At 46.4% G+C, this 251,381-nt stretch overlaps 8 protein-coding genes across 12 annotated transcripts; 6 read left to right on the top strand and 2 right to left on the bottom strand.

The window, feature by feature from the left end:
• Window positions 1-3,914: 3,914 nt before the first annotated feature.
• Window positions 3,915-71,197, top strand: KIFAP3 (kinesin associated protein 3). Of its 2 annotated transcripts, none has more exons than XM_058030677.1 (20): window positions 3,915-4,073; window positions 7,743-7,874; window positions 9,067-9,221; window positions 10,299-10,354; window positions 10,839-10,980; window positions 12,064-12,163; window positions 12,909-13,033; window positions 13,461-13,559; window positions 14,231-14,409; window positions 16,517-16,679; window positions 29,512-29,612; window positions 33,826-33,934; window positions 34,945-35,057; window positions 35,991-36,156; window positions 36,370-36,498; window positions 36,720-36,818; window positions 37,589-37,674; window positions 45,969-46,158; window positions 50,580-50,679; window positions 70,836-71,197. In XM_058030677.1, exons 1-20 carry the CDS (start codon window positions 4,042-4,044, stop codon window positions 70,942-70,944), a joined length of 2,385 nt encoding a protein of 794 aa, XP_057886660.1. In that variant the 5' UTR covers window positions 3,915-4,041; the 3' UTR covers window positions 70,945-71,197. The 2 variants fall into 2 exon arrangements, with proteins under 2 accessions (XP_057886660.1, XP_057886661.1); XM_058030678.1 differs by having other exon boundaries at window positions 36,373-36,498.
• Window positions 71,198-76,850: 5,653 nt separating this feature from the next.
• Window positions 76,851-93,850, top strand: SCYL3 (SCY1 like pseudokinase 3). 2 transcript variants are annotated; one of them, XM_058030679.1, is made up of 14 exons: window positions 76,851-76,913; window positions 80,610-80,884; window positions 81,682-81,867; window positions 82,486-82,599; window positions 83,785-83,841; window positions 84,517-84,619; window positions 85,116-85,227; window positions 85,551-85,628; window positions 86,982-87,121; window positions 87,394-87,581; window positions 88,650-88,821; window positions 90,583-90,714; window positions 91,262-91,989; window positions 93,114-93,850. In XM_058030679.1, exons 2-14 carry the CDS (start codon window positions 80,720-80,722, stop codon window positions 93,174-93,176), a joined length of 2,238 nt encoding a protein of 745 aa, XP_057886662.1. In that variant the 5' UTR covers window positions 76,851-76,913; window positions 80,610-80,719; the 3' UTR covers window positions 93,177-93,850. The 2 variants fall into 2 exon arrangements, with proteins under 2 accessions (XP_057886662.1, XP_057886663.1); XM_058030680.1 differs by lacking the exon at window positions 83,785-83,841.
• Window positions 93,851-94,036: 186 nt separating this feature from the next.
• FIRRM (FIGNL1 interacting regulator of recombination and mitosis) lies at window positions 94,037-110,829 on the bottom strand. The gene is made up of 24 exons (XM_058030692.1): window positions 110,698-110,829; window positions 110,137-110,176; window positions 109,342-109,430; window positions 107,995-108,099; window positions 107,312-107,449; window positions 105,388-105,550; window positions 104,996-105,080; window positions 104,342-104,480; window positions 103,811-103,891; window positions 103,413-103,477; window positions 101,902-102,050; window positions 101,304-101,412; window positions 100,615-100,801; window positions 100,211-100,293; window positions 99,774-99,825; window positions 99,416-99,505; window positions 98,562-98,747; window positions 97,798-97,920; window positions 96,823-96,918; window positions 96,292-96,405; window positions 95,787-95,891; window positions 95,458-95,538; window positions 94,660-94,773; window positions 94,037-94,380 (listed from the first exon to the last, which is right to left on the bottom strand). Exons 1-24 carry the CDS (start codon window positions 110,794-110,796, stop codon window positions 94,195-94,197), a joined length of 2,679 nt encoding a protein of 892 aa, XP_057886675.1. The 5' UTR covers window positions 110,797-110,829; the 3' UTR covers window positions 94,037-94,194.
• Window positions 110,830-110,905: 76 nt separating this feature from the next.
• On the top strand, window positions 110,906-112,627 carry METTL18 (methyltransferase 18, RPL3 N3(tau)-histidine). Of its 2 annotated transcripts, none has more exons than XM_058030688.1 (2): window positions 110,906-110,948; window positions 111,412-112,627. In XM_058030688.1, exon 2 carries the CDS (start codon window positions 111,536-111,538, stop codon window positions 112,574-112,576), a length of 1,041 nt encoding a protein of 346 aa, XP_057886671.1. In that variant the 5' UTR covers window positions 110,906-110,948; window positions 111,412-111,535; the 3' UTR covers window positions 112,577-112,627. The 2 variants fall into 2 exon arrangements, with proteins under 2 accessions (XP_057886671.1, XP_057886672.1); XM_058030689.1 differs by lacking the exon at window positions 110,906-110,948 and adding an exon at window positions 111,307-111,322.
• A 4,176-nt stretch (window positions 112,628-116,803) lies between these two features.
• On the bottom strand, window positions 116,804-119,670 carry LOC131087214 (14 kDa phosphohistidine phosphatase-like). The gene is made up of 3 exons (XM_058030691.1): window positions 119,492-119,670; window positions 118,532-118,656; window positions 116,804-116,985 (listed from the first exon to the last, which is right to left on the bottom strand). The coding sequence occupies exons 1-3, from the start codon at window positions 119,619-119,621 to the stop codon at window positions 116,893-116,895; spliced, it is 348 nt and encodes a 115-aa protein (XP_057886674.1). The 5' UTR covers window positions 119,622-119,670; the 3' UTR covers window positions 116,804-116,892.
• Window positions 119,671-132,778: 13,108 nt separating this feature from the next.
• On the top strand, window positions 132,779-138,597 carry SELE (selectin E). The gene is made up of 11 exons (XM_058030681.1): window positions 132,779-132,815; window positions 133,235-133,621; window positions 133,954-134,061; window positions 134,181-134,366; window positions 134,974-135,159; window positions 135,725-135,910; window positions 136,485-136,670; window positions 136,826-137,011; window positions 138,008-138,115; window positions 138,405-138,426; window positions 138,540-138,597. The coding sequence occupies exons 1-11, from the start codon at window positions 132,779-132,781 to the stop codon at window positions 138,595-138,597; spliced, it is 1,650 nt and encodes a 549-aa protein (XP_057886664.1).
• A 33,763-nt stretch (window positions 138,598-172,360) lies between these two features.
• On the top strand, window positions 172,361-195,286 carry RXRG (retinoid X receptor gamma). The gene is made up of 10 exons (XM_058030682.1): window positions 172,361-172,521; window positions 183,403-183,644; window positions 187,261-187,405; window positions 188,103-188,282; window positions 190,889-191,049; window positions 192,168-192,297; window positions 192,902-193,034; window positions 193,731-193,822; window positions 194,084-194,189; window positions 194,879-195,286. The coding sequence occupies exons 1-10, from the start codon at window positions 172,473-172,475 to the stop codon at window positions 195,024-195,026; spliced, it is 1,386 nt and encodes a 461-aa protein (XP_057886665.1). The 5' UTR covers window positions 172,361-172,472; the 3' UTR covers window positions 195,027-195,286.
• Window positions 195,287-202,596: 7,310 nt separating this feature from the next.
• On the top strand, window positions 202,597-246,512 carry LMX1A (LIM homeobox transcription factor 1 alpha). Of its 2 annotated transcripts, none has more exons than XM_058030687.1 (8): window positions 202,597-202,676; window positions 203,253-203,435; window positions 239,430-239,662; window positions 244,502-244,671; window positions 245,194-245,271; window positions 245,366-245,435; window positions 245,540-245,713; window positions 246,352-246,512. In XM_058030687.1, the coding sequence occupies exons 1-8, from the start codon at window positions 202,597-202,599 to the stop codon at window positions 246,510-246,512; spliced, it is 1,149 nt and encodes a 382-aa protein (XP_057886670.1). The 2 variants fall into 2 exon arrangements, with proteins under 2 accessions (XP_057886670.1, XP_057886669.1); XM_058030686.1 differs by having other exon boundaries at window positions 202,597-202,672; window positions 203,249-203,435.
• The last annotated feature ends 4,869 nt before the right edge of the window (window positions 246,513-251,381 follow it).

Consider the following 251,381-nt stretch of genomic DNA (forward strand, 5'->3'; position numbering starts at 1 on the left):
TTTCCCGAGAGCAAGATGCAGTCTTTGATGGAGAGATTACAAATTTCAGGGCTGCTTTGGTTTCTCAGCTCCACAAGACACAAGAGATTAGTCTATTACATTTCAACCATTCCATTTGCTACAGAAAAACAATGTTGACTATTTTGGTTGAATTGTTTTTTTTTTACAGTGATGTAAAAGAAACCAGTCCCAATGCATTTTCAACATGCAGTCTTGTCATATACCAAAGACTCATTGAAGACAATGGAAACACCTTTTCTGGCTTAAAAATCACTGCTAGCATCAGTACTTTTCAATACTGAGAGAACAAACAGGAAGAAATAAAATCAAGTTTACCATGAGGCAATGGGGTGCAATGTTTCATAACATGTCTGCAGCTTGACCAAAAAAATATAAATTTGGGGAGGTTTTTGCATAAAAATATTGTCAGTTACTCCATCTGTGCTTATTCTACCATAAATCTATATAAATATATACACACATAGATACATGTACCATATGGGAGCACTCCACAGCTCTTTCCTCTTGATTTTTACCCACCTGCTTCACTCCTCTTGCCCAGCTTCTCCTCATCTTTCTCCACCATTCTCTTCCTATTCTGATTTTCTCTGCACCTCCCAAGCTCTTTCACACCCTCCTTTATATTCCCTCACTACAAAGAAAAAATAAAAATCTCTTCTTCAAGGTGACTCCGGAACTATATTTCTTGCAACTATTCTACAAAAAAAGCCAAACTAGCCCAAAAACACCCAAACAAAAGAACAAACACAAAAATCTTGTATATTCCAGCTTCTGCTTACAACTTGATCACCCTTCTGCCTCAAATTCCACCCTCTCTTTCCTCCTCTTACTTCTACCATGCAGGCAAGGAGATATCCAGAGTCCCATCCCATAAATTTCATCACACTGTAAGGACAGGGATGTAAGGAATTGTTCAAAACAACATCAGAGGCTCAGGGCAAGGCTGCAGAACAAAACCTCAGGCAACAGGTGCTCTACAATTGAATTTTAGAAGAATCCACCATGCAATACCTGGGGTTTGGTGTTTGTGCCACGTGGTTTTCTAAACCCAGCATCAACTGGTTGTCACTGCCCAACAGAATTGTTTGATTTGGCAGAATTGTCTGATCTTTGTAGGCTCAATACCTACAAAGCTAAGACATTTATTTCACTTGGACTCTTTCCAGCCTCTGCTGTCCCTTCAGGTCCTGACAAACAGCCAGTTTTAGCCCAAACATCATGGCACGCTGATCTGGAATAAATGTTCCTTTACTTGTATTTTTTCACTTCTCACATTCTTTTGTATCATTCTCATCTTGTAATCTTTGGCCTGTTTTCTATGGATGTCTAAAACTAGACTCCATTCACAGGCATATGTGACCAGATAAATAAGATAAATTCATAGTGAAATAAATGAAGACTGTCAGGTATTTAGTGCTCAGTAAATATCAGACTATTTTTATGGCTTAAGAGTTTAATGTTTGGCTTATGCTTATCAGAAGAGCTGTTGAAATCACTGGAGAATTATCATTCTGATTAGGTATCTGCAATTTTTTTTCTTTATGACAATATTATTGTGATAAAAATAGAATAAGTAACAAGGGTGTTATGTTCTAGCAATGTTTTGTAAATTCATTGCACAAAGGTAGCACTTCATATTTCACAGGGTACTTTCTTTTTCCATTTTCTGTTAAAACAAAGGCAGGCACTGTGTGGATTCCACAAAATATTTTATTCTGCTCTGTTACAGATTATGAAAGTATAAAAAAATCTTAGTCTTTAATGGGATCAGTAGACATTAAGTATTTATTCTTAATATTTTGCCACAATACAAACCAAAAGCTTTGTTGTCTATTATTTATTTCTGCATTACCCCAATGACTCTGAGCAGACAGAATTTTCAGTTGTAAAGAGTACTCCAGAAAACTGCAGCCCATTAAGATTCTTTCTGAGACTTCTTGGATATGATGCTGTTTGCTTTTTCATTAGAGTGGCTTGGAGACAAGATAAAGGGACAGAAAATTCAGGTGCTGGCTGAATATGTAACTTTTCCAGCATGATTTTGGATTTGCAGCCATTTTGCTTGAGTCTGGAGCTACAGCTGTGTCATCCCCGTGCCCAGTGACCCAAAATGAAGATTATGTTCCAAAACACCAAGGCAAGGAGCTGGTGCTGAGGACCAGTGGCCAGCTCAGGTGGCCATAATGGGGAAGGATACCAGAAGAACCCTTCTTCAATCCTCCTCTAAATACTGCACACAGGGTCTGGAGCATCTCTGGATGAGGAGCTGGGACAGCCTAGTCTGGAGAAGAAAGGTGATCTCATCCATCCATGGAAATGTCTCCAAGGAGGTGCTAGGAGAATGGTGTCAGATGGTTTTCGGTGCTGTCCAGTGGCAGGGTGAGGTGCAAGAGCCATGAATGGAAACACAAGAAATTCCACCTCAGCATGAGGATGTTCTTTGCACTGACCATGACAGAGGAGGCTGTCCAGGAAGGCGGCAAATTCTCCCTCTCTGGAGGCATCCCAAACTCACCTGGATGCATCCCTGTGTCACCTGCTCTGGGTGACCCTGTCTTGGCCAGGATGATCTCCAGAGGTCCCTTCCAACCTAGCTGTGCTGCGATTCTGTGAATGTTCTGAGATTCTCCCTCACTCCTGCTGAAGTACCTCTCACCAAAACCAACTTGCTGATTAATTGAAAAAACATTTCAGAATGTGGCATCCCAAACCCACCTGGATGAATCCCTGTGTCACCTGCTTGTGGTGACTCTGCCTTGGCCAGGACAATCTCCAGAGATTGCCCTGGAGATTGTCCAACCCAGCTGTGCTGCGATTCTGTGAATGTTCTGAGATTCTCCCTCACTCCTGCTGCTCACAGTGTCCTGAAGCACCTCTGACCAAAACCAACTTGCTGATTAACTGAAAAACCATTTCACAATGTGGCATCCCAAACCTACCTGGGTGCATCCCTGTGTCACCTGCTCTGGGTGACCCTGTCTTGGCCAGGATGATCTCCAGAGGTCCCTTCCAACCCAGCCGTGCTGCGATTCTGTGAACGTTCTGAGATTCTCCCTCGCTCCTGCTGAAGTACCTCTCACCAAAACCAACTTGCTGATTAATTGAAAAAACATTTCACAATGTGGCTTCCCAAACCCACCTGGGTGCATCCCTGTGTCACCTGCTTGTGGTGACTCTGCCTTGGCCAGGACAATCTCCAGAGATTGCCCTGGAGATTGTCCAACCCAGCCGTGCTGTGATTCTGTGAATGTTCTGAGATTCTCCCTCAGGTCCTGCTGCTGGCAGTGTGCTGAAGCACCTCTGACCAAAAACAACTTGCTGATTAATAAAAAAAAATTTGATGATTTGGCAGGAGGTGGCAGTGATATCAACTTCAAAATAATTAGGAATTAAACAAAGACAGTGATTCTGTAAATGTTCTGAGATTCTCCCTCAGGTCCTGCTGCTGGCAGTGTGCTGAAGCACCTCTGATCAAAAACAACTTGCTGATTAATAAAAAAAAATTTGATGATTTGGCAGGAGGTGGCAGTGATATCAACTTCAAAATAATTAGGAATTCAACAAATACAGAAGACAAAGTAGAGGGCACCAATCCACCTGCCTCTAACTGTCCTGAAGTCAGGTCACCTTTCACTCTCAGCCAAGTGTCTAATAATCTGAACCATATCGACGCCCAGAAACGCAGCGTTTCTCAAGCTTATAAACTTAACTTTTGCGTACACATTTAGGGGGGAAAAAACCAACAACACAACTTCTTTATTTCAAGCCGGGCCGTTCCGTGCCGTGAGGGGCCGGCAGCGGGCGGGGCAGCGCCTCCCCCGCGCCTGCAGGGGGCGCTAACGGGGAGGCGAAGGCGGGGCCGGGGGGGGCAGTGAGGGCGGCGCGCATGCGCGGGGCGGGGCTCGCGCTCTCCCTGGTAACCAGCACCGCGCGCGCGGGGCCGCGCCCTGCCCGGGCCGCCCCCCCCCCCCCAATCCCATCCCGTCCCCTCACGGCCCCTGAGCGCCCCTCACCGCCGCCATGCAGGGCGAGGACGCCCGGTACCTCAAGAGGTAACCGGGGAGGACGGGCACGAGGGGCGGCGGTTCGTGCCGGGGGGATGAACGGGGTGAGGGGAGGGGGTGTCGCGGCGGTTGGGGCGCGGCAGGTTGTGCCGAGGGTGGATGGAGTGTGTCAGGTTGTGGGGTGCGCGGCGCAGGTGTTGCGGGGTGTTTGCAGGGGAACATGGGGCAGCTGAGGGGTGGAGTGTGAGGCTGAGGCTGGAGCGAGGACTGGCTTGGGGATGGATGGGAGATTGGGGAGGTGACAATGGAGAGTGTTTTGGGAGAGGGATGATGGGGTGGGTGGAGGTATGGCGAGTGAGGAGGGGCTGGTTTGGAAGCTGGGGTGAGATGGGCGAGGGAATGGCAGATTTGTTTGGGCGGTCCCCCCTCAGCCTGCCCCACTCTGTTGGGAACGAGGTTTGGATGAGCACTGGGAAGGTTAAAGATGAGTGCAGGTTACAAAGGCAGCGTGGGCAGAGAGGTGGGGTGGGTGCTGCTGAGGAGGAGAAGGAGGGATTTGGAGGGTGCTCTGGCCTGGGGGTGGCTGTGGTGGCATTTTATGGTGTGTTTGGGATGGGGCACTGAAGTGACAGCAGGGTGATAGGAGAATAGGTGCCATTAGGAGATGGGTGGTGGGGATCATTGTGTATCAGGTGCTTTGGGGATCAGGGATGGGATATGAGACAGTAAGGCCAGGTTCAAGGAGCAGCAGGGAGGGTGATTCGGAGGAGATGTCAACAGTATGGCCTGGCAGATTGGGCAGGGCAGGTGGTGTGAATGGAAGAGGTAACTGTGGGGTGTGAACTGTATGATCTGGGTTTGGTGTTGCAGGTGTGATAAAGGAATGGTGCCTTTTATCTGTTTGGCAGTGAGACCAGTCAGCATAAAGAACAGGGCCTGAGCTGGCAGCTCTTGGATCTCTGTCAGCTGTTTCAGAGCAAAAGTGAATCAATCCCAAAAGATGCCAGCTCATCCAGGCCTCTGTCCAGATGTCATGTGTCACACATGGACAGTGTCACTTCCTCCTGTCGTACTGGTGATTTTATCCATCCTGTCTTGAATCCTAAGGAGTTCCTGCTCTTGTTTTTTACTTCCTTTCCATTTATTAGTATTTGCAGAATTTCCTGTTTAGACTGTCTAGGTTTTAATTTTTTTCCCCTTACATGCCACATATTTGTAAACAGTGCAGGGGAAAAACTGCATAATAATCTTTGCATGTCAGTTCTGTCATAGCAATGTCATGATGGGTAAAGAATCAAATGCCACCCTTAATTAAATCAACAGCTGTAACTTTAGAGCAGTGCCTGTTTTTTTAGCCTTACCTGTTCAGTTTGTGCCATTTTGTAGGAATTTTTTTTTTTTTTTTTTGTAGTCATCCCTGCAACAGGTGTAGCTGTTTCTCTTTTTTGGGAGCACAAACCCAAACCTGTCTGTTTGTGGTGTGCAAGTCTGGTGCTCCTGTGCTCCCTGTTCCCCTCTGTCACCCTGCATGGGCACTCCTCCTCCCACCCAGCCTCGCTTGCTGGGATCTGTTATTGAATTTCCAGCCTTACCCACGTGTGCTTTGTGCCACTTTTCATTAGGACAGTTTGCTTTTGCTTTTTTCCTTCTAAAGGGATCAGTTAATAAAGGATATTAACGCTCCAGCTTTGAGCTTTTGTCTGTGGAAAAATGCCTTCCTCTTCAAAGCTTGAGCTGAGCTGGGTTCTTGTTGACAAAGCAAGCAGTGGAGTGAAAGGACAGGCTGATGTGCATGAGAGCTCCCCAGTGCATTGCTGTTTCTGCTCATTACAATATTTGCAGTTTCAAATGTTTTGTGAGGTGATTTACAGACTCAGGATGTGTGGGAAAATCAGTAAATGTGTTTGTAGGTTTGAGGGATTTTTTTTTTTTTCTGTAAACGAAGATTTCCCTTGTGATGCTGACAATCTGAATGCAGTGTTTTCCAAATAAAAACCAATTTCAGTGGCTGGGGAGTGCATTTTAGTGCAGGTCCTCAAGCATTTCACAAGGCAGGGTTTTCAGAGAGGGAGCTTGGCTGTGTATTGATTTGTGACTTCATTAGCTCAGAAATAGCTCAGGCAGAGAGGGTGTGTGTCAGTGTGAGAGGGCAGAAAATCTCTAAGTTCTTCAGTTTACCCATCTATCCCTCTGAAATAAAAACATTAACACCTGCTTCAAGGTACTGCTAAAGGGGAACAAACCAAGTCTCTTCAAAAAACCTCAAGTCATGAAGGGAGTTTTGCTAGGCTTTCATGGAAAATGTTACTCTCCAGCACCAGAGAGATATTTTAGTTTGCTCTGTGTAGCTTTATATCCTTTCAAGACTTTCTAGACTCTTGGTTTTCTGACCTTTCTGTGGTTTGTGGGGTTTTTGGGCAGCTGTATCTCAAGACAAAGGTATTTTTTGCAGTTGTATCTCAAGACAAAGGTGTTTTTTGCAGTTGTATCTCAAGACAAAGGTGTTTTTTGCAGTTGTATCTCAAGACAAAGGTATTTTTTTGCAGCTGTACCTGCAGAAGGAAAACTGGACGCCAGGGTAGCTGATTAGATGGAGACACATTTCAAACATTTTCTGCTGACAATGGTTACAGCACAGGCTGCATCTGGATTTACTGACATTTCCAACTTTTTGAGGTTAAAGTAATTTTTCCTGATCTAATTGACCCAATGTCATTGCTATCTCCTAGGTGCTGATATGACCACTGGTGAAGTCACTTGTAATTCTCTTTAAGGACATGATCTGTCCAAAAACCTGAGCACCCAACAAAAAACCCACTCCACATCCCAAAAGCCAAACCTACATTTTGGAGGTGGTTTTAATTTGCAGTGTTTAGCAGCCTGGTTTATGGCATGACTGTACCAAGTGGACAAGGGACAAGTGTCATCTTTACCAAGAAATAAAAATAGGTCCCTGTATTCTCTGGATGTGTTCTGCCACTGCTTGAAAGCAGAAATGAGGTGTGTCTTCATCCATGTGAGCCTTTCCTCAGGAGCTTGGATCTGCATGGACACAGAATTGTTGGCACAAGGAGGAGAGAGCAGGACACTGCTGGCATAGCCCAGAATGCTTCTCCCAAGGATCTGTAGCTGTAGAAAAGCAGGCAGACAGGATTCATTGCTTTGGATGGCAGCTCTTGGTTTTTGTAATCCCTCAAGCCTGGCAGCAGGCACAATGAGGTGAAGAACAGGTTTGTGGTTCAAAAGAGAGTAGTTCAATTGAAATACAAATTATCTGTAATTCAGTCTCAGAGAATTGTAACTACTAGGAGTCAGCCAAGAGAATGACAAAAAAATTCCATTTGTAGAGGACTGCACTAAGTGAAGGGCATTAGACAAAGATCTGTCAATACTGACAAGGTAATGGGGAACCAACTGGGAAATTCACCTGCTTGGTGAAATGCATCTTTTTATTCATTATGTTGATATGGAATAGGATAACTTTGATTTCTTTCCTCATTTCTGTGAGTGAGGCTTTACCAGGGGCTTGGATATTTCTGTACTCCAGGTAGTAGCCAAGAATATGCCCCTAGCACCAGGCTTTGGTACATTTTTGTGGGATGGAATATGCAACCCAAGCACTACTTGGGTTTAGGGTCTGCACAGCAGGTACCTGATTTCTGCTCTGATGTGTTTTCTGAGCTTCTCCTTTAATCAGTTGTTTTCCCTTTATGGCAGGAAGGTGAAAGGAGGTAACATAGATGTGCATCCATCTGAGAAAGCCCTCATTGTCCATTATGAAGTGGAAGCAACAATTCTGGGAGAGCTGGGAGACCCCATGCTGGGGGAACGCAAGGAATGTCAGAAAATGTAAGGTCACAGCAAGCTCTGATATTTTATTTCAATTTTTCTATATTCAATAGCTCAGAGTACCACCTACTCTGAGAAATTGTAGTTTATAATCTTTGTGGAACTTAGTGCTGGACCAGCAGAGGTTTCAAAGCTGGGAAATAACACGTGCCTGGGAGGGTTAACATCTGAAACACACGTTGTGAATTGCTTTTCAGCCATGTCCTTTGAGGTGTTTTGTAAAGGAAAATGATGACTTCTGTTTTACATGATGGGTATTTGAGGCAGAGAAAAATGATTGTTTCCTGTGCAAATGGTAGTTCATGTTGGAGCAAGGAGTACCATTGAACCTCCTGACAGCCTTGTGCTCCAGCTGTTGCCTCTCCTGTTGTTTTGATCTGCCCAACCAGTGAATTCACTGCTTTTTCTGCATTTCAATTTTGCCTGGTTAATTTCTTTCAAGACCATTAAAATATTCCCCACTGGAAAAGCTGAGAGAACTATCCTAACTTCATCTTTCAAGCTGCAAGGTTGGATCTGTTCTAGGGGCGTTTTATCTCTGTACTGATTTCTTTTTGAAAATTTGAACTGAAGTGGCTGCCTGTGTGAGTGCATGTTGAGGGAAAAAGAAAAGAGAGTCTTTAAATTGTCTCCAATTTTTGAAAATATCAGAAGCATACTTCTGTCATCAGATGAATCAACATAATTTGCATCTTCATGATGGTGGAATTCCTTTTTTTTTCCAGCCTGTTGTTAATGCCCACAGATTTCTTCCTGCTCTTTGCTTGTGGACCTGGCTGCTGTGGGAGACTCCTGGCACTGCAAAATAACCTTTCTGTGCAGACAAACACCCAGAACTGTCTTTCATTTGGGACTTTTTTTTGTCTCCAATACTCCTTTGTGGTCCTGTGCCCTTTTTATGGGGTACATCCCAATCACTTACTGTCTTTTGTATCTAAGATGGCTGTGAGGGATCTGTTCATCCAGGTGCCTTTAATGTTGCTGCTTGTCAGCTCGTGAACAGTTACACTCCACCAAATCTGTTTGACACTTGCTTGGCATTTGGAGTTCAGAGGCACCACTTGGACATGAAAGGCACAGGCACTGGGTGTATCAGGATCATTTCTGCTTTGAGAAATTCTTGATTGTATAAACGTAATCAAAGGGCTGAAGATAAATGTAAAAACTGAAAAGAGATTTGTCTGCGTTGCAGAATTCGGCTGAAGAGCCTCAATGCAAACACAGACATTGGTTCCCTGGCTCGAAAGGTTGTTGAAGAATGCAAGCTCATTCACCCCTCCAAGCTTGGAGAAGTGGAGCAGCTGCTGTACTACCTGCAGAACCGCAGGGATTCCTCAGCAGGGAAAGGTAAAAAATACAGCAGCAAAGCAGCTTGGGGCTGGGCTGCCTCAGCCTCGAGCAAATACTGAGGTGCTCCTGGCTGAGAGCCCAGTGTGCCTGATGTACCAATTCTCTGGGGATGGTCACAGTAGGAAACATATCTTTATCACCCTTGGAAGCAATTATGATCTTGAAGCCAGGAAATTACCTTTTAAATAACCAAATTTATTGTATTATTTACATTTAATATAGATGCTTCTTACTGGCTGCCTTGTGCTTTAGCAGGACTTGAGAGGTACAGATTTGGCTATTGGGTGAAGCCTCATCATATTGAATCTGCATTTTCAGTGACATCAGAAGTCTCTAAGGGGATCTTCCTAGAAAGATCTCTGCCATCACCTCCTGCAAGGGCACAGAGGGTGCCTAGGCTCAGTTTGGGCTGTGTGTAAAGCTGGAGACTCTCAGAGCCTCACAAGCTTTGATGCCTGGGGTGTTTCTCTCATCTCATCATCTAAAGTTCCATCTTGGTGCTCCTGTTTATGTCTTAAGTTCACCTTAAACTTCCTGCTCAGGGCACAGTTGAATATTTAACATAAGATTCTACATTACTTTGTGGTTACCCAGGTTTCTTGCAGCCCTGAAATGGTAAGCTTTGTTTTCAAACTGGATTCCTAGTGAGACAAATTTAAAATGAAGATTTATGTTAGAAATGGGGTTTGATTGTAAGAGCTTTGCAGGTTTTAACCCTCTTTCACTCTGCATTTCTGTGACTGGGTGTGTCACAGGGCACAAGAAGGATCAAAGCTGCTGATGTCTCACTGTGGGAGTGAGTGTTGTCATTCTAGGCTTGTTCTAAGGTTTATTAGCCTCTGTCTCCCCAGCTGATAAGCTTATCACTGATCATTTAGACTGAGTTGTCAAAAGGCAGCTGAGGATTTGTTGTACTCCCTAGGACTGTTGGGGTTCAGAAACCTGTGTTAGTCTGGCAGGTGAGCTGGACACAAAGGACTTTGACCCTGATTTAACTCATTATGAGAACACTGGACATGTGTTTGATCTGTGTTTGTGTGTAACTTAACTGCACCCACATCTTTTTCTTTGTAGAAAGGAAAGAGAAAACCAGCAAGCCAAAAGATCCACCCCCATTTGAAGGAACAGAGGTAAGTATTGCTGTTAAAAGAGAAATGCAAACCCTGTTTGCTACTTCAGTAAGCAATTACAAAAGGGAGGAGGGGAGAGGAAATGCTGAATTCTTGTGGGTTTTTTGCTTCTTGATTTTTAAACAAAGAACTTGCTTTGGAAATACTGCACAATGGGAAAAAAATTATCTCCAAAAAGGGTAAAATATTTGACTTGCATACTTACCCCTCCAGGTATAGCACACAGCAGGACTGACAGTGAGGACTGCAACATCAGACAAGACATCCTGAGCATCCTTTGATTTTTAGCAATTACATCTCCTCAGATTTCCTGCTGTTCATTGGCAGTCATTCTGCATGTGTTGGGATTTTTAATCTTATATTTAATTTTTGCCTAAGATCTGTACTCAGAAGCTGAGTGTCCTTTGGTGTGACAACTGAATGGTGATTGCTGGTGTTGAATTGCCCTGGCTCTCAGTGAAAGCCTTGCTCTGACTGCTTTCAGATTGATGAAGTTGCCAACATCAATGACATGGATGAGTACATTGAGTTACTGTACGAGGACATTCCTGACAAGGTGCGGGGCTCTGCCCTCATCCTGCAGCTGGCCAGGAATCCTGATAATTTGGAAGAGCTGCTTATAAATGGTAATTTTAAAACCCAGTGGTAATTTCTCTTAATGTGCTGTTCATTTGTGTCCAGGGAAAAGTAGCTCACCTTTAATTTGGGATTTTCTTTAGTTTGCTAGGCTCTGTTTCTCTGTATATAATAAGGTGACCATCAAGGCTCTGTTGGGTCTCTCTGCTCAGACTGGTCTTAGGTGAGGCTAATACTGAAATCCTCCTGGCCTCTAGAGCTTCAGCTATTTTTTTCTGATCCTGGTTATTTTGATGCTCAGTTAACTCCAGCTGGCATTATTGCTGGAGATGGGAATGTATTGGTGTATTCTGTAGATCAGGGAACTTGCCTTGAAAAGAGAATTTGCAAGCTGACATGAGTTAATTTTTTTTTATTTTCTTTCCTTGCCCTTTTTGTCTCTTTGCTGAGCCCTTATACCCTTATGTATTGATGACTTCAGTGCCTGCCCATCTTGCAGTGTCTCCACAGAAGATGGGATGGGAATAGTGAGCCATGAAATAATGGCTTGTCCCTAAGAGTTGTTGAAAATATTTAGTGCTTCAAGTTCCCAGCTGCTGCTTTTGTGATCAAGGAACATGGTGTAACATGAATAGAGACTAGCTAGGGGAGCATGACTAGAAAAGTGAAATTAAATAAGACAAGGAGCAACCAAATTATTAAATAATATGAAGTAGATTCAGGGGGAAAAATAAATGGAAAGAGGGATGAGAAATATTGTCTGTCCAGGCAGAATTTAAAGGGAATTTGAAAGTGAAAATGGCTAAAACACAGGGACACAATGTAGTGTGCAACACAAAGCTGGCAGAGGCCACAAAATCTGAAGGTTAGTGGCAGTTCTGAGATTAATTCAGTGTTTGGTTGCACTTTCCTTCCATGCTGCTGCTTCTAGGGTTTGTGACATGCTGACCACCCAGGGCACTCTCTGGTACTGCCTCCAAACAGAACTGGTGAGCAGTGCTGCCTGTTAAAGTGAGACACCTGTGAGAGTGTTCCACTAGAAAACTGATAGATGTTTTCAAATTCTGAGGCTCACAAGCTAAAAAGGAGGGACACAAAATGCTGATGCTTCTCTAAATGTTGTTTCACTTCAGAAACTGCCCTGGGTGCATTGGCCAGAGTGCTGAGGGAAGACTGGAAACAAAGCATTGAACTGGCTACCAATATAATTTACATTTTCTTCTGCTTTTCAAGGTGAGTGCAGAGTCCCTGGATTTAGGAACATAAAGAATGTAGCTCTGCTTAGTGGCTTTTCATTTGTTTATTGCTCTGTGCTACAAAACTTGACCGAAACAGGAAGAACAGACAGAAACATGCTTGTGCCTCAGTTTTATCACTTAAAACAAAAAGAACTCTCGTGATGAGGCAGTTTGTAAGGGAGCTGGGAAGGAGCTAGTAAAGATTGACTCATAGCTTTGTGTCAGAAAGGAAAGGTGGCTGAGCTGCCACCTCTAATTTCCATCTGCACACCTACAGGGAAGAAACAATGTTCAAAACTGAAGTGAGCACTTGCTCTTATTTAGCTATGCCAGTGTTTCTGCATACCCTGCCTAGAAATAATTCAAGCAGAAATTGCATTTACCTTGATTTTGGGTCTCTATTATATTTCTGGTGAGGTGAGTGCTCTGAAGCACTTGCAGAATGGAAGGCAGGGCTGAGGGGAAAACCTTTTCCTTTATGCATAAAAATTGAAATGTGTTTTTGTTTTGATCTGGAACAACAAAGTATTCCTTATTTTTCTACAAGTTGAGAAAATATTCATGTTTTCAGGGATTGCTCTTATTTTGAAATAATTTTCCAATAAGAGAGTGCTTTAATGGGGCAGACTGTAAATACCTTTTTTAATATTTGATGTGGTGCACTGTTACTACCATAGATGTCACAGTAGATATGGAGTTGTTGGCATTTATTCCTCACAAATATTATTTCTTCAATGTAGTTTCTCTCAGTTTCATGGGATAATCACACATTACAAAATTGGAGCTCTGTGTATGAATATCATAGACCATGAACTGAAGAGACATGAGCTTTGGCAGGAAGAACTTGCTAAAAAGAAGAAAGCTGATATCCTTTTGATGTTCTGCTGTAGCCTGATGGCTTCTGACTTGTCTTGATGAGTGTTGTTGGGTTACACAAGATGAGTGCACAGCACCTTCTGTGAAAGCAGTAGAATTTACCAGAAAGTGCAAAATATAATTGCAGATATGAGAAAGACCAAGGGGGAAGATTTTGGGATGTGGAAGAGGTTAAACTGAAGCTATTAAAGCAACACAAGAAAAAAAAAAATATTTTATCAGCAATATGTCTTAGAACATCTGTGCTGCTTAGTAGGGTGTAAAATATCCTGGCCTGGATTGCAGGTGTAGCAGCTGGTGCTGAGGGAGAGTTTTGACACTGGGGCTTTTCACTGGTGATTGAGAAACACTTCCCAGGACAATTGTCACCTAGCCTGCATCACTTTTCTCTGAACTCCTTAACTTCTCTAATTCACTTGATGAAGATCCTGAAAATCAAACCCTGAAAAAGGACTCTGAGAAAACTTACAAGAAATACAAAGGGCTGGTTGTCAAGCAGGAGCAGCTGCTTAGAGGTACCAAATCCAAATAGCAAATTATTTTCTTGTTGGTAAAAGATGGCTGAGGGATCCTCTGGGATTCTTTTGACAACCAGGATGTCTTAAACATGGATGAGTATGGAAGGGTGTTGCCCAAGAACAGGGAAAAGACAAATACTTTATCAGATTGTTTGACATTATTAATATAATTTTAAAAACCGTTTGTCAGTAGAAAAGCAAAAGTGATCCACTCTTCTTTGGTTATTATATTGGTTTGGGAGGAGTTGGGTATTTGAAATTTTTTTAAATTTACCTAATTTTGCTTGTATCTGACTCTTTGAATAGATTTCATTCTATCCCAGTTTTTGTATTAAAATACACTTCATGTTAGATTGAAATGATCTGAGTGGTGAACCTTTCCTGAGAGGGGCTTTTTACTGCTTCCTGTTGGAATTGGAATTTTAAAAAACACAAATCACACAACATAAAAAGCTTCTAGTTATCATAATTCTAATTTTTTTCAGAGCCACAATTAGAATTAATGTTCTTAATGCTTCTTCAAGAGGCCAAAAAAAGGCATTCACTTGCAATTTCCTTCAAAATGCATTGAAAAGGGAGCAAAATGCTTCTGAAAGTCTTGTCTTCAGTACTTGAAGTATAAATAGAGATTTGTTGTGTTGGGTGTGATTTGTGTTGACCTTTGCCAGTTGCCATTTACCTGCTGCTCAACCTGGCTGAGGACACTCGCATTGAGCTGAAGATGAGGAACAAGAACATTGTGCACATGCTGGTGAAAGCTCTGGACCGCGATAATTTTGAGCTGCTCATCCTCGTCGTGACCTTCCTGAAGAAACTCAGCATTTTCATGGAGAACAAAAATGATATGGTGAGGCTTGTAGCACTCCACTGAATGCTGGGAAGGTTGGAGATCTGAAAACTTGGTGTGGTTGGAGGGAAGAGGGAAACATCTCTGTTTTCACACTGAGTATCTCTAGCACTGATTATTCTGTTTTGTTACAAGTAAAATGAGGGCAAGAAAAGCACAACATCCAGTCATAACCTACTGCAAACTGTTGAGGAAATCCCAAACAGAGAATATGCTGCAAAATATGGTCCACAAAATTCCAGATTTTGAATTCAGCACCTCAGAGTCTTGTTTTATCCCCAGTTATGGTGGTGCCCATGACTCTGCCCCCAGACTATACTCTTGTGACAACATATTGTTGTTTCTGCCATGTATTGACTTGGGAAGAGAGATATTTATTCTCTTTATTCTTGTTTATTTATTTCCTGTGTCAGTTTGGTTCCTTCCTCCAAAGAAGTGGAGGCAGTTATTCTTCATAATTTTTTTTTTTGTGAAGTCTTACACATCTGAAATTGTAGCATAATTTGTTTTGTGACTTTAAACTCTAGCCAAGTACCTCTTTTACTGATACTGTAATAGATGCTTGACTTCACTTTTGTGCCTCTATTTCAATTAATTAGATGAAAATGATACATTTTCTTTATCCAAGAGGTAATCTGAGATCAGTGGTGTACAGAGATTGTGAGGTGAAAAGATCTGTGTAAAAGCAGCAGTGAATTAACTGGACCTTTGCATGCATGTGCACTGAACACTGCAGACAAGCAGTATCTCCCTTATTTATATATGGGACTTGGTTAGAAAAATAAGGATTTGCTCTCCAGCCCACTGATTTGCTGGCACACTTTCCCCATTCCTCCTGATTTACTGGAAAGATAAACAAAGTTGTTGAATCAATTTGATTTCAGAATGTTCTAACAGTTTTGGAAATGTTGGTGTGCTTCAGGTCAGCTGTGTGAGCATTCCTTACTGACCATAAAGATGATGCTTTTTTCTCCATGGTATTATTAAGGAAAGCTACCAGTGAAGGAGAAAATGTTCTGATATTTGTATTGGGCAGTAATACAAAACTGCCCAAGGCAAAATGAACCAAAATTAGTTGTTCAGCACCTGATTCTGAGTACCAGTGAATAATTCATGTGTATTTATAGCACATTCTTTCCTTGGCTGTTGCAGGGCCATATGAAATTCAAAGCAGTGAGGTAGGAGTTGTTGCTATCTGATTGTTTCTGATCAAAGCTGTCCAGGCAGTTGTTGATTATTGCACTGGCCTGTGTGGGGAGAGCTGTAGTTTCTTTTCTTAGTGTTCATTCAGTGTCTATTTATAACCAGACTAGTAATGTACATGGAGAAGTCTGAAGAATGCCAAGGAATTTAATGTGCCTCCTTCTGGCCAAAGAAGGATCTGGGAAACAAAAAAAAAAAAAAAAAAAAAAAAAAAAAAAAGGAATGCATTTAAAAGATTGTGTCAAATAAAAGCTCAGAAATGTTGCTTAAAACATGATAAAAACTTTCTGAAGTCTTGCCAGTTCAGATGTGTTTTCTGGCTGGTGAAGTGAACATGATCTCAGGAACTGATACCACTTCTCAGTTTCTGGATTCCACTTTTTAATTTGAAAGTGATACATGTTTCAAGATGACTTTCATGCTTTTATTAAATTGACATGTAGGATGGCATGCCTCTTCTGAGAGCACATGCACACTTCTGGCTAGGGCTTGATTTGAAATTCATAATGAAAGGTCTCAAATTCTTTTTGGGTGCCAATTTTCTGTCTTTCTTGGTTGGCTCTATCTTTGACTCCACTGGCAGTTGCTGCAGGATTGCATGTGTTAAAGTTTAAATGAGTTTGCTTACCCCAATCTAGTTTTGCAGGTGATGTCTTTACCACATTCCTGCAGTATTCCAACAGTGAGGAATGTTTTCAAGACATATGAACTTGTTGGTTCAAAGCCTTTTTTAATCAATGTTTCCCAGTAAGCCAATCTAGAAGATTTCAACCACAAAGGCATAAGTGAAACTACTTCAGATGAAACTGCATTAACAGTCACTGTTATGGCTACAAATTGGATATTGAAGCCAGAGTAAGTTTGGATGGATTATGGTTTTGGTTTTTTTTCCCTTGAAATACAGGTTGAAATGGATATTATTGAAAAACTTGTGAAAATGGTGCCATGTGAACATGAAGACCTGCTGAATATCACTCTTCGACTCTTGCTGAATCTCTCCTTTGACACAGGCCTGAGAAGTAAAATGGTCCATGTTGGTTTGCTTCCCAAACTCACTGCACTGCTGGGTATGTCTTCTTTTGGTCTAACACAGACATTGCAGTGAAGCTCTTTGCATCATGGTATCATGTACCTGAGGGTTGCTGTGTCACTTGTGTTTTTGCCACCTCCTCACCACTCCCAGCTTGCTGGCATTCACATCATCTTGTAGATTCCTGTAGATTTACTTCTAGGGTCTCTTGAGCTGTAGAATGAATCTTCCAGTCTTTAAAAATTACCTTTGTGGCTACCTGAAAACCCCATGAGCTGACACATGAGTGATGTTTGTCATTCTTGGGGAGCACCTAGGGAAAACAGCCAGCAACTTCACAGAGCCCAGCTGATGTAGGTACAAACTATATATATAAATATTTAGTGAAGCTTGGTGTTCCTGCTAGCTCTTGGAACTTGTCCAAACAGATCAGACCCCTCCCAATTTTGTTAGTTTTCAAAAATCACTTCAGTAGCTACCTGAAAACCCCATGAGCTGACACATGAGTGATGTTTGTCATTCTGGGGGAGCACCTAGGGAAAATAGCCAGCAACTTCACAGGGCTGATGTAGGTACAAGCTACATATATATAAATATTTCTTTTTAGTGAAGCTTGGTATACCTGCTAGCTCTTGGAACTTGTCCATAGAGATCAGAAATCTCCCAATTTTGTTAGTTTTCAATCTAGGGTGTACTGATTTCTAGACTTGCAGCTTGGCAGTCTTGTGTTAAGATCATGTAAGTACATCAGTTACAAGTGAAACTTTGTTGTCTCTAGGGGAAAGCCGTGGAAACAATAAGGAATTTGGAAAAAGTAGAGGATTGTTCTGTTTGATCAAATGCTGGAGTTCTGAGGAGGGACTCTGTTGCTTTTTGTGTTGTTTGGCTGAGGAGGCCAGACCTGGGGGTTGCTCTGGTTGATACACTAAAGGTTTAGCAGCTTTTGGCTTTAGGGATTGCTGAGTGGGAATAGAGAATCTTGTTTGTGTGAATCACTGATGCAAGACATTGCTAAAGTCTTCTGAAACCCTTTGGCTTTGGGATGTGCTGAATCCAGTGCAGAGGGTGTATCAGATCCTGGCTGGGGCAGGGGTAATGCAGTGGTGAATCTCAGCTTTCTCCTCTAGCTGTGAATTCTCTTAGGGTTGTTTGTCTTCTCAATTCTACTTCAACCTCATCACAGCCTTTTTGCTGTTTATTGAACACCATAAAAACTTAGAGTGCTTTGGAAGCCTTGATCCTGTTGGTGATTATTATACAACAGCTAGGTGGTACAGCCTGCCATGCCTCACATCCTTTTATACTTTCTGTTAGCTCTGGTCTGAGCTAGGATGGTGAAAATTGGCATTTGAAAGCCCTCTTCTTTATTTTATATCCTCAAGACAATGTTATTTGGTAGTAAAGTCAACTGAGAAATGGAAGCTGATGAGGAAATCTTTGAATCTTTTTGGTTCAGCTTGGGTTGTAAGGTTTTTGGAGCAGGAACGTGTCCCTTTTGTTCATACAGCAGATATTGCTGTGGTCTGAGGGGGGCTTCTGGGGGGGGATTTGTCACCCCTGGCAATGACACAAATCACGGAAGTCCCTGCTTCCAGAAATTCTCCATTTAATATCAGTCAGACTGAACTCATCAGTTAAATATCTGCTTTTAGTGTCTGTTTGTAACATGGAGAGGAGAATTGCTTTTCAAATGCCATTCTCTTAGACTTGTAACTAGGCCTGTGTGAAGGCTGTTTAGCTCAGAAGTACTAGTTACTAATTTGTAGTTGTTAGGATAATTATTGCAAGTAATGCTGGTACTTCCAGAATATTCAGTGTGTTTCTTTTCTCACCGAAGATGTATTCAACCATTCTTTCTTTTTTAATTTGAATTTTTCATAGAGGCATGTGCTGTTCTTGCTTCTCCCTGTAGAATTGGTTGATACTTACTTTTGATGTGCTAAAAATTCTATCACTTGCTTCTTTAAGCCATGACTAGGGTTTGTGAGACTTTTCTTGGTATGGTGATTCTAACAATTGTATCACTTGCCATATCCTGTCTGAGAGAAGTCTGCAATCTGAATAATAAAACTGCCATGTGCCAGATGCCCCATTCATACAGGTTATTTGGATATTAAACACACATTATTCAAGTCAGTACCCTTCAGTTTACATTTGCAGGTCATCTCCAAGTGCTAAACACAGCACAACAGCTGTTGACAAGTCCTTGTACAACTCTTAATGCCAAGAGGTCAAGTGTGCTGACTCAACCTCCTGAAATTTAGCATTTATGCATGCTGAGCCTCTGAGTTTTTAGCACTGGGTTTGAGATGGGTACAAATTAAGTGTAATAGGTGTTTAAGGGGAGAGTTGAGATGGCAAAGAATTAAAGGATTTGTTTGTTAGGGGTTTAGGGCTTAGCATGGAGCTGAATGCAGCCTGCAGATCTGGAAGATGCTCTGCTCTCCCAAGGGACACTGAATTGTTTGGGAGCAGGAAGGCTCTAAATGGAGGTGGAGGCTGAACAGTGGGGATGAACTGGCTCCAACTGAGCTCTCAGGAGAGGAATAAATATGCCATGGGTATAATGGAGAAGGAACATCTTTCTTTCCATCACACTCCAGAGTGTTGAGGCTGCTGTTGAAAGCCATGGACATGAGAAACTCTGCTTAAGTCTTGGTTTCCATTTTAATTAGCTTTTTCTTTTTAACAGTGCCAATGCCTGCTTCCCCATGTAGCTGTGCCAGTCAGCACCACTTGCTTCTCTTCACAAGTCTCAAGTATTGTATATGACAAAGCTCCTCTTGCTCCCTGCAGGCACCCAAATTAATCAGCCACAGCTGATCTTTGTTAGCCTGTGACTCTCAAAGAGCTGTGTGCAGCTGAGGGAAGTTTGGCTTCAGATTTGAGATCTGAAGCTGGAGCAGAGCTGTGGAGGCCTGTAAGCTACAGCCTGCTGCACTCAGCTTTTTCCATGCACAGGGTGGTTAGGAGCTGTGAAAAGAGATTTTCTTGCTTTGTGTGACTTCCATCCTTTAAGAAGTCCTTTTAAATGTTGAATCACCAGGGCCCTGCAGAGAATGGTTTTTGTAGTGTGGCTTTGTTTTAATACTTTGAAATCACTTTTAGATTTCTAAGTCATCTTAGATTTAGAGTCATCTTTCTGTGCCAATATCTGTGAAGTGTGACTTGAGTTGCCTAAGGTGAGAATTCATGTGAATTCACCAAGAGGTTTAAACTAGATTTTTGCCTGAAATGTGGAAAACACAGGTTCAGTGTCTTCCAGTCATCCCCTTGGTAAAATACCAAAGCAGCCTGCTACACTCCTCTCCTTGCAGGTTTGCTTCACTCTTAGAGTGCTCTCATTGTGCTTTGCATGGCAGAATTCAAGGGAAGTGGAGCATAGGAGTGACTTGCCCCCAATTATGGTAGAGTTTGGAAAGGGGGAAACACAGAGCTGAACTTCAAAAACAGGATACAAATCTGTTTTCTTGATTCCTGGAAATGCTCTTCCATTGTTGGACATCAGGGAAATGTTACCCTTTTTCATAATTCTTCCCCTGGATGTGTGATTGGCTTCTAAAGTAAATGCCCTGGCAACAAACAGAAGAAAACATTCAAGGAAAAATAAAACCCCCTCATTTTTTGTTTGGACCAAATCCACTTTGTTTTTCAGTTAAGTGGCCAAATTGAATACAAAATTTTTAGTACAGCTCTGTTAAATATAGGCACAGCTTGTGATGCATAGTCTTTTAATAAGGGCTCTATTTTATGCTGACTCTGAGTTGTTCCTTAGCCTTTGTGAAGTGAGACAAATAGTTCCCATTTGCCATGAGAACAGCAGGCAGTTTGTACAGCAGAGCCAGCTGAGTGCTGCTGTGGGGGTTAAGCCTGAAAAGCTCATGGTGGAGCCCTGTTGAGAAGCAGCTTCTGGCAGCAGCCCTGTCCCTGCCATCAGTGAGATATCCCTCTCCAAGGGTGCAAATTGCAGGGAATTCTGCAAAAGCTGTTACAGTGGGAAGGAACTGTGGTGCTGCTCAGAGAGTAAAAAGGGTAAGTCTGACTGTGTGGGGAACAAATAATCTCTTTGATGTGTGTGTTCATCTCCCAGAGCTGCTGGACAGTTCTTAGGTGTACTCAATACATATTGTCCTGAAATGCCATTTTCGTTTCATTCACTCCCCAGTGCAAGCCATGCTGAAAGAATAAAACCCCATCATGCTTGGAAGTCAGACTTAAGTATCTCTTCTGTTGCTTGCAATTACTGTCTGCTTTTAAAAATGGAAGATTGAACACAGATACTGGTGAGCTGAAAAGTGAGTGGGTCACAAAACAGGACTGGTTGCAAATCAGGCCCAAAGGGAACCTGGAGTACAGAAGGGTTGTGAAAGTGCCACTCAGTCAGTCAAACTCAAATAGATTTTAGGTGGTGAGGAACATCCAGGGTTATGTTTTCCAGCACAGATTACAGTGGCTGAAAGCACTTTGGCCTTGTGGATTTGTGTTTCAGCCAAGCAGATGAGGGTTTGTTATACAGCACTGTGAAATACAGTGTGGGCAGCCCCAGGTAGTCAAACTCAAATAGATTTTATGTGGTGAGGAACATCCTGGGTTATGTTTTCCAGCACAGATTACAGTGGCTGAAAGCACTTTGGCCTTGTGGATTTGTGTTTCAGCCAAGCAGATGAGGGTTTGTTATACAGCACTGTGAAATACAGTGTGGGCAGCCCCAGGTAGCACCAGTATGGTTTTGCCAGTCACAGATTGTGCCCAGCCTCTCTGCCTTATTAATGTGAGCATCCTGGCATGATGTTCTTAATTTCTTTAATATAAGCACAATGAGAAGGAGTAGCCAACTAATTTTAGATAAAAATTCATGGGCTGTGGAAACTCCAGAGTAAGTCAGGCTTCTGTGTCTTGTTCATTTAAGCTGGAGAAGCCAGAGCAGAGAGTAGCACTGACAGTCATATTTAGCCCTCAGTGAGGAGCCTGTCTGCACTGGATTCATTGACAGAATCTTTTCTGGGAACTGCTGAAATTCCTCTGATATTTTTCCATTCTTTACAAGTTGGCTTTAATGAGCAATCAAAGAATTGCCAAACACAGTTGTGTGTTGGGCTTCTTAACAATCAAGGCTTGATATGGTGTGCAGCCAAGCTGGATTATAAGGTGACTGCTGGTAAAAAAGCCAAGTAGTACTTTGCTCTCTAATTAACGGAGTGCTGTGGGCTTTTAATGCTCTATTCCTTTTATGAAAGTTTCTTTTAAGAAGGCTTAAAGTAGATATGCTCTCTTTATGCGTTCACTTGGCCTTTTTGTAATGAACTTATTATGGAGCTTCACACATCTGTTGAAAAATGGAGCTTCTTATAGGCTACTGCAGTGTTTTTTCTGACTTTAATAGGCCTCGTTTATCCTATAAAGAAACATACATTTTCTTACCTGATCAAGTGAGCAAACAATGAGGGTCAGATGTGGCAAAGACCCTAACAAAAAGCACATGTCCAGCCATCAGGGTGAGGTAAAGTCATATCAGGATTGCTTGAAGTTATTAATGGCAGTAAAATTTATGCTTCCTCCTGTTTTCCCAATTAAATTGAGAAACCTTTTTTTCCTAAGGTGGCTCTGCAGCAGCTGGTTCCAATACTGCTTGTGTGAATATTGCCTGGGGTGTCTCCATTCCTTTATAGTGAAGGCTGGCTGAAGCACATTAAGTAACAGTTCAACTACAGGGACCAGTCTGTTGGAAAGCAGCAATTATTAAGGGATTTATTTTAATGGGAGTTTTTTTATCATTTGTGGTGAGTATGGCCAAGAATGAAATAAAAAAGAAAACCCTCAACAACAAACAAAAAGAAGCCCGACACAAAAACCCCCACAAACAAAAAACATCTCTTAACATTGATTTTTCAAAATCCTTATTAGAAGTGCAGATAGACTTAAACATGTCTGAGTGATATAAAGAGAGGGGGGTGCACAATGTGTCTTAGAACTTTAGAACTCAGCATTTAAATTTAGATACTTTGAATGTGGATATAGACAGCAAACTTTAAAGAAGAGATGACTTCTCATTTTGAGAAATACAGAATTGAGTGTAGAGACACATCGCTATCATGTGAGTGAAAACTCCTTGCTGTGGTGTGCAAGTGCATGTGTGAATTTACCTGAGTTATTGGCTTTTTTAGTAAAGAGGATAGCTTCAGTGGAACATAAGAAACTAACTTCATGTGTGTTGACTGGAAATAAAAATGCTCATGGCAGCAGCAAGGACAGGAGTGGAGAGATGGCAGCAATCTAAAGATGAGGGATCCAAGTTGTTGGAAATTCTTTGAACTCAGGAATGGAAAGGATCTCTGAGCCAGTATTTCTGTTGTGGAGCTTACAAGATGTGACTGATTAATTCAATGCTTTTAATGATTTCTTAGCTTATTGCAAGAGCAAATTAATATTTCACAGTAAAAAGTAAATCTGCTGAGCTGTTGACATCTGAAAGCTTTACAGAGCTTAACTTGGATGCCTGAAGCATGACAGAACACAAACAACTAGTTCTGGTTTATTGGGAAAACCTCCATAAGGAAGGGGTGGGGCATTTCTGCTGATCTGTGGTAACATCATCATGAAGAGGGCCAGGGTGGAAGAGAGGAGCACCTTCCCCAGAGCTGTTGTGAGGGCTGCAGGCAGAGGGGCACCCTCAAAGCACCACATTGAACAGTTTTGCTGCTGGGGTAGACCTAGAGCTCCTGAGGATTTTACAAGTTCAGATGTAAGGGAGAAGGTTACACTCTGCTTTCCTTCAAGACATGTGCAAGCATCTTAACTCACAAGTTTGTTCCCTACTTAAGAGTTTCTCAAATGCTTGGTGCAGTCCAAAAAACCAACTGTAGATTCCTCATGTCTGCAGTTGCTGAGGTGAGAAATGCTTTGTCAGTTGATAATATTCTCTTCAAACCCTTTTAAATGGGTGCTTGAAGAGTATGGAATTCAATTCTTGCTATCTGGAAGACTCTATAAAGCTCAACCAATATTTAACTCCACTTTTTGGGCTTAGTAGATTTGAACCTCAGGGTTGTACTTGAGCATCTTCAAGAGAGGTAAAACCAGTTTCCATTTCAGAGTGGTGAATCATCCCTTTCTCAAGGCAAGAGAACCCATCCTGCATTGGGTTTGTTCCTCCTCCAAGCAGGAGCATGTTGGAATCCAGCTGCACCATCCATCCAGAGGAGCACAGAAAGCCTCCACCTATTTCCTTTCCTTCTGAATGCCAAACTAAATAGAAGGGTGTGTTTAGATCCAAAAAGTCTCAATAATTTGTAGTAATTTCAGTCAGAACAGTTGATGTACTTTAATGAAATCATAGTGCAGATATGGCAAAAATTATGCATGTCCTGTATATTTCTATTTAATCTAAGTAGTGTGATGGAGACTTCTGGAAGAAGATCTTTGCTTAAAATTTTTTCCACTTATTTTGGAAGTGTTTACTTAGTTTGAATCAGACTGAGAACCTGTTCTGATTTCTAGTCCAGTCCTTAACTTTTTTTTCTATATCTTGCTTTCTTTCTTGGTCATAGCCTAACCCAAAACATAATATTCTGTGGAGAAAAGAGAAGCAGCTTTACCTTCTTCTTTCAGGGATAATCCTATTGCCTCTTGATTTCTGTCTAATCTGAATTTTTAGTTGATTTCTTTCTGCTTTGTGAGGTATATGGGATATATATTGCAACTAATCAGCTTCCAGCTTCTGTGTGAAGTCAGGAGTTCAAGTATGATTGGTTATAGCCCATCCTAAGGACAGCAAATGGGATATGTTTTGCCTCAGAAAAAGGCACACTTAATTACAGCAGTGTGTTAATTACCATTCTTTCTGAGTGGCAGTCCTACACTGAGATGCTTACTGAATGGTTTTCAGTCTGTCTTAGAAATAAGCCTGAGGTTCCAGACATGCAGCTTTGTTTTTCCTTGTGCTGCAACATGAAATAACTCAAATTAGTCAGTTTTTAGTCCTTTAGGATTCATCACTAAAGTTCTTTTTTTGTTTCCTAGGGAAAAAAAAAATTGTAACCAGGTTTCAGATGTGGTATGTACTGAGTTCTTTGGGAGAAGGGGGAAAAATCCCCAAAAAATCCCCCAAAAAATAAATCCCAAACCTAACCATGACAACATTGAGATTTTAAATTAGACTTATGGTATGAAGCCAGTTTTAAATAACATAAAGGAGGCACAGGAGGGGTTATTAGTATGTAATTACTATCATAATGTTTTATTTACAATGTCTAGTCTCCTTGAGTCTGAGCAGATTTGAAAAATCTTTCAGTTTCTCTTGATAAAATAAACTGATATAGCCAATCTGATTTATATTTACATATGTAAATCAAACCAATATGTGTCTAGAGCACACATGGACTAACTCAGTCCAACTGCTTCAGAGCTGGTTGTGAGGAATGATATGGGGTAGAGGTAAGTGGAGATACCTTTCTATCAACTTTTTTCTTAAAATCACTGCTAATTATGATACATTTGAATAAATTCTTTATTAATCTGTTTTCTGACATTAGGGTGAGACAGATAGAGGTGTGATATTCAGTTTGTGGCATTCCTAATAATCTAGATTTCTGACTTGCCTAATTCTGCAGCAGATCGTGTTAGGGTGTTAGAGTTTGAAACTGAAATAAAGACTCACTCTTCTGTTTTAACAGATATTTATCCTCATTTGTGTTCTGGTTTTGATTTAGTGTTGGTAGTGTTGTGCACATGGGTGGGATAGGGCATATTTCATATCTAACGTGGAGACATTGATTATTCCATTAGAAGTGATGGCTGCTTGATTTACTGATAGTGTTATATTTGAATAATTTAGTCCAGAAGTTATATTCTCCTTTTTACCTTAGCATTTGAAAGCAGAATGCTGCTGCTGAGACTGGCAATTCAGTTTTACAGCTTTAGAGTTTCTCTTTTTGTCATGGAGCTAATGAACGATTTTTTGATTTTAAGCTCACAAAGTCAACCAAAATATAGGACTTGATCTTGTGATCAAGAAATCATATTTTTTCCTTTAGCCTCTGCTACTAATACTATTTAGATCTTTAACCAGAATAAGAACTAAACATGGAATTCAGGCATTGGTCCCCAGAACTGGCACATGGCTTCTTATTAATGTTCAAAGGCTAAAAATCTGAAGCCATTTTGAACTCAGAACCCATCATGTATTTATTTCCCTCTCTAATTTGCAGAAAACTAGTTGTGAAAACAGCCCCAGGGACCTGATATTTTTCCATCCCATCTGCTCCAGCTGAACTACAGCTGCAAAAAAAAAAAAAAACAAAAAAAAAAAAAACTTAAGTATTGTTTCTATAAACTGTTGAGTGTATTTTATAACATAATAATTCCCACAAAATCAGTAACTGCAGTTAATGACTGGTTTGTTAAGGCATTAACTGCACTCAGCTGGGAATGACCAATTTCTCAGGAATGGCTGTATAAGAACTAAAGCTAATTCAGTTACACTTTCAAATAATTGTTTGGTTAATTAATGGTAGATTCTTGTGGAAATCCTATCAAAGTGGTTATGACCCCCACATATAATATCCAATGAGTTCATTATGATTCATGTTTTATTATAAATACCAGAAGAATCCATAATGACTAGGCCATTATTTTCCAGGGCTGCCCTTACTGCTTTAGGCCATTTGGCTATTCCACCTTCAGTCATAAAAAGCTTGATGCTCAAAACTTACCAGCATTTGTAGGCCACAATTTTCTGGCACTCCACCAAAACTTTGGTGATTTTTTATGAACACATTTGGCAGAAATCTGTTTTTTGGGGTTTTTTTCCCTCTTGCTTTTTCCAGTTAGGGCAATAATTGATCCTTACTCTACCCAGTCATAAGGAAGTCTTCCTTGCAATGGCTCCTTTTTCAGCAGTGGTCCAAAATAGCAGAAAAGGTATCACTTGGTGCTTTGGAAAACTGCTTTCCAGCCAGCTGCTGGGCAGGGTTTGAAATTTTTACAGCCAAGTCTTTATGCAATGCTTCACTCAGGGTTAATTAATTAGCATTCAGATGAGTAGAAAATAATTAGAAAAAAAGGAAGCTTGGTACTGACATAGTCAAGTAAGCTGCCAGTTGATGTTTTTGGAGTACCAGTGTAAAAGGATGAGAATTGGCTTGGTACAACCACTTCCTCTTGATTGTCCTGCAGTGTTTTACTCTCTGGATCAGGAATTGTCTCTGTTTTGTGTGAGAACTGACAAAATCACAGGGTTCTGCTTTTCCTTCCAAAGTGCATCCATAGGGAAAGTAGAACAGTGAAACTTGCAGACATCAGCCTGAAATCTCTGCCTTTCTGGGAAATTCAAATGAAATGAAACTTAAAACACATATACCATTAAATACTTAAAAGATAGGTTAATGGCAGATTACCATTCAGATTTTGTTCTGCAGTTTACTTTTATTCACAAATTAGTAAAATTCACTTGTTTTACTCACAATTGAAAAGCACTTCCTTGCTGAGGCTGTCCAATGGTTGGTTGTGACTTAAATGCTTTAAACCCTTCTCTGTTCCCCCTGTTGACAATAGAACAGGGGCAATTCAGGAAAATTGGTCAGGTAACTGCACAGCAAGGAGGAATTGAAATTCAGTTCTTCTCTTGAAAACTATAACTGTCTTTGCCTTTTGTGTGTCATGAAATCTACTTTATGGAATGCATTTTTAGAGAATGATTTAGGTGCTGGTCATTAGAAAGCAACTCTTTAAGGAGTTTGTTCAAATAAAATAAGTTTATTTGGATTCCAGATATTCTTCACAATTTAGGTTGAGTATCTGGGTATTTTTTATTATTTTTGGTAGTTTTGAAATTGAGGTAGTGCTGTCATTTAGCACTGACAGCCAAGGTGGTGTTCAGGCATCAGAAAGGTTAATGTGACCAGTAGACCTTTGGAAAAACAGGGGTTAGAAAATCCTGCAGAGTTTCCTCTAAGAAAGAAAACAGAAGGTCTTTATCTTTTACTTTTACTTTACTAATATCAGCCTATTATGATTGAAAATAAGCCACTAATATTGCCAAATACCAGGGAGCTGCTGAGCTTACCAAATATAAAACTGTACCTTCACTGATGCTTTATGTTAGCACAAATGAAACTTGCAAAAATGGGGAAGAAAAAACCCACAAAGGACAGAGGTTAAACAGTAACATTTAGCATCATTCTTGTTAATGGTCTGGCAGTTCATATGTGCTGAAGGTTTGGTCAGACTTCATTCCAGTTCTTCTTGTTGGTGTTTTGGGGAGCTTTGCTCTCTTTTATACTGGCTTACCTTTTATTTCACACAGTTTCCTGCATTATCAGCTAAGTGTAATTGTAAATTGAGTCTTAAAAGTCCTAAATACAGGCATGGAGTGTTAAGAGCAGTATAAACAGATTTTTTTTTTCTTTAGACCCTTGAAATTTGGAGGAATAACTTCTTCTGTAAACTTCTAAATTTGTATAGAATAAACTTTTACCTGTATGTGTGGGAAGTTTTTGGGTTTTTTTGTGAAATTATTGTTTTCCCAATGTTCTGCAGGTGAATATGTAGGTAAGGTGACCAGTCTCAGGAGAAGCACTAAAGAGAACACACACTTCATTTTGTTTTCTGTGCTTTTATTTTCATAATGATCAGAGTAGCTTTCACATTTGGGCATTATCCTTCCTCCCACATTAAATGGATGGACAATTGTGATACCAGTTGTATTTTTTCAAGCAGGTAAGACTAAAAAGTTTTGAAAGATCAGCTCTGATTTTAGATTTAACATGGCTAAGAATACTTCACTCACTTGTATGGCAGCTACCAGAGGGCTTTCATGGGTCTCTTTGGATAATTCAGTTTTGAAAAGGGCTCATTCTCAGGATAAAGGCATCATATCCTTGCTGCTCAAAGGGAATTCCAGCTCCCAGTGATGTATGCAGAAGGGAAATTTTGCTTTATGACATCTTTGTTCTTTGCCAAATTGTTACACAGATATTTTCTGACTTAGCATCAATAGAAGTGGGAGGTGGGGTATTGCTGATGAGTTGTGTTAAGAACTGTGAATGAATCTGGAGTTGGTGACCTTATTCCATCCTGGTTTCACTAATGTACACGCTGAGATGCATTTATCCCATATATAGCCAATATCCTGCTCGTGCAGGGCCAGAGGAGAACTTGAGAATGCTCAGTGGGTTTTAGCAGTGAGTCAGAAGCAAATTTGTCTGTGTTGTTCTTAAACATTTGTATGTTTGTGTAAGGTGATTTTATAGAACTTTTCAGTTAAATACTTCACTCCCACTCGACTGCTCCAGTTTTCCTTGGGAGTCTTTGGTAAATATCACTGTGAAAATACACTGATGTAGTTTTTGGTATATATGAAACACAAAAGGCACCAATGGGGATAATATTGTTATTTAGGAGAGTAAAACAATGAGTATTTGCTTGAAAGGCAGTGGACTCCTTCTACAACACCTCTTAGTGGTACTTAGTTCTTATTGTTCTTATTTTTTCTCTCTGCCACTGGTGAATTCTTTATTAATTTCAATAGGAATATCCACAGCTAAATCTTAATTTTCTAGCTGGAAACTGATTAAGCCTTTCTCTGGATGACCAGTCATTATTAAGCATTCCTTTCACAAAATAAATGCCTTGCAGAGTGGGGTTAAGGAAGTGTTTTGAGGTGCTGGGAAGAGGAAGGAATATTTACTATTGCCCTGGTTCCCTCTTTGCATTAATATGTGGTTCATTTGGCCAGGCCAGGACCCTTTCATTAAGGTGTCATTTCTGATTTAAATTTTCCATCTATTAGCTAGGATTGTTCTGCTTTTCATTTTCCTCTTTTGAGTATTTAACAACAGCTAATAGAATAATATATTTTTTTCTCTTTCTAGGAAACGAAAACAACAAAAAAGTCGCGATTTGCATTCTGTATCACATCAGCATGGACGATTGCTTTAAATCGATGTTTGCATACACAGACTGTATCCCTCAGGTACGTGATGAGCTTATCGAATCCCTCTTCCCTCGTGCTCCGAGCGCCTCCCTCGCTCATGGCAGAGCTCGCACTGACACCCGCAGGTGACAAAGGGAACAGCCACGGTGCTGCTTGGGGACTGTTCTTTGGGCTTTGACAGTCCCCTGGAAATCAGAGGTGACCGAGCTCTGTCACTGCTGCTGACACTTGAGCTGCACCAGTGAACTCCTGAAATTACAGGTGACCCGGAGGATTCCTACAGAAGATTGGGAATGCTTCAGAGAGATTAAAGCTTGTGCAGAGCAGCTCCTTAGGGAATGGAGTGGAAAGTATTTCCTTTACAGTTTTAGAAGGCATTCTTGCCTGATCCCATTGGGTATCAAAATGTCAGTGTCTCCAGTATTGCAGGATATGAGCTGGAAACCAGCCAAGGAGGGTTACATTCCTACATGACAATTCCTTTTCCAACTGCAGGCATGTACAGCAAGGGAGACTTGGTGACTGTGGAAGGCTCTTCACTGATCTTTCAGCCTGCATTTTGTTACTTAACTCATTGACTCAAGCAGACACAATATCATGGGGTTTGGGGATTTGTGGGTATGTTTGGTTTTTTGTGTGCATGTGTTTTGTTTCTTGTTTGTTTTAGTTTTTAGTTTTTCTCAAGCACCAAGTCCTCTCTCACTGACCTTTTTCTCAGCCCTGGTGAGGCTGGAGTTGAGAAAGCCTGTGTTGCCTAAGAGTAAAAGCTCTTTGGTAGCTTCTTCAGAATTGCACCATGGTATCTTCTCCTGCCAAATAGGTTTTTAACATCAAATACTTCCAGAATGGAAAGTTGTCATGGAAAGTTGTCAGAATGTTTCTGGTCATTACCTTATGGCAAAATCGGTGAAGTTTTTCCACGTACAAGATGATTTTGGATAATAGAGAGGGGAGAACTGGTGGGAATAACTAATCTATGTTGCAAAGTGTTATTGTAAACATCCTGCTGTCATTTCTACCACAAGAAGCAATTCCCTTTTAAGGCATTTGTGTGATATAAGGGACCTGCTTTGTTCTGGCAGTTACCAGCCAAACTCAAACTCCTGCACTGGTGTCTTAGGACTTGCTTGTGATGTGCTTTCAGAGAATCTTGGTGTGACTCCTGGACCCCCAATCCTTACAGAGCTGTGTTCAAAGACTGGTGGAGCAGCAGACAATTCTGCTGCCTTCACTGGGCTTTAGTGAAATAAACAACAAAGTTGGAAAGTATAACTATAGCTATTGTGGCAGTTGATGCTTCACAGCTCACATCTGCACACTGTTCAAAAAGAAGCTGAGCAACCAGAGCTTAAATTTTACTAATGAATGCTCAAAATTAGCATGGTTATCAAGGAAGACAGGTAGCAGAAAACAATAGGAAGTGGGTAAGGCATCAGGAAAAGAAAATTGTTTTAAATTTCTAATTCTACCGGAGAAACCCAAAATCTCTTTTCAGAATGCTATACACCCTCGTGTGGGTTTGTCTCTTTGAAGAAAGGTGTTCATTAACAAATACTAATTAATGTTTAGCAGTATAGAAGGTGCTTGCAGAAAGCAGCCCCTGTGTGATTGTGGCTGCCTGCAGGGCTTGCCCTGGGCTCGCTCGTGGTTTGCAGGAGTTAGTGGGTGCTACTCTAGTAACAGTTAAAAGTGAGTATTAACAGTTCATTCTTGTTTAGACCTCAGCAATGCGTGTTTTGTTTAAATAGGTGCAAATGCCATCCAGATGCTTATAAAAGCCTTTATTGGTAATAACCTGGCCAATCAAAGGGCATGGTTAGGCAGTGATGTCATGGTGATATTTAATATTTTACCGCAGAGCGGTGTGCAAGGTTCTCCAAAGCTGCCCACATGTTTTCCACCACGCTTGTCCTGTTTGGGCCCTCTTTGATCTCTAAGCTTCTTTTCAGCTTAATGCTGGTAAACGTCCTCTCTTGACAGCCCCCTTTGCTCCTGTCCGCCATTATCTGCTGAAGTTCAGAAACCAGAGCATCACTTCAAACAGCAGAGTTGGGAGTAGCCGCTCAGGAGAGATTCCTGAGGCATGCAGTTCTGGCATAATCATTCAAAGATGTTGGAGCTGGCCTTGGGGAGGGGGTTGGACAGAGGTGTATGTGAACACAGAGCTGTGGGGGTTGGCCTCTGGTCACTGGTAAATAAGTGAAGGCAGGTGCCAGAGAGTCTAGACACAGTGATTTCAGTGCTGGTCTGTGGTATCTGATACTCAATATGGGACTTGTCTGATTGAACACTACTGCCTCTTCATTGCACATGCTGCAGTCTTTTTACTGCCTTCCTGTTAAATCAGTAAAAGATGACAATGGACATAGTAAAAGCAGAACAAATTTAATTTTAATATTTCCTATTTGGCAGCAATTACTCTTCCTTTTGAAGTGGCACAAGAAGCAATCAAATTAAATGAAGACATAATGGGAAACATGGAACTCGTATGAAACTATTATTTTAAAATTTGAATGGCTTTAATTGAAACTGGATATATTTTTTCTTTTATAGAGAAGTAGTTCAGTAATTAACAGTGTAATCCCATCTTGTTAAACATTTAATTTCCACAGATTTTGTATTGTGTAAGTAATGAGAATGTTTCCCTTCAAATTATTTGAAGGGTTTTAAAAATCTGTTTTTAAAGGTTTTGTAACAGAAGAGTTGCAGGGGGTGATTTTTGAATGCTCGTGTTCTACTTGTTAAATGGCAATTTTCTTCTCTGTTAATTCCCTCTTATGTGACTGTCAGGCTTAAGGATTTAATAAACCAGGGATTTTATAAGTTCTTAAAACAACCTAGAGAAATCTGATTCTACCTTTTTAAGAAAAGGAGGAAGAAATCAATGATAGCTTTTAAATGAGTACCTGAAAGTCTCAGGAAAGACATAAATAGCTGTGTTGTAATGTAGTTTTTATTTTGGGGGTTTTTGGTTCTGTTGGAATGAGAGCCTGATATCTGATAATGGGTAAACATACAGAATGGCTGGAGTAAAATAATTTGGAGAGAATTCCTGCAATGCTGTTGTTTCTTTTTATTTTCTCCTGTTTAAATGGATTCTTCACCTACTTTCTCTAGCTTTTAATGGATTACAAACTTGTCTTTCCACCAGGGGGCAAGCACACAAATATTTAATGATTAGTTAGTCATGAAATTTAATGATAATTTCTTGCTTTCTTGTCCTCCCATCCCTTTCTGAGCTGCAATTTTTGTACCTTATGTCCTGCTTATCTTTAGGCTTAGTTGTTTCTTCTTCCAGTAATCTCAGTCTTGTCATCACACTGGCTTGCATTATAATCTAACCATGTTCTGATGAACTGAGTGGGTTGTAGAAGCAAACAGGGTGATGTCCCCCAACCCTGAAGTTGTGCAGGGCTTGTCTGTCAGGATTGGAACCAGAGGGAAAAGAAATGGGTTTATTTCAGTCATGTTCATATATTCCAAATGCCATTTCAATGTTCCTGTTGAACCAAATGAGCCAGGATAGCCAGCCTGTGATGTAATGGACAGTGCAGGGCCAGGTGTGTGAAATGATGGCAATCCATGGCTTAGGAGCCTTGGCAATCACCTGGGAATTCACTGACATTTGCTGAACAGTTTGAACAGGATTGTAGGTGATTGTCTGCTTACATTAATGTTACATTAATGAAGAATGGGATTACTGCTGAGGAGTCTGTGGGATGTGGCAGTTCAGCTCTAGCTGAACACTGAAAGCTGCAAAGAGACAGAACAGTGCTGCAGAAACAGCTAAAATTGCCTATCAACAGCAAAATAGTAGTAAAATTATTTTGCACTTAGTTACCTGTTTAGAGTGATCATTTTATTAAGATCATAGGTATTAATCTGACTTTCTGTGAAATTAAGTTGTGGGGTTGTTTTTTTCCTATATTAAATTCACCTAAGCTTTCAGAACTTATCCATTCACAAATACTAAAAACCAGTCAAACAATAATTTCAGTGGTAGCAATAAAATGTAACTAAGTCAAGTTAATTTAAGGTGATGAGTGATTGCCATTTTTGGCACTTTAAAGGATTGTTATCCCTACATAATGGAGCTATACATGTCATGCCCCTGGCCTTTGTAACTTTCACTGTTCTTGCAGAAATGCTGAATACTGATTTTTAAAAAAGGTACTGTAGTTGATATCATAACACTGCTTTTCTAATGTTTTTGAAAGATTAATGACCCAAGTGTGCTTGTGTTTCTTGGCAGTTAATGAAGATGCTTTTTGAATGTCCTGATGAGAGAGTTGACCTGGAACTTATTTCTTTCTGTATTAACCTTGCTGCCAACAAAAGAAATGTGCAGCTTATCTGTGAAGGTAAATGGACTGAGGTTTTGCTGGGGGGGTTGGAGATGACAACACTTTGTATAATTTCCTTTTTTATACTAACATAGGTAAATTATGTATGTTTGAGTTAGTTATAAATGTATACATGTGTTTTTAAAAAATAAAATGCATGTGTTTGGGTAATGATTGCAGACAAATGGCCACATCCTCCTCACAATTTGCTCTTGGTGGCAGAAAGGACACTTGAGGGAGATGCCCACAGTTCTGAAAAACAGGCTGATGTCATTGCTATGGAAAGCTATGGCTGGATGGAGACATCAGCATTTTATTCTGCCTCATGCCTAAAATCCATCTTTGATTGGTGTTTCACCTGCCAGTTTCAAATGAATAGCAGTGATGTCTGTCAGTTGCCTATTTCCTTTTCTTTTTTTTTTAAGATAATTGAGCTTCTTTTGGGTTCTAATATTTTGATTCGTAGTCTTTTTAGTTCTGATGTTCTTGCAGTAACTCTGGATTGCTTTTAAAGTTTCATTATTTTCATAATAGCAGTTTTAAATGAAACAATATTACTCAGTAGCTCCAACTTCCACTTGTGCTCAACATTTTCCCAAAAACTGCTGCAGTCACTTACTGGCCTTCAAAGGGGACAATTGCAATCAGGAGGTTCTGTGGCCTGAAATTCCACTTTAAAATTCTGTGCATAGCTCTGTAGAAGGGGGAGCAGGGAGATCCAATTTGATAGTAAAGGTAAAACTCAAGCTAGCAGCACCTTTTAGGTAGGCAATGCTAAACATAATGGTAACACTGGTGAGATACTTCAGATCTGTTCCCATGCATTGATCTTTGGTAAATAAACTTTTAAAACCCTAACAACATATTTATTCCATGGAATGGGGAGAGAAATCTCTGTGCCTGGACTACTTGCTGTGCACTTTTTCTTTCTAAACTTTTACAGCTTAAAGCATTCGTTTGTGTGCATGTTGATTTTTTGATCAGCCAGTACTTGCCTCTTTTTTTACTAAGTGTTTGTTTCTTTTCAGGAAATGGTTTGAAAATGCTCATGAAGAGGGCTTTGAAGTTTAAGGATCCATTGTTAATGAAGATGATCAGAAATATTTCACAACATGATGGGCCAACTAAAAGCCAGTTTATTGTAAGTATTAGGTCTTACCTGATGTGATCTCTGGTTTTTATCCTTCTGAAAAGTCTGGCTCTGGAGAGCTGCTGTGGTTTGTTTTGTAGGGTGTCCAGTTTAAGTTTCCTTGTCTGTCCTGGGGTGATTTATGTTTTGTTTTATAAGGCTATCTCAGCTGCTAGATCAGAGTTTGGATCCCCCACTAAGGGGAAAACAGGCCTTAAGCCTTATCCTGTAAGTTTCAAAACAAACACACAAACCCAAGCAAACAAACAAAAATGCCCCAGCTGCTGGGGTGAACATCATAACAATTAAGTTATCCTAAATTTCTGCTTTTGGACCTAGAGATAAAAATCTGGTGCTTTTTTTCCCCCACAGTGCTAAGTGTGTTTTATTTGTGGGTATTTTAAATATTTAATATTTAAATATTGATCCTGTAAAGCCGCCCTTTCAAAAAAAAGGAGGAAAACACAGCATGAAGGTTTTAAACATATTCTTACATGTGGATTGAATATCAAATTGTCTTAAAGCAGTATAAAATAAGTAGAAGCCATTATTCCCCTGTTCATGTCCTCAGGAAATCTTGTAGTTATTAATTAAAATCTTTAGGTAAAGAACTCCATTACTACCAGTAATGCAGGATGGTTTTCTCTATCTTCTTTTCCTTTTTTTTTTTAAGAGCTTTTTGAAGCTCTGTGCTGTAGTAACTACTTTTGGAACATTGAAACAAAGATCCACATTCCTTGAAAGTGAAAGGATGTAGGGGAAGAGTGCTGAAATGTTTTCTTGGATTATTCATCAACTGGAATTGAAACTGCCTTATTAATCCTTATTTCAGGAGCAAAGTTTCTTTAGTTTTCTTTTGAGAACTAGCTTTAGTTTGGCTAAGATGTGAGTTCTTCAGAAACCCAAATTATCCATTTGTAATGCTCGCTGCTGTATTTTCTTCAGGAATATGTTGGTGATTTAGCAGCTCAAATATCAAATTCAGAAGAAGAAGAATTTGTGATTGAATGCCTGGGAACACTTGCAAATTTGACCTTACCAGAGCTGGACTGGGAACTTGTGCTGAAGGAATACAAACTGGTTCCATATCTCAAGGATAAGTTAAAACCAGGTCTGTACAAAGTTGGGTTTGGCTTCCAAAGCAGAGTTTCTGTAGGATTATTTAGAGTGCTCAGAGCAGAGTCCATTTACCTTTACAATTTGTGGTTGTTTAGGAAAACATAACACTGAAGAATAGAATCATGTCTGCAGATAAATAAATCATGTCTGTAGATTAAGAATTCCTGAGAGAGGTGATAGTTCCTATTTCTGCCTTGTGCCTTAGCAGGTTCTGCTGAGGATGACCTTGTGTTGGAAGTGGTGATCATGATTGGGACTGTGTCCATGGATGACTCCTGTGCTGCTCTGCTGGCCAAATCTGGGATCATCCCTGCCCTCATCGAGCTGCTGAATGGTAAAATGTGTGACAGCAGGAGCTGTGGTTGGCATTGCTGTTCCCTTGCAAGGCAGGGCTTGGGCTTTGTGTGAGGAAGGAGCAGCAGTTACTCTGTTAGTGATAGATTCTGAGTGCTGGTTCCATAGATTTGGCTTTTCCAGCACATTCACAGCTCTTTAACCATCAAAAGCTTCTATTGTGAGATTTGAAATTGTGCTGGATTTTTCCTCTCCTTGCAGCTCAGCAGGAAGATGATGAATTTGTCTGCCAGATCATCTATGTATTTTATCAGATGGTGTTCCACCAAGCCACCAGAGATGTCATCATCAAGGAAACACGTATCTTTTTACTGATTAAACATCTGGAGTTGCAGCACTTAATTTGCCATTGCTGGTGCTTGACTTCTGTTTCTCTTGCAGTAACCTCTTGATCTCAGAGGTTTCTTTGTAAATGTTTATTTCAGCTGAAGAAAAAACCCAAGCAGCCTAAGCATGTAAAGGGACTGTAAGATTAATAGTAAAGATGAAAACTTAGTTTGCTTTGAAGCAGGGAGGGGAGTAGGAGGGGATCACTGCACCAGCTGACTCATTAGTTGCTGTCCAATCTGATTTACTGAATTTGTTTTGCAAATCATAATGAAATTCACAGTTCATAGAAGAACATATGTAGAGCATAAGCAAACTTTTTGTGTTGTACAATTATACAAATTGTCTGAAATTTTGTGGGTCTTAAATGAATGTTGAATTTTATTGAAGCATTCAGAATGAGCTGAAAGAGCCCTGGGAGGGATAGCAAATTAGTGATTACATTGCTAGCAATAGAAAGGACACTTCTTCATGTTCTTTTTGCCTTTAATCTCTGTGGAATATCTGAGAAGCCATTTGGGTGGTTGTTCTTTGTGTCCTGTGTGCACTCCTAGGTTGCTGCTTCAAAAAATTAAAGATAAGAAGTTGCATCTCTTGCTAATTCTGGAACGATAAAGCAGCAACATTTAAAATTACTTTCTTGCTACGTGAGATGAAAAATTCCTGCAAATTAATGAAATTTGAAGAACCCACAGTTGTGAGGGAGGGAAAAAAAAAATTTCTCCTTAACAGTTGCTGTGCAGAAGCTCCAGCATACCTCATAGACCTGATGCACGACAAAAACGCTGAAATCCGCAAGGTCTGTGACAACACTCTGGATATCATAGCGGTAGGTCTGCCTTCCTTCATCCTTCCAGAGCCTCTTTGCACTAGAGAATTCCAAAAGAACTAAATATATTGCTAATTGAAAGTGTTTTTCTTGTGCAGCTTTTTAATCATATGGATAAAAGATGAATTTTTAAGGCACAATGATAATCGTTAGGCTGTGCATCGAAAAGTGTGTGTGTACTTTGAAAATTCATCCAAGTTAACTTTACACTTCTTAAAAGTGCTTTTAGACTTTCATAAATTAATCACATTATGTAAGTGTGCCAAGCTTTCATTATTTCTTAGTTCTCCAAACAAATGGCTCTTGTTACCCAGCAGCTTTATTCAGCTTCTCTGCATTGCCTGGTGCCAATATTTATTTCAAAAAGAAAATGTGGCAGTAATCCTGATGCTGGCTGTTCCCTGCTGAGGGAACAGACACACTAATATTGTGTTCACCTTTTGGATAGGCTTCCTTCAGCTATCCATGGATCACAGTCAACTTTTGGGATTGGAAAAGTTGGAATTTAAATAATTGGAAAAAAGAATACTGAATTATCAAGTGCTGCTGAGGATTGTAGTGACTCTACATCCTTTGGGGTATAGAGTAGCTGTCATGAAATTAAATTTTATAGTCAAAAACAATTTAACAGCAGTACCTATGGCTTTTTCAGTCATCTATATTGTTCCTTTTTCAGTTTAATTACATGTATTGCAGCTTGTTCTCTGAAAAGTTCAGTATAGTTTAAGCCTAACTTACACTGCAAATACTATATATAGTCTAGTTTGGCTTCTTCTGGTACATTCATTAATAATGTCTTCTAATTTAACAGTGAAATAACATTTTCTGAACTGGAATGCTTTTTAGCTGGCTCTGTCTTTTCTTCACAGAGGTATGGAATGAAAATTTGCTCCAGAGGCAGAGTTGCTGTTGATATTCATTAAGGACTAGATTTAATCTCAGATGAATTTGCACTTAGTACTTATTTATGATAGGCATCATGTTCAGTTTAACACAATCAGCTGTTTCTAGGGACATCTCCAATAGGAACAGTGGAAGGACTTTTTTTATTTTCTGGGTGAGGCTGCACAATCTGAGTGCATCCAACACTTGTTTTACCTTGAGGCCAGTGCAGTTTCCAAGTGACTCACATGTTGATTTGTTCCTATGGGGAAGCTTTGCAGTGAGGTGTGTTATAATATTATTAAGCAAAATTTATAGATTCTAGAAGAATAAACATATAAAAATACAGTTTTATATCCAATATTACCATCTGAATCAAATGTACTTGGCTTTTTTTCCCTTCCTAAGAATATGAAATCTTTATGCTCACCATGAGTCAGTGAGGAGTGCTGAGATAATGGACAGGAAAAGTTTCTCAACTTGCAAAAAGCACTGGACAGGGCTTTCAGGAAGGAAACTCCTTCCTTCTTTCTTGAGGAAGAATAAAGGGGAGAAGTGATGTGGCACTCTGGTTATTGGGGGTGGAGGAGGAGACATCAAACACACACTGAGAGCACCTTGCATGGTGTGGTAAGTTATATTTTTCATTGCTTGTGAGCACTGCCACACTTAGAATGGTGCTAGCTGGTGAGTTAGGAGAATTCCTTTTCCAAGAAGGTTTTCTGGCTTTATTATCTGGGTGTTGGGGCTATAAGCTGCATAAACACCATGCCCCTGAGGGGAACAGGAAGCATAATGTGCTCTCTTTTCTGGAAGAGAAAAAGAACCACTAATTATTTGATTGCTTTCTCAGTCATGTTGGAATCTGGTTGCACTTGTACCTCTCAGTACAAAAAATCACAAGCAAAAAATGCAATGTATTCTAAATAGTGATGATAGGAATTATAAGAGAGAAGGTTATCAGAAGCTCAGATCTGGGTAGGTGTTAAAGGAATGTTACAGCAGGCTGTAAACACAGAGGTGTTTGGTTGGGGGGCAGTTTTACACCAGCAGTGCCTGCTGAGGTGTCTGAACAGTCTCCAACAGTGGTGGTGGAACTTATCTCTGCTAAATCCACAACCAGCAAACCTTCACTTCTCAGTCTTGTTGCACACATGCTGGCAGGAATGGGTCCTCTGATGGAAATCAGAAAATAAATGTTGGGGAGTAGATTTGAAATTAATTTCTACTCAGGGAGACAAATGCTTCTTTCACTCATCAATGAGCTGTATATACTGTGATTGAAATAGCACTGGAGAAAATCACATGGCTTATAAGCCTTAGGGGAGAAATGCTTTCTGTAGTAAAGTAATTGTCACAGAAATTATGGAAATGTTACACTAGTGATGATTTGTTTAATATAGCTTGGCTGGACTCTGCCACTGATGAACTGAAACAGATGTGCTGCTTTAGCTCAGAATATACTGGGCAGTGTCAGCTTTGCACTGGGAGAAGCAAGAGATCCCTTTTGTCAGAAAAAGTCTGAGTTGATGATTTAGGAGTGCTTCAGTCTCAGTCACGTGCTGAGCTTTGGCAGCAAGCAGCCAGTTCAGTGTTCTTGTACCCCTAAAGTGGGGCAGCTCTCAGGGCTTAGCTGAAAGCCTGGAACCAGCAGCTGCTATAGGAGTCTCAAGCAAATTTATTTCCATCTTCCCCTGCTTCAGAAGCCTGGAGAGCTGCAACTCCAAGCTTGTGGAAAGAGATGTCAGCTTACCTGAGATGGTTTTATTCTGTTCACTTTAGGCAACATTATCAAGAGCCAAGGGAGCTACTAATCTCTCAGGTTTCTTATTATTTTTCTGCTCCTAGCTGAGTTTTATTGCAGTCAAACTATTTTCCTCATTTATTCAAATGATATTTAATTAACCATCATCAGCTCCTACGACTCTGTATTCTGACCCTCCCCCTTTCCCCTGATTTTCCTCTTCATTGCCTTTGCAGCTTTGAATCCTGATCTGCTGTACCATCTTTTTTCTCTTGTTATCAAGAGTGGATCACAACACTCCTGCAGCAGTAAAACATCTTTGAGATAGCTACAGCATTGTCCATGGGATTTAGGAAGGGCCTCATGCCTAAGGTGATTTTCCAGCTCTCATTTTTTGCCCTGGGTACTTGTAATAAATGGCAAATAATGTTTGCCTTGTATGGAATTCATTGTTAATGAGCAGCTTGCCTTTTTCTGTGTTAGCTGAGCTCCCTGATAGAAATCCTCCATGTTGGGAATGCTGGAATTTCACCTAAAGAAGCAGGAATGTGCTGTGAACCCTCTGTGCTCTGGGATTTGGGGCCAGCTGTATGAGATGTTGGCCAGCTCTCTTAGAGTCAAGGAGGAGCAGAGCACAGGGATTTGGTGTGGGCTTTATTTGAATAGGCAGCATGCTCTGAAAATAGATAACCTTTGACTCCAGCCTGGTGTCCTCTTTCCATGAAGAGTGCTGTCACTCCAGGAAAAAAGGCTCTCCCTTCACTTGACAGGACCCCTTTCTGTGGTGCATCTTGTTACCCTGTAGTAAACATGAAAACAGAGGGGTGTGAGGGGCTGGGGCTGCAGCTGAGCTGCTCAAGTTTGCTCTGCTCATTGTTCAATTTGCCAACAGCCTGTTTTGGTGTTGGTTGCTTTTTGTGGCTCTGCCTGCAGCAGAGTAACCACAGGCAGCTTTAGGTAGGGTAAGACTGTCCTGATTGTTTTTGTCTTCACATAAAGACATATTGTTTTGTGGGACTGGGAAGGTGAGCCAAACCCCTGATGTGTTACTGGCATAGCAGGTTGCCAGTGAGATATCTTACATTCCTCCAAAAGGGAAGGAAAAGAAGTTTTTCTAGTCTGCTACTGGCAATATAGGAACTTTGAGGGTGCCCTACATTTTATGGAGCCACCTAAATTTAGAGGGCATCAATGGTTACTCTTTTTTCCTTGCCTTGCCATTAGTTTCATCTGTCAGATTTCTGTGAGCTTAGTGTCAGAATAAGTTTATTGTAACAAAGCTGATTGTGAAGCAGGTTGCACAGGTGTAAAGGGTGGAAGGATTTTTTTTTCCTACCCTGTGAAGGAATTGCCCTGCAGTGGTATTTATCCTAAGGTAGGTGTGGTAGACACCTGCAGAAGGTGATCCCTAACATCTGGTTCTCTCCTTGGTTTATAGAGGAGCTAAAATCACATGCCAAACTTTTGGATAGCTAGACAAGATAAATCTTTTCTTTCTTAATAAGTGGTTAATTGAATCTTTTATGTAAACAGTAGGTTTTTAATGAAGAATGTAACAAATCATTTAAGTAGAGCCTTGAACATAATGAGCCTTCTACTCATTGTACAGCAGTTTTGGTTCAGTATGAGGAATCACATCAAATGAACCCTATTACAGAGCCAATTAAAGGGCAACCACATTAAAGTGCAAAGGAAAATCTGTTTTTCATCAGCTGTGAGGGAACACAAAGCAGATCTGTGTAGCTCTGTGTTATCCTATAGTGTGTTAATCAGATACAAGGTGTGACGGAAGCCAGTGACAAAGGGGACCCTGATAGGGAACAGACACGCTCTGATAATGGGCCAGTTAACGCTTCATAATGTTTCAATGCTTCAGTGGTAAACAAAGCTGCAAGGAGAACTTCAAAAAGGATGGCACATTCCTCCCAAAGTCAGGCCATACATCTTCTATGACACTTCTGGATTTATGGAAACCGAATGTTAAAAGCAGTGATGTCAGGGAGCTCCAAAGAGAATCAAATCAGCTTTGAGAATTCCTCCTTTTAAGTTTCTGACCATGACTGGGGTGTTTGAAGGGGGTGGTGCTGGAAAATAAGCACATTCTGTTCACCTTCTCATCTCCCTTGCTGTGCTTTTCCAGTAGCCTGACATTTAAAAGGACTGGAGGGCTCAAAGCTATAGCTGGATCTCCATCATTTTTAGCTTTCTGGTTCCATGTTTGCAGAAATTCCCTTGTAAAGGAGGAGTGCTTCATGTGTTTAAAAACCAAAACCCAACCAAAACAAAATAATAACCCTCCCCCACAAAATAATAATAAAAAAAGATTTTAATAGCTTAAAATATAATTACTGGAAGACTTCCAGTGTTTTAGGGAATTGTTTTGCTCTAAATGTCTTTAATTTGGTTTCTTTGTGCCTTTTGGCTATAGTCCTGCATTTACAGCTTTTCTTCCATTCTGATGTTATTCCATTAATCATTTACCCAGTGGTGGTTCTGCATATTTCCATGGAAAATCTACAGATATATCCCTGATCTAGCACTACTGAAATGGACTTCTTAATGCTGAGGTTCTGTAAATCATTCTAGATTATTGCAGATCTTCCTTTTCTGTGATTGCTGCCAGAATGAAACTCCTGACAAAACTGATCATTGATCTAATTCTGGGGCAGTCACTTCTTTGTAACATTTGTACCTTGCTGTTTTCACTGAGAATGAACAACAAGAACAAAGATGTCAAAGTACTTGAATGGATAAATTGTGGTTTTTAAGTAATTGCTGTTCAATTGCTAATACTTTTCCAATGTAATACGTTTCCAAAATAATTGCTAATAATTTTCCAAAATTTAGATGAATGATAGAGGAAAAATATCTGGGAGTCTTAAACCTTTTAATATAGGATGGGAAATGTAGAATATGTAGGAATATTCTGCCCTGCTGTCATGAGCTGAAGGAAAAATCAGTAAGAATCTGAGAAATGTAAAATGATTTTTGCATAAGGATATAAGAAGTTGATGTCTATTTCTGACAGACATTCAGCATGTTCAGACAGTGGTGTGAGTGGAACTCTGATGTCAGGAAGTGGGATACATTTAGGGTTGTAACTTCAGGAATATTCAAGTGTTTTCCAAGTGCATTGGTGGTAAATGTGAATGAGGTGATTTAGCTGATGGCCTTTTGGCTTTTGAGAACTTTGAAAAGTAAACAGGATAATGTAAAAGGGATTCAGCTTTCACAGAGGTTAATCTAATTTGCTGTTTGTTAAATTTGTTTATTTTCCTCCCTTTCTTTGCAATCATGACTTCTGGGAATAGTGTTCTTAAGAGTGCACTATGATTTCTGGCAGTTACAAGATGTTTCTCTAAAGCTTGTAAGTAATTCCCAACTGCTGGAGGGTGACATAACAGCCAGCCCAGGGGTTAGCTCTGGCAGATGCAGCAAAGGAGCTGTTTCCAAGGTGCTGGTCAGATGTCATCATTGAAAGTCATGCCTTGTCCTTTTTTTATAGGTGATTTTATAAATCTCAGTGATGAGCTTGCTTTTTCCAAGTTTTTACTGTTACTTCTAGTTTTTCTTTATAATCAAGAGTGGAAATGAGGGGGAAAAAAATCAAGAAATAGCCTGAGGTGTTCTTTTCCAAACAGTATGTAGTGTAAGTGTGTGTTTGTTGAGTTTTGGTCTTGTCTTTCTCCCTCCCTAGGGCTGCAGTAATGCTGACAGACACAAAGTGGAATTTTGCTTCCCTAGGCACTGAGAATATAGATCCCACAGGTGATACCTGCTCTGGGTGTGGAAGTTGTGCAGAACACCATGTTTAGGACAGGATCACTGAACAGGAGTGTCAGATGGCGAGGAGTGGAATTAGCAAGGTGTAGAAATCAGTATTGATCATAGGTGGAATTGGAGAAATTGAGAATAATGAAATCTTGGATGTTCTAGATACCTGTTGGCAATGTCAGAGAAGCCTTTGCCAGACTGGCAGGGCCAGCTGGTTTTTGTGTTATTACACAAAAAAAACACAGGGAAGAGAGTGTTCCCTGTGCAACACATAGACAGCAATGAAGACAAGGCTGGTTGAGTATTAAGTCAGTTAAAAACCTCTAGTTCAGATTGTGGAGCTTTCAGAAGTTTAACCTGAGCTCCTAAACCAGCTGATTCTGCCTTCTCTGCTATTTTTTGTCCTCTGGTTGTAGGCAGATCTATTTTGGCATGTCAGAAATTCCACTTCCACAACCAAGGCATTGTCACTAATTGTGTGACATCTTCAGGGCTAAGTAAAACAGATGTTTAAAGCCTTAAACTGCTCTGAGGAAAGTCTATCTAGATCATGTGTTCACCACCATGAGAGTTCAGAAATTATTTTCAACTTTTCTCTCCTTTGTAGTTAGGTCAGAAGTGGAGTGGGATGTGTTCCATAAGGATATTTCTTCCCACAAGAAGAAACATTCTGGCTAGGGATATTATTCTTGCTCACAATACTTTGGTTTAAAAAAGCACAAACTGTGGTGCATTATTTTGTGACTATTCCCAAATGGATACAATCTGCAGATTTCATGTGTTGATGAGCTACCTAGAGGTAGCTGGGCCTTATCATTCCAGCAGGATTGAGGAGCTGAGTGTTACCCATGGGAAATCACCAGCCCTAAATCTGCTCTGTTCACAAGATCCCTCTCAGAACAGCTGATTGCAGTGACCATAGGCTATCTCACTTCATGCTGCTGTTCCTTTACAGGAATATCTCATCATTGAGTGCAGTTAGGCTGTAATCCAGATTGAAATGTCATGCCTGCATGTTTTTCCATAGTGACTGGAACCTATATCCTGTTTTACTCAGCTTTCTGGAGAAGTTCCCCTCAGAGTTTACTTGCCTACCATTTTTGTGGTTGTTAGACATTGTACGTAACATTTGACATGAAGTTGAAATTAAATTCTTGCTGGAGCTCATGAGAGAAATTTGTTTCATCACAGCCTTTTTCCTTAATAGATTTTTTAGTAACTAGTTGTCCTAGGAAATGCTCATCTAATGAAGATGTGCAGTATTTGGCCAGTGTTAATAATTAATTACTAAAAATCCCCTGGAGATTGGCAGTAATTGGGTCTTCTTAATTAAACCAAATGAGGAGACTGCTGATGGAACTGTTCTGTTGAAAGCAGGAGTTTTTTCTGGATGGAATGAAGTTCCAAACCATGAAGGGAAGATTGTACTGCTGTAGCACAAACCCATATAATTCCCAATGGTTGCAAAATCCCTTTTGCTCAAAGAACATGCAGCTGAGCAGAGCATTGAAGTCACTGGGCCCTGAGCTGGCATTTTTGCTGATGTTGGCTTCCGCTGATGTCACTGTAGGACACAAAACAACACAAGCACACACACTGCTGCTCTCAAGGTGAAGAAAAAGGGAAGTTTATTAATGTTGGAGTCAGATAATAGTTTTCCAAAAGTGACAGTGGATTGGAGGGTGAAAGTGCCACATCTGCAGTGACACTGGCCAAACCAACAGTCCATCAAATTTCTCCTCCTCCATAAAAGAAGGAAAGTTCGTTACAACAATGTCAACATCAGAAGGCTTAGAAAAAATCTTTAAAAAATCAGGGTTACACCCTGCCATTTCCTGTTCCACTAGCTGTGTCTACAGCTGATCCTAAAGCAATGTGTGGTGATTTTTACCAGGAATATGATGAGGAATGGGCTAAAAAAATCCAGACGGAGAAGTTCCGATGGCACAACTCGCAGTGGCTGGAGATGGTGGAGAGCCGGCAGATGGACGACAGCGAGCAGTACCTGTATGGGGATGACCCCATCGAGCCCTACATCCACGAGGGGGACATTCTGGAGAGACCTGACCTCTTCTACAATGCAGGTAAAGCAGCACTGTTCAGTATTCAGCACTGGGATTGCCACCTCTGCATTTGCAGTGGGAGCTTGAGCTGGGCCTGACTCAGCCATGGTGGGGTTTGTCCTTGTTGGGGTTGATGCCATGGAATGCCTACCTAGAGCAAGATTAAGACAATAAAAGTGGGTATTTAGCTGTTTGAAGGCCTTCAATATACCTTGGGCATCTGTTTCTCTGCTTGGTGTATAGAGGCACAGAGTTAAAATCACATGCCTAACTTTTGAATAGCTAGACAAGATCAGTTTTTTCTTTCTTAATAAATGGTTAATTTAATCTCTTATGTAAACAGTAGGTTTTTAATGAAGAATGTAACAAATCAGCATGTAGAGCCTTGAACATAATGAGCTTTGTACTTTTTCTACAGCAGTTTTGGTTCAGTATGAGGAATCACATCAAACGAACTCTATTACAGCCCAAATTAAAGGATAACCACATTAAAGTGCAAAGGAAAATCTGTTTATCATTCCTCCTTGGGCAGCCAGAAGCCTCCAAAGGGCTACACCCAGGATGGACAATGGTCACAAGTTTCTCAGACAATTATAAGTTTGTTCATTCACATATCAGGGGTTAATCCTCCAATTACAGCTTCAGGTAGTGAAGTTATCCTCCCTCAGTTTGCTCCTCCCCATTTCACTTTTTGTTCATACTTCTCAGGGCCTCAAGCTGCAGGGTGTCCTTGACTTTGAGGCCCAGAGGGATTGTTTTGTCTGACCAAAATGTGAAGGCAGCAGCTGAAACTGTATAGAATTTAGAGTTAGACACTAAATCAGTACAGGATCTGAAAAATCTAAAAGCTAAAATCCTAAGGCATCAGGATGTTAGTGATGGTTTAAGTACTACACATCCATGATTTCAGGACATGTTACAGGTCAGCAGGAATATGAGTAAACCTGTCTCAGATAGCTGATGGACCATGACAGTGGAGTCAAGTAAAGATAGCCCAGCCTTGTTCTTCCCACCTATTTCTTGTGTCCATAGTTTGTTTGCTCTGTAAACAAAACCCTCTCATCCCTGTTAAATTCACAGCTGTGGGATTTATGCTGAATTTTGTTCTGCCTATTGTGTTAGTTGTGCCATGGGATTTTTATTGCAGATATTGATGAAAGACTTCACTTGATTCTCAGCAAACTTGTAGATTCCTTAGCAGAGGCCATCATTTCACAACTTTGATCTATCTGTATGATTTTTTTGCTGTTGTATATCTGGGATTTAGGGAAGTGTGTGGATCTCTTCTGTAAATGCTGATTTATCTAATCCAGTGCTGCCAGATGTTCAGGACAAAGGTCCAATAAAACTTTGCAGCAGACTATAATGAAATAATTTGGCCCAGTGGATAAATGTCTTCATAACTTTTTGTAACTAGGAGTTGGCTTACCCTCTCCAACTTGTGGGTTTAGATCCTCTTTAAGCTCCTGGATAACTGAGTGCATGAATTTTTGCTTTTTTTTTTTAATTGCTGGGTTTGAGTCTGTGTTTTTCATTTTCCACAGAAGTGTCCAGTCCTCTGCCACGAAGCATGAGTCACAAAACTCTGTGACTCTGAATCAATTTGCAGGAAGAGTAATTAGAAAAACAAAACCACTAAACCCCATTGTCTTCACTCATAGCTGCTGCAAGAAAATAATTGTGCAAGATCTCAGTAGCATTTCAAATATTGTTCTCAAAGGATATCAGAACATAAAGCTTCTTTTTCTTCTGCCATAGCTACTTGCCTCTTAGTGTGATAGTTTTTCCCTTTTGGATTTTTTGTGCTGGAATTGATACTTGACTGGAAAGGAAGGGTAGAATTCTGGTGATATGTTCTGCAGATGTTGGAAATGTGTTTTTGGTTTTAGAGGTAGCCCTTTTTCAAGAGTGGTTATATTCAAAAGGTAGGTTCACTTCTCAGGTTCATTGCAGCAAATGTCAGTAATTGTGTGCTTCTGCAATTTCCTAGTCTTCAACTTTTGAAATGTGGCATCTCAAAAGGGACATAATACTCCTTTGAAAGTTAAGGTTAAGGTACCAGTTGGAGCAGAGATTTGGGTTCTGAAGGACAGGTCATTACTTAGTGAAAAAAACCAAACCCAAACCCACCAAAAGTACAAATCTTTGTGCAGCCAGAAATGAAATACTTGTATTTCAGTTTGATAATTTTAGAAGTGATCTACACTGATGGCTGACAGCACAAGTCCCACCTTGACCATAATCATTTTTGAGCTCACTGATGGCAAGATAAGTTCCTTAATTCATGACAGACCAATCTCTCTCTTGCACAGGAATTTAAATCTACATGAAAAATGTGGTAGAATCTCTGAAGTTACCTTCCTGAGCTCAGTGCCTCTCTTGCTCTGAAAGTACATAACCTAATTTATGTTGAAATGTACATAACAACAGATGTCCTTTAACTGTGTAATCACATTTTCTGCAGCTGATGCTCTCCATGTGCTTTCATTTTCCTATACATTCATGTGAGCCATAATTCTGAGTGTTATGGTTTGACTGTTAACACTCTTGATTGAAGACACTTTAAGTAGTGGTAGCAGTAGCCTCAGAGTTAAAATGTAGTGCTTGCTTTATTAATACAGAGACATATGTTATATTTCAGTTTCTCTTAACCCAGCCTGGCTATTTAAAATGCATAGTCACTTACTTACATGGATTGCTTTTGATCTGAAGTGCTGCAGGTATAAAAGTGATCATGCTCCTCCTCATTTCAGTTCAGTGGAGCATACAGACTAGGAGGTGAGCTAGAAAAATGTGGCACAAGCCTTAATAAAAGCTATTTCAACTTTCCTTTCACTTCTTTGGACATTTTCTGTTTGTGTGATGTCACAGGGCACCCCTGTCCTGCTGAACATGCTGAGAGACAGGAATATTGATCCCTGCCAGAACTCCTGCTTGTCAAGTCATACTCCTTCACATACTGTACACACATGTCTGCAGTTAGAACATGGCCATGTACAGCAATCTGATGCTGCTAAAATGTGGGCTGATCATGGCTGGCATTTTTCATTTGCAATCTGCTGCCTTGCATTCAGTCACTTTCCCATGAGGTATTATCTTCTAAATGAATCTCTGTAGCACCTCATCAAATGTCTGTTAGAAATCTAGATATGTCAATTCTATTCCTTTTATCACTTGTCACTATATTATCTTCAAAAAACATCAGGTAAATTCATAAAGCACGGGGAGATTTGTTTGAATGCCAGAGTCATCATCTCTAAGCCCTTGTGTCTGTAAGTAACTTTCCACTGCTTCCTGTGCAGGCAGTTTTAGTAGTTTGGAAACCACAGAGGTTAAGCTAAGTGGCCTGTGACTCCCTGGATCTTATCTCTCTTTCTTTAAAGTGGAATGGCATTTGTAACTTCCTAGTCATTAGGAATCTCTGTGTTCCCTCTCTTAAACTCTTAATGTATCAGTCTGGGTGTACCTGTTTCTGCCCTGGTTTTATGGGGATGCTTTCTGCACTTCAGGTCTGGAGTGGTTTTCATACAGTGATGGAGACAAACTGATGTAGGGGCTGTTTAAATGAAAGAGCTTGTTTTATCTGATTAGAGCCTAATACTAATTACCAAGTAAGAACTGTGCCCTTAATATTAAAAAGAAATGTGTTTTGTGAATGGGAGCAGCAAAGAGTTAAGCTGGGCTCTCATTCAGCTGGGGTCAGTTCAGTGACTTTACTTCAAAGACACTCTCTGGGTTTACACTGATGGAACAGAAGGAAGATGTTAGCTCCTGATTTTATTTTCCTCATGAAGCAGGCAGAGACTGTGAAGCCTTTAAGGAATATTTCTGCCTTTACAAATGTCTGCATCTTCACATGTCAGTGTTGTAATGTAAAGGGAGCACAAAAAATCTTTAACCTGTGTTCTTGAGAGGGTATCACAGGAAAAGCCTGCCCTTGTTGGAAAGAGCTCTGAGATATTAAAAGATGGGCGAGATAAATAAGTTTGAAGTCACTTTCTTGTTTTTCTCCACAAGTTTGAAAAGATACAGTGGTGCAGTGTAGAGTCTGAACAATTAAGACCTTTGCTGCTTTTTTATTTTTATGCTGCTGGCCCCCATTAATGTTTTACCTTTCTCATTACTTGTTTTCTGTGCTTACTTCAATGGGTGAGACAAGATTTGTCTTGAAATAACTTTTGTAGTCTTAAGGAAGAAGGGCTAAGAGAATATTTCTTAGGTACAGCATTTTTCAGGGCAGTGGGCTGAAGCTCCTTGGAGTCCCAGCAAGGACTTCTTTGTACTTGAAGTTGCTGGGTTTCAGTATTATTGTTGATTTTTGTTCCTCACAGAAATATTGTAAGTTAAATTCCTTTTGAATTGCTAAAAGAAACCAGGACAGGTGGTTTTGGCCACTTTCCCTCAATCCTGCTCTTGACAAGTGGCTGTGTTTTGTTTTCTAGATGGGCTGATAGTCCCTGATGGAGCAGTGAGTCCTGATATCTTTGGGGATTACCAGCTGCAGAATGGAGACCTGGTTGGGCAGCACCCCTTCTCTGCCAAGTAAGTAGCTCCTACTGAAGAATTCTTACCATCCAACAAGTTCCTTTTAGGGCTTCATTTGTAGTGCTCAGTAATTGTTGCCCCCATAGCAGTAGGAATGATTTACACTGCACAAGCAGTTCTAGTCTGTTGTCTGAATCACGTGTCTGTTTTAACATCCTAACATGTTGTAATACATCACAGCTTCTAAAACCTGTGGAATAGAATAATAACACAGAATACACCACCTGTTATGACAACTACTCAAATACTCCTCAGAGTATTTGGGAAACATCTAGAGAGAGGCTTGAGATGCTGATCATCCAGATGATGTTTGTTTCCAATATTCCTAAATTTAAAAGAAGTCTTTCAGCTGCTGTGGGTTTGGTGGTTTTTGGTGTTTTTCCATTAACCTAAGCCTTCCCAAGGTATTGTCAGCTAGATTCCTGAAAATGGGCAACAGGGGCAAAAGGCATCAGCTTTTGCTGATATTCTTGGAGATCTTTCTCAGAATTTCCCCTCTGCTCAAAGACCTCTCCCTCTCAAAGTTGGCAAGCTGTTCCAGTTTGAATTTCTGAATAAACTTCTCCCATGAGTTCAAAAGAAAAAAGACTCATTTCCAAGAATAGAATCTTCATAAATCCTGACGCTGTAGAGTTTAGGAAGTGCCTTTTATAAAAACATTAATTCTGTGCACTCATGAGCAGGAAATAGTTCAAACACTTGATAGTCAAGGTACAGCATTCACTTCAGCAGGATCCAGCTATGTGGATATGCCCAGCCCTGGGGCTGAAGCTGTTTCTTTCCAGAGGAAGAATGTTCTTTTCACCACTAACACCTTATATTTGTAAAATGTAAGTCATTCACAGTATGTACAGATGAAGCAAAAAAGATTTTCCTCCCTTACTTTGGCTTCTTGTAATTAATCAAGGGTGGTAAACAGTTACTTTGGTTGGTTTATTCTACCTGTGATGCCCCAGAAAGCTGAACACTGAGTAAGGGTTGGAGTGGTGGTAACAATATAGAGACAAATTAAAATAACTAACATGCTCAGGGAACAAAAAAAGCAAGATTTGAGATGGATCTTCTGAAAAAAGTAAATATTTATACTCAGTAAGCATCAAATTCAGAGTAGTGTGAGGCTGTGTTTGGGAAAGGGGATGCTGGTGCCTGTGCTGATCATTTCCAAATGTTCAACCTTTGTTGCAGAGCTTGCAGGTGGGAGAGAAACTGAGGTAAGTGTGAGCTCTGTGCTGCTCTTGGGGTCTCAGTGGGTCACTCACCATTTTTACCTTCACAGTAGACACACAACCACGAGGTGATGGATTTCTCTGCTCACCAGAACATTGGAGGGTGCTCCCTGCAGGTTTTGGGGAAAGGTGTGTAGGGTAGAGCTTGTAGACTCCTAGAGAAGTTTACTTAGTTAATTTAGAGAAAGTCCCAGTCAAGATACTCTGAAAACAGAGAGTTTTCAGCTGGGAAACAAAACCATCTTCAATGTCCTTGGTTAAAAGTGAAGGCACATCAGTCAGCTTCAAATTGCAGTCCCTCATCAGGGAGCTCCAATATAACCTGCTTTTTAATCTGATTGTATTCCAGCTAACATGAGTAGCAAAATACATCTGGTGTATGCCTAGTTAAATTAAGTTAAATCAACCTTACTTGCATGTTTCAAGGCAAGAAAATTCTGCAGCTTGGCCCATTGCTGATGGCCTCTGGAAATATTGGAATTTCTGTTTTCTAGGAAGATTTCTTCCAATATGACTGCTCCATGGACTTATCTGCAGTCCAGACACACAGACTAATTGGAAACAGTGTGGAGTGCTGCAAATGTTCTGTCTTATTTGTAGCAGAGCACTAGTGAATTGTTTGATAGAATAGATAGTGGCAGCTGAGTGGTGAATCTGACTGCTCACATGTGGATCATTATGGGCTGGAAGTGCCTGGCGCCAGCAGCCAGGATTTCCTGATGCTCAGACCTAATGTAAAATGCATTAGTGCTCCAAGGCATGAGCCATGGAATTGCCAGTCCCATGGGTCTGGAGCTCCCTTTTCCCAACTGGAATTGGTGTTGGAAGGTATAACCATACGTGCTACAGAGCCTAATTAAAAATAATAGCAGCAAGTCAAGGCGCTTTTTATGTGTTATATAGTGTACATTTCAGCCACAGCAAAACATCATTCTGGGGGATTTTTATGCTTACAGTTTAAAGCTAACAAGAACCTTATGTCAAGGATTTATTTTTAACCAGTTCCAGCTTTTAATAAATCAAGATTTTTGTTATAAAAAAATGGTTCATTTTTTTCTATTAATAATATTTGAATATGTTTTCAGGAAACTTTTTTAGCAAGAAAGCTGAGTTGTGGTTTTGATAGACAATTAGCAAGTCAGTTAATAGTAACATGTCTTGGAAGTTCAGAGAGAGATTGCTAATTATGAGTAGATTCTTGGTTTTGGTCTTTTAATTTGTTATACTTTTTCATTTATTATACATTTATTTGTTATGCCTCTGTCTTCTGGTCTTTGCCTTTTATATTAGGCTTTTCAATTCTGTAATAGAAGCAGTTTTTGCTAAGCAATGGGGTGAGTTCTGAAGTCTCTTTGTCAATTTAAGAGAGAGTCTCTTTGCCACTTGAGACCACCCTGTAAATTTTGAGGTAGGTAACAACCATGAGCTGACTTCTTGCTCCTTAGCCTTGAATAATTTAATCCTTTCTTCTCCTTTCTGCATTCCTATGAGAAAGAATGAGGGTATGTTACCTCTTTAATTTCTCTGAGGCTGTTTCCTGTCCTTGCAATGTGCTCAGAGTATGGATCAGGACTTTGCCTTGCCTCCAGGAGGAAAGAAAAGGCAGCCAGAAAATCCCACGTTTTTAGTGGCTGCACATCTGAGAAACTGAGTTTGTGTTGAGCTGGTGTTGGTGCCCTCAGTGCATTACCAGGCCTTGAGTGTGTTCTGATCACCATCCCAGTTTTTGGAGCCAAAGAACTGTGTCTGTGAGGAGTGGCTGTCAAGGACCACAGTGAAACTCAAACTGTCTGGAAGATTTTCCCTGTAAGTTCTGTTTGATAACCCAGCCCACACCACCTGCCATGTGTCCTATTGTTACTCCAGTTCCATTGTGAACTTCCTTGGCTGGGGGATGCTGTTCTAGCAGAGCTCCAGGGCACCCAGAAAACTCAGTTCCTTTTCAAACCACGATACTCTGCCATTGCAATTCCAGGCTGCTTCATTTGGGAAGATTCAGGGCAATTGGAGCAGCAGCTGTGTCCAAAGGTGCAGTTGCTGAAGTGGTTGACTGTCCTGTGATGCAGTAGGGATGCCACCAGCATCTCTGGTGGAGGCCCTGCCCCAGGAGCCCCTGGACCCACACACCCAGAGCTGCTGCACAGTCCTGGGAGGGTAGGGAGATGCTTTTGTGAAGTTAAGCAGAACAGGAATTCAAAATAGTTGAATTATGGATAGGCATCTGCACTCACTGGGTTACCACACTGGGGCTGTTCTTCCTGGTCATTTTCAGGAGGGCAACGTGAAGTGGCAGCATTGGCAGTAAAAACATCTCTTGATCTGGGGAAAGAGGCTTTTTTTTCAAAGACACTGCCTTCCCTTCATGGGATATCTTTTCCTTTGACACCTGGAGTAGTGTTACTCTCAGGAGTTGAGAGTGCCACCTCACATCATCATGCACTGTGAAGTAAGGAACAGCTTTGAAGGGAATTGTAAAAGTATCTAGCCCTGAATTCAGCTTTGAAGGGAATTGTAAAAGTATCCAGCCCTGAATTCAGCTTTGAAGGGAATTGTAAAAGTATCTAGCCCTGAATTCAGCTTTGAAGGGAATTGTAAAAGTGTCTAGCCCTGAATTCAGCTTTGAAGGGAATTGTAAAAGTATCTAGCCCTGAATTCAGCTTTGAAGGGAATTGTAAAAGTATCTAGCCCTGAATTCAGCTTTGAAGGGAATTGTAAAAGTGTCTAGCCCTGAATTCACTTTGTAGATTTGCTTGCATGCTTGCTGCTCTGGACATATCCACATCCTGATAATTGTTATTTCTGTTATTTGTCATCATGAAGCAGAAGCAGCACAAAAGTGAAGACCTGTGCAGCTGCCATTTTTCTGATAGTGCCACCCTGGGAAATGCTCTGTTTCTGGGGATCTAGCCTGTGTGTTCTGCAGCTTCTGTTTACAGCTCTTATCCATGAACTATATTCTTAGTGCTGTTGTACTGTTACCTATGAGGCCTATAAATAGAATTATTTCAGAATGTTACATCCACAGGAGCAGTGATAAAGCCCATAAACAGCATCTCTTGTTTTCCTCAAAGGTTTGGAGCATAATGCAGACAGATTGTAAGGTATGTTTTCCATTCAGCAGAAAAGATGTGGCTGAGGAGGTTGTTTTGACAGCTTCTATCCAGGTTTTTTTAATTGGCTAGGAAAAGACTTTTATGATTAGATTACCAGCTTTGAATCATCTTTCTCTCTTTCAGGAGCAGATGGGGATTAGGCATAGATTTGAAATTTTCATCTGTTATTAAAATCTGAATTCAAGGTTTCTGGTTCTGATAAGGCTTAATATTGAGTGAAAGGTTTATGATTGTGGCAAACAAAAATCCCTCACCTTTGGCTGATGTGATGACAGCTTAGTGTCTGAGCTGCAGGGGATAAGGAGCAGCTGAAAGACATCTTCCAGAATCTATGGTCATTCATCAAATTTTAATCACCTTCTGGAGACTAATTACTTTCTTAGGACACAAACATAATAGTGATGGCTAAATACCTTATAATAGAGATAGCCACAGTATTTTTCTTGCCCCTTGGGGAAGAGGCAACTTCTTAACCTTTCCCAGCTACAGCTAGGTAACGGTACAAACTCTGAGTGCAAAAGCCAATTTTTGGTTAATATCCTCAACAGAGCTCTCAAATCTTCTCAGTCTGTAGCTTTGAAAAGATTAATAGTTAGGAATGCTAGAGCTGGCCAGAACTCTTTTTTTTTTTTTTTTTTTTTTTTTTTTTTTTTTTTTTTTTTTTTTTTTTTTTTTTTTTCCCTGAGGAAGTTTTACACCAGCGCAGGATCCTTTAACCTTGTTATAAAATGCAGCAGAGCTGCCATTGCTCAAGCTCATTTTCCCTGAGACAAGGCCTTGCTGTGTGTGCTGTTCCCAGCAGCAGTGTTCATGTGCACTCCTAGCTCTTCCCAGCACAGATCTGACTGAGGCATCTTCCCAGGAAGCACTGAGGTTTGGCATGTCAGGCACAACCAGTTTTATGGGCTGACTGCATGTCTCTGTCCTTGGTGGGACATCTTTCCTCTGCCTGGATTTACAGCCTGAAGCTGTGCCTGCATGTCTTGTTTTTGCCATGGCAGGTCACTGGGATGTTCTGGCAGCTCAGTGCCTGCAGCCAGGCCCTGCTCTGTGCTCCCCCAGGGAAGCTGTGGCTGCTCTTGGCAAATTCCAGGCTGCACAGCCAGCCTCTTGTGTCTGGCCTTGATGGAAACCTGGCCACAGCTCCTGGTGCTCCAGCACTCTCAGTGGGACTTGGCTCATCTGGAGCTGAGCTAAGCATGTGTGATGTCTGCATGTGCTGCAAGGCCACACTGAGTGGCAAGAATGCTCCTGTCCATGGCCTTTTTTCACTTGGAAACCTGGGAGCTTTCATGGTGGAACAACCCAGAGCTGTAGCCTTTCACTGCCATTGATTGCTGCACTGTGGTGTCAATTCCCAGCTGGGGCAGCTACAGGAACTGCAAATGTGCACTTTGTGATGATTATCAAAATATTTCTAAATTATTGTACCTGTAACTTGCATCCTACTTTGACATCTAGAGCTATCTTCCATATAGATCCTCATCTTCAATTAGATTTACTGAAGGAAAGGGCTGAAGGAGTTGGTGATCCTGGTGACCCTGCCAGGGAGTGTGTCTCATGTTTTCAGTAAAGTTCAGCACAGTTTATTTAGAAGTTGGAACATTCCCTTTCCAGCCTTTCAGGAGGTAAGAACCATCTTGCAGGCTGTCTCTGAGGGTGAAAACCCACTCTGTTAGCAGACAGCAGCAGGGATCAGTGACAGAACAAATTGTTCCATGCTCCTTTAGACAAAAAATGTTCTCATGCAGGGTCTGTGCTGAGAGTACTCACATCTCTCTCCTCCCCATTTGAACAGAGTCAGTGATGCTTCCCTGTCTTAGAGGTGGACATACAGTGAGTATAAAATCTTTTAATTAATGGAAAGAAAACCTGAAAGTGTATAAATTACTATTACAAGATGATTCTACTTTGAACCATTTTATCATAATGATATTTCTTACAGCTCTGGGCAGAATTTCTTCTTTTCCATAGTTAAACCTTATTTTAAAAACAAAACCCAACTTAGTTGCTTTTGCAATATGTTCAGCAGAGTTGTACTCTGCTTCTGCCATTTGGACACTATTTAATTTGCATTTCCCAGGAGAATTAAATTAGGTTTTATTAGTAAATTGGGCCTATAACCTTGCAGGCAGGTTTTATTAGTTTATCACACATCAGTATTAGCAAATTGTAAATCCCACTGAAAGGAATTTGAAAAGGCCTTAAAGAAAAGCCCAGAACCAATGAAGTTCCTGGACACAAATAAGGGAGTTTATTTTGGTTGGTTCATGTATTTTTCTTTTAATCCCACAAAAATCTGTTAGTGGCAGCAGAGTCACCTTTTTATCATATTCTGTTGCCCTAACTGTGCCTACATGTTTAGTTTTGTAGAAGTTAAAGGCACTGACTATTCCTGGGGACCTGGCAGAGATGTTTTGTTCCTCAGTGTCTTTGCAGGTGCTACATATTCCTACATACAAGGATTGAGATTTTTACATCTAAAGAAATGTGAGAAGGAAGTGGGAACTGCTGCCTTTTGGAGGGTTTTGGTCACAGTCTGGGACAAGCTTATTGAAAGAGTTCACTTGTCTGCTCCAGGTAGCTAAAATGACCCCAAATTCACAGTGTAGTTATTCCCCTTCAGCACTGACATGTGGCAGTGGTGCTTCCAGAACAGGAAGGCTTCATTGCTGAGAGCTTTTGAATGAGAGCTGCAATTTCTCAGTACTAAACTAGAGCTCTCTGTCCTTTTCTGGGTTGGTTTGGTTTTTTTTTGGTAGTGGTCATATTCCTGCTAGCTGTCACTTCATTATTTTTTCACACTGTCTTCTCAAAGCCTTGTTTATAGAAGTGCTGCAGCCTGATCATATAATCCAGTTTAGGTGTCACTAATAAGTGTCTGACCAAATTCTGCTGTTATGCTGTGGGCACTTACTGGAGCATTTTTGAAGACAGGAGTCTGATTATTCCAGAGTATGAAGATTTTACCCTGTGGCAATTCATCAATGTGATTTTCCCACAGTTTGGAGAACTTTTGCACCACTGAAAGATTAGGGCTGTAATTGAGGAATATCCATAAAAGGACAATATTATTCACATCCAATATTTGATCTAGAACAACTTTTGAATGTACTTGTGTGTTCCATTTGTTGTCACCGTGTTTTTAGCATGAGGAGAAGCTCCCAAGAGCTCTCCATGTATCCCCCACACAAAGACAATGCTCACAGTCCTTGAGAGCTGACAGCCAAGGTGGGCAGGGAAGCACAGGTGAGGTGGAGGTGAGGGAAGGCAGGGAGAAAGGAGGAGAAGGGAAGGGAGGGAGAAGGGCAGTTCCTCCTGGAGATTCAGGAGCCACATCTGGAGCAGCAGAAGGGCAGTTCCTCCAGAAGGTTCAGGTGCCAGGGATGGAGCAGGAGAAGGGCAGTTCCTCCACAGCCAGGTGCCACATCTGGAGCAGGAGAAGGGCAGTTCCTCCACAGTCAGGAGCCAGGGCTGGAGCAGGAGAAGGGCAGTTCCTCCTGAAAATTCAGGTACCAGGGATGGAGCAGGAGAAGGGCAGTTCCTCCACAGTCAGGTGTCAGGGATGGAGCAGGAGAAGGGCAGTTCCTCCTGGAGATTCAGTTACCAGGGATGGAGCAGGAGAAGGGCACTTCCTCCTGGAGGTTCAGGTGCCAGGGATGGAGCAGGAGAAGGGCAGTTCCTCCTGGAGGTTCAGGTGCCACATCTGGAGCAGGAGAAGGGCAGCTCCTCCTGCAGTCAGGTGCCATTTCTGGAGCAGGAGAAGGGCAGTTCCTCCTGGAGGTTCAGGTGCCAGGGATGCAGCAGGAGAAGGGCAGTTCCTCCTGGAGGTTCAGGTGCCAGGGATGCAGCAGGAGAAGGGCAGTTCCTGCAGAGTCAGGTGCCAGATCTGGAGCAGAAGGGCAGCTCCTCCTGGAGGTTCAGGAGCCACATCTGGAGCAGGAGAAGGGCAGCTCCTCCTGGAGATCAGATACCAGGGCTGGAGCAGGAGAAGGGCAGTTCCTCCTGGAGGTTCAGTTACCAGGGATGGAGCAGGAGAAGGGCAGTTCCTCCTGGAGGTTCAGGTACCAGGGATGGGGTAGGAGAAGGGCAGTTCCTCCTGGAGGTTCAGGTACCAGGGATGGGACAGGAGAAGGGCAGTTCCTCCTGCAGTCAGGTGCCACATCTGGAGCAGGAGAAGGGCAGTTCCTCCTGGAGGCTCAGGTGCCAAATCTGGAGCAGGAGAAGGGCAGTTCCTCCTGAAGGTTCAGGTGCCATTTCTGGAGCAGGAGAAGGGCAGTTCCTCCTGGAGGTTCAGGTGCCATTTCTGGAGCAGGAGAAGGGCAGTTCCTCCTGGAGGTTCAGTTACCAGGGATGGAGCAGGAGAAGGGCAGTTCCTCCACAGTCAGGTGTCAGGGATGGGGCAGGAGAAGGGCAGTTCCTCCACAGTCAAGTGCCACATATGGAGCAGGAGAAGGGCAGTTCCTCCTGGAGATTCAGGTACCAGGGATGGGGCAGGAGAAGGGCAGTTCCTCCACAGTCAGGTGCCAGGGATGGAGCAGGAGAAGGGCAGCTCCTCCTGGAGATTCAAGTGCCATTTCTGGAGCAGGAGAAGGGCAGTTCCTCCTGCAGTCAGGTACCAGGGCTGGAGCAGGAGAAGGGCAGCTCCTCCTGGAGGTTCAGGTACCAGGGATGGGGCAGGAGAAGGGCAGTTCCTCCACAGTCAGGTGCCACATCTGGAGCAGGAGAAGGGCAGCTCCTCCTGCAGTGTCAGGTGCCAAGGATGGAGCAGGGCAGGGCTCTCCTGATTCCTCCCACAGTGACCAGACCACACCATCTCACCAAGGTGTGTGGTCTGGAGCTGGGAAGGATCAGGTTGCCCTTGTTTCATTTACTGTAAGAGAGGTTTAATTGCTCCAACAATTGCAGCAGTATGGGAGAGATGAAATAGCTTGCTGGGGAATATTTTAACAGTGTTAAAATAGCAGAGTTTTTTCAGCAAGTTGCAGATGCTGTTTGGGGAGAGAATAAGTATTGAGGTTTTAATGCACTTCAGCTCTTTTGGAATACAGGATACTTGGGCCTCTTTTACTTGCAGTCACTTTTCTTTTTACATTTTTTTAGTTGCTTTTTATTTTATTATATTCCACCTGCAGTTGGCCTCATTTAACCATCATGCTTTAGGTGGCTATTAAGAATTTTAAAAGAATACCCAAATGCTGTAGCAGTGAGCTCAAGTCCTTTGGAATGTTTTACCAAAAAATCCCCCAAACCTGGGCCTGTCTCTTCTGAAATGTACCATTAATTAATTCCCACGTTCTGTCTGCTGCTCAGTCCCTCCAGATGTGCTACTAGGAATAGACTGGCTCCCTGCTTACAAGCCATCTGGGCTCTGTAAACTGATTTGCACTTATATTAAACAATAAGTGAACAGAATGAGGAAGAGTTATTAAAGCAAATGTACATTGCTTATAAATCTCAAAGTAAAATATTAAAATGCAGTAAAGGGGAATGGAATGTGCAAATGAAGACCTGCTTGTTTTTAATGAGTTTAGTTGTGACCTTCTTGATTTCAACCAAAAGAAAAGAATTTTATTTTTCTCTTTAAAAATAAAAAAAAAAAAAGAAAAAGAAACTATAAAACTGCTTACAGAAGTATCTGAGACAAAAACAAGGAAATATAATGTTCTAAACTTGACTGGTCCAAACCACTCAAGCTGCTGTGACAGCTCATAAAACTGAGAGTAGTTTTTAACTGGACTCTGTTTTACATTGCCAGAGTGAATTTTCCTTGCAGGAAGTAGCCAGAAGGTTTATTTAGTTTCCAGACTGCTGCTTTGATCTTTCCATTCTGTCACTTCTCAGGTTACATAGCCCTTTTTCACTGCAGTAAATCTGCAACAGTTAATGAGAATAAAATTTCCTCCTTCTCACTGATCACATGCTGTTAAATGCCAAACCACAGCCAGCAGCATATTTGCAGAATTCGGCTGCACTGTACAAAAACAGCACAATCAGTTTAATCTTGTTGGTTTTGTAATTCATTTTATTGAGCTTTCCTTTTTCAAGTGACCTATTTTATCAAGACAAGTGGTTGCAAGGCCAGATCTGGAAGAAAGATTTAAAACTGTAATAAAGTGAGGGGTGTTTTGTGTGCTGGGTTTAAGCATGCTCACAGGATTCAAAATTAAACTTAAAATGAGGAGTTTTAAAAAGGCCCATATATCAGTGGGATATTTCTTGTGGTTATTATCTGAACTGAACATGTGCTCTGAGCAAGTCTCTAGCATAAAAATTAATATATCAAATTAATTTCTTTGCCAAATACTTAGAATTGTTTTGATTCTAAAATTTTATTCTGATTCTGTGTTTATCAGTCTCAACCATCCAACTCCAAAGACTGATCCACCCTTTTCCCTCTGGAAAACCAAGATGATAGGTTTTTAACTCTGAGATTTTAAAAAGTAATAAATGGGCCTACAAAGTTTATTTGCCTTTGGGATTTTGAGCTTTTTAAATTTTTTTTCCAGTACTCCCTGATCAACCTTTTTGGTCTAGAGACATTTGATTTTTAATTTTTTTAAGTTGAGTTTTTTATATATAATAATGCTACTCCAAGATATAGATCTCCAAGAACACATTCCTTGTATTTGTATCTTCCTTGTTTCCTGATATATCCAATGTTATTCCTAAGGAAAAAAAAATTAGTGAGAGACACTGAGATTTATTTTCTTCTTGATTTTCGCTAAAATCTTTGCTGATTGGGATAGACCTCAACAAGATTTCACTAGGGCCCTGCGCTGATATATAAAAGTGCTTGAAATCAGGACAATCCTCTGTGGTGGTAAAATAATATTTAAAGTTTCTTCATCAGTAGTAACACTGCAACTGCATTTGCTGTGTGTGCTGGAGCGAGCGCTGCAAATCCCCCAGCAATGTTCACTTTCAGAAAGGCTTTGAAAGCTTTTATTGGCTGCAGCTGGAAGGCAGAGCAGAACAGATTTCTTGACTCTCCCTCCCTCCTTCCCTCCAGCATCTGGATCCTCATCCCCACTGGGCTGCCCTGCAGACAGCTCGGTGTCACCAGTGCCCTGTGGCCTTGCTTTGGTGCACAGCAGGGAACTTTTGTCACCATTTGTGTTCATGGACAGAACTGAGGGGCTGTGCTTGGGCTCGAGGAGTTTGTAGAAACATTTAAAGGGAAAATTCTCCACCAAAAAGCTGCATTTTTGCTTCAGCTGCTTGTCTCTGAGGTCATTTTCAGTGAGCTGCTCTGCAAGGAAGCAAGGAACAGTTCATGTGTGGAAATGGGAAGGCTGGTGGAAGCTGGAGCAGATCCTGATGTGGGCAGTAACACCAGTCATCTCTGTGAACCTTCATCTTATTCTGCTCAGGCATTTTCCTGAAGCTTTCTGTCCCCAGCCTGGCACTGAGCTTGCTGGAGACAATTGAAAGAGAGGTGTGAAAGCTCCCCAAGCCAGGCCTAGCCCTAGTTCAGATCAAGGCAATATTCTCCTCAGTTTATGGAGTTGACACTTTGGACTGTGCAAGCAGAGAGGGGGAGGAAAGGACATCTTGCTTTTTACTGCCTGTTCCTTGGGGCTTTTTTATTTGTTTTAGTTCTTAATTAATTCTTAAGAAATGGATGTATCTAATCAGTGGGTTTGGACAGTTGTTGAGCCAAGAGGACAGGAGATGTTTCTGTCAGGCTTGGAATGGAAAGCCAGAGCTCTTGATTTCCGTTCCAGCTCTGTCTGTGCACTTGACCTTTTAAGAAATCCTGTGGAGAATGGCTGAGCAATTCCCTGTCTGTGTGGCAGAGCTGTGAGCCTGGCTGCAGGATTGCTGCAGGAGCTCTCCTGGTGCCCTTCACAGGAACAACCTGGCTGCAGGACACAACTGCAGCCCTTGAGCTGCTGTTCTGCCCCCTGGCTCTGCTGGGGATTGGTTGCCTTTCTAGCAGAGCACAGATAATCTTTTTTACTAAAGCCTTTTCTGTCTGTGTCAGTCTAATTTGAGTCTTCTCATTACTCTGCTTTGTCATTTGGCTGTCTTTAATGTCTGGGGTGTTTTCTCTTCCAATACTCCAGTGGGAAACTGAGGTCACGGAGAAAAGGAGCAGCCTTGTCCAGGATCACACAGCAGGTAACTGACAGAGCAAGAAACTGAGGCCAAATCCCAGGCTGTGTTTGCAGAGCAGGGATGGCAGCAGCTACAGCTTTCAAGCAAGGCTCACACTGAATTTGGCTAAGCAAGGTCATTTGGTTTTGGTTCAGTGCTTTCTTACTATTCAGTTGGGAAATAATTTTTTTTTTTAATGCTGCCTTCCCCCAGTGAATTTTGGCGTGGTTATTGCTTGGTGCATAGCTGGAGCCTGACACAGAAGACACTGCTCATTTCTCCACCATTGTCAGCTTTCCATTTGTTTGTAATTAAATGGCAGAAACAGCAGTATTGTGCTGAGATACAACTGGGCAACGAGTCCAGAAGCAATTGGAAACTTGAAGTCATTAAGCAGACTGAAGAAAGCTGGATCACATGGAAGGAGAGACATGATCATATCCATAAAAGCTGTCTTATGATGCATGAGGGAGCTAAAGTATTATTGCACAGGTTCATTTGGATATTTTCTGTCTTATGAGCAGGTACAATATTACTGTTTAAGGGTTATTAATGCTAATGTAGAGATGGACTTGGGTGATTGATGCAGTGGGCACAGTCACAGACACTGCCACAAAACTCCCCTCCCATTTGAGCTTGAAGAATAAAAAGCATGAAAACAAAAAGCTTCACAGATAGGGGAGAACAACTTGGGGTCATGAGAGGCAGAATTTAGGAGATTTGTGGTTTATAGTTTAACGTCATTACCAGCAGTGGGGCAATCTACAGTTACAAGACATTATATAAAGAAACATTGTTTTTTCCTCAGGCTTCTCAATTGTATGGAGTTTCTCCATAACCCATGGTCTGTGCTCTTGCTCTGAAGGACAGAAAATTTATGGTCAGTGAAGGGAAACCAGAGGTAACTGGCTTGTAGGAGGAAATGGGATCATCACCTCAATCCCTGGATTTAAAGCAAGGGCAGAAGGAACAGGCCTGTGTCCCTTTGTGATGCCCTTCACCTGCCATGGCTGCTGTTGGCAGAATGGGGTCCCACCCAGCACTCAGCTGCCAGGGAATGACAGCAGAAAGGCCACAGAGTCCCTGGCTTCAGGAGCTCTGAGCCTTGGCTCACCTGTGAGGGTTCTTGGTACCTGCAGAGGGTTGTCTGAATGTGTCAGACCTGCAGGCAGCTTTGGGAGCTGGAGTCTGTGTGTGTTCTGGGGGATTCCAAACCATTTCCCACCTGCACACAGTGCCTTAATCCCTGCTTGTGCACTGGGTCAGGGCTGGGTGCCCCAGCTCCCCCTGCCTCTCCATGCAGAGGAAACCTCAGGAGAGAGGGAGGGAGGGAGCTGCAGCATTCACCAGCCATTCTGCTGATGGGGCTGAGCATCCCCTTTGTGATTACACTGCCCTGCAGTCCTTGTCTCACACCAGCTCTCATCAACACTTCAGGAACAAACAAAAACACTGAGATGAGGGAAAAAATACAGCCTTTGCTGCTGGCAAGCTTGTGTGTTGTTGGCAAGAGTTCTGATCAGTGAGCTGCATCTCATTTGTACAGGTTATAATGCTGTGCTTGTCTGGAGATGAGAGACTGCTGTGCCACTCCCATGGCTCTGGCACCTCCTGAGGGGAAGCACAGCCCCAGTGCTCATCAGAACATGATTTGTTTTGTCTGCTACACACAGGAATCAATCCAGCATTGTGCAATACAGGGGTTCATGGCATCAGAGTTTGTAAGGGAATGGGATGGGAGCTGTGCTGTCATGCATCAGTGGGTTCCTGGAACAGAAAATGTAGGACTTCAGTGATGTGCTGCTGAAATTCTGAGGTGGGGATGGCTTGGGAATGAAAACTGATTTTTAGGAACAATAATAGCCAGGATATAGATGGAGAAGGTACAGAGGAAACAGTGGGACTGCTGTGAACTGTACTGACACCAGGCTTCTGAAAGATGCTCAGAACTGCTCTGGTTCTAACCCCTTTCTCTGATCCTCAAGAGGAGTTTTGGAGAGCTGCAGGTGTGATCAGAGGTGCCACATGTGTCAGCAGAGGCTGCCTGTTTGCACCTGCATGGAAACCTCCTGGCAGCTCAGTGGAGCATTGGAGAGCTTTGGGGGTGAGTCCTTCACTGGGATTATTGGTAGGGCTACTGATGAGCTGAGAGTTGCAGGTAGTGTTTGGCTGGTCTGAGCATCTACATAATTAAAAATCTATAGATTTAAAAAAATTAGATTTTATTTTTAATAAGCTTATAAATCTTGTATCTCCACTGAGTAGCTGAGAGCCTCTGAGACATGAGGGCTTGTTGATGCAGAGTAAGGAGGGAGGACTGACAGGGTTTTAGAAGCAGTTTAGAATGAAAAAATTAGGGATGAAATCTTGGCTCTGGTGGAAGCACTCTGTGTTTAGCTTGCAGTTCATTTTCAGGGAGCAGTGATTCCAGGATGCCTTAATTTTGGGCAGAAACAAATAAAATTGTGTCCCTAAAGTGTGAGCTCCTAAACTGATATTTCACCCTCAAAGGCTTTTCCAGAGCCACTGTCACACAGGCAGTGACAGTCTGGTCCAGTGTGTGCCAAACTGCTTCAGACCTGCTTCCCAGGCAGTTCTTCCTGCTGGGACCACTCCAAATCCATGGATCCTCCTGGGGGCTTTCAGCTGGATTTCAGGTGTTTCCTTTTGACCAAGAATCTCCCCAGTGATGCTGGACTTTTCTTTCTGAGGAATTAGTACCTGGGAATTAGGCTGTGGTTTGAGCTCTCCCTGTCAGCAGCAGCACTGGTGTGGACAGGGTGGGGGTGTGCAGTGCCAGGGTCACTCTGCACCCTGGTGTTAATTACTCAGCTGTTAATTACCCAGCTCTCCTGATACCCTGCCCTGGGGAGGAGCACAGACACTTGGAAGGAAACCCCAGCAGAGGATTCCCCATGGAGTGCTCCCTGTGGGAGCCTGCTGAGCCTTGCACACATCCATGAATTCTGCCTAGTTCAGAAGGGTTCTGTGGATGCAGCAGGATGCTGGCTGCCATTTCCTGCTGGGAGACAGGACACAACTGCTCTTTACACCTTGAATTCTGTCAGGGCACCTAACATCCTACATGGGTATATGAATTTGGATGCTCTGAAGCATCAATAAGCAGGGCTGTTCAGAAATCTCTCCTCACTCATGCACATCAGGAACGTTTTCCTCTTCAGCATGTGTTCCTCAGTTCCCTAGCAGTACAAGCAAATTGGAAAGTTCAGCTGTCATTTGGGGAAGGTCATAGATCACACTAGCAGCCTGAGTAATCCAAGAGGTTTTAAGTATCACAGCATTTAGTTTAAAGTGAAATTTGCTCTGACAGGGGCTGGCAGACCAATAGGAAAAAGAAATATTTGTGCTTGGAGAAGTGCATGTGTAGAGACCTCGAGTATAACTGATGGCTGGAAGTGATTTCAGTCTAAAAAAAACAAATCATTAAGAGAGTGCATAGGGGTAAAATACACAGTTCATATTTTAAAGGATCTCAAAATGAACCAGCAACTGAGGTTAGCAGTACACAGTAATTAGCTGGGCTGTTCACTGTTTAACTCTGTGAGCCCCAGGCATGGGACTGAGCTCTGCACAAGAGCAGGGCTGTGCTGAGAGCCAGGGCTGCCTGCAGTGCCTGCAGCCTGAGCTGCAGCTGAGCCTGCTCTGCTGCTCTGCCATCCAAACCACCCCGCAGCTGCAGGGCTGCATGTACTTCTGCCTGCCCAGATACATAGCAGTGAGCACTGGGAGGAAAAATACCAACTCAGGCATGAGTATTGTTGCCCCAATGGACAATTATGTGTCCCTTTCTTGGTGATTTTCCTCTCCTGCATAAACTCTACCACTATATTAGCATCCCAGCAAGAATAATCATCCTTGTGAGGACTGAGTCAAGGTATCATTATTATGAGAGACAGGCTTGGTTCTTGCACTGAATTTCCTGGTAGATGCTGTAGCATAAACCAACAATGTTTTTCCTAGGAGCAAGTCTTGAGGTTGATTGCTGGTATAAATCTGAGCACACATGGCACAGATCATGATCTCAGGCCAGTCTTTATCCAGCAAGTGTTTACAGCCACAGAGCTGCCATCTCTGCTGGCTCTCCCCTTGTGCTGTTGTTGGCAGAGGGGGCAGGGATTCATCAGGACTTGTTTTTAAATCCATCCTCACCTCGGTGGGTTGTGCCCTTGGCCTGGCAGCCTCGGGAGCGAGGCAGGCTCTCTCTCCAGGCCCGTGTTGGCCCTGTGCTTGTCCCACCCTGTGTCACCTCCTGGGCTCAGGACCCTTCCCTTCAGCTCCCACAGCTCCCTGCTGCAGGCTGCCAGTGCAAACAATCCAGCAGGCAAAGCTGCTATGCTTCAAGAGCACTAATGTGCAAGATGAAGCCAGTTCTTTTCAAGCATGGTCAAGACTTCATTTACTTCAGGGAAATATTTTGATAGGAGGGAGTAGTGATTTGATCAAGGTGTTTTAATGTGATTTTCTGTGGTTGTTTTTGGTTTTTTGAGGGTTTTTTTTTTTTTTGACTGTCCAAAGCAGTTATCAGCTGATCCATTTCTTCCAGTTTTCTTCAGGACACTAACATATGTCTGAACCATTTGGAAATAACTGATACTCCTCAAAGTTTAAACTCTCGGGATCTTTACCTAATTACTTACATATTTATAAAAAAAATATTAAAATCCTGATTTGTTGAGAATGTGATTGAAACCATATTTTCCCTGCTCTCGTTATCAGTTTAAATACATTTAGAAGCTCTTTGAGTGGGGATTACCGAGCTGGAAGTGGCTGGAAGAGCTCAGCCTGCAGGGATGGAGGCCCATTGCCACCGCGTGGCTCAGGGCGTTATTGCACCTCACCCCAAAGCCCGTGGTGGTTCAGCTTGGGGTACAAAGGAGCTCGGGACAGGTTCCAGGCTCCTGTTTTTGATGTGTCCCTTTGCCACAGGAAACCTGAGGGTGGCACTGCTGTGAGCCTGGGTATGGCTGCTGCAAGCCCTGGGCAGCCACAGCCTCCTCACTCACCTGAACATCATTCCACAATGAGCTTTGCAGGAATGCAAATAGGCTCTATTCTACCACACTTGTAATAAAAACTTATCCACAACTAACCTTGTTACACTCACAGAAAACATCATGGAAAGACAAACCCAGAAAAGCATTTTCTGTTAAAATTGCTCTTCATTATAAATCAGCTGTAGATATTTTAAGGATCAAACAATGAAATTCCTAAGTTTAAAGGTCCTGCTTCTCTGCAGTGTAACATCTCTGGTGTCACTGGGAATTTGTAGGAGCACAGCAGAACCAGAGCCTGCAGTCCCAATTCCCACTATGCTTCCCTCTAGTACATGAACTCATGGCACTGACAGTAACCCTGAAGGATTGGCATTGGTTTGTAGAAGTTTGTTAAATGGTTTGTTTTCTGAAGTGCCAAACAAACTGGTCAGCTTCATGCTTGTCCTGGTTGGGTTGTTCACAAGAGTTTTGGGCCTGATATGGAGACTCTGCAGCCCAGGGCAGCCTGGGTGAGGTCTGTCTGTCTGTCTGTGCCTTTGCACACTGAAAGCAGTGACACAGGAGAGGCAGGGGCTGGCTGAGGTGACTGCTGGGTTTGGGGTTTCTGGAGATGAGAGATAAACACAAAGTAACAGGATTTCTCTTAATCCTCTCTTTAAGGAGTCTTTCAAAGCTTCAGGGCTGATAATGAGAAAGCTGTTGTTGGCCAGGTACAAAGGAGGCATCTGGGGAAGGTGCCTCAGAGGTCACCAGCTCATTTCCTAATGGGCTTGGGAAAGGGTAAGAGGGCTTTGGAGTGGGTACAGGCAGGAATGGGTGGTGAAAGGAATGCCTTCACAGAGCTGTGCACCACTGCAGGATCCACCAGGGCCACTCTGCTGCTCTCTGCTGTGCTGAAGGGCTGCTCAGCCTGCAGGGTGGGGCTGAGGAGATGGGTGCTGCCAGTTCAGATACACTGGAAATGAAAAGCACTTTCAGCTCACACCATTTCTCAAGGTATATCAAGTAAAACTGTGATTTATTTTTTTTCTCTGTAGCTTGGCTGTTGATTGTGTCCCTTCTATCTCAGAGGACAAATCTCAGCCTCAGACCTTCCACCTTCACCTGACTATCAGGATATCCCATGAGTGAACTCATTTTCTGAGAAACCAGGCACTAGGGATCCTTTTCTAGGGCCTCACTGAGACACAATCCAAGGAAAGTGCCTTTGTGAGGACAGAGATGGACATGGTCCCCCCCGTGCAGCTGAGCCCTTTCAGCCCAACCAATTGAGCTGTGCCAGCTTCTTGCAGAGCCAGGGCCTGGGGCCCACCCATTGTACATCTTCTGCAGGGGTCATTCTTTCCCAGCCTTGGCTCTTGCATAACCCATGTTCCATATGGATAATTGGCAGTAATGAGGTTCAGCTTTTCCCCACTCCTAAAGCACTTTGCTTCTTTGTGTTTTGACAGTCTTCAGAGGGGAAGTTCGGCTCCTCTCAATGCATCTTCAGTCAGACAATAAATCAGGATCCTTTTCCATTTGTCCCCTACTGAAGGGGAAGCTAAGAAGTGACATAGCTATGAATAGGCAGCAATCCAGTGTCTTAGGCAATGCTCATTTTTCCTCTACCTCCTGCATGAGTTATTGTTGAGCATGAAATATGTGCCACTTTTCCCTATGCAGTTCTTGTGTTTTAGTATCTAACTCATTGTTGTGGGACTTTTTAGGTGTAAAAAAATGCTGTTTTACATGAAAAAATAATTACTCTGTCTCATTAGTACATAGCTTTTCAGTATGTGTTTAATTCCTTCTGCCATTTGGCTACCACTCTTGTATCCCACCAGAAGCACCATCTTTCACCAGATATTCTCTCTTCTAGCTGGTGTTCTCCATGCACCTCAGAAATGCACTGAAGGCAGGGAAAGAGAGTCCTCAGATGTGTGTGCAGGGCAGGGTTACAGCAGGTTTTGCCAGAGCCTGAAGGACATGGTAACTGTAATGTTCACAGGGAGACACTGAGTCATGGAAGAAAGTGCTTGGCCAGTAAAGCTGTGAAAGGAGGGAAGAGAAGACTTTGGTCTCTCCTGGGATTCCTCTTGGACCTGAAAGCCTTTCCCTGATTGGAGTTGCACTGATGTCTCCACAGCATTTCATTTCCCACCAGGGAAATGGTGTCCAGAAGGGGAACACAGCTGGCAAAGTTTCCTCACAAAACCATCATGCCTTAGGATTTTAGCTTGTATATTTTTCATATATTTGCAATCCTGCAGTTCTTTAGTGTATAGCTCTATCTCCATATACAGTGCTGGCTACTGGCTTCACATTTTGGTCAGACAGAATTCCTCTTCAGGCCTGGCAATCAAGGATGCCTCGAGAAATGGAAACAAAAGTGAGTTGGGGGGAGCAAACTTGGGGTAAATGACTCCATTAGCTGAAGCTGTAATTGGAAGATTGGTCCATTTCCATATTGGGAATTAAACTTATAAAAGTGTGAAAATCTGTGATCCGTGGTCCATTTTTGGGTGTAGCCTCTGGGGGACTTTGTGTGCCCTAAATGCACCTGAAAGCCCTTCAATAAATAGAACTGCTGTTTCTTTTGTGTGACCTCTCTTTTAGGCAAGCCCAAACAGGCACCAGCAGCACCTGCAGCCAGCAGCACTGCTGTTCCTCCCATGGCACACAGAGCTGTGCAGTTTCTCTCTCTCTCATTTCTGCAGCCTTGCAGTGGATGGCTTTGCCCCGAGCACGGCGGGTCCCGGGCGCCCCGCGACCGCCTACGGCTACCGGCCAGAGGAGCCCTTCGTGTACGGCTACGGGGCACGGTGAGGGCCAGGCCCTGCTGCTCCTGCACCCCAGCCTCCAGCACCTGTATCCTTTGGCATGTGTAGCTCCACTTTGCCTTCCTGGCTCTGTGTGTTTGTGACAGTGTTTAGTCTTGGGTTGCTTTTGTTGTTGTTGTTTTTGTACGGTGACTGCGACTCGAAAGCGGGAATTGGAAACTGCCGGACTGGAAAGTGTCACATTATGTATATTAAGCTACTAATTTAATTTCTATTAAATAGAAAAACCTGTGTGGTCAGCTGTGGTGAATGTGTTTCTAAGAGATGTTTTGTGGGTTTTACAAGGCACTTAAGAAGAGTGCTCCGTGTGCAGCGTGTTTAACATGGACTGTTTCCCTCTCAGAACAGCACTGAGCCCCAGCATCTCCTGGCACTGCCCTGACACATAGTTTGGATCAAAGTCCAGTCCTGGTCACCACTTTAATAATGGAAAGATGGCACAGGTTCACTCCCCTGGAGCTTCAGACATTTACAGTCCATTTAAAATGCTTGAAAACACTTAAAATTAGAAACTACCCAAGAGAATATCTTTACTTACCCTAGTGTTTAAACAGAGCTCTGTGGGCTGAGAGAATACAGCCACATCCATCCTGAGGGCCAGCAAGAGCAAGAAACATTGTACCTTGGTTCAGAATCCAGAGCAGAGCCTTTACCCCAGCTGTTCTGTCTGGAAACACAAATCCATCCTGTCCTGCTGCTTTCTGGGCTTTAAGCAGAATCAGGCCAGGACCCCTTCATGCTGCACTCCCAGTGTGGTGATTGTTTTGTGTCGTGCTTTGAAACAACCTGCAAACAGAATTCAGGCTGAAGCTGTTCTTCAGCTGTGCATGCCCACTGTAACAGACAGCAGAAAGGGATGATTATGCCCCCTCTGCCACAGCTACCAAGGCAGCAATTCAGATTTTCCCTTTTTAAAAGAAAAGTTACCTCTACCTCATCCTTTTTCTTTTGTTAATGCCTGTTGATTTGCAGATTTGTTTTTCTCCTTCTTCCTCTCTCCTTTATGGGTTAAACAGAAAGTTGACTTTCATTGGGGGCTGATCCTACAAAACCAGTCACTAGTAATTCCATAAAACTGGGGTCTGTGCTGGGAAGGTGATCTTCAAAGGCATGGGATTGTTTGGGGAATCTGACAAACTCTTAGTCTTATACTTCAAAAATACCTTTGAAATAAAAGTTGTTTTGAAACCCTGTGTTATCTTTCCAAAGTGTGCAAGTACTTTTATAAGCACTGTTACTCCCTGTGTTCCAAGCTGTATGACTGGAAATGAGTCTAAAATTAGCCATGGTATTTCAGAGCAGTTTTCAGCCTTCTCTCTGGGCTGGCCTCTTGTTCAGGGCTTCACCCACTGGAGGTAGATGGAAGAACAGCATTGCCAAAATTAGGCAGTATTTTTTAGATTATTTTCTCCACTATTAACTAATTCTTACACAGTTTCTAAGAAACATGGCAGAAAACTTGAACTACACAAACAGATTTCCAGTGTTGTACCTTCCTAGATAATTTCCTTTGTTCTGAGTCCACACTGGATTTGCCCAGAGGTTGTGCCACATTCAGTCAAAAGCTTTCAGATATTTTTATAGTTAGAGCTGTGAGAGAAATCCCCCAAACTGCACACCCAGGCTATTCTTTGAGCCTGGCACTCGCTTGTCAGGCTTTTCCAGAAATTAGTGTGAAGTTATTTAAAGCAGTTGCCCTGCTCATGGAATGTGTTCTGGGGGAAAACCAAGATGAAGTGGGTCCTTGGAGTATATGCAAACTATCAATGAAACTGAAGGAGCCTTTAATTGGAAGCTTCAGGTTAACGAGGAGCTGCAGTGGAGCTCCAGTGAAGGCTGGGTGTCTGTAATTGTAATGCAGTTGTGACCATGCTGAGCATAAATGGCAGTGGAAAAAAAAAATCTCTGGCTGGAATTTTAGTATTCAATGTTAGGAGTTTATGGGAAATGAATAAAAGATCAAGTATTTGTAGCTTTGCCTGGCAGCAGCTAAGAAAAGAACATCATTTATCTGCAAACAGAGCTTGGTAAAAATTACTCAGCACTTAGTAGCCTGAGGACAGAGCCTGCTTGCCAAGATGAAAACCAGCTGTGCCACTGCATTTCCAAGCAAGGAGAGAGCTGATTTTCCCTTTAATTACAGTTCCTGAGCCAGAAAGGGGAAAAAAAAAAAGATAGGAGCACATAGACTTTTCACATTTCCTATATCACGTTTCCTGTGGGTGTCAGAGGAAGATGGGAGAGTCTGAGCTGTTTAATTATCTGTATTTTATGGATTCAGTCCCTGGGTATTGTACACTGCACAAAAAGGGTGAGGAGGGGTCTGCTTTCTTTTAACAATTTCTGCAACTTTTATCCTCTTTTTCCTGGTTTCTCCTCCAGGCTTTGTAGAGCTCCTCTCTTCTTTCCCTACAGCAGCAATCCTGACTCATCCTAGGAGTATCCTCTTTCCCAGCCTGCTGCTAATTAATTAATGAGTTTGGTTAGGCAAGTGTTTTAGATATAATGAGGCTGTAAAGTTAATAGCACAATGAAATAAGCAATGGCTGAGAAGCTCCTGTGTCTGGTAGCTATTAGAGAGGCTTTGTGCACATGGACAGGCTCATTTCTAGGAGCAATCTGCTCCATGCAGCCACCTAAGATCTTGTGTTAAATGATTATTATTTGTGCTACACCAGTACTTAGGAGCTTTCCAGGGCAGCAGGGTGGGGGAAAGCAAAAGTAAACAAATATTCTCCTCCCTCAGAGCTCATGGAGGACCTGATTCAAGGTCTTGCAAATACCAGGGGGTTGTGGAGCTGTCTGCAGTTCAACATGTGCATTTCATTCTGAAATCAGACTGCCCTGATTCTGTTTAATTGTATCCACTCTGGATTAAATTACACAGGAACAAGATGTGTCTTCCTCTGGAATAAGTGGGACAAGCTCTGTTTAGATAGAGGAGATTCTGGGCTCCTCTGGCAGGTTCTTTACTGGAATTCCTGTAGTGCAGCCCTCATGTGTCCACTCACCATGGCCAGAGGCTGAGAGGGGTGACAGCCTCCATTCCTTCTGTGGCCATCCTCAAAACCCATGGAATACCCTGAGCTGATTTCTGCTGCAATTAGTGTTGCCTTGGAGCTCTTGTGATCTGCTCATTTTTTTCCTTCAGGTAGAGGTTGTGGGGTTTTTTTTCTGAAAAAGCTCTGAGGTGCCAAGGGAGGTGTTGGAGCTGCACTCCCCTGCATGGGTTTCATACTCACAAGGTGGTGTTGGTCTGGACACCCACTTGAATAAAAACATTCATGGACTTTTCCAGAGCTGGAAAAAATATGCCTAAAAAAAAAAAAAAAAAAGAATTCCACTCCTGTTTATTAAGAAATTGAGAAATATCATTGGAAGCAAAAGGCTGCTGTGCTGTAGTTGTCATTCAATGGCCATGCAGGAGTGAAGGCATCAGTGGGAGCCCCACTGCAGCCTTTGCTCCTGTGCCTCTCCCAGAGAGTTGGGAACAGCTCTGCACTCCTGAGAGCTGCCCAGAGTGCTGGGCAGGCTGGAGCTGTGGCTGCCCCATCCCTGGGGTGCTCGAGGCCAGGCTGGACAGGCTTGGAGCAGCCTGGTGACCCTGCCCAGGGTTGCAATGAGATGAGCTTTAAGGTCCTTTCCAACCCAAACCATTCTGGGGTTTTAAGGCTGTGCTCCCCAGCTGTGCCTTCAGACCTCACAGGCTCCACTGAAGTGATTTTGGCCCCATCCCCCTCTGCAGTCACCAGCTGTCTCTCTGGCCATTGTGCCAATCTTTTCTTGCACAACTGATTTAAAGAAGCAGTTCCAGTGCTGATGAGGCATTTGCTAGGAGCTCTGTAATCCTGCTGGTTCCATCTCTGCCCTTGAGGGGTTCACACCTCCCTGGTCCTAATCCCTGGGTGGTTCTCTGGAGGAGCCCACGCTGGCTGTGCTTAGCAAAGGCAGAGGGTGAAGTTTGGGGCAGAAACCCAGCTGGGGTTTCTGTGCAGCACCTGGGGACAGGGCACACTCCTCAGTGCCACTTCAGCCTGTGTGGGACAGCAGGATCACTCAGGAGAAGCAGGTAAGGGAAAGAATGCTGCTCCACAGAGACAGCCCAGCAAAGGAAACACACCAGAAATGATGCAGAACGGCCAAAGTTTGCTTTTTCTTCCTGACAGCCACATGAATCACACCACAGCCTGAAGCTGGAGCCAAGGGCTGTGAGTAGAAATCAGTTGTTGCTTATTAAGAATTTTTATCTTTACCTCCAGTTATTCGTGTCTTCTGACCTTCTGCCTTTGCCCTGCCACACATACATAGGACATACAAACCCACATCTGGCCCCTTGAGTGAACTGGTGACTAATGTACACCTTAATGAACATTACACAGTTTCTTTTAGTTTGTACTTTGGGGCTAGGATCTTTTTAGGTGTCTGTCCCATTTGGGCCAAAGACTCTGGATCTTTCCTACCTTTGACAGATAGAGGTGGTGTACCTGAACTTCATTTAGTTTCTGTTCCTGTGTGCATTATATTACACTGTAATGTGTGATGTACTACATACTGTGACCCATTTCACTTTCCTGCACCTTGCTCCTCCCATCATGTGTCTTATTTTTTAAAAAAAGCCCCAGATCATCCATCTACCAGCATATCCTGATGTGCCACCTTACAGCTCTTCCCCTGCACAGTCATGGGAGAAATCCTCTCTCGGGTGAGGCTCAGTTGTGCTGTGGATCTGAGGGAATCCCTTTTGCTATCCAGAACTGTAGCCGTGCTGAAGGGACTCTGGCATTGATGAGCCAATGTCCAGCAGAGCTGTGTGTCTGGGACCATCCGTGCTGTCCAAGCCCTGGAAGGCTTCCCTAGAAATGGAAGGGGGAAAGCATAAAGAACATACTCTACACAGTTCCTGCTGGATTTGGCAGCACAAGACTCAGCACAGGTTAAACTCGTGGAGTTGAGTTACTGCAGAAAGCCAAGGCGCTTGCAGAGCTCAGACCACCTGTGTTAAACACTCTGCCCTGGCCATTAAACCCGCGTCTAGACGAGGCCACGGGGCTGGGCTGTGCTGCTGTTCAGAGCGACCGTGCAAACCACATCCTCACGTCCTGGCGCTGCAGGAAACTGGAATAACACCGGCGATATGAAAATAGCGTGTGAACAGCTCAGACCTCCCACCGCCCTGGAGCCCTTCCTTTCAACCTTCGCTCCGCCGTCCAAAACACTCACGTGAAATCTCTCCCCGGGGTCGCTTTACGCCGCAGCGCGGAGAGCAATTACATTTAATGGCATTTAATGGATCCCCTCACGCCGCAGTGTCAGACCACCCTGCGGCCCGGGCTTGAGCGGGGCACAGGGAGGGCAACGATATTTAAAAATTTATTTTAATTTGGATATTATGGGGCAGCAGCGTGAAGGGGCTACAGAACAGCCTGTGAGGGGCGGCTGCGGGAGCTGGGCTGTGGAGCTCGGGGAAGCTCGGGGGGCTCGGTCTGTTCTGCCGGGGTGCAGTGGGAGAACGAGAGGAAACGGCCAAGATGAGAGAAGGGAGCTCAGATTAGATATGAGGGGGAAAAAAAAATCACTGTCAGGGCAGTCAGGCATTGGAACAGGCTGCCCAGGGGGGTGCTGGAGTCACCATGCCCGGCGGTGTTCAGGAGGAGCCCGGACCCCACGCTGGGTTTAGCGGTTCCAGTGGCGCTGCACTGTTCCATCTCCTCAGGTTTCCTCCAGCCCCGCCGGTCCCACAGCTCCCGCTCCTGAGGGCGCCCGGAGGCAGGCGCGCCCTCACCCAAAATGGCGGCCGGCGCTCTGAGGGCGCTGCGGCCGCCGGGTGCCAGGGGGCGCGCGAGGCGGGCGGCGCTGCCGGGCCGGCCGGGCGGAAGGACAGACAGGCAGACGGACAGACAGGCGGAGCGGCCGGCGGGGCCCAGCGGCACCGGAGCCCCGGCCCGGCGGGCACAGGTGAACGGGGACGGGCGGGCCGAGGGTGGGGGCTGCCGTGGGGTCTGACGGGCGGGCCGGGCCCTGCCAGCCCCGGTGCCGCTCCCCGGGCCGGGCTGTGACCGCGGGCAGCGGGCGAAGCTCCCGCAGTGGCGGCTCTGGCTGTGCTGCTCCGGGGCTCCCGGGCGTTCAAACCGCGCTCTGCCCGGGGCCCGGGGTCGGACCGGCCTCGGGGCAGCGCGGTGGAGCCGGGCTTCCTTCCCAGGGTGCTGCTGCTGGTCCCCTGCCTGCCAGGGGCCCTTGTGCGGGGTGCGGGCGGGCATTTGGGGGTGTCACCCTGGGACACTTCGGCCTGTGGGAGCAAAGCCCCGGCACTGCTGAGAGCCCTTCCCGCAGGCTCTGCTGGCCTGGGAGGGCGCCTGGAAAGCCGGGAAAACCTGGAACAACCTCTCCCTGAGCTGATGTGTGTGTTTCAGGCGAACGCTCTGTATGCGGCTGTCATTCACTCCGCAGGGAAGCTAAATGGGAATTCCATCTCTTTCTGGTAGCAAATCCACGTTGTCCTTTACTACCAATCGCTCTGGCTTTCCCTGCCGGGCTCCTGTCTCTTCCAGGGTGTTCTGTGTATTACATCTGACATTCACGTTTACAATTAGTTGGAAATAAGATCCGAAAGGGTTAATGCTCTTAACTCATAGTTGCGTGAGTAATGGTTTGTTTTGGCTCCGGAGAGCCACACCTGGGCACAGACCTTTGCCGATGTTTTGGCCAGCTGGAGTTTGAATAGCCGTAAAAAAAAGCCCTGGGTGCCGCAGGCTGCTCGCGTTTGATCCCCAGAGGAGTTTCCCTGGAGAGGGGCGGTGTGTTTGCAGCTGGCTGTTGGTACAGCAGGGCTCAGCTGCATCACGGGCGTGAGGATGACTCTGCTGTTGCAATATTCAGCATGAGAAGAACACCGAACTGTTGGAGCAAGTCCAGAGGAGACCATGAAGTTGCTAAGGGGACTGGGGCACCTCCCCTGTGGCTGGTGGAGTCGGGGTTGTTGTGCCTGGAGGAGGTGGCGTGGAGACCTCACAGAAGCCTTCCAGTGTCTGAAGGGGCTCCAGAGAAGCTGGAGAGGGGCTCTTCATCAGGAAAGGTGACAGGACAAGGTGGGAATGGCTGCAAATGGAACCTGGGGAAAACTGGGTGAGGTGTGGGGAAGAAGTTCTTCCCTGTGAGGGTGGTGAGGCACAGGTTGCCTAGGGAAGCTGTGGCTGCCCCAACCCTGGAAATGCCCAGAGCCAGGTTGGATGGGGCTTGGAGCAGCCTGGGATAGTGGAAGGTGTCCCTGCCCATGGCAGGGGAGTGGAATGGGATGAGCTTTTAAAGTCTCTTCCAACCCAGACCATTCTGTGGTTCTGTTCCTGAACTGTGTGTGTCTCTGATGACAAATATGTCCATGTGCATTTGGAGGAACCTGAGGCATCAGGTGAGCCCAGATATTTTCAGGTGTCCTGAGTGAGAAATCATTGAGGTGAGCAGCTAAATGAGGCACAGCTGAGAAGAGCAGAATGCAGAGAAGTGCATTGGCTGTGCCCAGGAGCTGCAGCTGGTGCCTTGCACACAGGTGAGGAGGAGGAGGAGCTGGGGCAGCCAGGGCAGAGCTCCCAGGCTCTCTCTGGGGATAGCATGGATGCTTTTGTGCCAGGGGGCTCACCAAATTAAAATCCAGTTTAGAGGCGTGTGTTATTGCTGCATTGTGTTTCCTTTTCACCTGTCAGCCCCTCTGTGTAGTGCTGGGAAGCTGCAGTTTAGATTTCCATAACTTTATGTCCTAAAGGTGCCATTTAAGGAATCAGTGCTGAAAAGGTGCAGATCCCTGCCTGACACCAGAGGGGAGAGAGCTGCAAGTTCTGTAGTTAATTCAGATTTTAGGTGGATCAGGACACAGAATTAATTAATTTAATTAATGGGGGAGCTGTTCCCCCCCATTTCAGGCTGCAGGGGTTGTTGTACCCTCTGGAGGGTTACAGGAGCCAGGGAACTGTAACAAACCAGCTCTTTGCAAAGGCTCTGAGCATTTCTGAGCTCCTGGGAGACTGAATTGGAGACACAGGTGAGGGGCCAGAGCAACAGCTTGGGGGGAACAGCTCTGCTGGGGGGCTGGGAGACTCCTGTGGTGTTGCCTCCCTGAATCCTCAGGTCATGGCTGGGAACAACCACAATGAAGCAATTCTCCAGTTGCCAAAAATAAAATGCTTGGGGATGGGCAATTTCCCCCACTTTTCCTGACACCAACCGAGGGTTTCTCTGTCCCTCTGATTCCTGAGGAGGCTTTGCTGGCTTCTGTGTGCAGACAGGTTCAGCTCTCACCCCTGGCCTGTGATCACAAGCCTGATGACAGAGCATGTGCTGGGTCAGTGTTTTCCAAAAAAGCCTCTGCAATCAGTGTGTTTGTTTCACCGGTTTTGTGTGTGAGGAAACAGCACAGAAATCTGTGTCAGCCTCTTCCTGACAGGCTGTGGGAGGAAGGAAGTGTTGGCAGGCAGAAGGAATATTTGTCACATGGAGAGAAGGTAATCCAGGGGGAAAACATGCTCCTGGAGGGTACCTGGCTATAGGTAACCTCCTGAAATCCAGCTTGTAACCCTTCCTCCTTCACTGCATTCTTCTCTGCCTTGGAGAATTGAGGAGTGGTGTTTTTAAGGTGGCCAGGGGCTGCTTGTGGAGTGGCAGTCACACTTCCCAACTGTGCTTAGTGCCAGTTTAACCCTTGGAGTGGGTGTCTGTTGCTGGATCCTGCTTTTGGTGGGTCTCAGCCAGGGCAGGGATGGGCTGTGGGTGCTGCTCTGTGTCAGAGCTGCTGCTGATGCTGACACAGGTGCCAGTGCACTCCAAGCCCCACTGCTGAGAGCTGCTCCTGTTGATCCAAACCCGTTTGTGGACACTGGCTTTCCTTTACAAAGTGAACTTTGGGGATTTCATTCTTGTCCTTAAAACTCAACTTCTTGGGTTTTGTGTTGCTGGGATGGCTCCTGAGGTATTAAAGAGTCTTTTTTTCCCAACCCCATGACCAAAGAAGTCGAGATTCCTCAGCTCTGCTTTTCAAGGTTGTTTATTTTCTCTTACCTGTTCCATTCTTTCTCTGACCTGCTGAGATCTGTCCAGCAGGTCGGGTTGTGACAGAGCTCCTGCCCTTGGGGTGGTGTTAAATTTTTATACTATGTGTACTTTATTTACAATAATTTTCCAGTACCTATCACCTATTAGACAGTCAGTCTCTACTGACTGTAAATAAATTTTTATACTAAGAACTATGTGTACTTTATTTACAATAATTTTCCAATACCTATCACCTATGTTAGACAGTCTGTCTCTATTCTAAACCAATCCAGAAGTGTCACCATCACAGCAGAAGATGGAGGACAAGAAGAAGGAGAAGAAGGACAGAACACACTCAGATTCCTCCATCTTGCCTCTTGAACCCCCGTTCTAAATCCCCAAAATTCTACTTTTTCACCCTGTGACAAATTCACTATCATTCTACTCAAACTCTTGTGGCTTGTAACTCTTCACACAAGGTTGGTAATTGTTTCCATGGGCTAAAATCAAAGGCACAAGTGTTTGTGACTCTGTGCCAAGGTCTGGGATCACCCAGGGCAGCCAGAGGAATGTCCTGGGTCCGGACAGATTCTGGCAGGAGGAGATTCTTCATGTCTGTTCCTTGCTTTGCAGAAAATGCTCTGAAGGTGACCTGGACAGCACCTGCTGGAACTAAAGCTGCCCAAAGCAAGTCCTGGTGCAGCCAGGGCCTGTTTGTGGTGAGCAGGGCAGCTGTGCAAGGCATGGGCTCAGAGAACAGTGCTCTGAAGAGCTACAGCCTGCAGGAGCCGCCGCTGACGCTGCCCAGCGGGCACAGCATCCACCCGGCCGTGCTGCAGGATGGCAAGCGCGCCTCCGTCTTCGTGTACAAGAGGGACAGCCAGGACAAGGTCAACAAAGCTGCCAAGGTACTGCCTGCCCTGGGACACGCTGCACAGCTCCCCCTCCTTCTGTTGGCACGGTGGGAATCAGTCCAACCCTTGGGAGTGAGGGCAGGAGGAACGTGGAAGCCAGCCTGGCCATGGGGCAGAAGGGGGTTGGCAGCTGCAGAAGTCATTGTGCTGAGGGCAGCAATGTTCAGACCTTTGCAAGGTCCTGTCTCCTCCTGCAGATGCAAGTCAGGATTTTCTTGGGTGAATCCCACCCAAAGTACCATATTTATTATGAGTAAGGATTTTATTCTGTGTGAGATTTTTTTTTCCATCCAGTGCCAGCAGGGAGCTCACAAGACAGATGGAGAGACAAGAACATGTAGTGACAGGACAAGGGGAAATGGCTCAAACTGAGAGAGAGAGTAGGTTTAGATTGGATATAGGGGAAGAAATTGTTCTCTGTGGGGGTGGTGATGCCCTGGCACAGGTTGCCCACAGAGAAGCTGTGGCTGCCCCTGGATCCCTGGAAGTGTCAAGGCCAGGCTGGGCAGGGCTTGGAGCAAGCTGGGATAGTGGAAGGTGTCCCTGCCCGTGGGAGGGAGATGGAACAAGGTGGTCTTTAAGGTCCTTCCAACCCAGACCATTCTATGATTCTATTTTCAATGTATTTTAAAAAGTTCTGCAGTCTGAGTGAGTAAGCTTGCAGGGTGCTTGGTGAGGGGCAGGGATGGGCTGTGTGAATTCCATGAGAAGCATGGCTGAGGGGGCAGGGCTGAGCTGTGCACCTGCAGGAGCTGCCTCAGAGCAGGTCTGACACGTCTCTGTTCCTGAAGCACCTGAAAACCTTGCGCCACCCCTGCCTCCTGCGCTTCCTGTCCTGCACCGTGGAGGCCAACGGGATCCACCTGGTCACAGAGCGGGTGAAGCCCCTGCAGATGGTCCTGGAGACACTCTCTGCTGCAGAAATCTGTGCAGGCATCTACGATGTGCTGCTGGCACTCATCTTCCTCCATGACAGGGTAGGTAGCCCTGGCAGCACCATCAGGCTCTGCTGGGACATGGAGGAAGTGTGACAGTGTTGTACCTGGCCTTGGCTGGGTGACTCGCTGCTGATTCCTCCCAAAAAAAGACAGACATGTGCCCCACAGTGCTTGTAGGCTGAAACTGCTAAACTTGCCTGCTTTGGAGGGGGAAGAGTAGTTGAAAATGTTGTGGAAATGAGGGAAGAAGCAGCCTGGATCTGCCTGTAGTACTTCTTGCTTTAGGGACTGCAAGGCCTTGGTGTTTGTGTACAGCTGATGGCAGAGATTGGTGTCACTGCTGCCCTGTCTGGGCACTGTGTGTTTGCCCAGGTAAATCCCAGCTCAGACTGTAGCTCTGGGGTTTTGTGTTCACAGTTGGATTTACAGTTGCATTGCAGGGGCTGTGACAATTAAAGCTTTGTCTGCTCTAAAACCCTGGCCCTCCTGCCTGGCACCTGCTGCTCACCCACAATGTCCCAGAGGAGCTGTGTGGTCTTTTGGCAGCTTTCCCTCAGCCCCCTGCAGTACCTAATTAGTGCTGATTAAGATTCTACATCTTCATCTATCCCCCAAGTCAGTAACCCTTTTTTTTTTTGTTTTGTTTTTATGTTTTAGGGAAACCTAACTCACAACAACGTCTGTTTGTCATCTGTGTTTGTGAGTGAGGACGGGCACTGGAAGCTGGGAGGAATGGAAACAGTCTGTAAATTCAGTGAAGCCACCCCAGAGGTGAGAGCCAAGCCAAGTGCACCCTGGATGGCCAGGGGAGGATTCCTGGCCTGTGGAATCTGGCCATCTATGGGGGTGAAGGCCCAAGTCCTTCCACTGAGCTGGATTTGCTATTAAATGTGTTGGCTCACTTCCAGCCCTGTCCTGGAGCTTTGCTCTGTGGACACCATTGCTATAAACCAAAATGTCCACACAAATGAATTCTCCATTAGCCAAAACACAGCTGCTTTTCTAAGGGACACTGCTGGCTCTTCTCACACACTGGAGAGTGAGAAATCTTTGCCTTCTGGACTGATAGAAAAATAGAAAAAGAGCAGGAAGAGTCAGGTTGAAACAAGCCATTAAGAAAAAGAATTTAAATGCCTCCTTATCTTGTGCTGGTGGCATTTTCACTGCTTGGTAGCAGAGAGGAGAGAACAATTCTTGTTTTGATTTCTGCTGCTTGCTGTGCAGTGAGGCACAGCCTGCCCTGGGTGCCAGCAGAAGGGACAGGGGCACAACTGCTGAGGGGACACAGAGACAGCTCATGGGCCCCTCTTGGCACTGAGGGGACACAGAGGCAGCTCATGGTGCCCCCTTGGCACTGAGGGGACAGGGATCAGCTCATGGTCACTGAGGGGACAGGGATCAGCTCATGGTCCCCTCTTGGCACTGAGGGGACAGGGATCAGCTCATGGTGCCCCCTTGGCACTGAGGGGACAGGCATCAGTCATGGCTGTCTCTGGTCACTGAGGGGACAGGGATCAGCTCATGGTCCCCCCTTGTCACTGAGGGGACAGGGATCAGCTCATGGTGCCCCCTTGGCACTGAGGGGACAGGCATCAGTCATGGCTGTCTCTGGTCACTGAGGGGACAGGGATCAGCTCATGGTCCCCCCTTGTCACTGAGGGGACAGGGATCAGCTCATGGCCACTGAGGGGACAGGGATCAGCTCATGGTGCCCCCTTGGCACTGAGGGGACAGGGATCAGCTCATGGCATTTTGGCACTGAGGGGACAGGGATCAGCTCATGGTCACTGAGGGGACAGGGATCAGCTCATGGGTCCCCTCTTGGCACTGAGGGGACAGGGATCAGCTCATGGTGCCATGGTGCCCCCTTGGCACTGAGGGGACAGGGATCAGTTCGTGGTCCCCCCTTGTCACTGAGGGGACAGGGATCAGTCATGGTCCCCCTTGTCCTTGCAGTTCCTCTGCCACGTGAGGTCGGTGCGGGACCAGTCGTGCATCCCCTGCGAGGAGATGGTGAGTGCCAGCTCAAGGGGCTCCCTGCTGCCAGCAAAGAAAAACCTGGTGGGCAGGAAATAGTTTTACATTCATGTTGTATTTCCTCATGCCTAAATGGCATGGAAGTGGCTCTTGGATATCATCTGAGGTTTCCTTTTGTCCCTCCTCTGTCCCATCCCTGCTTTGGGAATGGTGTTGGGCACAGGTGATGCTACTTTTAAAACTCTTTGTGTTGCTTCTAAATCACCAAATTTTGCAAAAATCAGAGTAGTTGCTGAGAGTGCCCAGATCACTGTGGTCCCGTGGTTGTGTAACTCTGAGCACAGCTTTTCCCTACCTGTCAGTCACTTCCCAGCCATTGAGAATCCTTGGAGCTGCCTGTGCTGAAGGAGCAGCTTCTGCTCTCTAATTACTGTTTCCATAGAAATGCTGAAAGCTGTTGACTGCCTGCATTCATCAGGGAGTTGTTTCATCATGATGGAGTTGCTCCTTTGGGTTATAAATTCCCCAGTGGAGTTTTTTTAGCATAATATTCTGCTTGTGGGGTACACAGTGATGCTTTAGTGCTATAAAAAGAACTAGAGTGTGGATATGGTGGGGGGGTGGGAATAAAGACTTATGGAAAACACCACATATTTCATAAGCTCCTGCCTTGCTGGGTTGGTTTTTTTTGGTGTTTTGTTTTGTTTTCAGTCTGCAGACTTCAAAATGCTGCCCAGCAGCTACGGGCACGCGAGGGACGCCTACGCCTTTGGGACAACAGTTGAGAATCTCCTGACAGTTCTCCATGACCAGGGTGAGAATGAATGACACTGGTTTATTTTGCTGGTGACAGGCCCTGTGGTTCACTCCTGGTGTGGTTGAACATCCCCCCTTGCTCTGCAGCAGTGTTGTGGGCTCAGTGGCCAGGGTTGTTCCCTGTTTGCAGCCTTTTTCCTGTGTTCCCCTTTTCCTGTGGGGATGTTGTCAGGTGTGGCTGGAGGTCACCAGCCCGTGTGACACGAGCACTCCCAAACCTGCTCTGGTCCTGCCAAGGGTTGTGGATGTGGCAGGGGGGTCTTGAGAGCCACAGCTGAGCAGGGGCTGCCACTTCAGCAGAGAGGCAGCAGAAGTTTCTTGGAGAACAGTTGCACTCCAGTAGCCAGGCAGGTTGGGAAGGGAAATGGAAATGCTACTTTCCCCTTCCTTTTGCACTTTTGCTAAAAATAAGTTTGGTGGGGGATGGAGGAGTCCTGAATGTGTCTTGTTCAGTGTGGAGAGAGGAATCTAACAGTAGGTGCTCTGGATTTCAGTTTCAGCAGATATTCTCTCCAGCTTTCAGCAAACCTTGCACTGTACACTGCTGAATCCAGACCCAAAGTGTCGCCCACCACTGTCCAGCCTGTTGTCTCACGAGTTCTTCAGGTAAGGACAGGAACATCAGGCCTCTCTTGGTCTTGATGCTGCTTTGAAGGTGGGATGGGAGTGCAGACTTTATCCCTGCCTCTTGCAGGGATCCTTGACAAAGAGGCTCCTTGAATGAGGAAGGTGTTCCCAGCCCTCCCAAAGAGGTGCTGAGCAGCCTTTGGCTGTCACCTCCTTGCTGGCACTCTTGATCCAGCAGCATTTGACTTGGGTCCCTCTGTTTTCTCTTCTAAAGGGGTGGGGAGGGGGTTTCAGTCTCTTCACAGTGGGTGGTGTAAGCATCAATAAGGATTACACTTGACAGCTTTTGGTTTTGTGCTTAGGAATGATTTTCTGGAAGTTGTGAATTTTCTGAAGACCTTAACACTAAAGTCTGAGGAGGAGAAAACTGAATTTTTCAAGTAAGTGAAGGAACTGTCATGTTGAAGCTTCTTATTTCAGAATGATAAAGCACCCTTCTGCAAATGGATTGTGGGAAGGCTCCTGGCCAGAGGCAATTCCTCAGGTGGCAGATTTGGTGGCTTTGGCAGAACCTTGGTCACTCTGTAACACTCTGGGTACTCCAGCCAAAGTAAGAGCTCTATCAAAGAGGAGACTCTCCCCCTCTCATTTCCCAGTTCCTTGTGACTGGTTTGGTGTTGGGGAGGAGCATTCCCTGCTGGGCTCTGCATCACCCTGATGCTCCCCAGCCTCCAGAGGGATGCAGCTGCCAGTGAGAGGGTTTGCAGTAAGACTTGCTGGGTGAAGTGATCATGTTGGTGCCAAGAGTAAAGATGTCTCAGCTGCAGTAGTGGAACATCTTGCAGTAAATCCCACTGTTGTGGTCCCCAAGAATTTTTCTGTCAGAGAATTTTCTGTGTAATCATGGCATTATCTAGGCCTGAAAAGGGGAGAAGCTGATTTTTTCTTTTTCCACATAAAAGAGCCTTGGTGTTCTCACAGAGCTGTTTTCCTGCCTATTTTATACATCAGTTATTTTTAATTAGTTTGAGGTTTAAGTGGAGAAGTAAGAGGAGAATGGGGATCCTTAGCAGGAATATTCAGAGTGTTTCTCACTATCTCTGTGTCAGCAGAGTTTACTGAGGGAGGGGATGAACACTTTGCTTCAAGATAGGGGAGTGCTGCCCTTCCATCAGGCAGAGGGGCCTTCCCAGCATGTGCACCCTTCTCTTGGTCTCCTCCAAGCACAGAGAGACAGCAGTAACTGATAATTAAGACTTTAAAATGAAAATCTGACAGACAAGAGCAGTGGCACAAAATTAAGCTGTGATAAAGCCAATCTGTTGGCCTCATTAGATGGAAGTGGTTTCAAAAGGGAAACTTCCCTTGTGTGGCAGGTAGAACAGCCTTTTGCAAAGCAGCAGCAAAATAAATCCTTGTGATGGACCAGGGTGAGGAGTGAGGGGAGAACTCTCTGCTGCAGGTTTGACTGCAGCTCACAGGGGATGCCAGCAGCCCAGAGCAGTTTGATGCCCCAGCAGCTTCCTGTGCCAGCTGGATGTGCTTGTGCCAGCCTGTGATCCAGGTGTGGGGTGTTACAGGACGTGGTTCTGCCTCCTGCTCTGTGCTGGCTCTGCCTCAGGCAGGAGCAGAGGATTCTCTCTGTCAGTCAGAATGCAGAGAGAGGGAGAGGCTGCAGTGGGACACTGACTCTGGATGAGTCAAACACAAAAAGGGGAGAATGATATTAAGGGGAACAGGCATAAATGCATGGAAGGCTGCCTTGATACTAATTGCTGTCTCCTGGAATGCAGATTCCTGCTGGACAGGGTGGCTGGATTGTCAGAGGAGCTGATTGCATCACGGCTGGTGCCTCTCCTGCTCAATCAGCTCGTGTTTGCAGAACCTGTAGCTGTCAAGAGTTTTCTTCCTCATCTGCTGGGCCCAAAGAAAGGTGACCTTTAAATACTTCCTCATCACAATTACTCCTGACGAGTTTGCAATGAATTCAGAGCAGTTGTTTCATTGCATCAAGGGAACAGTGGTGTTTCCCTGACAGAACAAATGCTGTAAGAGACAGAACTGGACAGGACAGTTCTCTGTGCTTCCTCCTTTGCTGCTGGGGGAGAATTAGCAATGATCCTGGTGTCACCACTCAGCAGCTGCTGGCTGAGCTGTCTCTGCTGGGTGAAGCAGCCTTTTCCCATCCTCACCTCTGTTCCCTAGAGCAAAGTGGGGAGAGCCAGCCCAGCTGCCTGCTGTCACCAGCCCTGTTCCAGGCCCACGTCATCCCTGTGCTGCTGAAGCTCTTTGAGGTGCACGAGGAGCACGTGAGGATGGTGCTGCTGTCTCACATCCACGCCTACGCCGAGCTCTTCTCTCGGGAGGAGCTGAAGAACATCATCCTGCCCCAGGTCAGGGACAGCACACCTGGGGTGTGCACCCTGGAACTGGGTGCTGGATGCTGGAATATTGGGGTAGGATGGTTGGGATGGATGGAGACCAGAGATCTCTGCAGCCAGGGCGTGGAATTTGGGGTTTATTGCAAAGGGCTGGGTGCAGGGCCCTGCTGGGAGCTGCCAAACACAGCTCAGAGCAGGCCCCAAAGAGGGAGAGAGAGGTAAAGAGAGAGAAGGCAAGAGCTTAGTAAGGGGATGAAAAAGTGAGGAAGAGTAAAAGAGAGAGAAGTTCCCATTAAAATACCATAAATCTTCTGTGTTGAATGTTCTAATTCTCACTAACCAGTCTAATACAAGATAAAAATCCTACATTATCCATTACATAATCCATTACATTACCATCCTGTGTTACATTTTAAACCCTAAAAACTCCTCTTTGGGCCCCTTCTGCCAAGCTGTACGGTCTGCTCTGACCCTTGGAGCTGTCTGCAAGCAGAGGGTGTTGTTCCATCAAAAGGGGATCACCTTCAGCTGGCCACACCATTGTTTTCCAGTTGTTCAGTAACTGAGGCATCTCAAAGCTTGCTTTCATTTCAATCTCACTTATAGTTTCTATATTCTCAAAATCTTTTGCCAGGCAATCATATTTATAAGGTTTTCCTGTTTCATCTTGCCCAACATATGGGACTTCACAGAATCACTGAATGGTTTGGGTTGGAAGGGACTTGAAGGACCACCTAACCTAACCTAACCTAACCTAACCTAACCTAACCTAACCTAACCTAACCTAACCTAACCTAACCTCACCTCACCTAACCTCACCTAACCTAACCTAACCCAACCCCCTGCCATGGGCAGGAACACCTTCCACTAGACCAGGTTGCTCAGAGTCCCCTAGCATCAGCCACCCTACTTAACTAGTAGCACAAAGTAGAATTTTATGCTCTGAAACAACATCCAGTCTCTACTGAGAGCTGCAGGGGATTAGAAATGAGATGTGCTGCAAAAGTAGCACTTGAGAGGAGGCAAGCAGTGCAAAAGCAGAGTTTGTGCTGTGCTGACATCAGTGTGTTGTTGGTGCAGGTGTTGCTGGGCCTGAGGGACACCAGTGACTCCATTGTGGCCATAACCCTGCACAGCCTGGCTGTCCTTGTCTCCCTGCTTGGGCCTGAAGTGGTTGTGGGTGGAGAAAGAACAAAGATCTTCAAAAGCTCTGCACCAAGTTTCATGAAAACTGCTGATCTCTCCCCAGAAGGTAAAAGATACAGTCACAGTGCTCTTGGGGTGCTGGCCTGTTCTGTCCAAGCAGTGTAGGCAGAATTTCTTGGATTATTCATCTCTTCCTGGTGACAGGTTAATTGGATAAAAAAAGCTAATTTGCAGCCAAACTTGAATTTTAAGTTAGGTTATTTGCAGATACAGAATTGATATCAGAAGAAGAGTTATATAAAAGTATTTTAAATATACCAAATATATTGGGAAAAAGTGAAATCTCTTCTTCATTTAAGAATCCCTGTAAGTAAAGCAGATAGTGTATGTGTGTGTGTGTCTTCTGTGGAAAAAACTGTATTTCCTTTCTGAAGGACTTACACAGGCAGTTATTTAATATTCCCTCTGTCCTTTCTGTTCTTAAAACCAGTAAATCTCATGTTCTTCCCCCAATTTCTATTCATAGATTGGAAAAGGAATACCAACTTCCCTATTTTCTCAGCTCTCTGGAGGCTTTTCAGCTAATGCAAGTGAAGACAGTAGCCCCTGCACCTGCTAGATAATTTGGAACCAAGTGTGCTAAGGGAAAGCTTCTCTGGATATTGAAACTCAGAATTTATAACAAGGGAAAAGTCAGCATCTGTGCAACTTTAGATGTAGAGATACCAAATGAAAGACATGACAGATCAGTTGAAGTGCTTGCTTCCTGTTAATGTGTGTACTGGCAGCTTCCACCCTTCATTAAAATCTGTGGATGGCTCACTGCATTAGTTTCTTTAATTATTTATTGTAGTAGACTGTAGTAAATAAACCACTTTGGATCACAGGTTTATTTTTCAGCACATACTTAAAATCAGATCTGATTTAACTATTGATAAACTACAAAAACCCCACCTTTGTCCTCAACAACAGTGAGTGATGATCTGCAAAAAGCAGCACAAGAGGCTGAGCTTCTGATGCTCACTGAGCTGTTTGCTCAAGCCCCTCAGAGGATGTGCCCTTACTGAAGGGCCCTGGGGAGGGGGTGGGTTCCCTGTGCTCCTTTCTGTGGGCCACGTGTGTCTGGTGGCACTGGTGGTGCCCAGCCTGGGCAGGCACAGCTGGCTGGGGACACACAGGAGCCCTGTGCAAGGAAGTGCAGCCTGGCCCAAGCTGTGCCATTTGGAAATGGTGGCACAGGCTCCCATCACCAGCACTGATCATACCCTGCAGCTGCCAAAAATGGCCTGCAGCCATGTGCTTGCCAAGCTGGCATCAGTGAGCCAGGGAAATAAATACACCTGCCCTGGGCTGCCCACCACCCACCTCACCTCGCTGCCAGGGCAGCTTGCAGAGCAGAGACTCTCATTTCTCATTCCAGGGAGCTTCTGTGCCCATGCCCAGGCAGGGAAAAGGGTTTGTGTAGTGTCATGAGTTATGCTTGGAATTGCTGTGAGTGAGTGCAGTGCTTTTGTGTAAGGCAGGTACCAGGGGATTTGTGATGCAGTTGGGATTTTGGATGCAGCCAGGTGGCAAACAGCATTTTTAAAGCATCTGCTCTGATCCTAATCAGTTTATTTATTGTGTGTGTCTTGAAAGAACATCTCAGCAAAGCTGACCATGTGCAGTTGCCATAACTTTGTAGTGACAGGAGCTGCAGGAACAGAGGAGCATTGTGTTCTCTATGGATCAGGAGGTGCAGCTGTTGGATTGCTGTGCCAGGCCTCAGTGTTGTTCAAAAAGAACATTCCAGTGCTTCAGGCAGTTCAGCTCAGACTGACAGCACACCTTGTGCACTCATGTCCTTTCTTTTCTTTTATCTTGGCAGGTTCCCCCAGTCATGGTGTGATCAATCAGAGAAACCAAACCTCTCAGGCCCTGAAGAGCAGTCCCAGCTCTGCAAATTCACCTGGCCAAAAGCTTCCTGTGCAACAGGACAATCCCCTGGCTGCACAGACAGGTAAAACCTGCCCTAGTGCTTCCTTTCAGAAATCAAGTGTTCACCAAGGAAGTGTTGCTTGAAAAGATGTGCCTGTTCCCCCCATGTGCTCATCTGAAAGTGAACCACAGAAGGCCACAGTGAAGGAGGGGGATTGTGATCCTTGGCATGCTAGGGAATGGCTGTTGGGGAAGCTGACACACACAGACTGAGTGCCTGGACTTGAAGTTGTTTTCTTATGGCAGATTCTGTGCTGTGCTTTCACCCCTCCCAGCTCAGCAGATACTCTGCATTTACAGAGCAGCTCATTCTGACACTCAGAGCTGATTCTGTTTCCTTCCATGGCCTTTGCTCAGCCACCTCGTGCTTATCAGCAATCAACTTGTGTTGCCCCAGGGCTCTGAGGTGAATTCCCTCCTTTGCCAGCAGGAAGGTGTCCCTGCTTTCTAATCCAAGAGGAGCTTTCTTTCCAATCAATTACTGCCTTGTTCCCATGCCAGGTGGTGCCTGTAATGCCAGGAACTTCTGCTCTCTTTAAATGAGTGTGTAACACCTTTGCCTTCCACAGGTGAGCAAGGCACTGAGCCCCCCCTGAATGGAATTCCTGGAAGCATGAATACCCTGGGGAGCAGCAGGAGCTCTCTGACTACCTCAGAAAAGCCAGCAGAGGAGTGGCCAGACTGGAGTGAGCCAGAGGAGACAGACCCTGAGAAAACTGTGAACATCCAGATCCAGCCCCAGGAGCTGCAGGGCAGCACAGGACCTTACTTTGCTGATCATGATGTGGATGAGAAGCCTTGGGATGACTTTGAACCCAGGAGCCCCAGTCACAAACTGTCCTCAGGATCCTGCCCCACTGTGGCACAGGCTGGTGCAGCTGAAAGGCCTCTGCCAGGTACCCAGCAACTGAGCAAAGAATTGAAAAGCCTCAGACTGAGTCCCCCCACAAAGCCTTGCCATGGGAACAGCTGGAGCAATGACAAGTGGGACCCTGAGGAACCACTGGGAGAAACTGTGCTGCCAAAAACCTTTCAGGAAAGGCTGAAGTCTTCATCAGAGTCTGGCCTGGGAGAAGAATTCACCATCAAAGTGAAGAGGAAACCTGTGCAAGACCCAGAGCTGGACTGGTTTGCTGACATGATCCCAGACATTAAACCTTCTTCCTCCCTCTTGATTTTACCTGAGGCAAGGACAGAAGCAGTTATTCCCACCCACTCAGGTGGGCTGTCCAGCAGAGAAGGGGCCTCCCAGACTGTGCTGTTCTCATCCAAATTTGCAGCAGCTGATGTGATTGAGGTAAGAGGCTCCAGGTTTAGGTGACTGCAGCCCTGAGAGGCTCCTCAGGCACAGGTACTGCAGTGGGCACTTGGTACAGCAAAGGGAGCTCTGTTAGGAAACAGGGAATGGGCTCCATTTGCACACTACTACAAGCACTCAGGAGTTTTAGCTGCAGCTTTCACTCTGTGCTGCTGTATCCTGGAATCCTGTGATTTGTTAAGGAGAGGTAAAGCAAGGCTGGGTCCTGGCTGCTGAACAGACACGGTCCCATCCACTGACAGAAGGGGCTTTCAGGCACAGAGTGCTCAGGACTGAAGTGTTTTTCCTGACTCTTCTAGCAAAACATAATAGCATTTAAAGTAAGGCCCAGGAAACCTGAACCTCTGGATTACAGAGTAAAGATTTTTGGGTGTGTTGTTTTCATGAAAGAATAACTGAAACATTTCTCTGTTTCAGAGATGGGGGAGTTGCAAAACTGGAGTTTGTTTAAGCAGATAAATCCCTGTAGCCCAATCAGGGAGACTCCAAAGACCATTGCTGTTTGCTAGGAGGGGAAGGCAGTGTTCCCATTTGAACATGTAACTCCCCTAGGGAACAGGTGTTGACTTGAAGTTGTTTTGCTCATTCAGCCTCAAGAGAGCTGCCCCAGGGACAGCAGGGAGCATGGGGAGAGGAGCCTGGGCTGCAAACTGAGCTTGTTTATGACATTTGAAAGTGGCACAGTGTCCCCTGACTGTCATCACCCCAACCCCACTGTGGGGGGAAGGCAGTGAGATCTGTGTCAGTGGGAAGGGGAAATCAAACTTAGTGTTAGAATACAACCTGAAAACAACTCTTTCCTAGGGGAAAGAAATCATCTAATGTATGGCATCATTCTTTTAATGGGAAGTGGGTTTGATACAAACAGTAAAGGAAAAAAAAGACTCCCTGCTAAATCTGCTTTTGAACTACAGGAGGAATCACCTTAAAGACAAAGTTCTTTAAGAGCATAAGCTGCAAGTACTGACATTTCATTTTTGGGCTTTTGTGGATGCATGCTCTGCCATCCCAAGCCCCACAGGCTCCTGCCTGGCTCCTGGGCTGTGCTAAGCACACGAGTACATTCCACATCCTTTAATCTTGATCATTTTATGTGATTCTAGGCTGAAGCTACAGGCTGGGGTGAAGAAGAGGAGTTGAACTGGGAAGATGATACAAACTGGTAACAGTTCTGAAGGAGACCAAGGTGATAGATGGCGTGTTGGATCCTGTGACAGGAGCTGCTGCTTCCCCAGTCCAGTGGATATTAAAGTACCTCAGCACTGCTTTTGCCACAAGGCAGGCACTTGCTGCACAGCCACAAGATCCTGTGGGGCCTGAGCTCTTGCCAGGGCTGCTCCTTCCCAGTCTGTGCCAAAAGCTGCAGGGGTGAGGCTGCACTCCAGCAATATGCCCAGCTGTGGTGCTGCCCCTGCTCCCAGAGACAGGACAGCTATGGTGGTGATGGTGCTGATGTGCTACTGCAGGCCAAGAGTGGTGGGTGGAGGAGATTGATCCAGAACTCACCCCTTCCCTGAAAAACTGCTGACAATAAATGAAAGTCACACTGAGTTTTCTTGGTTAATGTGCCTTTTTCCTTTGGTTTTCCTGTTTGGTTTCTTTTCCCTTTCCCAGAAAAATAAAGCCCTTAGAAATGGCTCCTTTTAACTTTTCAGCTAAGAGATGATTTTAAGATGATGTACAGTTTATTCAACTTATTTATTTCTGTTTGTATAGTTCTGTCAATGGATGGCTCAAGAGGTGCTGGGAACCATTCAGTGAACAACCAGAAACTGCTTAAGCACCATGTTCTTTCTGCTCTTAACTGTAAAGAACAATAAAGATTATTTTTAAATTATCACCCTAGTGTGGAGTGCCTGCATGTGACAGGAACAAGATCACTGCTACTTTTACAAGAGATTCAAACCTCTCAGTGTTCAGAATCCAATGTCATGGAATGTTTATCTGTGCACAGTAGAAGAACAAGCAATACACAACCCCACAGCTCCCATGTCCAGTAGTGCAGGACACGGGAGAGGCTGGCACTGCAGGAGAGGCTGGCACTGCCCCCCTCAGTCCATCCTGGCACACAAAGCACTGCCCCATGGCACAGCTTTTTCTTCTGCAGCACTCCTGGCACAAAGGCACCTCCTCCCTGCCCCAGGGAGCTGAGCTGGGTCTCTGTCCCCAAGGGCTGAGGAGCACCTACCTCACGCTGTCCCTGAGGGTGGCAATGGCTGCGTGCAGAGCCTCCAGCTTCCCTGCAAGCCAGCCTGGGGGGGGCCCTTTCTGCAGCAGCAGCTTCACAGCCTCCACTGCTCCCTCCATGGTGCCTACTGCTGCCTTGTACTGCTCCTCAGAGGGTGGGTGACAGGCTCTCTTGGCCACAGGCTGCAGATTTAAGCAAACATGAAACATCCATTTAATACTGTGCTTGAGGGATCAGTCTTCATCCAAATGCAAGGAAGCCCTTAGGTGGAGCAGAGCTGCAAGAGTCCCTTGTGCTGTGAGGGTTCTTGCTGCCTGGCAGGCACTACAGACCATTAAAGTATCATACAAAGGGCCAGCAGTGCATGTCACCTTTTTTCTTAGAACATGGAGGGCAGCAAGAGCAGCTCAGCTTTTTAGAGACGCCCCAGAAGTGACAGAAATTACCAGAATCACACGTACCTCTCCTGCTGACTCCAATTCTCCATCCACTTTCAAACCCTGTGCGCTCCAGGTAATCCTTTCTTGCTTCAGGCGTTCTGTTCGAGCTTCTCTTGTCTCCTCCACCTGCCTTGTCTGGGGAGAAAGCCCCAGGAGAGGTAACTAAACCTTCACAGGCACAATTTATAGGCCAGAACAAAAGGGTGAGAGGGAGGGGTTTTAATGTGCAGTTCAAAGAATATTATTTCTCACACACTCCTGTGGATCAGAGACTGAGGTTATCCACAACTGCCAGTTCTTCTGTAAATTATCTGCTTGCCAAAAGCTGCTCAAGCAGAGCCCTGTCTCAAGTTGCAGCTGTCCCCCCTTTCCCAATGCCACTGTTCTGCAGGAACACCCACCTCCCCTGAGAGGATTTCTCCTAATATGCCAAAGGCACTGAGATGTTTCATACATGCTCATTTAGATCTCAGAAACTGATCCAAGAGAAATGGGGAAGGAAATCAAACTATCAAATCCTGTCTTTTTACTAGGCAACTTCTTTCAAAAACAACAGTGCAATTTAGTAAGTATTTTTTGATTAAGGATGATAAATGCTTTGCTTTTTTTTGAAAGTATTGGAGGACCAGTGTGCATAGGAAAGGCAGTTGCTAATTCTGCTGATGAAAGCAAGTAGAGAAGTTCAACCATTCAGTTTATTTTAAAGTTACTTAATGGCACATGCAGATAATGCAAGTGTAGATCCATGCTGTGTATTGCTGATAGCACATGTACAGCATCAACTAAGATAGCAGTCAAATGGTTACACAATACACATACCTTAGCCAGAAAATTAACAACTTTGTTCTTGGCTTCTTCAGAATTAAGGCACCAAGGAACGACATCTTCATGTCTTGTTTCCTGTCAAAAATGTTACTGGTTGTTCAGTACATTCATGCTAACAAGGGAACAAAATAGATGTTTTGTAAGCAATCTCAGCAACCAGCGCCCAACCCTTCTTCACTTCCAGCTCCTGAAATCTCTTCCACCTGCACCAGCCCTCAGCACTTTCAGTGTGTAACCCAGATCCAGATTTGAGCCAGGAGAATTGGTGTACAAGAGAAGTTACCAGAACCAAATGCCTGCACCCAGAGTTGTGCTCTGCTCACCTCTGCAAAGCGTGTGAATGCCTCCAGTGCGTGCTGGTGAATCAGCCAGCTCTGGTCAGCCAGCAGAGAGGCAAACAGACAGGACAGCTGGGGCACAACCTGCCTCTGCAACAGAACAAACAGCCAGCAGTTCCCAAGAGTCAGCTGAGCATATCTCACCATCATGATTTGTTATTGAAGGCTGGCTCTCAGACTGAGGGACAGGTTTGGGAAATGTGAGAGTGCTACTGCCCTGTCTGGCTGAAGAACCTCTGGGAGGGAGGTGACATTCTATTCTCACTTCTTGTTGCCTCTCACCAGTGAGAAAGGACTGGCACTTGAAGCATCTTGCATGCACTCAGCACATCTTGATGAAAAATAAACCTGCTGCAGACTGTTAATCCAAGACAACTGTCCTGGCATTCCTGTATCTATTTAATGAACTCGATCCCTTAACTGTATATTTAAATAAAAGTCTTTTTATCAAAAGACAAGGCAATTTCACTAAGGCCACCATTCCATTTACCTGTGCTTCTTGTGGAATAAACACCTTTCCCATGGAGGAGAGAAAATCCAGCATGGCCAGACGGACATGATCTGGGGGATGCAGCTGGAGCAGGGATGACTGCAGTGCAAACACCTGCAGGACACAAACCCCAGCAGAGCCCATCAGACTGACTGCAGGTGAAACTGAGCAGCTCATCTTTCAATCCAAACACAGGGAGCTCAGAAACCTGAAGGAATTGCTGCACCTCCAATAGAACTGGCCAGGATAAAGCTGCAGGGGGCATTTTAGGAAGAAATGAATATTATCCCTAAAGCACTTCCTTAGATCTCAATTATCTTACACAGGAAAGAGATTCTCAAAAGCATTCCCAAAATGCCACGTGCTCGGTTTGAAGGCCAGGAAAGTAATCAAGGAAGATTATTTCCTTGTTAAGAGAAGGCCCGAGCATGAAATAACTCATTTGAGATTTCAACAAATCACAAAGAACTTGGTTTTCACGTAGTGAATTATTCATAAGGTGGTGTTGGGGGTTTTAGGATTTTTTTTTACCTGGGTCATCAGTTGAGCATCTAATGCTTGGATGAAAACCTCCAAAAGGTGAAGCAATAAACACAGTGTCTTCTGGAGACATGGCTCATCTGAGACCTTGAAGAGAGCACAAGATATGAGTAACATTGCATTTTAGCTCATGGAATAACTGCTTAGGAGAGAATGTCAAATTACAGTAGCTTTCCAAAATTCATAGCCTGATATAAAACATTGCATTGTAAGCAACAAAGAAAATATTGAAATAATCATATCAGTATTTCAAGGTGGTCATATGTTATGAGCCCATTTTCTTTGATTTTTGTGAAGAACATTTCTTAACCCTCCTCTCCTTGCACCACTCACTAAAATAAGCACCTAAAGCTTATCTGAACAGTTTCTTTTCACTTTCACTTGCCAAATATCTTCACAGAATGGCTGAGGTTTGAAAAGACCTCTGAAGGGGCACATTGCTGGCTCTTCACTCCCTCTCTCAAACTTCCTTTTTTTAATCTGGAGCATGAAAACCCTGACAATCTTTTTTTTCTTTGCTTTATGCAGCTGCAGCCATGAACATGTCCATGGTGACAAGGACACTGCTTGACCACTTTGGGAGGAGGGTGATTGTCCCTGTGTGTCTCCATGTGCTGGGCTGTGATCTCATCAGATCATCCTGAGTTTTGGTCACATTCTGATGAATATTTAAAATACACTGAATTTGTAACTGGTATGAAACAAAATCAGGTATTTCAGGCTTCTCCTTGAGCAAGTCTGAATGTGACACTGAGTAACAGATGGAGTAACAAGGAACCAAATATGTAATATTCAGGAAATTCAACCTCAAGCTTCCCAGAGCTCATCCTGCCCTACAGAAAAACCAGCTGAGAGCAGCACTGGTACACTACTGAAACAGCCCAATCTAAGTCAAACAAATGAGTAACAACCTGAGGAAACAGCACCATGACATGTTTTTACTGCTGGAACAGCAAACTCTCTTACCTGCTTAGCCTGGAGAAAAGACCAGAACTGACTGAGCATTCCCAGCACAGATGTCTGAAGTTCTGCCTCCAGAGTGGCATCAGCAGAACTGCAGGCAGCCAGCAGGGCAGAAAGGGCAGTGTTCTAGGAGGAAAACATGTGTGAGACCAACCAGAACACATTTCATGCAAACCAACCCAAAACCCCAGGCTGGTATGAAACATCTAAAGTGATACAAGGTGGCAAGAAGCCCAATGTGCTGCCTCAGCTGTTCAGAACAGCTAATCCAGCAGGAGAGCAGCCAACAGATTCCAGAGCTGGGAGACCATCCATGGCTCCTGTGAGTTTCACACACACTGCAGGTCATTTGCTGCACTGGCAGAAGAAATTTCATGTGGAAGCCTCTGGTTTCTCATGTTCCTTCATCAAAGAGACCAGTGAGCATCTTTCAGATTTGATGCTGCATAAAACCAGCAGGTTTTAAAACTGAAGAGGAATTGTATGCTAAGGTACAGCATAAATGAGAAATTCTGAAGAAAAATAGATCTGCTCAGCCAGAGAGCAAACACAGAGAATCACAGAACCTCCACTAGCACAGCAGAGCTCCTAAGGTGCTGCATACTACAAGAAAACATTAAAATGAGAGATCTTGCTTGTGCACATGCCAGCTAGGCATGGCAAAAAGCTGTGCAGCAGACTGAATAAGAGAACTGAGGTGATAACAAGAGAATCCTTTGAAAAACGAGAGTTCAGTCGTTTTTCCAGAGAGAAGCAAATCTCCTTACCACAGGAGGGAGCCCTCCCAAGGCTCGGCCGCCGTTCAGCCACTGCCGGCACTGCTGGAGCCCTGCCGAGCACAGCTGGGACAACACTCGTGCCCTGAGGTCAGGGCTCAGCGCTCTGAGGGACACGTGCTGCCACACAGCCAAGTTGGGCACCTCTTCAGGAGGAAATTCGTGAGCAAATTCCACCTGGAAACAAAAGGCAAGAGAATCTAAACGGACCAGAAAACAATTTGGTAGCCTGAAAGACGAGAAACTAGAATGCACTGCTGGTTTGCTTCAGATTAATTATGTGAAAAAAAAAAAAACTGTGTAAAGTATTTCAATAAAATCCATCTTTAAATATGAAAAATTTTTAGAAACTGCCACTTGTCACACACAAGACATCAGAATGATTAGGCAACTGATTCTTTCAGCTGCTTGAAGCATTGGCCCTAGTGAGTAGAAGTGGCTTCAGCCCCTCCAGGGTACACAGAGAGGCACTGACAGGACAGGACACTCCTCCTGACACCTGATATCATGAGATGTCACAGATGCAATGACAGGACACAGTTTCAGCCAATCTGGGGAGATGGGCTGTTTCCATACTTTGTTAAAAAAATACTTTCTTGCTACCCAGCAAGAATCTTAGAAAGGTCAATGTGCTTTTCTTGTTTTAAAGAGCACACCTGCACAAAGTGGGACCCACAACAAATGATAATTTAGTGACCTAATAACTTAGACTAAGTAACAACAAGTGCAGCAAGTGAGCACTCAACATCTTGTCACTTGTCCAGAACTGAAAGGGAATATTTGAACACAGGGCACTGATTCAAATCTCTTCTAGTGACAGCAGCAGATGCTGGTGCTGAACTTGCCTGATGCTCTGGAGCCATGAGGAACAGCATTCTCCTCAGCAGCACAGCCAGGGCAGGCACCTGGCAGCAGTCACTGGGCCAAGCCTTTACCTGCATTGGGGTAAAAGAGAAATGCACCTCATTACACTGAGGGAAAAATCACCACTGAGCAAACAAATTCTGTGCAGGGTATTCTGAGAGCTGCTGTGTGGGATCATAGCAGTCACACTGGAAATGAAATCAGCAGGGCATATTGGTTTGTATTTTCACTGTACTACTTCTGCTAATTATTAAGCCAGTTTGCAGAATTCAAATCTCCATTTGAATCTTTGCTGGTAGCACTCAAGAAACTCAAGAAACTTAAAACTGTGGTTCTTACCAAGTGGGCAATCACATTAACATGGTGAGCACAGAGCTCAGCTGTTCCATACCTGAAACATGAGAGACAGCAGCTTGTGAATCTGTACTTCCTATTCTTCTGCAGACTAAATCTCATAAATCTGGTCTGAGAAATGGCAATTTCCTCTAACATATTTAAATTTGATTTGCAGAGACACAATTTAATTGAGACAACCATTTCAAAAATCAGTTATTAAAGAGAGAAGCTGTGTTCCTCTTGCTTGCAAGAACATAGAAATGGCTAAGCCATTTCTAGTCCTAATTTTCAAAATGTGTTCTGTATCTGAAAATAATCCAAGTCTGGGACAATTCTGTCTTACAAAAATCTCTCTCAAGCAAACTGTAAATTATGTACAACAACAAGAGAATGAACTGGATCTGTGGGAAACCTGCTTGACTGTACTAGGAGCATGTTACCTGGCAAGGAAGCACCAGGAGTCCATTGCCAGCAGAGACGTGATCATACTGCAACCCAGCACAGCTTCCAGCAGGGCATGCTCCTGAGGAGAAACAGCAAAATTACCACAGTCTGAATACCACAGAAAAGAAAACATTAAACTTTTATAACATTCCCTACTCTGAAAGAGAATAAAAATTGGCAAGACCAGTGAGGTCCTCATAAAGTTTCTTTTCCCTTTTCCCAAAAGTGACATTTGCTGTGTAACTGAATTCCAGGCATGCAACTGCTGATTTCTACAAAACCATCTCTGAGATGGTTCTCTCTGAGCATCTTTTAATCAGAAAGAACCCATTCTTTTTAAGCAGCACCTATGCATCACAACAGCTTGATAAGCAAATTGATAAGCAAAAGCCAATCTTACCAGCTGAGGGAAGTGTGATGGGAGTGTGGAAGCAATGAAGGAGCACAGGTGGACACAGACATAGTGATAGAGGCTGATGGGAACTGCTGGCTGTCCTGCACTGAGCACCTGTGGCAAACACACAGGGAGAGAAAGCTCCCCACAGCACTGCTGGAAACTGAGGAAGAGAGCTGACAACAAAGACAGGCTGCAAGGGGGAAAGGAAAAAAAAAACCAAAAAAAAACAAAAAAGAGAAAAAGAGAACAGTTTAATTACAGATATCGAGTTCCAAATCCTGCAAGCAACATTGGTATTACAAAATCTTTGTCTTCAGCCAGAAAAGATAACAATAACTTCAGTGCTTTTACATCATGCTGCTGACTGCCTTCCTCTTTTCCCAATTCAAGTGATTATTAGAGGGTTCAGGCATAAAAGTGTGAGACTTTAACTTAGTTACATTCAGAGCCTTATTCCTACCCTACAAGTACATTAAAGACCACTCCCTCCCTGAAGAAACAAAGCCATCTCTGTCTCTGTACCCTTCACTCCTGAGGCAATGATCAGATCCTGTTAGTCTTGGCACAAGGATGGAAATCCATAGTGACAATTTTCCAAGTTCAGTTGCAAAGGAAGCTGCAGCAGCTGAGCCCCTTTGTTTGCCTGTTTGACTGCTGTGGTGATAGAACTAAAACAAAAACCTTTTTTGTACCTTTTGCCTGTGTTCCAGAGAGTTTGCACTTCTCCTGGCTGAGAGGACAGCTTGTCCATTATGGTAAGCAGGAGGAGACACTGGGGCAGCTGCTGCTCAGGAGGGAGACCTGTAGAAATTTGGGTTTCAAGTGTGAAAAGTGTGTAAGCTGGCTTGTAAGCAAGTGTAGAGGCAAATTGATGAGCTATCTCAGAATTGTGAGGTGTTGGTGAGGGCAGAAATCAAGGAGAGCTTGTTGAAACAAAAAGCTGATATTTTCCCAGGCATGCTGCTTTTCACAGAAAATATTTACTTTATGAAAAAAAGCTGTCTTAAAATCCATCTTTGAAAGTTTGTGGCAAATGTGGATTGAAATTCTGCAAAAGAACAGAATTGACAGGATTTCTGCTAATCAGATTAACAGTGCAGTTGCTATGAGTACTTTGGAAAAGATGAATCCAGCCACAACATAAATTATCTGTTATAAAATCCACCCAAATTAGCAGGCCATCAGCTCTATCACAGCACTTCCAGAAAAACCAGAAACAAGCAAGTGAGTACAGAATATTATGGTCCAGAAAGTCAAAATGTCAATGCTGGGATTGCACTTTCAACCCACCTAAATTTTCACTTAACACTTGTTCCATGAAAGGACTAAAGGGAAGGAGCTGGGTGATGAGAGGGTCCAGAGCCACAAGAAAAACCTGGGATATTTCATCTTGATGAACTTCCAGGATCTCTGGAGCATAAAGACTGGGAGAAAATTTGCTGAGGGGAAATGGGAAAAAAAAAAAAAAAAAAGAAGTTAAATATTCTCAGTAGCATTTTTAGGCAAATTCATTATTTCCTTGTTCCTGTGAAATAAAAGACAGAAAAGGCTCCCCATTTTAGAATTTTATAGCTCAAGAGTTATAACTCTGCATCCAGCCTTTAAAATAAGCATCACAATCCAATATTTTACTAAACATTTAAAGAAAACCTTACAAGCTCACAGAAAAATGTGTGTAAAATACATAACATCTCTCAGAAGAAACATGCCAGATCACAAAGAGTCAAGTGAAAGGGAAAAGCCAAGAAAACACTTTTATACATGATTTTACAGCCATAAATATCACAGCACTAACTTAACACATGACCCTAAAAGGGTATCACAGCTTCTCTGAAGAGGAAAAAAAAAAACACCTTGAGCAATAAAAGAAAAAAATTACCAATATGAGAATAAAGGAAAAGATAATGAAATAACCTTATAATCTTGCAGCTTATAAAGTGAACTGTAAAACTGCTGCTTTCCTACTCAAAAATCCTGCTCATTATTCCCTGAGTGAATAAAAGTTTACAACCTTCCACTTGGGAAAAACCTCCAAGGGGAGGTAAACTTAGAAGAAGAAACTCATAAAAAAAATATCCACCCCATCTTGCAGTGGAACATGCACTGAACTCAGGTGCACATCTCACCACAGAGCCTGGTTTGAATTCCAACAAAGGGCAGAAATCAGCCCTTTCATAAAATAAACAATTATTAGTATAAAGTCTGGGTTCTCTTATGCTTCCCAACCACTGCAGCAACCAAACTTTTTGAAAGAAAAGTGATAAAACTCTTGCAGACATTTATAAGTGCAGCATTACAAGAGTATCTGCTTCCAGGAGAACCAGAGTCCTTCTGTGAGATTCCACAAGATTATTAACACAATAGTAAAGTTATGAAAAATTTCAGGACACTATTTCTGATCCCCTCTTTCTCCAGGACAAATGTTTTCAAACTTTGTCTTAAAGTAGAAACAATCTGTCAAAAGGCACTGCTGACACCTGCATTTAGTTGTAGAGGCTTTTTTCTGCATATCCTACACATAATTTGTTAATAAATGTTGCATAAATAATTGTTATTAAGTTAATTGTTTGTCATTATGGGACATGCACAGTATTGATCAAGAATAGGGTTTAAGGTAACTATAAAACACTAAACCACCTAATTTATTAAAAATATTTTAGCTTTCAGTACATGAAAAAAGATGGCAACAACTGTGGAATGAGAAGTGCATTTTTACACATCAAAATATTTGTAATTTAAGAATGTAATACTGAAATGTTATTAAGATACTATCAATAATCAATTGTTTGTACTTCACATACCTGTAGATCTGAAGAAAGAGCTGATGTAACTGAGAACAGGAATCAGAGAGGCAGGCACGAAATTCCTGCAAAAGCCATCAATATTGAGTGATACTTTTAAAATAAAATCCACTATTAATTACATTAATTACTGCACATCTCCTACCAACTCCTCAGTCCCACTGCATGAAACAACCTGTTCCAGTTTATTTTTCTGGGAAATCCCAACAGAAATCCTGCACAGGCTTGTGAGTATTTACAGGTGGAAGAACTAAAGCAGGTTATGCCTGGATGTTAATTATACTGCCCCTATGGGACAGCTGTAAATCATTAAGATATTATACAGCACTAAATGATTCCATCTGCAGACCAGAGGCTTAAATTTAATACTAACATAGAACTGAAGTATTAAAACCTACCTTGGTGTAGTGTACAAGGGAGTTAGCAAAGAACCTGCACAGTTTCACTGTCCTCTGGAACAGCCTGAAGTCAGTGCCCTCCTGCCCAAAAGAAGCAATTAAAAAAGAGTAAATTAAATTTAAAAAAAGAGTAATTAATAGAGAGTAAAATAAAAGCTTGCTAACAGTGTTCAAACCCTATTTCACATTTCATTCTTCACAGACTCTACAGCTAAGGGGGGAAAACTTTAAAAATATTGAGTGTGTATGCTTCAGCACTTTCAGAGCAATATTTGCCTGACCTTGGGATATTGTCAGTTTAGGAAATAAAGAAAAATTCTCACCTAGTATGGTGAAAATTTAGTGTCTCACTAAAACATCCTCAATCTACACAAAGCAGTGGGCCTCATTTTCATGTGGTTTCAAAGGTATTCTGTCATGAAATAAATAAAATCCAAAAAAACCCAAACCAAATTACTCCAAGCAATAATACAGCACAAAGAATTTCTCCTCTTCAAGTTCACTGGCAGCTTTGGGAACTTTTTAACTCACCTGTACTTCTGACACCTTCATTTGCTCAGCCAGCTGCAAACAGGAGTCAAAAGAAAGAAGAATGTCCTTGCACAGGCCACTGAGGATGTCACTGTGCTTCAGGTGGCACTGCAGCAGGGAGTGATGCTTCAGGCTTTGCCTGAATGACAGGAATATATATAAACAGGTATTTAACTGTCAGAAGTGATCATGCAATGAGTTCTAACAAATCCAAATGAGTAATTACTCAATTTAGCCTTTTATACAGCAGTGATTGGTGCAATATCTGTGAGCACTGAAAGCAGAAACTCAGAGAGAACAACTCTCTCTCCATGGCCATGACTGAAAGCCAGGGCAGAGGCAGGATGGAAGTTTGAAAGAGCAAAATCAAGGTAAAAACATCACCAGAACTGCAGGTCAGACCTCTTCATGTCATCACCCAGACAACAGTGTTGCAAATTTTCTTGTGCATTTAATTCCAGAAAATCAAGTTTCTATAACTTTTCATACCAATTCCTGCCTACTTTCACTGGCAATGCTCCTAGCTAAATTTCCTTACTAGCTACATTGAATTCTCTCATTTTAATTTTATTAGAACCTCTGAGCACAAAGCACTTGATTAATTCATTATTTAAAACTACACCACAATAAAACTCAAAGAGTTTAGCTACATACTTGATGATGAACTTCCATGTATTGGCATGAAGAGCATGGTCCATATTGGAAATGACAGAGCAGATCTCCAGCACAGTGTGGATTACTAAGGAAAGAACAGCAACAGAGTTAAATCAGATTTATGAGTTCACAGCAATCCCAAAAGAATACTGAGAGAATACCAGAATTAGGAAAATGGCTCAGTGTTTAGGTGCTGCCCCTGTCCTACAAATCTACACAATATTCCTACAGCTTCAGGAGAAAAATGGAAATATTTCAGGTTGAAAATGCTGCTTTCTGAAAAGCTGACAGTAGAACTGAGAACACTCAGGAACCTGTTTTAAAATTTCAAACATACTCTCCAAAGAAAAAAGGACAGAGTGAGGCTAAAAAAGTATCAAATCCATGTATACCTGACACCATATATGTGATGTCATCTTCAGTGGAAGCAGAGTCTATGGAAATCAGATCAACCAGTTCCATCAGCTGTTTCTGAAGGGAGTAAGTTTCCTTGAACATGGATTGGAGGAGGTCAGAAATTAAGTGCAGGTGTCCATAGTACACTGATTCACTGTCCTGAAATGGGGAGGAAGAGGTTTGTAAAACAGCTCAGGACTCACAGCCTGATTTTTCACATGCAGAAAGCATCAAGAGCTTTGCCATGCATTTCTCTGGAGAAAAAGAACAAGGCACAGATGTACCTACTTTAACTCAATACACAGCCCTTGAGCACTCAATACAAAATATGTTCACCTGCAGCTTGTGGGAAACTAATGAGGTCTGGCTGGATCAGGCCTCCATATTTTTGAACCAAACAGGACAATGTCAGCAGCAAAGGAAGTAGCATTCCAAAGATTTCTCAATACCTTCATATTAGAATTACCATATAAAGACCTGAGTTTGAGTCCTGACATGGAAAACTGATGCAAATGTTCCCATAAGAAAGAAGTATTAAAAATATTAAAATGAAAGGCAACCAGAAGTTAGTGTGTCCTAATCTTGTATTATTTTCAATGCTTGGAGGGAATTACTGTTGCACCTGAAAATCCAGATCAATCCATATCAGAAACTGATACACAGTGCTAACTGTAACCAACATAAACCTGCTAATCTCAGCTTTCAATCCACTCTGGAACTTCCATTTGTAGCTCTGTAAATACTGTAGCCATCACTGCACAGATGCCTCAGAGCACTCTGCTCATGAGCAGAATGTTCAGTTAGCACTGATGCAAAGGATGGAAACAGCCCAGAGTGAGCTTCTCACCAGCAGGTCAGATTTGCTGGGCAGACAGATGAAAAATCATCTCTGTACCTGTGCACTCAGTGCAGTCTGAAAACAACTTAACAACTAAAATTAAAAGAATAATACTTTAATGTGGTATTCACATTCTCTGAACAGAGAGAGATATAATTCTCCCAGGATTTTTCCTGGGAAAGGCATTAAGAACCTCAGACAAGAAGAGAAAACAATTCTTATCTCTACTCACTGCTCCTGTTTGGCACATGTAGAATGTGTTATGGAGATTATTTACCCAAAGTGATTTGTTAATTGGACACTAGTGAAGGTTGCTTTGATTCCTTGGCCAGTTGGGTCAAAGCTGTGTCCTGATTGTTTCAGACAGTCACAGGTTTTCCTTTAGCATCTCTTTTGATAACTATATCAAAACTATCATAATTATATTCCTTAGTATAGTATCTCTTTAATATGCAATATAGCATAGTATTAGGATAATATAGTATACCTTAATAAAACAATTGTTCAACCTTCTGAATCATGGAGTCAGAGCACATTATTCCCCACACTGGAGTCACCTTACAACTACACTTCAACAACAGCATGATTTCAAAATAAGATCATCTTCTGAAGCGTTTCCCTGTTGTATTGCACTAAATAGTTACTGAGTTGTTTGCACTGGCTGTTTGTATCCTATCACCACATGGTCTTCCATGGACCCCCAAGCATCAGTGTGGTGGTCTCTCCCTGATTTACACCTCCCATTGCCCCTCCTCACTTGTGTCCCATTGGCTGTAGTCCCTCTCCTCCAGCCCCCTTTCCCAGCCCTTAAAACCCCTTAGAGGCAGCTGGCCTGGCCTCTTTTTTCCCTGTGGGTCCTTTCCATCTGGTGGTTCCCCTGGGAACAAACTGAGGACATTTGTCCCCACGTGGAGAAGAGGTTCTGGTCTTCTCCCTTTGTCCACGTAAGATGGTGTGGGCTGGGGTCCATAGCTAGCTGGACTGGACCCAAACAGCCACCCAGACATGGATTCTTCCATTCCTACATTGCCAAAAGCCAAGGAGCAGCAGGATTCCTGTGCTGCCAGCCAGCAGAGCCCTACCTTGCAGTGAGTGAAGGTGCTTTTGACCACGCAGAGCAGGGAGGAGGGCAGGGAGCGGATGCTGCGCAGGGACAGCTCCTGCACTGAGCACAGCGAGCGCACGCAGCCCGTCAGCGTCTCCAGCAGCTGCACCACCGTCTGGGATCAACACTGAACAACATCAACACCCCTGCAACGCCTCCAAAAGCATCTCTTCTCAGCTGAAATACACCTGGGCTTTATGGCATTTAAACAGCATTTATGCTATTTGTATAAATAAGTTTGTTAAAGATGAATGAAGCTCCAGAGCTTTTCTCCGTACCCTTTTCTCCATACCGTACTCTTCGTGAGAACTCCTGTTTCTTTCACTATTATTCTGAATTTTAAAATTCAGAATGAAGTGACATTTGTATAAACGGGTGCCAGGTTCACTCTTTAAATATGGGGAGTCACATTCCATCTGCAGGAGGGACTTGGAGCAGAATTTGAAATGATTTTTTAAAATTATTATTAGCATCACATGCTAGCTGTAATCAAATCATTCACAAAATGTTAACTGAACTTCAGCTACAAAGAAAGACCAAATCACATTTTAACCACCAAAAACATCTTCAAACCTTTTTAGTAATTAGTAATTTAGCAGTTTAGGTAAAAGCAAAGAGTGATGTAAACATTATTTTGACAGCTTATGAGATGGGACTTGCCTGGAGCAGATTCCTCACAGTGCTGCATAACTCTGTACTCTGGCTGGTCAGTCCTTTGGCCTTGCTGCATAATTCACACATCAAGTTATCAAAGAACTGTAGAGTCTGGGAAAACACAACAAAAAAAATGAAACATTTTACTTACAAAGCTACACAAAATAATAAATAATAAGATTAAACAATTAATAACAAATAATAACACCATTGTATACCTGCTTGCTGCCTTGGCATGGAGGCACAGAGAGAACTCACAGCAGAAAACACTTTGCAGCATTTCAGTCATAAAGCATGATAGAACAAGAAGTAAAAACCATTTTTATGTATATATTATAGACAGAAGACATTTTAGCTGTCTTATATATTATTCATTAATAATATATTTAATTTATACAGATAATGTATAATAAATAATATTATATATTATTTAATATGGTATATTAAATATAATATATTATTCTACCAAAGATTTTTACTTAGTTAAAACCACATCATTTAAAAAAATATTTTCATTTTGTCTCAGAAAAAATATTTGCTTGTTGAAAATGATTATTAACATTTTGAACACATTAAAAAAATGTCTGTGACATACAGACAACATTTATTTCTACTTTAATTGAGGTTTTTGGATGAGTGTTACTTTTGAGACTGCAAAGACAGTGAGGCACATGCAGGATAAACAGTGATCCTTTTTCAGGATATGCCCATTATGAGACAATTTTCTTGTAATCTTCAAAAACTTGTCACTTGAGATAAAATATGAGAAAGGAAAATCAAGTGCTTTTTACTGGCTTCTTAAAATGGACAAGCTGAGTCTTGAAACTTAAATCAGTAATTTGGCACCTCTTTACTTCACTTAAAATGCAAGCACTGATTTTAACACACCTATGGCACAAAATTCTCCATCATTTATTAAAAAAAGAAAACGTGTGTGAGGTCAGTATGGTCTAAAAGATTATTCACTATATTAATTCACAAATTTCACAACATTCATTTGTGATATGGGAGTGTTGAGCTCTTCAGTTTACTTGTCCTGAGAAGCTCCCTCACTTAAAAATTCTCCACCTTGGTCATTTTACAAAAAGCCCAATTTTTTCAGAAAGAAATAAAAGCCAAGTTTATTGCTGAATATAGAAAGTAGAACATTGCATATTTGATTTTCTCCCTACTGTAAAGAACAAGAACAATCACAGAAACAATTCAACACAACACTGTGAAAACTCTTAATGAGTAAATTTCAATTTTTGTATCCCATAGATATTTTGCAACCCCAAAGAAGAATCATTGCAATCTAAGCAGGTTCTAACCTGGACTGACAGAAAATTCCACAGTTAACTGAAGCTGTCCTACCTTAGGTAATACTTTTGAGAAAAAACTTTGTTCCACATCTTCAAGGCTGATATGTGGCAAAAACATTTCAGTCAGGATCCTCAAAATACCTGCAAAGAAAAACATTTACAACGTGTAACTCTCAGAAATATACAGCAACCTACCAGAGGAAATAAAGAACTGCAGAAAGCAAAAAAAAACCAGGTACTTGATTTTGAGACGGGCAACAGAACATTTGCCTTATCTGAAATGCATGAAAACACACATACATGACCTGAAAAATCAAGGAACTGTGATAGCTCCAACATGCACAAACCCATCAAAAAAAGCAGCACACCTGACTAAACTTAGCTGGAGGCTGAGCACAACGGGCAAGCCTGCAGATCCACAATTTGCCACATTCCAAACTGCAAACAGTAGCAAGTTTTACAATGCAACATAATATGCAATGTAACAATTTTAGCAACACTCATAAACAGTTACAAATAAGCCTAATTTTCTTTAAACTATTAGCTTTGTCACCGGGAAGATAACAGCCCAAAAGACAATAAAACACTAGATAAGAAACACTTTTTTTGTGTATTTAAAGATCAGAAGTAGCAGAAAGGAAAAAGCAGCCTTAGATGGAGAGTTTCTATAGGGGCATTTATAAAGCTTATTCAATGTGCAGTTAGTGGAATATACAAGGTCCAGCAGGATTGCTGAAGGCTCCGAAAATTTGTAGCAGAAGCATTTTAAGCACTGCAGTGATTTTAATTTTAATGCAATTGCAATACAGGGCTCCACAGCAAGAGGCATTTCTTAGCCATTACTTACGAATATGCTCAGTCCAGTCCTCAGACTCTGCATACATTGAGTAAAAACGTTAAAGAAAATCAAACTTATTCTGCTATAAAGGCTAACTTTAAAGCATCTGCAGAAGCCACAGCGACTTCTACTGAAATTGCTGGGGATGCTCCACAACTAACGCAGGCTGACAGCCCGGAGTATCCACAGGATCAACAAAGTATTTCCAAAATGTATTAGAGAGTAAGTCTTGAGGGATTGGTTTTGTTGGGTTTTTTTTCGGTTTGGGTTTTTTTAGGGAGTTGGGTTTCTTTGGTTTTTGGGAGGATAGGTGAGAGGTGTGTCGGGGATTACCTACAGTGCCAAATGAACCACACGCGATGTTCTAGACTCTATAAATTTTTTATTCCAGGGAAAGGCTGTACCCGTCTCCAGCGAAAACTCCCGGCACCCAGCCCCTCACAAAGGTCCCACCGCTCTCCCTCACACACATTCTCGAACCGTGGAACTCCGAAGGAAGCAAACACCCCCCAACAAGCACCACTCGCGTGCCTTTCCCACAGCCACCCCGAGCCCTGCTGGCAAGGATATCAGGAGCCGGGGCAGCACGGCGGGCAGCTCCCGGCGGCACAGCTCCCAGTCCCAGCCGTCCAGCTCCCGCAGGAGCTGCTCGGGGTCCGCCTGGGACATGGCGGCGGCCGCGCTCCCCTCAGCGCGGGGCAGCGGCGGGAGCGGCGCCCGCGCTCCCACAACGCCCCGCGCCCGCCCGAGGAAGCGGAAGCGGCTCCGTGAGGGAGCGGCGGGGATGGCGGAGCACGGCCCGGGGAGAGCGGCGGCCGCGGGTGGGTGCGGGCACGGCGCGGGGAAAGCGGGGTGGGAAACGCTCCCGGAGCAGCCCCCAGCCCGGCCTGCGGGGCCGCTCCGAGCGGTTTGCGCCCTTTGAAACGCGGGGTCTGAAAGGCGAGCTGGCAGCTGTACGAATTCCCTTGCGTGGTATGTGGGATGGGGTCAGCTGTGACGCTGTGTTTTAATAAAATTAAGTGGTTAGAGAGCCGTTTTTAAAATTCCAGAATAGTTAGGGTTGAACGGGAGCCCTGGAGATCAGCCCAAGGGCTGATCAGTCCAACCGCCCTGCCAAGGCAGCGTCCCTGATGCATCCGGGTGGATTTGGAATGTTTCCAGAGAGGGAGACTCCACGGCTTTCCAGGGAAGCCTGGTAATGAAAATCAGGATGCTACAACTAGACAAACTAGATTTGTGCTGATATTAATGATACATAAAACTATTTACTCTTATTTCCAGCAGCAGTTCACCTGGCTCTTGGCAAGACATCTGATACTGCACCGGTGAAATACTCTGTCCTGCAACAATACCTACATAAAAGCTTGGCTGTAATAAATTAAGCTTTTAAAAATCGTAATTCCTGAAAATGGATTTTCAGTTTAATTTTGCTGTTGATGAAAATGAGAACAGCGAGGCAGATGCTCACTTCTTGCTGCTGTGCTCTCCAGAACAGAAGCAGGAATCTACAGATAAGAGCAGGGAAAGTGCTGATCTTGCAGCAAAGCCCAGCTCAAAGCTGGCTGCTGCTAAGCACCAGGATGAGGCAGCTTTGAAGAAAAACCTCTGTGTTAAAGCTGCCAAGGAGCACAGCATTCCCCAAGACCTCAACAAAGTATTGGAAAATAAAGTCCTGGAAACAGTATTGGGCCTGTCTCATGTAAAGCTGTCTGTGGTGGAAAGGACGTGTTCAGGTGATGCTGACAGCGAAGGCATCGTGTCCAAAAGTGTTTCTTCTCACTCTGATCTCATCCCAGGAGTCTATGAAGGAGGGCTGAAAATCTGGGAATGCACCTTTGATCTCATGGACTACTTGACTGAGGCTGAGATAGAATTTACCAACAAGACTGTACTGGATCTTGGCTGTGGGGCTGGATTGTTGGGAATTGTTGCTTTACAGGGTGAAGCTGCCAGAGTCCATTTTCAGGACTACAACAGCACAGTCATTGATGAAATAACCTTGCCTAACGTGGTGGCCAACTGTATCAGTGAAGGCAGGAGTGGGAAGGACAGAAAAGCCAGCAATCCTCCTTCAAAGAGGCCCAGGAAAGCAGAGAGCTCACCTGATGTGCTCAGCAGATGCAGATTTTTTTCTGGAGAGTGGTCTCAAGTCAGCCAGCTCCTGTCAAACAGCAAACCCTGTTTGAAGTATGATATAATTCTCACCTCTGAGACCATCTACAACCCTGACTACTACAGTGCTTTGCATGACACACTGGCTCAGCTCCTGGATGCAAATGGCCGTGTGTATTTGGCAAGCAAAGTGCATTATTTTGGGGTTGGTGGTGGTGTCTATCTCTTTGAGAAGTTCGTTGAAGATAAAAATGTGTTTAGAACCAGTTTGGTTAAAACAATTGATCAGGGTCTGCAGAGATGCATTATGGAAATTGCCTTTAAAAATTCCTGTTAAAATTAAACTAATGATCTTCCAAAAAATAACTCAAAAATGTTTTAACCCTCATGTCTCTCTTTGCTTTTTCCTCTGTTATTATGGTTTAAAAAATTAAGGATGGTGGTTGTGGAAATGTTTGACAAATTCTGGTGTTTGACTAGAAGTGAGAGACTTTTCTGGTGTTAACTGTGCATAGAGTTCTGTTTAAAGCAGCATCTGTTTATGATAATTAATTTATACATAAGATTAAGCAAGTCATTGTCTCCAGCCAGGCTTTCACATTCTCTGTCAGCAGCAGAACTGTACATCACAGGAATGACATACATGACATATTGTGGCTGAATGAGGTAAATTTAGCATCCAAAATTAGTGCAAGAGGCTTTTCTCAATCTGCAGCCAGATTCAGGCAGGGACCACACTCCTCTGAGCTCTGCTGCTTTGCCAGCAGAGGGAGTTGTGATTGTATTTATCACTCGTGGGGATCTCAGAAATCCATGAAATATTTCCACGTGCAATGCACACATAACTTATTCAAGCCCTTTAAAGAGTGTAACAATGTCAACTGGTGTAGTCTGTAAATTTTTATATTTAGATTCTGTCATTAATTAAGGCTAAGAAAATTTCAGCAAGGAATTAGAAAAAGCCATGCTGGTTCAGAAGCTGACTTGAAAGAATATTCTACACAAGATAAGTTCCTTCTACCAACCAACAAGCCTACAAATGAAAGACTGGAGGATGATGAACTGAGCTTTAGAGATAATTGGAAAAGGAGATAAACTAAGCTATTACAGGAGTTTAATAGATTGCTGTACTGTTTTAACATGATTTTTCCAGAAATTAATTTCCCCTTTGTCTAAACTTGCTGGGGGTACTACTGAACATCCATCCACACCTCTTCAATCTTTTCACAGTTTGGCAGGACAGAAGCACTCAGAAAAGCCTCAAATACAAGGCACTTCCCTAGGCTGAAGAAATGGGGAATTTCTTCAGTGATGTTGCTGAAGAAATTACTGCAGACAAAGCCCCAAAGAACTACACAACTTGGCCTTGAGCACTCACTGCCACTGGCAATTCAAACAAAACAAAAAAAAAAAAGGAAATCCACTGCATGTTTTGCCCTGGCCAAAACCAGACAGAGAGCTCTTAGCTGCTTTATCATGTGCCCTTGCAGAAATATAAATTTGGAGGCAGTGACCACTGCTGTGAAGTGGATGCAAGGATCTTCAGTGTAGAGCAGAAGGAAACAGTCTGAGAGGATGGAAAGGAACTTAGCACAGCAGTGATCTAAATCACTTTAATTATGCCGTCACGTTTCCATCACTGAAGGGGCCCAAAGTCAATCCCAAGGTTCCTATTTTGAACCTGCTGCTGTTAAGAGAGAGTTGTAAAGGATTTCCTGTACTTCACAGAAGAGCCTTCACTACTGTTTCAGGCTATTTTGAAGGGATGCTTTGGAAACTACTGAATTTAGCCTCTCAGGACAGGAGAGGGAGGAACAAAGTCAGTTTTGCCATGACTGCCACAGCGCTTTGGAATTTTTCTGCATCAGCTCTGAAACTTAGTGATGATAACTGCTGACTACAGACTGAGGAACAAAAAAAAGTTTTAGGTTTGGCAAATCAAGAAGGTACTGTTAACAGCGCTTTTTATTCTTTTTTTCTGCCAAAACAGATGCTGGAAACAAATGGGTTACCATTTGTCATTTTTAAAACTCAATTCTTAGATAAATCATGGCTTGCACTGAATAGGTTCTTCTACATCTGCTAGTCTAGTGCAATTCCAGAGAACCATACCTCAAATAATAAAAAATACTGACCTCTATGACAAAGAATATGGTTAGGAACAAGAATCTCATGTAATTTTGGATGAATAAATTAAGAAAGTACTTAAAATCTTGTATAATATCTCCTCTTGATAACATTCCATTATCAAACTCACCATATTTGGTTTAATTACTGTGCCTTCACTCAGTATTTGGCTCAAACACAGCTGGTTTTTGTGCAAATACAGAATCAGAATTTTTAGGACTTCAAGGGAAGAATGGCAGAGCCACAATCTTATTGTGACTGCACACCTGCAAAACAAATAACCCCCACACAATATAATTAGCTTCCAATTTCAGAATCTGATTATAAAATGGAAGATGCTTTTTCTCAGGTGAAATCAGCACAATTAGGATTTCCATATCTGAGATGAGTTGTGTTGTTAGAATTCAGCAGGTACATGCTGAGAGGAAACAGAATTCAACACTTAGTTTTGTAGGTTGTTGATGTTTTAACTTCAAATTATACTAATTTCCCTTGTTTATGTTAAGGCTGCCACTATCTGAGAAATCCTCACCACCTCAGTAACCAGTGTCCTGCTCCTCTTCACAAACTGGAATAGAAGAAAATAAACTTTTCATTCCTTTGTAACACTTGTATGTATTACTTAATGACCAAGGAAATTAAATTGCCCCAAATGACATTGCACTAAAAAAATAACTGAACTGGGAGGTCCCTCAAAGTTGTTTTTTTTTTTTTTTTTAATGACACATTAAAATCTTTCTTCTATGAAGAAATAAAAGGTAGAGATCAGCTGGTAACTCAGTTTTGATCAGCTCACTCCAAATCATCACTGTTTTTCCTCCCCTCACATTTTGAACACGTCATTACAATAATAAATCCAGTGTAAGTTATGTCTTTCCTGTAACTATTGTAGAGACAAAGATTAAAATCAGTCATTAAATACCTCAGGAAACTAAATTGAAAGGCTTGTTTGTTTTAACACAATTATCCCTAACTGATGACTTCCATCTGAAGACTATTTGCCAGTTTTGGGAAATGAGGCTATTTAAAACTCAAGTCTGTATACTGGCAGCTACAGTTGTTTTACTAAAGCTTAGGGGAAAAAAAAGCCCTTGTTCATGGAACTGGGAAGTGCCCAATTTGCAGGTTACTGATTTGTGTGCTATTCTTGGTTCTAAGGCACTGAAATCAAAATCTTGTTAAGTAAAATCAATCCTGTCACCATTACCACAGTATCTGAAGTGCAGCCAGACAACCAGGAACTCAAAGAGAAGCACAAAGAGCAGATGGAAAAGGAGGCAAGGATGGTGGAGGGGAAAATCCAGGCTGCAAGTGAGGGAATGTGGTGCCAACCAAGAGACCTGGAGCACCAGGTTTAGGACATTCTTCTCTGAGATTATTGGGGTGGAGACCCTGGAACTCCTCTGGTGAGGACTGGACTGAAAGGTTTGAGGATGAGAACAGAAAATTCCTCCCCACAACTGAAACAAAAGCACAGAAGGATCACAACTGTAAGAGGGGGAGTAACAGCAGGATTTTTGGTGATGGAAACTGGCCTGAAGTGTCTCAGATTCCCTGGTTTGTACTGTTAGAATCACTTGCATGCTGAAAAGAAAAGATACTGCTGGGTAAGTGCAGTAGGAACCACAGAAAAGGGAAGAATACACCAATCATCTAGAATATATCATCATCCAGAATTACCTCTGGAAGTCAGCAAGCCTTCAAGACAGCAAGTCAATAAATCCACAAATTAAATGAAAAGTATCATGAAACAAAAAGCATGAAAACTAACAAGTAAATTTACAACAAACAAAAGGCAACATCCTGTCACAACAAGAGGGTGATGTTTGCTAATTCAGGCACTTGTCCAGGTGTACTGAGGAGGTAGTTTAAAATAATTACTGCTAAGAAAATAAAAAGAAAAAAGCATTATTAAATTCACACAAATCAAAGCAGTCCAGGGGAATCAGAATGAAAGAAGCAAAAGTTTTACATTGCCACCAGTCTGCTCTAGGGAGGGTTCTTACAGGAAAATCAAATATTTTGACTATTACTTCTGCAGAATACTAGATTTTAAAATCATTGAGTAAATCAAAGATTTGGATCATTGAAGAACTGTAACAGTCAACTGCACCCTCCACAACAATTTTTTTTAAAAAATAGGATAGTGGGTAAGAAAGATGAAAAGCCTAAAGAGTAATAGAAAAACAAATTGAAAACACTGAAGACCAGTGAACAGGTTTGGCCCAGTGGTGTTTGAAGTATCCTGCAATAGATCAGTGAAATGGGACTGGATGAAAACAAATTAGAGGTAAGGTGGTGTGGGGGTGTTTAACTAAAGGGCACATCAAAAGGACAGGAAAAAGGGTTAGAACTCCAGATTCTGCACAATGATATAAAAAATAAGATACATCTGAGGATTGTATTACAAACTATGGCAGAGTCCACTCACTCCAGATTGATGGTTACACACATAGAACACACATTCAATTTTATTTATCAAAGTGCAGCTCACAGTTACCAGGTTGGAACTGCTCTGTCACAAGTTTATTTCTTGTCATCTGACCATGTAATTTCATAATCTGTATATTCTTTCTTCAGTATCTCTACAGTGACTGAGTGATCTGCTTTTCCATAGCCCTGCAAGACAGAACAAATTGCAAATTAAGTCTTCAGAACCATTCAGTTCTTATCAGCACAAAATTGTTCACATGCAAATCAAAAGTTGTAAAATAGATACTCTTGTAGTATTATGTTTTATTTTTCTGTTATCCTCTCCACTTCCCTCCTCCCCAAACTGAAGTTCCAGAAAATAAATGAGGTAGAGTCACATATAAAATGCATTTTTTACACAATTTCTCCAGCAGAAAGTTTGCTTTAAAATGTTCCCAACCCATCAGGCAGTGTATTTATGGAATGTTGCTTTAAACCACAGAGATTGCATTGACCCACTTTAATGTGTGAGCATACAAACAACTGATTTGGCTCAGCTGAAGGGAAAGGGAATAAGCAAACAAGTGTGAGCATTTGAGCACTACTCTGGCCACTAAAGAAATCACAGCCTTCATGTTTTATTTATTTCCCATCCTGCCTCAGCTGATAATAGCACAATTTTAAGTATCTGTGCTCTTCAGCCATTGCAACTCCCAGGTAAGGTCAGATGGCCCACGTGGTTTTTAGCCCTTTAGATTTTAGATTTAAAAATCTAAAATTTAAGATTTAAAAATCACTGGTCAGAGTGTTACTGTTTCACTGAAATTTAAGGCAGTTGTGGTGAAAGTGGCCTTTCCATTATTGTCTTACATGATCAGAGTTATCTGGATTTCTTATTTCAGAACTACACATAACAACAGTGCAGTACACAGATAGAAATCTCTGATTTACAGGTTGTTTTTCCCCCATAACATTTCACATGAAAGTTTACTTAGAATACTGAAAAAAAGAGTCCAAGGTTGTATTATCAAACAAAACATACTCTTATTCATCAGTGACAGCCCCAAAGAGGAACAGCTTAAATAAACAAGCATTTAAACTGAAAAGGTCAAAGTTGATGCATTATGAAATGCAAGCTTTTCAAAAATAACAGATAATACAGTTATGTCAGTTGGAAAGCAACAGATCCACGGCTCACTCTTGCCTTGGCAACCACTTTGAAGACCTCATCCAGCCTTAAAAATAGCAGCACAGCTCCAGAAGAAGTTAGGAACTATTTCTCTGGTTTCAATAAAACACCAAGGTACTTCTGTTTTAGAGTCTGACACCAAACCTTCAAGTCAAAAGAAGCATTAAACCAATAAAATTAATATTTTAACTTCTGACCTGGGACTGAGGTGATCTGAGCCTCAGGGTCTCCACCTGACAGAAGCCCTGATGGCAACAAAATTCTGCTTTTACCTGATGCTCCTCTGTGAGCATCAAGGCACCAAAAGCAGAGGATAGAGTCTGTATCTCAGACTGCAAGAGTTGACCACTGCCTCTAACACTTAATTTGGCAGCTAGATTAATAATACAGCTCTCCTGCCTTAAAACCATTGTTTTTCTAATTTAACTCACAAGTGAGCCAGGTAAGTTTTCCAGTTAACGTTTGAAATGTGATGTAAATTGCCAACACTCGTCATGCTATTAACTAAAAATCCCACAGCATCAGAGACAGAAGCATTTGAAGAAAAATGAGAGATGCACTTACTGTTGAGAGCCCAAATACCCTGATTTTCTTGTCTTTGCTGTTATGTTCAATTTTCCCTCCTCCAAGGCATTTACATTCATATCCCAGCTTTTCCATCTCAGGATTTACTTTTTCAAATATATGATCTGCACAAGAAGAATGGTGAGAGACATTAGAACAGGAACTAGGCATTACATAGTCTAGAATTCATTTTTGGCTACTTTCTTATTTCACCTATGAAGCAGGGAGGTTTCTCTTCAGAGGCACAGAAAAGCTGCAGTTAAAGCCATTTAGTTTGTTATTTAGTATATTGTTCTCCAAAAGTAAGGTGATTTTGTCAGGAAAATTAATCCACTAATACCAGAGGTTTATGTTCACAAAGGATACAGAGGAATCCTGTAACTTTATTTGAATGAAGGGAGAGGTCATGGGCACTTCCCGTGGGGTCTCTCAAATTGTTAGAAGACACAATCTCCTTTTTATTATCATTTTTTCTCTTCTCTCTTTCCCTTGAAAGGTACAGACTTCCCCAGCCACCTAATAGACCCCATTTCTAATGTGTACCTCCCACCTTTTTTCTTTCTCCTTTTGTCTCTGTTCTTTTTCTGCACATCCAGGGATTTAACACAGTCTTGAGCAAGTCTGTGTCAATTAGTGGAATTCCATGGGAATTTATGGTTCCCCCTCCATTGCTTCTTTCACCTCTCAGTATTTGCCCTTATCTACCCTCAGGCCCGCGGTTTGCAAAGACACCTCCTCATTCCCTTCAAATGGGCTCCGAAACAGCACATGACAGATACATAGCCCCAAATTTTCCTATCATCCGGGGGACGCAGAAAGTGGAGAAAAGGGAATTTTTGAGCTGTTTAGGGCAGGGCTCCCCCTCCGCCTCAAACCCGCCGGGGTCCGGCGGCCGCGTCCCACCGCCGGTGGGGCCCCGCTGCGGCCGCTGCCCGCCCAGCCCCGCGGGCTGTCACGCACTGTGGAACTCGGCCGCCTTGGTGCCGCGGACGATGTCCCGCTGCTCGCCGCCGCCCGGGCGCTGCAGGCGCACCAGGATGTACTTGAAGGTGCCCTCAGGGTCGATCTCCACGTCCCGCACGGCCGCCATGGCGCTGCCGCCGTGAGGGCGGGAAGGCGCGGGGCGGGGCGGGCGCCATGGCGGCCGTGAGGCGGGACGGGCTGTGGGCGGCCCACCCTGAGGGGACGGGCGGCAGCGGCTGTGGGCGCCTTCAGGTGCCCGCCGATAAAAACGAGCCGAGTTCCGTCGTTATGTCAAATTGCAAAGTTGTACTTCTACAGATCGCTTTTGTGTAGGCACGTACAACCTTAAAAATAGCAGCACAGCATCTGCCTAAAAAGAAATAAATTACTGTTTCTCTGTTTTCAATGAAACGCCAAGGTGGTTCTGTTACGGTCTGACAACAAATCCCCAAGTCAAGAGAAGCATTAAAGCAATATAATTAATGTTTTAACCTGAGACTGAGGTCCTCTGAGCCTCAGGGTCTCCACCTGACAAAACCCTTCATGGCAATAAAACTCTGCTTTTACCTGATGCTCCTTGTGAAAAATGCATGTATTTTATGATTGGCTTTTTGCAAATATTAAAATGAATATTATATGCGTTGTGTTAGGAAGTAATGCTGTATTAATTCTCTTAAGCAGTGTGTTAAATATAGTTTTAGGTTATGACAAAATGTTAAAATAGAAACTGTGCTATGTAGGATCCTTTCTTTAAAGAAAGGACTCACAGTGAGATAGCGGCCACAGGACACCTAAATCTTAGAGAAAAAGAATTTATTGCTCCATTATCAGAAGAAATGAACTTCTTCCGGCCTCAAAGGCGATGTTAGGATTCAGAGGAAGAAGATGACACTGACCAGGCAGAATCCTGTGTTTGAATGGAATTTATGCATCATGGATGAGGTGTATGAATATGCAACAGGTTATTGTTTTTAAGGGTTAATCCTCTGTTAACGTGGGTCCTTTTTCAGGCTTATTTTACCCAGAAAGAGGTACCCGGACGTCTGTAACTTTCTATTGTCTCATATTGTCCTAATTCAAATTGTCCAAATTATTATGACTCTAACTGTATTACTATTTTTACAACCATTTTATTACTATTAAACTATTAAAATTTTAAAAGCAAGTGATTGGTGTTTTTCACACTACATCCAGCTTTAAAAATAGCAGCACAGCATCTGCCTAAAAAGAAGTAAATAGCCATTTCTCTGGTTTCAATAAAACACTAAGGTGGTTCTGTTACAGAGTCTGACAACAAATCCCCAAGTCAAGAGAAGCATTAAACTAATATAATTAATATTTTTAACTTCTGACCTGGGACTGGGGTCATCTGAGCCTCAGCGTCTCCACCTGACAAAACCTCTCATGCAATAAAACTCTGCTTTTACCTGAGCTCCTCTGTGATCATCAAGGCACCAAAAGCAGAGAAATGAAGTATTTTGCATGAACTTGTGAAAAACGGCAATCACTTGTTTTCAAAATTTTAAAAGTTAATAGTAATAAAATGGTCATAAAAATAGTAATACAGTTAGAGTAATAATAATTTGGACAATTTGAATTAGGACAATATGAGACAATAGAAACAAAGCATTATGGATGTCCGGGTACCTTTTTCTGGGCAAAATAATCCTGAAAAAGGACCCACGTTAACAGAGGATTAACCCTTAAAAACAACAGCCTGTTGCATATTCATACACGATGCATAAAGTCCATTCAAACACAGGATTCTGTCTGGTCAGTGTCAGCTTCTTCCTCTGAATCCTGACGGCGTCTTCAGGGCTGAGCGAGGCAGGAAGAAGTTCATTTCTTCTGATAATGCAGCAATAAATTCTCTTTCTCTGAAAGATTCAGGTGTCCTGTGGCTGCTATCTCACTGCAAGTCCTTTTTTTAGAAAAAAAAGTACCCTACATAGCATAGTTTGTATTTTAAAATTTTGTTATAGCTTAAAACTATATTTAACACACTGCTTAAGGGAATTAATATAGCATAACTTTCTAACACAACACATATAATATTCATTTTAATATTTGCGAAAAGCCAATCATAAAATACGCATTTTTCACAAAGTGGTTACTCCAAAATCAGGTAAATTTCAGATTTTAAAGACTAGATTTTTTTTTTTAAACTTCGAAACATCAGGCACTTCCACATAACTACATTTTGTTACATTGTAGATCACTTCTAACTAAATTATTTTATTCTTTTCATGCATGCAAATAGTTAAGTTATTGTTGAAATTAATTTCTCCATCAACAATAGCTTTAAAATCTAAAACTAGTGCTTGAATACTTTCTCTAAATACACAAATGCTATATAATTTAAAATATAATGAAATCATCAGTAAAACAGAGGAGAACATATAATCTAAATTTAGTATTTAGAGATATTACAAAGATAAATGTCAATTAGGGGCTAGTTAGACTATTTTGTTATTAGACTGCTGGTTAATTAGACAATTATTGGTTACTTTACAATTATAGCTGCTTCCTAAGCTACTTTATTCATTGTGATAAAGGTTAATTTAAAAAATTCAAGCATTTTGTTATTTCAGAAACTGTTGTTAGTTACCTTGTTTCTGCACCGAGCAACAACAAATCTGGAAAGGGAAAAAAGAAAAAAATGCCCAGAGCCCTGGGGAGTTGAACCCTTACTAACTAAATTTTAGAGGGATGAAAAGGTGTGAAGGACTTTAAGTAGAAACCAAGCTCCTGCCTCAGCTGTTTGGGATTTTCAAGGCAGGCAGAGAAAGTGATAAAATCAGTGCCTAGTTAGGATAATGAGGCTTAGAGAGTCTTGTGGAGTTGAGGTGGTTGTTTAAGCTTGCTTTATCTGGCCCTAAAGGCTTGTAGGATTAGTGTTTTAAGTTTGTTTCCAGTAATCTTGGAAGGTCTGGCTTGGTTGTGGTTGGTTACTTTGTTTACCAATCACCCCTAACATCTCATGTTCTGATTTATCCTGTACTAACACAGCTTATGGAACTTGTTTTGTTTGCACAAAATCTCTTTTTTCTTTTTCACTGGAATGATTTCCTTCATTTCCTCCAGCGCAGAAATCTGTTGCGTGGCTGTGAAAACTTTTATTGCCCCATTTCAGTTATGATGCACGAAAGGAACTAGCAACAAACAATAGTGGTGAGGATGGCAAAGGAAATACTTGTGGCATACCTCAGAAGCTAAACTTGAAAGGAATTTGCTCTCAACAAGGAGGACAGGCATCAGGCTTCACCCTACATGGTGATTTAGTAATAATCCCGGCAGAGCTTTGTCCATTTCTCTTGAGTGCTTCACCCTTCCCAAGCACCCATCTTGTCCAAGAGTAGTTTCCTATGCCATGCCCAAGCACAGGAGCTTCCTCTTGGCTTTCAGGCCATTTTTAGAGGAAAATTCCCCGCTGCTGGTGGGAATTGTTGGTGCGTCACTTTGTGGGCCTCAGGGGTGCAGAGAGGATGGCACGGGGTGACAGGGGTCCTCAGCCAGACACAGCCTGTCTCCAGCGAAACTGCACACAGGGACTTTCCTTTTGTCCTGGCCTTGGCACTGCTTTCTGAAAAAATTGAGAGGTTTTTTATTTATTTGGTCAAGGGACATCTTGTCTCTTTGCAGAGGAGTCCTAAAAACAATTGTTTGGGTCTTGTTTTGCATTGCGGTTTGCAGGATTTGGATTTCACCCAAATGAATAAAATTGCTCTGTTCATGTCCTTTCTATCATCAGATCCTGTAAACCAGGAATACCCTAATGCCAAAACATCTTCATTTTTTTAGCAATTTAAACTCTAAATGGCAAGTGACTAGAAAAGCTATATTATTATTTTGCAAAGCTCTTAACTACACACTGTGCTGCAGTGAAACTCAACATGAGATTGTCTCAAGCCATTGGATCAATCCAGGCTACTAAAATCAGGAAAGGGGAAGCAATCACTTTGAATTCCAGGTGTATAAATTTCTCTTTTTATTGAGCTCTCTGACAGAGAGCACAAGATGTAAGGATACATTTAGCCCATGCTTGTATTACAGGAAAATATTAAGGAAAGGCTTTTGAAGTAGGTGCTTTCCATCCCATGTAACCCTCACACAACAGAGAAAGAAAAATGAAGGCTGATGTTTAGCTGTACTTGCAAATTTATTTTTTATTCCAGAGCATGAGTAACCCTGGGATTGATTAGATTGATCATAATACACTTGTACAAAGGAAATGCACTGTTCTAAATTCTGCCATGGACATCAAAGATCACAAGTCTTCTTTGCTGTTTGGCCCATTCAATTTAATAGGATTTAATAAAGATTCTTCTTCTACAGCTGTTGATTAGCAGCTCCTCAGATTAGCAAAGAGGCCAGAACAAATGCAGGTTAATAACATTATCTCTCTTGGGATTAACATCTTTGGCATCTGTGACAGGCCTTTTCTGGACCCCTCATATCTTGCTGACATAAATAATGATCCCTTTGAGAAACTGAACAAGATCTGGGGGAAACCAAGTTTTGTTCTGCTCCTCATAGAAGGCAGTTTTATAACCCCATTGTTCTGCTGGCTAAAAACCCCTGTGACCGTGTTCACAGGGGTCTGAGGATGAGGGAAGAGACAAGGATCTGACTCCATGTTTCAGAAGGCTTGATTTATTATTTTATTATATATATTGTATTAAAACTGTACTAAAAGAACAGAAGAAAGGATTTCATCAGAAGGCTGGCTAAGAATAGAAGAGGAAAGAATGATAACAAAGGTTTGTGGCTCGGCTCTCTGTCTGAGCCAGCTGACTGTGATTGGCCATTAATTACAAACAACGAACATGGGGCAATCACAGATGCACCTGTTGCATTCCACAGCAGCAGATAATCAATGTTTTTGTTCCTGAGGCCTCTAAGCTTCTCAGGAGGAAAAGTCCTAAGGAAAGGATTTTTCATAAAAGATGTTTGTGACATACCCCCTCTAATTTCTGGTCTATGTTTACTCACAAAAGGGTTTTTTATCCATTTGGGGTTTTTTGTACCAGCTGTATCTGTCCATAACCAGAAAACTTCTGAGCACCTTCTTTACTTTTCTGAGACTTCCTTGCTGCTTCCTCTTCCCCAAACACAAATGTTTAATAGGCTTCTGGAGAGGTATTTCTTCAGAAGGGATCTCATGCCATGTATCCATTCCTTGAAAACCTGGGCTGTCCTACCAGGAGGTGTCCTTCCCCTGGCTCTCCTTCTGAGTGACCATAAATATCTCCAGCCTGTCAGAGGGTTGTTAATGTTTGAAGTGAGAGAACAGGACATGCCCAGAATCCCCTTGTTCAATGAAACAACTTTCTAGGTTTGTTTCCAGGGCTCTGCTGTCCTTTGGTTGTCCTTCCCTGCTCTCCATATGTTGGGGGCACGATGGAAGCAGTGAGCAGGTGATGGTTCCTGAGGCCCAGCTGTTCCTTTGTGCTCTGCAGAGACAAACAGTGTGAATGAGCTGTTTAATTGATCACAGTTCATTCATGTGGGATATGTGACATGCTGAATATCAGGATGGGCCTTTCGGCTACCTTTCTTCAAGATAAGCTCACACATTTGCATTCTTGGTGATACGAGGGGTTTTTTGATTGGTAGATTTAGGGCTGGAGGCATTCAGCAGGGAAATCATGCCCTTGTTTTGTCATGGTATTGGGATGGCAGCTCCTAAGAAAAAATCAGAATGAAGAAAATGGATGGGGAGTGTAAAGGTATGAAGTCTTACTAGCATAATTCTGGATATAAATTGAAGTTGTGCCCTTTGACTTAACCTTTAGATATACCTTTGTCTGTCTTTGACTCTAGAGGATATAGAGCACCTGCACTCCTAATTTACTTATCTTCAGGTGGGATTTATGGAAAGATCCATAAATCTGGATCTTTCACTTTATTTTGAGACTAGGGTAGCTTCCCCACTGTATTTGTGTACCCCCATTGTGGGGATTTAGATTAACTGCCTGAAGTAAGAATGTTTTATGCCAGCCCAGTATTATTTTATAGCTGCTAAATGGCAATTCCTTCTCTTCCTGCTGATACAATATCTGTTGTGAAAGTGATATTATTTCAAATAACCAGACTCTGCTACTGATTTCCATCATGTGGCTGCAAATGATGGGTAAATGCCTGTTGATAAGGAGAGGAAAAAACCAAACTGAGTATGCTCCAGGAAGGATAAATACAGAATCACAGAATCAATCATTTGTTTGGAAAAGCCTTATAAGATCAGAATCCAAACAGAAACCTAACACTTCCAAACTGACCACTAAACCATGTGCCTAAACACCCAAATATCTCCATCAGTTCCCTGGGTAGGCTGTTCCAGTGTTTGACAACCCTTAATTAACATTTAAGGATTATTAACAGGGTCTGTTGGGTGGGGTGCACGCTCAGCACTTGAGAAAATCCACTTTGTGCATCTCTTCTTCGGCTCAAATATAAAACTGCAACAATTTCAGGATAGGTGACAGGTCATCCTTCCTGATGAGTCAAGAAATCTAAAAGTGTTGGAAGTGCAAAATCTTTGTTGGAAAAGTTAAAGTATTGTTTTCAGGCCCTGGAAATAAGGGAAGTCCTAATTTTTTTGGTAGCAGTTAACTGGAACTTTAAAAGGCTTTGTGGCGCCAGTTTGTTTGGGGGTTTTTTGTGGGAAGTGATAAAATTAAGTAATTTAACATCATTGCTTTCAAAGTTAGTGATGAGTTCTTAGTTCTTGAAACAACAGTTATATGCAGCAATTAAAGTAGACTTCACCAATAATTCTGTGTTTAAAATGCCTGTCCTAAAAAGTAATTATTTATTCTGCTGATGGAAATAAATTTCTTTCTCTGAATAATTCATAGATGGTATGGTTGTGGCAAAAAAAAAAAAAAAAATCCTGAAAGAGTCCTTAATTCAAGGACTCTTGAATTCAAGAAGAACAGAATTCAACTTCTGTTCTCTCGTGGTCTGTTGACTGAGAAAAGTCAAAAGTGGTATAAATGATACACTTTGATGGCTGTTCTTGGGTCAGGTTTTACTTCTCGGTGCTGTGCTTGTTCCTTGTGCTTTGGTCTTCTGCCTTGAAGATTTCAGATACCCCATGGCAAGTTCTCATTCCACAGAATTCCATTAATTTTGGTGATGGACCTTTCACGGCTGTTATATTTGTTATAATGAATGCTGTGTTTAATGATTTAATAATTGCTCTTGAATACTGCTGTAGTTAAGGACTCAAACATGTTAAATATTGTGTCCATTGATGTATAAAAATGAAGTTGAACTTGAGCACTGAAGAGAACAGACCTGAAGCTTGGAATCCATAAACCCGTGGTGAAATGCATTAGTAAGGAAGTGAAGTTGCTGCATTTTCTTCCTTTTTTTGCAGCTTCTTCCTCCTGATACAGCAAATGAGGACTGGTGGGTCATGTCAGCCATCCAGTGCTGCTGATAAGCTCACATGCTCTCTGATAAGTCAACACAATATTTTAATGGAACAGAGCTAGGCAGAAGCTCTGCAAAGATCTGCAAAACAAAAACTGTATCTCATGATGGCCACTTTTATGCGTTATATACTTATGGTTTCTATCTGTATTCTTTCTATCTGTTTCTATTCTGTCTATATATATAAAAATAGAATTATATTATATACATTATTATTATATTATAATATATATTATATTTTATTATATATGTTATTATTATATATATCATTATATAAAATATGTTATTATATATGCTATATAGTCTATATAGTATTACATATAATGTATATTATATTATAATATAATTTTATAATATAATATAGTATTATATTATATTATATTATATTATATTATATTATATTATATTATATTATATTATATTATATTATATTATATTATATTATATTATATTATATTATATTATATCAATGTATTATTATATATTGTAGTATATTATTATTACTATAGTATATTATAATATACTGTAGTATATTAACAATATACTACAGTAGTACTAATAGTATAATAGTAATAATAACAATAATATACTGTAGTATATTATTATTATAGTATATCATAATTTATCATATTATATATATATTCTATTCTATTTCTATCTATTTCTGTCTCTATTCTTTCTATCTGTACATGAAGGGTGACAAGGCTCCAAGAGCTTCTGTGCCACAATTTCCAGCAGTGGAATTAGAAAGAATCAAGTTCTGCATGGGATCAGTTCCACTTGCAGGCAGCCAGTGTGTGGTGTTAAGGCCATCCCTGCTTTTATCTTAACTCGAGGTGTGATTTGTTGTTTCCTCTGCTTTTTGGTTCTCGTTTCATGTCTCAATGCTCTGAATCACACCTGGACAGTGCAAGTGACCCCCCAGCCCCAGGTTAGATTCTTCAGTGTGTATTTTTGCCTGTTTGGAGGAAATTGAGCGCCATGAGTCACATCAGAATTCCCGAAAAGAGAAGTGGAGATAAGATTTTCTGACTCCTGGGGTTCCACTCCAGACAGAGTGGAGACTGCCTCAGGCAGCCTTGAGAAATTCCAGCGCCTTTGGAGCGCTTGCATTGCCTGCCTTATTCACACTTAGTCACACACAGAGGCTGAGGGATGAGTATGTTTTCAGAAATTATCTTTTCTTCCCATCTGGACCTCAGGGAAAACTTGTGATTTAAACCCTTTGTCTCTTAATTTCTAAAAAATTAAGTGTTGCAAGCTCCTCTCCAAACAGGAAACACCTTCACTACTGGCACCAGAACTCCTTTCCCCCCCTCCAGGCTGCCTAAATCTCTTACTTTGCCTCTCATAGTATTACTGTGGGTGAGGCTGGAGGTTTTTCCACTATTTCAAAATTTCAAGTGGTTCTATGACTCTTTGCCATGGGATAAATGTCCATTATACAAAGCACTTTGAAATAAATACCTATTAAATGTTTTAATTTAGGAATGACAAAAATATCTTCTAGGAGAGATGGAACTGGAGTACTCAGAGACACTTACAGGTATATTTTTATCTGTTGATAGGTAAATGCAGATGCAATCTTGTAGATAAAGAACCAGTCTTTAAAAAACACATGGGAAATTAATCTCTGTCTTTTTCTGCATGTACAAATGTATATCTATATACTCTGTTTACCTGGGATACCACCACATTCTCTGTTTGTCTTGAATTTCTGATTTCTTCAAGTCCAACAGAGCTTTAGATAAAATTAAATAATTTTTCACTGCATTAAATTTTCTTGAGATACTGAAAAAATGGTTCTCAAACCAAAATTTACAAATTTCCAGCAGAAAGGCAGACTCTACAAAACCCATGTTTTAGCAATTCATGGCCCCTTTGAAAAAAATTCAATTAAAACTTTGTCCCTATAAATCAATCCACCCCTACTTGTTATGCACCAAGTGGATGTGAAACATTGTTGATCATGTGCCTGCTAAATTCTCTAAAACACCTTTTGGGTTTTAGAAGATTGCAAAGATTTCTTTCTTTCTTTGTAAGTAGAATATAAAGATTTCTTTCCTCCAGCACCCTTTTTTTTACAGTGGGGTGGGAATAAAACAGTTCTCTTGGACAGAACTGTTTGAAAATCTGCCCTTTGAGTTCTGATTCCATCCCTTGTGTGCTCATTTAATGGTGATTTCAGCTAAGCATTGTTTCACTTGTTTCCTCATAAGAATGTCTCAGGGGATGATATTAAAAATCTTAATTATTACAAACCCCAGTGCACCATTGTTTCTTTATTACTGACACAGCCTTGAGGCACAAGCCAGGTTGATCTACCAGGAACAGATCAATCACCTCAATGTCAGCTGTTCTTGACAGCCTAGCTGCCTTCTGCTGATTTTCCAGTGGTTTTCTTTAACATTTTTCAATATTCTAATGTCTTTTCTAGGTGCTCACATGGAAGGTCTGGCCTCTAATTACCTTGATCTTCTTTTCTGAGATACAGAGAGGCAATATTTGCTTTTTGTTCATTTTTTTTGCATCTTTTTCCATCTTTGCCCATATTCTCAAAGTTAATTACTGAGGTTTGGATCTTTTAACTGTAGCTTGATTGGTTATAACCAACCTAAATATTCTTCACTCCATAATCTGACCTGTTCTCTTGTCCCACACTATTACAGTGAATATTAACTTTATATAGAAAGAAATGACATTTGACATGTCCTCTTTCAATTGCTGTCCTTTAAATGGCAGACCCGGCTGGATTTTGTTTTATTCCTAATATGTTTATAAAGTCCTTTCTTACTCTTTATGTCTCATAGTGGCCTCCTAAGTGCACCTTTCAACTGGAAAATCAGTTGTGGCAGCATAATTGTTAATCCACCTCTGTTTGTAAGGGAAAAGAGGCGATCTGGAGTGTTCCCTATAAAAAGCTGGGCCTTCACTTGTGCAAATGAAATTCTGGAGTGTATAGGAACAAGAAGTGTTCAGCATTTCTAAAAACTTGTCTTTAGAGTCTCCTGTTATTCTGGCAGAGAGGAATTGTATTAATTTTAAGAAACTACCTCCGTGCTTATGTAATATAAGAAGAGAACAACCACTTCATCCAGCTCTGTACAGCACAAGAAACAAGGATATTACATTCCCAAATCAACTGGAAAAAGAGTAAAAAAGCATAAATGTGAAAGAATTTTGAGAAGAGAATAAATAAGTAACACAGAAATCAGAAATGGCATTTTTAGCTTGATTATCTCCAGTTCAACCTAAGAAAATGTATCCCAGGTATTTTCCCTGAAATATAGATGTAGTTTAGCATCCAAGATGAGCTTTAGCTCATAGGAATCCCAGTCCCTCTTCAGTTTTAAAGGGCTTTTGACTTTTAATAGTGAGGTTTTAACCTCTATTGTGGGGTTTTGAGAATGATTTTCAGGCTTTCTTTTTTCCTGAAAATTTTGCCTTCATCTTCCAGTACATTAGAGGGAAATAAGAATACAATCAGTGGACAGCAGAATTCCCTGGGAAAAACCAAGAAGAGCCCCATGGCAATGATGCACAAGGGAATACAGCCAACAAAAAGAAACAAGTCTTTTTTTAGGCTGGAGTTTTTACAAGCACACTGCTTGTAGGCTTTGGTGTTCTGTTATTTTTTGTGGGGCTTTCTTTATCTGCTGCAGACAAGAGGTCTCAGACAGCCCCTGCAAAGGAAGACTACTGTAAACTATGAAATAAACTGTTCCTTCCTCCGGAGATTCCACTGGCAAATGAGCTCTGATGAAGTTTCCTCAGAGCTTTCTTCACAGTTTCTGCCATGACAAGGGTGAGGGCTTACCAGTAGGAAGCTCATTAAATGACTTGGGAAAGGGAATCTCCAGGAAAAGGCGTAGCATTTTCTGCCTTTTGGTGCCTGGGAGGATAAAAACTCTCCTGAAGTTGTCTATAAATTTTCTGTGCATACAGTTGTAACAGATGATCAATGTTTTAGAAAACAAAAAAAAAAAAAGAAAACAAAAACAACCCTGCCCTATCAAGATTGATTAACATTAGTTTGTTGTAGAATAATGTTGAAATTAGGCCCTGCTGTATAAGTGCATTAAAATACCAGCTTCTCTGTGTGTCCTTCAGGTGGTTAAGCCTCCTAACAGAGAAGGGCTGGCAAACAGGAAAAGTTTTCATTTCCAGTTTGAGGCTAAATAAACAGCAGCCCTGATCTGATGCTGCCTGGAGACCTCAGGATTTCTGGTGCCTCTAAGCCAGGCTTGCCCAGGCCAGCCAAAAGCTGACCTCAGCTTTCCAGAGTTTCTTGATTTGTGTTTCTAGTTCTCACCTGCTAGAAAATGTTCATCTGCCTACAAATATTCCGTTGTTATTGCTGTTTTTAATCCCCACGCTCTTCAGAAACTGCCTTGCTTTCTAAGACTTTGCTGCAATTTCTAGTCAAGTCAACTCTCCTGATTTGTTAGTAACTGAGGCTGTTTTAGAATATACTCTTTATTCCATGCTCTTTTCTGAGATAATTTCTTTGATGGGGCAGAGATCTTGGCTACTTGACAGTTCTTTCTTTTTTTTTTTTGTGAAAAAAATGGGCGATACCAGTTGATGTCAGCTTGGAATCCAGAAGCCACTGATTTTTATTCTGTAAGAACAGGCTGAGGCTCCAAAATCAGAGCTCCAGCATGCACTGTATAAACACAATCAATGCTTTACAGATGTGAAGTGGGTGCTACCCTGTGGCCTCCTATTGTTGCCAGCACTTGTTGAGTCCTTTGCATGTTCAGCCTCATTAAATCCCGTCCATAAGCAGTATAATTAATCAAAGTATACACAATAAATGTGCATGAATTCCTAGTGTATTGCCTTGTCCACTGAAATATTATATCTTGTCCACTGAAATTATTATATGTTCAGGTAACTCTACTGAGATCAGGACATTGAAGAATTTGGTTCAAGGGACTCTTCAAAGCAAGGTCCACATTTCAAGCCTGACTGTATTGTGAAGAGTTCCAGCAATCCTGGAGCTGACAAACCTGACACAAATGAGAGTTCTGCACAGCTGAGATCCATAGGAAGGGCTTGTGCTTTGCTGCAGTTCCCATTTTTGCTCCAGCTTTGAGTGTTGGTGCCTTTCCTACAGAGATGCCGGAAGAACTGACGCCTCCTTAATGCAGAACATTATGCCAGGTGAAAAAAATTGCAATCTGCTTATTCACGCATTTAATTCCATCTAATTGTCCTCCTCCTCCTCCTCCTTGATATCCTGGAATTGTGTGTTTCTGTCAGTAAAAGTTGGTCATGTGGCACTTGGCACTCTGTCACCACAGTGTGTCTCTCTGGCAAGGGGAAACATCCGTCCTGACGTGTGGGAGGGCCAGATCCTGGGATTTTCCAAGAAATTTGTTTTCCATGCGGAATTTCCCGTCTCGTGGAGGGCAGGCTGCTTGAGGGAATAAAAGGCAGAGCATTTCACAGTCCAGACACTTGGAGCTGAACTTGATTTTCAAGGCTGAGTTCATCCACTTTGCCACAGTCTCTGGGAAGCAGCGCAGAGGAATTCTGTCACCTGGACACTGCAGCTACAAAATGTGAGTAGAAATGGACTCTGATATTCTGCTTCACTGCCCAGCTAAAGGAAAACTGGACAGCTGGAAATCTGTGTCTATTTTCCTTAAAAGCTGCTTACATTTTAAAGTATCTTGATATTAAAACCAGTTTTTTGTGGAAATCCTACTTGTTTAAAAGTACATAGCAAAAATTGCATGACCAGTACTTTATATGAACTTTTGACTAATTTGTTTTTTACAAATGTGTTTCTTTGATTTCTCATAGCCATCTGCTTGAAAGACAGAGAAAACCCTCAGAAACATGATTTGCTTGCAGTTCCTATCTCTTCTTACCTATGGTAAGTGTGCATTTCTCTGTGTAGAAAACTAGTGGGATGGCAATATTAGTGTGACTGTTCTCTTTGAGCTCAGCATCAAAGAGAATTTTTGAACCTGCCCTAATTAACCTGAGGCTGTGCTCACACAGAAAAACCTTTGGATGCAATGGCACGTTTTCCCTGCTTGCCTGTCAAAGCCATAATTGGCTCCTATAAGTCTCAGAGCTTTTGTAGTTTCACAGGCTGAAGTCTTGGACTTGAAGCTGACTTGCTTGGTTTGAAGCTTGCCAGGTGATTGTTTATAAAATAATTACCACTAGTTTTTATGCATTTTTCAGATATTGGCAAGCTTGCAGTGTTTATAGAGCTTAAATGTCCTCTTCTAGAGAGAGAGGAGGGGAAAAGTCACACACCAACTTTTGGATATTTTCTCATTCTAGGACTCACAGTGCTGCAGGGGGTGAATGGGTGGACATACCATTATTCAGACACAAACATGACCTACAGGGAAGCAGAGCTGTGGTGCAGAAAGAAGTATACCAACCTGGTTGCCATCCAGAACAAGGAGGAAATCAATCATCTCAATACCTTCTTACCCTTCAATCCGGGTTACTACTGGATTGGAATCAGAAAAATTAATGGTGTGTGGACCTGGACTGGAACTAACAAAGAACTGACAGAAGAAGCAAGAAACTGGGCTTCAGGGGAGCCAAATGGCAAAGGGAACAACGAGGACTGCGTGGAGATCTACATCAAAAGAGGGAAGGATGATGGCAAATGGAATGATGAGCAGTGTGAGAAGAAGAAGGTTGCCTTGTGCTACACAGGTATGGCCTGATAAAGGTCACTCCAGTGTGACCCCAGGGAGCTGAGGTGGTGGCTGGGATGAGTTGTTTAACTTCATTTAATATTTACCTCAGAAAGTGGTCTTGGAGTTTCTAGCCAGCAGAATCCTTTTACTGTGAGCTAGTCTGTAAAAGGTGTGCATTTCAGAAATTCTTCTGTGAAATGACAGGATAACCCTAAATAGCAAACCCCCTGATTTTCTTTTGCTATACAAAGAGCTTGTTTAGTGTCAGAAAGATAAACAAAGTGCTAGCCAGGTTTTCTTAGTGGCTGTTGTTGATTCTTTCATAATTTGCTTTATTTTTTTTTCCAGCTTCTTGCAACCCATCTCTCTGCAGTGGCCATGGAGAATGCATAGAGACCATCAACAACTACACCTGCCATTGCAACCCTGGCTTCTATGGGCCTGAATGCGAGTTTGGTAAGATTATTTCATCCTGCTTTTTGACCAGCTCATGCTGCCTAGTGCTCAGTTTGGCTCCTTGGTTTACCTGCTCAGCCAAAGACACTGACTGTGTATCTTCTTGTGCTTCTTTGAAGTTGAGAGTTGTGATCCACTAGAGAAACCTGACCATGGGAGCCTTGAGTGCCACCATCCATTGGGGGACTTCAGCTACAACTCGTCCTGCACAGTTCAGTGTGAGGAGGGCTATGAGCTGACTGCACTGGAGTCTGTGCACTGTACCTCTGCTGGGCTCTGGTCTGCCCCCCTTGCAGCATGCAAAGGTGAGTTTGCTGCACTGCACATGGCCCTCTACACCTCAGGCAGTAGGTACAAATGGAAGTTTGGCCAATTCCTTTGTAACACATTATGTGATGTAGGTGCTGTTTCATTTCAGCACTCAGGTCTCTGTTCCTGACGAGGTGAGATGAGTAGGGTGAATGTGCTGGCCTTGTTCCTTGCAGGGAAAGAATTTTCCAACTCTAAGGTGGAAACAGGGAATTGAGATGACCTAGCTGTGAGACTGCTCTCAATTAATCCGGACTGTAGGAATAATTTTCTGAGGTGTTTGGCTCAGAATAAGATACTTTTCTAAGCAAATCAAAGCATCAAAGGTCACCCAGCAACAATCAAAATAAATGGATTGTTGGATTGTAAATAGTTGCTGTCATGAGCTAAGGATAAATTAACAGTCTTGCCTGAAGAGCCAGTTTCCCATTTTAAAATATTTCCCCTTCTGTCTGCTTTGTGGGATGGTGGCATAGCAGTATGCCATAGTAGTAGCTTTTCTAAACCTGCTCCTGTTTAGTGGATGTGTTGCTAAATTTCAGAAAAGAAAAAGACTTAAAATGGTTTGTTGCAAGCTAAGCTCTGTGCTCTTGTGCCTTTCAGCTGTGACCTGTCCTGCCCTGTACGTGCCTGCCCACGGGGCTGTGAACTGCTCCCAGCCCTCAGAGCAGCTCACCTGGGGAACCACCTGTGAGTTCAGCTGTGAGGAAGGATTTACCCTGACAGGAGCAGCTACCCTGCAGTGTGGCTCTGCAGGGGCCTGGGACAGGCAGCAGCCACAGTGTGCAGGTAATTTCCTAATTTCCTTCTCCCCGCTCAAATGCAAAGGTGAGGCTTGCTGGGTTGGAAATCATTGAGTAAGTTGGAAGAATCTGGAGAGACTTTCTCAGTCAGATGTAATCCAAGCGTGGCATTCACCCCCAGCCCTTTTCCTAAGCAGATCCCAAGGTGGGATCATTTAGCCTCGTGTTTTAGTGAGGAAACAGCAGAGCAGGGTGACAAACAGCACTCTGGGGCAGTGTCCCCAACACACACAACACCACACTTTAACAGTGGAGTGTTCTGGCAGGGATTCTTTATTCCCCAAATGGAGCAAGTGTCTGTTTATGCAGTCTAGGGTGGAAAGTAATTTGCAGCCATTCCAAGGGTGATTTGTGTGCTTTGGGTGCAGATTTAAGGGTTCTGGCAGCACTGTGCAACCTGCTGAAATCTGTTTCTGAGACACTGGAAGGGAGGTATGCTGGCTCTGTAGAGGACAGATCTAGGCAGGGCATGTCTTATTGCCAGCTCCTAGAAGAGTGTTTGCTCATCCTGACCTACCCCAAGCTAAGCTCTGTGCTCTTGTCCCTTTCAGCTGTGACCTGTCCTGCCCTGGACGTGCCTGCCCACGGGGCTGTGAACTGCTCCCAGCCCTCAGAGCAGCTCACCTGGGGAACCACCTGTGAGTTCAGCTGTGAGGAAGGATTTACCCTGACAGGAGCAGCTACTCTGCAGTGTGGCTCTGCAGGGGCCTGGGACAGGCAGCAGCCACAGTGTGCAGGTAATTTCCTAATTTCCTTCTCCCCGCTCAAATGCAAAGGTGAGGCTTGCTGGGTTGGAAATCATTGATTAAAGTTGGAAGAATCTGGAGAGACTTTCTCAGTTAGATGTAATCCAAGAGTGGCATTCATCCCCAGTACTTTTCCTAAGCAGATCCCAAGGTGGGCTCATTTAGGTGTGTGTATTAGTGAGGAAACAGCAGAGCAGAGTGACAAACAGCACTCTGGGGCAGTGTCTCCAACACACACAACACCACACTTTAACAGTGGAGTGTTCTGGCAGGGATTCTTTATTCCCTAAACCCCAAATGGGAGCAAGTGCTGGTTTATGAAGTCCAGGGTGGAGAGTAATCTGGAGCCATTCCCAGGGTGATTTGTGTGCTTTGGGTGTAGATTTAAGGGTTCTGGCAGCACTGTGCAACCTGTTGAAATTTGTTTCTGAGACACTGGAAGGGAGCTATGCTGGCTCTGTAGGAACAGCTCCAGGCAGGGCATGTCTTGTTGCCAGCTCCTAGAAGAGTGTTTGCTCATCCTGACCTACCCCAAACTAAAGCTCTGTGCTCTTGTCCCTTTCAGCTGTGACCTGTCCTGCCCTGGAAGTGCCTGCCCATGGGGCTGTGAACTGCTCCCAGCCCTCAGAGCAGCTCACCTGGGGAACCACCTGTGAGTTCAGCTGTGAGGAAGGATTTACCCTGACAGGAGCAGCTACCCTGCAGTGTGGCTCTGCAGGGGCCTGGGACAGGCAGCAGCCACAGTGTGCAGGTAATTCCCTTTCTCAGTCAGATGTAATCAAAGTGTAGCATTCATCCCCAGCCCTTTTCCTAAGCAGATCCCAGGGTGGGCTCATTTATCCACGTGAGCAAACAGCAGTGTAGGGTGACAAACAGCAGGAATGACCAAATCTTTTTGTGTTTCAGTCATACAGTGTGAAGCACTGAGCTCTCCTGAGAAAGGCTCCATGGATTGCTCCCACGGGGCTGGGATGTTCACCTACAACACCTCCTGCCACTTCAGCTGCCTGGAAGGATGGAGTCTCAATGGCTCTCGTGTTCTGGAGTGCAGCCCCTCAGGAAACTGGAGTGCCAGCCTGCCCACATGTGAAGGTATTTTGTCTGTGAGCAGCCACAGGGAGGTGGCACTGTATTTTTAGTCAGATGAGGCGTGGAAGGGTGGTAGTGGTGGTAATAGCAACCAGTGAGTTAGAACATGTAGAGAACTCCATTAATTCAAAAGCCCAACAAAATCACTCATGCTTGAAAATAGAAGAGGGGAAAAATCCTAAAAGATCTTGATGGAAAATATTGATTTCTTATATATATTTATCTATAAAAAAACCCTGCAACCAGATTTCAGTTCTCTCTGTTCGGTTTTTAAACAAAACATTTCTCACCGTGAGCTTTTTTCCATGTGAATAGAGAAAAAAGCTTTTCTAGACAAGCAGAACCTTGTGGGGAAATCTGCACTCATAAGTTTGTTTCTCAGTAGGAAAATTTTATAGGTTTTTTGATTTGGTGTGATAGTTTCTTGGAAGGACTCCTCATCCTGAAGACCTCCCAGAGCTTTTCTCTCAGAGGCTGCAATTTCAAAGGACAGAAGCCCAGCCTTGCCTTCTCATTTAGGCAGTAAGAGCTCTGTCACTGCCCTCAGCTGGAACACCCCTGGCCTGCCTGGAATGCTTTTGCTGGAGGTCCTGAAAGCTCAATCCCACTTTCATTTGCTTGAGCAGAATTTAGATCCTTGAAGAATTTCGTTGATCTCAGCAGGATTGCTCAAAGAGGAAGATAGCACAGAGGGAGTTAAAATATGCACTGCAACACGAAAAATAAGAGGAGCACAAATTGCTATGCAAGGCTGGAGGTTAGAGACAGACCCTGGTGTAGGGAGCTTCTTGCCTTTGCCATTACTTTGGCAATGGATGGGGTAATTTTTAGTATTCAGCTTTTTACCTTGTGTACAGGAACAATCCTGTTTCAGCAAGCAAAACTTTAAGCGTTACCAGTTGCACTTCTGGTTCCTCTTGAAGAGCACGAGGAAAGGGAAGAAGGAGAGAGGGCTTCAAAGACCACCTTGATCTCACTGAAATCTTTTCATCCTTTCAGCCTCTGACCAAGCCAGCTACATCTCTGTGGGCATAGCAGCCACCTCTGCCTCTCTGCTGTCCACAGCATCGTTCCTCCTTTGGCTCGCAAGGCGCTTCCGGAGAAAAGGTGAGCACCTGCTCTGCTTTATTTATCCTCTTGAAAAGTTTTCTGTGGAGGAAAAAACCCTATTCCAAACCACCAAAGCTCTATACCTTTCTTCTTGAAAAAGTAGCAATTCCCATACTTAGATATAAATTCCAAAATTATTTTCAAGCACCCTCCATGTATGCCATGTTTGGCTTTTGCATGGACATCTGGAAAAGGAAAAAAAAAATAGTAAACCCCAAATATTTAGACAACACGAATTAGGGCTCTTGTCTTGAAATACTAATATATTTTCTTATTCTTCTTGCAGCAAAGAAGTTTATTCCTTTCAGGTAAGTTGTGTCTCAAAAAAGCAACATGCAAAAAACCCCTGCCATCACCTTGCTAAAATTCATTTGATAAAAACCTGTTGTCACTAAAGTGCTTTTCACTTTTTGTTTTATAGGGACTGGCAGGAAACAGCCAGTGAAGGTAGCTTCCAAAGTGCTGGCGAGAATGTCTAACCCAGGTGCTTCAGGTAAGCACATGTGATGGCTTCACTCACAAATTCTCCTCCTTCTAATCACACAAGCAATCAATCAGAGCTGCTAATTGCTGTACAGTTGCTGACACAGCAATGTGTGCTTTGGGACACCTAATGTGCATCTTGGCATTGCATGGCAGTTCCTAACAAGACTGATGGATTTATTGCTGTAGAAATGGTTGTTCAGCTCCTGAAGGATGATTGTGCTCAGCATTCTGTCCAGCTGCAAATGGTATTAGGAACACTTTTGTGCGGCTCTGCTACCTGCTGCATACAAAATTCCTCTGAGATGAGAGCAAATACAAATCTCTGCCAGTTTTCTGATTTATGGAGGAATTTTGTTCTCTCCACAGGAATTGCAGCCACCTTCACTTACATCTCAGATTTCTGGAGAATGAAACTGCCTGCAAATCAGCAGCTGTCCAGATGTTTTTACCTTTTGCTGACAAGAAGATTGACCTTGTGTGTGATTCAGAAATCTTGAACTCAAGCTGTCTGGTATTTCCATTGAAGACAAGCAGAGAACTCTGGCCTTGAGGCCAAATCCTGCCTCCATTCAGCCATGTATTTATCCTGAACTGGGAGCTTGCCATCTCCTGCGCAGGTGGTGAGTAAGCAGAGCACTGCTGCCCAAAGAGGAGGCTGGTTCCTCCTCTGCTCCACTCAAAGGTACCAAGGTGAGGTGAAGAAATGCATTATTTCACATCACTCACTACTCTGCAGCAGGTGCCTCCTCTGGAGTCACAGGGGTTATGCCTGCAGAAACAGAAGAATCAGGATGGAAAAATATTCACTGAACAACTTTGAAACTTATTGATCTGGTTTGTGAAAGTCAGTTTATATTTTTATATCCCAGTCAATAGATATGCCTGCAGTGATATGGGCAATTATTTGGATTTCTGCTGCATATCCCAGAAAACTTAGATGCCTTTTTTTTTTAAAATATAACAGCACTAGGAGCCATGGTGCTTACACAGGGTACTCTGGTTTCTGAACACAGCAGGTAGATCTGAAATTATCTCATCCCTGTGGGATTCTGTACTGTAATATGTGTGTATACATATGTATTTATTTGAGCAGTTTTTATTGTGGATATTTCTGTGCTCTTAACTGTACATGTGTTGTAAAATACTTGTTCTTGAGTAGGTCTGTGGCTGTTGATCAGAATTTATTTGAAACTAAATGGGAAGTGTTTGTAAGGATTGCATGACTGCATAATGTTTACGAATGAAATGGAAGACTGAGATTTGTATGTTTATGTATTGAAAATATGATTTTTGTTAGCTGTTAGAAGTCTTCAAATGAGACTCTTTTAATTTATGTTTAAGTTATGATTATAAATTAAAAATCTCTCATTTAACCTGATATGTATTGTCCTATTTGTAACATTTTTTTAATAAAATGTTTTTCAATTTAACACTCCCTATTTGTAAATGCGAATAATTTAAATTATTTGGGTCGGCTCTGTGACTTGTGGCTTCAGCAGAAGAATGGAGTCAGATTCATCATATTTAGGTCGGCCCTAACAGAGGGTAGGGAAAAGACTGGCTAAAAGCAGGGCTGTCCATTACTGGAGAATCACAGAATCACTGGCTTGGAAGAGACCTTTAAGACCATTGAGTCTCACCCATGCCCTAACACCACCTCAATTAAACCATGGCACTGAATGCCACGACCAATCCTTTTTTAAACACACCCAGGGACGGTGGCTCCACCACCTCCCAGCGCAGACCATTCCAGCATTTATCACTCTTTCAACAAAAAACATTTTTCCTAAAATCCAACCTAAATTTCCCCTGGAGCTTCCCGCATTTCCCTAGCAGCCAGCAGATGGGGCTGACTGCCCGGGACTGGGACAACCAGCGCTGATCCCAAACCAGCATCCCCAGTCTGAAAGGGAGGAGGAAGGACCAGTGCCCCAGCTCCGGCAGGCGAGTGCAGGAGGGAGAGGAGAGGAGAGCAGGAAGAGAACGAGCAGGTGATCTTGGTGCATAGCTAACAGCACAAACCCCAGGTTTTTGCAGCTCTTTATGCTGGGATGTTGAAGGAGTTATCACAGGTCTGAGACAATGAATACATTTTTCTTTACACCCTTTTAAAGTTTGAAACCTACTTTACCTTTCTCCTAATCCCATCCCACAACAAAAAATAAACACATTAATAATTAACCATCTCCGAACACACGATGCTCTTCAGTACATTAATCAAGAAATCTCAAAATTAACAAAACCTCAAATTAACAAACCAAACCCACTACAGCAGGGAAGCTGCACTGTAGCTCTGAAGCTGCTTCCAGACAAAATCTGAGGGCCATTCCTGCCCCAACCAAAAGTCAAGAAAAGCCATTAGAGGCTTAGAGGTGCTGTTGTATTTGGAGGGTTCCCCATGGCAGGGAGGAATGATGCATCTGACTCCACGCACTCAGAAGGCTAATTTATTATTTTATAATAATATATTATATTAAAGAATACTATACTATACTATACTAAAGAATACAGAAAGGATACTTGCTGAATGCTAAAAAGACAATAATGAAAAATTGTGGCTCTTTCCAGAGTCCCAACACAGCTTGGCATGGATTGGCCAATGAGTCAAAACAACTCAGAGCAGAATCCAATGGAACAATCACCTGTGGTAAACAATCTCCAAACACATTCCACATGAGCACAACACAGGAGAAACAATTGAGATAAGAATTGTTTTCCTTTTCTCTGAGGCTTCTCAGCTTCCCAGGAGGAAAACCCTGGGCGAAGGGATGGTTCAGAGAATGTGAATGCCCCAAGGTGCTGCCCCACAGGGGACAGAGCCCATTGCTGCTTGTCCCAAAGCGATTAAAGAGCTGAGAGTGGCTGTCAGCACTTCCACTGCCTGGCCAAGGTGGGGCCCAGCCCTGGGAGCAGATGTAGAGCAGTAATCCTCAGGTTCCCTGAGGGACGCAGGGATTAGCCCGGAACGCCCTGCTCTGAATCCCTGAGGAGCTGTTTTGAGAGCTAAAGCACCACATGGATCCCCTGGGCTGCCCTTGTTGGTGTCCTCTACGTGCATGGCCATCCTTTATCCAGCATGGATCCCACCCTGCTGCCCAGGGCAGTTCAGCTTCTCCTTTCCTGACCAGAGCTGGTGCTTCTAGCAGTTTTCCCTGGGATCTTACAGGGGCTTTATTGCCAGCAAAGAGACTTTGATAAAATTATCCCTCTTCTTTCTCCAAGCCTTGTGACTTCTAGAATCTCTTCTGTTGCGACTTGTGACTCAATGCTCTTCTGTTGAGATCACATTTGGGTGGGATTCATCCTCTACCTCTCCCATATATCCCCCAGGCCAGACAAGGACTCTCTGAAGGGGATCTCCTTCCTTGCAGTGATGCTCAAGTTCCATCTATCCTCATAATTAATTTTGGTCCAGCACACAGGCAACATAATTAATGTTGGTCCAGTTTTGCCACCACAGGCAAAAACCCAGCCTGTGCCCATGCAGTTTGCTTGATTCTTTATCCCCTCCTGGCACAGCTTTTCCTGCCTCAGGATGTGATTTCCCAGCTAGGATGGCATGGTGCATGCAGGCCTTGGGGAGCTCCAGGAAGTAATTTCATTTGCAGTGGATGTCATTTCATTTGCCTGGGAACACAGCTCTTGTTTGTATCTGTGTCCTTCCCGTGCTGGCAACAATGGCCTTGGGAATGCTGGCCATTCAGTCACTCCATTGTGTCACTGCAGTGCTGAGCAGCCACTGATGGGCCACAGGACCTTTGCTGGAGGGACTTTCCTTATTTCCTGTTGTTCTGCATCCCTTAAATTCCTCATCTCTCCCTGGGCTCGTGGCATTGTTCAGAGTGTTCTGCCTGGCATCTTGTAGTGGTGTCTGCTTGTGCTGTGACCTATGGAAGCTGTGAAGGTGACATTAACTGGGAGGCACTCGTGTCCTTTCACAGCTTTGTGTGTGTGCTGCTTGGCACGGGGATGGAGTTTGTGGTGTAACTCAACACATCCCTGATGAACCCAGCTACCCAGGGTGGCTTCAGCTTGTTCACACAGCAGGCTGGCAGACTGGGGGGTTGGAAACAAAATTCAAGTCTCAGACAGGCAGTGTGAGTGTTTCTGTGGGCTTTGGTGACACAGTGTAAGACACAAATTGGGATTGTTCCCTCTGTTTTCATAAGGCATTACCCACCAAACAAGCCCATGTACCTGGGCCTGGCTGAAGCTGCCTTCCAAAATTCCAATTTTTAAGGGCTGGAGCCAGAATTTGGCCAGTGTTTCTCTTGTGAAGATGAGTGATGCTCCAGGCTCTGGGGGCTGCACATCCCTGCAGGTCTTCATGTGCTGTGCTGAGGCCTGGCAGGAGCAGCAGCTCCCACAGGAATTGGTGCAGGGGATGGAGTAGGCCCTTGGCACGGGGATGGAGTTTGTGGTGTAACTCAACACATCCCTGATGAACCCAGCTACCCAGGGTGGCTTCAGCTTGTTCACTCCTACAGGCTGACAGACTGGGGGAGTTGGAAACAAAATTCAAGTCTCAGATAGGCAGTGTTTGATTTGGGGTGGGTGTTTCTGTGGGCTTTGGTGACACAGTGTAAGACACAAGATTGGGTTTGTGCCCTCTGTTTTCATACGAGCAGTCATGTACCTGGGCCTGGCTGAAGCTGCCTTCCAAAACTCCAGTTTTTAAGGGCTGGGGCCAGAATTTGGCCAGTGTTTCTCTTGTGAAGATGAGTGATGCTCCAGGCTCTGGGGGCTGCACATCCCTGCAGGTCTTCATGTGCTGTGCTGAGGCCTGGCAGGAGCAGCAGCTCCCACAGGAATTGGTGCAGGGGATGGAGTTGGCCCTTGGCACGGGGATGGAGTTTGTGGTGTAACTCAACACATCCCTGATGAACCCAGCTACCCAGGGTGGCTTCAGCTTGTTCACACAGCAGGCTGGCAGACTGGGCGAGTTAGAAACAAAATTCAAGTCTCAGACAGGCAGTGTTTGATTTGGGGTGGGTGTTTCTGTGGGCTTTGGTGACACAGTGTAAGACACAAGATTGGGTTTGTGCCCTCTGTTTTCATACGAGCAGTCATGTACCTGGGCCTGGCTGAAGCTGCCTTCCAAAACTCCAGTTTTTAAGGGCTGGGGCCAGAATTTGGCCAGTGTTTCTCTTGTGAAGATGAGTGATGCTCCAGGCTCTGCAGTTCCTCGCGTGCTGTGCTGAGGCCTGGCAGGAGCAGCAGCTCCCACAGGAATTGGTGCCGTGATCCAGTGGCCATAACCTGCTCTGGGAGCTGCCAGAGGATATTTTAGGGCCAGGAGACCAGGCTGTCTGTGCAATGCAACACTCCTGGGCCTCTCTGAGTCTGCTTTCTGTGCTGAGCCTTGCTGCTGTTTGGATTCCTCTGGTTCTGGCAGCGGCTGGCTCACCCCTGCCCTTGTGTGGCTGCTGCTGGGTGTTTGCTCAGGGCTCTTCAGCCCACACTGACCTAGAGGAGCAAATTTGTGTGATGAGCTCTTGGTCAGGGACAGAGAAGCCCACAGGTTTGCTGCTCCCTGGGAGCCATAACTCACAGCAAATGAGAAATAAATACAGGCGGGGCTTGCCCGGCCACAGGCAGGACAGGTTCCTGCTGGTACTGGGCAACAGGAACTTGGTGAAAAGCAGGAAAGCAGCTGCCAGAGTCCAGCCTGTCACAGCATTTGCACAGCTGTCCTCTGGAGCTCCTTAGCCTGGTTTAAGGCCTCTCTCCCGCACATCTGTAGGAAGAAACAATCAAAACTGCAGGTTAGATTTGACCAGTGGAGCCAAAACCTGCTGGATGGTTTTTGCTACTCACCTGGCACTCACTTAGAAGGGACACAGACTTGGCCAGTACAGTTCAGCCGTGGCTCCACAGACAGAAATCTGCAGCCCAGAAAGTGTTTCCACAGCTGATGGTGTCCAGTGCTTTTTCCAGCTCAGGGAAGCTGCTGCCTGTCAGAACTCAGCGCATCCCTCCGGGTGTCCAGAGTTGCCAAGGACCCCGTTGGGGGGCTTGGAGACCTTGAACACCTGGGGACTTGATTTTGACCCTTGGAGCAAGTTACCAACTTTGTATGAGGACCTGAAAGTCACACAGGTCTGAATAGTGTAATAGCAAAATAATCACAGGGTGAAAATGTAGATTTTAGCATTTTTGGTATGGGGGTTATGGGGACAAGATGGAGGAATCAGGGCATGTCCAGCCTTTCTCCTTCTTCTTCTTGTTCTCCAATTTCTGCTGTGATGTTGGCACTTTGGGATTGGTTTAGACCAGAAGTGCACTGTCTCACATAGGTGATAGGTATTGGGAATGAAGTGTAAATATGTTATAGGTAGTTTGTAGTATAAAAGGACAACACAGAGTGCCTGTGGCTGCCCTGCTGAGCAGACCTCGGCTGGGCAGAAAGAAAATTTTATAGATAAGAATTAATAAACAACCTCAAGACTGAAAAGTGAAGAGTTGTTCTTCAGTTGCATGGGCTGAAGCAGAGACATCCTGCACATCTCGGGGCAGCAAATATCAACAGCCAACCTGAGAGCTGCCAAGAACAGCTGCAAAAGGCACAAATTCCTCCTAAGCAAGGCAGCAGATGCCCCGGGGCAGCTGCCAGCAGCTTTTCTACCTGCCTTCCTACTTGAGGGAAGGACATTCCCTGAAAAGCCCAACAGTTGCTCTGACTTTCAGCCTGGGCCAAGTGGGACCTTCATCAGCTTCTCACCTTGCCAGCTGCCATGAAGGCAGCCATGGCAGGTGTGAAATTGCAGGTGACTTGCTTGCTCCTGGCACTCCAGTGCTGTCATTTTGGGCTTCTGACAGCCTCTGAGTGGGCAGGATGAGGGGATCACGCTGAATTCCTGCCTTCTGGAGCAGGCCTTGGGCCACGGAGCACTTGGGGGGAAGGAAAAGGGTTAAAGGGGAGATGGGAAACACTTTGGGCTTATTCCATAGGATGATTTCTGGGAAAGGAGGGGCTGTAATCATGCAGGATGAATTCACTTCAGGATCTTGGGAAATCAAGCTCAGCCTGGCCCAAACTGAGGTGAAAACGCAGCAGGAAAAAGCAATGTCCCTGCTTTACCCCATGATGTGTCAGTGCAAACAGCCCCGATAACAGGAAAATCAGACATGGAGGAATGCTGTCATTGCACAAACAACCAAGATATCCGTGGGGAAACGGCACAGTTTGAGCAGAAAGGCACTGGGGGCTGTCCTGGAAAGTCCTGTCTAAGGCTGAGAGCAAGGGCTCTCTCCAGCCCTCTCTGCATTTCTGCTGAAGGCAGCAGAGAAAAGCTCTGCAGGTGAGGTGGGAACTGCAGGCTCACTGTCAGACCATGCAGAAGATCTCTGTTATTCTATAGCAAATCACTTTTGGTCAGTGCAACCCCTGGAAACAACCAGATGCAGCAGAGGTTCTTCTGTTCTGTCTTCTAATCCTACAACTAGGTTTAACATCTGCATTTTTAAAATTTACCAGGCTTACAAAGTGTCTTGTAAAGTAACTGCAACTGCTTACAAGTGTTGGGCTCTGCTGAAAAGAAACCAGACACAGATCCTCATTTTGTCCAGACTGCTGTTTGTCCTGCATTAAATTCAGAAGTGGTTCCTTTAGTGGCTGACAAAAGTGTTTCAAATGCTGCCAGACAAAGCCAATAACACACACGCACACCCACGATGATCAGTCAAAGCTTTTGTTTTGTCACTTTTGTTTCCTGTTTCTTTGCATGCACACAGGGCACATTTTGCTTCTCAGCCCATTGAATGGTGAATGAACCCTCACAACATCCTTCCCTGCCTCCTAAGTGGGGAAAAGTCCTTCAGGTCATCTGTTTTGTGGCAGAAATGGGTGATGGAGGCTGCACAGACTTTAAAAGCACTTTATTCATGTTCCTGCAGGAGCAGGGGAGATGGAGATGGTTGCAAACAGCAGGTACCCTGCTTCCATGAAGCTCCAGAAAGTGATTCTGCCTTAGGGAAATGCACTGTGCAAGGATGAATCATCTGGAGAGGTTTTAGGAACAATGGGCTCCCCCACATTTTTCAATGAGCAAAACTAACTCTTGTCGCAGACATCTTTTATGGAAAATCCTTTCCTTAGGATTTTTCCTCCTGAGAAGCTGAGAGGCCTCAGGAACAAAATGTAAACAATGGTTATCTGCTGCTGTGGAATGCAACAGGTGCATCTGTGATTGGTCTCATGTGGTTGTTTCTAATTAATGGCCAATCACAGTCATCTGGCTCAGATAACAAGCCACAAACCTTTGTTATCATTCTTTGCTATTCTATTCTTAGCTAGCCTTCTGATGAAACCTTTTCTTCTATTCCTTTAGTATAGTTTAATGTAATATATATCATAAAATAATAAATCAAGCCTTCTGAAACATGGAGTCAGATCCTCGTCTCTTCCCCAACCCAAAAACCCCTGTGAACACGGTCACAAACTCTGAAGAGCAGATTTCTCCTTGAGCTTACACCTGAGGAGAGAGAGATCTTGCCAGAGGATGCTAGAAACCAGGATTTGAAGAGCCCAGAGAAGTTGTCTGCTGCAAGCCCCTAAGCCTTCAGGGTGTTTGGATGCTGTGGGAACAGGTGCAATGGGGGGGGGGACCTACAAAACAAGAGATCAGAAAACATATGGGCCTGCCCCAGCCCTTAATTAACCTAATTGCTGTAGCTTCCACCAAGGTCTGCATGTTTTCCTAGGGTGGTTTCCTGTGCAGGCCAGCTCCAATCCCTGTGACACAGAGCAGACACAGAAATGCCCTCAAGGGCATTTCCTTCATCCCACAGGGGCCCTGTGTGCAAACCCAGGGCACCACAGGGAATATTTCTCTGTCTGCTCTGGGGTGCCCTGGCCCCCAGGGCAGCACTGACTCTGACCCTCATTCATGGAGAAAGTTTCCTAGAAAGTTTCAAGATAGACTGGAACCCACAAAAGTGTGAAATAGATTATAGAGAGCAGTGTACATGTATCACTGGGTGAGAAATTGAGGTTTTGAGATTTTTAGTGTGTTGTGGATGGCAGCAGATGGAGGGCACAGGGTGTCATCCTGGGCTTCTTCTTCAGGCTTCTTCTTCATGGGTTTGGGTGGCATTTTGTAATTGGGCAGAAAAGTTCCCATTATGGGCTCTGTGGGATCAGTTATTGGGTGTAAAGGGAAAATAATCTGTTGTATTTGTGAGGTCCCTCATAGCTGGAAGGAATGATGAATCTGACTCCATGTTCTTAGAAGGCTAATTTATTATTTTATCTATATTATGTAAAAGAATACTAAACTAAACTATACTAAAGAATACAGACAGGATGCAGACAGAAGGCTAAAAAGATAATGAAAAACTCATTACTCCTTCCAGAATCCTGACACAGCCTGACCCTGATTGGTCATTAAGTAAAAGCAATTCACATGAAACCAATGAAACAATCATCTGTTGGAATCTCCAAACACATTCCAAAGCAGCAAAACACAGGAGAAGCAAATCAGATAATTATTGTTTTCCTTTTTCTCTGAGGCTTCTCAGCTTCCCAGGAGAAAATCCTGGGCAAGGAGATTTTTTCAGAGAATATGATGGTGACAATAATCCAGGTGTCAGTTCTTCATTGGATAGTTTAGTCTTAAAAGACCTCATAACAAGAGATTGTTGGCCATTTTGTGCCTTCTAATGAAAAGCTGCTGAACTCACAGTAGTGACACTGTTTCACTGATAACAAATAATAAACACCTGAGTCCAAACATGAACTAACATCTCAAGTGCCTTCAACCAACACACAGAGAAACCCACAACTGGGACCACCACAGCCCTGCAGGGCAGACCACCTCCCTAAAACCCAGCTGGAGAGCCCAGGGTGCAGGTTCTCCATACCATGAGCTGCTGTGGGCTGCTCAGGAGAGAGACTGGGGGCAAGGAAGGGTTTGGGGAGCTCACAGGGGTTAGAGAACCCAGAGCTGGGGCTGCTCTGCCTGCCCTGTGTCAGAGGAGGAGGAGGAGGCTGAGGCTGCCTGATTGCTGCTGCAGGGCACTGACTCACTCAGGCTGATGAATGTATTGAGCCAGCTCACCTGCATCCTCCGTGGCACACTGAAACCACTGGGTATTTATAGAAAGAACAAAGTGCAAAAAGAACACAAAATGCTCTTTGGTTCAAGAGCACGGCTGGGCTGCAGCTCTTTCTTCATGACTTCAGAGCTAGAGAAAGGCTAGGCAAGAATCTTTACTAACCTCTTTTGTTGCTCAGACAACAGCAAAGGTTTTTCTCACTTCAGAGTCACTCTTCCTCACTGAAAGTATTTGGAGAACAAAATCATTGCTAGCTTGGTTAAACATTTGTCTTTCCGTGACACTGAGTTGTAAATAAACCTGTTGTCCTAAAAATCCTACAGATAACTAAGTTTCCTGAGGCTCAGAGATATCCTCCAGCAACAATCCCTGCGCTGTGCTGCAAGCTGAAATGTGCAATTGGCTGTCCAGACGTCTGGCAGGGAGCAGCCCAGACAGACAGACGGCTCTGTGCAAGGGGAGCAGCAATTCCCACTGATGTGCTGCACTCCAGCAGAGCCTCAGGACTGCTGAAACTCAGGGCTGGGCATGTGAAGCACAGCAGAAGGAGCTGCCTTGAGAGGGACAGAGAGAGGAGAGTCTGATGCAGGCACATCTTGTCCGGCCAGCCAAGCCAAATGTTGATCACCTCTGCATTCACCGTGCTGCCCAAAAAAGCAAATCAGACGTGTAGTAGTGCTGGCAATCTCTGTAGGAACCTCCTGCCTGCCAGATTCGCTCTCCCCGCCCTCCCAGAAGGTGCCAGATGGGGTTTTTTTGCTTTCTTTCATCCTATGATTGTGTTTCATCAAAGCCAGCCCAGTCAGGGGATGCAGAGCCTAAGGGCTTACTAAAATTAGACCTGATCTTTGGTCCTGTTTGCAATTCGTTTCCAGGCATGGCAATGCCTGACACACAAATTGGCCAAAATCAGGGTTTGTAAGTCCTAAGTGCAGCCAGCTATGTTTGTGTCCCTGTGTGCAGGTGCAGATATGCTGGTGTCCCTGTTTGCAGGTGCAGCTGTGTCTGTGTCCCTGTTTGCAGGTGCAGCTGTGTCTGTGTCCCTGTGTGCAGGTACAGCTGTGTTGGTGTCCCTGTTTGCAGGTGCAGCTGTGTCTGTGTCCCTGTTTGCATGTACAGCTGTGTTTGTGTCACAGTTTGCAGGTACAGCTGTGTTGGTGTCCCTGTGTGCAGGTGCAGCTGTGTTGGTGTCCCTGTGTGCAGGTACAGCTGTGTCTCTGTCCCTGTGTGCAGGTACAGCTGTGTTGGTGTCCCTGTGTGCAGGTACAGCTGTGTCTCTGTCCCTGTGTGCAGGTACAGCTGTGTCTGTGTCCCTGTTTGCAGGTACAGCTGTGTTGGTGTCCCTGTGTGCAGGTACAGATATGTTTGTGTCCCTGTGTGCAGGTACAGCTGTGTTGGTGTCCCTGTTTGCATGTACAGCTGTGTCTGTGTCCCTGTGTGCAGGTACAGCTGTTTTGGTGTCCCTGTGTGCAGGTGCAGCTGTGTCGGTGTCCCTGTGTGCAGGTGCAGCTGTGTCTGTGTCCCTGTTTGCAGGTACAGCCGTGTCTGTGTCACAGTTTGCAGATACAGCTGTGTCTGTGTCCCTGTTTGCAGATACAGCTGTGTTTGTGTCACAGTTTGCAGGTACAGCTGTGTCTGTGTCCCTGTTTGCAGATACAGCTGTGTCTGTGTCCCTGTGTGCAGATACAGCTGTGTCTGTGTCACAGTTTGCAGGTACAGCTGTGTTGGTGTCCCTGTTTGCAGGTGCAGCCTCCCCTATCCAGCCACCTGACACAGGGGGATCACAGAAGATTTGACACAATTTGGACACAATCTCAGCAGGCTCACACACCACTCAGTGCTGCTGTCACACCTGTCCACTGCAGAGATCTCAATGAACGAGATGTTAAGTCCCAATTAAGTTAAAGGGGCTTAAACAAATCTTTCAAGTTGAACGTAGTGGTTTGTGTTTCAGTGGAAGTGGATCTTGGTAAAGCTTCCCTTCCCCCCTCATCCCACAGAACTACTTAAATAGGAGTTATGAACCTCAAAGTGCAGCTGGAAGAGGTGTCTGGAATACCTGTACAAAATACCTTCAAAGAGGTGATGAGTAAGCAACAGAGGCAAGGAGGGAGAGTAAAATATGTGCTTTGTGCCTGTTTTTACACTTAGCTCAGAGTGGTTTTTGAATAAGAGGACATGTGGATGTTGGGTCTCTGGTCTGACCGATTGCCAAAGGTGCCAGGGGAAACCATGCCCAGCTGGTAGCTGACAGGGATGGAGCACTCTTTTATGTATGTACTTGAGAGAGCTGAAGGGATTCAAGTTCAAAATAAATAAAAAGAAGTAATTTTCCATTCTTTATTCACTTTTCCTGTAGCCTGAAGTCCCAGAAGCTCCCTGTGAGTCCCAGGGAGAGGCAGGGGAGATCCTGGTGTCAGCCCTCAAACAGGCTGCTCCTGGACTGTTTAGAAGCTTTCTAGGCCAAACCCAACCCCTCCAATTTCACCTGAAAACAAATGCACAGTCAGATCTGCTGAGCACTTCCAGGAAGATTTGCAGGGCAGGCTTTTGTTCCCACTCTGACTGTAAAGGTCTACAACCTCTCATTTGATGAACAGACAACAGCATTTTTTTTCCCCTCCTAACAAGGTTTCCTTAGAAATGGATCCACTGCTGAATCCTGAGTCTGCCCAGCATGTTCTGGGGGACATCTGGTGTAAATTCTTCATTATTAGATTACATTAGTTGCAGCAATAATCATTCACATGGGATTATTATGTCCAAGCTTGTCTCATTGCCTTTATCCTTTCACACATTGTCTTTCCTGGTTCCCCTTCAAAGGGCTGCTGTGAGTCTGTGTGGGAGCAAGAAATTAACTTGTTAGTAATTTATGCATCATTTCCTCCAGCCACACGGATTTAGGGCAAGATCAATAAAACAGAACAAGGATGCAGGTGGGTATTGTCACCGTGGGGCTGAAATAATTCCTTTGGTATCACTGTGAACCCTTCCCTGGCACATGAGAGCCCATCACCGGTTTGTTTGGCTGGACTGCACCAACAGGACCTTGGTTCAGCTCTTGGAGAGTTCATGTCCTGCTATTTCTGCTCACAGCCACACAAAGTGCCTCAAGTGCCCTGGCAGCTGCTGTAACGTTTTGGGTCTGAGAAAGGGAAAGGGATGGGAAGAGCACCACAGCTCAGGGCTCAGCAAATCTCTCTGCTTGTGGGCTCTGGGGAGGAGAACCAGAGTGGATCTGAAAGGTGACTGGCAGATTTGAGGGGATCTGGAGCCCCTGAGCAGTGATCTGACTGCTGGGCAGCCCTTCCTGGCTGAAAACAAAATAAAGAAAGAAAAGGAGGAGTTTGGATCCACCTTACCCACAGCAGGGCAAGGACATAAGAAGGGCAGTGCTTGTGGCTGATGGAGCACACTGAATTCCTAAAGAGGAGCCTCTTTTCTCACCTCCTGGCTTCAATCCAGACTGCTCTGCAGGGTTTCAGCTCCATGAGAGCTTGAATTTGAGGAATTCCTTGCGCTTTCAGATTAAGAATTTCCTGAAAACGCAAAGCAAAACCAAAGCAGTGATTTGGCACCCTTGGTACCTCTGCATGCCTGGACACCTGTGGCTGCCTCCCCTGCAGGAGATTGTCCTGGTGCTTGGCACTGGTGTAGCTCACTTGGCTTTGGCAGCGCCCTGGTTGCTGATCTCAGCCCTGCAGAGGCTCAAAGTGTCTGGGGGGACAATATCTTGAGACCACTCTGCACTTTGGAACCTGCATGTTTTGTGGCTGCAAAGGTGGAGAAATCTAGAAGAGGGAGGTGGTTAAAACTCCCCTGTCTCAGACATCTTTTATGGAAAACCCTTTCCTTAGGATTTTTTCCTCCTGAGAAGCTGGGAGGCCTCAGGGACAAAATGTAAACATTGATTATCTGCTGCTGTGAAATGCAACATCTGTGCATCTGTGATTGGCTTCATGTGGTTGTTTGTAATTAATGGCAAATCAGAGCCCAGCTGGCTTGGACAGAGATCCAAGCCACAAACCTTTGTTATCATTCTTTCCCATTCTATTCTTAGCCAGCCTTCTGATGAAATCCTTTCTTCTATTCTTTTAGTATAGTTTTCATGTAATATATATCATAAAATAATAAATCAAGCCTTCTGAAACATGGAGTCAGATCCTCATCTCTTCCCCAATCCTCAGACCCCTGTGAACACGGTCACAACTCCCCAGCAGGTCTGGCTGGCACCAAGAGGTATTTTTGGTGGAGCTTTGGGCTGGGCTGGGCAGCACACGGTGCACAGGATGGGGCAGTGGGGGCAGAGCAATCTCAGGTGTTGACACAGCCCGGGGGGGAGCACAAGGAGATGAGATACCAAGATTATCAGCTCAGACAAGGGAGAGGAATGTTGTTTGCCTGTAGCTCTTCTCCATCAGGACTGGCAAAATCCAAACACGAAGATGTCTACGCACAGTTAGAGAATGTAACAGAGATAAGCAAGCACAGGAACAAAGCCAGGGGCTCTAAATTCAGCACCAGAAAAACCGGTCACAGCACAGGCTGGTTGTTTTCTGAAAGCCTCCTGGAGACAAGGGTCTGTCCAGGTCACCTGCAAGAGCTGGGGACACTGCCCAGGAATGTGAATGTGTACAGAACATTGCTGCCTTCATTGTCCTCAGACAGCTTTGGTGAGGCAAAACCATCTCTGCTTGGTCTCCATGGGATTCCAGTGGTGATGGGGCTGACACTGCCACCCTCTTGATGCTTGTTAGGAGATTGAGTTGGTGCAGATGAAGAAAAAGCAGTCAACTGGCAGGGAGAAGGAGGAAGGCAGATCTGAGGCAGATGCTCAGACTGTATGGATGGCAGCTGTTGGCTCGGTTTCGTTCCTTTAGGAGCTGGGATTAGAAAGAAGTGGCTTCCAGGAGACACTTTGTCAGCAGAGCTGCTCTGGACCGGCTGCTTGGCATGGCAGGGCCCTTCCCAGGCAGGCCAGCCCTCCCCCTGGCATTGCAACATCTCCTGCTTTCCAAAGAGACAGCAGCCCGGAGAGCAAACACAGGAAACACCAGCCTGGTCAAGGTCTGGGAGGTAAATCTGTAACTTTGGACAGATTGGGAAGATGCTGCTCTGTAATATGTAAATACTCCTTTCTTTCTCCACCAGCCCAGAGCTGCTGAGGGAGCTGATCCCAAACCTCCCTTCATGGTTGAGTCTGCTGAGGAGCCAGGACACAGGTTGGGAATGCAGCCGGGCATGCAGGCTCCCTATTCCCTGGAGACAGGATCCTTCCCTCACTTCTGTAAGTCCTGCCCTGACCCCGGGCTCAGCTTTGGGCTGGGAGGCTCAGGGGACACCACTGAGAGCCTTGCCAAGAGCTGTGCCCAGCCTCCTGGGCATGCTGCTCCTTTGGCCAGCAGTGCCAGCTGGGCAGAGCCTGGATGTGGGACTTGAATTTGGGTGCAGGGTTTGGGAAGAAACCCTCGGTAACACTGTGCTGCAGAGCCCAGACCCTGGGGAAAGCTATTTAACAGGAATGGTGGAGGTGGCAGCTCTGTCCCTGAAGGTCTCTGATTTGGGGCAGGGTGATGGGCAAGCTGAGCTTTTGTTCATCTCTGTTTCTTCCAGACCTGTGAGTCTGTGTTTTCCTTTTGCAGCAGAGGAAAAGGAAAGTTTTCAGGGTGTGGAGGGGGATACTGTGTTTATTGATGGCTTATACTAAAGGAGTTCTGGCTTATAAAGGGTAAAAAAAGCTCAGGTGGCAGTTACTCATAGAGCTAGCCAAGAGTTTTCCATGAGAATAATACTTTAACAAAGTGATGGTTCACTAAAAACTGAACCTCTCCTTAGATAAATATTGATTCTGTCAAATATATTAAATATGTGTACAGAGACAGAGAGAGAATTCCACTGGAAAACTCTCTTAATGGCCTAATTAATTCCAGATCCCTTTGAACCTGCTTTGGGTTTTGACCTGATTCAATGTGTTTCACCACCCCTGCTGCAATGAGCTTTTTGGAATACGTGTGTATCAATATTCTGACCAAAAGGAATGTATTTACTTGCCTTTACATATTTCCAAGTCACATGAAATATAAACCAGCTACCTCTCTTGCTGCTTTATTAGTAAATATGTCACATATCCATATAAATATCAAGTTTAATTAGCATCAGCAGGCACACTATTTATCTGATTCCTATATATCAGTGGAACTGATCCAGCCAGATGCAAAGTAAGATTTACATAAGTTCTGAACTCTGGGAATCAAAACCAACCTGTGTTGGGCAGTAAGTAAAGGAGAGAGAGAAAATTATCTTCTTCTCTAAAAACCTGCCAGCCTGCTTTCACCCCTTGGGATGAATGGAATGCAGCACAAGATCCCTGCTTGGTGCTCAGCCCCAGTCTCAGTTTCAGGCTTAGATTCCACAAATCCTCTGTGGATCACTCCCGGACAGATTCTGCTGTCTGGGGGCGATCCACGGAGGATTTGTCACCAGCTGCAGCCAGCAGAGCTCAGAGATGGGGTCCAGAGCGTGCTGCCCAAACCAGCTGCAGGTACTCCCAACCTGGCCCCTTCCACTCTGCATCTGTCAATTAAGTGAGCATCCTTCCCATCCTGACTTTTCCCAGCTGACCTTTTTAAGCTCAGTTGCAGGCTCTTCCCCCTGACAGCTCTGAAGATTCATTCTGAACGCTGCAGAGGCTGGTGGGTTTAGGGGAGAGGTCTGCAACCTTTCCCTTCCTCAGGGAGCAGCTCGCTCACGCACACCCCAAACCAGGGCGGGGAGCTGGGAGATGCTGCCTGCGCCTGGCCCTGCACACAGAGAGCTGGGAGCTGCCTTTGGCACGAGAGAGAAACGTCTGTGCCAAGCTCCCAGGGAGCTGGGAGACCACAGGGCACTGTGGGGAATGGATTTGTAGAGAATTCTTAAAGCTTGTTCGCATAGAGTGTGTGCCGTGGAATAGCACAGACGTTGAGAGAGAGATGGAACTAGGAACAAGTTTCAAAGGATGGTTTGGTAAATAAGACTGGATACTTTGGAGAAATAGAACTATGAAAGATGCATTGTAGTAGGACCCACAAGGGGTAATTTTAGATGATTGGCTTTAAGGCATCTGCAGCAAAAACTGACAGGCCAAGAAATGCTTATAATGTATTGTAATTAAGAATTATTGGCCTCTGATTGTGATGGTGTGAATTGTAACACCTGTATTGTCTCACCCTTCTCATTGAGGCTGAAAAAGGAAAAAAAGTTTTTAAAACACCTCTCAGTTGCCCCATCTCTGGGTCAGAAAAGTGCTTAATCTGACATGGAACAACAGGAACAACTCCTGCTGCAACTTTCATGTCACTCCAGTGACCTCTGAGGGAGAAGACTTTTCTTACTCCTTGCAGTGGAGACAGAACATTAAAAGCACTTTAATTAGCTAATGAGAATGTTACTCCTAGGCCAAACCTAGAGTGTTGTAGCAGTGACAGTGGAAAGGGTGGGAATGTCTTTGTTTGCAAATGCTTTTTGCTTCAGCCAAAGCCCCAAGGACTTTTTTTACCCGCAGGATGAGGCTAGAGGGTGGTTTGGAATTGGATTTCTCCCACCTTGCTGTGATGCTGGTTTCTTCCCTTGCTCCTGCTGCTTGCTGGGGTGATTCAGAAGCTGAGCTGAAAGCCTTCCCCGTGTGCCTGGTGTGATGCCTGGCTCTGTAAATCAGACTGTGAGCAGTCTAGCCTGGGCTGAGCAATATCCTGCTGCCCTTGGGAGAGGCAGGAGCTGTCTGGAGCAGGATCCTCTGTTCCCTCTCCTGTGTCCAAGGGGCAGTGCAGCAGCTCTGAAGGACCAGGACACCAGTGCCTGCTCTGTCCCTGATGTCAGTGGTTGCTGAGCACAGCTCTCTCCTCAGATCAGCCCTTCTGCCCTCTGGGGATTTTGGGAAGCCCTTAGCTCCCTTCTTTCTAATGGGAAGCCTTTGATACAGTTCTGGCAGAAATTGCTCTCAGCTTGGCCTGCCTCTTCTGAGCTTTCTCAGAAACGTGGCTGCATCCTGAGCAGCACATTTTGGGGGCCAGGTTTTGGATGGTCCATTCCCTACCTGTAAGGGGTGGCAGAGGTGACAGTGGCATTGTGGGGAGGCCAGGCTGCCTCCTCTCCCAGCTGGCAGAAGTCCTGTGCTGTCAGGAGTTTTACAAGGGCTTTTATCTGTATTTTTTTGTTATAGCTCATTTTACTCTGGTCATGTATGCATTTGTAGCTAGAGTAAAGCCTCTGTTTTGAGTGTTCGGAGGAAGAAAAGCATTACACTGCAAATGCTGTAGGAGAATCGGAGTTCAGAGACTGAGACAGGCTCAGGGGTGGATTCTTCAGTCGCTGGCACCAGCCCTGCTGGGCTTGAGGGCACAAAGCCGAAGTGCACAAGGAATCTCAGTCTCCTTCTAAAAACAAACAAAATCCGAGCCTGCCATCCCTCAGCACCCTGGGGACTGCATGGTGGCTCTGCTGCAAACCCAGGGCACATGAAGCTGCCTGGGGAGTTGTGCTGTTTTGAGCCCACTCACTCCTTTCTCCTTGGGTCCATTTCTTTGGGCTCCCCAGTGGAAAGGAAGGTATGGGAGCAAAGAGGTCTTGTCTGGGTGCTGAGGGCTGTGCTGGCTGGTCCTTTGCATAGGAGCCAGCAGGGTTAGAGGAGAGTACAGCATGTTTTGGGAGGAAGGCTGCCCTGATGTTGGAGGAGAGCACAGCACTGTTTTGAGGGAAGGCTGCCCCGATGTCTGGCTGGCCCTGGGGGGCAGCGAAGGGGTTAAAGCTCAGCCGTTCTGCCCAATCAGTCTGGCTTGCCTGTAATAACCAATTAACCAAGTGTAATTGTGCAAATCCATATGTGGCAGTAATTACCAGAGAGATTAATGGATTCCTTCCTTTGGAAGCGGAGCCCACCGCAGCCTGCCAGCGTCCCCCCGCCACCCCAAAGGGCTGGCAGAGGGGGCGGACAGGGAGCTGCTCTTCCCTGGACACTCTGTGGTGAAGCCAAGCGGACAGGGAGGCCCTGTGGGGACTGCCCCGTGCTTGTTTAAATAACCCTTTTCATCTCCCTGCTCCCCTCAGGTCCAGCTCTGCTCCCTGCCTCCTGAGGACAGTTCGTGCCCAGCCTGTCCAAGCCTGGGCTGCCACGTCCCTGCCCTCCCCATTGTCCATTCATTCCCTGCTCCCTGTTCCCCTGTTTAGCCCTAATTGCTGCAGAATATCGAGCCTGTTTGCCCTCTTCTTTTGTAGCTTTGTTATTTTAGCTGCAATGGGTAATCCAGCAGACTGTTAAAGGCATACACCAGGCGAGGAGGGGACAGCAGGGTGATGGGGGCAGGATTGCAGGCCAGGATGTGGGGTTGTGTTTGGGGGAATGGCAGCCTGCAGCCAGGCTGGGCCTGACACACGCTCCAGGGTGGGTTTTCTTCAGGAGATGTGACCAGGGAAGCCAAGAGTGACCCTGGAGCATGTGAATATTCCCCCCTCCTTCTTGGATGTTATGGTTCTTGGTTCAGGTGTTGTGATAAGTTTTTTTTTTTTTAATTGAGTTTTGTTGCTGGATTTGGTTTTGATGGGGTATTATGTTTTAAAGGATATGTTTTTTAAGATTTAAAATGGTTTTTATGGGTCGTAGCATGAAGTAGAGGGGAGGTTTTTAATTCTCTTGTGGTGACTTTTATCAGCGTGAGTATGTAATGTTTGTGTTGGTGGGTTTGAGGCAGCGTCCTGTTTTAAAAATATTTATAATTGCATTATTGTTTACTAAAGCTCCTAATGCTCTGGGGGGTGAAACAGGGCACTGAGTGCTGCTGAGGGAGGAGGGGGAGCATTTGTGGACCTGTCCCCTGGCCAACCACCACCTGGGCAACACAGACCCCTCCACAGCTGCACCAGCACCTTGAGCCCCTGAGATGCAAAGAGCTTTGTCCCACCCTGGTTAGACTCAACCCACACCACAGTCAGAGGGAGCTGGGAAGAGCTCAGCCCCTTTGCTGGGCTGGGCCACGCTCCCTGGCACGACAGGGATGTCGTGCAGAGCCCCAGCCCGTGGGGAGGGCTGCTGTGCTGGCTGGGGAGCCATTGTCACCATTGTCACCATTGTCACCGGCTGCACGCACAGGGCCACTCGTGCCCCGGGGGTGGCTGTGCCTGCTCAGCAGGGGATGGGGCAGGTGGCTGCACTGGGATGCCAGGGAGTGGTCACATCACATCTCATGTCAAGCATCCTCCCTGCCTTCCTCTCCAGGCTGAAAAGGGGATGCTGGGGTTTGAACCTGGCTTTGTGAGTTTATTTATTTGTTTGTTTGCCCTCTGTGTGTAGGCTGGGATTTGGATTTGTGTGGGCCAGGTGAGAGCTTGTTCTGGATGTAAAAAGCACTCAGACAGAGCCAAGCCAAAGGTCTGTCCATCTTGAAAATGATGGATGCACCCAGGGAAGACGGGAGCAGGGTGAGTCCTCCCTCCAGCAGGTGCCCAGCAGCAGCCTGAGCTGCTCAGCATCTCCCATCACTGATAACCTCGTGGGTCCAGGACAGGCTGCCCCCAAATCTGTGAGGAAATCTGCACAGACATCCCTGTAGAGCACACCTGGCTGTTCTCTGGCTGCCCTGGCCACATCCACTGCCACTCAGACGGTTGTTGGGAGCCAGGACATTGCTCTGGCTGCCCTGGGTGATTCCAGGCCCTGGCAGGGGGCTCAGAGACCTTGGCACAGAGTCACAAACACTTGTGCCTTTGATTTTAGCCCATGGAAACAATTACCAACTTTGTGTGAGGATTTACAAGCCACAAAAAGTAGAATTTTGGGGATTTAGAATGGGGCTCAAGAGGCAAGATGGAGGAATCTGGGCATGTCCTGTCCTTCTTCTTCTTCTTCTTCTTCTTGTCCTCCATCTTCTGCTGTGATGGTGACACTTCTGGATTGGTTTAGAGTAGAGACAGAGTGTCTAATAGGTGATAGGTATTGGAAAATTATTGTAAATAAAGCATACGTAGCTTTTAGTATAAAAAGCCAACACCACCCCAAGGGCAGGGACTGTGCCACAACCCGACCTGCTGGACAGACCTCAGCAGGTCAGAGAAAGAAAGAATGGAACAGATAAGAGAAAATAAACCTTGAAAAGCAGAACTGAGGAATCTCAACTTCTTCTTCGGTCACAGGGCTGGGAAAAAAAAGAGAATTTCTGATACCTCGGAGATCATCTCAACCACAGAAACCCAGAGAGAGGGTGGCAGATGTAAATGACCTTTTTCTCACTGCTGACTTGTTGCAAAGGCCAGGAATGTGGCTGCTCCCTGGGAGTGGCTGTGCAAGGTGCTCATCAGAGACACAAGCAAGGCTCCTCTCCAAGGAGGGTTACAGATGATGGGGGAGGTTCTGGGAGATTCTCCCCTGAATGTGATGGGAAGGCACAGAAAGGTGAAAATTCCCAGAGGAGTGGGAGAGGTGAGCACTGACTGAGATTCTGCTTTTGGGTCTCCTTGCTTGGTGTTCTGGGAGCCAGGCCACACAGATTCCTTGGTTTCCACCCAGGAAAAGGCACCAGGGCTCCTCTTGGCCATTCCAAATGAGATTGTTTTGTTTGTCAGAGAGGTGTGTCTCCTGGATTCTTTCAAGCTCTTCCATTTCACCTGCCCGTGGGTTCATCAATGCTGCTCTTCCCTTGCTGCTTGCTTGTCCTGGGTCAGAGGTTATGTGTGCCAAAGCACGGCAGGTAAATGTGTTTCCTGGCTCTGCTCTGTTTGTGGGATCTTTCCTTTCTGGACAGATTCCTGGCGGGATTCAGGGAAATTCTCAGGGCACTGAGGGGTGTATCTTGCACAGTCTATGGTGGGCTTGAGGAGTTGGGTCCTTGATGCCCTGGATTTTAGGTACCAGGCCCGGTAGATTTAGTAGATAGGTGTGATTTAGAAGCCTCATTACTTAAATGAGCATAATCTTAAATGGAGACTAATTTGTGTGGATATGGCTTGGCTCTTAAATACCCAGAGTTCCTGGTGGGAACACCCCATGGCCTGTGCTGATTCCCAAACTGTGCCTGGGAACTCTCTGATGGGAAGTGCCAGTCTTTGCAACCATCAGGACGGGACAGACCCTGGGTCTGGTGAATTTATCAACCTTTGAGGGTGTGCTCCTGGTCTGGAAAACTTAAAAGCCTGAAAAGAGACTGGGCTCCAGATTTTTCAGCCGGGATATGTCTGGCTGGCAGAGGAGACAGCTCTGTGGAGAAGCTGATCTTCAGGGCTTGCTTTGATAAGCTGACTTAAGTCAGTGCACATCAGTGCAGTGCCAGTTCCTGACTCTGCCCACATCATCCCTCTGCTTCATTTCTCTGCTTCTGCTGTGTAGAGGCTGCTCCTTCTGCTCAGAAGCTCAAAAGGACAGGGCCAAAATGTGTGGCTGCTGCTCTTTTCTCTCCCTCTCTTTTTCCTGAGAAGGGGTTGAGGGGCAAAGAGCAGATATTTGACAGCAAATGTCATTCCACATCCCTGCAAACTCCTCAAGTGCTCGCTCCTTGCTGTTGGGCTGTCATGTGTGGTGTGGTCTGTCCCTGCCTTGATCCTGGGCTGCTCCTTTCTTTGGGGCATGGGGAATTTTGTCATGCTCCCACAGCTTTAAATACCAGTGGGTTTTCCATTGGCACAGGGGAGCTTGTGGCTTTTGAGAAGAGGGGGATTAAAACATCTTCTGCAGGGGAACCTTTCCTGCTGGAGAACATCTTGGCTGAGTTTCACGTGGTGTTTGTCTCCCTTTGGCTGCCACCAGAAGGTGAGTCCCAGGGGAAGGGGACAGCTGCTGGGACAGATGAGAGCTGTGTGTCTGTGTGGGCAAAGGGGAGCCTTGGTCCCCTGCATGTCAGACAGACTGGGCTGGCAGAGCCTGCTGGAATTGGTTGCACCCATAAAGAGATAACCTCAAAATGAACCCGTTGCTTTTCTGTGAAATGGAAATGTCTGCACGGCTTAGAGGACAGGCACAAACTACCGAGGGTGGAGTGGTTTGGGCCACCAGTGAGAGTTGAGCTCTTTATATCCCCCTTCTCCTTTTTTTCCTGCCAGTTCATGGAGGGATCCTTTGGGTTTGCTCATCTTAAATACATCATTTGATGCCTCATTGCTTGGGTTGTGCTTTATTTCTTCCACTTGCCATGCCTGGGCTGTCTGTGTCTCCGGGTCTGGTGTTTGTGGAGAGGCTGTGTGGGTATATCTGCACCAGAGCATGGGCATGGCTGCATCTTTGGGCAAAGATGGGCTCTGGTTTACTGGCTGGGGGAGTGTGGTGTGGGGCTTTTATTCCCTGATGACTCAGAGGCATCCCAGGTGTGAGCTGGGGGCTTTCACAGGCAGGGCTGCTGGGTTGGGGCATTTGGAGCAATGGAAACTTGTTCCAAGGCTTGCCTGAAATTCCTGAGTGGAGTTCAGGAGATCTGTCCCCAGGAATCCTGTGTCATTACAGAAGCAGGAGATCTTTGTGCATCAGAGGAGACAGCAAAGCCTTAAAAAGCCTGCCTCTCCCTCCTTGAAGACACATCTGTGGTATTTGGTTTCCTTCTCTGCTCTCAGAGGATCCAATGGACAGGAAGAAATCTACTGTAAAAGAGGTTAAATGCGCCAATGGCACCTGCAGAAGAGAAGTGGAGGTGGGACCCAGGTGAGCTGTGTGAGGAGCTCCAGAATCCTGTGAGAGGGGCAGCCTCCCACTGTGGCTGACAGGAAATGCCTCAGTGACTGGAGCAAGGACTAAACGCCAAAGAGAGCTGCCTGAGAAATGTTGACTGGAGCTGTGCCGTGGTGATTTGGTGAATTTGTGACTCTTGGGCCCTTGGTCCAGATCTAAAGCTCTGTGGCCATGTAACCCATAGTGCTAATTTGGCATAAATGCCCTCTCCTTCCTCAGATCTTTTCAAATTATTGTAATGGGGCCAATTTGATAAGCGAGGCTTTATCCTGGACCAGATCTGCCAGAGAGCAGACTCTGCTGGAGACAGGTGAGGAGAGACAGGAGTGATTCAGGGAAAGCTGGAGCCCTCACTGTGGCGTTAATGTGACAGTGTGCAGTCAGAGGCTCACACCTGATCCAGGCAGAGCTTAGTGCAGAACCCCAGTGTGATATTTTTGGGGTTCCCCAGATGGAGGAGGAACTGAGAATCTGACTCCATGTTCTTAGAAGGCTGATTTATTATTTTATGATCTATATTATACTAAAGAATACTATACTAAAACTATACTAAAGAATAGAGAAAGGATACAGACAGAAGGTTACAAAGAATGATAATGAAAACTCGTGACTCCTTCCAGAGTCTGACACAGCCTGACCCTGATTGGTCATTAAGTCAAAACAATTCACATGTTGGATAAATAATCTCCAACCACATTCCAAAGCAGCAAAACACAGGAGAAGCAAATGAGATAATATTGTTTTCCTTTTCCTCTGAGGCTTCTCAGCTTCCCAGGAGAAGAATCCTGAGCAAAGAGGATTTTTCAGAAAATATGATGGTGACAAACAAGCTTGAAGCTGTGGCTTTTCGTGGAGAGAACACGAATCAGAAATCCAAAAGTACCTGCTGAGCTCCCCTCTGCCATGGCAGGACCCAGAGAGACCTGGGATTAGATGTCTTATGATAGATATCTGCCTTCTGGGCTTTTGGGGCCTGCCTGCTGTGGCTGGGACCTTGGGGACCCATGGCTGTGCCCTCAGCCATGTGAAGCTGTTCCTCTTGGATGCCTCCAGCCTTCCTCCCCTGAGAAAGGAGCTACTCCAAGCAGAAATAACCCTGTTCCCTTGAACTCCAGGACAGCCAGGTTTGCCTGTCAGGTATAAATAGACCATTTGAGGCAGCTGGACGTGATGGAGATTGACAGGCTGTCTCTGGAGTTTTGCACTTGCTGAAGCAGGAGGAAATGTAAAAGCATCAACGTGGGGATGCACAGCATGAGAGCAGCAAGCAAAGCCCCCCAGGTGCACAGCAGGCTGTGCCACCTGCCAGGGAGGATCCAGGTGGGGGCCCTTGGTGGCCCTGAGCAGGACACTGCTGTGACAAGACCTTGCCCAGCCTGTGGTGAGCCATGTGAGGTCCAGCAGATGCCTTGTGTGTCACCAGCTCAGCCTCTGGCTCTGGTGTTGTGAGGTTCTTAGGATGAGGTGAGAGATGAGAATTTGACTCCAAGTTCTCAAAAGGCTAATTTATCATAATATACTATACTATAATATACAATACTATAATATACTATACTATAATATACTGTACTATAATATACTATACTATAATAGAATAATATTATTTTATATATAAATATTAATATAAATATAAAGAATATAAATAAATATTTTTACATTATTTATATAAGATAATATTATTTATGTAATAGATTTGTATAATATAAATATTATAGTATAGTATATTATAGTATATTATGGTATAGTATATTATATATTATAGTATATTATAGTATATTATATATTACAGTATATTATAGTATATTATAAAACTATACTAAAGAAAGAGAAAGGAGATATTAGAAGGCTAGACAAGAATGAATAATAAAAACTTGTGACTCCTCACAGAGTCCGACACAGCTGGTTGGGATTGGCTATTAATTAAAAACAATTCACCTGCTGGGTAAACAATTTTCAAAAATCATACTTTAAAGCAGCAAAACATGGAGAAGCTGAGGCTTCTCATCTTGCCAGGAGAAGAAATCCCGGTGAAAGGATTTTTCAGAAAATATCACAGTGATATCTGGCCAACAAGTCTGCTCACAGAAATCCAGGTTTCCCAGCAAAAAGAGAATGAAAAATGGAGCAGGATCAAGGGGGGAAAAAGGGGGTTGAAAGTTTTCCAGAAGTTCTGCAGAGACAGGTATGGGGACTAAGTTTCACTTAGGGAGGCAAAGAAGCCTCTAAATCAGGATTTATTTGTGACTGAGGGTTGCCTTTTTAATTTTTTTTAAGTACTACAAGAAATAATGGAGGGTTAACCTGGACAAGGAACATCTGTTGAGACGCTTTGTCTGAAAAATGGTGAATGTGGGAAAACTGATAAATTGCATCGGCTGTGCCTTTCAAGATTTCTCTGAGAACTCTGTTTTCTTGGTTGGTTTTTTTTTATTTTCCAGCAGATGAGGAAATCCTGGTCAGGGTGTAGTTTTCTTTGAAGGAAGATGGCCTAACTGTTTTCAGGCATTTTGCAGAAATCTCAACTTCACATCATGTGAACAGCAGGGTTAAAGATGGGCTTGTGTTTAAATGACAGCCTGTGTGTTCTCAGGTGGTCTGAGTGGAAAGTTTGCTTGCAGGGTGGTATCAAGTGAACCTTTCTTCACCTGATATCCCTTGCTGAACACCAAATGACTTGTCAAGGTGAACTTAAGAGCTGAGTGTTCTTTTCCCAACAAAATCCCTTCTGGACACAAGGCCCTTTTGTCAGAGACCTGCTTTTGGATCTGAGTGACTTCAGCGCTTGCACATAGAAATCCTCACTTCATCCAGTGCTCATCCACCCTGGAATCCTGGTTTTACAGCACAGGTTGCTGTCCTGTGCCATGGATAAGAGAAATAAGGTGCTTCCCTTCAAGTGTGAGGGATGGGGGACTCTCCCAGCTGGAATGCTGTGGTTCCTTGTTTGTCTCTCTGATCTTTATTCCAGAAAAGGTAAAAAGTTGGAGTGACCTGTCTGAAAGCAAGGAGGGAGCTGTGAATTCCCAAACTCTGAGCTTCCACCCTCTCAACCCCACCACTGCTTCAGGATACAATGCATGCCCAAACCCCTTTGTGCTGCAGCACAAATCCCCTGCATCACGGGCTTCCTCATTCCCGTGCAAAAAAAAAATTCCCAACCCAAAGCAGCCGATGCTTTTGACAAAGTATTATTTTCCAGAGGATCCAAATGGCCACTTCTTTGGATCCACCTTCCCAGGAATCCTTTGTGCATGCTTTTCCATGACGCTGCTGACCTTTCTGCTGGGGCAAGGGGGAGTCTCTGGGAAGCACATAGGCAGTGATTCTTCACTGGCACAAAGGCCGGGATTGTTGGCAGCTTGACGCCCCAGAAAGTGTCTAATTGACTCTGCTCTCTCTAGCTGGGCTCCCAATGGATTTTCTGCCTCAGGATATCTCATGGTTATAGTGGACCTGTTGTTTTTGCTGCCCTCATGATATTCAAAAGTGCATTGTTGGAGCAGGGAGCTCCAAGGGAGGCAGAGCCGCCTGTCGCCCTGCCAGTCGTGACCAGCAGTGCCACAGGGCCACCTGCCAGCCTCACCCAGGGCCCCAACCTCTCCTGGAGCATCCCCTGGGCTCCATGGGTACAGCTGGCAGGCCTAAATCTGCCCTTTGCATCCCAGGGAGTGGCAGCATGGGAATATCTCTGCAGGTTTAGCCATGTTTGTTCAGCCTGATGCCTTGGAGTGGCCACCCAGAACAGAGGCTGGGCAAGATTAAGAGAGTAAAAGTGGGAATTTATTAAAGGCTTTCTATAGCTACGCTGTCACCATTACATTTTCTGAAAAATCCCCTTGCTAGGATTTCTTCTCCTGGGAAGCTGAGAAGCCTCAGAGAAAAAGGAAAACAATAATTATCTGATTTGCTTCTCCTGTGTTTTGCTGCTTTGGAGATTGTTTATCCAATAGGTGATCATTTGATTGGTTTCATGTGAATTGTTTTTTAACTTAATGACCAATCACAGCCAGGTGTGTCAAGGCTCTGGAGAGAGTCATGAGTTTCTCATTAGTATCTTGCTAAGCCTTTTGTAAGTATCCTTTCTCTGTTCTTTAGTATAGTTCAGTATAGTATTCTTTTATATAATATAGATCATAAAATAAGAAATTAGCCTTCTGAGAACATGGAGTCAGATTCATGATTTCCTCCCTTTGCTGGGGGACCCCAAAAATACCACACTACACCTTGGGCAGTCAAAAGCCTCGCAGAGGGCCTACACCCAAGCTGGACAATGGTCACAAGCTTTTCATACAGTTATAAGTTTGGTCCATTTACATATCAGGGGTTAATCCTCCAATTACAGCTTCAGGTAATGAAGTAATTTACTCCAGGTTTGCTCTCCAGTTCACTGTTTTTTACAGCTCCCTGGGCTTGAGACAATAAGGTGTCCTTGAGTTTCAGGCCCAGAGAGGAATTGTTTTGTCTGAATAAAATGGGAGAACAGCAGCTGACGGGCTATGAGGTTTTAGTTATACACTAAAGCAGCACAGGATCTGAAAAATAGAAAAGCTAAATCCTAAGGCATCAGCTCCAGTGCATCTCCAGTGTGGGCTTGGCCCAGGTGCCTTTGGGCCGGGCAGAGGCCTTGTCAGCTATCTCTGTCACCTTGCACAAATGCCTGGGAGTGCTTTACCTTCATCTGTGTCAAAAGACCTCAGTGCCACCACCACTGGTGCCTGTCTGAGGAGGTAATTCCCTGCAGGATTGGGCAGCTGGGCTCCGCAACCAGCAAAGCTGCTGGAGGTGCTTAGGCAGGCGTAAGAGGATTCAGTGACACCACTGATTAGTGTCCAGGGCCTCATTAGGGTGCTGGTAATTGCAGGTCTCCCAAGGTTTAAACAGGCTTCTTTAAGTCTGCCCCCAGAGGCTGCGCTTGGCTGCATGGCACGGTGCTTTCTGCAAGGTAGGCAGTGCCCTCCCTTCCTCCCTCCCTGCAGCAGCCTGGCACCGGGGATGGCATCCCCTGGCACCCTGGGCATGGCACTCACACGGGGTGGGGCTCAGGGACAGACAGGGAAGGCCTGGGGAGGAGCAGAGGGCAGGCTGTGCTCCTGCAGGTGTGTCGGTGGTGCTGCTGTTTGAGTGTGCTGCTGTCGGTAATTGCATTAGCCCGGAGGGGCTCTGGGCTTAATTTCATTAGCTTGGTGTCTGTGGTTATTGCTGGGCACGAGGAGGGGCAGGGATGGATGGGGAAGGGCTGATGCAGCAGCTCCCTTCCTTTCCATCTCCAGGGAGGCAGCTTGCTTTTGGTGACTTGTGCCAGTCCCAGGCCAGTGCCATGGAACAGAGCAACACATGGATGAGGTTGGCTCCATGCACTGTGCCCGCCTGGAGAAATCCACTTTCAAGTCCCTGCTCTGGCACTGACTCCCTGTTTGGCCCTGAGCAGGTCACCTGGTATGTGTCACCCTCAGAGGCCAGCAGGGAGGAGAAAGGGCATTTTGGCTCTTGGGGCACTCAGCCTGGTAGCCCTTATTGCACCTCATTAGCCATGGGAAGGGAGCCCCAGCCCCAACACCAGCACCCCACAGGAAGTGGTTTTCCCTGGAATTCTGTCACTCTGGAGCAGTGTGGCAGCAGGAAGATGAATGCTGTGGGATTATAAGAGCTGCAACCTTTTTATTTGGCCATATCTATGGCATCAGCATATACACAGACTGCCTTTGCCTTTGAACAAAGATGGGGTGGGGCTTGATAGAATTCTTGAACATATTTGGGTTTTTCCTAGTTTGAGGAAAAGGGACCATATTTACTTCCCAGCTTTCCTGGTTATGGCACAAAGTGGGATAAAATTATTCCCCTGTAGGCCCTTATGCAGTCAGGCTCCAGAGACCAGCATCCTAAAGGCTTGGTGGAGCAGTACTGGTGGAGGAGCTCTTTGAGATGCTATTCCAGCACACTCAGAAATCTATCTACAGTACAGTGGCCTTGGAAAGTTACCTGGGAGGTGAGTGAGTGAGCTGGGTATCCCAACACAACATTAGCATCTTGGTTGGCTTGAATATTTCTGCTTTGTCAGGAGTCCTGCTCTGACTGATGTCCCCCTGTGTGGCTGCTGGCTGCCCCCTGGCAGCACTGAATCCCATCTGGGTGCAGCATGGCCATGGTTTTCCTTCCTAAATTAACAGTGGCAGTCATAATGTCTTCTCCTTTTACACAACAACGAGGACAGGCAGGGGAATAAAAAGCATTTAATACTCTGAAGCTGTGAATTGTGCTATTCTACAAGAAACTGAGGGGCTGCCTCTGTAGGGTCCTGCAGTGCTGCTTAAGAGAGGCTGGCTCCTTAGAGTCCGTCACAAACTGACTTGGGTGCAGGGACTGGAACTTCTCCACGCTCCAAAATCCATGGTGGCCTCCTAAATTAATTGCCTGCCACTTGATTTGCCTGAGGAAAGGGCCTGGAGGGGTTTCCTTGAAGTTGCTCTGTGTGTGCATGTGTTCTGCAGTGCTAAGCACTCACTAACCCAGATCTGCTAAAAATCAATAAAGTAATCCACTTACTGCTTGGGACTGCCAACCTTTTTAAGGAGCTCAGAGCTGTTTTGTCTTCTTTCCTCTCCCAAAGAAAGAAAAGAGCTGTGGGGAAGGGGGTGCTGACAGAGCTGGTCTAAAATCAGGCTCTTTGCTCTGGGCAGATCAATAAAAATAATTCCCTACTAAAACTTCATTAGCATGGAATTAAAGCCGCTGAGATCCCGCGTGCTGGGTGAGAATAAATGGTACAGCTAAACCTCAGCACGGCTGGTGCTTAGAACACAAAGCTGCTCACACCTCCCCGTTCCCAGGGCATGCAGCTGCCTCTGCCCCTGCCTGGCAAGGGCACAAACCCTCCTGGCCAGCTTGAGGGCAAGGGACAAGCCAGGCTGGCATGGCAGGGAGGTGGGACTCCCGCAGGTGGAAGCGAAACTGGTGGGCAAGAGTGGATTTGTGTCAAAGCAGCACCTGAGCGCTGGGTGCTGGTGGGCACCTGGGGGACAAGGCCACACTGCAGCTCTGCATGGGTGCTGGACAGGCAGGCTTTCCATCATGCCAGAGCTTTCCCATGACACCAGATCAGAGAAACATCCCTCTGGCAGGCTGCACAAAGTCCCTCTCTCGTGTGGAAGTTTTGGATCTTATTGAGAGTGCGTGTTTGTATGTGTGTGTGTGTGAAAAATCACTTTTGAAAGCAGGTTGCTTGCTAGGTTTTTTTAATTGAAAAATGTTTCTTTCAGTCTTGTGACTGAGGGGAAAAAAACTTGCCCTGCTGAGAAATCCAATTTTCTATCAGGAGATTGAAACAAGGCACCTTGCAGCGTGATCCTCAGCAGTGCCCTGGGTTTCTGCCTGCAGGGCATTGAGGTATCCCTGCCTGGTGCCAGGCTTTTGCTTCCTGCTCCTAACGAGGATCCCAGCGTGGCTGTTAAAGGACAGCAGTGCAGGCAAAGCCAGTATTGTCCTGAAACAGCAAACTTTGCCAACAGGTTAGGAATCCTTGTGGATTGACACTCGTGGATTAGACAGGGTGGAGTGTGGGGAGGCCTCCACTGAAACAGGAGCTGTGCCTACATCTCCTGCACCTGGATGCAGCTGTGAACACTGGAAGGACTGGCCTGAGCTGAGGACATTCCCTGGGGATGGCCTTGCTGGATGTTGGGGTGGTGGCAGGGCAGGACACCAGCTCAGCTGAACAGGAGAGGGACAGGACACAGCACCACACAGTCAGATCCTGCTGTGTTATGCTCTGGTGCTGGTCATCAAACCCTTTTGGTCTCCCTTCCCCAGGGCTAAAAACTTGTGGCCAGTGAGAGGGATGTGTGCTCAGCTGCCTCTCCTCCTGTAAAAACAGTTCTGCAGTGCCATTAATGTTTGTGCAGTAAAACAAATGAGATGTGAAAGGTGGACAGATAGAAAATACAAGAGTGATCTCTGCTGTTTGTATTCCCCCTGCAAGACTGCAGTTGCTTGGTGGCTTTTTTTGCCTCAGTAGAACCTAAGTAGTACCCACTCTGAATACTGATCTCTTGGTTGTTTTTTTTTTTTTTGTTTTTTAACTGTGAGGAAAAAAAGAAGGTGTGTGTAAACCTAGGCCACAGCTAATGGTGATACTACTGCCTGCAAACCTCCTTGCTCCTGACAGCAGGCAGGTTATCCATTTGTTCTGCTCTATGGAGATGCACTCCCAAGTGTTAGGTTCCCACTCCCAGGTAAACTCTGAGCCCTGGAGCTGATCTGATGTACCTGCTGCCCATAAAGAGCTGTGCATCCACGCCATGGTGTCCTCCCAGTACTGCACATCACCAAGCCCTCACACGCAGATGCAGAGCAGAAATTGGAGGAAATAAAATCACCTTTGAAAAATAAAGGCTGTTAACATAAGGGAGAGGAAAAACCTTTTCCCTTGCCTAAGTTCTAGCTAGAGATAAATGGATGTGGCAATGTCTGAGAGCAAAGGAAGAAACAGAGCTAACAACGGCAACCTTTTCTTCTCCTTCAGGCTGATACCTCAGGGCTGACTGCACCTCAGTCAGCATCTGCCTGAGCTGCTGCTGGGTGCTCTGAGCACCCCTGGGCTGGCAGACTCCATCCCCTCCCCTTCCAGCACGCTTTGTGCCAAGGGGCAAAATGGGTCCTGGGGTGACCTGGAGGGAGCCAAGTGCCAGAAGGCTCCTGCAGGATGCCAAACATCCTAATCTGATCTTCCCTCTTTTTGTCTTGCTGCTTGCATGCCATGCTCCCCATGGGAAGGCAAAGCCCCTTGCTAGCCCCTTTCTCTGCCGTGTGGCTGGTGGCAATGCCAGGTCTGCAAGCCACCTTCTCCTCCAGCACACATATTAATGCAGGCCTCCAGCAAAATTGCTCCCTCCTCCAATCCTTTGGAGGAGGCTTCATTTGGGGCTTCCCAGATCAGAGCCCAGAACCAGTGGGCTGTGCTGTGTCCTTGTCTCTCCCCAGAGCTGCAGGAGCTGGGCTGGGGTTTGCCAGTCAGGGAATGGGGCTGTTCCTGACCCGGAGCACAGGGCACTGGAGGGGACAGTGCTGGGGACCACATGTGGCTCTGCCCTGGCTGGCAGCTGGCTGCTTGCTCCTGCTTATTCCTGCACATTTCCCGCACAACTTCATTGCTGGGAGGGCTGGGCATTAGATGAAGTTGTGGATGTGGGTCTGGGGCTGTCTGAAGCTCTGCTGTGAACTTTCCTGAGCGCATGCAGTCAGTATTGAGGTATCCCTGCCTGGTGCCAGGCTTTTGCTCCCTGCTCCTGACAAGGATCCCCAGCACGGCTGTTAAGGGCCAGCAGTGCAGGCAAAGGCAGTGTTGTCCTGAAACAGCAAAGTTTGCCACCGCTTAGGAATCCTTGTGGTTGCTGGGATTGACACTCATGGATTGAGCCCCCCGAGCTCTGTCCTGTGTCCCACCTCCTCTCACCCCACACAGCTTAGCGACCGGTTAATGAGGCTTTTGGTGCGGTTTGCGTGTCTTTTGTGCTCCTTTTTGGGTGGGGCTGGGGATGGGAGCTGAGCCGCCAGCTCCGCTAGCCCCAGCAAGGTCCTGCTGTTCCTCAGCCTTGCATTTCCCAGGGGTGGCTGCAGCCCCAGGGCCGTGCCGTGAGTGAGGCAGGATCTGCTGTGGGATGCGGGGTGGATGTGCAGCTCCACATGGCCGGAGCTGCTGGAACCAACACTGGTGGAGCAGCACATCACCCCCTCCTTCCCCACGACGACGCTCCTCCCCTGAACAACTTAACCTCTCCCCCTGCTCCCGATTCCCGATCCACAGCGGAGCCGCCGTGCATTGATTGGCGTCTCCGCCGGGCGATTATGCTGCGTGCCCGGAGCGCCGGGGATTCGCGGGGAGCCGAGGCAGCCGAGCAGGGCAGCGGGCGCTGAGGAGGAGCGGGGCAGCGCGGGGGAGCGCGGGGCTGGCGCGGCCCGGGCCTGGCCGCGGCCGGCGTGAGGCGAGCATGGGCCCGCGGCGGGGAGAAGCTGCGCCGGCACCCTCCGAGAGCCCCCTCAGAGCCATGCCCCGGCCCCGGCTGCGCTCCGGACGGCTTTGAAGTTTAGAGGAGGCACTCGTGTCGGGAAAGGCGAGCGATGAACTGAAGATTAAACATGTATGGGAATTATCCTCACTTCATTAAGTTTCCTGCGGGCTTTGGCAGTAAGTGTTTTACTTGCGTTTACGGGGTTAGGGGGAGGAACTGGTCCCACGGTGGCGGCGAGGGGAGGGGTATAAAGGGAATTAAAAAACGTAAAGGGAATTTAAAAATATAAATTCCCAGCTAGGAATTTAACCTAGCTGGGATGTGGCTGTAACCTGCAGTGCCCGTGTGCTTGTGATCGAAGCTGTCCTGTGGTTTTATGTGCTGTGAACTTCTGCACGGCCGCGCCGGGCTGCCTGAAATTCTGCAGGCTGCGCTTTGAAGTTCAGCGGATCGCTCGGGAGATGCGTGTTTGTGTCTGTGTGTGCTGGCTTGAATCTCTTCATTGTAAGAACAGCGTCAAAGCGAGTAAGCATCTTTCCCATTTCATTTTTATTAACTTGTTGAGGGGAGGAAAAAATTACTTTTCACACATAAAACACCTCCCGAGAAAAACCTTACGAGGGGTAATTCCTTGCCTTGCGGGGCTGTCTCCTGCCCTTGTGACACAGATCCCACCATCGTCGTGTGGAGCTGTGTCAGATGAGCCAAAGGAGGCTGTGACACCCCTGTGCCCACCGAGAGCGAGCCCTGGCCGCAGGAACCGCGGCTCCTCTCGGGAAATGCTCTTTGGGAATACTCTTTATGCTTTATCTGAGGTTATACCCCTTGCCCCGACACAGGGGGAATGGGTTTGAGGAGCTGTGGGTTGGAGTGCTCGGCTGCGAGGGTCTGGGAGCACCCACCTATGGACTGCTGGAAGTACAGATGGAACAAAGTGTGCGTGTGTGTGCAAAGTCTTCCCTTAAGTTGTTCCCAGCCCTTTAAGGTGGGGAAGTACCTCCAGGATTCTCTCTGGAGGCCCCCATGCTGTGTAAATCAGGCTGGTATTTCTCTGCTGGAGAAGCAGTTCCTGCAGACATCACGTTGCACATGGGATGTTCCCACTATGTGTGGGGTTTTTTCCCCCCTCCCTTTTTCACCAGATGCTCACCTCTGGTAATTCGCCAACTCCAGGAAAGTATTGCATCAAGTTATCCTCGAGTTTCACAAGAGCTTGACTTTTCAAAATACCTTTTTAGGCTGTTTCTGCAGATTCTCGTTGGGAGAATCTGTTGCTCACTGGTGGTTTTAAGGACCCAGCAAAGACAAGCTGAACTCTCTCCTACTGCTGCAATAAGAAGGAAACAATGAAAGTGTTATTTGTGTTTGATTTATTTCTATTACAAATAAGAACAAAACAATGAAAGTGTTATTTGTGTTGAATTTATTTCTGTTACAAACTTGCAACGAACCAAAGAAAAAGTGACAGTCATGCTGATCTTCATAGGAACCAGGCAGAGATCCCTGTAGGGACAAGGGTCACAACACTCAGCAGAGCCTTTGGGAGATTTCTAGGAGAGGAAATTGGTAATAGGAGCAGAGGGATTTCTTTTCCACCAATAAAGGCGAAGGGACTTCTCTATCTCAGTATATTGGGAGTTTAACTTGTTTTGTTTGGGATGCTTTAAAACAGTCTCTCTGTCCTGTCTTGTGCTCCCTGGATGGAGTTTGCCACTCCTGGCCGTTCTCCCCAAAAAGCCAGAGGGGCTTCCATGTCCCTGTGGCAGCTCCCTCTCCTTTGAGGGGAATTCTGGCTGGCTGAGGAAGCAGTGCCTGTTTTGGGCAAACAGCTTTAGGGCTGTGTGAGAGGGCAGCCAGGCTTTGGAGGAGGAGGAGGGAGAGATGGTGGTGACCACGGGTGGAAGGGATCAGGCAGCCTGCATCTCCATCAGGCCCACCATGTGTTCCTGGTGTTTACTGCTCCCCCATCCTTGGAAAAGCCATGAAACTCTTCCTGGAACTTGTAGCATTCATTGCACGGTGTTGCTGGAGGGCAAAGTTAAGGTGATGCAGGTTCTGCTGTTCTTCTTGCATTCAGATTTCCTTTAGCTCTGAAATTCTGGGCTTCAATTTCAGCCTAATGGCAAAAAAAAAAAAAAAAGGCATCAACTTGCTGTCTTTTTCTTTGCTTTCAGGTGGCTGTTGCATCTGCTTTACCTTAATTTTATCTGCATTCAGGATAGAAATAAGGTGCATGTTTTTGATGGGGTGTGCAACACTCAGTTTGATCTTAAACATCTGGATAGCACCACCAAATTTGTCTGAGAGATACATCCACAACCTGGTCATAAGCACACGATTTGTGATGAGAAAAGGACAATCAGACTCCAAGGTGTCACAGATGAGTTTGTAGAGTAGCAGGGAAAATGTTCAGATGAGTCACCCTTAGATATCTAAAGCAGGAGATGTGCTGGGCTACAGGAGCAAAGAAAGGGCTTAAAAATGTGGTTTTATTTTCCAGAAGGATGCACCTCACCCCAAGCCCAGCTCCCAGGGCAAGGAAAGATGCTTGTGCTGGCTGTCCTCTCTCTCTGGGCACTCTCTGGCACCGTTGGTTGGGGACAAGAACTAACTTGGCTCCTCCACAAAGTCTCTTTTATTGCTACTCATGTAACTTGGCCTGTGGCCACACCACCTCCGGCTGCAATCTTGTCAGCTCTCCCAAGCAAAGCAGGGTTAGGCCAGGTCGTTTAGGGGATAGGGAGAGGAAAACCCACATTGTGCTGGGCTGGCTCTGCTGCCTGCCTGCCTGGCACCTTTTTCACATGTGATTGTCCCAGGTTTTGTGGCCTGCAGGATGATTTTTCCCCTGGATGTCATGGCTTGCTATGTCCGTTCCTGTAATCGTGGATGTGAGGATGGGAAAGAGCCCTTAGTGACCGGGCAACTGTGGTATCTAAGAAAATGAAATTTTAAGAAAATGAGATTTTAAATTTTGTGAAAATTTTTCTTTTCAAGCAGGAGACGCCTGCCTTCAGTTGCCTGGGGCAACCACAATTCCTGCAGTCAGTGGGATCCATTCTCCTGGGGACTTGTAGCTTCTCCACAAATTCAAACAAAACTGTAGGAATTTGTACGTGTTTTTTCCTAGTGGCTGCTGGCCAAGTGGGAATTCTGATCAAACGATAATTGTAAAAACCCTTCAGGCCTCAAATTCCACGACTTTTTCCTTTTGTTTTTTTTTTTTTTTTGGAGACAAGGAGCTTTATCCAACTCTTGTGTGTTACTGTGGCCACCAGGGAGATGTGACACCTTGTTAGGGTGAGTAAATTTGGCTTGCAGCTCTGTTTTAATTACTTGATGTGTAGTTGCTAAAGGAGTCTTTCCCTGGTGCAGGCTCAGCAGCAGATGCTATTTTGAGGTCTTGGCCTGATTGGACTGAAATTGGACAGTGGGTCAATAGCTTAGTAAGTCCAAGGACGTTTGGACAGGACAAACAGCTTTTTGTGGCCAGGTTTTGGATGGCCCCTGTTGCAAGGGAGGCATTAGCAGAGAAGAGAGGAAGCAGCTCTTCCCACCACCTGGAGGGCTGAGGGAAACTTTCTGCTGCCCAATGTAGGTCCCTGTTGGAGAAACCCCTGCTCCCATATGTGCCACTGCAGCTCCTGAGAGTTTTCCTCCTCGTTTTTAGTGCTCAGGGAAGGCTGCATTATTTATTGGCATGGAGTTGAGCAGGAAAGATGGAAACACAGAGGTCACTGGACCTTAAAAGCAAGGCAAACCCACTAACCTTTCTGTGGGATATTTGTACTGTCTGTGGGAATCTGCTTGGATGGTTCAAAATATCCCCAGAAAGGGAAGAGTTTTTTGGTTCATCCTCTGTGTGTTAAACAAAAAAACAACTTCTGCAGTCACAGCAGCAGAACTTTGCTGGATTCCAGTTATGGTGGGTATCCTGCTGCCATCACTGCAGCCACTTTCAGGAGTGTTTCTCTCAGGTGTTTCCCTTTCAAGGTCGTCCCCAAGGACGAGCTGTTTGCCAGGCTGCACCTCCCACGCACACTCGTGCTCCTCTCCTGAAATCAGCCCTTCTCTGCCCACTTCTCAGTGCTTTCTGATCTGCAGAGGATGAAATATCTGCAAAGTCATGCGTCAGGCAGGGCAGCTCACACCTTTAAATGTTTGTCAACCTTTTCTCTGAAGCCTTGGGAGCGTAAGTGTTTTTCATTGTTTGATGAGTTTCAGCTTTTGATTCTCTCTGATATTAAAAAGGAAACTGTGAATGTTGAGAGTATCATCATCTCTAGGCTTGCCAGGGATCTTCAAGGACTGTTTTAGGCCTTAGATGAGGTCAGACCTCAGTGCTGAACATGGATATTTCTCTCAAGGCTTTGCTGGGTGTTAGAGTTGAAGGGACATTGTCCAAAACAAGCCTGCAGCCTGTGGTGGTTAAACAGACAGTGTGTGCAGTGCTTGGATGTTTTTGGCCTCTGCATTTTGATTCTTCTTTCTGCTCAGGTGTAACCGCTGAAGCTGTTGTTTGCTGCCATTATTTGTGTGAAAATCAAGGCAGTTTTATTGGTTGCAGCCTGGTTCCTTCTCTCCCTACTGCCTTCACTGAGATATTTGGGGTCACTTGTCTTTGTTTCCACACCTTCCTCAGCTTCCCCTGTGAAGTGCTTGGATGTTATCCTTATTCTAAAGCAACAGTATGGACACTGTATTTTTCTGTGTGTGTACTTCAGCTGCTCCCTGCCACAAACAATGCTGTAATTTGCAGAGCCACTTTGAAGCACCCAGAACCAAATTCTTCTTTCTTAAGCTTTGCCCCCTTCAAAGAGAAGGCTGGAATGTGTGCTTCTGTTTAAGGCAGCTTGTGGAGAGCTGATGGAAGCGCTGGCTTCTCTGGGCAGTGCATGTTTGCAGCAGAGATACTGGAAAATCCACACAATCCACCTGTCCTCCCTTCCCCTGCTCCTCCAGGAGAGAAATAAATACAAAATCGAGCTGCCCTGAACTTGGACAGGAAACTCCCTGTGTTGTATTAGCTGGGTGCCCTGTGGCAGGAAGGAATGATGAATCTGACTCCATGTTCTTAGAAGGCTAATTTATTATTTTATGATACTATATTATAGAAAAAAACACTAAACTATAGTTTAGTACCACACTAACTTTATATTATAGAAAAAAAATACTTTACTAAACTATACTAAAGAATACAGAAAGGATACTTACAGAAGGCTAAATAGATAATAATGAAAACTCGTGGCTCGACACAGCTTGACCGTAATTCACCAACAAGTCAAAACAATTCACATGAAACCAATGAAACAATCTCCAAACACATTCCACATCTGAGCACAACACAGGAGAAGCCAATGAGATAAGAATTTGTTTTCCTTTTTCTCTGAGGCTTCTCAGCTTCCCAGGAGAAAGTCCTGGGCCAAGGGATTTTTCAGAAAATGTGACGGTGACGTACCTGTCCAGGCACGGCAGAAGGACAAACAGCCCCACTTGTGGATCAGAAATAAGCCAGTGGTGAGTGCAGGGTGGGTGTTGAACAGCAGCAGCCAGCCCTGGTGCTCAGTGCAGGTCCCAGCTGGCCTTCCCCAGCTGTGTGGGGACATGGCCAGCGTGGTTGGTGCCCTGTGCTCGGGGCATCCCCGTCCCTGCTGTCACCTTGCATTACCTGATGGACACTGCAGGCCTGGGTAAATGTCACCTGTGCCCTGTGCAGCGGGGGTGGCTGGCTGGGGCTGGCTGCAGCACTGGCTCCTGCCTCCCCAGCCCACCCTGCTCCATCCCACAGCTGCTTCCCTGCTGCACTGCAGCTCTTCCCCAGCTGTAGGAGTGACAGGGGCAGGATGGTCGGGATGGATGGAGAGCAGAGATCTCTGCAGCCAGGTCATGGAATTTGTGGTTTATTGCAAAGGGCCTGGGTGCAGGGCCCTGCTGGGAGCTGCCAAACACAGCTCAGAGCAGGCCTGAGAGAAGTAAAGACAGAGGTAAAGAGAGAGAAGGCAAGAGCATGGTAAAGAGGATGAGACAGCAAAAGAGTAAGAGAGAGTGAAGTTCCTGTTACAATACCATAAATCTTCTTCTGTGCTGAATATTCTGATTCTCACTAACCCATCTAGTACAATATACAGCATTTCCATACAGCCTATAAGAATCACTACATTACCATACTGTGTTACATTTTAAACCCTAAAAACTCCTCTTTGGGCCCTTCTGCCAAGCTGTAGGGTCTGCTCTGACCCTTGGAGCTGTCTGCAAGCAGAGGGTGTTGTTCCATCAAAAGGGGATCACCTTCAGCTGGCCACACCATTGTTTTCCAGTTGTTCAGTAACTGAGGCATCTCAAAGCTTGTTTTCATTTCAGTCTCACTTATAGTTTCCATATTCTCAAAATCTTATGCCAGGCAATCATATTTATAAAGCTTTCCTGTTTCATCTTCCCCAACACCTAGCCCTATTCCACTGCCATTTGTCCATCTCCCAGATGATGAGAGAAAATACCTGCAGTAAAGCCATTCCATCCCAGTGAACCCAAGACCTTTCTGGGTTCTGCTGGGAGATGTGGGCCACAGAACATCAGTATTTTCTTGCAAGTCATTTAATTTAATTATTTTCTTTCAAAACTTGGCTCTTTGCACAGTCCAAACCTCCCTGGCTTCTTTGAACTGAAACAAGTTTGAGTGTATTCAGCTGAGTGAATAATTAACCCCAGGGTCAAGGATGCTTTGGCTTGCCTCTTCCTGCACACCTTTGAGCCATGAAAATTGCTCCTCTCACAAGCTGATAGTCTGCTAACACTCATTTCTTATATCCCTCTCTGAGCACTCTAGCCTGAAAATGAGAAGCTGAGAGGAGGATTTTCCCCAGCTGCAGGAGAATGCATTTCTGCTCCTGTGGTGGATTACTTAGCAGACTTATTCCAGAAAGGGACTGGAAGTCAAAATTTTTTGTTGTTTGTGGGCTTTTTGTCATCATTGTTGTGCTTTTCTAGATGGGGGGTTTATTTGAATTTGTAACAGATGGATAAAGTTGTTGTTTGGTAAATGGAAATTTAACACTGTGGATTTGACCAAGGGGTTTGTCAGAGCCTTGGCAGGACAGCGTAGCCAGGCACTGTAGGAACAAGCACGTCAACTCTGGTTTGTGTCATCAGGCCCTGGCAAAGCCTGGCTTTACACCTCTGTGCTCTCCAGTGGGTATTTTCATTTATCCATCCATCTCCACCAGCAAACACTCCTTTGTGCATTCACAGTTCCTCTTTGGTATCTCTTTGCTGGGATAACAGAGGTGTAACAGGGTAAAACCCTCCAGGTTTCCTGGCTTTGAGCTTTGATCCCATCCTGGGGTCTAGGGGATCCCCCTGGGCACAGCTCTGAAAAATTTGCCTCTTGTCACCATGGGGCTTGCACTGACCAGCAGCCTCCTGGTGGGAAAGCCTTGCTCTGGATCCTTGTGCAACTTTGAGCCTCTCTAATGGAGAATTTCAGCAATGACAGCACTCCTGAAAGGTCTGGCATAAAAGCAAACAGTTAACTCTCCTGGGTGTCTTTCCTTATTGGTTTAAATCTTCTGCATGATACTTTCAAAATATGCCCTTTTCTGTGTTAATGGAAGAGGATGAAGACTCATTCTGCTGCTCAGCTCTCCTGGTGTGATAGATCTCTGCCCAGTATCCCCTGCAATGACTTATTTTCCAATCTGAGGAATCCTCAGAGGCAATGTTGTTTACCTAGTTATTTAAAGAGGCGTAAAAGCAAATTCTTTCTAGGTCTGTGCTGCAGATGCTGGGGAGGACTGCGTGTTGTGGTACCACAGGTGATGAAAAATGCATTTGCTTTTCTCTGAAGCTGATAATGGCCAGGATGGTCCTTTGAAGCCCCAAGAAACATCTGAGGTGCCTGTGTGAGCTGAGGTCAGGGAGGCTCCAGACAAACAGCACAGCTTCTGCCCAGTGCTGAAGGTGCTCCGTCCCTGGGATGAAGGACTGGAGCACTTGGGATCCATTCCAAGGCAGGGATGTTGCTGTCTGCTGGCAGAAGGCAGGCTGTGTGTCTCCCTGGTGGTGGCAGGGGGATGTGGGGTGACTCTGTGGCAGCAGGCAGAGCGAGCCCTGCTCCTGCCTCCAGAGCGCCTCGCTGCCTCTGAGCCCTCTGCTGTTGTCATTGAGCCGGTTTCCTCCTGCTGCACATCGCTTTCCCACCGGGAGAATTGATCCAAAAAGCCAAAGCAAGAATTGACAAAGACCTTTTCTCCCCCTCCCTCAGCAGAATTAAGTCTGAAGCGGGTTGATAACGGCGGATGGAGTCCTCCTTGACTCTGACAAATGTCTTTAATGTTATTCAGCAAGCTGACCTTTTCCCGTCTTTATTGTGCGTCTTCCCTTTGAATCAGATTTGATTGTTACTTCAGGTAGAATAACAAACGCTGTCACGTAAATAACTTTGCAGTAATGTTAAAAGGAGGGAAGAAAAAAACCCACAAACAAACAAAACACCCAAGCGCTGCCTTACTTGCAAATGCAACGGGAGAATGTATCCTCTGTGCCAGCCGTGAAAAAGCAGCTGTGTGACCTTCCCACACAACATCTTTGACTTGCTACTCCAGGGAATCATCTCCTGTGTTGAAAAACCAGCGGAGAAATAATGGTTCACAGAAATGTTAATGACAGCTAATGCTAACTAGGGCTGGTAAATTCTAAGGGAGGGAGAAAAGGTCATGGAAATCCTTAATATGAACCTAAATGCATGACCCATTGGGACTAGTGGGCATTTGATGCCTGAATATTTGAGACTGGTCCTACAGAAGACAGTATTTAGGCCTTGGCTGAGCTGTTCAGCCTCAGAGTCTGCCCTGAAGTGGCAGTGATCAGGGTTATATTGTTTTTTACACCACCTCTTCCTCAGCAGGGTTCAGGGGCAGACTGATCTCGTGTGGCTCAGCTTGGTGATGTGCACTGCAGCTCTTTTTAGTGTGGAGGGAGGAAAACCCCTGTCCTTGTAGCTGTGAGAGTGCCCTGGCACATCTGCGTGGCCAGAGTCTCTGCTCTGATTTGTACAAATGAGGAAAAATAAAGGACAAATTGTTTTGGGGCTGCCTTGTCCTGAAACTTGCGCTGCAAGCGTGTCATGAGGCATTCCTGGGTTGCTCCAGCTGCTGTGGGAGGTGCTGGCACCCAGCTTTGGGAGTGAACATGGGAAAAGGCACAGTGGAGACACAGTGAGTGGGGAGGGGGAAAACTGAGCCATGGGAGCACAAGGCCAGAGCCACCTCAGGGAGCAGAGGTGCTTCATCGTAAGGCTTGTGGAGCATTCAGAGTTTCCAGGCTGGCTGGTGAGGATGTCAGGGTTTCAGAAGTGTGCTGTCCCCAGAGCTGGCTTGGACAGAAGAAATGGGACCTCAAGGAAGAGTTCAGAGCAAACTGAAAATCAGCCTGAGGCAGGCAGGCAGTGGTGCCTTCATCCAAGTCTGCTGAGGCACCAAAGTGGAAAAGGAATATTTTGTTATTAAGCATTATCTCCAAATAACGTTTGTTGCTGTATATTGTGGATTCTTTAGTTTCTTTCTTCTGCCAAGGTTGGGATTAAATGTGTGAGATGGTATTTCTTGTTTGGACTTACATGTTTATTAGTTCTTATTTATATTACAATCTCACAAACTGTGAGTTTTACAGCACTTCACTCTAACAAGCTAAAAATGGAGTTGTATTTCTTTCTTTACAAGGCCTTTTAAGAATAAACTGTCTAATTAAGAAAAGACACTTAAATTATTTTTACTTTTAACTCAATAACTTAATTACCCATGACTTGCAATGCGGACTTTTAATTTAATATATATACTATATATAAAACTAATAACATTATGTATTATATATAATATATAATATATAATATATAATATATAATATATAATATATAATATATAATATATAATATATAATATATTATATGTTATATGTTATATATTATATGTTATATGTTATATATCATATATTATATGTTATATGTTATATATCATATATTATATTATATTATATTATATTATATTATATTATATTATATTATATTATATTATATTATATTATATTATATTATGTTATGTTATGTTATATATATTATATCATATATCATATATTATATATTATATATTATATATTATATATTATATATTATATATTATATATTATATATTGTATATTATATATTATATATTTATATTATACAATACTGCTCAAATTCATGAAGGAGAAGGACTAGTTTTTGCTCTAAAACTTCTGTCTTGTTTTATATATTCTATATAAAATATATATGTATAAATTTTATATATATATTCTATATTCTAAAGCTTTAAACTCTAAGTCTTCTACTATGTGATATTACACACTTCTATTCAAACTACACACTCATAAATCTTAGTTTTACCATTTAATTTTGGAAGTCTTCTCTATGGTCTCAGGTTAAATGCAGTGTTCTCTTGGGGGGTCTGCACAGAAAGTCTCAAATTCTCAGTAACCAGCGTTCCAACAGTATCTAACTCATTTTCCTGTATTATAACCAACATTTTGTTCTTCTCTCTTTACAGCGTGGTTTGCTGCTTGGTTTTGAGGCTGGGCTGGCATTTTAAGCTGACACAACCTGTGGTATTTTTGGCGTCCCCCGTGGCAGGAAGGAAGTGATTAATCTGACTCCATGTTAAGGATAATTTATTATTTTATGATCTCTAGTATAGTATAGAATGCTATACTAAAGGATAGAGAAAGAATACTTACAGAAGGCTAGAAGATAATAAAGAAAAACTCGTGACCTCTTCCAGAGTCCCGACACAGCTGGACTGCGATTGGTCATTAAGTCAAAACAATTCACATGAAACCAATGTTGTTGGACAAGCAATCTCCACCCACATTCCAAAGCAGCAAAACACAGGAGAAGCAAACCAGATAATTATTGCTTTCCTTTTTCTCCGAGGCTCCTCAGCTTCCCTGGAGAAGGGATTTTCCCAGAAAACACGACGGTGACAGCCACCAACCTTCTCCATCCCACTCCGTCTCTCCGTTTCTCCCTGCAGATTCCCCGGTGCACGCCAGCTCCCCGTCGGCGAGCCTGTCCTCGGGGCTGTCCTCGGGGAGCCCGGTGGTGGAGGGGCCCCCCGGCTTCCTGGAGCCCGCCGGGAGCGCGGCGCGGGCGCTGCCGGCGCCCATGAGCGCCCTGGGCTCGCCCTACAGGGTCATCGCCTCCTCGCTGGGCTCGCACCCCGTCGCTCTGTCCTCCGCCCCCGGCGTCAATTTCGTGGCGCACGCCAGCCCACAGGTGGGGATGTGATGGTTTCTTTGTGCTCAGGGTGGGTGAAGTCCCAAGAGTTGGGGGAGAGGGTTGGCTGGTGGGGAGTGCGGCCACTCAGAGCTCAGCTGGGAAGAATATTTTCTAGCATGTGAATCTGCATTAATCAGCCTTGCACAGACACGCAGAACACACCAGTTTTAAAATACCCTACAGGATTCTCAGATTTCTGTGGTTGAGATGATCTCCAAGGTATTAGAAAGTCCTTTTTTCCCAGCCCCACCACTGAAGAAGTCGAGATTCCTTGGTTCTGCTTATCAAGGTTGTTTATTTTTTCTTATCTGTTCCATTCTGTCTCTGACCTTCTGAGCTCTGTCCAGCAGGTCGGGTTGTGGCACAGTCCCTGCCCTTGGGGTGGTGTTAACTTTTTATACTGAGAACTATGTGTCCTTTCTTATAATTTTCCAATACCTATCACCTGTGTTAGACGGTCTCTCTCTACTCTTAACCAATCCAGAAGTGTCACCATCACAGCAGAAGATGGAGGACAAGAAGGACAGGACATGCCCAGATTCCTCCATCTTGCCCCTTGAACCCCCATTCTAAACCCCCAAAATTCTACTTTTTCACCCTGTGACAAATTCACTATCATTCTACTCAAACTCTTGTGGCTTGTAAATCCTCACACAAAGTTGGTAATTGTTTCCATGGGCTAAAATCAAAGGCACAGGTGTTTGTGACTCGGTGCCAAGGTCTCTGAGCCCCCTTGCCAGGGTCTGGGATCACCCAGGGCAGCCAGAGAAATGTCCTGGGTTCCCACACAGGATGAAGAAATAGAGCTAATTTCCAGCTTTGTTCTCGCTGTGGGTGCAGTCCAGCTCCCCTCTGCTGCAGTGTGTAATTACTGTACATGGGAACAGGATAGCCAAGGGCTGCAGCGTGTGAAACATTGCCCTTCCTCCTGCAGAAGCATATCTGCTTCATTTGTTTATCTGGAAAGGAGACAGACTTTCTAGGGAGAGACAAATGTTAATGCTAAATGCCAGCCACCTACTGTGTTGCATCTCAAGCTGGCCTGAAGCAAAATTGAGCACTCCCATCCTTGCTGCCTGTGCTCACGTGGGTGCTGAGGTTTCCCTTCCAGACAGGTGTTTGGGAGGGCTGGGAGCCTCCCAGGGTGGCTCTGTGGGATGGAGACATGCTGCTCCAAAAGCCTGGAACTGCCTCCTGCATTTCTGGTGGCACTGTGGCATCTCGACAGAGAGCTGAAGTGTTCTGGGTGTCCTGATCTAAGTGAAAATTCTGCCTCTTCCGAGCAAGATTTTGAGTTTTGTTAGTGGGACCTGAAGGTGGGAAGTGCTCAGAAGCCTTGGTGGCTCCTGCTGAGGAAAAAGCAAGGAGATGGTCCCCAAGCCCTCTCTTCCCGTACCATGCTGCTACTCCTTGGAATGCCTGAAGCTCTTCTTAGTGCCTGAAAGGCTGGGAAAAAATAGCATGGGAAGGCCCCTGAAGAGCTCTGAAAGAGGATGATGTTTGGCTTACCTTTCCCCAGCATCCTCAACTCCTGTGTGGGCCCCAGCTGTCAGCAGTGGGAATGCTGGAGGATCCCTCATCCCCTTGCAGCACCCCGCTGTTCCCCGTGGATCTGATGGTATTTGTGCCCCTGACATCAAGGACAGAAGGGCTGGACAGGAAATTGTGGCAGCACTGGCTGGTTGGAAGCCTTTCCTCTGGGACTGGGGATGCTCTGGGAAGTGGTTTCCCCAGCCTGGGCCCTGTGCCAAGTTCCCAGATCCGAGGAGAAGGTTCCATTTGTGTTGCCTCTAATGCAAGGAGACGGCTGGGCCCTGGGGATTCAGCAGGGAGGCAGCTAATGGATTTGGGTTCAAGCAGTTGTCCCAGATATCATCCATGATTGCACTTCACCTGCAAGAGTCAAGCTCTAAGGACACTGATGGGTAAAACTGCCCTGTGTGTCCCCCTCCCCTGTACCCTCCCTCCCTTTTATTCTTTCAAAGTGCAGGCAGGGAGGAAGAAAAGGTGGTACCTGAGTTCTGAGTAACATTTTAAACCATAAAAAGTTTCTCCTGGCTCAGTGTTTTGCCAAGATGATAGACACTTGTGGGGAGGAAAGGGTTTATTTCTCCTTTCCTTGGCCTGGATTTTGAAGCATAAGGATTTACAGTTGCCAGTGCTTGGTTTGAGTCTCTGCTGGGGAGATCAAACCTCTGTTCCTCTGGGCAATTTTTCCCAATACACTTATATGTCCTACTGGAGCAAAACCACTTGGCTCCTGATTTTTGCTGGATAATTTTTATTTTCTGTGTTATTAAAACATTTGAAGCTTGAAAATGAAGGGATAGCGGTGAGGGAAGATGAGAACAGGCTTCATCTTTTTTATTTTTCTATTGACACATCAAAAAATTCCAATGGGATGAACCTTTGTTCTTTACCAAAATTTTCTGTGGAAATTACCACATTTTTTTTTTTTTGGAAATGTGCAGTTTCTCGGAGCAAATGGAGAAATTTCAGCAACATGCATGGAATCCACTGTTTTAAATGTTACAGAGATTGCAATGAAGGCTCAAGCTGGGTCTTCATCCAAATTCTTGTTTTCTGTCCTTGCTTCTGCCTTCTTTGAGCTGATAAATTGGCACAACTGTTCCAAACAAACCCAGGGATGGAACAACCATCCCCAGCCCTCAGCCCACAGCAGTGGGGAAGGTGATTTGGTGGTGGATGGTGGGCTTGGAAAGAGATTGTTCTGCCCAGACAGCTTTTGACAGGACGTGCTCGATGGCCCTTAACCCTCCCTGCCCTGCCTGACGTGGCTCCAAAGCAAACAGCAATAAAAGGAAGCCCTGGGCAACGTCAGGCTTTGGTCTCTAATCAATGTGGGTTTGTAACCTTTAACTTCAGCAGCCAGGAGCAGCTCCTGGGGATCTCAGCTGGGGGCTCTGCATCCTTTGCCTGCATCTCACAGCTGCTGATTTTTCGATGCTCAGCCTGATCCCCCCTTTTTTTTTTGTTTCTTTTTTTGAAATAATCTGGTAACACCAAATCTACCACCTGTGATGGTGTTTGGGAACCTAAGTCCCAGAGAGGCACCAAATGGCCATGTGTTCATGTGCATATGCAGATATTGTGAGTCAGGGAAGCTAAGCCACTAATTTTTATTTATTTTTTTCTGTTCTTAAACACCATTACAGCTTCCCTAGCCATGCAGCAGTGCAGGTTTGATTGCAACAAATCACCTGTCTGCAGAGCTCTGCTTTACTAATCTGTTAGTGTTTGTGGCTGCCAGCAGCCAACAATCAGCATCCTCTAATGAAGCAGCCAGGATCCCACCAGCCTCATGGCTTGGAGGCTGTAACTGAGCAGCTGAGGGTAGTGCCTGCCCTTTTCCAGCTCTGCTTAGTCCTGGCTTTGGTTGCAATATCAGGCAGTGTCTGCTTTAGTGCCTGCTTAAGCCTCTCCTGCTGGATTCAGCAGAGGATGTCTGTCTGTCTGCCCAGGGCAGCCCCATGGGGGTAAGCCTGGGGGACAAGCCTGGCAGGAGCAGCAAGGGAAGGGTCAGCTCCGTTTGGGGATGGTTTCACTGAGATGTGAGTCTCTTCCCCTCTAACCTGTCTTGTGGCTTCTGCAGCTCAATGTCCTGAACAATGTCAGCAGCTCGGAGGATGTCAAGCCCTTGCCGGGTCTCCCAGGGATGGGGAACATGAATTATCCATCCACGAGTCCAGGATCCCTAGCCAAACACATCTGTGCCATCTGTGGGGACAGGTCCTCAGGTAGGAGGCTTTCTCTCTTGGGGAAGGCTTTGTGCAGTGAGAACTCTCTTGGTGCTCTGAGACTGTGCAGCACTGAGCAGTGTGGAGGCTGCTGGGGCCACACTGGCATGGCAAGCTCATGGCTGGGTCTGGCTGGCTGTGTTGCAGATTTGTGCCCAAAAGTGACCAAACCTAAACACTGTGCTCTTCTCCCTCATGTGTGTAACCTCATTTTACCTTCTGTCCCTGTTTGCCAAAGGTAAATCTACCAAAATCTCTGTGTTCCCATCTCCCTGTGCTTTGTGTCAGCTGGGCTCTGCCTGTGCCTGGGTTTTCTACAATATCCCAGTGAGCCTTACAAGCCCTCTCCATCTCTGTGTTCCCATCTCCCTGTGCTTTGTGTCAGCTGGGCTCTGCCTGTGCCTGGGTTTTCTATCATACCCCAGTGAGCCTTGCAAGCCCTCTCCATATCAGTGCACCCCATTTGCTGCCTGTGGCTGTTGTGCACCTCAGATGCTCCACATCACTCCACTGGCATGCAGCCCCTCCTTATCCCAGGAAAAACAGTGGTCCTGTGGTTTGACTGCTGCTGCTAAGACCTGAAGCCAGTTCAAGGTGATACCCTGCAGTTTTCCCACCTTTGGATTTGCTTTGAGCTCCCCCACGCTGGAAGGAAAGGCAAAAACCTGCCTGGCCAGCCATTCCCTTGCCTCCCCAGGGAAGCACTATGGGGTGTACAGCTGTGAGGGCTGCAAAGGCTTCTTCAAGAGGACCATCAGGAAGGATCTGATCTACACCTGCCGGGATAACAAGGACTGCCTGATCGACAAGCGCCAGCGCAACCGCTGCCAGTACTGCCGCTACCAGAAGTGCCTCGCCATGGGGATGAAGAGGGAAGGTAGGGCTGCTGGGAGCAATGGGATTGGAGATATTTTCCTCCATTCATTAGGATAAATCAGCCTCTTGGTGGCCCTCCCAAGGCTGGTGCATTCATCAGGGGGTTTGGGACCTCATTACGTAAAGGAAATGGGAATCGTGGTTTGGGTTGGAAAAGAGTTTTAAGATCAAGTGGAACCATTGGCCCAGCAATGCAGATTCCACCAGTGAACCCTGTCCCTAAGTGCCACATATGCCTGTCCTTTAGATACCTCTGGGATGGTGACTCTGCCACCTCCCTGAGCAGCCTGTTCCCATGTTGGACAGGGTGCAAAAAATTCTTCCTTCTGTGAAGGCTTTTTTCCTAATAAGGGCTAATAAGGGCAGAGACTGATGGGGAAGCTGTTACAGTGTATTTTTCTTCTCACCTAATCACACACATGGGTGAGTATCGAAGCTTTTAACTGATCCTGACCCAACCTTGCCTCTAGTTAGTGACTCTTAGTGGCTTGGACCCCTTGGAAACCTGTAAACTTCTGCTGGGACCTAGCGGTGAGGGGTCCTGCAGCCTTCTTGTCTCTTTTGTGAAGAGCAGCTTCCTTTTTTTTGTTTTTGATTTGCTGACTTCATTTGTCACCACCTAATTCTTGTACTGGACGATAAGGGTGAATGATTTATTTCTATCTCTCATTTTATAGTTCTCTGTCATTTCCCCTCTGTCATTTCCATTCACCTGCTGAGCTGGATTTTCTCCCAAATTATCCTAACAGATGCAACGTCAGGAAGTGACAACCAACACAGCACTTAAGCTCCTTTTTTGTAAGATAAAGTAACAGAGCTGCCCAGGGAAGCAGCTGTAACACTGGGCATGAGCTGATTCTCGTCCTGCAGAATCACCAAAGCTGTGCTGCCTCAAACTCACAGGGCAGCAGGGGACTGCACAATGCCAGGCTGGAATCAAAAACTTAATCCCAGGCATAGCTCCCTCTTCCAGCCAGGTGCAAAGTGGTTCAGAGGACCAGGGTGTTAGCACAACTTCCTTTTGCAGAGAGTGAAAATTTAAACCCCAGGAACCTGGTGGATCCTGTGAGAGTTTGGCTGCAGCAATCACTGGGAGCTGCAGAAACTGGGGACAGAGTGCAGCTTGAGTTCAGGGGCTGAGTGATGGGACTGGTATTTCCTTGCCATGTTCTTTCTTACAGTAAGATTTTGGTGACTTCAGAAACACTTGCATGGCTTTTTCTGCACAAATATTCCCCCCCCCCCAGCAGGCTGGCCTATACTTGTGTCCTGTGTTGCCCTCCCTCACAAACACCAGGCTGGATGCCCGCCTTGATCCATCTCCTTGGGTGCTACCATTTCACCCCAGCAGTGAACTGAACAAATATAATGCCTGCTGGTCACTTCTTAAGCAGGATTGTTGTATTTCCCTTTGGGATTTCTTAAAAAAAAAAAAAAAAAAAAAAAAAAAAAAAAAAAAAATAAAAAAAAAGTGTACCAGGACTTTTGTTGCACCCAAGATACACAGGTCCTATACTGACCTGTCTTACACATGTCCTGGGAATTAGAAACTGAGCTTTGGAGAGAATTTCATGTTCTGTGCCTTCTTTAGAAAATATACAGAGGGGAGAAGGGAGTGTGTTGGGGTACTGATGTAGAGGGAACTTTCTAGTGGGGAGGATCTAGTGGGGAAGAGAGGTGGTGGAGGGAGAGGTGATGCCAGGGCTGGGCCAGGCTGGGTAGGATTTTGCTCAGGAATGAGACAACCAGCAAGTGTGAATCCAGCTGGGGTTTTGGGACTGTCTAGCCCTGCTGCTGGATGCTCTGGCTGCTGTGGGATTGTTGAAAGCATTCTGGGATTGTTGGAAGCATGCTGAGAGCACAAAAACCTGTCTGTGAGTGCAGGAGTGCTGTGAGTGCTGCCTCCTCCAGCACTCAGTGACAGCCAAGTCCAGACTGCCACCTGGAGGCATCAGCTCCTCTTCCCTCTGTTCTGGAGCTTCATACTTTGGAAATCACAATCTTTGGTCAGAGTTCTTGGTGTGGGAGCAGCCATTTTAATGGGTGTACATCTGAAATACCCATTTATTGTAAAATGCAGGTCTACTGAGGAGAGGAGAAAATGATGAATCTGACTCCATGTTCTCAGAAGGCTAATTTATTACTTTATTATACTATATTATATTAAAGAATACTATACCATACTAAAGAATACAGAAATGATACTTACAGAATGCTAAAAAGATTATAATGAAAACTTGTGACTCTTTCCAGAGTCCCGACACAGCTTGGCCCCATTTGGCCAAAGAGTGAAAACAACTCACAGCAGAATCCAATGAAACAATCATTGGTTTCAGTGGGTAAACAATCTCCAAACACATTCCACATGAGCAAAACACAGGAGAAACAAATGAGATAGGAATTGTTTCCTTTTTCTCTGAGGCCTCTCTCGCTGCCTTTAAGCTTCCCAGGAGAGAAACCCTGGGCGGAGGAATTTTTTAAGAGAATGTGAATGGTATTATTTTCTGTTGCCTCCTGCTTGAGGGGGTTTCCATCCCACCTGTGGGGACCCCCTGTGAGCAGATGAGCGTTGCTGTGGCTGCAGAGAGCCGTGCTTGTGTCCCACAGCTGTGCAGGAGGAGAGGCAGAGGAGCAGGGAGCGCAGTGAGACCGAGGCCGAGTCCACGAGCAGTGGCAGTGAGGACATGCCCGTGGAGAGGATCCTGGAAGCTGAGCTGGCAGTGGAGCCCAAAACAGAGGCCTACAGTGACGTGGGCACAGAGAGCTCGGTAAGAGCCCCTGGCAGCACCTGCAGCCAGAGATTGGAGCTGGGATTTGAACAGACAAGCACCATGTGAACAACAAGCATTGGGCAAGGGGGTTTTGCTCCACAGCACCTAAAAATCACCAACAGTTTCTCTTTAGAGATACTCTGAATGACAACTATATGTTATTTTCCAAGCATTTTTCCCCCAGTCTCTTTTAGTTTCAATGAGGAATCTCCTCACTGAAATAGATGCTGGAGAGCCTGAGCCCTGTGCTGGCTTTCACACGTGCATAGCCCTGAACATTTCTTGTCTGCCCCTGGCTGGGGTGGAGCTGAACACAGCAGGTTTACTGCTGTGGTTTTGCTGGTTTGGATGGAACTGGTGCTCATGCCTGTTCAGGGGCTGCTCCCTGGCTTTTGGATATGCCCTGGGGAGCAGGACTGGAGCCAGCCACGAGGGACTTGCTTTGCAAAGGGTAACAAGCAAACAGAAAAGTCTAGCAACCAGCTTGATGCCCTAAGGCATTTAGCTTTTATATTTTTCAAATCTTGTACTGCTTTAGTGTATAACTCTAAACTCCATATAGAGTGTCAGCTGCTGTCTTCACATTTTGGTCAGACAAAACAATCCCTCTGAGCCTGAAGCTCAAGGACACCCTACAGCCTCAGGCCCCAAAAAGTATAAACAAAAGTGAATTGGGGGGAGCAAACTGGGGGAATATGACTTCATTACCTGAAGCTGTAATTGGAGGATTAACCCTTGAAATGGAAATGGACCAAACTTAAAATTGTCTGAAAAACTTAGCGTTGTCCATCTCAGGTGTAGCCCCTCTTTTGACTGCCCAAGGTGTGCCTATTGAAGACCTTCAATAAATACCTTTTTTTACCCTCTTAATCTGGTCTAGCCTCTGTTCTGGGTGGCCACTCCAAGGCATCAAGCTGACTTGGCTGGCTGCAGAGAGGACAGTGGTAACAAATTCCTGCTCTCCCCAGCAGCACCCACCTGAGATTATTGGCAGTTTGGATGTTGTACTTGTGGCATTGAGTATCGTTAACTCAATTGCGATTATCAAAGACTTTCCACTGATGAATTCTCCTCTTTTCCTCTGCTCTTTTCCTTTTGGTACCCCTCTCTGTTAGACAAATGACCCTGTCACCAACATCTGCCACGCTGCTGACAAGCAGCTCTTCACTCTGGTCGAGTGGGCCAAGCGCATCCCCCACTTCTCCGACCTGACGCTGGAAGACCAAGTCATTCTCCTCCGGGCAGGTAATGTCCCCCACCTGTGCTGTCCCTGCTGCCCCTGTCCCTTCTCTGGGCTGTGTGAGAGCCAGCCAGGCTGGGTGCTGAATGTGCAATCCTGAGCCAATCCATTCCTCCATGTCCCATGCTGAGACACGATGAGAGGTTGGCAGAGGGTGTGGATGGGGTGTAGAATCTGTTGTTTGTAAAGAGATTGGAGTTGCTAGGAATGTGTTTTTTTAGGAAGAAAACACAGAATATTTTTTCCCCTTTTCTTTTTTGTAATTTTAATTGTTTTCCCTTTGAGCCAGTTTCTGCTCCTTGCTTGCTGCTAGTCAGGGTCACTGAATCATAGAATATCCTGAGCTGGTAAGAACCTGCAAGAATCATCAAAGTCCAACTCCTGTCCCTGCCCAGAACAACCCCAAGTATCACACCATGTGCCTGAGAGCATTTCCCAGATATTTCCAAGGGATTTCCCACCTCTTGCAAGGGATGCACTGGTACCTGGGGTGCCAACTCTCCCCTGAGTTCAGTCCAAAGCCAGCAGGGAGAAGCCAGCTCTGCTGCTCTGTCTGGAACTGCTTTTTGGCCAGACTGCCTGAAGTGTCCTGCCCTCCTGTGCTTGCAGGCTGGAATGAGCTGCTCATTGCCTCCTTCTCCCATCGCTCGGTGTCGGTGCAGGATGGGATCCTGCTGGCCACGGGCCTGCACGTGCACCGCAGCAGCGCCCACAGCGCCGGCGTGGGCTCCATCTTTGACAGGTACGTGGCTGCCACCCCCCAGCAGGGCTGGCCAGGCTGGCTCTGCCTTCCCCTCTGAGTGGGAAACATGTCCTTAAGGGGAACTGGAGCAAAGCCTGTGTGGTTTGGGGCAGAAGTGGCTTGGAATGAGCAGGGGATGTTTGACTGACTTAAAAAAACAAGAATGGGGTGAAAGCACAGTGGGAAGGGATTTGCAGCTGTAGAAGCAGATGTTGGGTTGGGTGTGCAGGGGGAGGAATGCTTCTGTCTAGAGAGTTTGCTGTGGCTGTATCTAGGCCTAATATTGCTCACCAAGAGCTTTAGATGGCAAAGCCTCAAACCCTAACTTGCTTGTGTAACAAGTGCATGCATATTGTCCCTGCCTGGCAGGACACTGCCTCACCACTCCTTCACACCTGGCACATGTAAGGGCAGTGCCCATGTTTTGCACCACACAGTAAAAAGTGGAGAAAACCCATGTGGTTTTCCTTGAGTGAGTGCAAATTGGGAGTGCTGTGTGCTGAACAAAGTGAGAACAGGAGCAAATTTGATGCTCAGGATGTTGCTGATGCACTTGTGGAACAGCAGTGTGGGGCATGGCTGTGCCTCAAAGATGCCTCTCTTCCTGCAGAGAAGAATTGAGAGTATTCCCAGTGCCTATTTTCAGTGGAGAAACTGGTCTCTGACTGTCTGCTCACCCATGTCCCCCACATGCAGGGTTTTGACAGAGCTGGTGTCCAAAATGAAGGACATGCAGATGGATAAGTCGGAGCTGGGGTGCCTGCGAGCCATTGTCCTGTTTAACCCAGGTAAGCCCGAGGCTGGGGACAGTCCCAGGTGACAAGCACTCCTAGCAGGTCACTGTGATGATGAGCATCAAGGCTGCAGACAGATTTCATGCTTTGGGTTGGAAGGTTCCTCAAGGACCACATCATTCCACCCCTGCTGCAATGGGCAGGGACAGCTCCCAGCAGCCAAGATTTGTCCCATTCCTCTCCTGCCAGTGCACACAGTGCAAAGACCCCCTCTGCAGAGACCTTTTCCCCAGCTGTATTTCCTCCCCTGACCAGATGCCAAGGGTTTGTCCAGCCCCTCAGAAGTGGAATCTCTGCGGGAGAAGGTCTATGCCACGCTGGAAGCCTACACCAAGCAGAAGTACCCCGAGCAGCCAGGGCGGTGAGTGCCCCCGGCAGGGCAGCGTGATTCTCACCCTGCAGAGAGGATCCTGGCTGTGCTGGCTCTGCCTGAACCACGGTGCCCAAATCCCCAGCCTCGAGGGTGCTGTGGAGCTGGAATTTTGTTGCTTTCTAATCCAATCCTACCCTCTGCTGGCCGAGCTCTTGAAGCGCCGGCAGCTGGGTCGGTGCCTGCGGAATCTTCTGCTGGTTTTTGCTCTGGCTGTCACCACAGACACTGCCAGTGGGCTCTGGCTGTCACCACAGACACTGCAAGTGGGCTCTGGGCAGGGGGAACAGGCTGCCAGCTGCACCCCCTTCCCAGATGTGCCTCCAAACCAGAGGCAGTGGCTGGCAGCTGAGGGGCTGCACACACTCTGATAGCCTGGGGAGTTTTTGAACATAGATTTAAATGGTACCATGGAGATATGGGTCATGTTAAGATGTTCAAATCTGGATGTATCTTCTTTTTTTGTTTAAATTTTAAAAATGCCACATTCTGGTTTGGAAAGGTACATATTCCCACCACATGAGGCGACAAATGCTTATATTGAAAGCTTAAGGGAATCTAAGTCTGAGAGAACGCCCCAAAGCATTTTTTGGGGAGAATCTGGGCTGGTGCAGGCTTGGAAATGGGTGGGAGAGGGCAGGCAGTGCCTCCCTTGTGCCTCTGACTCTGCTCTTTCCCAGGTTTGCCAAGCTGCTCCTGCGCCTGCCGGCACTGCGCTCCATCGGGCTGAAGTGCCTGGAGCACCTCTTCTTCTTCAAGCTGATTGGAGACACCCCCATCGACACCTTCCTCATGGAGATGCTGGAGACACCCCTGCAGGTCACTTGAGGGTCTGTCTGGCCAGAGCCTGGCCCCCTGTGCCCCTGCAGAGCCTCCTGCCCCTGTGCTCTGAGCCTGTGAGAGCTCCAGAGATGTCCTTGGCCCTCCGCTCCTCCTCGGTGGGATTGTCGTGGTTTTGGACAGCTGTAAATCACCCCCTTGAGCCCTCCCTGGCCTGTCTGGGGGGGGTCACAGATCCTCTACCCAGCTAACCACCCGCCCTGCCCCCCTGTACAGATAATTGCTTTAAATTATTTTTTCATTCTCAATAAAAGTCAACAAAACAAATAAAATATTACGAGTGAGGCACTGATTGGAGTGGAAGAGCAGTGTCTTCTTTTGCTGTGGTCACAGGTCCAGCTTGGGGTGGGGCTGAGGGTTCCTCCTGACACTTTTGAGCTGCCCAAATCAGGGCAGGAATGTCACTTGGGATATCTCTGCTTGTGCTGATGGACACGGTCCTCTGGCTGAGAGAAGACAGGTATTGCTCCTTCTTGTTTCTGCTAAGGAATGACCAAGAGAAGCTTGCTGCTGTGAATCAAAACATTTCATTCCACCATCTTAAACTCTTGGGCTCTTGGAATTCTTTGAGGTTCTAAAGTAATATTTAAAGTAAGTTTTTAATGTGTGAGAGGGTGGTTGTCTGGTGTTGGTTGGTTGGTTACTTTGATGTTTTCTTTTCTGAGCTAGTCTAGCCACTGACAGAAGAACCAAAGTTTTTCATTTTGGTCCAGGTGGAGCATTTTGAAGTGAAGCAGACCTTGTGTGCTCATGGATAACTTTCCATTTTCCTGATTTTCCCGAAGCTTCACGCGTCCCATTCTTTTTTTTTCCCCCCTCCATATTTCTCCTCTGGAAACAACCTCACAAACCCCAAAATTCACAATCTCCCACTTCCACGAGTGAAACTTGCAGGGAAGGAAAGAACAAGACCCTCTAACAAACCACCCTCAAAGGCTTGCCTGCTCTTTCCTGCTCTTTCTCCTGCTGGAGCTCCCCATTGCAGCCGAGCTAACCAGAGTCAAACGAGTTAAAGACATTAATTTGTTCAATATGCAGCGCTTATCCTGGTGGGAAAACGTCCTCCCAGGAACCCAGGGAAACTGTCTGTATTATTATTCATAAAACAGGTGTAGTGTTAAGTGATCTGCCCCTCCTGACCCTCTCAGCAGACAGTGGGGTGAGATGCAGCTTGGGCTGTCCGCGTGACAGATTGCGACGCTGCCGGCTCGGGGAGGTTGCAGGGAGAGGAGGGCTGACAGCAGAAAAGGAAGGAGGATAAAAATGAAACGTTTTGTTAAAGCTCCCACACGGGGACATGATTCATTTTCCAGTTTTTCGCTGAGGGGAGGAAAAGGAGAATTTAAAAGAGCGGAGGAAAAGAGGGAAAACCCCAACGCTACAAAAACGCTTCAATTTTTTCTTTTCCTCCTGAGAAAAACCCAGGGAGATTTTCAAAACCTGTGAAAAGCACGGACCAAGAAGATACTTTTTAAGTGAAAAGGCATTTTTTTTTTGTTAAAAGAAGTGTTTAAATACAGAGAATACACAGCCTGCTCATTGTAAAAGTGTTGCTGGAATTTGAGATGCTGTGCTGGGCTGGTGCCACACCACACTACTGGTTAGATGAAGCAGGAGGCCACCTCCAGCCTGGGCTGCTCAGGCTTCCCCTCTGAGAGATGTAAACTTCTAAGAGCTGGCCCCCAGCTGGCTGGATTGGATTTCTCTTCTGATTGATGCTGATCTCAATCCACTGTTTGTAAACAATCCCAGGCTGCTTGCTGCCTGTGATATTTTGGAAGTGATGGATATGGTAACCAAAAGGGGGCAGGAAGCCTCGAGGTGGCTGCTGGACACACTCCACTCTTAGCAGTCTGGAAGGTTACTCTGGGTTCTGGGCCACAAGGTCTGCAGGCTGCAGTTTGAGCAGGGCTTTGTCCTGTTTCTCCAGATGACTACTGGGTTTTTGGGAAAAAGAATCAACGCACAGCACACCACAGACTCCTCCACCCTGTGTCTGGCAGGGCTGAGAGACCAGGACTCTCCACGTGGCCTCTGTGTGTGGGTGAGACACCACTTGCTCATCTGCAAGTGCCCCTAGCAAACCAATGTCCTCTGCAGAGGAAACAGTCATGGAGCAACCCAGCTCTGCCTGCAGTCCCTGGGGACCTGAGGGTTGGTGCAACCTCCTGGATTCGGTCCCAGCCCTTGGATTCCTCATTCATACTGTAGACCTCTCTACAGGGGTGTTGTCCTAGAGCTGTGCCTCCCCAAGCCTTGCAAAGCACGGGAGTGAGGCTTTGGACACCCCAAGGAACAAATCCCACAGCAGCTGGCAGTAACTCACTGCTGCGGTTATCCCTGTGTGAGCTGCTGCAGAAGGACAGCAGCTTGGCATGGCTGGAGCTTTCCCAGCCCTGGAAAAACCTAATTTTCATAAAACAGCAGAAATCCCCATCATTGATACACCAAAGAAAGCTTCATCCAGTCACTGGTTTCCCCAGGAAGCCCCTCATAGCCTCAGATCAAGCTCAGACAATTTTCCCTTTGCTCTGGGATTAATAAGCAAGCCAGGCTCTGGGAATGACTGACAATTTTCTCTCTGCCACCATGCATCACATCTCATGAGCTTCCTGAGTAAGCAGCAGGTCCCCCCCACCATGGGCAAGCTTAGTTCTGGTGCCCAGGCCAAATGTGTCAAAGCATTTATTAATTCTGAGCTGCTCCCTCTGAAAATGCTCTGTGGAGGGGTCTTCAAAAAATAATGGAGTTTTGGGTTCTGTAGCAGCTGCTCCAGTTTATACTGAGTCCAACGACAGCATTTCTAGATTGAGAATAAAAAAATACATCTCAAACTATAAAACTTTGAGCTGGTTTATGTTCAGATTGACTCTGGGCTCCCTGATGGGCTGGATGATTCAGGGGCACATCCTGTAGACCTGACATGACTCTCAGACACTGTCGCAGACATCTCTTTATGAAAATCCTTTCCTTAGGATTTTTTCCTCCTGAGAAGCTGAGAGGCCTCAGGGACAAAATGTAAACATTGATTATCTGCTGCTGTGGAATGCAACAGGTAGATTTTTGATTAGCCCATCTTGGATGTTTATAATTAATGGCCAATCACAGCCCAGCTAGCTTAGACTCTCTGTCTGAGACACAAACCTTTGTTATCATTCTTTGCTATTCTATCCTTAGCTGGCCTTCCGAAGAAAACCTTTTCTTCTATTCTTTTAGTATAGTTTTAATGTGATATACATCATAAAATAATAAATCAAGCCTTCTGAAACATGGAGTCAGATCCTTGTCTCTTCCCTCATCTGAAAACCCCTGTGGACACCATCACAAGACACCAACAGTGTGAATCCAACTGAGTGCCACCAAAACTGACCTTTCCCCAAAGACCTCCTGTCTGGGCCAAGCCCTTTGATGGGACTGCCTTTCCCATCTCACCTGAGCTTCCTGAGATGCTCTCTTTGCTGCCTGGTTCCTCTGCTCCTCCCCTCTGTGCCCCTCTCCCAGCTCTCTGCTGTCCCATGGGAGGCCCTTGGTGCCTCTTGGGGCACAGGCAGCAGGGGGGAGAAGAGGAGGGGGCTCCCCAGAGCTGCTGCTGATGGCAGTGGGATGCAGCCGTGTGTATCCTCTCTCAGGGATGACGGCAAGAGACACTGTGGTGGAAAACGTGGTAGAGAAGCCCTGATAAATCCCCAGAGTTCATCAGCGTGAGTGACAAAGACCAACCTCTATCTAAGCAAGGCTGCCACTCCATTTCTCTCTCCTCTCTTCCTGTGCCCTCTGTGCAATCAACTCTACCTGAGACAGGCGTGGTCTGGTGGATTTCAGGGGTGAAAGGAGAGGATTTGATCACCCCAGGGCTATCTGACAGCCTGTGGGCTGCTGGTGCCCCCAAGGGGCTCTGGGGGTGGCAGCAGGACAGGGAGGTGTGCTCCTTGCATGGGGAGTGGCATCCAGGGACATCTCTGCTGCTGGACAAGACTTTTTCTTCTGTGTCAAGCTGGCTTTGGGCATTTGAGGCACCTGGATTGTGATGGTGTTCACAGGGGTTTTCAGGTGAGGGAAGAGACGAGAATGTTGACTCCATGTTCAGAAGGCTTGATTTATTATTTTATAACGTACATTACATTAAAACTATACAAAAAAGAATAGAAGGAAAAGTATTCTTTCTAGCCTCAGAACGTTAGCTAAGCTAAGAATAGAAAGGCATGAATAATAAAGGTTTGTGGATCAGACAGAGAGTCCAAGCTAACTGGGCTGTGATTGGCCATTAATTGTAAACATCCAACATGAGACCAATCACAGATGCACCTGTTGCATTCCACAGCAGCAGATAACCATTGTTTACAATTTGTTCCTGAGGCCTCTCAGCTCCTCAGGAGGAAAAATCCTAAAGAAGGGATTTTAAATGTAAAGATGTCTGCGACACCTGGATGGTGCTGGCCCAGTGACTCCTGTCCCAAGGCAGGTGGCTTGTAGCCATCTTCTCCCTGGGTCTCCTGTGTGCCTGCTCCTGAGGCCAGCCCTGCCTGCTCCTGGGGCTTTCTGCATCTGCTTGGCTGGGCAGGGCTCAGGTGATGCTGGAGGAGGGATCTGGCTGCTGCTGGCTGTGGCTGTGGCTACCTGGGAGCTGAGTGCTGCTGGTCCCCTTCCAGCAGTGAGCAGTGGGGGCCTGCACAGAACTGACAGCTGGGCAGCCCCAGCAGGGCTGGGGAAGATGTGCAGCCCCTCTGCCAACGTTGTGGCCTTGCTCACTCGGTTGGCAGCTCCTGTTTAATCCACTTCTCCAGCACCACCCACTTTTTGCAACACCTGGCTGCCTGCAGACCCTACAGCTAGAAGGGCAAAGGCAGGACCTGCTTTTCCTCTGGTTTAATTCTCTTTGGCTGCTGATGTTGCCCCTAGTTCAGCTCTGGGTGAGCTAATAATGGAAACTGGTCCTCAGAGGCTGTAGTGAGCAGCCTGAAATACTCCCCCCATGTTTTGTAGGGCCACTGCCCATGTTGAAATTGCACTTTTGGGGGGTTTGGAGTGTATTTCTTGCATTTACTCACCTGGTGATCACTTTTTGCACAAGGCCAGTTGTGCTCCTGTACCTCTGACCCGTGTGGGAGCTGGTGGGTGTGTAAATCACGAGCAGCAACACCCTGGTGTTACACACTCAGCCCCCAAACCTGATCTCCACAGACCAAGCTGGGAATGGTACACGAGAGCTGAAAGGTGAGACAGTCTCCAAACCCTCCCTGTATGGAGAAAAGGAGGAGGAGGAGGAAAACCATGGGGTGGCAACATCCAGGAGAGAATGCCTTCCCTGCCAGCTGCTCCTGCATCTCTGAGCAGGGAAAATCAGGTGGGCGGGCTGAGCCTGCCAGCAAAGTGCCCTACGCAGGGACACAGGGACACAGTTTTTAGCAGTGCTAGTGGCGGTGTTCCCACCCCACGGGGCTGCCACTCCCTGGCTGGGTGAGGAAAATCTGCCCTGTGGGATGGAGCAGCAGGCAGTGCCTGGAGCCCCTGGTCGTGCTGCAGTCAGTCCTCGCTGGGCTGGCGCCTCGGCAAGGTGGCTCCAGTGGGTCCGGCCGCTCTGACACTCGGCTGTGGCTGCTCGGAGACCTTGGGGAGAGCCAAAGACAAAGGTGTCAGAGCCTAAGAGCCTCCCAGCTGCAGCCCAGCCCTGCTGGATGTGAGTGGTCAGAGCCGTGCGACACTGACCCGTGTGACAGCACCAAGGCTTCCCCGCCCGAACTCCCGGTGGAGTCACATCGGGATGCCCTCAGGGCTGTCCCAGCACCGCCTTTCCCTCTCCCGGGGGATTTTGGCAGGGCGCTGAGCCGCCCGTGCTAACCTGCGGCCTCTCTCCTTCCTACGAATTCCCAGGGGACACGACCTCGCTCCCTGCATCGCCCACGTCATCTGGGTGTGGGGAGCACTCGGTGACGAGGATGCCCCACAGAGAGGCTGGGAGCGCATCTGCCCCTGCTGCCAAGGTCAGCGGTGAGCGCAGGAGGTGAGGTCCCCAAAAGCCTCCCAATCCTCCGCGATCCTGCAGCGGCTCCCTCGCAGCTCCGCGGCCGGAGAAGGGGGATCCAGCCCCGCTCCGTGCCGGGGAAGCTGCGGATCCCCGTCCGGGCTGCTCCGGCAGCCGCAGGTACGCGGCCCCAGCCCCGCTCCGACCGCGGGGCCGCGAAACTCCCCGAGAAACAGCGAAACTCCGCAGGCAGGAGGGAAGGGAGAGCCGGGAAGGACGGGAAAGCGCCGGGGCTGCGGGAAGGCTCCAAGTTTCATCTTCCCCGGCCGGGCGGGACCGTTCCTCCGCGGGTTCCCCCTCCCCGAAAGCGATGCGGTTTGGAGGAGACGGAGCTCGGCTTCTCCGGGGCTGCTTCCCCCTGCGGCCCCGCGGAACCGGAGCGCACCGAGCCCCGCTCGGCGCCAGGGATCACTGGAGACGAGCCCTCCGGGGCGGCTCTCCGGCTTTGGTGTTGGGACTTTTTTTTTTTTTTTTTTTTTTTTTTTTTTTTTTTTTTTTTTTTTTTGTTATTTGTTATTTCTTTTTTGTTTTCCTCCTCGTCCCAGCACTGATTTTCTCTAAACGCTCCGGAGGGAGCAGCGGGAGCGCGGCGCCCGGGGCGATGCGCGGCGCGGGGGAGCGCATCCCCGCCGGGGAGCGCCGCGGGCAGGGGACCGGCTTTCCCCAAACACTGCCGGACTGCGCTGCTCCTGGAAGGGGGACTTGATTTCCAGCCGGTTTCATTACTGGGAGAGACGCTGTGGTGGGGCACCACCCTCTACCTTTTTTTTTTTTTTTTTTTTTTTTTTTTTTGTCTTTCGTTCTTTTTGGCTTTCTAAGAAAAGAAGGAAAAAGAAGGCAGGGAGCGGAGCGGAGCCGGGGCGGCCCGGCCGAGCCGTGCACCCCGGAGCCGGGAAAGGCCGCCGGCCCCTCGAGGCGTGGCGCGGCCGGTGCCTGCAGCCAGGCAGGAGAGCGGGGAGGAAACTTATTTCGAGTGGGGTGGAGAGGGGAGGGCAGGGGGTGGGGGTCGGGCAGGGAGCTATCAGCTCCAGGAAATGTGCCTTGGCAGCAATCGCACGGGCGCTTCCCCGCAGGTCTGTGCGCTGCTCTGCCGAGCCGTCCAGGGAGCCGCGGCTCGCTGCGCACCCCGGGCGGGGACGCGGGGGGCAGCGCCACAGCCGGGGAGGCCGGAGCCGCCGCAGGACCCCCCAGGAGCCGCGGCTGCCGACGCCTCTCCCGCCGGCTCCTGGCAGCGAGGCACCGCCCGGGCCGCCCCAGGTAAGCGGCCGAGCCCCGCCGACGGCAGCCCCGCATCCTCCCGCCCCGCGGCCTCCCCACGTCGGGGCCAGCCCGGCCGGGGCAGCGGCTGCGCAGCCGGAACGGGGGGCCCGAGGGGTTCTCCCGTTGGGAGGGAGGGAGGGAAGGAGGGAAGGAGGAGGGAGGAGAGAGCGCGGCGCCGGGAGCGGGCGGGGAAGCCCCGGCCGGGCTGAGCGCGGTGTGTCCGGGCTGTGTTGGCAGGCGGGCGGCGCGACCCCTCGCCCGGGCCGGCTCCCCACCATGCTGGACGGGCTGAAGATGGAGGAGAGTTTGCAGAGCGCCCTGGACCCCGCGACCCCCTTCTCCTCCTTGCTGGGTAAGTCGGGGCGCCCCGCTTGCCCTCCTGGGGACCCCACAGGGCGGGGCGCGGCCGGGCGGGCCCGAGCGATGGATGGGCACGGGGGGCTCGGGAGGCCCGGGCACGGCTCTGCCCGGCTCGGTGCTGCCCGGCGCCGCTGCCTTCGCCCGGGGTGTGCCCCCGGCGCCCGCCTTCGCTGCCCCCGCTTCGTTCCGCGATCGCGTTAAATCGCGTGTCCCCCTAAACCCCCCTTGTAACGAAGGGCTATCCTTCGTATCGAGCAATAAATAATTCATTTTTTCATTTTATCTTCGTTTTAATATCGCTTTCAAACCGTCGCCCTCTCTCCGAGCTGCGGCTCCGCTGCCGTCTTTGCAAGGGGAACGAAATTGGGGGCGAGGTGTCCCCCCCGGAGCTGCCCTAAGGCACAGGTCCCTCCGGGATCCCGCAGCAGCTCCCCGCACACCCCCGTCCCCCCGCGACCCCCGGGGGAAGCGAGAGCCGCGGGACCCTCCGTCTGTCCGTCCGTCCGTCCCTCGCCTCCCCGGCCGCCTTTCCCTCCGCCCACCCCAGCCCCCGGCTCCTTCCCCGCAGGCAGAGCCGCGACCCCCAAGTCGGTGTGCGAAGGGTGCCAGCGAGTGATTTTGGACCGGTTCTTGCTGCGCCTGAACGACAGCCTGTGGCACGAGCAGTGCGTCCAGTGCGCGTCCTGCAAGGAGCCCCTGCAGACCACCTGCTTCTACCGCGACAAGAAGCTCTACTGCAAGCTGGACTACGAGAAGTGAGTGCGGCTTGCCCCTCGGGGAGCCCCCCTCGCCCTGCTCTCAGCGCCCACAAAGCCCCAGTGCCCGGCGAAAGCTTGTGGTGGTGGGGGACTGGTGTCCCGGTGCTGCTTTCCCGGTCGCTTTCCCTGCCCCGTGTTTGCCCGGAGGTGTCAGCCCTCGCCGCGGTCTCGTTGCCCCCCGGTTCTCCCCTTTTCAGAGGTGTTTCGTTGTGCTCGGGTTGTGCGTGCTCTGGGAATTGAGGATGTTTTGTTGGGAGCCTGGGAGACCCACGGTAGCCCCAGGTCTGCGCGGGGATGTGGTCAAGCGTTTTCTCCTGGCTTTATTTTCCCGTGGAGCATCGGCAGGAGGGAAGTTGTATCCTCCCTGAGCTGGTCCTGGACGAGGTTATTATCCCAATATCCTCACAGGCAGGGAAATGCTATTGCTCTCCCCCCTGGTTGGTGGGGAAACTGAGGCACTCGGCAGGAGCCAGGGAAGGCCCTGCTGGATTTGGAGTGTTGACTGTCACGCAGGGGCTTTTCTGGGTCTGTGATGGTGAAGAAATTTGGGTTTTAAAGCCTCCCAACCCTGACGCTTTCCCCTTTGGAAGTGTGGGGGGTTAGGGGGAAAGACAATGAGAAATGCATTTTTCTTTTTGAAAAGACAAACCATTCCAGTGGGAATGGGGAGAAGGCTGCTGAGTCTTTCCTCCCCTGCAGCTGCTTTCGTTTTTCCCTGCTCATCCCGCTCTTGCTCTCCTTTCCGGACCCCGCTGCCCGGCCGAGTTTTTGGAGCTGTTACATTTTTGTTGCCTCTGGGCTGGTTGTTTCTTGAGGAGGGTGTAGGTGGGGGGCCACATCTCTCGCTATGGCGATAGCACGGTTGTCCAAGCCCTGCAATTTAATTCCCTTTTTTGTAGAAGAAAACAGTGATTGCTGATGCTCCCATCCCTGGCCTTCGCCGAGCTGGTGAGCGTGCCGGGGTCTAGCCCAGCTCCAGGCCTTCTTAAAGTTGGGGTTTTGGGATTTTTTGGGTGTTTTGGGGCGTTTTTTTTTTTGGTCCTTTAAATCCCGTATTGTGGGTCTGAGTTTAATCACTATGGATACAAGGCAAATTGAAAGCAGAATTTGTGCGCGTGACCTTGTTTTCGAATGTTTACGAAAGAGCGGAAGAATTAGCTGCTGTGAGAGTGGAAAGGAGAGAGCTGTGCCACGGGGTGGGTTTTTGTAGGCAAAAAAAATTGTTGATATTGGGTGTGCTGCTTGTTTGTCTGTAGAAATTTAGCTACTGGCTCCCATACATTTCCACCACGGTTCAATCCTCATTTTCTGCCTTATCCATATTTTTGTTTGGACCATCAAGGGGAAATTGGGGTGACTGTCACCCAGAAATGCCTTTCCAGCTTGCAGCACATGTGGATTTTACTCTTGACTGCAGCTTGCGAGCTCTTGAAGTGGCTCCAACCTGAAACCCTCCTCTGATGTCTGTTGGCCGCGAAAGAAATCGGTGCCGCAGTTGGCTTCTTGCTGTGCCCATCTCTCTCACTGCTGGGATGGACGACGATGATTGCGGGAAAAAAATGTCACAAATTTTTCCTGAGGCCCAGGGATAGCACCGTTTTTTCTGGTTATTTCCCAGCTGTGTTTGGGTTGGTGACTTTTGCCCAAGCCGGGAGGCTGAGGCTCTGCAACGGGCGGTTTCCCGAGGTGTGATGGTTTTAACCCTAGCTCGCTGCTGGCCTCTTCCCCTCCTGCCCCTGCCTGCTTCTTGCCATCATTTAATTGTCCCCTTGCATTTAATATTAATTATTTTAGCACGGGAGTGCAGGTTTGTGTCCCTTCTCCTTTCATCCTCCCTGCAGGACTCTGCTGTGCCGCTGGTGTGGCTCCTTACCTGGTGATGGTAAGGATGCAGAGTCCCAAAGAACTGCTTCCTTTGGGCTCTTCAGAGCTTTATATAACACTCCTAATTTACCAAAAATCCTTCTTTCTTTTCCCAAACACCCATCCTGCCTTTGGAGTGAGCATTTTGCTGGGTGCAGGAGCACCGTGCCTGCCTCGGCCGCGGTGCCGGCGCCGATAGCAGGGATTTGCGAGCGAAACGCGCGGAGCAAGAGCCGCTGCTCTCAGACTGAGCTCATTATCTCGAGCTGGTTAATTATCACAAGTGACTGACACTCCTTGCAGTGGAGAGCCACGGATCCTCCCCGTGGCAGCGGCGTAGCCGGGCTCCGGAGGCCTCTCCGGGTGGGAGAGCTGCGTGTGGAATGCTGGGGGTGTCAGGGAAGCGGCCGGGATCCAACCTGCCGCGGTCACGGCGTCGGTGTTCTGTGGTTGCGTTTGGTTGTGGGTTTGTTTTTTGTTTTTTTTTTGAAATTGAAAGAAGGGATTTCTCTTCCAGATGGTGAACGTTGGGGTGTTTTCCCAGGGAGGGGTAGGTGCAGAATTTTCCAGCACGTCTCTGTGCTCCCTGTTTGAGCTCTGTTTGTGGCGAGGCCGCAGAGGGTTAATGAGGGAGCGCGAGACGGCAGCTATGCCTTCGGTTATAAATACACCCATGGAAAGTGTTACGGATGGGTTTGAGCGAGCATCTGACTCGCTGGACTCTAGAAATCGAGGAGAATTTGTTAAAACACATGTTTTACATTTCTTTGTCTTTCACAAAGAGGAAGAACTTGGGACAGGACTTGGAAAGGGATGGATTAAAGGCCGAGGGTGCCAGGTCAGGTCTTGGCATCTCTTTGGGGTGCCACGACTCAGGGCCCAGGGGTGATTTGGATGGTGATGCTGTGTGGGAACTTGGGGGTCACTCTTGGAGCAGTTTCCCCAGCACTGTCGGGGAGGGCTCCTGGAGAGGGACGGCTCAGGCCTGTGCCCCTGGGACGGCGTCTATTTGGGGCAGAGGACGCTCGTTACAGAACATCCCGAATCCCGCGGCAGCCCCCGGCGCTTGTCCAAACCTGATAAGTCTCAACTATGACAAGGTTCAGTCTTCGCCCTGGCCGGCTCCCTGGCTGCTGGGGACATGACCCGGCTGTGGGGCCCTTGTAGTGGTGGTCAGGGGCTGGGTTTTTGCAGTGGCAGATTTGGGGGGGCAGCACCAAACCTACCCATAACCAGGGAGGAGTGCTGGGAGCGATGGCAAGAGTAGGGCTGCTCTGGAGCTTTCAAATCTTCACGGGAACAAGGAATCGTTGAGCCCCCTCTTGCCTAGTGGTGTTCCACAGTAGGTTTGCACTGTCCAAGCAGGGAGGGCCCGGAGGCACGGGCAGATCCCCGTGGCAGGTTCTGGGGGCCGCTGACAGCGGTGCGGTCATGACGGGGGGCGCAGCTGGGCAGCGTGGCGACGGCGGGACGGCTTGGCACGTCCCCAGCCGCGGCGCAGAGCCCCGGCCCCAGCCCCGGCTGGCAGGAGCAGATGGCCAGCACATCTCGGAGCAGGCCTGGCATGTGGGCGCCGGCAGTGCAGGGCCGGCTGCAGCCCCCGAGCCGCCGTGCCGGGCTCTCCCCGGCCGAGGCAGGCAGTTGTGTGATGCTCGCCCTGTCTTCGCACGGCTTGATGGCTCTGTGCCGGTGCCAGCTTCCACGCGGGGCTCTCCTCGCCCGCCTCCTAAATCCCGGAGTCACGGGGCTTGTGTGGGTGCTGCCGCCTCCTCCTCTGCGAGTTAAAATCTGAAGTTGTGTCCGGCTGCAAAGGGAAATAAATGAAAATCCTTCCACCTTCCGCGCGTGCGAAGGAACTCGCTGGTGTTGGGTTTTCAGATCACACCCGGCGTCTTTGCGTGGGGATGAGCCCGAGTCCTCAGCAGCGTGGTCCTGCCAGGCTGTGGATGGATCTGCGGGCTTGGGGTAGCCTGCTCTGGCCCGCTGGAGGCTCCTCTGGCAGCTGCTGGGGCAGAGGAGGCAGGGGAAGAGGTTTGGAGCATGGTAGTTGTTTATCCTGCTCAACATGGGTCATGGAATTGTGCAATTACCTGGCGCTGCTTCCCCAGCCCGGAAGGGCTGTGAGGGGAATAATCCCAGATGGATCGAATGGAGGCAGTGCTGGAGGCTTCAGCACAGCCTGGTCCCACCCGATGGAGAGTTCCTGTGGTGTGGTGGGTTTGTCCTGGTGGTTTGCAGTCTCTCACCTTGCCTTGTCTCGCTTGGAGAATTGGGAATTTCAGTGCTTTGTGTGGGTGATGGGAGAGAACTGTCCCTCCAGAGAGCCACAGGTCAGCCCAGCTGCAGTCCAGCATGTTCTCTGGAGGCCCATTTCCCTTCTTGTAGGGCATCCTGTGGAGAGGATGATGCTGGCTTGGGTTTCACCAGCTGGCCAGGCTCTGGGAGCAGTCAGGCTGGCCTGGACAGAGCAGCAGTGCACACACAACATCCCTCTTGGTGGTCTCTCTTTCCCCATCTCTCAGTATTTCCCTCTAGTGCTTCCCATGCTTCTTCCCTGCTCTCCATCCCCACCTAGCACCTCACTTCCTGCAGCAAACACCTCTCAGTCCTCACCCAGAGCTCGTGGAGGAACAGTGCTCACTCCTTGTGGGCTGGGAGGAGCGTGGCTGTGGGGCAGCTGAATCCCCACCAAGGACACCATGGTTGGTACTGCTGGGCTGGGACCAAGCACCACCTCTTTTGGTTTTTGTTATTAAGTCAACTTTTTGTGCAGGGAAGCAGGGAAGCAGTGGGAGGGATGTTACAGGGACCACTGTAGGATCCGTGCTGGAAATGCCAGGCAAGCTAAATAGGCCTTGCCTCCATCTCCAGCAAGCCCTGTCCTCTCACTCATGGGGCTCCCCCTTTCCTGAGGGAGCAAAGGAGAGATTTGGCATCTTGCCCCTTCTCTCAACCCTTAATTAGCCTTGTCTTACAATTAATGTTTCATAGAAAGGCCTGGAAGTGAGTGAGGTTTGGCACATTTGGAGCTAGGCAGATAGACTTGTCAGCTCTCCCTCTGTGTGGGGACAGGGGTGGCTTTGGGGCCACCCCATTGGCAGTGGGATCCTGGAGACTGCAGGTTGGTACCATCAGAGTCACAACCTGAGCATCCTTGGGACTCCTAATCGTTTCTGCCATCTCATTTTGGACATACCATGATTTTTTTTTTAACACTTTTTCCCCTCACTCTGCGAGCTGGTGCTGCCTGCTCAGCCCCCGACGTGGCTCTTAGAGCTGTGGGAATCGCTTCAGGTTTTTGCAGTCCTGACAAAGGCACCGGAAAGAAATCGGCTGGGGAAGAAAGAGGGGTTTGTTTGGTTTTGATGAGAATTTTGTCCCCCACCAGCTGGAGAGACAGCTGGGGTCCTCTCCTGCCCCGGCTCGCCAGCCCTCGCCGTGCCGGCTCCTCACCTGCTGCAGCCGCCGGGCGCAGGGAGGGCTCTGCTGGGATGGGAATTTCAGAGAGCCCCCAGTGGGGTTTGTGCTCCTGGGGGAGCCCTCCAGCAGGCTCTGAACCCGCTGCTGTGGCAGGGCCAGCAGGCTGGGGAGCGGGTGGCAGTGCTGGGTGTGAGCTGTGCGGGCAGGATCCGCCGTGTGTGCTGCGGGGGCACTCGCTGGAGCGTGTCTGAGGGAGGTGGGAATGAGAATTACTCCTGGTATTTTTCTTCTCAAGATGTTCTTTGTCTCTTTGTGCTCTCTTGTCTCTGGCTCGTGCCCTCTGCAGATGCAAACACGAAGCAGGGATGGTGCCTGGGCTGGAGGATTGTGCCTTTACCTGCAATTCAATCAAGCACCTCCTCTGTAGCAGGAGTGAGGAAGATATTTAAAGCAGGGAGGAAACACTTGGATTTTACAAGGCAAAAACACCGGGGTGAAGCCAGCTGAATTTTTTTTTTTTTTTTAACATAAATGTGTTTTCATGAGAAATGTGAATTTCTGTGTATTTGAGATTTCAGAAGGGGGCCTAGCAGCACTCTCTGTCGTGGCAAACCCTAGTTTTGTTCCTCAATACTTTTATCCTGGTTGGAATCCTGCTTCCTGGCAGAAAGAATCCAGCTGGTCCGTGGTTATCTTCTCCTGGGGTTGCTGGCCCTCAGGGGCAAAGGATGCACCAGTGTTGTCTTACATGTCTCTGTGAAACCAGCAGGCATCTCATTGCAGCTCTGTTTGAGGTTTGCTGTTTGTTTTTGTAGGTTTTTTTTTTTCTTTTTTCTTTTTTTTTTTTTTAAGATGGTCAAACCTTGGTTGCCCAGGAGAGGGGTTCTGTAATTCCTGGCTTCCCACCTCAAATATTTACGGACAGCCAGATGCCAAAGCTTTTGCAAAAGGCATGGGGCAGGCTGAGCTGTGCTGTTCTGGGGCTGTGCAGGGCACAGTGTTGGGCTGATGGCACCCCAGTCCCCTTTATTTGGGGGGTTTTCTGTCTAGTGGCTCTGTCTTCTTGCTTATCTGGGATTTTTCTGGGGTATTATTAACAGAAGCTTGTTAGGGATCCTTCAGGTGTTCCACATTTTGTAGGCTGGCTGGCTGAAAATGGGAGTTTCTCCCACAAACGTTGGAGCTTTCAGGAGGGTGATGTGTGAGTTTCTGAGTGCAGGGGTGGACTCATGTTGTGTTCAGTGCAAATAATTTATTTTGTCCTGCTGTTTTCAGTAGAGTGTTTCAAGTGCCCATGAATATGATCCTGTTTTTTGGGGTCAGGTCTTCTGCACTAGTGCCTGGTTTGGGTATGATAGCACACAAGAGAAAGAGCTGAGAGTTGGCTCTGCCACCCATGAAATGTAGCTGGAAATACAAATCTAGCTTTAAAATGCTTCTTTTCATCATCACAAGTGCTTTCAGCATCTTACTGGGTGAGTTTGAACGCTGGCTATGAGTCCTCTGTGCCTCTCCAGCTCTGCCTGATTTTTATGTCACGCTCTCCTTTGTGTTTTCCACCTTGGACCACAGGTGAGCCTGAGCTTGTGTTGCAGCTCCTCCCAGGCATAGATTGGCATGATTAAGGTGCAGACGGGCAGGAGAAGGCACAGACCACTAGGACAGCCCCTCTCCTGTGTACGCCAGCAGGCAGCAATGCCAGAGGGTCCCCGTGGCTCCGTGGCTGTGGATGACATCCCGCTCTTCCTCGGGGCCAGCGAGGATGCTGGAGGAGGCTTCCTCTGCCAGCCCTTGTGCTTTGTGAGCACTGCTCCTCCCGAGCTGTCTCCGTGTCACTGCTGTCCCCACATTGTCTCTCTTCTGCTCCCCACCCCTCTCCTTCCCTCGTGGGTTTCTTTCCCTTGACAGCGGAACAAATCCCTTTTCACGGGACCATCGCCCGCCGCCCCTGCCGTGCAAAACCCCCCTCCCCTGCTCCTCTGGAATGGCATCCACCGTCCCAGTGGGGTGGGGAGCCCCTGAAATCCCTCTGGGCAAGGTTCCCTGCCCTGTAAGGGAGCAAAGTGGGGTCTTAAAAGCACAAGAGGCGAGGGCGATTCCTGGAGAATCCATTGTTTGCATGCAATTGATCTCTTTGGGAGGTGCATCCTCTCCTCTGATGTTGTGCTTCAGAGATCCTTGCATGGACCTGGAGCCTGTGTGTCCAAGGACTCCTTCCTTCCTGCCTGGGGCCAGTGGGGCCTTGCTATAAGTTGATTTTTCGCTGCATAGCATTGCCCAAAGTGGCTGAGCAGGAAGAGGATGGTGGGAATTTTCTCTTTGCTACTGAATGCTCAGGGAAGCTTTTGGCTGGAAAAACTCAGAAAGGAGAGAGAAACAGGTTAAGGGACCTGAAGGCAATTTTCAGCTGCAGCAGCTTTTTTTTTTATTTGAAAGAGGCAGTGTTGTCATTTCTTGCCTCCAACCCCTGCCATTGTAAAATCACAGGGATGCTTTTGTTGGCAAAATTTCTGCTTGGAATTCGCTGGCCCTGCTAAGCCTTTAATTCTGGAAAACTGCATCTTAGCTATGAAAAGGGTTATTAACCCCTGCAGTGATTTATCTGAATGGGAGGAGGGCAATGCCACTTGTTTGCAGTGGTGATTGAGATGAATAAATTCATGGGCGCTGCTAGTGGAGGTGGGAGTTTGTTGAGGAACAACCACAAAACTCCTGCCTGATGATTTCTGTGTTGAGTCTGGGTTGGAACTGCCCTCCAGCCTGCTTCTGGGGCACTTTTTCTGGGCACTTCTTCCATTTCTGCTCTTGGAGATTCAGCAGGAGAGGAGGGAATGCCAGCTGTGCTCTGCTGTCAGGTGTGTAGGACCCCAATTCTGTGCTGGGTGCTGAGGAAGGGGTGACAGCCTCCCTCCCCCTTACACACCCTCTTCTGTAGGTTCCTGCAAGGATGGCAGCCTCCTTTCCCCTTACACACCATCTTCTGTAGGTTCCTGCAAGGATGGCAGCCTCCTTTCCCCTTACACACCATCTTCTGTAGGTTCCTGCAAGGATGGCAGCCTCCCTCCCCCTTACACACCATGTTCTGTAGGTTCCTGCAAGGATGGCAGCCTCCTTTCCCCTTACACACCATGTTCTGTAGGTTCCTGCAAGGATGGCAGCCTCCCTCCCCCTTACACACCATCTTCTGTAGGTTCCTGCAAGGATGGCAGCCTCCTTTCCCCTTACACACCATCTTCTGTGGGTTCCTGCAAGGATGGCAGCCTCCTTTCCCCTACCAGACCATGTTCTGTAGGTTCCTGCAAGGATGGCAGCCTCCCTCCCCCTTATACACCATCTTCTGTAGGTTCCTGCAAGGATGGCAGCCTCCTTTCCCCTTACACACCATGTTCTGTAGGTTCCTGCAAGGATGACAGCCTCCTTTCCCCTCCCAGACCATGTTCTGTAGGTTCCTGCAAGGGCTGAAGGTGAGGGAGAGGCTCACACAGGATTCAGCCAAGCCAAGGTTGGAATTGCCCCATGGAAATGCTGAACTCCAGGTTTTGGCTGCAGGGAGAACAAGGTGTTGCTCGCCTGAATGGTGTCCTTGAACCCAGCCATCCTCTTGGCTTGGGTGTGTGTGGACTCTGGAGTGGTGGGGTGGCTCAGGCTTTTTCTGGAGTCCCACCTGTGCCAGAGGGGTGACCAGCAGGGTTGGTGATGGGGAGGGAGCTGAAATCCTGGGTGATTTAAACCCTGGCATCCCCTGTGTCCAGCAGCTCGCAGGAGTGCTGTTGAGCAGACAATTTTAAATGGTGCTGTGGGTGTGGGAGCTTGGTTAGGAAATCACTGTCTGAAACTTCTTGCTGCCTGCTCAGGTGGGTGCTGCTCCTTCCCTCTGCGCCCCCATCATTATGAGAGGCTGAGAGAGCAACCTCAGTGGACTGGTGTAAAAGTTTAATGGAGCTTAAAGCCTTGGAGGTCAGGCTCTTGAGTCTGAGCTTGTTTCAGCTCTGGATCTGGGAAGGAGGAGAGGCTTCCTGCATGCATTACCTCAAGGACACTCAACCCCACGCTGATGGGAGAAGCTGTTGTGGAGATGGATTGGGAGAAAGGAGTGAAAGAAGACACCAGAGATGGGCGAGGGTGGGTGGAGGGCCCTGTGTGGTGAGTGTGGCTCTGTGTGAGATGTTTATCCTTGGCAGTGGGAAAGCTGCCCGTGACATGGACAAAGATTTTCTGGCTCCTGCTGTGCCGAGATGCCCTGTGCAGCCCCAAACCCAGGAGGTGCAGGTGCTGGCATGCAGCAGGACCTGGGTGGCTCAGCCAGCTCCTGTGGAAGATGCGCCAGGCTGGGGAAGGTGGTTGACATGTGGGACACAGCGAGTTCTGTGGCATTGTTTGGTTTCTCCGTGGCCAGCCAGGTCCCTGCACTGATGCAGGAGGACGTGAAGTGATGGATCTGGCTGCTAAAGCAGAGCCCCAAATCCCAGCTCTGCTGGGATGGCCCATCCCCATCCTCCAGAGGAAGTGCACTTTCCCTGCCAATAATGTCTTTATGCTATTTCCAACCACAAAACAAAACATCCCAGGAACTCCCTGAATCCTTGGCTTTTAAAGTAAGTATACCCCCACCTTGAACTGATTTATTTTTGCCTGTTTTGGCACTTCTGTCTCCAAGCATCAGCCATGATCCTTCCCTCCCCAGCCTGATGCTTGCAGAGCACCATTCTCAGGCTCATTTTGGGGTGATGCTGTGCAGGTCTCCTTCGTCAGCCAAGGACGTGTATCAGGCACATTGTGGGTGAGAGGTGCTGATGAAACAACACCCAAATCTCTGCCTTTCCCTTCAGTTCCCTTGTGCCAGAAAAGTGCAGCAAAAGTCAACCAACAACGCATCTTGCCGAAGCTGCATTTTTTTTTTTTTCCATGAGGATTAGTGGTTCAAGAGCGGGGATTTTCAAACTGACAAGCCCTTGGCAGAGAAATAATTACAGGCTTTTTTATCCTTTTGTATTTCCTAAGTAGTTCTAAATAACTTTTTCCCTTGAGGCATTTTTTTAAGTCTAAAATACGGGGGGGGTAAAATGTGAAATTTCCTTAGTGTCCTTGAAAATATGCAAGATGTTTGTGGAGGCTGTTTAAGTTTCAGCTATAAGGTTTTCTGTGTGAGTTTTTTGCTTCAACCACGTCCAACCGACCAAAGTTTCTTGGCTGGTGATGCTCCAGAAGTGGATCTTAGGAATTGGAGATGGAGGGGAGATGGATGTGATCACTCCTTGGCCATCTCAGGAATGCGCGTTTTGCCTCTCCAGTGTATTCCCCAGGGTTCCTTACCCCACTCCTTGCTGCAGGAGCAGATTTCTGGGGCTGGTGGAGAGGGTTTTCCTTGTCAGTGTCTATTATTTGATTCCTCCAAGGTGCTGTGTGTCCCTCTGGGGAGCCATCGTCCTTTCCTCAGCGTCCTGAAGCATTTCCAGGGGCTCACCCAGCCCCGTCCTCTGCTGGCTCCTCTCCTTGCCTGTACCTCCATCCTGAATGCTTTGCCCACTCTTTTTAATTTAAAAAAACAGAGAGAGTGGTGTGAAAAAAAACTCCTGGGGGCAGCTCCAAGACACAGATGAGTTTGTGCCTTTTATCCCTGGGAAAATCCTCCTCCTGTGAGTTTCCATGGAAGCCCTTAGCATGGCACCCTAATTTTCTGAGCACCCCTGTGCTGCACCGTGTTTTGCCATGCCTGGAGCTCCTTTTACCCCTGCTCTTTTGCCCCTCTTGGAGGAGCCCTCTGGAGGGTGCTGTCCCAAATCCCAGCTGTCCCATGTGTCCAGGTTTCCATTCTTCCCTAATCACTAAGCCCTGCTTGTGATGCAAGGGGGGGATCTGGGAGGACTCCCTGGTGTTTGCAATATCACAGGGCAGTGCTGGGGCTGCCTTATTGCCTCTGCTGTCAGGGCAGTGCCTGGCTGCTCCCCTGGGATTGCTGCTGCAATATTCCTGCCGTGGGCAGGCTGCTGTTAATAACAGCATTGCTCTACCTTGGCTTTATTAAGTGAGGGAAGGCTCCTTCCCCTCCGCCCCAGGCACGGCTGGGTTTGGCCTTTGGGGTGAGAGGGAAGGAGGAGAGGGGGGAGTGTTTGGAGTGATTAGAGGTGCTTGCTGCAGAGTGGGGAATTGCCCAGAAGGGTGATATCCTGGTGAGGACCCTCTGCAAAACCCCCACTGTGGGCTCTGCCTGACCCGCCCCACTGCTCCCAGCCCTTCATCTCCCATGTGATTGGGGTGTTCAGGGAGTGGGGTGGTGAATGCCTTGCTTTCCCCGTTCCCCCTTCTGCTGAAGACCCTTTTAGGGCACTGGAATTCTGGTTGGGCTGGTGAGGAGGCCACAAGGCAGCTCACAAAACCCCTTGTGCCCTGCAGATACGGCAGGGGAATACGTGGTGCCAGGAGGGGACCTGCCTGTCCTGTCTCTGTGCTGCCACAGCCACCATTTCTCAGGGGAAGGGTTTTTTGGGTTTTTTTTTTTCTCAGCTTCCCCCGTCCAGACGCTGTGAATCCCACTAAAACTTTTGACTGGAGCAGGGATTACGTGCTCGGGTTTCAGCCCTTGTCTGCAAGTGGTGTAAACTTTCTGCTGGAGCTCAAGTGACATTTTGTGGGAGATAGGAGAGTATTAAGTGTTGGTCCTTGCAGATAAAAATAGCCACTGGCCCAATGACATTTTCTGTCATCTCATCTTTGCTGCGTTGCCTCCACGCTGGTGCTTCCAACCTGGGCTGGGCTTTTCTCCTCATCAGCTGCTGGGACACCCTGAGCATCCTCACCTGGCCAGCACAGGGCTGGGCGCTGCCTGTAGGGCTGAGGCCACACTCAGATAGGAGCAGCAGCTCCTGGTTTTGTGTTCCTGAGGGCTGGAAGGAAACACCAAACCCAGGATCCCTTTTTCCTTGGAATCACGAGTCCACACTGCTCATTGCTGCAAACCTCAGTGCTCGGGTGGGAGCTCCCCTGCTTCAGGAGTCCCCATTGATATTTGCTGCCCTGAGATGTGCAGGGTGTCTCTGCTTCAGCCCATGCAGCTGAAGAACGAGTCTGGGCTCTTCACTGTTGGGTCTTGAGGTTGTTTATTAATTCTTATCTATAAAGTTTTCTTTCTGCCCAGTGGAGATCTGCTCAGCAGGGCAGCCACAGGCACTCTGTGTTGTCCTTTTATACTGCAAACTACATATAACATATTTACACTTAATTCCCAATACCTATCACCTATGTGAGACAGTGCACTTCTACTCTAAACCAATCCCAAAGTGCCAACATCACAGCAGAAAATGGAGAACGAGAAGAAGAAGGAGAAAGGCTGGACACACCCAGATTCCTCCATCTTGTCCCCATAACCCCCATACTAAAAATCCTAAAATCTACATTTTCACCCTGTGAATATTTTATCATTACACTATTCAAACCTGTGTGACTTTCAGGTCCTCATACAAAGCTGGTAACTTGCTCCAAGGGTGAAAATCAAATCCCCAGGTGTTGTGGGCAGCATGCCAGAGTCTCTGAGCCCCCCGGCGGGGTCCTTGGCAATTCTGGACACCCAGAGGGATGCACTGAGTTCTGACACCCATGTGCTCGCTCACACGTGGCTGCCTGAGTGTTTTTCCCGTTGCTGTGTTGCCGAGCTGATGTTTTTATGCCGAGGTTCCAGCCGGGGCTGGCCGGGGGCCCTGCAGCAGCATCGGCAGCGCTGCCTCTGGCTGCTCCAGCGCTGCGGGGCCAGGGCGGGCCATGGGAGAGCAGGACGAGGAGGAGGAGGAGGGAGTGGCAGGGTCTGGCTTGCTGCTGAGCTGTGACCAGATCTGCTCTCACCCTGCTGGCCTGCACCTTCCCTGGAGCAGCATCCATGTGCTCCATCTCCAAAACCAGCTCTGTGTGGCTGGGAGGGTGGCAGCAGGGACAGATTCTCCTGTGGAGCCTCTCCTCCTCATGGCTGGGCCAGGAAATCCCCTGGTATTGGACTGGGCATCCTCTCAGGGTGCTTTCATTCCATCTGCTTGTTCTTCTGAGTGAGGATCCTCTGATCATTCACCCCAAGGATGACTTCATGGGGAGAGCTGCACAGTCAGGCTGGCTTCAATGCAAACTTTTAATTGCAGCCCTTAAATACCTTTCTGGAACAAGTGAAAGGATTTAGGAGCAACATCCTCTCCACATTCCCATTGCTCCCTGGTTCAAGGCCCACCTGCTCCTGGGGTTTTCATCATCCTGCCTGGTGTCCTCCATCAGCTGCAGCATCTTTCCCTGCAGCAGTGAGGAGCAATGTCCCCTCACGTGTCTGGAGCCCAACCAACGCGGTGGCACTCGGCCACTTACAGCAGTGGGCGATTGCCGAGCCCCTGCCAGGAATTCCTCAGCGGGATTGGGGAGGCTGTGGGCTGTTAAATTTGTCCTGCAGCGTGTAACCCCCGAGCAGGGCCCGCTGTGTTTTGTAACGGGTCATACGATGCCGGCGGCGGCGCCTCAAGGTCAGGGCTGAGCTTGGGGCCACGGGGGCAGCTCCTGCCTTCTGTGCCTCTGCTGCGCTCAGCTCCCTCCTGGGCAAAGCCTCGGTGCCCTCAGGAGCTCAGGCTTGGGCATGGAGGCTGTTTTATCCCTGTCTGGTGAGGCTGCGGCCCTGGCTGGGTTCTGTGCCTCTGCTCTCTTCTGGGGCAACGCCTGCAGCACCTTGGCAGCTCAGGATGCTTTCTCCCGCATGGAGAGGCTGCAGCCCCCATCTCAGGATGTGATCCTGGGATACAAACCCTGCTTATAACTCGTGTGCCCTCAACGTGCTGTCCCACACCTGCAAATCCTCAGCCAGGGCTTGGGCAGGTGCAGCTCTGTTCCCTGAGAGTTCTGCAGCACCATGCCAAGGACAGAACCTTCCAGACTTACAGACAATATTCCCTCCTTCTCCTTGCCTTAAAACATGTCCCAGTAAGGAATTTATCTTATATTCCTGCAGCTGAGGGAACTGCTGAGCAGAGAAGGGTCTGGCAGAGGTGAGGAGTGCAGGGTCTGTGTTGTGATGAATAATCAGTGATGCTGCTGCCTGCCCTGTCCCATGGCTTTCAACCCCTCACAGGAAAAGCACATCCATCCCAATGGGAAGAGCCTCCCATGGTCTATTCCAATATAATATAATATAATATAATATAATATAATATAATATAATATAATATAATATAATATAATATAATATAATATAATATAATATAATATAATATAATATAATATAATATAATATAATATAATATAATATAATATAATATAATATCATATCATATCATATCATATCATATCATATATAATATAATATAATATAATATAATATAATATAATATAATATAATATAATATAATATAATATAATATAATTAATATATAATATAAATAATATAATATAATATAATGTAATATAATATAATATAACACAATATAATTATATAAATATAAAATTATAAATACAAATACATATATAAATATAAATGTTTGAGGCCCATCATTCCCATATCAAAGAATTAGGAGGGACTGTTAGGACAGGCTGTTAAATAAGAATTAAATGTTTCAAATATTAATGGGCAATTGGTCCTCGCCAGTTCTCTTGCTACACAAACGTTTCATTTATGCTTTGGACCCAGGCTGGGATGTGCTGAGAGATGCTCAGGCTGCAGCCTGCACACGGGGGTTAACGTGGTGCTCTCTCCTGCCAGAAAATAATAAAAGCCAGGGACTGTCTAGGGATTGAGCATGAAGGATTAGGAAGAGGATATGCACGGGCCTGTCTGCAGCTGGTTGAAGTCTAGTGCAGAGGGGTGAGCCTGGAAATCATTGTTTTCTGATGGCTCTGAGGGGGCCAGCATGGAAAGGGATGGCTTCTAAAACCTGGGGGTCTCCAGGCAGGGAGTGGATCTCCTGTCCCTGAGAGACATCTGTGTGCTCAGGAGGGAGGAAGCACTGTGGTGTGCATGTCTCTGCCTCTGCTTTCCAGGAGTTGCAGTTGTTCAGTGTGAGTGGAGGATGCTGAGCTCAAGGGATGTTATTTTGGTGTCAGTGGAATGTGCTGGGCTCTGGGGAGCAGGGTCTGGGGGTTTTCTGTGTGTGAGTGGAGCTTGCTGGGATCTGGGAGCAGAGTTTTGGTGTAAGTGGATGATGATGGGCTCCAGGGGTGCTGGGTTTTCAGTGTGATCAGAGAATGCCGTGCTCTGGGGAGCAGGTTTTTTGGTGTGAATAGACTTTGTTGGACTCCAGGAACTGGGATTTTGGTGTGAGCCGAGGATGCTGAGCTCCAGGGACCAAAGTTTTCCCCCTTGCTATCAGATCCATGGATTCTGCTGGAATCCTGGCTTCATCCACAGCATTTCCTGTGACCTTTTGGCTTTTGGAGCTGCAAGTCCCAAAGTGAGGGAGTTGAATGAAGTCCTTGCCTAGAGAGGAAGAAGCCAGAAGATGCTGGGGTCTCGTGTTTGTTTGACTTTGATGCTGTTCCCTGAAATGATCCCCTGAGCTGGCTCAGCCCCTCACCTTAGAGGGAGCATGAAGATTTCCCATGAAGATTTCCCATCAGGTTTCTTTCTTTGTTCTTCATTTCTTCATGGAGATGATTTCCCAGCATCAGGTGTCCACCGCCATTAAGGGTTTACCTCTGCAACCACCACGCTCCTGGAAGGTGCCTGCTGAGATGGAGGCATCAGAACCCCCCAGGGCAAGTCAGGCCTTTATGGCCCTCACCCAAGACAAGCACTGGCTGCTTTTGTGGCAGCTATTAATTGCTTCCTGAATTAAAACAGCATAAGCAAAGTGTCTTGCTGGGGAAGGAGTTACCTGGCACGAAAATGCTTTGCCATTAATGCCTGGCTGACCCTGACCATGATGTGAGGACCAGAAGAGCTTTCAAAGAATTTACCAGAAACCATTTTCAGGGGAGGCTGTGTGTTGTAAATGCTGAAGTAATGGGATGGAGGGAATTGGGTTAGATCATAGTTTGCAGAAACCAGGCACGGTTCCCCACCGAGGGCCTTGAGCTCATCAGAGCAGAGAGGGGAGGCCCCCACGTGTCCTCAGCCACTGAGGAGGGAGTTTACAACCTGGAAAATGGGATTATCCGAGGGTTTGTTTCACATGTGACACTGGGGAGAAAAATGGGGTGTGTTGTAAAGCCACAGGGGTTCCTGCAGGAGCAGCCCTGGATGGTGCTGGGTCGAGGATGCCTGAGGCTGCCAGCACCATTGCAGCAGCACTGGGGTGCCTTGCAGCTTTTTGTGAGAGTGTCTTGGGGGATCCTGTGCCTCTGCTGAGCTCAGCCCAGCTCGGGGGGATGCTCCACAAAGATATTTAACTGCTAGAGCAAGGGAGCCTATTTGGTGTATACTGCATCTCTCCTCTCCTGCCGTGAGCTGTCCTGGAGGTGTTTGCAGGTATCTGGGGGGCCCAAGCCCCTCCTTGCTGGCTCCCCAGCTCAGGGATGGGGCTGCTGAGCCCATCACAGGGAGCTGCTGGCACATGGGGCTGTTTGCTGCCTCCCCCCTCCAGCAATGCCTTTCATTTCCTTGCTCCCTCCTCTGCTTTGCTCTTCCCCACCGGAGGGATGGGGCCGGGCCAGCTTTAGGGATGCCGATGGTTTGGGGCGTTTTTTTAGCTCTGCAAACAGTGTTAAACGGCTCTCATTTGAAAGGGCAGGTGTGGGGAAGGAGCTGTTTGGCCTGCAGCAACAAAAAGAAAAAAAAAAAAACCAAAAACCCAAGTATTTCCCAAATCCAATATCTATGCAATGAGGGCACTGTGGTGGGAATTGCACATCCTTCCGTGGGGCAGAGCTTGCAGGGAAGGCAGACAGAGGCCAGGCTGCCTCCAGCCCTAATAATAGCCTTGCTGGCTGCCTGGGGAAAGGCACTGGGGCTTGAAAGAGCAAATCCAGTGGCTGATGTTTGGTCCATCAGCTGTGGGATTGCCTGGCACACAGAGAGGTCGGTGGAGTTTTCAGGATGCCAGCGCTCAGCGCTGGGGAAGGTGTGAGTCTAAACCAGCACTAAACCACACTGGGGTGTGTGGTGCTGCACTTCGCTCTCTCCAGCAGAAGGACAGAGTTCAGAGGGCTTCTGGCCTTCCTGGAACAGGGAATGGTGGGATCCACCCCGGAGCTTTTTCTGCTCTTACCCAGCAGGGTCCCACCCCAGCCGGGAAGCACCGTGTTCAGCTGGGCGTGGAGGTGGGAATGGAAAACTCAGTGTGAGAGGACTGTGCTCCACTTCTCCTGCTGCTCTTCCTTGTGAGGTTGTGTTTGATCTGGGTCTGAGCTTGGGCTTTGTCTTTACTCTCCATTTAAAAGGGAGGGGGAAAGGAAATTCAGGAGGCCCCGGCAAGATGGGCTTGGAGCAGGGTGGCCCTGCCTGCACTCAGCAGGCTTTGGTGTCCAATTTTCTGTCTTGCTGTGTTAAATGGACCTGGGAACTCATTGCAAAGCCAAGATTGCAGAGGCAAACGCCCCGTGGCCAGATTGCAGGGTCTTGCTTAACCCAGCTCTCCCCCACAGCTCTCCTGTGGGGTCCCAGCTTCACCTTTTCACCACTGAGGAGCTCCCCAGGATGGCAGGGATGGCCGTGGGGACTGGGCTTTCTTTTCTGGGCAGGTTTAAATCAGCCTCCAAAGCATAGATACCGAGTTAGAGGTGGGAACTCCCTTGTGATGCTTGTTTTGGAAGCAGTCCCTCCCTTTCTCCCTCTCAGGAGGTGGTTTGGAGGTGGTTTGGTGGTGGTTTGGTGGTGGTTTGGAGGTGGTTTGGTGGTGGTTTGGTGGTGGTTTGGAGGTGGTTTGGTTTCCATGCTGGCACTCTTGACATTGCCACCCCAGGAGCAGCCCACCAAAGTCCTTTAGGCTTCAGAGGTCACACTCTGTGGAAATCGGTGTTAGTTATCAGTGTTATCAGTGGAAATCAGCAGGGAGGGTCTGTCAACAGTTGGTGCCCTAGCCCAGGGCTCAGTGTGGCTTTGATTTTGGTGGTTTTCCTCCTTCCCTGCAGGCTTTCACAGGGACTGAGGCTCCCTTTGCCTTTGTGGCCTCAGGTGGTGATGCCGCCCCTGTGGCTCAGCTTGGTGTGGGTCCTTCCCCACCTCTGCATCCCACAGGGCACAGAGGAGTCACCTGGGATGGGGAGGTGCTGTAGAATCAAGGCAGGGTGGCCTGGTGTGCCACGTCCATCACTGTGTCCCACCACCCAGTGAGTCACAGAATCACAGAATTTCTAGGTTGGAAGAGACCTTTAAGATCATCCCACCCCTGCCTGGCTTGGGGATCACCATTCCTGGAGGCAGAGAGTGCCAGGTGTGGATTTTATTCTGGGAACAGGGACAGAGAAATACAACATCCATGTTTGCAAGCCACTGGAGACATCTGTGGAGGAGGAGGAGGTGTGGAGGTGCTTGGCATGCAGCTTTGGAGGGGTGGGGTGAATTTTGGGGGCTCGGGGTTCCCTTTGCACTGATGCTGCTGGGAGGGGCTGGCTTTTTGCGGTGTTTTCCGTGGCTTGGCTCAGCAGTGGAAGGTGAAGGGTTCCCCTGGCTGTCAGCAGGGCTGTGCAGGCAGCACATGGGAAGGGAAGGAGAGCAGGATAACGCCCCAGCCTCAGGCCCTGGCCATTTCTGGATGAGTAGGTCATCTGGGTGTGGGAGGGGAGCTGGTGTCCAAGCCAGCCCAGAGAGGCTGGGATTGGGTGTATGTGTGATTTGGGGGAAAGTGAGAAGGGATTTCTTAGGCGAGAGGAATGCAAGTTTCCTCCTTCACATATGCCTCCCGTTCTTCCAGTTTGCAACAAAAGTCATCAAATTGCCCAAGACCTGGCAGCAGGGACAGCCTGAGAGCAGCCCACAAATCATGGAAAAGCTTCTCCCCTCCTCCCTGCCTGCCTCCAAGCATCAGGAACCACTTCAGTTCCCCTCTGAAGGAGCAGTGAAACTCCTGCACAGCACAGAGTCCCTGCATGCTGAAGCACTGCTCCTGCTGGGTTAGAATTTGGCTTTTCTTTGAGCTGGTTGTGCTTTTATACCCTCCAAATGCTGCAGGGGAGGGCTGGAGGGCTCAGACACCCAGGGTGACAGCAGCTGCTTGGAGGGGACACAGTGACACGACTGGTGTCACCTTCCTTGTCACCAGTGACAGTGACCCAGGTCCTGGTTGGTCTGCCTGCATTATCAGGCACTCCCAGGGATGCCCAGCTGGGCATTTTGGTGCTGTAGGCTCCAGCTGAGAGGCAGAGGAGCAGTTGTGTCCCAGGATGAAGGGTTTTAGTGGGCCCAGCCCTTTCCTGCATCTCTGCATCTCAGGGATGGGCAAAAGTCCCTCCTGCCATGGGAATGGAAGAGATGGAGATTTGCTGGAGGAGTGCTTCATGAAAAGTTCTTTGTGTGTCCCGGGACAGCCAGAGCAGTGTGAGAGAGGCTGCCGCCCTCCATCCCCTCCACCCTCCCAGCTGTGAGTGCTTGCGTTGTCCCTGGTTTTGCTCCCACGTGGTTTGTGCCAGGAAGAGCAGGTCCGTGAGGACCCCTGGAAGAAAAGCACTCTGCTTACCTCATTCTGGTCATCTGAGTAATTACAGGATTTTCTAACGAGAAAACAGTTCCATGCATTTCACTGTTAATGTAGCCAGGGCTGGAATCGCCGAGGTGTGCCACCCTCCGGGTGCACCAGGTGTCCCATCAGTCACGGGCAGATGTCACTGGCAGATTTGGGGGGTTTGGGGACAGAGGGGACAGGAGGACCTTCAGCCTCACAGGGAACACAGGGGTATGTGGCACATCATGCTGGCCGGGAGGGGCTGAGCACAGGGAGCTGGAGCTCTGCAGAGGAGGAGGAGAGGAATTGCTCCCGTGTCCAGCTGGGGTGTGGGGGCCCTCCTTTTGCAGCACTGACTGCTGTCCCCCTGCCTTGCCCACCTGGAGGAAGGTGACGGCTCTGCCACCTCTCCCCTTGCCATGTGTGCCCAGTCCACCTGGAGGCCAGGAGGGGAGGTGTCTGAGCAGTGTGTGAGAGGGGAAACAGCTCCAGGTTTGAAGCCAGGTTTCATTCAGTGGTTCTACTCAGGACATTATTTTATTATTTTATTATTTTTTTCCTACAAGAAAAGCCCAGCAGGATGCTGTACCACCATGGGGTGCTGCTCCTTCTCCCACTGCCTAGTGAAGCCATGCAGCCAAGGGCTGCCTTCCCTTGTGCTCCCACACCGAGCCTCTTTCTGCTTCCCTGCTCCCACCTTCCTCCTCCTCCTCCTCCTCCTCCTGCAGCATCTGCTCCGGATGTTTTTTCCCTCAACTGCAGAAGCTGCATTTTTCCAAGCCGAATTTCCTTTGTTAATTTTTTTTTTTTTTTTAAATCTCTCCAGGGTCCCCTTCAGATTGCTTTGCTCCCTTCCCTCCTCTCCAGTTTATTATCTTCTACGAATGTTATTAACATGGTAATTAGTCCCTAATTGCAGTTGCCAATGAAGATGTCAGATAGGGCTGATGCTACCCCTGATCCTTCACAGTATAACCCTGATGCTTCACTGTTTTTTCCTGAATCCCTGATTCCTCTGTGCCCTCCCTGAATTCCCTGATTCCTCTGTGCCTCTCCCAACACCTTTTGGGTTGGCTTCACGTGTGTGAGTGACATTGCTCCCCTAGCAAAGACCCAGCCCAGGGTGCTTTCTAAACCCCCCCAGGGCCATGCTGGTGATGGGTGCAGCTCTGAGAGACACTTCCTAGCTGCTCCCAAGGCTTTGTCCCAAAGGCAGGGCCGTGACTGGCTCTCCATGGCAGCTCCCTTGGGAGGCAGAAGGGGGACAGGATTTTGGAAAGTCGAAGGCTGGCATTTGCCGTCCCGCCCATTCACTCACCCCTCTGGCTGCTGGGGCACTGTGCAAAGGTCTCCCGTGGCTATAAATAGGCAGAGAGAGGTAGGCCAGGAGATGGGGAGATGGGATGGGGACAGGCAGGGAGCCAGCCCAGCCGGCATCTGGAGCTCCGACCGCCTTCGTGCGCACGGGAGCCGCGGTTTGTCCCGGCCCCTGGTTTGCCCCCTCAGAGCCCATTTTGGAACCCAAAACCCCCTGATTGCCTGCTGGAGGTGCTGCAGGGAGCTGGGGCTGCCCTGTGGCGAGGTGTCCCCCTGGCCCTGCTGCGGGACACGGAGCCACGTGCTCGGAATAGCTCCGTGCAGACGTGGCCTGCGGAGATGAAATGCGGCTCTTGACCGATTGCGAATAAATCAGGGTCAGGAGCTTGAGTGCTGGCCAAGAAACCCAAAGGGATAAAATACAGCCTCTCTACAGACTGTTAGCAAACAGCACGTGGGCTGGGATCTGCTGGATAAATTTATGCGCTGTGAATTGTTCACCCAGCTGTAGTGGAGGGAGGGATGGATGGACCCACGGAGAGCTGATAACCATATGTGGTGGACATGCCTTTGGTGCTGACCTTTAGAGGGTTCAGCAGGGCTGGGAGGTGCCATGGTGACGTCCTCTGAGGGATGCCACCAGCAGGGAATGGGGCACACGTGTTGCTTGGTGCGAGGGAGGGGGATTCAGGCTGCCTCTGCTCCGGGAGACAGGCTGGCAAAACAAATTACTGCTCCTGACCTTGGTTTGCCCATCGTGTCCTTTGACATGGATTGAGGGTAAATACCAAGATTTTTGCCTCTGTGTTGTCGTTTCCAAGCTGGAGGGGCTTGGCCAGCCTGAGAGCTCCCATTCCTGGTGCAAGCCATGGAGATCAGTTTAAAATGGGAGGTGGTATCAGGGGAAAAGTGGAAAGATGAGGGCACAGAGCCTCCAGCACCCTCTGTCACCCATTTCAGGTGAAATGCTGGGAGCTGGCAGCACTGGGGGCTGCTTCCTCTCTCTGGCCCTGAGTTCCTTGTAGCCACAAAGGGGAACATTGGCTTCATGTTGGGATGAAACAGCCTGGTGGCAGAACCAGCTCTGGGCAGGCTAACTCAATGAGACTTTGGGCTCAAACCAGAGAGATGGGCCTGGCCCCAAAACACAGAGCCAAGCAGCCTCATGCTTGTCCAAGCTGCAGAGGAGCATGAGTGGTTTGTGGCTGGTCCCTCCTTTCTCTAAGCAGGCATCTGCTTCCCACCCTCCACCCCAGGATGCTGGATGTGTACATGCTGTCATAGATGGGACTGGCTCATATTTGTGTGTCAGCATCTTATACATCCCCAGCCCAGCCTGCTGGGGTGACTTGACCCCCTGTGGGTACCCTGGCCTGGTGTGGGGGGCCCTGCTCTGTCTTCTTGTCTCATTTTTCCCCAGGGCTTCAGTGGGAACCCACCCAGCTGTGATTCAAAGAAATGTGGAGAAAAAAGCATCCCTGTTTTGGGGCAAAAAGCATTTCTCCCTGATGCTGGGTTAGTCCTGCACTCCAGGGCTGGCTGGGCAATCTGCCTGCCCTGGGCTGCAGGGGATGTGGAGGGGAATGTGAGCTTTCCCTGCTTTCTGGGATTTGCAGCATTGTTTTGAGGGTGGCACATGGGAAAAGAGGCTTTATCAAAGCTGGGCATCCCTGTCAGCCTGGGAATCCTCACTGGGATGGGTGTGCCCAGAGTGTCTCCTGCACCATGTCCCACCTCCATGGCTCATCCATCAGCTCATCCATCAGCTCATCCATCCCCCCCTGCGCCTTTGCCTCGGGCTGTGACTTTTGACACAGGCAGGACACATTTAACAGTGTGCTCTGAGCGCTTTGCAAGTGGCCACCGGTGGGCTGGGAGCTTGGGGCCGTGTCACAGCTCCTGCTGGGGTGGCACCGGGGCTGGCATTGCCATCCCTGTCCCCGTGGCAGCTGGCAGAAGGCGGGAGTCACCAAAAGCAAAATGCGAGGGTGAAGGATCCTTGCCGTGGCTGTGCAATCTGGTCATCTCCTTTGCTCTCTTCACATTTGTTTAGGCTTCGTCAGGGCAAAACCCAGCGAGTTTTTAAGGCTGTTTTTCCTTTCTCCCCGTGGCAGCTGAAGATTTTCACAAAACCTTTGAAGGAAGTCTCAGATAAAACCCAGAGCAGTGAAATCGGGGTGGTGAAATGTGATGAGGTGCTTGGGTTGGATGTGCCTGTTGCTTTTGGTGGGGCAGCTTAGAAAAGCCCAGCACTGCACAGGCCAACCATAAAGACGTTGTGGAGGTTCCAGTCATTGGTTTTTCTGGGTCTGGATTGAAGGCACTTGAGACAGTAATTCATTTTTGACTCAGGTGTTTATTATTTCTTGTCAGTAAAACAGTCTCACTACTGTGAGTTGGGCAGCTTTTCATTAGAAGGCACAAAATGGCCAACAATCTCTTGTTACGAGGTCTTTTAAGGCTAAACTATCCAATTAAGAACTGACACCTGGATTATTTCCCCTTTTAACCCAATAACTGATCCCAAAGAGCCCACAATGGGGACTTTCCTGCCCAATTACAAAACGCCACCCAAACCCATGGAGAAGAATGAAGAAGAAGCATGAAGAAGAAGCCCAGGATGACACCCTGTGCTCTCCATCTGCTTCCATCCACAACATACTAAAAACCCCAAACCCTAAATTTCTCACCAAGTGATGCACCTACACTGCTCTCTGTAATCTATTTCACACTTTTGTGGATTCTAGGAAAACTAGAATTCTAGTCTAGGAAACTTTCTCCATGAATGAGGGTCAGAGTCAGTGCTCTCATGGGGGTCAGGGCACCCCAGAGCATGCAGAGAAATATTCCCAGTGGTGCCCTGGGTTTCCACAAGACATTTTGAGGGAAAACCTTTATTTTTAATTTTTTTTTTTCATTTAAAGGATGTGATTTGGCAACAACCTATCAGTTGGCCAGGTCTGACCTCCTACCTGGACCCATTTCTGGCTGCTGGGGGGGGAATTTGTGGCATTGCCACCCTGGCAGTGGGTTCCCATCCCCGTGGCTGTGGGAGAGCCTTCTCCTGAATGAAGGCTTTGGGATATCTTCTGCGAGGGGTTCGCAGCTAATTGGTACAACCAATATTTGTTTTGCAAATGCAATTGGAGGGAGAGAGGGATTGAGAGCGCCAGAAATTCAATTGACCTGTAAGAACAGATACGGTGTAAAGGGAATCCTTCCCCTGCCAAGCAAATATTTAGAAAGGAGAAGCAATAAAATGAATAAGCAACAAAGTAATATCCTGCCTCCACGGCCGAGGGAGGCTGCTGGGAAGGGCTGCTGCCCCTGATGCTGCGATAACCCCGAGCAGACGAGTGGCAGGAACCTGTTTCCTAGAGAAAGCATGTTTGCTTTTGCCATCTAATTCATCAAAAGCTCATCCTGCTGCCTTGGCAGCGCTGGGACCTGTCTCAGGTAGCCTGGCAAGCTGGGCACTGTGGCCCTGCAGCTCTGACTGTGGCATTACCCAGTGGTGGCACAGGGGACAGGGGTGTCCCTGCACCCTTGGCGCCCCTTGTAGGGGTCTCTGCTCTTTGCTCAGCCTTCTCTGGTGATCAGAACACACTGGGAGGGTCGTGGGTGCTGTGGGATGTGAGGGGTGTGGGGGAAAGAGCATCAATAGTTCTTGCCTGGAATGACATTCCGGTGCCTCAGCACTCCTTGGTGTGAAAATCCAAGGGGGAAAAAAAGAAAAGATATGGTTTTTAAGATCAAAAAGCTCCAGAAAAACGTTTTGGGTCAGGAGTGTTGAGATGGCATCCAGCCAGGGATTTGGCTGGATGGAGCAAAGCACCAGAGTCCCTCTTTGCCAGATGGCTCAGCATCCCTGGGCACAGCCCTGCAGTGTGACTTGAACTGAGGCTTGTGGCTGGATTTAAAAATCTCTGTGTAAAGCTAAGATTTTTCAGAAAAAAATACCTCATGTCCACATATATGCATATACACACACACATATGGGTATAAAATAGAGCAAGTAGAACAAAGGAAAATAATTTTATGGGGAAGCTCTTAACCAGAACCAATGCTGAGCATCTTCAGGCCACTTTGGAGCCTTTTGAGCATCTTCCCCCAGTGATGGATATTGACCTTCCTGACTGGTGTCAGGATCTGAGAAGCCTTGTCATTTACTGGCATCAGTCAGAGCCTTTTCTGGGGGCTACTGCAATCACCTTGAAATGCATTCACTCGACAGAAATCAAAGAGAGGTTTGGATTTGCATTGGTGGATTGCTGAATTTTCAAGAGAACATTGGCTAAAAATGTGAACTTGCTCAGAATGAAGAGGAAAAAGCTCTAGAGAAGCTCAAGCAAATTTTGAACTCTTAATAGTCAAATTTTCCTGAGGTTTTATCACTCTTATTGTAAGACTGAGCCGCTCTAGGATGCTCTGTACCTCCCAGAAGCTGATGCTCAGGCCCGTGAAGGGCAGAGCTCTGATTTTCCACACGTGAAATGTCATTTGGGAGCCGATCTCTTGCAGGGATCACAGAGGATGAGCTGCTGGACTGGCTCTGCCTCTGCATCCACAGACCACCGATGGCGTGAAATGCCCCCGTGTACCCTCATCTCTTATCTCATCCCTGTCTCCAGTGCCACAAGGCTGCAAAACACACCCCAAACATTTGTTCCTCCCAAAAGCACACACCAGGAGAGAGCAGCAACATGAGCTCAACGGCGCGACGAGGGGGGAGAGAAAAAAGAATGGCTTAAATTTAATGTCTTTTCAGAGGAGTATTTCCATTCATTCCAGAGCATATTCCTCTGGCATTTCCAGCACGCTTGTTTAGCTGAGCAGTTAAACTTCATGGAAACACATGTTATAGTGCTCTCTAGTGCACGGAGCTATGTATGAAGGATGATTCTTCTGAGATATCTCCATGCGAGCGCAGATTTTGCTCCGGAGCGGCCCCTTAGCCACAGCAGCAGCTGCTTCCCATTGTGGAGATGCTGCTGAGGGAGGGGGAAGAAAAAACCCCAACAAACCCATCCCAACAACTTGACAACACACGCAGATGATATTTATGCAAAACCCTGCGTGAGGGTGAGGGAAATCAAAGATAAGGCAAGAAATAAGCGGGGCGGGCGAGCGCTATCTCCCTGCCCGGCGCGCTCCCGCCGATCTCTGTTTGCCGAGCTGCTCCGAAGCAGCTGCTCCCTGTGTCCAAGTGGGTTTGCTCTGTTTAGCTTTTATACAGCCCAGCGATTTTTATGGCCACCGGAGCGCCGGGAAGCTCCACAGGATATTGGCCGCCTCCTAATGAGAATTTGCCGCGTCGGCACGTCGGGCGCAAACAGCCCCGGTTGAATGCGGAACGCCTGGGAAACGGCTGCTCCTGCAGCCCCATCCCTGGATGCTCCCAGAGCCCTTGAGGGGAACGTGGGGTTGCTGTTTAATAAAGGGAAAGGCAAGCCTTGATTGTAGCCTAGGAGACTGGAGAGCAGCCGAGGCTCCCGGCTGGGCCCTGCGCACCCGCACTGGCCTCGGTGGGGATGCTCCAGGAGGGCCTCGCAAGGCCACGGCAGCCCTGGGGGATTATTTGGGATTTGGGGGGTCCTAAAGGTGAGATTGGACTTTAGGGTCCAGGCAGGTGTTGAACTCAGTCCCCTGGATTTGCCTGATCCCTTTTGAACCTGTTGGTAGAAAGGTGGAGGTGAATTTGTGGTCCCACAGGGAGCTGGGGCTGGAAAGGACTGGAATTCTTCTCAGTCCTTCTTCTGCTTGGAGCAGGGCTCACTTGCATGTGGATCAGGTTGTTCAGGGCTGGAACCAGTAAAGAATTGGCTGTGCCCAAGGAATGAGATTTCTGTTTAATCAGAATGCTCTATCTTTCCTTTGCTGTTTTGTTTTATTTTGTTTTGTTTTGTTTTTGTAGCTCTCTGTTTGAAAATCTGAATGGAAAATAGAAAGGTTTAATTTGGGTTTGTGTCTGTATTAATTTTCCATCACAGGAGGTTTATAAAACAAAATCAGAAACAAATATAATGACTTGCAAGAGGAGTACATTAATCTGGAGCAGAATGAAAATAACTCCTTCTCCCCACGGTGGTACAGCACGTCAAAAAACCAGCGTGTGTGTAAAATCCCCAAGGGGGTAGGAAAGCCAGCCTGCAGGAGGTTTCAGCCATGATATCTTTTTCTTGGAAAACAAACAAACAAACAAAAAAGACTAGTTTTCAAGATCTTCACATTTTTACCCACAAAATGAATGACACGAGCAGCGTTTCCTTCTCTCCTGGCTATTCCTGCCCCGCTCACAAAGCCAGCCAAATCGGGGTGGTGGCGGCAGCAATGGCACATCCTCTTGCTCCTGGTGACTTTGCTTTTCCATCATTTGCCTCTCCATTAATCTCAGTACAAACAAAGGCTCTGAAGAGACAAGCTGAGAAGCTCCTGGGGGTACGTTTAAATCAGTCCTTTCTAATAATGTCTGTCGACCTCTCTGTGGAAGCACTGCTCCCCAAGGAAAGGACACGGAGCTGCGGCAGCGTGCTGAAATATGGTGGGGTGTAATTAATTCTGACCTCTGGCTCCCGCTCACTCACTCTCAATATTAAATTTGACTAGTGATATTGTGGTTTTTCAATTATCCTTGTTTTCTTGGGGGCATGGCGGGGTGGTGGTGGTGGGGGGGGGTCGCTGCTCAAAATTCAGCTTGGTGGGAGATGCATTGCTTGGATGCAGGGCTGCTGGGCTGTGGGCTGGATGGGAGTGATCCTTGGGTTGGCTTCACTGGGATGGCATTTGGGCCTGGACGTGGTGTTGTGTGTGCCTCTGGTTCTTCGTCAGGCTGGGATGCTGTCTGATGCTACATGTTGTTATTGAGAATGGGGGGACACAAAAAGAACAGATCTTCAGGGAAATGGGAAGGAAAATCAGCATTTTGGTGTTGGCCTTCTGGCCTTGCTCAGGAGATCACTTTCTGGCCACTCCTGCCATCAAGCACAGGATTTTTATCAGGCTCCTGGAGGGGGGACAGAGCCATCAGCTGCTGTGGGACCTTGTTGGTGAAAGTCTTATTAGTGTGTCCTTGATGAGAAACGGAGCAACACAGAGCAGCCTTGGGAGATGTGCACTTGCTCCACCTTTTACTCGGACGCAGGGAGGGCTGCTGGTGTGTCTTGGCAGCGGCTGCTCACTGGGCAGGCTTCGTTTGCCTGTTTACTTAACCCCATCATTGTAGCAGTGCCCCTGCCGTGGTCTCTGGAGCGTCCAGGAGGTGTTAAGTGACCGCTTCTGGACCCCATCCAGGAGTCAGGGGCGAAGGTGCCCTTTCCTGGGAAAGCTCAGATGGTTCCCATGTAGCAGAAGGAGGGTTGAACTGCCCAGCATCAGCCCCCTCTCCTCTGCTGCTCCCCCTTTCCTCTCTGCCAGCAGCCCCCCAATGTGTCCCTCATCACTGGACCAGGCCCTGGGGGGGACATGGGACCTGCTCAGGTGCCTGTTACAGAGCAGGAGCCATAGACTCCATAATTTAACCTCTTCAAAGCCTCTGGGTCCCTGGATGGGGCTGCCCCCTCCTCCACACCCGATGCTGGCTCTGCCTTTGGGAGCAAGCTGTGCTTTTTGGCATCCTCTGCCATGATGGGCTCTCCGAGAATGCATGGCACAGTGGGATGAACCCCTGGGTGAGGACCCTGAGAGAGCTGGGTTAGGTGAAGAAAGGCCAAAAATAGGACTCTCAGGCTTCTCCTCCCTTCCTTGCTCTCTGGCCTCTCAAAGCATACAGCCCCACCAGCCAAGTGAATCAGTGATTCACCCCTGGTGAATCTGCCAGAGGCCAGATCTTGGCTTTTTGGGCTCCCTGTTCCCTCTTGGCAGCAGCAGCTCAGCTGAACCCCAGGGAGAACTTGCACCCCAGGGCCATGGAGGCGAGCTCACGTCAGCCCCTGGGGTGGAATAAGCCCATTTCAGCTCGGTTGCCATGTCCCCTCAAAGTGTTGGAAGATGCATTCAGGCAGCAGGAATGAGAAGGGCTTGAGCTGGGGGGGGGAGGGAGGAGAAGGGAAATTAAAGGAGAGGAAAAAAAAAAAAAAAAAGGAAAACGCCACTTGCTGCAGAGCGAGCGAATTCTCCAATAAACCCGAATCTGCTGAGAATACATTTTACAAACATGCAGCGAAGTTGGCTGCTTTTGTTTGGGCGTTTGTTAAGCATTAACTAAAGAATGCCATGGTCCAGCCTGCTCGGTGTGAAACCTAATTCTCCCCCTTTCTGGAGCCATGGCATGGAGTGCTCAATTTTTTTCTCTCTGTAGGACTGCAGCCTTCTGGTACTCCAGCCAAAAAACACTCATATTTTAGCAAGCTTAGCCCCGGCCCCGTTGCCAGGCAGTAAAGCGAACACTTGTCCGCCTCGGGGGGGAGGGAGCTGGGAGACAGGGAAGGGTCAGGAGAAGAGCCCCGGGGAAAACATCCCTCCCCTGTGCCACCAGAGAGCTCCCTGAGGGTTTGGGGTGCGCAGGGAGGGAGATGAGGGAGGCTGTGGGTGCTTTACCTCCATCAGCGTGGGAGCCTGGAGGCGCAGTGTGGGTTTGGAGGTGATCCTTGGTGTGGAGTTGCCCTCTGGGTTGTGCTCCCCAGTGGTGCCCAGGATGTGCCCAGCCTGCTCTCCATAGTGCTGAGATGGACTCAGCTCTTTCTGGGTCACTCCTGTGGTGTCAGCATCCCTCCTGCCAGGGCCAAGGATCCATGGCTGCAGCTGGGGGATGCCCTCACTGCCACCATGCCCTTCCTGCTTGCCCATGGGCCATGCCCTCTGCCCCTCCTTTGGCTCCATGAGCAGGGACAGGGTGATGTGAGCCCACCATCAGCAGGGCAGTGGCTCATTCCCAAGCCAGGGGTGCAGGGTTGACAGCAAAGTGGCATTTCTCCATTCTCCTTTCAAGGACCCGGTGATGATGTCCCCCCTTCCAGGGAGAGGCAGTGGGTGAGGAGGTGACCAAGTGCCAACACAACTCAATCCAGAGTCCTCACTCCCTGTGGCTCATTGCTGGCACTCACTGCCAGCCTCCTCCTGCACCCTTGGCTCATCCCTACGCCAGGATCGTGGCCTTGGTGGCATTCGTGGCTCTGAATGCCAGGCTGTTGGAAACAAGGGCAAGGACCATTGAAGGTGAGGGTGTTGGAGGCTGATGGCACTCGGAGGATAAGAGAATTTGCAGAGTAAAAACATTTCGGGGAGAAGGCATTTGGGTCAAGGGTCCAGGCCAGGCTGGAGCTCCCAGCACCTCCTGATGGATTGGCCAATGCCAGTTTAGTATTTCGTTGTGACTCTGTGCCCTACAGCACAGAAAACTTAAAATTCTCAGCATCCAGGATTCCATAAGGTCAGGACCTGCTCAGGTGTGATCACAACATGGGGTGAGTGGGGCAGGTGTGTTGGAGAACCCAAAACTCACAACATGGGGTGAGTGGGGCAGATGTGTTGGAAAACCCAAAACTCACAACGTGGGGTGAGTGGGGTAGGTGTGTTAGAAAACCCAAAACTCACAACGTGGGGTGAGTGGGGCAGGTGTGCTGGAAAACCCAAAACTCACAACACGGGGTGAGTGGGGCAGGTGTGCTGGAAAACCCAAAACTCACAACGTGGGGTGAGTGGGGCAGGTGTGCTGGAAAACCCAAAACTCACAACGTGGGGTGAGTGGGGCAGGTGTGCTGGAGAACCCAAAACTCACAATGTGGGGTGAGTGGGGCAGGTGTGTTGGAGAACCCAAAACTCACAATGTGGGGTGAGTGGGGCAGGTGTGTTGGAGAACCCAAAACTCACAACGTGGGGTGAGTGGGGCAGGTGTGTTGGAAAACCCAAAACTCACAACGTGGGGTGAGTGGGGCAGGTGTGCTGGAGAACCCAAAACTCACAACGTGGGGTGAGTGGGGCAGGTGTGTTGGAGAACCCAACATCCCTGTGGATGGTGCCAATGCAGGGTCACCCAGGGGCTGCCCCTGCCCCTCTCACCCCATCCCTGGAGCAGGCAGGGAGGGAAGCAGAGCTCCCCTTCCCTGCAGCCCCAACCCAAGGCTCGGCCGTTGAGATTTGTCCGTCACGATTCGATATCGGCGTCCCCGCCCCGGGAGGCTCCGCGGGGCCGCCTTTGTATGCGGGGCACGCAGACAGACAGACAGCAGCCGGGAAGCGCCCGTCAATCACGGCCCCTTTCAGCCTGTCCCCCCCTCAGGAAAGGGAAAAAGGCGCTGGTGGCTCTGCTGGCACCGGGGCCGCACCCCCAACATAGGGAGGGAATGCAGGATGAGCATCCCAGAGGTGGCTTTGGCCCTGTGTCGGCATTTTTTAGGGTTTTGGTGATGCTGCGTGGATGGGAAGCCCCAAAGGAGGGGTCTGGTGGATGGGAAACCCCAAAGGAGAGGTCTGGGATGCTTGGTTGGGAAGGAGGAATGGGCATGGAGAAGTGGGGCTGCATCCCCAAATACCAGAAATGTTGCGCTTTTGGAAATGCCCAAATATTTTGCTTCAAGATTTTCTTGAAAGCCACCGCCAGCCCCTTTTGGCTTCAAAACTGCAGGTTGTCGTTTCAAAAGAGACCTAAACTTAAAAAAAAAAATAAACAACCCAAAAACCACAACCTCCAAGAATAGGAATATTTTTTGAGATCAGACACAAAAGGCTGTGTGTGGTGATAAAAATGTCTCACATCACTGTATTTTTGTTCCAGTTCCTCCTAAGTTGAGCATGTTGGTTTTATTTACAAATACTCACTGTCAGTGCTTCAGTGAGGTGTTTACTGAGCTCCTGGTTCTCCACCAAGCATCCCAATCTCCCTGTCTGGTGCCCTGGCCAGCTTCCCACCTGGCTAAACAAACCCAGTGTTGCCAGTCAGGCCCGACTTAACTCTGGAACCACAGGAAAAAAAACCTACTGAGAACTAAAGCATCCCAAAAATGCCATAAGTGAAGCAGGAGAGAGCTGGGCATGGAGCTGAAGGTCCCAGAGATGGAGGAAAACCTCTGTGGATCCAGTCTGGTGTGTCTCTCTGAGGCTAAAATGTTAAATTAATTGCTGGAGTCTGGGTCTCAAGGGAGTTGAGACACCAGCAAGACCCTTTGCTCTCTCTCCATTGCTACCTGTGCCAGATCGTGTTTTTTCTGCCTGTGACCTTTTAGTGCCTGAGGTCTCAGTTGATGGTGTGTTTGTAAGGGGCTCTTTTTGGTTTTATGGGGGTTTCTCTGCAGCTCACATTGCCCAGGGATGGGGGAGTCCTGCACTGGGAGTGAAGGACACCTGGACTGATCAGCATCCCTCAGTGGGAGCTGCTTTGGAAATAAAGTCATTTATTCAGCGACCTAGGAATGGCTTTAAGTGTCTGATATCAGGCAGCTTTTACCTAAATCTCACACCTCCCTGCTGTGCAGCACCCTTTGGGCTTGGAAACATCCACTGCTGGGGTGGTGCTGCTGTGCCTGGCTGGCAAAGGTTATTGGCTCTCTAATAAGTGCCTGGGAGACAAATTTTGGGCACATTTATTCCTGGAGATTAGCTGGCAGTAAAGTAATATCTTATCAATATTTTATTGCTGAGAGCAGTTGGTAATCCCAACAGGTAGGGCTTAAACATCATTTAAACAGGATGAGAATGTGTTGCCAGATGAATACAAATAGCCTCCCCTTTGACATAAAAGAGACATAATTAAAGATGAAGTGACTACAGAAATATTAATGCAAGCCAGTGTATGTTTGAGGTGGAACAAGAAATAAATGACCCTTCAGAAGGGATGCTTTCAAGGGAATGCACATCCCTCTCTTCACAGGGATGTTGGAAATACATCTTAGGGGCAGGCAGTTGTAGGTAAATTTGGGGAATTAAAGCTGAATGTAGAAATCTAAAAGCTACTGATGGCAATTATGAACTCCCTAACTTTTTTATTTGATTATTTCCCCGTTTCTGTGGTGTTTTATAAAAGCTTTATAACACCCCTTTCCTGTTTCTTTGGGAATGTCATGTTTTGCTGAGGGTGCCCAGGATTTGGCTGGCATGGGGAGAGTGTTACACCAGACCCTTGTGCTTGCCAACACTACTTGGGGAAAACCTGGGAGGAAACAAACACTTTTTCAAACAATGCCCATTTTCTGGTGGTTTTCCCGTGAAGGTTTTGCATTTATCTGGTCCTCTGCTTCTCAGAATGGGGCTGATTCAGCACATTTCCTATCTGGGTTTCTGTAACAGCCAAAAAAAAAAAGAAAAGAAGATGGGGTTGAAAGCTCGGAGGTAACCTCTGCAGGATGTGTGCTGACTTTTGACTTCTCTTTCTGGGCCAAAGCCACCAAGACAGGGGAATAATAATGTCCAGTTCCCACAGATATTTCGGACAAGGCTGGGTAAACAGTGGGGTTTTTTTTTTCTATGTGATGTCCAAGCCAAGAACTCAAATATCTGGGTGTGGCAAAGAGGTTCTGGTTTGATACCTTCAAACATCTCTGTGGCTCATCCCATTTACTGAAAAATATCTGTGCTTAAGGGTGATTCCGGGTGCCTGCAAGTCCCCTGAAGCCAACACTGATGCTGCCACCTCTGCTTTTCCCACCTCCATTTCTCCCAGCTGTAAGTCACTGATCATTCTCAGTAGGGACATTTAAACTGGGAGAAAGAAAAGCTGTGCTCCAACCTAAAGTGTTATTGCTGTTGTTATTATTATTGGCTTTTAAGTCTGGAGCCAGAGTCTTGAAACCTGGGAGAACAGTTTAATTAGGGATGCCTCAAACCCTGTCACATCAATGTCAAGGAACAAGCTGAGCTTTTCCTTTTGACACGTCAAGTCTTCAGTCTGGCACTGGCCTTAACCCCGGATTTGCTGTCTCGGAGGTTTTTATGATATATTAGACATTCATGATGTGTTTCTGATTTCTGTTGTATTTTTATGCTATGATCTTTATTATGAAATTCCTGATTTTTATGATATATTAGACATTCCTGATGTGTTTCTGATTTTTATGATAGTTTTATACTATGGTATTTATTATGAAATTCCTGATTTTTATGATATATTAGACACTCCTGATGTGCTTCTGATTTTTATGCTATTATCTTTATTATGAAATTCCTGATTTTTATGATACATTAGACACTCCTGTGTGTGTCCATTCCTGTGCAAGTGAGGATGGGGCCAGAGGGATGGGGTGGTTTGTGGGTGAGGGAGGGTGGGGATACTTTCTGCAGGTGCTTGTGGAGCGGCACAGATGAGCTCCCTGATCCCACTGCTGTCTCCAGCATCTCCTTGGGTCTTGGCATGAGTTGGAGGGAGGTGACAGTGGGGAGCTGGTTTGATAGAACTTGTGTGGAGCTGGTGCTGTCTTGTGCTGGTGGTACCTGGGCTGTTTGGTTTAATAACTTTGTTTTTTGGGCATCGGGTTCTCCATCGCTTGCCCGCATTTATGGTAACCACCTGGTGATCCCCAAAACTGCTAAAGTTGACCCAAAAGCAGCACCTCCCATTGGCACTTGGTGACTGTGCAGCACTGAGAGCACGTCCCTGTCACTGCAGAGTGCCAGCAGCGCTGTCCCCAGCCCCTCAATGCACCAAGGAGGTGACACAGATCCATCTCCCTGTTGTGGTGTTTGTTGTGAGGGTCCCCAGGATGAAGTGAGAGATGAGAATTGACTCCAAATTCTCAGAAGGCTGATTTATTATTTTATCATATTATATTAAAAGAAATTACACACTAAAACTTTACTAAAGAAAGAGAGAGGATACATCAGAAAGCTAGAAAGGAATGAATAATAAAAACCCGCCACTGACCAGAGAGTCCGACGCAGCTGGACTGGGATTGGTCATTAATTAAAACCAATTCACATGGAACCAATCAAAGATGCACCTGTTGGTAAACAATCTCTGTAAGACCATGTCTGGAAGGGCTGTTTGGGTCCACTCTGGACCATTGACAATAGGGTCAATAGTCTGTGGGCTGCTGACCCCAGCCCACATGGTCTTACATAGATTAAAGGAAAATATCAGAAGCGCTCTTCTCCACGTGGTAACGTTCTCTCTTTATTCCAAGAGACACATCAGATGGACAGACAAGTGGAAAAAGAGGGAGTTCCCCAATACAGCAAACCTCCAGAGCACATTCCAAGCAATCAGATGATTATTGTTCACATTTCTTTTCTGAGGCTTCTCAGGAGAAAAATCCTGGCGAAGGGATTTGTCATAAAACACTACGGTGAAAATCTGCCCACTGTGGCTGCCCTGTCCCTTGTCCCATCACCCACAGGGTGTGACAGCGGGCTGGCTGTGGCAAATAGGTTGTGCTTTGACACCTTCAGATGAGTCTGTTGGTCTGGGTGTGCAAAGAGGTTGTGTGTGACCGTGTTCAGAGGGGTCTCAGGTTGAAGGAAGAAGCGAGGATTTGACTCATGTTTCAGAAGGCTTGATTTATTATTTTATGATATATATTACATTAAAACTATACTAAAAAAATAGAAGAAAAGGTTTCATCTCAGAAGGCTAGCTAAGCTAAGAATAGAAAAGAATGAATCAACAAAGGTTTGTGGCTCGGACAGAGAGAGAGCCAGCTGTGCTGTGATTGGCCACTAATTCCAAACATCCACATGGGACCAATCACGGATCCACCTGTTGCATTCCACAGCAGCAGATAACCACTGTTTACATTTTGTCCCTGAGGCCTCTCAGCTTCTCAGAAGGAAAAAATCCTCAGAAAGGATTTTTAGTGAAAAGATGTCTGCAACAGTTGTGTTTTGAGCCCTTCAGCCGTGTCTGTTGGTCTGGGTGTGGCAAAGAGGTTGTGCTTCGGCCCCTTCAGCCGTGTCTGTTGGTCTGTCCGTCCCGCAGGCTGTTCGCGGTGAAGTGCGCGGGCTGCCTGGAGGCCGTGGCGCCCAGCGAGCTGGTGATGCGCGCCCAGAAGAGCGTCTACCACCTGCACTGCTTCTGCTGCTGCGTCTGCGAGCGGCGCCTGCAGAAGGGCGACGAGTTCGTGCTCAAGGAGGGGCAGCTCCTCTGTAAGGGCGACTACGAGAAGGAGCGGGAGCTGCTGAGCTTGGTGAGCCCGGCTCTGTCGGATTCTGGTAAGGGACTCCCTGGCTGGTCCCGCTGCCAGGCCCCTCACAGGGGTCTGGAGGTGAGGTTTGGGCTCGCTGCCCTGAGCTTCTGCCCTTTGGGCTGAGGGGGTGAGCTCTGTAAGGTCCTCCAGGCTTGAGCAGGGAGGGCTGGAGGATGCTGTGTGTTCCATCCCACCTCATGAGGCTCATTTCTGGAGGGGTTTGTGCTCCTGGCCCGTGCAGCTTCCCCGGATGTGGGAGGGAGAGCTGGCCACTGACTAAACCTAGGGCTAAACCCTTGTCCCTGCCCTGTGCCTCAGTGTCCCTGCCTGTCCCTTTTCCTGCCCCTGTAAAGGCTGAGAACAAGAAGGGAGCTGCTTCTGCTCTAGTCACTCCTTTTAATAACAAGGGGAAACTGAGGCACGGAGCTGAAACATGAGTTGGCAGCAGGGAGTCTGCAAACCTTGTGTCCCCAGCAGCTGCTGACCCAACATGGGGACACTGGGGACACTGCAGAGCCGAGGGGGGCTTCAGGAGAGGTGGTGGGCAGGGGGCCAGCATCCTGCTCCAGCCAGAGTGTCACAGCCAGGTTAGGTTGCCCAGAGCATCAGACCAGCATTAAAATATGTTATCTGCACTCAATGCAAATTAAACCTGAATGTTTCCCAGGAAGGCAAGTTTAGTGAGAAAGGCCAGTGCTGGGGAGTGGGAGGGTGGAAATGATCTGATGGTCTGCTAGCCAAAATCCTCAGGAGAACGCCATCCCCACAGAGCCCTGCTCCTCACCACTCTCTCAGTTCCCCCTAAAATCCCTCACTGGGGAAAAGGCTGCTTTGTGGAGGGAAAGGATTTACCTTGGAAATTCTCTGCTCTGGAAAAGACTGCCAGCAGCTGTGGTGGGGGGCTGTCTTTTCCCTGCTGGAGCAAAGCATTGGATTTAAAAAAAAGTAGAAATCAAGATTAGGGGTGTGCTGTTAAGATGTGAAGCACAGACACAACAAAGCCTGTAACTGGGAGATTTGTGAAGGGATGGTTTGCATAGATAGGGAGCAAAAATTGTCCAAAAATTGTATTTCTCTTTAATATTGAGCTCCTCTGCAGTGAAAGCCCTTCTGTCTTACAGCACTGCCTGTGTGGGTTCTGTGTGAGCCCTCAACCCTGCTAGCTCAGGGCAAAAAATGTTCTTCCTCCTTGCTATTAACAGTGGTGATGTTTAAAAATCAGAGTGAGTCCATGGGAGGAGGTGGCTGAGGGGAGCTGGTGAGTGATGGTCCAGCCCTGGAGGAGCTGGAGAGGCAGGAGTGCAGCAGGACCCAGCCCACTGGCACTGGCTCTTCCCTTAGCCCTGGGAAAGTCCTTAACTGATTGAAAAATTACTGCTTTTTCCTCTGGGATATACAAACCCTTTCCAGTTAAAATAGGAACCAATGAGGAAGAGAAAGCAAATCAGCCACAATGGTTTGGGTTTGTTCCTAGTGGGGGGAAAGGGCATTTGGGGAAAGGTTGGGGAGCTTTTCCTCCCCAGCCACTCATCAGCCTGTGGTCCAGCCCCACTGCCAAACCAAGAGCCTCAACTTAGCAAAAACCCCCAGGGGAAAGATTTATTTTGGTGGAAACTCCAGCTGAGACCTGAGGGATGTGAAGGGCCAGCGTGGGAGTCAAAAGGGCAAGGCAACCCCTTGGCTGAGCAGAAACCCAACCCAAAGCCCCTGACATGGCCTGGCAGCCTCTGGCTGGGGGGTCCCAGCCCTTGGCATCTCCCCACTGACCCCACAGCTTGTCCCTGGCTGCTTCTGGTGGCTCCCAGCTTTGTCTTGGGACGCTGGGGACAATGACACAGCAGGGACCAGCCCAGGTGCACATCCCCCATGGATGCTCAGTGTTGGTGGCTTCTCCTCCCCACAGACCCAGGAGATGCAGAGGGGTGTTCAGAGAATGCAGAGGGGTGTTCAGGAGATGCAGAGGGGTGTCCAGGGGATGGACAGTGGTGCCCAGGAGATGCAGAGTGGTGCCCAGGGGATGCACAGTGATGTCCAGGAGATGCACAGTGATGTCCAGGGGATGCAGAGAGGTGCCCAGGAGATGCACAGTGGTGTCCAGGAGATGCACAGTGGTGCCCAGGGGATGCAGAGTGGTGTCCAGGGGATGCACAGTGATGTCCAGGGGATGCACAGTGGTGTCCAGGAGATGCACAGTGGTGTCCAGGAGATGCACAATAGTGTCCAGGAGATGCACAGTGATGTCCAGAGGATGCACAGTGATGTCCAGGGATGCAGAGTGGTGTCCAGGGGATGCACAGTGGTGTCCAGGAGATGCAGAGTGGTGTCCAGGAGATGCACAGTGGTGTTCAGGAGATGCACAGTGGTGTCCAGGGGATGCAGAGAGGTGTCCAAGAGATGCAGAGAGGTGCCCAGGAGATGCACAGTGGTGTCCAGGGGATGCAGAGTGGTGACCAGGGGATGCACAGTGTTGTCCAGGGGATGCACAGTGGTGTCCCCTCTCTGGATGCCTTTCACCAGCAGCATGTGATGAGCTCCTCCAGCTTCCCTGTCCCCCCCTGGCTGCTTTGAAGCCCCCCAGGCCCTCTCCCTCCCTCCCTGCCCCCAGCCCCCGCACACCAAGGGCCACTTTATGAGAAAGCAGAGATAAAAAGCGAGCCATATGTTGTCTGTAATCTCCCAAACCCTCGCTTCAATTACTGCCTCCCCCGAGCCTCCGCCGCCCAGCCTGAGTAAACAAGCCCCTCTGAAAGAGGACCCTGCTTTCCAATTAAAAACGTCCTAACGTTCCTGCTCTCCCTAAATCCTCCCTGGGCGAGGAATGTCCCGGCCCCGGCGGCGGGATGTGGGCTCGGCAGGTCGGAGCGGGGGCACCAAGCCCCACAATATCCACAATATCCACAATATCCACAAGATCCATGGCCCAGGCCCCTTCGCAGGTGACGTCAGGGCAGCCCCAGACACTCATTAATTTCTCCCCCCTCCTCAGTGGGGAAAGGCTTGAAAGGGAGAGTTAATTAAAAGTAATACCCCGCCAAATCCGGCTTCGCTTTTCCTTCTTTCCCTTTGACACTGGGAGGGATTTGGGGAGCAGGTGTTGGCGGGGGGAGGGCTCGGAGAGGCTGCTCTGAGCGGGTTTTCCCCCTTGGAGAGGGTTTTGAGCATCATGGGCCTGATGGAGCCCATGAGCCTGTGGCTGGAGAGGAGTGGGGCGCTGACCTCGTGCTCGGGTGGTTCATTGACCACCTGACGTTCCTTCTCCCACGATTTGTAAAAATCTCTACCTTTCCATCAAAATGAATCTCCTTCAGCACTCAGGAGAGCCAGCAGCTTGGCAGAGCACTGGGAAGGAGGCAGCAGCAGCAGGAGCCACTGCTCATCCCCATCAGAACCTCCTCACTGGGGTTCTCACACCTGCTCCAGTGTGGCATCCCTCGGGCTGGGACGTGCCAGGAAACATCAGTTTGTCCTTCCTGTTGGTGTGGGAATGCCGTGGGTGTGCTGTGAGCAGGAAGGGAGCTGGAGCAGCAGCAAGGCTCTGGTTCCTGGGGGCCAGACCCAGCTCCCGGCTCGCTAGGGATTGCCAGCACCAAGAGCTCTCCCTGCCCACTGACAGGGAAAGGCTCCTGGCTGGAATGAGGAGTGTGGAGAGGAGAGGTGACTGGTGCCTCAGAGCATTCTTGCTGCTCCTCTGGGATCTTTGCCTCCCCTCACCCTGGAGATCTGCTCCTGCCTTTCCTCATTCCCACCTGGGATTGAGACTTCCCTGCTGTGTGTGATCCATGATCAGCCCTTGCCGTGGGGTTTGACCTGGCCTGTTTTCCCCAGGAATTACCCAAACTCCCTGGTACATCCCCCTCTCCCAGAGCCCTGGGATGGATTTGGGCCAAGCACAGGCTTGCAGAGCCCCATCCATGTCCAAGCTGCACCTCAGCTCCATCAGCCATTCCCAGATGAACACTGAAGGAGCTTTCTGGGAAAGGCTGTGAGTGATTTACAGCTAGCCAGAGGGAAGGTGCTGTCAAACCTGAGCAAGCAAGGTCATCAGCAGGGGAGGTGCAGTAAATGAGGAGAGCTGGCAAGAGGCACTGTCCCTTTTCCTGGAGTAGTTCCTGTCCTGAGTGGTGGAGAGCAGCAGGGAGATCCACCCCAGTGCCTGGGAATGCTGTGGGGCAGCACATCACAGTGAGTAGCTGAGGGGTGAAGGCTGAAAGACCCTGGGTTTCTGTGCAGGGAGATTGAAAACTCCACACAAAGAAGGAAATACCAGGCAGAAAGGTTCCCCTTATATGTATGTAAAATATATGTGCTCTGAAGGGTGTTGTCCTCCATGGTAGAGCAGGTCAGGAGGTTTTTGTGAGGGGTTTTTGGCTAACACTTGGCCCTCTCTGAGCATCCCTGACCTCCCCAGCCTGGTCTGCCTGGGCAGAGGGACCCAATCTCTGTCTCCACCTGGGTTTGGGGACAGCCCCAGGGGCACAGTGGTCCTTGACAGCTGCTGGCCCCTCACCTGGATGATGTGACCTGCGTGTCTCTGTCCAGATGAGTCTCCAGCTGGAAATTCCTGTGAAGCAGGCAGAGATCTGGCTCTGGTGGAGGGAAAATCAGCTGTCCCAGGGTTTCACATTGCAGCTGCTCAGACACTTGGGGAAAAGAAGAACCCCAAAACACATCTGCTGGCTGAGCAGTCACAGGCATCAAGTGCCAGTAGCTCTCCCCCACTCCCAAATTCAGCTTCTCACATACTCAGAACAAGATCCCCACCAGCACCCGCATTGTTTTAAATGCCTCAGATTATTTTGACCATGCTGGAGATGGTGTGTGCTGCCTGTTTTCTGTAAAGGACCTGCTTCTATTTCATCCTTAGGCAAAAGTGATGATGAGGACAGCATCTGCAAGCTGGGCCAGGCCTCGGGGAAGGGCGCTGAGGACGGGAAGGATCACAAACGGCCCAAGAGGCCTCGAACCATCCTGACCACGCAGCAGCGGAGGGCGTTCAAGGCATCGTTTGAGGTCTCCTCCAAGCCCTGCAGGAAGGTACGGGGAGAAGGGCCCATGCCCAGCTCTTGGCGATGTCCTGGGTGCTCAGCATGGCCTTGTCCTGGCTGATCTGACCCTTCCTGAAAAGCTGAGTGCACTGAGATGCAGCCCCACATTTTTCTTCACAGAGAAAAGCAAGGCGCAGTTCTTTCCAAGAATATTTCTGGGTTTCGCATTCTCTGAACCTCAGAGAAAGAAAGCACAGTTCTTATCCCTTGCTGTGCCTGTGTTTGTGCCAGAGTAGAATGCAATAGGGAGATTTTTTACCCAGAGTGATGGTGTTTTGTTTCCCTGGCCTGTCAGGGCCAGGTGTGTGTGTTGGGACCGTTGGGGATGAGATGAGAGCAGTGTGAGCAGAGTGAGTGCTTGGCAGATCCAGTTTAGATGTAATGTATATAGTATAATAAAGTAATTAATCAGCCTTCTGATGTCCATGGAGTCAGATGCATCACTCTTTCCCCTGGTTGGGGCCATCCCAGCATTGCCATACTGAGGGAACACTGTCCCTGTTCTCTCCAGGTGCGGGAGACGCTGGCGGCAGAGACGGGGCTCAGTGTCCGTGTGGTGCAGGTCTGGTTCCAGAACCAGCGAGCAAAGGTGGGTACCAGCACCCATTGCTGGGGCTCCCTCCCTCCTGGCCTTGGCCAGGGGATGGTTTCATTCTGCTTTTTTCCCCTTTCCTCTCTCCCAGATGAAGAAGCTCGCCAGGAGGCAGCAGCAGCAGCAGCAGGACCAGCAGAACACGCAGCGCCTGAGCTCAGGTACCCCCCTCACAATCCAGCTTTCCCCATCTCCAGGCTTCTCAGCCGAGCTCAGCCACCCAAAAACCCGCAGCCAATGATCTTATCTCGTTGTTATCTTGCAGCCCAGACGAACGGCGGCGGCGGGCCGGGGCTGGAGGGGATGCTGAACCCCTACACGGCGCTGCCCCCGCCGCAGCAGCAGCTGCTGGGCATGGAGCAGGGTGTCTACGGCTCCGACCCTTTCCGGCAGGGGCTCACCCCGCCCCAGATGCCCGGAGACCACATGCACCCCTACGGTAGGGCGCTGGGGATGCTCTCTCTGCACTGTCTCCTTCAAAGAGATGCCGGGTTGGGGTGGGGTCACGTCACTCCTAAATGGCGTGTGCTACTGGTGCCTTTGAGGGCTCACCTAAAAACAGAGGCCAGGCAAAGTTAAAAGAATGAAAGAAATAAATATTTCTTTCAGTAAATAAAAGCATTTACTGAAGGGCTTTCAGGTACATTAAGGGCAGATGAAACACCTCCCCAAGGGGCTACACCCAAGATGGACTATGGTCCAGACATTTTTCAGACAATTATAAATTTGGTCCATTTCCATTTCAAGGGTTAATCCTCCAATTACAGCTTCAGGTAATGAAGTCATATTCCCCCCGTTTGCTCCTCCCCATTTCACTTTTTGTTCATACTTTTCAGGGCCTGAGGCTGTAGGGTGTCCTTGAGTTTCAGGCCCAGAAGGATCGTTTTTCTGACCAAAATGTGAGGACAGCAGCTGACACTCTGTATGGAGTTTAGAGTTATACACTAAAGCAGTACAGGATTTGAAAAACGCAAAGCTGAAACCCTAAGGCATCACTAGAAAAGCTGGGGGTAGCAGGCACTGTGGAGGTGCTGGAGCAGGCTCTGAACCCCTCCTGTCCCTTCCTTGCTTCCCAAGGTGCCGAGCCCCTCTTCCACGACCTGGACAGCGACGATACCTCACTGAGCAACCTGGGGGACTGCTTCCTGGGCACAGCAGATGCAGGGCCACTGCAGGCACGAGTGGGAAACCCCATCGACCACCTGTACTCCATGCAGAGCTCCTACTTCACCTCCTGAGCCCAGCGTGGTCCCCCCAGGAGGGGCCGCAGAGCTCCCGGGGTTGGGAGGGAGGGAAGGAAGGAAGGGAGCAGCTCTGCTGGGACGCCCTCAAATCATGTTGTAGCTTGGGATTCCCAAGGAGAGAGTTAAGTTATGGGTTGCATAGTTTCATGTTTCTCTTAGGAGCCTAGGATTAGGGACAGGAGTGGTTTTTGCAGCTGGCTGGTGGATTTTCAGATTTCAGACGGGGGACACGAATTTCTCGTTTCGGCAGGGGGAGGGGGATTCTCCTGCAGGAGCATCCCAGCGCTGTACCCCACCTTTAGGAAGAGCAAACTGCTGATCTTCATGGGGAAAGCCTGCAGCATCAGCTGGGCTTTGAAATCTGACAAGCTGACAATGATCTGGGCAAACAGGAGAGGAGCTCTGTGTCACTGCAGGGTTTAGTTATTTCCCCCCTGTTCCCTCAACCCGCTGCTTAAACGTAGGGACTTTTTAAGCTAGATGTTCCCATGTGAATATAGAGAGCTAGAGACCCCTAGCATTGTCCCCGAGGATGGGGCTGTGTGTGTGGATGTGTGTGTGTGTGTGTGTGCGTGCAGAGCCGTGTGGCTGGGAGTGCAGCGCTGCACGGCCACACCTGCCAGATTGTATCAACAAAAACAAAGTTTATTTCTAAGTCTATCAGAAATTTACTGTACAGCAAAAGTAACTTTATTTTCAGTGTGAACCATATTTAAGGAGATACTCAATGCACTTAAGTTATAAGAGGAAATAATTTTACTTTTTATAAACGTTATGTTTTAGGTTGCAAAAGCCCAGTGGCAGGGAAGGAGCATCGGTTCGTTTCAGGCAACAGGTTTGGGGTTTGGGGTTGGTTATTTTCGCTGTTCTCAGGTTGCCCCACTGCTTTCGAGGCGCATTTGAGACACAGAGCAGAGCTGGCTCCAGAAGCTGCTTTGGTCCAGCAGATTGGTGGGGACAGCGTGGTGGCCAGGCCATGTCCCTGCTGCTGGACCTGTCCAGGAGCTCTGTGTGGAGCTGGTGGACATGGCAGCCCACTGGAGCTCAGCCATGCTTCTCCACATCACCTTTTCCTTCCCCAGCAGGTGCCAGCAGCCACCTCATCCCAAATCCTCCAGCCTGGGTGCTAGGCTGGGGTGAGCTGCTGTCCTGGCCCTGGGAAATGCTGCAGCCCAATCTCCCACCCTCAGGGGAAGCAGAAAGGAGGGACAGCCCTGCCTTTCATCCCTTGGGGGAAGTTTTCCTTGGGGTGGAGCCTTCAGCTCATCCCCACTCTGGTTTTCATGCGTTGTGTCCTTTTGTGCTGCTGTTCACAAACAATGTAAGCGACGACCCCGTGAAGAGAGAGACGTGCAAGTGACTGTGAGGCCCAGAACAGAACACTGGCTGGTCACTGCCATCCTGTCTGACACTGAATGTAGCAGGGCCTGGAGATGGCTGACCCGGCGGGAGGTGCCGACAGCGCCGTCAGAAATCACGCACCCAGATGAAATTCAAAAAAAAGACAAAAAAAAAATAAATCACTGTTTAAGAAAAAAAGAAAAAAAAAAAAAAAAAGAAAAAAAAGAAAAGCCCGGTGTTTTCTGGTGTTTTCTTGTGTGGTTGTGTCCTCTTGATTGGGAGAGGGAAGGGTTGGGGGGGCGTCTCCAAAGGAAGAAAGGTCTTGGGTAGGTTGAGAAGGTTTTGCTTGATGGGTTTTTGATATCAAATATTCACAGAATCATAGACCCCATCATGGTGTGGGTTGGAAGGGACTTAAAAGACCATCCATTTCCAGCCCCCTTCCATGAGCAGCGATACCTTCCACCATCCCAGGTTGCTCCAAGCCCCATCCAGCCTGGCCTTGGACACTTCCAGGGGTGGGGCATCCACAGCTTCTCTGGGTAACCTGTGCTGGGGTCTGATCATATTCTGTGATCTGGAAATAAACTGGCTCCTGGAGTGTCCTGGAAGGTGGGACAGCCCACCCAAGGCTCCCACCCAGCGTGGCAGAGAGGGATTTGCTGGGGGTCTTCACCAAGCTCTCACCTGGACTAACACTTCATGAACCCCAGCCTTCCATATTAGGACCATGAGCAACTCCATGTTAGGACTGTCAAAGGTGTGGGTGGGTGTTCCAAAGGGAATTGCTCTTACCACAGCTCCCAGACACAGAGTGGTTCCACAAATATGCCAGCAAATGGGGATCCACATTGTTCAAAACAAAGTGTGCTCCTTCCTGCCCAGCATCAGTCCCTGTGCTAGGAAATGTTTTCTAAGTCCAAAAAAAAAGCAAAAAAATTCTGAAATGGTATGACTGTAAGAAGAAAACTTGTCAGTTTTATTTCTCAAGTTGTGAAATAAAGAGCAGCCCAAGAACAGCCTGGATGCCTGGGTTGGTTTGGGGTTTTGCTCTGTCTCAAGACAGCAGCAGGGAGAGGGGTTGGTGGACAGGTTGGGGGAATTACAGCTTGGGGTTTCTCTAACACCAGGCTTGGTGGTCTTGGAGAAATACTTTGCTGGTGAAAAGAGGGCAGATCTGGATTACAGGGGGTGTGGAGGAGCTGCTATGGCCCATGAAACCAGCATGATTTGTAGGATCAGCTCTGGGTTAACACCACCCAGGCTTGCAATGCTAAAATAGGTTTCCCTTAATGGCTGTTGAAACTGCCTCAACAATTCCTCTCACTTGGATACTTCTTAAAACATCATGTTTAAATTTGTGGGGTTTTGTTATTAATGTCTTAAAAGGTTTGTCTTCCCCACCTACAGCTGTTTCCTGTTTGAAAAATGCTCAATCAGTCTGGTTTTTCATCAGCCCAAGTGCCCATTTACACTTGCTAAATTGCTTCCCCCAAATAAAACCCCCCCATGTCATACAGACTGGTTGCCTACTTTTAAAATCTTGCAAAAATGTAGTGACACCCTATAATAACAGTCTTTTGATGCAAATGTTGGTATATGTACAAAATTGTTACATACAGCATGTAATTTTGGGAAAGGATCAGAATTATGGATGAGGGCATATTTTGTCCGAGCAAAATCAGGAGAATTCATGGTTTTAAACCTGTTCTTCTGCCAGCTGGCCCAGTGCTTGACACAGGCAGAACACGAGCCCAGCTTGCAATCTTGCCATGGAGCAGCAGATGTGGGTCCTCCTGTCATCTGGATTTCATATCCTCCTGCTCCTTATTTCAGGGTGTGGATGGATCCTGCCAGGGCAGAACTGGCTGGCCCTTATCTCCTGCAGGTGGTGGAGTCACTGCAGGGCAGGTGACAGGCTGGGTGGGCTGTCAGGTGTCCCTTGCTTTGTCCCCTTTTTGTGGGGCCGCTTTGCCGTGCTGTGCTCCGTGTCTGAGCCCGCTCTCAGCTGGGGAGAGGCTCCCTAGGACAGTGGCACCCCCTTTGTCAAAGGCAGGAGGAAAAGAGCAAGGTCTGACGTGCACACAGGTTCCACCTTGCTCTGCAAGGCAAGGGCAATGCCAGGAACGGGCTGGGAGCTGACCTTTGTGTCTCTGGTGCCTCCAAACAAAGCTGCCTCTGTTCAGGCACTGCTGCTGGCCAAGGAGAGATCGAATCGAGTCAGAGATTACTTGTCAGTTGAGGACACTGATTAGATGATACTGATAGGCAGCCAGCTCTGAGTGATTTTATGTTAATTAACTTGCTCTTTGTGAATGGGCACCTCAGGAGCTCGTGGCAGATGCAACCTGGAAGGAAAATCAAGACGGCATTGGCCAGTGCTGGCTGGGTTTGCAGCTGGGTATTCGAGCCTTGGTGGTGTTTTCAGGTGTTTGCTGGAGACTTGTGGTGCACAGACAAAGGAGCTGGAGCAAGCAACCTTCCTGGAAGGATGTGACCTTGCTGTCTAGGAAAAGCACCTCCAGTGAAGGGCTGGAGCCTTGCCTTGCTCTGAGTGCCCTGGCTCAGCGTGTAGCTGCAGTCAGCAGAGCTGTGCTGGCTCCCTCCAGCTGCCTGTGGGCAGGAGGGACCCCCAAACCCAGCAAAGGTTCTGGTGCAGTGGGCATACACCAGATGGAAGCCCAGGTCAGGGCCAGCTCTGCAGCCTCTTGCTGTCCTGGGAGTCTGGGGGATGATTTCTGGTGTGGTGTGGGCATGGCATAGGAGAGGAGAACCTGCAGGAGAATTTCTTGTGTGCCCACACCCGTGGGTCATCTCTGTGCATGCAGGAGGTGGAGAGGGCCCAAATCCCAAGGAACCCATAGATAGGGTCCTTTCCTGGAACTGGACGTGGGAGGTGACAAATTCTGGGTCTTCTCTTCTCTTCTCTTCTCTTCTCTTCTCTTCTCTTCTCTTCTCTTCTCTTCTCTTCTCTTCTCTTCTCTTCTCTTCTCTTCTCTTCTCTTCTCTTCTCTTCTCTTCTCTTCTCTTCTCTTCTCTTCTCTTCTCTTCTCTTCTCTTCTCTTCTCTTCTCTTCTCTTCTCTTCTCTTCTCTTCTCTCCTCTCCTCTCCTCTCCTCTCCTCTCCTCTCCTCTCCTCTCCTCTCCTCTCCTCTCCTCTCCTCTCCTCTCCTCTCCTCTCCTCTCCTCTCCTCTCCTCTCCTCTCCTCTCCTCTCCTCTCCTCTCCTCTCCTCTCCTCTCCTCTCCTCTCCTCTCCTCTCCTCTCCTCTCCTCTCCTCTCCTCTCCTCTCCTCTCCTCTCCTCTCCTCTCCTCTCCTCTCCTCTCCTCTCCTCTCCTCTCCTCTCCTCTCCTCTCCTCTCCTCTCCTCTCCCTTTCCCTTTCCCTTTCCCTTTCCCTTTCCCTTTCCCTTTCCCTTTCCCTTTCCCTTTCCCTTTCCCTTTCCCTTTCCCTTTCCCTTTCCCTTTCCCTTTCCCTTTCCCTTTCCCTTTCCCTTTCCCTTTCCCTTTCCCTTTCCCTTTTCC

The sequence above is a fragment of the Melospiza georgiana genome, chromosome 9 (genome assembly GCF_028018845.1).
Source record: "Melospiza georgiana isolate bMelGeo1 chromosome 9, bMelGeo1.pri, whole genome shotgun sequence".
Classification (NCBI taxonomy): Eukaryota; Metazoa; Chordata; class Aves; order Passeriformes; family Passerellidae; genus Melospiza; species Melospiza georgiana.

What these genes read in the sequence shown, in the direction of transcription:
- METTL18 (XM_058030688.1), top strand. Translation starts at nt 111,536, where the DNA reads ATGGATTTTCAGTTTAATTTTGCTGTTGATGAAAATGAGAACAGCGAG.
- SELE (XM_058030681.1), top strand. Translation starts at nt 132,779, where the DNA reads ATGATTTGCTTGCAGTTCCTATCTCTTCTTACCTATG. An exon ending in GCAGCAGCCACAGTGTGCAG is followed by an intron (nt 135,160 to 135,724) that starts GTAATTTCCTAA and finishes TGTCCCTTTCAG; the next exon opens with CTGTGACCTGTCCTGCCCTG. An exon ending in GCAGCAGCCACAGTGTGCAG is followed by an intron (nt 136,671 to 136,825) that starts GTAATTCCCTTT and finishes TTTGTGTTTCAG; the next exon opens with TCATACAGTGTGAAGCACTG.
- LMX1A (XM_058030687.1), top strand. Translation starts at nt 202,597, where the DNA reads ATGCTGGACGGGCTGAAGATGGAGGAGAGTTTGCAGAGCGCCCTGGAC. An exon ending in CCCGGCTCTGTCGGATTCTG is followed by an intron (nt 239,663 to 244,501) that starts GTAAGGGACTCC and finishes TTTCATCCTTAG; the next exon opens with GCAAAAGTGATGATGAGGAC. An exon ending in CACGCAGCGCCTGAGCTCAG is followed by an intron (nt 245,436 to 245,539) that starts GTACCCCCCTCA and finishes GTTATCTTGCAG; the next exon opens with CCCAGACGAACGGCGGCGGC.
- KIFAP3 (XM_058030677.1), top strand. Translation starts at nt 4,042, where the DNA reads ATGCAGGGCGAGGACGCCCGGTACCTCAAGAG. An exon ending in GGATTCCTCAGCAGGGAAAG is followed by an intron (nt 9,222 to 10,298) that starts GTAAAAAATACA and finishes TTTTCTTTGTAG; the next exon opens with AAAGGAAAGAGAAAACCAGC. An exon ending in CCCCATTTGAAGGAACAGAG is followed by an intron (nt 10,355 to 10,838) that starts GTAAGTATTGCT and finishes GACTGCTTTCAG; the next exon opens with ATTGATGAAGTTGCCAACAT.
- SCYL3 (XM_058030679.1), top strand. Translation starts at nt 80,720, where the DNA reads ATGGGCTCAGAGAACAGTGCTCTGAAGAGCTACAGCCTGCAGGAGCCG. An exon ending in TCAGTGAAGCCACCCCAGAG is followed by an intron (nt 82,600 to 83,784) that starts GTGAGAGCCAAG and finishes TTGTCCTTGCAG; the next exon opens with TTCCTCTGCCACGTGAGGTC. An exon ending in GAGAAAACTGAATTTTTCAA is followed by an intron (nt 85,629 to 86,981) that starts GTAAGTGAAGGA and finishes CCTGGAATGCAG; the next exon opens with ATTCCTGCTGGACAGGGTGG.
- FIRRM (XM_058030692.1), bottom strand. Translation starts at nt 110,796, where the DNA reads ATGTCCCAGGCGGACCCCGAGCAGCTCCTGCGGGAGCTGGACGGCTGG. An exon ending in ATGCTCAACTGATGACCCAG is followed by an intron (nt 96,406 to 96,822) that starts GTAAAAAAAAAT and finishes TGTGTCCTGCAG; the next exon opens with GTGTTTGCACTGCAGTCATC. An exon ending in CATTCACACGCTTTGCAGAG is followed by an intron (nt 95,539 to 95,786) that starts GTGAGCAGAGCA and finishes CATTTTTGACAG; the next exon opens with GAAACAAGACATGAAGATGT.
- RXRG (XM_058030682.1), top strand. Translation starts at nt 172,473, where the DNA reads ATGTATGGGAATTATCCTCACTTCATTAAGTTTCCTGCGGGCTTTGGC. An exon ending in ACGTGGGCACAGAGAGCTCG is followed by an intron (nt 191,050 to 192,167) that starts GTAAGAGCCCCT and finishes CCTCTCTGTTAG; the next exon opens with ACAAATGACCCTGTCACCAA. An exon ending in TACCCCGAGCAGCCAGGGCG is followed by an intron (nt 194,190 to 194,878) that starts GTGAGTGCCCCC and finishes GCTCTTTCCCAG; the next exon opens with GTTTGCCAAGCTGCTCCTGC.
- LOC131087214 (XM_058030691.1), bottom strand. Translation starts at nt 119,621, where the DNA reads ATGGCGGCCGTGCGGGACGTGGAGATCGACCCTGAGGGCACCTTCAAG. An exon ending in CAAGGCGGCCGAGTTCCACA is followed by an intron (nt 118,657 to 119,491) that starts GTGCGTGACAGC and finishes CTTCTTGTGCAG; the next exon opens with ATCATATATTTGAAAAAGTA. An exon ending in GGGTATTTGGGCTCTCAACA is followed by an intron (nt 116,986 to 118,531) that starts GTAAGTGCATCT and finishes TCTGTCTTGCAG; the next exon opens with GGCTATGGAAAAGCAGATCA.